The sequence below is a fragment of the Delphinapterus leucas genome, chromosome 5 (genome assembly GCF_059928025.1).
Source record: "Delphinapterus leucas isolate spDelLeu-1000000601 "Yukka" chromosome 5, BTC_Dleu_Yukka2, whole genome shotgun sequence".
Lineage (NCBI taxonomy): Eukaryota > Metazoa > Chordata > Mammalia > Artiodactyla > Monodontidae > Delphinapterus > Delphinapterus leucas.
Window position 1 is genome coordinate 75,105,329 of NC_143133.1, and position 288,358 is coordinate 75,393,686.

At 38.5% G+C, this 288,358-nt stretch overlaps 4 protein-coding genes across 13 annotated transcripts; 3 read left to right on the forward strand and 1 right to left on the reverse strand.

Annotated features, from left to right (window-relative positions):
- Window positions 1-6,624: 6,624 nt before the first annotated feature.
- On the reverse strand, window positions 6,625-53,787 carry LOC149749153 (uncharacterized). The gene is made up of 2 exons (XM_089911958.1): window positions 50,171-53,787; window positions 6,625-9,389 (listed from the first exon to the last, which is right to left on the reverse strand). Exon 1 carries the CDS (start codon window positions 53,512-53,514, stop codon window positions 53,014-53,016), a length of 501 nt encoding a protein of 166 aa, XP_089768084.1. The 5' UTR covers window positions 53,515-53,787; the 3' UTR covers window positions 6,625-9,389; window positions 50,171-53,013.
- Window positions 14,735-30,552, forward strand: EXOC1L (exocyst complex component 1 like). The gene is made up of 3 exons (XM_022563887.3): window positions 14,735-15,561; window positions 24,430-24,560; window positions 30,247-30,552. The coding sequence occupies exons 1-3, from the start codon at window positions 15,441-15,443 to the stop codon at window positions 30,511-30,513; spliced, it is 519 nt and encodes a 172-aa protein (XP_022419595.1). The 5' UTR covers window positions 14,735-15,440; the 3' UTR covers window positions 30,514-30,552.
- EXOC1 (exocyst complex component 1) lies at window positions 53,108-146,752 on the forward strand. 7 transcript variants are annotated; one of them, XM_089911955.1, is made up of 20 exons: window positions 53,108-53,258; window positions 57,320-57,453; window positions 61,453-61,583; window positions 68,783-68,942; window positions 73,529-73,716; window positions 75,565-75,792; window positions 76,001-76,133; window positions 76,973-77,082; window positions 84,507-84,656; window positions 89,391-89,496; window positions 93,897-93,941; window positions 100,538-100,701; window positions 101,337-101,444; window positions 102,747-102,823; window positions 103,353-103,581; window positions 107,108-107,291; window positions 109,238-109,437; window positions 111,889-112,083; window positions 113,737-113,909; window positions 146,666-146,752. In XM_089911955.1, the coding sequence occupies exons 2-19, from the start codon at window positions 57,330-57,332 to the stop codon at window positions 113,887-113,889; spliced, it is 2,685 nt and encodes an 894-aa protein (XP_089768081.1). In that variant the 5' UTR covers window positions 53,108-53,258; window positions 57,320-57,329; the 3' UTR covers window positions 113,890-113,909; window positions 146,666-146,752. The 7 variants fall into 7 exon arrangements, with proteins under 7 accessions (XP_089768081.1, XP_089768082.1, XP_089768080.1 ...); XM_089911956.1 differs by lacking the exon at window positions 146,666-146,752 and adding an exon at window positions 122,191-123,582; XM_089911954.1 differs by lacking the exon at window positions 146,666-146,752 and adding an exon at window positions 120,614-120,790.
- Window positions 146,683-233,276, forward strand: CEP135 (centrosomal protein 135). Of its 4 annotated transcripts, none has more exons than XM_089911950.1 (25): window positions 146,683-146,822; window positions 148,870-149,060; window positions 150,355-150,522; window positions 152,970-153,111; window positions 155,202-155,286; window positions 164,567-164,695; window positions 166,849-167,064; window positions 169,944-170,009; window positions 172,543-172,681; window positions 175,368-175,591; window positions 179,755-179,907; window positions 180,804-180,956; window positions 185,586-185,663; window positions 192,691-192,842; window positions 198,828-198,943; window positions 199,018-199,172; window positions 199,599-199,654; window positions 202,224-202,392; window positions 203,248-203,358; window positions 203,644-203,829; window positions 210,030-210,239; window positions 211,354-211,556; window positions 212,471-212,575; window positions 214,851-214,961; window positions 225,559-233,276. In XM_089911950.1, the coding sequence occupies exons 1-24, from the start codon at window positions 146,683-146,685 to the stop codon at window positions 214,948-214,950; spliced, it is 3,447 nt and encodes a 1,148-aa protein (XP_089768076.1). In that variant the 3' UTR covers window positions 214,951-214,961; window positions 225,559-233,276. The 4 variants fall into 4 exon arrangements, with proteins under 4 accessions (XP_089768076.1, XP_022419470.1, XP_089768077.1 ...); XM_022563762.3 differs by lacking the exon at window positions 225,559-233,276 and adding an exon at window positions 220,471-225,552; XM_089911952.1 differs by lacking the exons at window positions 146,683-146,822; window positions 148,870-149,060; window positions 225,559-233,276 and adding exons at window positions 150,982-152,178; window positions 220,471-225,552 and having other exon boundaries at window positions 150,451-150,522.
- Window positions 233,277-288,358: the final 55,082 nt, after the last annotated feature.

The following is a 288,358-nucleotide window of genomic DNA, read 5'->3' on the forward strand; positions in this document are numbered from 1 at the left end:
GTGGGAAGCAGCCGCATAGCACAGGGAGATCAGCTAGGTGCTCTGTGACCACCTAGAGGGGTGGGGTAGGGAGGGTGGGAGGGAGGCTCAAGAGGGAGGAGGTATGGGGATATATGTGTGTGTATAGCTGATTCACTTTGTTATAAAGCAGAAACTAACACACCATTGTAAAGAGATTACACTCCAATAGAGATTTTTTAAAAAGTCGGTTTCTGTCTTGTGATGCCCTTGATTATAATTCCTCATTTTCATATAATGAAATTTGAAAAGACTGTACATGTAGATTACTTCTGCAAAATTGTTTCTCTGAAACATGTATCTTAGAACGGAAAAACGTCAGCTTTGATTCTCTTTCATTTCTTAAATAAGGCAGCAGAGGCTCAGAGAGAAGAAACTAATTTAAGATCCTGCCACAGCTAAGGGAAGACAGGGAACTGGGATGAGGTCTCCTGCCCTCCTGAGGCAGGGCTGCCCCACCCCCACCCACGCGCTGTTTCCATGCGTTGATAGAGACCTCTGGTCCCGATGTTCTGTAAACGCATAGTCCAGACATATCGTTCTGGGACTTTTCATCTCTCCAATTAATTTCATTTGTATTTACAGATATTTCCAACCTCTGATTTATTCCTTACCCATTACTATCTATATCAGATGCAATTTATGTGCATCCTCACATGGGCTCTTTGCCACTTGCAACTTGAGAGCTCTGCCTACTGCCACCATTGCCGCTCCACCGAACACTGCTGAAGTCTCCTTCTTCTACGGGGGGAAGACTGGAGGCTGGCATGGCCCACCGTAGCAGAAGCCATGGCAGCTCTTATAGACCCACAGGGCTCTGGGCTGCAAAGCATGGGATATGAATTTCCCATCAGATGTCCAAAGGGGTCAAGTAACACAACAAAAATGGGGCAAATTTTGACTGGTGAGAGTCATAAGGAAGGAACCAACAGGTAAATTCATTTCGTTTCTTTCCCGCAATGAACTGCTTCAACATGCAGTGGTTCCATATGGCCTATCTGGAGACATCTTGTGTGAGCAAAGGTACAGCTGTGTTTTCTTTTGAAGCTGTGGCCAGTGCAGGAGTGGTCCACTCTTCTCTGCCTCACACTCCCTTTTTCCTCACTCTTGCTGTCCTGGGATTGCATCCCCCAATAAAACATTCACATGAAGGCTTTATCTTGGGCTCTGTTTTTCAGTCAACTCATACCATAAAAGTTTCCATTTTGGAGAAATAAAATTCTTACAGATTAAAAATATCCTTTCACAAACTCAGCTGTCAATTATCTTAGAAAAGAAATTTTTTTTTCCCTGAAATCTCCTGAGTCCTGGTAATGGGGAGATGGGACATACAGGAGGAAGCACAGAAGAGATAGAAGGTAACGTAATGTTCATCACAGGCCCCCACTTTTGTCTCCAGTTTAAAAAGCAGTTTAACATCACTGCTCTCTGCAGATATTTGATGTTTAGTAATGAACAGAGAATCTAGAAGAGAAAGTCTTCAAGTAAGGTGAGGAGATGGGTGTGTATATTCTTCTAGGATATCTAGAATACTTAGGTAGTCACTTCTAGTATAGACTCTTTGAATTGCCATTAAGTTCAATGATTAGGGCAGAAACTCTCTTCCCTTTGAAAGGTATATGTTAGCTACCCTCTCGGATCCTGAAGGAGGGAGGAGGTTTAATTCATGGGAAGAGAGGCCTAGGAAAGCAGGTGGCAGCCCTCGGAACTTAGAAACACCAGCCCAGCTCTATTAATCACGGTTTTTATTTTCTATATTTTATGATACTTTGACATTGTGGGGGCCTTGCAGACCCTGGAGGGCTGCCCCTCCCAGGATTGGCTAGTTTCTAGAGATGGAAACAACTTGTCATGAGCATGCCTTTATATGCAAATCAACCAATCCAGAGCCCATACTCCAACCACCTCTTTTATCAAACTCTCACACACCAAGCCAATATTCCCCCTGCCCTAAATCACTCCAGAGCCAGGTACTAGATAGCTAGGAACCACTACTATAGCCCAGAACCTGAAGAAATTATTCAAACTACCCAATCCTAAACTGTTTAACGTGCCCTGCTTTGCCTTTCCTGAAGAGATCACAGTAAAGCTTGTGCCCATGCTTTCTCCTCTTCCTTCTGCCTCCTGACCCACCCTGGTGCTTCCCTATGCAGCCCTGGGTGGAATGTTGTACCTCCTGTTTCCAGACATCTATGAGTATAAATTTCCTCCTGCATGAAAATCATTTCTGTCTGCATGTCTTACCACACCTAATTTTTTTTATATAAATCTATTTATTTATTTTTGGCTGCGTTGGGTCTTCGTTGCTGCACACGGGTTTTCTCTAGTTGCGGTGAGCAGGGGCTACCCTTCATTGCGGTGCGCAGGCTTCTCATTGTGGTGGCTTCACTTGTTGCAGAGCATGGGCTGTAGGTGCACGGGCTCAGTAGTTGTGGGTCATGGGCTCTAGAGCACAGGCTCAGTAGTTGCGGCACATGGGCTTAGTTGTTCTGTGGCATGTGGGATCTTCCTGGACCAGGGCTTGAACCCGTGTCCCCTGCATTGGCAGGCGGATTCTTAACCACTGTGCCACCAGGGAAGCCCTCCATACCTGATTAAAAACAATCCCAAGTACATTTCTCAACACACCAGCCTAACAGCACCACTCCTCAGAGACCTGACTTTCAGCTCCAGGGGGCTTCTCCTCTTAGTTTCTAAGTCTTAATAATTTCAACTTCTTTCCTTTGTTTCCCTAGTCCTAAGGTGGTGGTAGCTTCCTGCTACCTCCATGACACTGAGTGCTTCTTTTACCTTTTCAATAAAGACTCTTTATATCGTCTTCATATTAATTTTTCTCTGTCAAAATAACCATTGTGTTTTCTGCCTCTTGACTAGACCCTGATGAATACACAATTTTATGGTTAATGCTGGCACTTGGGTTTGCATCAGAGCTTAATAATTTATCAATAGCTCATGAGATATTGCCAAGGTAGAAGGGGTGGTGTGTGGAATACACTCAGCCAGTAAAAATTCTGGGAAATCAAAGAGATTCAGATCAATTTACAATGTGTCATTCTCGAGAAAATAATGCTAAATTCCTCATACCTGCCAATTCCTCATCTTATGCAGAAATGCTATTCTACATCTTCACATTTTATTAGATCAATACTGGAGACATATCCAAGTATTTGTTGTCAATAAAGGTCATGATACATTTCTAATCTTATGAAAATCAAGAAGATTTCAAAAACTTATGTCATTGTCAATTTGGGCCATTATAACAAAGTACCATAAGCTGGGTGGCTTATCAACAAACATTTATCTCTCATAGTTCTATAGGCTGGGAGTCTGAGATCAGTGCCAGCATGGTCGGGTTCTGGTGAGAACCCTCTTCTGGGTTGCAGACAGCTGGTTTCTCCTTGTATCCTCATATGAAGGAAAGAGAGTAAGCTAGCTGTTAGCCTCTTCTTATAATCCCATTATGAGGGCTCTACCCTCCTGACCTAATTACCTCTCAAAGGCCCCACCTCGTAATACCATCACATTGGGAGTTAGAATTTAACATATGAATTTGGGGGAGACATAAACATTCAGTCCACAACAACATATATAATAGAGAACAAGATCTTGCCCTGTGAGAGGACATCCTTATCTTCTAGTATGCAAGAATGACTCAGGTATGCCAGCTATTACTGTGATGGTGGGTAGTGAGAAGTACTCTGGTAGATGGCAAAGTACCTGGGTTCTAATCCAGCTATACTACTTCATACTAACTTGGTGACCTTGGGAAAAGCATTAACTTCTCTGAGCCTCAGTTTCCTTATCTGTCAAATGGGATTATTAATACTACTTATTCCATGTATATTACAGGCTTACTCAATTCACTAAGTATTTATAGATCATCTATAGGTAGGTATTCCAAGATATACAAAGAGAAGTAAAACATGGTCCCTGACTTCAAGGAATTTATACTCCAGTATTTTTCTATGCATTCAACAGTAATGGAGCACCTCCTTCCAGGCACTGTGCCAGGAGTTAAGAATACAGAGATGTCTAAAAACATGGCTCTCTCATTCAAGGGGCTCACAATCTGATAGAGTTAAAACAAGGCCACAGATAACTAGAACAAGTGGCAGAATGTGCAATTAAATTGGAAAGAAATCAGCGTGGCAGTTAATGAAACACAAGGCATACACGTAGTTGAGAGAGTCAGAAGAGGCTTTGTGGGTCTAGTGCTATTTGAACTGACAGTGAACAAAAACCTGAAAGAAGGAAAGATGCAGGGAATGACCAGAAGACTGAGCCTAGTTAGCTGCCAATAAGAGCCTGGAGTGGAGTGGAAATCAGACAGAAGAAATGAGTATAAGTGATACGAGATGAACAACGCTTGGAAATTCAGTGGTGATAATTATAATAGTAACTGAGTTACTTGTAAGGATACAACGGTGAACAGGTGGGCACGGCCTCTGTTTTCAATGAGCTTTAGATTAGTTGGGAGTAGGAAAAATTTTTTTTAATTTCCCTGACATGGCCTCTGTTTTTAAATATAGTATAGAAATAGGATATTGGAGGTTCGATAAGATCAAAAGTTCAGGAGACAATTGTCACTGAAGAGATGGTTTGTTAAATTCACAGATCCCAAGAGGAGGGGGCATGCCATGCCACACCACAGGGGACCACAAGGGGAGCACCGGGGTCTGTCAGGAGGCAGAGGGGGAGGGGGAAATCATGGGCAAGTGTCTTTATTGTGGTTTCCACCAGAAGGAAAGGGAAGGAAAAAGCAAGGTACGATAAGCAGGCTTAGGATTGGCTAGCTTGATTAAGTTCAGCAGGCTCTGGGGCTAGGGGCTGTCCCTGTATGTCTGCTACATGGCTCTGCGGTGATTATGACAAGTGGCCCAGAGTATGAGAACCTGATAAAGAAGGTGATGTGGGTGTGACCCTTCCAGGGTCAGCAAGCCCGCAGATGTTAAACCAACAGAGTACAGAAAATAAAACACACGGTTAATATTGATACAATCTCCTTAAAAGTATGGGAGGGAGTTTATTTAGTTTTGTGTCCCTAACACCCACCACGATCCTTTGTACATAATATGGAGAGACTCAGTAAAGGTTTGTTGAGTGACAGGTTAATACATCCTCTCTTTGACTCTTAAACTTTGCTGGAGTTGGACAACTCTCATATACGATTGTGTGTCATTTCAGTGGTGGTCACTCTCTCAGGGAGGCCCTCAGACTAAGGTAGGCATCCCTGAGGTGGACACTGCAACGCATGGCCCCAATCCCCCTTCAGTGAAGGAGGGCTGACAGCAGACAGCCTTCTGAGTCTGCCTTTGGGAGATTGTGAACAAAAATTAGATAAGTGATCCTTTTAAAAATTAAAGATACTATTAAAACAAAAAATGAAAAATGAATAAGACTGGTTACTTCTTTTATGGCAAAACTACTTTGTATCATAATTAGTGTTCTTTCAGTTTCAAGAGACAGAAATCTAACTCAAACTTGCTTAAGAAAAAAAATGGGAGGGGGAAAGGCGGGGAGAGGGATAATTGGGAGATTGGGATTGACATATACACACTAGTATATATAAAATAGATAATTAATAAGGACCTACTGTATAGCACAGGGAACTCTATTCAATACTCTGTAACGACCTATATGGAAAAAAAGATCTAAAAAAGAGCGGATATATATATATATATGTATAACTGATTCACTTTGCTGTACAGCAGAAACTAACACAACATTGTAAATCAACTATACTCCAATAAAATGTTTTTTTAAATAGAATTTACTGATAATATGACTGGAAAACTGTCTTCAGGCATGGCTGGGTCTAAGGGGTCAAACGATGTCATCAGAATTCTCTCCATCTTCATTTGTCTCTCACATCTATTTATCTCTATTCATGACCTCATCTTTTTTTTTTTTTTTTAAAACTCCAAATAGCTTCTCTGTGTTTGGGGACAATGGCCTCAAGCAGCTCCAGCTTACTTTATACTTACAGCTCTCGATTCTGTAAGGAGAGAAGCCATCTCTTTTCCCCCAGATTCCCTATGTAAAATTTCAGAGAGGAAACTGATGGACGTTTACATCAGTCAGTATCCAGTCTGGAGATAAAAACCACATTGGATATTGGACCAGGGAACAGGTACAAAACAGCAGATATTTACTTTAGATTAAGGATGACTGAACAATAAAAGACTAAGGACCAAAGGAGACCCCTCTCCACCCAGGATGAGATTCAGGCCTCTTTTAAGAGGGCAGAACTAACACAAGGGCCAGAAGCTTGCTGCTGGCCAAGAAACTTGCCACAGGGCACCAGCCAGGGCCAAGCTATAGAAGCAGCTTGCCCTTGAGAGAGGGTGCGGACAGGCTGCAGCTGATCTGTACAAGAGTCAACTGTTGCCAGAGGGGATATTGTGGCTGCTGTTGAGGAGAGCATGGCCTGAGGGCACAGCTAGAATTCTCCTGTGCACTTGCTAGGCTCCCATCCTGAATAGCAGTGATGATGGAGGACCAGAAGCCGGAAGGGAAGTATCTTCCTCCTGCTATTGCCGTGCAGGGTCATTCTATTGTCTTCTATTAATGAAGTTTAGTATTCCATTAGCAGGTAAAGGGCCCAGCTTTAAGATCAAAAAGCAAGGCAAAGAAGGGTGGATTTGGAGAGACAATAGGTTAGGCACCATCCTACTTGGATCACCACACAGTCCTGAACCAACCAGGTTCAGGTCATAGATTCCCCTGTGACCAGCAGGCCAGGGTCATGTGCTCATACCTGTGCTGTGACCAACCAAGTGGTAGGAGGAGCAGCCCCACCACTATGCACGGAGTGGCTTCTCCATAGAACAGATGGATTCTTCAGCCAGAAGAAAGGAGAGTGCTAGGCAAATAAAAACAATAGCTATCCTTTGTATGTTGTATATTGACCTTAAAACGTCTGGTTTTATTTGGATTTGTTCATATAGGAAAGGAAAAATTAAAGCCTTTCTTTAAGAATGATAACTGCATTTTAATTCATTCAAGAGACGTTTATTAAGCACCTACTATAAGAGGAGCTCATCCTCAGTAGTCCTGGACCGCTGATATCTTTGTGGACACAGGCTGAATTAAAAGGTCTAAAAATGAAAAGGCCGTTGGAAAAAAGGCTAAGACAAGAAAATGGTACCTTTATTTACAGATTAAATGTCCTAAGAGATGTATCTACACCTTTGTAGCAAAGTTTTAAAATACTACTCATGGTCAAATGAGAATAAGGCAGTATGACCGCATGCTTGAGAGCACAGATTGTAGAGCAGGATGCAGGAACTCAAATCCAGTCTCACTACAATGTGACATGGGGCAGGGAAGTGGTAACTTGTATGAAAGTTTTCTCACATACAAAATTTGAATAACAATAATACCTACCTCCTAGGATTGGTGGGAAGATTAAAAAGCTAACATCTGTAAAGCTCTTAGAATAGCTCTTGTCACATAGTAAGTAAGTACTATATGACCATAAGCACTTATTATGAATTTGCCATTATTAGCTGGATATCAAGTAATGCGACTTTCTCTCCATTAACTAATTTGAAATGCTTTTATCTTCAAAATAAGAAAAGAAAATTTTTTTTTGTTTAGAAGTATCTAACTGCTATGTATATTTTAGCACCCACAAGAGAGGCCATTCTTTTTTTTTTTGCGGTACGCGGGCTTCTCACTGCTGTGGCCTCTCCCGTTGCGGAGCACAGGCTCTGGACGCGCAGGCTCAGCGGCCATGGCTCACGGGCCCAGCCACTCCGCGGCATGTGGGATCTTCCGGACCGGGGCACGAACCCGCGTCCCCTGCATCGGCAGGCAGACTCTCAACCACTGCACCACGAGGGAAGCCCCAAAAGAGGCCATTCTATAAAAATAATTTTATTCTTTTCACTACCTTCTGTCTCTTTATGAACTTAAATCATGTATCCCATGGAACCAAGTAAAAGCAAACAAAAACTGGTTCTTCGTGTTATTCTACAGCATATGGAAGAAAATACAAACCTTTCCTTTATCGTCTCTCTTTAAATGTTTATAAAATTGTATGAAAAGAAAAACTCTTCCCTGAAAATGGATTTGTGTATATATCTTGTCAAAAGAACATTTTTTCACAGAGTACTTTTAGAACTTCTTTTTTTGTTTTTAAAAGGAAACTGCCTCTGAGTATTCCGAGCGAGAAATGTACTCCTTCTCTGGCTGAGTCAGAGAAACCCTTTCCTAATGAGGACTCTGGCACTGACTGTGAACCACTGAAGCCTTCCAACAGTGACACATTCTGCAACATTAGTGATAAGCTGAAGTCTCAGATACTGAGTCTCTCAGCAAGGCCTCGTCGGTGAATGTTAAGATGTCAGGGAAGAATGGGCATGAAAAGAAGGAACTGCATTCCTTCTCCTCTCAGGGACAGGGCTGTGCTCTCTAATAACTCTTACAACAGTCAGAGTTATGGGACTATATGGAGTATCCATACCTGGAAGAAAACAAATAGAAACAAGAGAAAACACCTTACAAAGTACATCTATTTGGAATCTATCCTAAATCATCAAAGTGTGTACACACACACACACACACACACACACACACACACACACACACACACACTCATGCTTAGTCTGTTCGGGCGGCCGTAACAATACTATAGACTGAGTGGCTTAAACAACAGAATTTATTTCTCATTGTTCTGGAGGCTGGGAAGTTTAAGTTCAAGGTGCCAACAGATTCAGTTTCTGGTGAGGGCCTGCTTTCTGCTTCTTTTCCCTGTGTCCTCCTCACGGAAGGGGCAAGGGAGCTCTCTGGGGTCTCTTTTATAAGGACACTAATCCCATTCATGAGGGCTCCACTCTCATGACCTAATCACCTCCCAAAGGCCTCACCTCGTAATACCATCACACTAGGGGTTAGGGTTTCAACATATGAATTTGAGGGGGCATAAATATTCAGCCCATTGCACACACTTACACACACACACACACACACACACACACACACATACACACAATGTCCCTAAACTAGAATTACCAAGGAATACCTTGATTAAAGAACAAATATTTGCTGGATTAAGTAAAATTTGATATGGTACAGTAATAGAACTTTTTGTGTATAAAGAAGGTTAAATGTTTTGATACCAACATGATCCTGATTCCTGCAATAAAAGTTTAACAAATACAACATAGAACTGGCGTTTTTCAATCTGGTATAGAATCACACATTAAAAGGTATCAAGTTCACGATCTATGAATGAAGATTTACAAAACATTTTACTACTGAAGATATTCTTACCAAAATCAGAAGCTATAAATGTGGGACACAGGTGCATCATCTTCCTCGTCAAGCTTTGAGGGGGGCTACCACGCTTCCACAGAATACTCTGTTTCCTAAGAGGAAAAATGGAAACAATCATATCTATCTCTTAGCTTTGTTGGAAGATTAAACAACATGTATTGCAAAGGCCAATACACAGAGTCTGGCAATGATTCCTGCTGACAAATAGGACTTTCCCTCCTCTCCTGGAGGCCACTCTAAGACTTACTCACATGAGAGTGGACACAACCAGAGCATTTTGCTGAAGCAAAAGGGATGTGGGATGTGAGTCTGAAAGAAGACAAAGAGTTGGGGCCCAGCCTGTATTTAGAGTGTTTACCACTACTTCCTCAGGCACGCTGAGAAGAACAGAACTTTGGTCAACATACTCCCAATTAGTCCAAATGTGTAATTCCTGAAGACCAATGAGCTGCCTTAGCCTTGAGCTCTGTGGAGACCTACCCTCCTTTAATTTGTGAATGTGCAAAAGGGAGAATCATATTACCATTTGAACACTGATCCTGTTACTTATGGACAGGTAGGACACTTGCTCCCCGATTTCTTCAGCAAATAAATCATTCTGGGGTTGCAAGAGAATGTAAAATTTTTAAAGACTGTGTTGGAAAGTGATTAAAGCAAGATTCCAAAACTGAAAATTAAAAGAAAAAGAGTTCCTTGGTCTCTGAAAAAGAATAGTAAGAATAAAATAGATCTGGACTGTTTATAGACTTAGAAATTATAGTCCACTCTTGTAGTTGTGGGTCTTTTAGAATCCAGGCTTCCGTTCCCCAGTTAACACAACAGTTCATTAATCTATGAGTCTTATATGCAAGGAAATTCTTCTGAGTAATTGGCCTCCCTGTACACCAGCTGGGCTATATCTACATACACATGAGCTTCATTACTTTACCCAGGATTGTGGACTATCAGGGCCTCATTAGTGAATCAACGGATTTTTAAAAATTCTTTCACGGTTGGAAATATATTTAGGGAATGTTGGAGTTTTAAAAATAAGTGTTTCGAGAAATATGCCATTTTGTTATGGTTTTCCCCTCATCTCATTGACAATTCTATAGCATTTCAGAAAATAAATTTAGAGACTAGAATAATCTTTGGCTATGAGAAAAGAATGTTTTAGTATCTCTATTAAGTATCTTAATGAACACTTTTGGGAGGGTCTATTTGTTTTTTTTTCATTAACTCTTCTGTTGATGTTTCCAAAGGGTTAGTACTGTACTCCTCTTAAATGAAAAAGAAATTAGGGTCTCTAAAGGTCTTCCTTATTTCCACTTTCAATGAATTGTTATTTGCATTTCTTTTAAGGTTGACTCTTTTGATTCTTTATAATGTAGATAATGCTTTGATAGATCGTTCTTATAGAATTATTTAAAACCTTAAAAAAGACATTTATTATCATTTTAACACGATTTTCCCCTGTCAACCAAATTGATACTTTAAGAATATTCAAACCAGCTGGCGAATCATTTCCAAACACACTTAGTTGATAGCAAACATTTCATTTTGGAACTGAAAGCTCACTATGTCGGTTCCTGAGCCTCTAATTTCAATGTTACTTGAGACCACACTGGAATACACAGCCACTCTCTTTTTATTTTTTATTAGTTATCTATTTTATACATATTAGTATATATATGTCAATCCCAATCTCCCAATTCATCACACCACCACCACTCACCCCGCTTTCCCTGCTTGGCGTCCATATGTTTGTTCTCTAGATCTGTGTCTCTATTTCTGCCTTGCAAACCGGTTCATCTGTACCATTTTTCTAGATTCCACATATATATGTTAATATACGATATTTGTTTTTCTCTTTCTGACTTACTTCACTCTGTATGACAGTCTCTAGGTCCATCCACATCTCTACAAATGACCCATTTTCGTTCCTTTCTATGGCTAATATCCCACTATATATATGTACCACATCTTCTTTATCCATTCGTCTGTCGATGGGCATTTAGGTTGCTTCCATGACCTGACTATTGTAAATAGTGCTGCAATGAACATTGGGGTGCACATGTGTTTTTGAATTATGGTTTTCTCTGGGTATATGCCCAGGAGTGGGATTGCTGGGTCATATGATAATTCTATTTTTAGTTTTTTAAGGAACCTCCATACTGTTCTCCATAGTGGCTGTATCAATTTACATTCTCACCAGCAGTGCAAGAGGGTTCCCTTTTCTCCACACCCTCTCCAGCATTTGTTGTTTGTAGATTTTCTGATGAAGCCCATTCTGACCGGTGTGAGGTGATACCTCGTTGTAGTTTTGATTTGCATTTCTCTAATAATTAGTGATCTTGAGTAGCTTTTCATGTGCTTCTTGGCAATCTGTATGTCTTCTTTGGAAAAACATCTATTTAGGTCTTCTGCTCATTTTTGAATTGGGTTGTTTGTTTTTTTAATATTGAGCTGCATGAGCTGTTTATATATTTTGGAGATTAATCCTTTGTCTGTTGATTGGTTTGCAAATATTTTCTCCCATTCTGAGGGTTGTCTTTTCGTCTTGTTTGTAGTTTCCTTTGCTGTGCAAAAGCTTTGAAGTTTCATTAGGTCCCATTTGTTTATTTTTGTTTTTATTTCCATTACTCTAGGAGATGGATCAAAAAAGATCTTGCTGTGATTTATGTCAAAGAGTGTTCTTCTTATGTTTCCTCTAAGAGTTTTGTAGTGTCCGGTCTTACGTTTAGGTCTTTAATCCATTTTGAGTTTATTTTTGTGTATGGTGTTAGGGAGTGTTCTAATTTCATTCTTTTACATGTAGCTGTCCAGTTTTCCCAGCACCACTTACTGAAGAGACTGTCTTTTCTCCATTGTATATCCTTGCCTCCTTTGTCATAGATTAGTTGACCATAGGTGCATGGGTTTATCTCGGCACAGCCACTCTTTTCTTAAGAACGTCCAGAGAAAGTTTTAGCATTTATTTCCTTCAGAAGTGTATTTGAGTCTCACAGCTAAAGTCTATGTGTTCATGGCAACAGGAGCAAATGCATATTGATACAGGATAAGTGATTGGTAAGACTAATGTTGGAGCCCAAGACAGGCTGCCCCAAAATGTGCCTCAATGACATATTGATTATTTTGAATTAAAGTTACTTGAGAAACAGCCAGTGGAAAAAAATGATGTTAAAAAACCAACTCTGACCCCTTTCTTTCCCCCTAAAAGCAGGAAATAAATTTCCCATGTGAAGTTATTTTCCCTATACCAAGAGGATAGAAAGCATCCTTATCACTGTTAGGGAATTCAAGGTTAAGAAAGCTATATAGAAAAACCCTATTGCTTCTCCATTAGTCTGCTACCCCAAGCACAATCCTCTTTGTTTTGTTAAATCTTCACAAATAATTGTTTCTTTATCTAAAAATGATATGTATACAGCCTGCTTTGGCCACTTCAGGAGTCCCATTTCTATGAGACCTCCGTGTGTACGAATTAAATAGTTTTTTTTCTCCTGTTAATCTGTCTTGCGTCAATTTAATTATTAGACCAGCCAGAAGAATTCAAGAGGGGTAAAGGGAAATTTCCCCCCTCCCCAGCACTAACAGCTGTCTGCTCCAGCTGTGAAGATATTTCACTGCAAAATCAACTTTGCAAAAAAAAATTTAAGTCATTAGAAGACTATTTGATTCTTATTTGTTCTTTTAGTAAATAGTTACAAATAAATTGAGTGAATAAATGAATGCAAGAATGCCTATGATGTGCTAGGTACTGTGTGTCACATACCCTGGTTGTATAGCAAGTGGGAAAAACATGGGTTCCCGCCCTCATGAAACTTACAGTCTAGGAGGGGAGAAAAACATAAAACAAAGAATCACATAAATAAATATCTAATCAAATATTTATGACAGCATTGCTGATGAGTTGTTCCAGTCTTTTTTTCCTCCATAGGAAAATAATTTTTTAAGTGAAAGCTGAAAATAATTCTCTGAAAACCTACCTCCTGTGATGTGAACCCATTTACTCATTCTCTGGATGAAAGTGGAAAGTAGTTGTGTCATATTGACTCCACCTTCCTCCTTTCACATCCAATTAGGTGCCACAGCTTATTGATTTTATCATCCAAATATATCTTATATTCATTCCTTATTCTCCATTTTCCATACCCAAAAGCAGAGTACCAGTTCTCTGGTCCTCTTACCCAAATTATTTTAATAGATTCCCAGAATCACAAACAGAATAGGAGATATTAAAGTAGGAAAAGAGCCTAGAGATCATTCTTCAGATAAGGAAACAGGCTCAGAAAGTCAAATGTCTCACCCAGGACCCCACGATTCAGCCTAGTCACACATGCCATTAATGTTTCTTAGGGGAGCCACGGACGACATTTTTGGCTGCCTGCTTGCAGTCATTCCCAGCCCTTCTTCCTTGTTAGAAAATCTGTCTTCCCGTGATAGAAACCAAAAATGACAAATTCTGGCTTTCCTAGGGATGGCCATGTGACCCAGTCATGGCCACCAAGATGTAAAAGAAAGCCTGTTGGCTGGTTTCTGAGAAAGAGTTTGCTTCTGACAAAAAGAGAAATCAAGGACAGCAACCACCACTCCTCTTTCTTCCTGTCTTTGGAGCTGAACAACAGTGGCCTGAGGATAAAAAGCCAGCCTCTGAGGACGGAAGATCAGAAAATGGCAAGCACTTGGGACCCTCACCTATGAGTCCTGAGCTAAATTTGGGACTGCCTACTTGCAGACCTCTTATTATGAGAGATCGTTTAACGTCTTTCCTATTTACAACTTGATGTCATGTATTCTGTTACTTGCAGCTGAGTATACCTTGGATGGACTCCTGCTTTGTTTATTTATTTTCTATCTACCCCACTAAGCTCCAGAAGAGCAAGGAATGGACCTATTTTCTTCATTGCCATATTCCCAGTCCTAGAGCAGAGCCTGGCACAAAAATCAGCCCTTGAAAAATATTTGTCAAATGAATGAATGCCCCCAAATCTTCATTGGTTCTCTACTTCCATAGAATAAAATCCAAAGCATTATTCTGGCATTCAAGGCCCTTCATGAGCCGGTCCCACTCAATTTACCTTTCCACCCTTATATTTTACTTCCACAAATTATATAATTTAAGCAAACCGGACTGCTTCCTGTCCTCCCAAGCACCCCCTGCGGCTTATTGATCAGAGCTTTCGTTCCAACATTCCTTCCACAGAATATGCATCTCCCCCTCCTCCACTTGGATACTTCCCTCTCACCCTTCAAGTTCCAGATCTTCCCCTATAGCACTGTCTCTGACACTCTCCAGGTACAAATAACTTTTCTATATTTCCTTTCTCTTGTGCCATTTATCACTTTTAAACATTTATGATAATTATTTGGTGTACTCATCTCTATTAGATTATAAGCTTCTTGAGGATAGGAAATCCACCCTCCCAAGAAACAGATACCATGCTTTGCTCCAGTAGGTACCTAGTAAATTTCTCTTTGTGAGTAAAGAAATGAAGAACATTAAAGTAAGCCCATTTAAAAAATAATTTGGACGCAGGAATGGATGCTGACTCTCTTGAAAACAAAGGTCTGAATGAATTGCAGGAGGGGAAAGAAAGGAGGGAAAGAAACTTGTTGGAAGTGTCAGGAGAAAGCATGGGTGCTTTTTCTCTTGCCGATGACAGCAAAGTTCTTAATGGAAGATGATCCCAATCGATAGAGCCAGACAGCTGATTTATGTAACGGAATCAAGCTGAAGTAGTGGTCTTCTTCTGCAGAGTGATGTGAAAGCGGAAAAGGTTACTAGACTAGGGAGACCAGGGGACTCCACAAGTGTATCTGCTGGTGTTCATAAATATGTTGCCCATCCCCAAACCACAGGAGAGCTCCAGAGAGCAGCCTCCTTGAGCCTGGATGCTGGAGAGTGACAGCGGGGCTGATGCCGCTGCTGTATTTTGGCTGCTGTCGCTGCTGCCACTGGGCAGATACCGCATTGAGGGGTCTGACCGCGCTGAGTGCTCTCAGGAGCCTGGGTCTGGCTAGGAATGAGAAGTTGAAAGTGAGGGTTGGGAGGTGGGCAGGACTCACATAGGAGCTGCAAACCAAAACAAGAAATCTAGGGAGCAGAAGGAGAGAAAGAGTGAGCTGGAGCCAGAACCTCAGGCCAAGTGGAACTGGAGGAAATGTCATCATTGGTAAAGGAGGACTTGGAGAAGAAACTGTTTAAGCCACTCTCGCAGAACCTGTACGAGTTTATTGAAATAGAGTTCTCGGTCCAGGACAGGTATTACCTCTGTGTGTCAGGTAATCTGTTCTTTCTGTTATCATTTCAAAACGTAAATAACCCCAAGATGCTTGGGTGATAGAAGGACATTTTTGGGTGTTTATTTTCCTATGCAGTAACAGCAGGTGTATCTTCTTGTGATAGAACTTAACTATGCGAAGATTAAGAATGTGGATTCTACAGAATTTTTTAAGTGCTAAAATGGAAGACAAAAAATATTGTATTAAGAATATTTTGGTTAATTGTTCAGAAATGAAACTGGGTATGTGCTTTTGCTGATTTGATTATTTAGTCTCCAGTCTTCTATTTAATTCACTTGCATGGCATGCAGTTTTCTTGTGTAAGAGCTTGTTTTAAAAAATTCAACGGAGAGCTCTCTATATATTTTTAAACATATTGGAGAATTGAGTTATACAGCTCTATTTCCAACCAATCTGGACAACTAGGGTTCTCTCTTTTCATGCTAGGAAAGAAAAAGAAAAAAAGACCTTAGATTTTCTTCTGAGGCTTATTTAGACTTCCTGGTGGCTTATTTTGAAAAGAGAAATAATCTTTTAAAAATTCTTTCTCACAGTATGCTCACAGAAACACTATTTTAATGATAGAAATTAGTTCATGAAGATGGAACTTTAAGGAAATGTTCTCTAAACTAATTAAAATATTTTCCCTCATATTTTAAAAATTCATGAAAATTGTCCAAAGGTAGGAATAAGCTTTTGCACTTAATTATGATTTACCTAACCAGTAATTTTTGTGCTGAATTTAGACAGAAATTCTTGTGCCATTATTGAATTTAATATAAGCATTTCCTTTTCCCAATCCATGCTTTTTAATAGTTTTCAGGGGCTTTGGAGGAAAGAGCTTAGAAACTCTAAGTTTTCATTGTAGACTTTGCTTTTTAAGGCACACAGTTCAGCATTTTCGGAAAATTTGTTATAAGTTATAATTCCTTTCCTGATAATTTGCATAGAAGAACTTTCAAAAGTTGGCAAGAGGGGCTACTATAAGGGAAGTAGAACATCTTTAGAGAAAGTCCTAAGAACTCTTTAAAATTCTGTAATTCCTAATAAGTATACGAATATTTACTTAATAATAAGAATACTAACATTTATCTAATACGTTACCTAGCATATTTTGCCAAATAAATAAAAAGTGTAAGGCTTAGCATATCAGCAAGGTACAAAACTTAAAATCAGTCCAGGAAAAAGAAAGAAATCAAATGGAAAAAGTTCAAATGAAACAATTTTAGACACTGTATTATATTCAAGCGATCAGAACACTATATCTCAAAGTATCTTGACTTAATATATTAGAGAATATGCTTATTCCAACATTAAAATTTAATAATTTTATACCTATTATAATCCTACTTTATAAAGCTAATTACTCATCACATAACATTAACGTATATGTGTTTTTTAAGAAACTTATAAAAAATAGAACAATCAATAATGCATATTTATTTACCAGGCATTATTTACATCTAATTTACCACATGTATCTTAATGCCTGCCTCCAACTATATAATTAACTCGTTCTATCTGGCATGGAAAAAAAAAAACACCCCTAGAATTAAATTTTTGTAAATGGATGTAATTTTTTCCCCAATATCCTCAAGTTCTGAGAGAGACACTGTGAGCTGGGGTCACCTGCTGTCTGTTTTCATAAATGACATGAATCCTTTTAACCAGGATTGGAACAACAAGGGGTTGGCATTGTTAACATGTGTGAAGGCAACCTCTTTAGGGTTCAATGTTTTCACCTGGACAATGGCCACATAAAGTAGGTGATCACTTTCATTAGTAAAATTCAATGATTCTGTCATGTTAGAAGCAAAGGAAAAACAAGGTTCTCTTAGATGTGAGAAAGAGAAGACAATATTGTGATATTCCAGGTAAAAGTTAACATTATAAGTCATGTTCATTCACGAACTTTATGACTCTTCTACATATCACATCCATCAACTTGAGAGCACTTTCCCCAAATGTGGCATCTCTTTATGACCATTTCAAATGCAATTAGACAGAACAGTAATTTAAAATAAAGTCAGGGTGATGCTTGCTAGTCCTAAATCTTTGACTATGCTTTACTCAGAAAATCTCCATTGATAGGAATCAAGCAGGCCATATCTCAACTGTTGAGGCAGGTAACTCCAGGTTTCGAATGTTGGCCACCTTCTGGGAGTAGGGAGACATATAGTTATGATTTCCTCTTTATATCCTACAATCCAGCAGTTCTAAATTTGTGAGAATCAAGTCTAGAGTAGTTAAATCCCATCATGCATTTCTCAAATTAAAGAAGATATGTTTAAATAAGTTAAACTTTCTATTTATCCAATCAGAGTCTGGCTTTTGCAGGGGGTCTCACAACCAGATGATTGTGATTTACTGTTGCCTTGATAACTTACTTGGTCAATGTCAAAAAGCAGATGTCTTAAATCCTGTCTCCCTCTCTGAAGTTTGCTAGGATTTACACTGGGGATTTCCTGGCACCTCTGTCTCCTCCCACATCAGGGTTTACATGGTCATTTCCCCTTGAAATTAGCTTCCCCTAGCCTAGACCATCATTATCCCTGGCTGTTAAAAGCGGCAACTTCTTAGGAAGGAGGGAGGAGCTCTATAAAGTACAGAAAAAGAAACGGACAAGTCAGCTGTGCAGTGATGAGAATGCAAATGAGTTAAAGAAATTCTGAAGGACTTGAAATCGCATGTTAAGTGATTATGGCTGATTGGATGGGAAGTAGCAGGGCATGGTGGAATGGACCTTGGAAGGCTAGGAATCCGACACAGCTGGTGTGAAACATGACTCTGCTTTGCCCACCTGCCAGCTGTGATATATGGGGCAACGCTGTGGCCTCGGTGTTGACCTCTCTGAACCAGAAATAATAACATTTACATCTACACATAGTGCTCTCCTCTTAAATCCTAACTAGGGGGAAAAAATGATAAATTCTACTTCAAATAGGGCTAGAATTTTACTCCAAATTGGAAGGTGGGGTTATATTGTTAAAATTACAGAAAAGAATGTATCTATTGTGAAAACATATGCTGAAGTATTTATGTATAAATAGTATATGCTGTAAATAAATATTTATAATAAAAATAAAATATACAGTAAACATATGGAAGTATTTATATTTTATAAATTAAAATTGTATACATATTCAGATACAGATTTAAGTATTCACATATATTTAGAAAAACATTCTCCACTCACAGGTAATTCATTTGAAAATAAATGACATTTGCTAGAATTATGAAGATGGTATGCATAAATCCTCCATACATATTACATGTTGATGCCAAAAAAGAACTTCTACTCTGTGAACCGGAGAACTGAATAATTTTGTGAAATCATTTATACTGTTCACAAAAAGAGTGTTAAATAAGTTAACAAGAAAAGGAAATAAAATACTAGAGACTGGGTGGCTTATAAACAACAAACATTTAGTTCTCACAGTTCTGGAGTCTGGGAAGTCCAAGAACATGGCACCTGCAGATTCGGTGTCTGGTGGGGATGTGCGGCCTCATAGACCACCTTTTTCTCCCTCTAACCTTGCAGGGTGGAAAGGGCAAGGGAGCTCTCTGGGGTCTTTTTAGAGGGACACTAATCCCATTCATGAGGGCAGAGCCCTCATGACCTAATCACCTCTGAAAGACCCCACTTCCTACTACCATAACCTTGGGGGTTAGGATTTCAACATAGGAATTGAGGGGAAGGAGGGACAAACATTAAATCTAGAGTACCCAGTATTGCCCCAAAATCAATTTGATTAAAATATTTCTAGAAAAATTATTTGAAAGTTACTTTTTTGATGAAATCAGTAATAGCATTCTCAACAACCCCAAGACATCACCAATACACTGAAACATTTTCACTGAGGCTTCTTGTCTTTGATATCTCATGGTAGTTTTTCCCTATTAGTTAATTTCAATGATGAAAACAATTATGTAACACTGGGATTGTAAAATGACAGTGGTTTATGTATTTAAAGTTTTTCTGTGCAGTTTACTCATGAGCTACTATTTTTCCTGTTCTGCCAAATTATATTGGTTCACTTGGCCAATCTTCTTTCCACTTAGCCTCATGAATAATAGTGACTATTTCACCGTGATAATAGAGGCAGTTATTAACAACAATGTTTATTTTGAAATTAAAAGTGAAGATAAGTTGTTAGCATGAAGTTAAGATGGTTGTTCTGAAAATGCTAACTAAAATAGTGAAACTGGAGCAGGTTCATTCTGAAAGTCCCTGGGTCTATAGATATCACTAAATCATAATTAGATAGCGGCACATCTGATGTTATGGAAACCAACTCTGTTAACATTTTGACTATATAAACACATTTCTGTTTTAAGACAATGTGATGTTTCCACTTTGCTGTTGCCTTAATGTGAATACAGCCATTTAATTTTAGCTAGCAGCAGAACTCAAGTATGGAACTTAGGGATTGGGTCCACTCCAGCCTGATCAGACTTGACTCTTGGCTAAAGACAGTTTTTGGAACCTCCTTGGCTACAGAGGAGACTACTTTGCCAAATGGAGGAGGTTGTACCGTCTCTGTGCTGCATCACTGTATCAAAAGGTTAACTTTTAAAGCGTGCATTTTCTTAGTTTGTTATTAGTGGGACAGTGACCATTAATGTAAGAAAACTTGATGACTGGTAGATCCTACCTTCTTACCATCTCTTTCTTCATTCCCTCCCTCCCACCCATCCTTTACAGAACTGCCCGAGAAAACTTTCTGAAATGTAAAGCTCAGCCTGACCATTCACTTAAAGTCCTTCAGCAACAACACTCCTCACCCTCATCAATCTCCCCGAAAACAGAGCTTTCAGGATAATATTTGAACTCCTTAGCGTAGCATTCTAGACCATTCAGGAACCAGCTCCTGCCTACCCTGCTTCCTACCACCTATTCACCCCTACCCTTCATGCCAGCAATACTAAATGCCTGTAAGGACTCAAAAGATTCAAGTATTTTACGCTTTTGTACACATGCTGTTCCAGAACTCCCTTTACCCCTTTCTTCATTCTGTTAACTCCCATGGTCCTTTACAACTCAGATAACCTCCTTCAAGAAGCTCTCTCTGGGGCTTCCCTGGTGGCGCAGTGGTTGGGAGTCCGCCTGCCGATGCAGGTGACACGGGTTCGTGCCCCGGTCCGGGAAGATCCCATATGCCGCGGAGCAGCTGCGCCCGTGAGCCATGGCCGCTGAGCCTGAGCGTCCGGAGCCTGTGCTCCGCTACGGGAGAGGCCACAACAGTGAGAGGCCCGCGTACCACAAAAAAAAAAAAAAAAAAAAAAGAAGCTCTCCCTGACCCCTAGTGGAATGAAGATGTCCCTTCTCCATGTTCCTATAAGACCCTGTCCATGCCTCATCCACAGCACCTGATCGTGTGTTTTCTCTCTGAAACCCCACTCTCTGTAATCTCAGCAAGAGCAGGAACGGTACCATAGGGGAATGCACTTTTTCAATGCCTAGCCCAGGGCTTTGTACAAAAGGGGCACTCAAATACTTATCAAATTAATGAAACAAATCGGTGGTCTACAGTCAATTAGCTGGTTATCATAACATATGGATAAGGCAGTGAAATTTGCTTCAAATGATATTTTTATACAGTATCCAGTTATTTCTCCCCATCCTCTCCCACTTCCTAAGTCACCAGTGAGACAGCTAGCCAACAAGAACATTATTATTTGGTTCTGAGGTAGAGCCTTTGTCTGGACAGACAATTACCTCCTAGTGGAAGGAACTGCCTCCAAAATCTTGTCCTTAGTAAGTATGACAGAATTAACCATGCTTCCACTTCAACACACCAGCCTAATGGCTTCTTTTCTCTTTTCCTTTCCTCTTCCCAAAGCTAACATCTAGACCAGTGGAAGTGGACCTTTTTAGGGTTGGAGAAGTATACACGGGCAGAAACCCACCAAATTTTGCACAGTTTCAGGAGACTCACAGTCTCTGAGCCAGTTTTCTTACCCAGGGTTAAGATCTTCCACACTAGGTCCCCTCCAGGACGTGCCCCTCAATCACTCCTTTTGTCCTCAAAATATGCAATCACTCCTCTTCCAGACTCTTGGAATATGTGATCTAAATCATAGCCTTTATTCTCTTATCTCTCTTTCTAAACCCTACCTAACATAAGAACTGGCGCATAGTACGCACTCAGTATAGTTAGTCCATGAAGGAGCCCTCTACAAGCCGTTTTCTGCCCTCCCCATTCTAGAGAAACTGCCCTCAGGGAAGAAATCAATGATCTTCCCCAAGTCAGATTCTGTGCCAGGGCTGAACAAAGTTACCCAACAAAGTAACTTCATGGGATTGTCTCCAGCTCTTGAAATTCTCTGTCCTCTTGATTTCCATAGCATTGCACTGTTGGGCTTGTCTCTTTTCTGCTGGCCCCTTCTTAGACCTCTCTGCTGGCACCTTTTTTTTTCTCTACTCTGTTTCACCTCTTTCCTCTGCTCTTTTCCTTATAAACCTAGTTTTGGAAACCTGTCCCCACAGAAAAATCCCAAGTATGTATCTTCATTCCTAAACTATAAACTTCCGTCATCTCCTTCTCTTCTGAGATAGTTTATGGAGGTCATCTGTACATCAAAGACTAAATTCACAATTCCGCCTAACCATGCTTACGTATTTGGTTTCCATCCAGTGTTGTGAATGCCTCATTTAAAATCTAACTTAGATTTACCACCTCTATTTCCACTGCCTACATCCTATGCCTAGATTCCAACAACAGCCTCATAAACAAAACAAAACAAAAAACGGAAACAATTACTATAAACCAGGCACTACTCTAAGTCATTTATATACTTTAATCTTTATACCCTATGGGTTTGTATCACTCTGATGTCCACTTTACAACATGAGAAAACTGAGGTTTAATCTCTCTAGAGATTAAATAATGAGATTACAGACCACACTGTAAGAAGTGGTGTCATGATTTGAATCCGGAATGTTTAATGCCAGAGCCCACTAAGATACACTGCCTCTTCTAGGGACCTCCGGTTCTTCTTCCTTTTCTTCTTCAGTGTATCCTGGGCATCACTGATTCCAGAAAAATACTCCTTCAACAGGGCACCACTGTATTAGTCTCCTGTTCAAGGAGGAAAGAGACTTACTGAATATGTATTACAGTATGAGCTTTCACTGAACTGACATAGTGCCCTCTTCTTAGATTTGTCAACCTGCTCAGACTCCCTTCTCTGGGAGACTGAGCTCAGCTCCATCATGAAGTCTAAGCTCAACTGTTTGCCTTAATTTCGGTATCACCTGCACTTACAGAGGATAACTACTCCCTTCACCGGTCCCAACTCTGGAGCCCTTACTGTCCAGGCCAGATTCCAATGCCTCCCATCAGAGGGGGGTTGAGACACCATGAGTCCACAGTGGTTTCTGGCACTTTTCAAAACATTTTCACAACCTGGTTAACCTTGTTGTCCACCATATCCTAACACCAATCAATCTATACAATCCACTGTCTCTAATCCTACCTGGTGAAGTTCAGGGTCTATTGTCTACTCATTTTGTCATACTGTCCTTCACCTAGAAATGCCGTCAGTATCATCCTTGCCTTTACTAATTTTAAAGCTCTATCTCCAATTCTATTTCTTCCATAATTATTTCCTTTATTCAAATCCTCTCCCTTCTTAGAACTTCTGTTGAACATATAGTCTGTTCCATATTGCTTATCTATTCCTATGATTATATTGTAATATATTGTTTTAATCTTCTTAACTAGGGGTCATGCCAAAGTGATGCTTTCCAGAACCAGAAGAGAGTCTTCCCCAAAGACAAATTCCAGTCTCATTCTTAGAAGACAGAACCAGCTTGTAACTCTCCAAGTGACATCATCCATCTTGAAAGTTTAAGATATTCAATTCCCACTGCCACCTCTTTATAACATACCTGTATACCTTCATATTATATATTTTATGTGACACATGTGTGTTAGCCTTGTCTCTTCAACAAAACCATAAGTTTCCAGAGGGCAGGGACCATGTCTCACACTTTTACTCCCTGTGGCATTTGTAATAGTTCTATCAGGCAAATAGTGGATACCCAGTAAATACTCCCTTGGGAATTCATTGATAACTTTCAGTCCAGGAACTCTAACATCAAATGTTGATTCTTCTAATGTGTTCATATGAGACCAAACACTACGATTTTAAGACCAGGAAATTATTTCCCTCATGTTGTTCACATAAAATAAGCAATGATTTTCCCATACCTTTCAAAGTATAGTACTAAAGTTTTTTGTCTCGATGGCACATTTTGAATACTAGGATTTTGGATACACACTACGGAGGATTAAAAATCTCAAACGATACCAAATAGGTCAGTAGTTGCTGTTTTGCAAGCACTCTTACATCAAAAATCTCACAGCAACTTAAAAAAAAGTGTGCACAAGTATTTGCATGGTCAGTCTTCAGCAGTGGGTTGCTGTGTGAGCAGAACTGTTTACTTTCCTGTGCTCATTTTCTTATATTGTCATAAATTAAAATTCCAACTTGTTCTGGTAAACACTTTGGCACTGACTGTATGCTCACACTAAGCCTCCTATTTCCTGCCCTGAGTTGAACTCTATCCTCCACCACAAAGCTCAGAGCTGAAAGCACAGAGCTCGGTGTTCTATCTGACAGACATTACCGCGGCTGTATGTGACCACAATTGCAGCAAAAATAAAGTTAACACACTGAGGAAATTTGAGGGCATACTCATGAAGCTTCAGATACCTCAGGGTTCATAACCGGGGTGCAGATACAATGTACGTTCAAGCTTATTATAGGAAAAGGAGATTCATAAATACAGAAAAATATGATGATGAATAATTTATTATCTTCTAAGAGTCTAGGTAAACGAAGTGTTTTTCTGTCCTACAGTGACCAAAAATGAAGAAGTAAAAATAATTATGGTGAAACACTACAGAATAGGTTTAGATGAAAAATATGAAGTAACCAAAAAGTGGTCTTTGAACGATCTGCGGATGATCGATGGAAAAGAAGCAGATACAGTAAGTGTTATGTTTTGTAAGGGAGATATGGGATCAATATGCTGGGGACCTTTATGGTTAATATCTTACTTCATATATTTTTGGCATGTACTGAGAGTTAAAATGACATATTATTCTTAAGTGGTACAGTTTACTCTACTGGGATGATCTACTGGTTTGTTTGTTCTGTTTTTATGAGTTTAAATTTGAATTTTTTCGATTAGATTTAAAGCATCTTTCCCAAGGTCTTCTTAACAGGTTAAACACAATCTTCCAGCCAGTTACGAAACTTTAAATATCTGATGCTTCCACCACCACTCTCTTCCCAGCCCAGTTTCCTCCATAATTTGTGGGGATTCCTTTCCTCATCTTCTTCAGATTTTACTGTCAGTTAGCTGCATGATCCTCTGGAAGGATCAATAACCCTTGGAAATCCTACAACCTCAGTGTTGAAAGTGGGGAAAGGGTGTGTACTTTAATCTCTTGTGTGACCACTTGAAAGTTGTTTTCCCAGTCTCTCCTTGAACTCTTCTACTGATGGAGAACTCATTACCACATGAGTAAATCCATTCTACTTCCAAATTAACATCCTTTATTTTTACATGTCCCACTTATGTTTAACTAAAATCTCCTTCACTATAACATCCACCCATCAGTCCTAGCATCGTCATTTGAACCAACCAGAACAAACCCAATCCTTCTTTCACATAGCAGCCTTTCCAATGTTTGAAGACACTAATAAGGTTCCCTCAAGTTTTCTCTTTTCTGGGTTAAATGTAACCATTTCATTCTTTAAATAATGTTCATATGAAGATCAAATAAGTTAATATGACAGGTTATACAAACACTAAGAGGTCATAGCGCTGTTGTTATTTTCTCCCATGACATTGCTGCAACACCCTTCACTATGCAATCTCTTCTCCTCTGGAATGTTTCAGCTTTTCCAGAATTAAATACAATACTTTAGAATTAGCGTGACCAGTTTCTATTTCCTTTGATCTGGATTCTTATTTCTAGTAAACACTCAACTGAGACCTCAGGTCTTTTGGGCATGAATTGCCATTTAACCTGATCTGCCGCACCTTCTACGCACATGGAATAAAATCTAGATAAAAGCCCTTCATGATCTGGCTTCTTTATATCTGGTCATTTCTCCTAAAACTTTATACAGCAAAGGTGCTTTAATACTCTCGGGGCTTAGAAAGCTCAGTCACCTCCATCCCTCACCCCATTCTCAGATTCCCCATGGAGTAAAGTCCTACTCATGTCCCCCTGCCCTATAACCCCATTGCACAGTGAATGTAAATAATCCAACAAACTCCAACTGTTGGCTTACTCTGTCTCCCCTCTGGATAAAAAACTGTAACCATTCCTTTTCATCTTTTATTGTAGCCTTCTGCCTGGCAGTTATCAGGGACTCAATAAATATTTCTGTTATTGTTGGATGAATTAGAATTTAAGCTCATTTATTCTTAATCTGATTAAATGCCATATTCTTAGGTTGGCCTATTGTTCCTACCTATCAAATCTTCTAATATTTTGATTTTTTAATATTCACTATAGTATGATGCAGATTTAATGCACACAGCATTTAGGACTTCATTCAAGTCAATAATAAAAATGATGAAGCAGGCAGGGCTAAGTGCATACCTCTAGGTAATTGACAGGTTATCATTACTACTACTATTATTACCACTACTAGTAGTACTGCTACCTGCTACCATCTCACACTCAGTAAACTCTTACCAGATGACAGGAACCACAAAAAGCTCTTTCCATATATAACTTCACATAATTGTCACAAAAATTCCATGAATTAGATTCTATCATTACTCCTGATTTACAGATGAGGAAAATGAGACATAAAGAGATTAACTGACTTGCCTAAGATCAAATAACTACTCTAGAGATGGAACTAGGCTTTACCTCCAAATCTATCAATTTGTCTTCTTTGGACTGGTTGTTTATCATCTCTACAAATTTGTGTATTCAGTCACTCACTGAGAATTTATAGTATACCAGGCTCTGCTAGGCTCTGAGGATACAGTGGTAAGTTAGATGGACACAAGCTCTTAATTCTGCCACTTAATTCTGCCTTATTAATTATCTAGTCTGACTATCTAAATTTTTCCCTTAAGATCTTTACTGAAATCAATATATGTTATCGGCTATTATCTTATCACCTAGGAATCCTATTTTTAAAATTTGGTGTGTTTGGCATGACTTCTTGGTGAAGGCATGCTGGATTTCATTGCTTTCTTTCCTAAGTAATCACATAGCATTTTTTCTGACATTATATTCTACCTAAATGTTCAACACTTAGGAAATAGTTAAATATATTTTTTCATGTCATTATGCTGGAACATTACATGGTCATTAAAAGTCATGTTTCCAAAAGAATACCTCAGAACACAATTGTTCACCACTTAATACGTTTTTTAAAAGTCAGCTGAATACAAAACTTTTCTATAATATTATCTCATTTTACATATTTAATTTATAATAGTATTGAAAATTGAAAGCTGAACCTTAAATTTTAATACAAAAAAAATGTATGTGGGTATGTAAATGTATATATGAAACTAACCAGTACTTTAACAATAATTATCTCTGTGTCATAGGGGTACAAATTTTTAAAGTATTTTCTTCTATATACTTTTAGGTATTTGCCAAAATTTCTATACTGCATTGAATTTTATCACAAGTCAGTGTCAAGTTCACTAATCTGTAGTTTCAAGAATTAATCATGCCCACCTCTTTTTTTGACCATTTTCTTAATTTTTTCTCAAGTCCTCAAGTGAATATACAATTTATTTAACATTCAAACTTCATTAAGACATGTGCAATATGGCAATTTTACTGGGGGTTTAACCCTATCTAGGATGATTGCTTGCTGGGGCTTAGCAACAGGGTCCAACTTAGCACTAATTAAATACTTTATTGAATAAATATAATGCCAAACAAAATGCATTCAAATGCTTTCTAAAAAAAATCAATTTTAAAGGCCTTTCTATTCAGGCTAATGACAGCCTGAATTATGTTATTCATAATAACATATTTGAATATGTTATTCATATTCAAATGAATATGAATATGAATATGAATAAAGGTAGATATGCTAGTTTAACATAATTAGCTGATTTTATACAGCCAATTATACAGCACTTATATCTTTTAGTCTGCAAGTATATTATTAAATGATAGAGAACATCTAATACAACCATTTTTACAGAACTAGGAAATAAATTTCTAAGAAAGAAAGATTTTACAGACCCCATCTTTTATACCAACCCCAAGAGTAATACCCCAATTGTTACTAATGTCATAATTATTTTCTATAAGCTTGGTCAGTGCCCAGGGATGTATTAATCAAGCCTGTCAGCTTAGATTCATTGGAAGCAGCTAGCTCTGCTCTATTTTCTCCTCACCTTTCTGGCCTTTAATTCCATCTCTATGTTGTTAATTATTCCCTTTCCCATTTGAAGATTGTTATCTTTCATAGTGAACTAGATACAAAAGGGAAATTGAGTATTTCTATTTTTCTGATCACTTTAGGGCCTAAAATATTAAACTGCCAGAAGAAAACCTATAATATCCAAAGAGTAGTTCTTTTAAATATTTCTTTTCTGTGGATGAAGTAAAAATATCTCAGTTGTTCTGGGAATTTCCACTTGTCCTCCCTCTTGTAATTGAATCCTCAGGAGTCAGCATATATTATATTTTTCTCGATAGCAATGATACAGTTTTAAATAGAGCTATTTCAAGCCAAAAGTTGTCAACTTTAAAATGGAATGGAATTGAAATTGAAGTCAATTTATAAAGGAGAAATCAGAATGACTGGGGATTTGGAGACTGACGTAGTGCAACAGAAGAGAGAATGATGTAGCAGGAAATGGGGTTGGGCTGAGTGAGAGCTTAGTCCTTGTCTTGGCTCTGTCAATAACTACATGTGTGACCTGGGCTTCACCCCTCTGGAAACTATTATTCACTATTACATTACATTATATTATATTATATTTAATCTACTATAAACAAGGGATTACTGAATGAACAATGAGATTCCCTTTTAGCTCTATCAAAAGAAAGAAAGAGAGAGGAAGGGGGAGACAGAGGGAGAGAGGAAGGAAGGAAGGAAGGAAGGGACAGATGGACGAACTTGTATTCTATGTTCATACCTGCTTAGGTTTCAATTATCAGGCTAATGGAAAAACTTAATCCTCTCCAAGTATCTCAAAAGAACAAAGGATATTTTCTACATGATAAGGAGTAAATGTTTCTGTGAGGAAACTACATAAGGAGTATGCTTAGTATCTGGTGATGGAATGGGTGTGATTTCCTTTCATTGAGATTCTCTAAAGAACTGTCCTTCAATCTGCAATCATGACAGCTAGGAAACATTTTGCAAGGTGTGACTAGAGAACATTGTACTTAAAATCACAACACCCTTGTACATTCTTTTTCTTAAAGTATTGTTTTGTTTTTTAAAAATGTTAATAGTGTAAAGCAAGGTGATATTAACACCAGTATCACAATCTTTGGGGACAGATTTGGGAAAAGGAATTATCATTCATTAAGCTCCATGCTAGTATCACAGTTTAAATGATTAATCTCATACAAACTTCATAGCAACCCTATCCAAAAAGTGAAGGCTAAATATAATAAGTGCCCTGCCCATGGTTACATCAGAGTCAAAATGGTTGGCTAACTCCAAAACCCTTGTTCTTTTTCCTGTCTCCTCTAAGAATTTTCCTATTTGAAAAAGAAATTGCGAATACATACGTTCTTATATACAAACTTTACACACCTCATGGTAAAAAGTCATTAATACTTTTGCTTGGTCTGGTCTCTCTGCCTCTTTATCATTTAGGGCAATGTTTACCTCCACTTCTCTTTTTATAGGATGACTTCAGATCAGTTCAACACACATTTGTTGAGTGGATACACAAAAGATAAATAACTGAAAACCTCTGCCCTCAAAGAGAGTTAGGAGTCAGGCAGATAATGAATGCGAAAGCATTTTGTAAATTGAAAATCACTTTATAAATGCAATGCATAGTTGTTACTGCTATTAGTAACAGTAGCAATGATTATTATTTTAACATGTAGGACCTAGGTCGGGTTTGATGCCTACTTTTCCCTGAAACATCTCCACTAGAAGTATACAGCCTAGAGCAATCCAGTGAGTCAGTCTTTAGTAAATTGTCCGTTTCAGTCAAATGATTTAATGATCCTTGCTATTAACTTCAAAGCCAGCAAGTTGGTGATCTGTTGTACGCCAAAGGCTGCTTAGCCATTCTGTATTTCCCCCTTCTACTATTGAAATAGCACAAGGGACTGACCTCCTAGTAGAGAAAAGGAGAAATCTTTTCTCTCCTGTGGAAGTCTATAATTGGGTTTATTCTTTTCTTCCATCCCCATCCATCCTCTCAAATTCACTACCCTGGGAAGACTTGGTAACTGCACATTTTGACACATATTTATTTGCATAATTGAAAAATCACAGATGCTTCAAAAAGAATCTTTCTTATTGTTCTTTATAGAAGCAACATGTTTGAAACGGGTAGTTTTGGGAAGCTCATTTGTAGATTTTGGGAAAATGTTTGATACTGATACTTTACAATCAATATAACAATCAATATGAGAGAATCCAGGAAATCTAGCTACTTTCCTGGCTACAAACTAAATCATGTCTCTCTTTTTCTTCTAGGACAATCCATTTTTTGATCTGCACTTCAAGAAAGTGTACAGTTTGGAAGCATATAGTTGTGCTTCCAAATATGCCTTTGTTCGAACTGTAAACAAGCTGAATCATGCATACCTTAAGAAGGACTTACGGATCGTGAACTTTGATTCTACTTACATTAATGATGATTCCATTTGGTCCTCCAACAACAAGGATTGCTTGGTCCTTATGAGAATATGCTTTTATGCTTTCAATCTAGTGTGCTTGTCCCTGTGTCCCCTGTCACTCTGAATATGTATACCATGTTCCTTCATCAGTGTTCTATGAAAATGGTTCCCTAAGTAAATATTGATAGTCATGATTTTGTTTTTTCCCTTTATCAGTGACTACTATTCATATGAAAATAAAGTGATGCTTTGTGAATTGCAGTGAAATGTGTTTCACTGCATTCATTCAATATTCTCGACGTTTGCCTTTGGTAACTTTGGAAGGAGTTGGATGGTTTTGCCTAAACTAGTATTCTACTAAGGGGTATCAAAAATTATCTTGAAAGGTCTAAATAAGTGGAAATACATCCTGTTTCCACGGACAGGAAGATTTAATATTGTCAAGATGTCAGTACTACCCAAAGTGATCTGCAGATCAATATAATCCCTATCAAAATTCCAATGGCTTTTTTTGTAGGAATGGAAAAGTCAACAGTCAAATTCATATGGAGCTGCAAGGGACCCCACATAGACAAACGATCTTGAAAAAGAAGTACAAAGTTTGAGGACTCACACCTCCCAATTTCAAAACTTACTACAAAGGTATAATGATCAAAGCAGTATAGTACTGGCATAAAGATAGACATACAGATGAATGGAATAGAACTGAGAGTTCAGAAATAAACTCATACATCTATGGTCAACTGATTTTTGGAAAGGATGCCAAGTTCATTCAAAAGAGAAAAAATCATCTCTTCAACAGATAGTGCTGGGACAAGTGGATATCTACATGCAAAAGAAAGAAACTGAACCCCTTTCTTACAGCATACACAAATATCCTTAAAATGGATTAAAGGTGTGAATGTAAAACCTGAAAGCATTAAACTCCTAGAAGAAAACATAGGGGTAAATCTTTGGGACCTTAGATTTGGCAATGGATTTTTATGACATCAAAAGAAAAATTAGATAAATTGGACTTCAACAGAGTTACTTTTGCATCAAAGAACATTATCAAGAAAGTGAAAAACAGACCTACAGAATGAAAGAAAACATTTGCAAATTGTATATCTGATAAAGGTTTAATGTAAAGAACTCCTACAACTCAGTAACAAAAAGACAAACACCTAATTCAAAGATAGACAAGAAATTTGAATAGACATCTCTGCAAAGTATACAGTAAGCACAAGAAAAGAAACTCAGCATCATTAGTCATTAGGGAAATGCAAATCAAAACCAAAATGTAACCCCCTTAACACCTACTAGGATGGCTATTTTTAAAAAATACAGAAAACAAGAAGTGTTGGCAAAGATGTGGAGAAACTGAAACCCTTATACATTGCTTATGGGAATGTAAAATGGTATACCATGGTGGAAAACAGTTTGACGTGTCCTCAAAAAGCTAAACATGGAATTACCAAACAACCCAGCAATTTCACTCCTAGGTATATACCCAGAGGAATTGAAAGCAAGGAGTTGAATAGATGTTTGTACACCAATAATCATTGCAGCATTATTCCCAGTAGCCGAAATATGGAAACAATGCAAGTGTCCATCAACAGATGAATGGATATACAAAATGTGATATATCCATACAGTGGAATATTATTCTGCCATAAAAAGCAATGAAGTTCTGATACATGCTACAACATGGATGAACATCAAAAATACGTGAAGTAAAATAAACCAGATACAGAAGGACAAATATTGTATGCTTTCACTTATACGAAATATATAGACTAGGCAAAATCAGAGACAGAAAGTAGATTAGCAGTTACCAGGGGCTGGGAGGAAGAAAAAATGGGGAGTTATTGCTGAATGGTTATAGAGTTTCTGTTTGGGGTTATGAAAAAGTTTTGGAAATAGATGGTGGTGATGGTTGCACAACACTGTGAATGTAATTAACGCCCTGAATTATACATTTTTAAATGGTTAAAATGGCAAATTTAATGTTATATATATTATACCATAATTTTTAAAAATAATGTAATATGTTAAAAATAATTGAATTGTACACTTTAAATTGGTGAATTGCATGGTGTGTGAATTATACATCAATAAAAATGTTAAAAAGAAAAAAAGGACTACTTTAAATCTACTAGAAGAAAACATGGGTGAATTTTTTTATAAACTGAGAGTGGGGAAAACTCCTAGCTATCACTCAAATCTAGAAACAATGAAGAAAAATGATTAATTTAACTACATCAATATAAGAAGCCTTTGCATGAAAAGAAAAACTATATTCAATCAAACAACAAATGACAAACTGGAAAAAGCGCAAGTTATGTAGCAATACATTTATATCTTTCATATACAGATTGCTCCTAAAATTGAAGAGTTAAAAAAACTAACTGCAATTTGCTGAAAAATTAGTAAAAGATACATACATAGAAAAAGAATTGCAAATGACACTTAAACATATGATAAGATGCTTAACTTTGCCCATAATAGGAGAAATACAAATTAAATATATAGTGTGATCCTGTTTCTTACCTCTCTATTGGAAAAAATTCAAAACTTTGACAATATCCCATCGGGAATGGGAAAAGAGTTCCCCTCATTCACGGCTATTGGAAATGCAAGAGAGTACAAATCTGATAGGAGAGGAATTTGAGAATATCTTGCAGAACTACGTATACATTTACTCTTTGATATGGAAATTTTATTTCTAGGACTCAAAGGCATCCCAAAGGTACTTTGGCAAAGATACAGAATGACAAATGCATAAGGCATGTGACATTGTTTGCAAGAGTGAAATATTTCAAATAGTCCGAATATCCATCTTTAGAGGAAGAGTCCTGATTGGAGGTCATTGGCATGGGGGAGGTGTTGGCGGGCTAACAAGAAGCCAAGCATACTAGGTGATTGGTTAAAGGTATGTATATGGCTTTCTCTATAGTTGGTCCTAAGTCAGAAGTGGGGGCCAAAATCAGGGAAGCTGGGTTATTAATCAAGTCCTGGTCATTTGGGGCCCATTACTACAGGGGCTATTATTAGGCTTTCTAGATTGGTTGCTACAGATAGTAGTTTGACTTCCTGGACTGGTTACTGAACATACTAGTATGGCTTCCTCAGCTGGTTGCTGCAGGTGGTGGGGCAGAGTTCTATTTTTATATATAATCTGGCCATTGTCCATTTGTATATTCAGAAATATCTTGTTTATGGTGATGGTTACATGACTGTATACACTTGTCAAAATCCATCGAACCTAAAACCATATCCAGAAGCTTAATTGTTAGTAATATTGGTAGTGTTATTTTGACAGTATCATAGGAGTGTGAGTACTGTAAGATTAAACACATGTTATCACGTTAATGTCATTAGAAACCGAGATTTTTAAGCCTAACAGAGGGAATATACAAGTAAAGAAATCAAAGAAATTAAAGCCCAGTAACAGTAAATTTAACTGGAAATGGTAATATAAACTTACTAATATAAACCCCTCTTTCTTTAAAAAAAAAGAGCATGCATTTTCTAGATTTGTCTACTGAAACCGTGAAGCAAAGACATCGTGAGGCATGAGCATCTTAGCATGCAAGAGTGTTCTGCCAATACCATCTCCCACTGAAAAGACTGGAGTCTATTTAAAGAAATTACTGATTCCAGGTCTGGGACAGAAAATGTACAAGACGAACATGGGACATCTTGATGTACCAGGAAGAAAGGAAGCTATCTAAGTCAACTGGGGTCAGTCCAAGGACACAGGAGCCAACTTGAAGTAGCTCCCACTGGCCTAAGACGAGACAATTAGAGCATAACAGGAAAATGACTATAATAGAATGAAGCATTTGAGTCCTCTCCCTCTTTTTCTTGATGAGTCTGGCTAATGTTTTATCAATTTTGTTTATCTTCTCAAAGAACCAGCTTTTAGTTTTATTGATCTTTGCCACTGTTTTCTTTGTTTCTATTTCATTTATTTCTGCTCTGATCTTTATGATTTCTTTCCTTCTGCTAACTTTGGGTTTTGTTTGTTCTTCTTTCTCTAGTTCCTTTAGGTGTAAGGTTAGATTGTTTATTTGAGACTTTTCTTGTTTCTTGAGGTATGCCTGTATAGCTATAAACTTCCCGCTTAGAACTGCTTTTGCTGCATCCCATAGGTTTTGGATCGTTGTATTTTCATTGTCATTTGTCTCTAGATATTTTTTGTTTTCCTCTTTGATTTCTTCAGTGATCTCTTGGTTATTTAGTAACGTACTGTTTAGCCTCCATGTGTTTGTGTATTTTACGTTTTTTTCCCTGTAATTCATTTCTAATCTCATAGCATTGTGATCAGAAAAGATGCTTGATATGATTTCAATTTTCTTAAATTTACCAAGGCTTGATTTGTGACCCAAGATGTGATCTATCCTGGAGAATGTTCCATGTGCACTTGAGAAGAAAGTGTAATCTGCTGTTTTTAGAAATGTCCTATAAATATCAATTAAATCTGTCTGGTCTACTGTGTCATTATTTAAAGCTTGTGTTTCCTTATTAATTTTCTGTCTGGATGATCTGTCCATTGGTGTAAGTTAGGTGTTAACGTCTCCCACTATTATTGTGTTCCTGTCAATATCCTCTTTTATAGCTGTTAGCATTTGCCTTATGTATTGAGGTGCTCCTATGTTGGGTGCATATGTATTTATAATTGTTATATCTTCTTCTTGGATTGATCCCTTGATCATTGTGTAGTGTCCTTCCTTGTCTCTTATAACACTCTTTATTTTAAAGTCTATTTTATCTGATATGAGTATTGCTATTCCAGCTTTCTTTTTTTTTTTTTTTTTTTTGCGGTACACGGGCCTCTCACTGTTGTGGCCTCTCCCGTCGTGGAGCACAGGCTCCAGACGCACAGGCCCAGCAGCCATGGCTCACAGGCCCAGCCGCTCTGCGGCATGTGAGATCTTCCCGGACCAGGGCACGAACCCGTGTCCTCTGCATCGGCAGGCGGACTCTCAACCACTGCGCCACCAGGGAAGCCCTCCAGCTTTCTTTTGATTTCCATTTGCATGGAATATCTTTTTCTATCCTCTCACTTTCAGTCTGTATGTGTCCCTAGGTTTGAAGTGGGTCTCTTGTAGACAGCATATATATGGGTCTTGTTTTTGTATCCATTCAGTGAGCCTGTGTCTTTTGGTTGGAGCATTTAATCCATTCACATTTAAGATAATTATCAATACGTATGTTCCTATTACCATTTTCTGAACTGTTTTGGGTTTGTTTTTGTAGGTCCTTTTCTTCTCTTGTGTTTCCCACTTAGAGAAGTTCCTTTAGCGTTTGTTGTAGAGCTGGTTGGGTGGTGCTGAATTCTCTTAGCTTTTGCTTATCTGTAAAGCTTTTGATTTCTCCATGAAATCAGAATGAGATCCTTGCCAGGTAGAGTAATCTTGGTTGTAGTTTCTTCCCTTTGGTCACTTTATATATATCATGCCACTCCTTTCTGGCTTGTAGAGTTTCTGCTGAGAAATCAGCTGTTGACCTTATGGGAGTTCCCTTGTATGTTATTTGTCGTTTTCCCTTGTTGTTTTTAATAATTTTTCTTTGCCTTTAATTTTTGTCAATTTGATTACTATGTGTCTCGGCGTGTTTCTCCTTGGGTTTATCCTGCCTGGGTCTCTCTGTGCTTCCTGGACTTGGGTGGCTATTTCCCTTCCCATGTTAAGGAAGTTTTTGACTATAATGTCTTCAAATATTTTCTCAGGTCATTTCTCTCTCTCTTCTCCTTCTGGGACCCCTATAATGCACATGTTGGAGCATTTAATGTTGTCCCAGAGGTCTCTTAGTCTGTCTTCATTTTTCTTTCTTTATTCTGTTCCGCAGTAGTGAATTCCTCCATTCTGTCTTCCAGGTCACTTATCTGTTCTTCTGCCTCAGTTATTTGCTATTGATTCCTTCTACTGTATATTTCATTTCAGTTATTGTATTGCTTATCTCTGTTTGTTCTTTAATTCCTATCTAGTTGTATGTTCTTTAATTCTTCTAGGTCTTTGTTAAACATTTCTTGCATCTTCTCAGTCTTTTCTTCCATTCTTTTTCTGAGGTCCTGGATCATCTTCACTATCATTATAATGAATTCTTTTTCTGGAAGGTTGCCTATCTCCACTTCATTTAGTTTTTTTTCTGGGGTTTTGTCTTGTTCCTTCATCTGGTACATAGTCCTCTGCCTTTTCATTTTGTCTACCTTTCCGTGATTGTGGTTTTCGTTCCACAGGCTGCAGGATTTACTTCTTCTTGTTTCTGCTGTCTTCTCTCTAGTGGATGAGGCTATCTAAGAGGCTTGTGCCAGCTTCCTGATGGGAGGGACTGGTGGTGGATAGAGCTGGCTGTTGCTCTGGTGGGCAGAGCTCAGTAAAACTTTAATCCCCTTGTCTGCTGATGGGTGGGGCTGAGTTCCCTCCCTGTTGGTTGTTTGGCCTGAGGCAACCCAGCACTGGAGGCTACAGGCTCTTTGGTGGGACTAATGGTGGACTACAGGAGGGCTCATGCCAAGAAGTACTTCCCAGAGTTTCTGCTGTCAGTGTCCTTGTCCCTGTGGTGAGCCACAGACACCCCCCACCTCTGCAGGAGACCCTCCAACACTCTAGCTGGTAGGTCTGGTTCAGTCTCCTATGGGATCACTGCTCCTTCCCCTTGGGTCCTGATGTGCACCCTACTTTGAGTGTGCCCTCCAAGAGTGGAGTCTCTGTTTCCCCCTGTCCTGTTGCAAATCCTGCTAGCCTACAAAGTCTGAATCTCTGGGAATTCCTCCTCCCATTGCCGGACCCCAGGATGGGAAGGCTGACATGGGGCTCAGAACCTTCACTCCAGTGGGTGGACTTCTGTGGTATAATTGTTCTCCAGTTTGTGAGTCACCCACCAGCAATTATGGGATTTGATTTTATTGTGATTGCACCCCTCCTACCATTTCATTGAGGCTTCTCCTGTGTCTTTGAAGGTGGGGTATCTTTTTTGGTGAGTTCCAGGGTCTTCCTGTTGATGATTGTTCAGCGGTTAGTTGTGATTCTGGTGCTTTTGCAAGTGGGAGTGAGAGCACATCCTTCTACTCCACCATCTTGAACCAAGTTCAATTTTACCAATATTGTTCAAACATCAATACTCACTACTCCTGGCTGTTTCGAAGAAACTTCCCTTGGAGCTCATTAACAATGAAAAATTTATTCCATGCTATCCACATATGAGATTGCCTCATATATGATATATGTTAATATATGTGGCCTTCTGCCTATGAAAGGGAAGAAGGACAGAGAACCTACTGAACGCTGGCAGAAGACCTCAGACGTCCCAAAAGGCAAGAAACCCCCCACGTAACTGGTTAGGGCAAAACAAAAAAATAAACAGAGACAAAAGGATAGGGATGGGTCCTGCACCAGCGGGAGGGAGCTGTGAAGGAGGAAAAGTGTCCACACACTAGGAAGCCCCTTCGCGGGCGGAGACTGTGGGTGGCGGAGTGGGGGAGCTTCGGAGCCGCGGAAGAGAGCACAGCAACAGGGGTGCGGAAGGAAAAGCGGGGAGATTCCAGCGCAGAGGATCAGAGCCGACCGGCACTCACCAGCCAAGAGGCTTGTCTGCTCACCCGCCAGGTCGGGCGGGTCTGGGAGCTGAGGCTCCGGCTTCAGTAGGAGCGCCGGGAGAAGACTGGGGTTGGTGGCGTGAACACAGCCTGCAGGGTGTTAGTGCACCGCGGCTAGCCGGGAGGGAGTCCGGGGAAAAGTCTGGACCTGCCAAAGAGGCAAGAGACTTTTTCTTCCCTCTTTATTTCCTGGTGCGCGAGGAGAGGAGAATAAGAACGCTGCTTAAAGCAGCTCCAGAGACGGGCGCGAGCCGCGGCTAAAACTGCGGACCCCAGAGACAGACATGAGACGCTAAGGCCGCTGCTGCCGCCACCAAGAAGACTGTGTGCGAACACAGGTCACTATCCACACCCCCCTTCCGGGGAGCCTGTGCAGCCCGCCACTGCCAGGGTCCCGGGATCCAGGGACAACTCCCCTGGGAGAACGCACAGCGTGCCTCAGGCTGGCAACGTCACGCCGGCCTCTGGCGCCGCAGGCCCGCCCCGCACTCCGTGACCCTCCCTACTCCCCCCCCCCCCCCCCCCCCCGCCCCGAGTGAGCCAGAGCCTCCGAATCAGCAGCTCCTTTAACCCCGTCCTGTCTGAGCAAAGAACAGACGCCCTCCGGTGACCTACACCCACAGGCGGGGCCAAATCCAAAGCTGAGCCCCTGGGAGCTGTGAGAAAAAAGAAGAGAAAGGGAAATCTCTCCCAGCAGCCTCAGAAGCAGCGGATTAAAGCTCCACAATCAACTTGATGTACCCTGCATCTGTGGAATACATGAATAGACAACGAATCATCCCAAATTAAGGAGCCGTGGGGATGAAAGGCTCTTGGTGCTGCAGCCAGGAGTTACTGCTGTGCCTCTGAGGTGGGAGAGCCAACTTCAGGACACTGGTCCACAAGAGGCCTCCTAGCTGCACATAATATCAAATGGCGAAAATCTCCCAGAGATCTCCATCTCAACGCCAGCACCCAGCTTCACGCAATGACCAGCAAGCTACAGTGCTGGACATCCTATGCCAAACAACTAGCAAGACAGGAACACAACCCCACCCAATAGCAGAGAGGCTGCCCAAAATCATAATAAGTCTACAGACACCCCAAAACACACCACCAGACGTGGACCTGCCCACCAGAAAGACAAGATCCAGCCTCATCCACCAGAACACATGCACTAGTACCCTCCACCAGGAAGCCTACACAACCCACTGAACCAACCTTACCCACTGGGGACAGACACTAAAAACAACAGGAACTACGAACCTGCAGCCTGCAAAAAGGAGACCCCAAACACGGTAAGATAAGCAAAATGAGACGACAGAAAAACACACAGCAGATGAAGGAGCAAGATAAAAACCCACCAGACCTAACAAATGAAGAGGAAATAGGCAGTCTACCTGGAAAAGAATTCAGAATAATGATAGTAAAGATGATCCAAAATCTTGGAAATAGAACAGACAAAATGCAAGAAACAGTTAACAAGGAACTAGAAGAACTAAAGATGAAACAAACAATGATGAACAACACAATAAATGAAATGAAAAATACTCTAGATGGGATCAACAGCAGAATAACTGAGGCAGAAGAACGGATAAGTGACCTGGAAGATAAAATAGTGGAAATAACTAATGCAGAGCAGAATAAAGAAAAAAGAATGAAAAGAACTGAGGACAGTCTCAGAGACCTCTGGGACAACATTAAACGCACCAACATTCGAATTATAGGGGTTCCAGAAGAAGAAGAGAAAAAGAAAGGGACTGAGAAAATATTTGAAGAGATTATAGTTGAAAACTTCCCTAATATGGGAAAGGAAATAGTTAATCAAGTCCAGGAAGCACAGAGAGTCCCATACAGGATAAATCCAAGGAGAAATACACCAAGACACATATTAATCAAACTATCAAAAATTAAATACAAAGAAAGCATATTAAAAGCAGCAAGGGAAAAACAACAAATAACACACAAGGGAATCCCCATAAGGTTAACAGCTGATCTTTCAGCAGAAACTCTGCAAGCCAGAAGGGAGTGGCAGGACATATTGAAAGTGTTGAAGGAGAAAAACCTGCAACCAAGATTACTCTACCCAGCAAGGATCTCATTCAGATTTGATGGAGAAATTAAAACATTTACAGACAAGCAAAAGCTGAGAGAGTTCAGCACCACCAAACCAGCTCTACAACAACTGCTAAAGGAACTTCTCTAGGCAAGAGACACAAAAGAAGGAAAAGACCTAAAATAACGAACCCAAAACAATTAAGAAAATGGGAATGGGAACATACATATGGATAATTACCTTAAATGTAAATGGACTCAATGCTCCCACCAAAAGACACAGATTGGCTGAATGGATACAAAAACAAGACGCATATATTTGCTGTCTACAAGAGACCCACTTCAGACCTAGAGACACATACAGACTGAAAGTAAGGGGATGGAAAAAGGTATTTCATGCAAATGGAAACCAAAAGAAAGCTGGAGTACCAATTCTCATATCAGACAAAACAGACTTTAAAATAAAGACTATTAGAAGAGACAAAGAAGGACACTACATAATGATCAAGGGATTGATCCAAGAAGAAGATATAACAATTGTAAATATTTATGCACCCAACATAGGAGCACCTCAATACATAAGGCAAATACTAGCAGCCATAAAAGGGGAAATTGACAGTAACACATTCATAGTGGGGGACTTTAACACCCCACTTTCACCCATGGACAGATCATCCAAAATGAAAATAAATAAGGAAACACAAGCTTTAAATGATACATTAAACAAGATGGACTTAATTGATATTTATAGGACATTCCATCCAAAAACAACAGAATACACATTTTTCTCAAGTGCTCATGGAACATTCTCCAGGATAGATCATATCTTGGGTCACAAATCAAGCCTTGGTAAATTTAAGAAAATTGAAATTGTATCAAGTATCTTTTCCGACCACAACGCTATGAGACTAGATATCAATTACAGGAAAAGATCTGTAAAAAATACAAACACATGGAGGCTAAACAATACACTACTTAATAACGAAGTGATCACTGAAGAAATCAAAGAGGAAATCAAAAAATACCTACAAACAAATGACAATGGAGACACGACGACTCAAAATCTATGGGATGCAGCAAAAGCAGTTCTAAGAGGGAAGTTTATAGCAATACAATCCTACCTTAAGAAACAGGAAACATCTCGAATAAACTTCCTAAGCTTGCACCTAAAGCAATTAGAGAAAGAAAACAAAAAGACCCCAAAGTTAGCAGAAGGAAAGAAATCATAAAAATCAGATCAGAAATAAATGAAAAAGAAATGAAGGAAACGATAGCAAAGATCAATAAAACTAAAAGCTGGTTCTTTGAAAGGATAAACAAAATTGATAAACCATTAGCCAGACTCATCAAGAAAAAAAGGGAGAAGACTGAAATCAATAGAAGTAGAAATGAAAAAGGAGAAGTAACAACTGACACTGCAGAAATAGAAAAGATCATGAGAGATTACTACAAGCAACTCTATGCCAATAAAATGGACAGCCTGGAAGAAATGGACAAATTCTTAGAAAGGCACAACCTGCCAAGACTGAATCAGGAAGAAATAGAAAATATGAACAGACCAATCACAAGCACTGAAATTGAACCTGTGATTAAAAATCTTCCAACAAGCAAAAGCCCAGGACCAGATGGCTTCACAGGCGAATTCTATCAAACATTTAGAGAAGAGCTATCACCTATCCTTCTCAAACTCTTCCAAGATATAGCAGAGGGAGGAACACTCCCAAACTCATTCTATGAGGCCACCATCACCCTGATACCAAAACCAGACAAGGATGTCACAAAGAAAGAAAACTACAGGCCAACATCACTGACAAACATAGATGCAAAAATCCTCAACAAAATACTAGCAAACAGAATCCAACAGCACATTAAATGGATCATACACCATGATCAAGTGGGGTTTATTCCAGGAATGCAAGGATTCTTCAATATACGCAAATCAATCAACGTGATATACCATATTAACAAATTGAAGGAGAAAAACCATATGATCATCTCAATAGATGCAGAGAAAGCTTTTGACAAAATTCAACACCCATTTATGATAAAAAGCCTGCAGAAAGTAGGCATAGATGGAACTTTCCTCAACATAATAAAGGCCATATATGACAAACCCACAGGCAACATCGTCCTCAATGGTGAAAAACTGAATGCATTTCCACTAAGATCAGGAAGAAGACAAGGTTGCCCACTCTCACCACTCTTATTCAACATAGTTTTGGAAGTTTTAGCAACAGCAATCAGAGAAGAAAAGGAAATAAAAGGAATCCAAATTGGGAAAGAAGAAGTAAAGCTGTCACTCTTTGCAGATGACATGATACTATACATAGAGAATCCTAAAGATGCTACCAGAAAACTACTAGAGCTAATCAATGAATTTGGTAAAGTAGCAGGATACAAAATTAATGCACAGAAATCTCTGGCATTCCTATATACTAATGATGAAAAATCTGAAAGTGAAATCAAGAAAACACTCCCATTTACCATTGCAACAAAAAGAATAAAATATCTAGGAATAAACCTACCTAAGGAGACGAAAGACCTGTATGCAGAAAATTATAAGACACTGATGAAAGAAATTAAAGATGATACAAATAGATGGAGAGATATACCATGTTCTTGGATGGGAAGAATCAACATTGTGAAAATGACTCTACTACCCAAAGCAATCTACAGATTCAATGCAATCCCTATCAAACTACCACTGGCATTTTTCACAGAACTAGAACAAAAAATTTCGCAATTTGTATGGAAACACAAAAGACCCCGAATAGCCAAAGCAATCTTGAGAACAAGAAAAGGAGCTGGAGGAATCAGGCTCCCTGACTTCAGACTATACTACAAAGCTACAGTAATCAAGACAGTATGGTACTGGCAGAGAAACAGAAAGATAGATCAATGGAACAAGATAGAAAGCCCAGAGATAAACCCACGCACATATGGACACCTTATCTTTGATAAAGGTGGCAGGAATGTACAGTGGAGAAAGAACAGCCTCTTCAATAAATGGTGCTGGGAATACTGGACAGGTACATGTAAAAGTATGAGATTAGATCACTCCCTAACACCATACACAAAAATAAGCTCAAAATGGATTAAAGACCTAAATGTAAGGCCAGAAACTATAAAACTCTTAGAGGAAAACATAGGCAGAACACTCTATGACATAAATCACAGCAAGATCCTTTCTGACCCACCTCCTAGAGTAATGGAAATAAAAACAAAAATAAACAAATGGGACCTAATGAAACTTCAAAGCTTTTGCACAGCAAAGGAAACCATAATCAAGACCAAAAGACAACCCTCAGATTGGGAGAAAATATTTGCAAATGAAGCAAATGACAAAGGATTAATCTCCAAAATTTACAAGCAGCTCATGCAGCTCAATAACAAAAAAACAAACAACCCAATCCAAAAATGGGCAGAAGACCTAAATAGACATTTCTCCAAAGAAGATATACAGAATGCCAACAAACACATGAAAGAATGCTCAACATCATTAATCATTAGAGAAATGCAAATCAAAACTACAATGAGATATCATCTCACACCAGTCAGAATGGCCATCATCAAAAAATCTAGAAACAATAAATGCTGGAGAGGGTGTGGAGAAAAGGGAACACTCTTGCACTGCTGGTGGGAATGTGAATTGGTTCAGCCACTATGGAGAACAGTATGGAGGTTCCTTAAAAAACTACAAATAGAATTACCATATGACCCAGCAATCCCACTACTGGGCATATACCCTGAGAAAACCAAAATTCAAAAAGAGTCATGTACCAAAATGTTCATTGCAGCTCTATTTACAATAGCCCGGAGATGGAAACAACCTAAGCGCCCATCATCGGATGAATGGATAAAGAAAATGTGGCACATATATACAATGGAATATTACTCAGCCTTAAAAAGAAATGAAATTGAGCTATTTGTAATGAGATGGATAGACCTAGAGTCTGTCATACAGACTGAAGTAAGTCAGAAAGAAAAAGACAAATACCGTATGCTAACACATATATATGGAATTTAAGGGGAAAAAAAAATGTCATGAAGAACCTAGGGGTAAGACAGGAATAAAGACGCAGACCTACTGGAGAACGGACTTGAGGATATGGGGAGGGGGGGGGTTGAGCTTTGACAGGGCGAGAGAGAGTCATGGACATATACACACTAACAAATGTAGTAAGGTAGATAGCTAGGGGGAAGCAGCCGCAAGGCACAGGGATATTAGCTCGGTGCTTTGTGACAGCCTGGAGGGGTGGAATAGGGAGAGTGGGAGGGAGGGAGACGCAAGAGGGAAGACATATGGGAACATATGTATATGTATAACTGATTCACTTTGTTATAAAGCAGAAACTAACACACCATTGTAAAGCAATTATACCCCAATAAAGATGTTTAAAAAAAAAAACAAAAAAACTACCACTGGCATTTTTCACAGAACTAGAACAAAAAATTTCACAATTTGTATGGAAACACAAAAGACCCCGAATAGCCAAAGCAATCTTGAGAAAGAAAAACGGAGCTGGAGGAATCAGGCTTCCTGACTTCAGACTATACTACAAAGCTACAGTAATCAAGACAGTATGGTACTGGCACAAAAACAGAAAGATCAATGGAACAGGATAGAAAGCCCAGAGATAAACCCACGCACATATGGTCACCTTATCTTTGATAAAGGAGGCAGGAATGTACAGTGGAGAAAGGACAGCCTCTTCAATAAGTGGTGCTGGGAAAACTGGACAGCTACATGTAAAAGTATGAGATTAGATCGCTCCCTAACACCATACACAAAAATAAGCTCAAAATGGATTAAAGACCTAAATGTAAGGCCAGAAACTATCAAACTCTTAGAAGAAAACATAGGCAGGACACTCTATGACATAAATCACAGCAAGGTCCTTTTTGACCCACCTCCTAGAGAAATGGAAATAAATACAAAAATACACAAATGGGACCTAATGAAACTTAAAAGCTTTTGTGCAGCAAAGGAAACCATAAACAAGACCAAAAGACCACCCTTAGAATGGGATAAAATATTTGCAAATGAAGCAACTGACAAAGGATTAATCTCCAAAATTTATAAGCAGCTCATGCAGCTTAATAACAAAAAAACAAACAACCCAATCCAAAAATGGGCAGAAGACTTAAATAGACATTTCTCCAAAGAAGATATACAGACTGCCAACAAACACATGAAAGAATGCTCAACATCACTAATCATTAGAGAAATGCAAATCAAAACTACAATGAGATATCATCTCACACCAGTCAGAATGGCCATCATCAAAAAATTTAGAAACAATAAATGCTGAAGAGGGTGTGGAGAAAAGGGAACACTCTTACACTCTTGGTGGGAATGTGAATTGGTACAGCCACTGTGGAGAACAGTATGGAGGTTCCTTAAAAAACTACAAATAGAACTACATATGACCCAGCAATCCCACTACTGGGCATATACCCTGAGAAAACCAAAATTCAGAAAGAGTCATGTACCAAAATGTTCATTGCAGCTCTATTTACAATAGCCCAGAGATGGAAACAACCTAAGTGTCCATCATAGGATGAATGGATAAAGAAGATGTGGCACATATATACAATGGAATATTACTCAGCCATAAAAAGAAACGAAATTGAGCTATTTGTAATGAGGTGGATAGACCTAGAGTCTGTCATACAGAGTGAAGTAAGTCAGAAAGAGAGAGACAAATACCGTATGCTAACACATATATATGGAATTTAAGGGGAAAAAAATGTCATGAAAAACCTAGGGGTGAAACAGGAATAAAGACACAGACTTACTAGAGAATGGACTTGAGGCTATGTGGAGGGGGAAGGGTAAACTGTAACAAAGCAAGAGAGAGGCATGGACATATATACACTACCAAATGTAAGGTAGATAGCTAGTGGGAAGCAGCCGCATAGCACAGGGAGATCAGCTCGGTGCTTTGTGACCGCCTGGAGGGGTGGGATAGGGAGGGTGAGAGGGAGGGAGACGCAAGTGGGAAGAGATATGGGAACATATGTATATATATAACTGATTCATTTTGTTGTGAAGCTGAAACTAACATACCATTGTAAAGCAATTATACTCCAATAAAGATGTTAAAATGAAAAAAAAAAGCAAGGGAAGCAGGACTGCAGGGCTTGAGTGACTATTTCATGTCTTTTGAGAACATAAATCTACCATAAATAGATCTTAAATAGATCATAAATAGACCATAAATCTTCTAACCAACCTGCATATAAATAATAGCTACCATTTATTGAGTGCTTACTATGTGCCAAGTAATGTGCAAGTGCTTTACAAGAAATGTATCTCAGCGAATTGCGGGACAGTCCCAAAAGATGGCATTTATAATTTTGAATTTACAGATGAGGAAACTCCAGCTCAGAAGAGTTAAGTAATCTGCCCTGTGATCATTGAACCAGTAAAGACCATGTTTGAACACAGGTCTGCATGACCCCAGCAACCATGTTCTTTCCACTGTCTTATGTTGCTTCCCAAGTGTACTTTATGCAGAGAACTATAGTAATATAAAGAGATATTCACTGAAATACTACTATGTGCCTACTATGTGTCTTTGGGCTAAATAATCTGTGCTGTTTTCTAATCTTTAGAATAAGGATAATAAAGATTCCCACCTCATAGGACCGAAGTAGTTAATACATGTAAAATGCTTAGGATAGTACAGAGAACATAATAAGTGAATTGATATGAGTTCTAGGAACTGGGAATACATGAGTGAGCAAAACAGAAGTCTTTGTCTTCATAAGGCTTCATTCTGGTGAAAGGGAAAGAATAAGTAAATAAATAAACAAATAACATATAGTAACTGTATATATATATATATATATACATATGGCATTATATCTGATATATATATATATATATATCAGATATAATGCCATAGTATTGCAGGATGTAATAAGAACCATGAAGAAAAACAAAGCAAAAATGAAAGATAAAGAATGCTAGGTTGGGGCACTATTTTAAATAGGGCTATCATGGAAGGCCTCATTGAGGTAACATTTGAGCAAAGACATGAAAGGGATGCAGTGGTGAGCCATGCAGATATTTAATGGAAAAGCAAGAGCAAAATCCAGCTTCCCTAGACTTTTCAAGGAACAACAAGGAGGTCGAAGGAACTGGAGTAGAGTGACCAAGGTGGGCAGTAGAAGATGAAGTCCTGGTGGGTGGGGAAATGGGGAGATTGTGCAGGATCTTGTAGGTCATTGTAAGAACTTTGACTTTCACTCCGAAGCTACTGGAGGGTTCTGAGCAAAGAGTAACATGATATGGCTCATGTTCTAAAAAAGGATCCCTCTGGCAGCTGTGTTAATAATACACTGTAGGGAGATAAGCAGTCATTCAGGAGAGACAAGATAATGGCAATAATCAAGGAAAGGGTAGCAATGGAGATGGGGAGAAGTGGTCAGATTCTGGAAATACTTTAGAGGTAGAACCCATGAGACTTCTTGAGAGATTGGATGTAGAATATGAGAGAAAGAGAGAGGTCAAGGACCGGCCTGAGCAGCTGAGAAGGTAGAGATACCATTAACTCAAATGGAGAAAACTCAGGGAGAAGCCATGTTTAGAAATCTTTCATGCATTATTTTAAATCCTTTCAGCCTCACCTCTTATTCCAGGTGTTGCTGCAGTGACCAATTCTGTGCAGGCCTCAACCTCAAGATCATCTCTCAAGAACAATATTCCAGCACCTTGCCTCTCTCACTCCCTGCTTCTCGCGTGGGATACTGCAGAAACCAGCCCACAGTGCACATGCGCAATTAGAAGCATGTGGTGCAAGCTTAACCAATGGCAGACAGGAGCCGATAGATAAGTGCATCCTCTTTGTTCTTCTTCACTTCAGTACAGAATTCTGAGACCCATTTCGCTAAGTCTTCTCAGAAGGTTCCACAGTATCAATCAACAAATCGCCCACTGCATTTGTCAACTCAATAATGCATCCTTGTATTGGCTTTTCCGCTTTCTCTATTTTGTTTCCCCTGGGCCCCTTAGTCTATTCCCTGAACTCATTTTCTCAAATAAACTACTAGCACCTAAGCCTTTGTTTGGCGCTCTGCTTTAAGGGGAACACTGGGCATCAAAATTGACTCCAGAGACCCTACTGTATAGCACAGGGAACACTACTCAGTCTTCTGTGGTGACCTAAATGGGAAGGAAATCCAAAAACGAGGGGATATATGTATACATATAGCTGATTCACTTTGCTGTACAGCAGAAACTAACACAACGTTGTAAAGCAACTATAATCCGATTTTAAAAAAAGGTGACTCCAGATTGTAAAGCCTCAGTATGGGATTTTGGAGGCTGATCCTACAGCACTGATCACAAGACAATAAGGACCCCTGCTGATGGTTAAGTAGTTGGTGGTAAATTGCAAGTGATGACAACCCCTGGCATACAGTAGGATTGCTAATTACCAAGACTCTCTACTGTTATAGATTAGAATGAGGTGCAGACAGAAGATGAAACATTGAATTACATGTGGCTATGGTACTTGAGCGTTATGGAGCAATGATAGTCATAAAGTGGGCTGACATCTGTTAACTGCTTTGGAGATCTTAACAAAAGAAAATGACAGGCTCTATTCAGCCAACAATCAAATCATGGCACACTGTGAAAGCCAGAAGCCTCTAGGGCAGAGTAGCCACTGAGCCGACCGTGCTAAAAATCAGCTCCGACATATAATCAAAAGGGTGGCAGAGCGGCAAAGGAGTCTAAATGCACAGGCTTAAAATATTACCCGTGTCAAACCTAGGGCCCTGATAGGAAAATAATGAAACTTTGAGATCTAGAATGGGGACATTTGTGTGCACATGTCTTATAATCTTAAACCCCCAGATTTTTTGTCATCCTCTGTGCCAACAGACTCCTTTCTCTTGATAAAGGAAAGCAGCCTCTTCTTGTCTGGAACTACTTCAAAGAATATATCTGAGGCAAGAGCCTAATTTATTACCTTAATTTTCCCAATATCTTCCCCCAACGACCACTGCCTCAAGCCTGTAACCAGGGTCAGAGCTCAGCAAACCTATGTGGGGATTGCAATCCCTGCTCCAGGGAGAACCAGACCAGAGTTCCTCAACCTCGGCACTAGTGACATTTGGGGCTGGATAATTCTTTACTGTGGGAGCTGTCCTGTGTATTGCAGGCTGTCCAGCAGCATCCCTGCCCTCTACTCACTAGATGTTAGTAGAACCCCCTTGGTAATGACAACCAAAAATGTCTCCAGACATTACCAAACGTTCCCTGGGGGTCAAAATCATCCCAGGTGAGAACCACTGAACTACAGATGAACTCAAAAAGAATTGCAAAACTGTCTAATAGAAACCAGGGGGTTATTTGTAAGAGTGAATATTTAGAGCACTAAACCAGAGACTGCTGGACACTAAACTGGACTGCTGTTGCACATAGCCCCACTCAGGGGTGGCTTTAAAGAACAAAGGTGAAGTGAAATCTTGCCAGTTGGTAGAGCTGGGAGCAGTATTCTTTATTATTAGCTTTGTTTATAGAGAGAAGTGGCCCAAAGTACAAATATTTACAGACTCCTAGGTTTGTCTTTCCTGCCTGAAGTGACTCTGCCAACATCCATAACACCAGAATTATAGTATCCTGATCAATGCTACTTTAACCAAGGAATCCACTTTACAGCCTCCTCCTAAAAAAAAAGGTGACAATATACACATGACCAGAGACTCCACTGATATTGCCATATCCCTCATCACTCAGAAGTAGCCAGCTTCTGATGTGGTAAATGCTTAAAACCAAACAATAAAGAGTGTCCCCAACAGCTAAAGACATAGCTCTGGAAACCCCAGAATGGGAGCAGGATTGGCCCATTTTATCATCACTTCCAGTGACGCACTCACAGAATTTGTGTTTCCTGCCTCCCAAATGTAGGCTTTGCTAGATTACAATAATTAGCTCTCCACGAGTTGGGTGGAGGATGCTTCACTGAACTTGAAACTCCCTCACTATCATTTGGTTACTTGGTTTCTCATGGCAGTAGTCACGTAGCAATGGAAAGAGTTACTATAGTAGTGGAAGTACTCAACTGTGACTGGCAAAAAATCTGGGATTGTTGCTATACAATAGCAGTAGGGAGGAATAAATCTGTAAGGAATTCAACTGAGGCTTACTTACCTTGGTGTTTCTGTACCCCAGGATAAGTTGAACAGGCAATTACACAATCATGGCCCAACCAGAGCAAGGTAAACAAAGGCTGAAGTTTCCAGTTACCTCGCTGAGGAAACAACCTAGATCAGCTGATGTGCTGGTCCAGGGTGAAGGGAGTTTAGGATGGATAGTAGAGGAGGGAGTTCATGAAAACAAGCACAGTCTTGGCATCAGTGTAGCAGCAGGGACTGAAGCTTATTCCACCAACTCTCTTATATTAAGTCTTCGCAGAGATAGTAGGTGGCCATCACCTTGAAGGGGACTCTGTAAAAGACCAGACATAACAAAAGGCCAAGCAGATGTGAGTGGTACAAAGAGTGGACTGAAATGGACAGCATCTGTGTATCTTGTCACCACCGCAAATCCTTTCAGCCACTTATTCCAACCACTGCTGCGGCAAACTTTTCTGAAGAGAGTTTGATGAACTTTGGGCAAGTACGACATGACTGCACCTCTCTTCTTCCTCAGGACTTCTCTGATGTGGAAGTCAGCTTGGCATTCACAATTGTGCATTTGGGAAGTGTGGAGTAGTTAATGGCCAGGGGCATTAACCTTTGATCAAAGGGAGACAGGAACTGACAGATAAATGCCTCTTCCATCTGGCTTTCAGTGGACAGTTTTGCGAATCATCTCACGAAGCTTCCCAGGAAGTCCTAAGGGATCAAGAAAACATTCAGATATGGTGACGACAAACTCAATAATACATCCTTATACTGCCTCTCCCTCTTCCTTGTTTTACTTCCCCTCTCTCTTCTCTCACTCTTGCTCCCTGCTATCAAAGCCCCAAATAAAATACTGCACGTAAGCCTTTGTTTCAGCCTCTACTTTGAGGGGAATCCAAAGGGAGGGAAGAAAGGAGAATTTAATTTTTAGAATTTTTTTTTTTTGTGGTATGCGGGCCTCTCACTGCTGTGGCCTCTCCCGTTGCGGAGCACAGGCTCCGGACGCGCAGGCTCAGTGGCCATGGCTCACGGGCCCAGCCGCTCCGTGGCACGTGGGATCCTCCTGGACCGGGGCGCGAACCCGCGTCCCCTGCACCGGCAGGTGGACTCCCAACCACTGCGCCACCAGGGAAGCCCAGAAATTTTTAAAATTTAGTTTGAGATGCGTAATGGACATCCGAGTGGAAATGTTGGGGAGGCAGTGGATACACAAATCTGGAGTTCACGTTGTAAAGCAACTATACTGCAGTAAATATTAATTTAAAAAACCAAAAACTAGAGAACAACAACAACAAATCTAGAGTTCAGGGAAGAAATCCAGGCTTCTGAAAAGCAATTCACTTCCTAACTTTGAAGAGGGCTGTAAACATACAGGTTAAAAAAAAAAGGAAGAAAAGAGAAAGGAAAAAAAAAAGGACAAAATAGCACATGCAACTGTCATATAAAGAGTGTCCACAGTAAGCATTCTGGGACTGAGCAGGAAGGACCCAAGACGTCTTTCTAAAGATCAGATCAGATCCTGCTCTTAAAAGGGAAGTCATTCAATGAAACTGAAAAGCATTTCAAGTAGCATTGACTAGAGCATATTAATCTCAGTAGCAAACAGGTCCCTACTATGTCTGCTGATTTTTCCACCAAATTATATCTTCAGCTAAACACTGAAAGATACTTTGCACAGCTCATTTGTCCCTTTTTCAGTGAATCCATCTTGACAGAGTGAGTTACACCCTCTTTTGCATTCCTACGGTGCTACATCTCTTTTTTTCCACTTTTGTTGTTTACTTTACCACACTAGACTGTAATTTATCCCTCTACTTAATTCTGTCTCTCCAATGACGGTGTGTCCCCTTCTTAGTGGGATCCCTGTCTTTGTATCTCCAGCACCTAATACAGTGTCCAGCATTGAGGTGGCTCTGTTTTCAAATGAATGAATGCTTGCATTGAATGGGTCCCTGCAGAACCCATGCAAAGGACGGTGTTGAGCTAGAGCAAAGAAGTCGCTCCTCTGAATTACCAGTACATTTATCGGACCTGTATCTCTCTTTGGTCATTTATTTTGTCTTATTTTATATGTATTTTTATGTATACCTTGTTTGGCCCTACCATACCAGGAACGTCTTCAGGTTGAGATTCATGTCTGAATCACCTCTGCACCTCGATCAAAGTGCCTGGCATAAAACAGGTGCCAAACATATGGAATAAATAAATCACTTGCCTTGCAACCAGCAACACTGGCATCACCTGTGCTTCTCAAACTTAAACGTGCACAGGTGTCATCTCGTTAAGGTGTAGATTACCATTCAGTAGATCTGAAGTAAGCCTGAGAGGCTGCATTTTCTAAAGAACCCCCAGATGATGCCCAAGCAGCTGGTCCACAGACCACATTTTAAAATACCAACGTCACTGTATCAATGGTTCTCCACCATAGCTGCATATTAGAATTTTCCCCAATGATGTGAAAAGTGCTGGTGGGAACTTCCCTGGCGGTCCAGTGGTTAAGACTCCCCCCTTCCATTGCAGGGGGTGCGAGTGCGATTGCTGGTGGGGGAACTAATATCACGCGTGCTGCGGGCCTAAAAAAGTAAAAAAAAAAAATTTTTTTAAGTGCTAGTGTCTTGGTCGCCAGCGTCCCCCCCCCAAAATTCTGATTTAAGCTCTCCATGCCATAAGCAGCAAGTATCTAGAGTTAACAAAGCTTTACGTGTGCAAGAAAGTAAACATGTAATCGCATATCTTCTTAAATGAACTGCTGAAAACAGCTGAATAAATAACTCTTCAAGAGAAACTAACACGCAGTACCAAACGCCCCAGCTCCCGAGTCAGTCTCCGAGCGACGGAGTCCCGCCCCTGCCTGTCTTAGACACTCCCCTACGGCGAGACCTGACCCCACCCCTCGCCAAGGCCTCTGCCGCGACTCCTTCCGGCTCTACCCGACCGACTTCCGGCGTGGAGGCTGGTCACGTGCCCGGATATGGGAGGTGGGGCCGAGCGGCCGCTTCCGGTTGGCCGCTCGACCGAGGAGCGCATCCTAGTAGCTGTGGCCGTTCCAGCCCCGTCCCATCTCTGTCGTGGAGGACCCGCCTCGGCACAGGCGGGCTCGGTCCGGCCTTGAGGTAAGCCTTCGGCCGTGGCTGCCGGGCAGTCCTGGCGGCGGCGCACCGACGAGCGGACGGGTGGACGCCAGGGTCTGAGGCGGCTCCTCAGTTCCGCTGCTGGCCCAGCACCGGGGGGGTCGGGTGCCGCTCCCTCCGCCGTCAGGGCTCTCTTCTCTTCCTGCCTGTCTGGGTAAGACGCAGAGTCCAGTAGGAGCATCCCCCGCCCCGGGGGGCTGGGAGTGCAATCCTGACACCCCTTTCCGGTTCCGCCCATGAAAACCCGATTTCACTGTAAAAAACGGCCCTGATCCGTTTGCTCTCTGGCGTGAACCAGGAGGGGTCCAAATCCACATTTTCTTCTAAATCTTTTAAGTGCATTTCCCTGGCTCCAGGCACCTTGTTCTTTTCTGGAGGACAGTGCTCCACGCGCTAAGATGTCTCGAGAGCATACAGGGCCCAGCCCACACTCACTCACTGACATGGCACTCCTACAGACAACTTACCTGCCACACCCTGTAATGATCCAGCTGAATTTAAGGAAACAAGAACCAGCGTGTAGAGTATTGTGGCTGACTACCACTGGAACATGGTCATACATGGGTTCTTAAACGGGGGAAATAGTTTTGGAGGACCTCTAATGGTTCATTCACTGACTTACAAAAAATGTACTGTAAAGACTGGAGAGTTAATCACTTCACCCTGAGAATGTAGATGCCATTGGAGGCATGGCTCTTCCTGTCTTCATGGACATATCTGTCATATACACCATTGTAACCTAGAATTGTGCCTGGCACTTCGCAGGCATCGATATTTGCCGAATGAATGAGAGTCGCATAGTGCTTTTCATTATGACTAACTCCTTTATGAACTCTCCCCAGTCCAGTCTTGTTTTACCACTTACCATACAGTCAGTCCTTTGCTTTTGACCAAAGAGGGTCTGGGTGGTAGATGCTGACCACTGTTAGTCATTCATTTAACCAGTTTTTACTATTCAGTTCAAGTTACCGCAAGAGATATTTGTTGAGTACCCACTAATAAAGGATACAGAGCTATGCTAAAACACCCCCCATCCCTCCTTTCTTTCAAGAGAGTTGTTGAGATCCAGGAGCTTGTGATTTTACGAACCAGTTGGACAGCAAGTGCTTGATTGTTTAGTAAATGCAGTAAGTGCTGTAGCAGTTGAGAGGAGAGATCAGTTTGGATTAAGATCTTTATTGAATCAACTTCATATAAATTATGGAGTGTAATTAGGGTTTGGATACATGATACTCCCTGCATGGAAAAGCTCCTAAGCAAAGATTTAAAGACCAGAATGAACAGAGAGCTTGGAGTGGAAGGTTTGTATTTGGGAACATTAGGAAAATGTTGAGCAAGGTTATATCGTGATGAAAGCTATGTTTTAGTATTATTTGTCGAGAGTTTTGGGGTTGTAGAAGCTTGCAAAGAGGTAACCAGATGCTGTGGTGTTTAATAGATGTGGTTGATGTGAACCTGGGTTAGTGTGTTGGCAGCAGGAGCAGAAAGGATAAATTATGTGTAGATGAAGGAAAATCAGCAGAAGGCTTTAGTTGTCATGTTATTTGGTGCTGTCATTTTGGTTAATTTATTAAATGCCTGGTATGTCTTTGCCAAGTTCTTGGAATACAAAGATGAATAAGACGTGGTCTTGCCTGCAAGGAAATACTTTTAATGGGGGAGAGAATACAACTAGCTAGACAATATGGTTTGTAAGTGCTATGTTAGCAGAATAGAGGGGAAATATTAGAGAAGTGGGAAAGGAATTTTTTTTTCTTTGAGTGTGTGACTACTTCACAGAAGAGGTGACATTTCAGCAGGATCTTAAGGATGGATTGGAATTTCCCAGGGAGAAAAGAATTTCAGGAAGAAGAAATTGCACAAACAAGAGCCTAGAGACAGAAAAGCAAACTGGTCAGTACCCAGCGTGGCTTGGGCATAGGATAGAGTTGAGCTTTTAACACAGTGTGTAGGCCCTAGAACGTATTAAGGGATAGTAACACGGACATTTTATAATAGGTGGAATGGAGGTTAAGATGGGTAAAAATGTAGAGAGATGAAGAAGAAAGCAGTTGGGGAAACTTGCTCTTCATAGCTTCTATATTCTCTGCAGGGTAGACGGTGAAGCCATTTGCAGAGAGGGAAGTGGCTGACACTAGAATTGGGGGTTGAAGGAGAGAAATAAGGATTTGCAATACTGATGGGGAGTAGGAAGAGGAATCATCAAAGAAGGTATTAAGGAATTGCTGAGCAACTTTGAAAGTTTAGCTTTAATTGGATTTAAATATTTGTAATGAGTGCAGCGAACATGGATATGAGGCCTTCTTAAATGGCATATGGTAGCCAAGAGAAGTAGAGAAAAAAGACAGTTTATGGAGATTGGTGAACAGAGTGAACTGGTCTACAAATGGAGCAAGATGTTGAAGGGGATAGTCTGGGGCATAGGGAAATGAACACTGCCTCTAGGCTAGGTTGGAAAAGAAATTAAGCTTGGAGAGGCCAGATGGACTAGGAGAACAGGAAGGAGGGGGCCGTCAGGAGACTAGAGGCAGAGATGAGGTGAAAGAGGGATAGAAGTGTGACTTTTGTGAGAAAAGCAATCTTTTGAGTTGGAGCAGAGATAGAAGTTTTACAGATTGAGTAAAATATAGCAGATACCTGTAGTTTACAAAAGTGTCCGTGTGTTATAAAAATTCACTCTAAGTCATTTATTTAAAACTCATAATTTCTTCATTTTCCCATAGAAGCAGTGTTAGAACTAGGAGTTAATTTCTAAGCAAGCTCACACGTATGAAATACTATACATCTGCATTGGAAATAATAATGTATATACAGTATATTCAAAAAATAAAGTTGCAGTGAGTTTTTTTGAAATATGTAACTTAAGTTATATTTGAAAAAAGATGATTAATATACCATAAAATTCACCTTCTTTCAGTATATAATTCAGCGGTTTCCAGTATATTCAAATGGTTATAAAAACATCACTACTATCTATTTCAAGGACATTTTCATCACCCCAAAAAGAAGCCCCATACACATTAGCAGTCACTCCCCATTCCTCCTTGCCCTCAGCCCCTGGCAACCACAAATCAATCCATCTGTATGGATTTGTCTACTCTGGACATTTCACATAAATGGAATCATAAAATATGTAGTTCTTTGTAACTGGCTTCTTTCACTTAGCATCATGTTTTCAGGATTCACTGATGTTGTAATATGTATCAGTACTTTGTTCCTTTTTTATGGCCAAATAATATTCTACTGTATGGATATATTTCATTTTTCTGTTCATCAGGACATTTGAGATGTTTCCACATTTTGACTATGGTGAACAATACTGCTATGGACATTTAGGTACACGATTTTGTGTGGACATATGTTTAGCAGTTCTCTTGAGTATATACCTAGGAGTGGAATTGCTGGGTCATATGGTAAGCCATGTTTAACTTTTTGAGGAACCACCAAGCTGTTTTCTGAAGTGGCTGCAGCATTTTATAATCACCAGCAATATATGAGACTTCCTTTTTCTCCACACCTTTACCAACACTTGTCTTTTTCATTTTTAGCCATCCGAGTGGTGTACAGTGGTAGGTATCTCAATGTGGTTTGATTTGCATTTCCCTAATGGCTAATGTTGCACATCTTTCCATGTGCTTATTGGCCATTTGTATCTCTTCCTTGGAGAAATGTCTGTTCAGATCCTTTGCTCAGTTTTTAACTGGGATACTTTTTATTTTTGAGTTGTAAGAGTTCTTTATATAGGAAATTTGTATTTGAGGATTGGGCATGGGTTTTTAAATTTTTTCCTAAATTTTTAAAAAATATTATAATATTTGGTGAACACTTCCAAAGATTTTAGAGTTTGATATCACTGGTTCTCTAATTTCTTTTCCAAACATACAGCTTCTTATTTTTATGATGTAGGTGTACTAGTGTATTAAATCATTCATCCTACACTTATTTGCCATAAATAAGATCATTTTTTTAATCCTAAATGGAACAATGTAAGATAGAATGATTTTGAGAATGAGTATAATATCTATACTCTGAATTTTTTTCAGTTGAGTAAAGATGACAGCAATCAAGCACGCATTACAAAGAGACATTTTTACACCAAATGACGAACGCCTGCTGAGTATTGTCAATGTCTGCAAAGCAGGAAAAAAGAAAAAGAACTGTTTTTTGTGTGCCACAGGTGGGTATTTAGTAAGTCAAGGTTCTTGTTTGGCATTCTTTTATTCCCTAGGGGTCATTTCCTCATTGTTTAAAATATTCTTGGACTTCCCTGGTGGTCCAGTGGTTAATCTGCCTTCCAACGCAGGGGACATGCCTTCGATCTCTGGTCAGGGAACTAAGATCCCACGTGCCATGGGGCAGCTAAGCCTGCGCACCACAACTAGAGAAGCCTGTGTGCTGCAGTGAAAGATCCTGCATCCCACAAAGAAGATCCTGTGAACTGCAACTAAGACCTGATGCAGCCAAATAAGTAAATTTAAAAAATAAAAGAATGGCCATGTATCACTTTTAAAAAAAAAAGAAATTCAATTTCAAAAATAAATAAATAAAATAAAATATTCTTATTGTTTCTGTGATTGGAAAATCGGGCCAACAAATTCTTTTTTTTTCAATTGTCTTTAATTAAATCTTGAATAGATACAAAAGTATTTCTTTTTAAAAATTATTTATTTATTTTTGGCCGCGTTGGGTCTTTGTTGCTGCACGCGGGCTTTCTCTAGTTGCCGTGCGCAGGCTTCTCATTGTGGTGGCTTCTCTTGTTGTGGAGAACGGGCTCTAGATGCTTGGGCTTCAGTAGTTGCGGCACGCGGGCTCAGTAGTTGTGGCTCAGGACTCTAGAGCACAGGCTCAGTAGTTGTGACACACAGCCTTCGTTGCTCCGTGGCATGTGGGATCTTCCCAGACCAGGGATCAGACTAGTGTTCCCTGCACTGGCAGGCAGATTCTTAACCACTGCACCACCAGGGAAGTGCCACAAAAGTATTTCTGTAACATACATACAAGGTGTGAACACTTGTGTATACCACTGTCCAGAATAAGAAGAATTTTACCATTACCTTTGAAGTCTCCTGTGTGCCCTGCCCTGCTCCCATTCCCTTCCCTCCCTCATCAAGAGGTAACTAGTATCCTGAGTTTTGATTTACTCTTTCCTTGCTTTTCTTTATCATTTTACCATATGTGTTTGTAATCTCGAATATACATTGTTATATTTGCGTCTTTGAACTTTACATAAATTGAATCATAGCACAGGTATTCATTTGTGACTTTTTCCACTCAACAGTATGTTTGTGAGTGTTATCTCTTGTTTTTCTCCCATAGCTGTAATTCTTTCATTTCCACTGCTATGTAGTATTCTACTCTGAGAGTACTGCTGTTTACTTACCCATCTTACCAGTGATGACCAGGAGGTTTGTTTCCAGATTTTGCTTTTTGGGCAGCACTTCTGTGAGCATGTTTGTCCTTGTCTGCCAGTGTACACAGGCAAGAATCTTCTAGGGTAGACACCTAAATGTGAGATTGCTGGGTCATAGGCAGTGAATGGTCAACACTACCCTAATACCAGATTATTTTCAAAAGTAGTTGTACTGGTTTTCACTCCCACAAGCAGTGTGTGTTTCAGGTTCTCCACATCCTAGTCTAAACTTGGTTTTGACAGACTGTTGTTTCCAGTCTGGTGGGTGTGAAATAGAATCTCGTGGTTTTAAATTGCATTTCCCTAAATAATAATGAGATTGAGCCTCTTTTCATGGATTTATTAGCCATTAATTTTCTTGCCTAAGAAATTTGCCTGTTTAAGCCTTTTACTCGTTTTTCTATTCTGTTGGTTGTCCTTTTACCGATTTCTTTAAGTTCTGTGTGTAATTTGGATACTAATTTGCTGATTGTATGCATCCCAGTTTATGGCTTATCTTTTCACTTTTTGTAATGCTTTTTAATGAAATCAGATTAATCAGTGTGATCATTTATGGCTTCCCCTTTTTGTGTCTTATTTAAGATATCCTTCCATACCCTGGAGTAATAAAAGTATTCTCCTATACTATATTCTACAAGTTTTATAATTTTACCTTTCACATTTCAGTCTTTGATTTACCTGTGTCCATGTTTATAGTGATGAGTGTGAGTGTGTTTGTTTCTGGGTCCGTTCTTATATCTGGATTTTATGTTGTCATGTGGGTATTTTGTTTTTTTCATCTGAATTTTAGAATCAAGTTCCAAATTTTGTTGGGAGTTTGATTGGAATTGTTTTGAATCTGTAGTTCACTTTGGAGAGAACTTGCATTTTATGATACTAAGTCTTCCTGTTCATGAATATGGTGTGGTTCTCCATTTATCTTGGTCTTCTTTAATGCCTTGTAATAAGGTTTATAGTTTTAAAGACTTTCAATAAGTTTTATGATTTTATTATTACTATTTTTTTAATGTTTATTTATTTATTTGGCTGCGCCGGGTCTTAGTTGCAGCACGAGGGATCTTTGTTGCCACATGTGAGATCTTTAGTTGCAGCATGTGGGCTCTTAGTTGCGGCATGCAGGATTTAGTTACCTGACCAAGGCTCAAACCTGGGCCCCCTGCATTGGGAGCACAGAGTCTTCACCACTGGACCACCAGGGAAGTCCCAAGTTTTATAATTTTAAAGGCTTTGCATGTGTGTTATATTTTATATTTACCCCTAGATATTTATTTATTCCTAGATTTTTAATACTATCGTAAATAATAACTCCTGTTAGCATTAATACATTTTTAAGACTTTATTTTTTTTAGAGCAGCTTTAGGTTTATAAGAAAATTGAGAGGTAGGTACAGAGACTTCCCTTATGCCCCTTTCCCCACACATGCATAGCCTTTCGCTTTGTTAACACTACTCACCACAGTGGTACATTTGTTACCAAGAATGAACCTACGTTAACAAATCATAATCACCCAAAGTCCATAGTTTACTGTAGGTTTCACTCTTGGTGTTGGGTTTGGACAAATGGATAATGTCATATAGGGTATTTTAACTGCCCTAAAAATCCTCCGTGCTCTGCCTGTTCATCTCTTCCCCAATCCCTGGCAACCACTGATCTTCTTACTGTCTCCACAGTTTTGCCTTTTCCAGAATGTCATATAGTAATTGGAATCAAATAGTATGTAACCTTCTCAGATTGGTTTCTTTCACTTAGTAATATGCATTTAACTTTCCTCCATGTGTTTTCATGGCTTATAGCTCATTTCTTTTTAGTGCTGCCTAACATTCCATTGTCTAGATGTACCACAGTTTATTTATCCATTCACCTACTGAAGGACATCTTGGTTGCTTTCAAGTTAGCAGTTATAAATAAAGTAGCTATAAACATCCGTGTGCAGGTTTTTGTGTGGATGTATGTTTTCAGCTCCTTTGGGTAAATACCAAGGAATGCAGTTGCTGGATGATATGGTAAGAGTACGTTTAGTTTTGTTAGGAAACTGCCAAACTCTCCTCCAAAGTGACTGTACCTTTTTTTTTTTTCCGGTATGCGGGCCTCTCACTGTTGTGGCCTCTCCCGTTGCGGAGCACAGGCTCCGGACGCGCAGGCTCAGCGGCCATGGTTCACGGGCCCAGCCGCTCCGCGGCATGTGGGATCTTCCCGGACCGGGGCACGAACCCGTGTCCCCTGCATCAGCAGGCGGACTCTCAACCACTGCGCCACCAGGGAAGCCCCTTGTACCATTTTTAATTCCCACCGTCAGTGAATGACAGTGCATGTTGCTTCACATCCTCACCAGCATTTGGTGTTGTCAGTGCTCTGGATTTTGGCCATTCTAATAGGTGTGTAGTGGTATCTCATTGTCATTTGAATTTACGTTTCCCTGATGACATATGCTATGGAGCATCTTTTCATATGCTTATTTGTGGTCTATATATCTTCTTTGGTTGGGTGTCTGTCAAGGTCTTTGGCCCATGTTTTTAATCTGAATTTTTTTTCTTATTTTTGAGTTTTAAGAGTTTTACTTCTCAAGTAATCTGCCTCTGACCTTCTAGTCTGATTTAGATTCTTCCATTAGTATTCTGTGTATTCCTAAGCCATAACATTTTTTATGAAATACTATTCCTGTTTTAGTATTGTGTACAGACACCTGACAGCTGTGTTTGCAAATAATTAATGAAGAATGAGGAAATGAATAATGTCTCTAATGAAAGTGTGTGTTTTATTCAACAGTGACAACTGAACGCCCCGTGCAGGTGAAGGTGGTCAAAGTCAAGAAATCTGATAAAGGAGATTTCTACAAAAGGCAGATTGCTTGGGCCCTTCGAGACCTTGCTGTGGTAGATGCCAAGGATGCTATTAAAGTATGTTTTTGTTAGTTCTTTGACATGAATTCAGAAAGTGTCTTTCATTTTATAACATAGTATGTTGTCTTCTAAGATGATCTAAACTTGTTTTGTGACCCAGTAGTTCACCACCTAACCAGCAATTAGTCTAAAGTGTATTATCCAACCTTCCATTCTCTCACTTCTCATTCGCAGGCTACTTAAAATAAGTATGTATGTAAGCTTGTTTCATTGTTTGTGCTTTTTTTTTTGAGCTACAATTATGTTTGTTCACAGGCTACATAACTGGAGCAAAATAACCTTGACTGTACATTTCTGCATTTAGATTAGGTATACTTAGTATAAAATCCGTAAATTAGTATGGATTTTAAAGTGGTGTGTTGTGTGAGTAGTTTTTAAAAAAATCATTGTTTTGGTAAAACCTAGTTCAGAAATCACAGAAAATATAATGGTAAAACCTAGTTCAGAAATCACAGAAAATATAACCAAAGTGAATCTTCCTTAGGTAGTCCTTAAAAATAATGTAGAATCACCAGCTGAGGCAGCCAAGCTGGCCCTCTGAAGCTATGGTTTGAATATTGTGGCTCAAGTGATGGCAGTGATAGTGAGTTTCACCCCTTATTTTAAGGACTTTGAAGAATAAGATATAAGACATTAAATAAGATATTAAATAAGATATTAATAAGATACCTTACACCTTAAGTCACACTCAGACTCCAGGAAAGTTGAATAATACGATAATCGTGATAAAGGGCCACCTTTATTCCTGACAGTTCAAGGCTTTTCACAGCAATACCCTTTTTTTTAAAAAAAAAGAAAGAAATAGGGCTTCCCTGGTGGCGCAGTGGTTGAGAGTCCGCCTGCCGATGCAGGGGACATGGGTTCGTGCCCCGGTCCGGGAAGATACCACATGCCGAGGAGCGGCTGGGCCCGTGAGCCATGGCCGCTGAGCCTGCGCGTCCGGAGCCTGTGCTCCGCAATGGGAGAGGCCACAACAGTGAGAGGCCCACATAACGCCAAAAAAAAAAAAAAAAAAAAGAAATAAAGTAGACCCCCTCAGGTTAAAGTAGGTGCTTCTTCCTCTTCAGCCTCTCTAACCCTCCCCCTCATCTTCCTCTGCAGCCCAGAGGCACCTCCAGAGCTCTAGGGAATGCCTTGCACCACATCTACTGTACTGTGGATGGGGCTGATAGCAAGGCTTACTACTGTAACTACATGTGTCCATTGACTGAACTCTACAAGTCTCATACAGTGATTAAAAAGGCACAAAGAAGTGAAAACTACCTTTGTAGAGCAGTCTGATAAAAGTCTGGTTTTATGCTGACCTGGTACAAACCTCTGAGGAACTAAAAGCTGGACAGCATGACAGGCAGTTGAGTCAGGTGCAAGAAGATTTTTTTAATGAAGCAGAAACAGCTTTAGGAGAGTCCTGCATATCTGTAGAGTTGAGATTTCTTCCAAAATGTAGAGAATGCCTGTTCTTTAAATATTTCAGGCAAACTGGGCCTTTGCTTTATTCCTAAAAAGCACCCAGTTTTTAGAAAAATGTGGGATGTGGAAAACGGGGTCTGACAGGTGCTTTGAATGTGGGTGCATGTATATGTATTTGGAAAGAACATGAAAATGAGATTTTAAAAAACACTTCAATTATTTAATAATTTCTGTTATTATGGGAAGGATCAAGAGTAGAGATTTTCTGTTTAAGACAAAATACTTGAAAGGCTTTTTAGAAATTCACCTTTATTAAAAAGCCTTTTTCTCTTCAGTAGTTCCACACTTCATAACCCCGTTGACTTGTGTAATTCACTAACATTGCTGAATGCTTATTTGAATGCTTTCCTCAGCTGACACCTCATTGCTGACTTGCTTAATGGATTTTTTTTCATTTTATGCAGGCACCTTGGTGTGTGTACGCTACATATGGATATAAAACATAAAATTTTTATACATAGCCTAACATTAGCCATTTTGCATCACACATTAATAATTTTTTAAAAAAGATTATTTATTTATTTATTTTTGGCTGTGTTGCATCTTCATTGCTGCGCGCGGGCTTTCTCTAGTTGCAGTGAGCGGGGGCTACTCTTAATTGCGGTGCACGGGCTTCTCATTGTCGTGGCTTCTCTTGTTGCGAAGCACGGGATCTAGGCACACAGGCTTCAGTAGTTGTGGCACACAGGCTCAGTAGTCGTGGCTCCTGGGCTTAGTTACTCCACGGCATGTGGCATCTTCCCAGACCAGGGCTCGAACCCGTGTCCCCTGCATTGGCAAGCGGATTCTTAACCACTGTGCCACCAGGGAAGTCCCTGCATCACGCATTGATTTGTGTGAATGTTGCTGCTGGAGCAGTCAGCCTCTTTTATGGCATTATGTGAAATATTCCCAGGGAAGAGATCATTTCCCGTCAAGCTTCATATGAGTTGCCAAGACTCTTAGATTTCTTTATAAATATTAATGCAATTATTTTTTTTTAATTTTTGAATTTTATTTTATTTTTTATACAGCAGGTTCTTATTAGTCATCCATTTTATACACATCAGTGTATACATGTCAATCCCAATCTTCCAATTCATCACACCACCACCACCACCACGCCCCTCCACTGCTTTCCCCCCTTGGTGTGCATACGTTTGTTCTCTACATTTGTGTCTCAATTTCTGCCCTGCAAACCGGTTCATCTGTACTATTTTTCTAGGTTCCACATATATGCGTTAATATATTTGTTTTTCTCTTTCTGACTTACTTCACTCTGTATGACAGTCTCTAGATCCATCCACATCTCTACAAATGGCCCAGTTTTGTTTCTTTTTATGGCTGAGTAATATTCCATTGTATATATGTACCACATCTTCTCTATCCATTCATCTGTCGATGGGCATTTAGGTTGCTTCCATGACCTGGCTATTGTAAATAGTGCTGCAATGAACATTGGGGTGCATGTGTCTTTTTGAATTATGGTTTTCTCTGGGTATATGCCCAGTAGTGGGATTGTTGGGTATATGGTAATTCTATTTTTAGTTTTTTAAGGAACCTCCATACTGTTCTACATAGTGGCTGTATCAGTTTACATTCCCACCAACAGTGCAAGAGGGTTCCCTTTTCTCCACACCCTCTCCAGCATTTGTTGTTTGTAGATTTTCTGATGATGCCCATTCTAACTGGTGTGAGGTGATCCCTCATTGTAGTTTTGATTTGCATTTCTCTAATAATTAGTGATGTTGAGCAGCTTTTCATGTGCTTCTTGGCCATCTGTATGTCTTCTTTAGAGAAACGTCTATTTAGGTCTTCTGCCCATTTTTGAATTGGGTTGTTTGTTTTTTTAATATTGAGCTGCATGAGCTGTTTATATATTTTGGAGATTAATCCTTTGTCCATTGATTTGTTTGCAAATATTTTCTCCCATTTTGAGGGCTGTTTTTTGTCTTTTTTTTTTTTTTTTTTTTTGCTGTACGCGGGCCTCTCACTGTTGTGGCCTCTCCCGTTGTGGAGCACAGCGGCCATGGCTCGCGGGCCTAGCCGCTCCGCGACATGTGGGATCTTCCCAGACCGGAGCACGAACCCGTGTCCCCTGCATTTGCAGGCGAACTCTCAACCACTGCGCCACCAGGGAAGCCCTGTTTTTTGTCTTTTTTATGGTTTCCTTTGCTGTGCAAAAGCTTTGAAGTTTCATTAGGTCCCACTTGTTTATTTTTGTTTTTATTTCCATTACTCTAGGAGGTGGATCAGAAAAGAGCTTGCTGTGATTTATGTCAAAGAGTGTTCTTCCTATGTTTTCCTCTAAGAGACTTACAGTGTCCAGTCTTACATTTAGGTCTCTAATCTATTTTGAGTTTATTTTTGTGTATGGTGTTAGGGAGTGTTCTAATTTCATTCTTTTACATGTAGCTGTCCAGTTTTCCCGACACCACTTACTGAAGAGACTGTCTTCTCCATTGTATATCCTTGCCTCGTTTGTCATAGATTAGTTGATCATAGGTGTGTGGGTTTATCTCTGGGCTTTCTATCCTGTTCCATTTATCCATATTTCTGTTTTTGTGCCAGTACCATATTGTCTTGATTACTGTAGCTTTGTAGTATAGTCTGAAGTCAGGGAGTCTGATTCCTCCAGTTTGTGTTTTTCCCTCAAGACTGCTTTGCCTATTTGGCGTCTTTTGTGTCTCCATACAAACTTTAAGATTTTTTGTTCTAGTTCTGTAAAAAATGCCATTGGTAATTTGATAGGGATTGCATTGAATCTGTAGTTTTCTTTCGGTAGTATAGTCATTTTCACAATATTGATCCTTCCAATCCAAGAACATGGTATCTCTCTATCTGTTGGTATCATCTTTAATTTCTTTCATCAGTGTCTTATAGTTTTCTGCATAGAGGTCTTCTGCCTCCCTCGGTAGGTTTTTTCCTAGGTATTTTATTCTTTTTGTTGCAATGGTGAATGGGATTGTTTCCTTACTTTCTCTTTCTGATCTTTCATTGTTAGTGTATAGGAATGCAAGAGATTTCTGTGCATTAATTTTGTATCCTGCAACTTTACCAAATTCATTGATTAGCTCTAGTAGTTTTCTGGTAGCATCTTTAGGATTTTCTATGTATAGTATCATGTCATCTGCAAACAGTGACAGTTTTACTTCTTCTTTTCCAATTTGTATTCCTCTTATTTCTTTTTGTTCTCTGATTGCTGTGGCTAGGACTTCCGAAACTATTTTGAATAGTTGTGAGAGTGGACATCCTTGTCCACAATTACCTTTTTTTAAAAAAAAATTTATTTAGTTGATTTACAATGTTGTGTTAATTTCTGCTGTACAGAAAAGTGATTCAGTTATACATATATATATATACATTCTTTTTCATATTCTTTTCTATTATGGTTTATCACAGAATATTGAATATAGTTCCCTGTGCTATACAGTAGGACCTTGTTTATCTCTTCTATGTATAATAGTTTGGATCTGCTAATCCCAAACTCCCAGTACATCCCTTCTCCACCTCTCCTCCCCCTTGGCCATCACAAGTCTGGTCTCTATGTCAGTGAGTCTGTTTCTGTTTCACAGATAAGTTCATTTGTGTCACATTTTAGATTCCACATATAAGTGATATCATATGTATTTGTCCTCCATCTGACTAACTTCACTTAGTATGATACTCTCTAGTAGCATCCATGTTGCTGCAAATGGCATTATTTCATTCTTTTTTATGGCTAAGTAGTATTTCATTGTATATATGTACCACATCATCTTTATCCATTCATCTGTCGATGCACATATAGGTTGTTTTTCTGTCGTGGCTGTGGTAAATAGTGCTGCAGTGAACATTGGGGTGCATTTATCTTTTCAAATTATAGTTTTGTCCAGGTATATGCCCAGGAATGGGATTGCTGGATCATATGGCAACTCTATTTTTAGTTCTTTGAGGAACCTCCATACTGTTTTCCGTAGTGGCTGCACCAACTTATAATGCAATTACCTTTTCATTGTAAGTGAAAGTTTTTAATCTTTTGTCACTTTAATTCTGCTTATTGAGCTATAAATTCATTAGTACATCCATGCTACTGTAATATGATTGTACCATAGGTAAGTCTTGATCCCTAAATTATCCCAGATCTTCACAGTGAAAGTCATATCACTTTCCTTGCCTACTTATGGTCTTTATTACATTTTATTCCCCCTAAATAACACTTTAAATTAATTGAATACATGTTTAGCCTTCTATAGAACATTAAAAACATTTGATTCTATTTTTAATTCCTTGATGTGAAGGAAAGTATACATCCATATGTTTTCATATTTTATACAGTAGTCAAGTAGTTCTAAATTCAAGGGAGAATATCAAGGCATGAAAATATTTCTGTAATGTGGCTTAAGAGACATGTAGAGAGCATAGTGCAGTTCTCTCACAACAGTTGAACTTCTTTTTCATTTGAAATGACCTTAAAAGGCCTGTATTTTTTCCTTTTGAGACACCTTTAATTGTTCTGTATTTTCAGAATTGTAAACAGGAGCAGTCCCTGCTTTTCACCTCATTTGTTCTTGGAAATCACACTAGGGTATAGATTGTATTTTTTCTCACATGTTATAGTGAGAAGATTCACAGCTGTGAATAATAGCACATTATCAAAGAAAAAGTATAACTCCAAAACCCCATAGGCAATTTAAAAAGAAAAATTAGGTCCACATCAAAACCAGAAACCATTGCCATCTTATAAACTAGAAAGCTGAGACACAGGCCATTAGACATCCTATACTTTCACTCATAGACCTAACGGGCATAGAAAGGAAATTACCAGAACACTATGTTGTTTTTAATCCAGCTTCTTTTGAGAGGTACACAAAATTTGTGCTATAAATTGAATTCTCCAAACCATTTTCTGCAAGTCACTTAGTCGATTTTGTGTGTGTGTGTGCGTGTGCACATTCCTTGCCATTTTATTATGTGCGGGTCCGTGTAACCACTGCTACAATCAAGATACAGAAGTATTACAACACCTTAAAGAGCTCCCTCAGCTACCTCTTTATAGCACACCCATCCTCTTTCCTCCCCTCTACAATCCCTGACTCCTGACAACCACTAATCTATTCTCCATCTCATCTATTTCGAGTAGAATTTCATTTTGATTTATTTATAGTTATTGGAGACTATCTCTTTGTGTAGATATTTAGGTATGACATTATATAGACATAACTTAGTTTTGCTTGTGCTGACATTACCAGTTTCAGTGAGGGAAAAAACATTTTAGTCGATTTTTTTTTTTTTTTTTTTTTTTTTTGCTGCGTTGGGTCTTCATTGCTATGCGTGCGCTTTCTCTAGTTGCAGCGAGCGGGGGCTACTCTTCATTGCAGTGCATGGGCTTCTCAATGCAGTGGCTTCTCTTGTTGTGGAGCACGGGCTCTAGGCATGAGGCCTTCAGTAGTTGTGGCACATGGGCTCAGTAGTTGTGGCTCGCGGGCTCTAGAGCGCAGGCTTAGTAGCTGTGGCGCATGGGCTTAGTTGCTGTGTGGCATGTGGGATCTTCCCGGACCAGGGCTTGAACCTGTGTCCCCTGCGCTGGCAGGTGGATTCTTGACCACTGTGCCACCAGGGAAGTCCCCCTTTTAGTAGATTTGTAATGGTGATTTTTTTTTCCAACAACAGCTTCAACTTCTTTTTGTTTTATTGAAATATATATTTTACAATAATGAAAAGAGAATATGATCAAAAACAATATCTTTTGTATATTTTTATTTCAGGAAAATCCTGAATTTGATTTACATTTTGAAAAAATATATAAATGGGTTGCCAGCAGCACTGCTGAAAAGAATGCATTTATTTCATGCATTTGGAAACTGAATCAGCGATATCTCCGGAAGAAAATTGATTTTGTCAATGTTAGCTCACAGCTTTTAGAAGGTAAAGTTAAATAAAAATGTATATGTAAAATCAGGTATATCTGTAAGTGAATATATAATTTGGCATTACTCAAAGTATTTAAAACTCTGAATTATCTTTTTTGTAAAGGAATTTTAAGATAATTTTTCTTATTGCAGAAGTGATGCTTATTCATTATAGAAAACTGATTCATTAAATTAAATGAAAATCACTCATAAACTTAATCCTTGGAGATAACTGTGCATTTCTATGCATACTGAAATGCTTTTTTTTAAATAAAGAAATTTATGTTGCTACCTAACATGCCTTTTCATATAGTGTTTCGTGAACATTTTCCATGTTATTAAACACCCCAACATTATTTTTAATGGCACTATAGTATTCAATTGTATTGGATATACTATAATTTTTTAACTAATCACTTAAAAAAATTTTTCCAATCTTTGCTTATCTTAAACAGCTCTGAGATGAATATCCTTGTAGCTGTATTTTTGTGTAGAGTGTAGGTGTAGTGTTTAAGAAACAACTCTGGAGTCAGACTGCCTGGGTTCAAATACTGGCTTTGTCACTTACTATAGCTGTGTGACCTTGGGTTACTCTATGTTTCAGTTTCTCGTATGTCAGAAACAGAGATAATAATAGTATCGACTCCATAGGATTGTTTTAAGGATTAAATTAATATATGAACATGATGAGAACAATGCCAGATATATAGTAAGAACTCAATTATATATTAACAATTATTATTCTATTATCAGGATGAAGTCCTAAGACGTGAGGTTAATTAGGGTATTTTAGATCAGTATGTCTTCAGGAATATTACTAGGGATTATTTTGTGTTACAAGACAAAAACTCTACTGTTAATTGTTGAAAATATACAATGAGGTTTTTTTCTTTTAAAATATCTTTTATGAAGACATACACATTGTGAGAAGATGGTTTCTGTGTGCCTTGGGGATGCAATTTGTGTTGTATTCTTTATCTCAAAGAAAGCAATTGAAGTAACAGCAGGTGGACAGAGTTGTTGCCCCTTTATTGAGAAAAAAAAAAGTAGATTTGTTCTAAATTATATATTAGAAAGAAAACTTAGATTTGTCCTAAGTTGTATATTAGCATTTCAAAATAGAAGCTTCTGTTCTGTCAAGTGAAACATCTGAAATTGCCAATATTCAACCATTTTGACCTATAAAAATGGCAGTTTCAGATGCTTCAGACTATTCCTTGACTTAGTCACTTGCCTCTGTCCTTTCTCCATTTTGTTTTACTTAATTCCTTTGCTGTTTGGTTATCTATCTTTCTCTCCCTAAATGTAGTATTCTTGTCCATCACTTATTAATTAGTGAGGCCATTACTGGTTTCAGGCTTGATGCTTGGAACTGGCAGAGGCAAGTCACATCTCTCAGGCCACATGCTTCTCCCTGCAGTGGGGCTGGCCTTGTGTCGGAGCCCTCAGGGTTGCCATCTCGCCAACATTAGCCTCCAGTGTCTTGGTGGTTGAGTGTGTTGAGGGAATAACCTTTAAGAAATTTTTGGTAATTTTCCATGCTTTGAATAGTGGCTTAATTTGTTCTGAGTAGCTTTCTTTTTTTTTTTTTTAACCATTTCAGGGTTGAACATTCTGATCAGTGAATGACTCATAAGCTTTCTGTTCTGTTTTTGAATATGATGTGTTTCCAGATGTTACTTATTGCCTAAGATGTATTTTAAACCAATATATTTCATTCAGTCAACAATATGGGCAAGTACATACCTACCTGTATTTACCTCATTAAGGAATTGAGAAGAGTATTGCTGTTTTTTGAGAATGAGGTGACTAGCTTTAAAAAAAGACAAGACATTTAATTTTTCAGGGCCTTAAATGAAGGTGTAGACATTTTTATTTTTATAAATATTACCTAATTGAGATCAATTTTAAGAATACTGAGATCCTTAAAGAGCTCATTTTGAAAATCACCTTCTATAAATTAGTAACTGTGGCTTTGGTTTAATGGAGTTCATATAGTAGCTTTATTAATGTCCATAAACTTGTTTAATGTTTTACTGGACTTTAAAATCATGGCCACTAACTCCCATTTTTTAAAAAAAAGTCTCTAAGCTTTGGGTTATGTTAGAAAACAAATGAGAAATTATCAACATCTCCTTTTAAGAGCTAAGTAATCATTCAAGTAAGTAAGACTGTTCATTGGGAATGTTAGCAGTAGCAGCTTTAGTAGTTTTTATTGGTGACAGTTGAATGTTCGTGCTAATAATTGGGGCTTCTTAGTAGAATAAGGTTCTTAAAACAGGACTTTGTTAGTAGTTGAAGTAGAGTGAAGTTTTTGTTTGGCCTTTTCTTTTTCATTCTTGCAGCCAGATTTTTTTTTTTTTTTTTTTTTTTGCGGTACGCGGGCCTCTCACTGTTGCGGAGCACAGGCTCCGGACGCGCAGGCTCAGCCGCTCCGCGGCATGTGGGATCCTCCCAGACCGGGGCACGAACCCATGTCCCCTGCATCGGCAGGCAGACTCTCAACCACTGCGCCACCAGGGAAGCCCCAGATTTTTTTTTTAAATCTTTGACTTGAATCCTTAAAAGCCAGCTTGAACTGATAATCGTGTGTGTTTTTTTAAACTGCTTCCATCTTGTCCTTTCTAACAATGTTTTATGACTAATACATTGTGAGGGAGTGTCTGGGTAAAGGTTTGGGCCTTGAGTGAAAATAACTAGACTAAACGCATGAGTCACAACTGACCTATAAGCAATCCCCAGGAAGTGATCTGTTTCCCAGTTTTCTCCTCCAAGGACTTGGCAGTACTGTTTCATAAACGACTAAGAGAAAATAGAAATATAAATGTATTTTTAGTCACTGTCAGAAAATGAATTTAAAAAATGAACACTGGAAATTTAGCTTCTTGTGGATATTTCCAGTTTGTAGTTGTATTTGACATTGTCTTTTAAGCTTTAATGTAGCATGAAGTTCGAATGAAATATGGGTAGTATTTTTAAAATTTAAACCTGTGTACGTTTCTAGCCAGCTAATATTCTTTGCTTACTTTCCTCTGCTTTTTTCATACCTTTTTACTCTCCAGAACTGCCTAAAGTTACAGAAGGTGCGTAACACCTTTTCTTCTTATTCTATTCCATAGATTTTTATTACTTGACATTGTTATGTACTGTTGGTTGCATACTTTATGAAATTGTGTGCAGGGAAAAGTATATTACTACAAAATCCATATGGTAATAAAAATCGATGATAGTATTCATTATTGACTTCCAAAGGGCTGTTTTATGGAAGAGAAAATACTTCTGAAGCAGTTATGATCACTTAAAATATTTGTTTATTTTTAAATATTTACTTGTGCAAGGAGCTGTACAGAATGGTTTAGGCATTCCCTGACCCCTAGTGGCTAAGAAGCTGTCACACATGACAGTTTAACATTTCCACAGTGACTGTTTCAAAGGACTAGGAGCTCGATGATGCTACTGTAAGGAACTTATATTTATATACTGTAATCTGTAATTGCCTGTACCAAAAGTTTTATCCCCCTCCTTTTTTTTCTGGGACATTATCTAAATCGGCCTAATTGCCATTCTTAAGAGTAAACCGTTTGTTACTTTGAATTAGGTGTTTTTTGTTCTAGGACAAATGAACATATGTCATGTCACACTGAATGCAAATATTCATTTTCATACAGAATAATATTTCAAACATCTAGTGTTTGTGATTTTAACATGTCACATGAGTTGATGAAAATCAATGACTTTGTTTCGAGGTTTATTTAGGGGTAAAAATTATTTTTTTTAAATTTTACCTCTCTTAACCTCAAGATTTATATAAATCCCACATGCTGAGTGTATTCTCTCAAAAAACTGAGCCGAGACATTTACCCAGAAAGCATCTCAGATTTGACTTCATGGTCTTTTGTTTTGAAGCAGGAAAACAGTTTAAATTTTTGTAATTTCACTCAGCTGTGTAGTTGTTGCTCTTCTTACTACAGTATACAGTTACTGAGAAAGTTTCTATTAGCTGATCTTTAGAAATTTTATTAACACATGTGAAAAATTTTTAAAGATAGAAATGGAAAATTCAGTTAATATTTTCAGTGCCCAAAATAAATTGTGAATTGTAGATGCATTTTTAAAATTTCAATTGAAAGTTATTTGGAGAAAAAAACAAAACATAACAAAGACAAAAAGAACAAAGATAACAGAAGAAAATGTTACCTGGGAAAAAAAGGGAAGCAAATTATTTTTCATGTGTCCTGAACTCATAATCATTGTTTTGTTAGAGCGACAGCCACTTCAGGTAGGGGGAAAGGTTAGTCTTGCACACATGCTTTGTTTCTGGTTTTGTATTTGTTTTATAGTTTATGTTTTGGGAAACTGTGACTAAAGCCTATTTTAACACAAGTCGGTGAATTAGACTGCATGCTTTTGTTATAATAATTATGTTAACATGCAGTTCTTCATAATAATAAGGGTTTTTTTTCATAGATTTTGAATCATTTTTCCTATTTTTCAGCCGCTAAATGTGACCTGTGCTTATAACTGACCTTACCTATAAGTACAGTGCTATTGTCCATCCTACTTTTTTTTACTACTTTATTTTTAATTTTTACCTTCTTTAAGAATCTGTTCCAAGTGGAGAAAATCAGAGTGTGACAGGAGGCGATGAAGAAGCAGTGGATGAATACCAAGAGTTAAATGCAAGAGAAGAGCAGGATATTGAGATAATGATGGAAGGCTGTGAGTATGCAATTTCAAATGCCGAGGCCTTTGCAGAAAGGTTGTCCAGAGAGCTGCAGGTGCTAGATGGGGTAAGCCTTTCTTGTAATCTATGATTAGTGATGTGTGTGTAGTGAATTGAGGAGACTGGTGATGTTCATATTTTACTGCCTGAGCACTTAAGCCTGGGTAGTGTGATTATTGCTGTCTTTCTCTATAAGTGCATCACCAGCTGCCATCAGTCTTTCACTGTTCTTGTTCAAAAGACAACCATGCCTAATAGGCCAATGAAGGCAGTTGGCTGAGGTTCTGGATTTGGGGAGCTTCTTGATTTGAATTGATGGAAGTAAAAAGTAGCCAGCCTGAAACCAACTTGAGGGTTGATTTCCCCAGCCTCTGAAACACCTCAGAATATTTCAGTGCAAAAGAATAGCGTTTTTGTGGTTTGAAGGAAAAAAAAAAAAAGGTACAGGTTAGAAAGAGAGAAATTGGGCTGAAAGAAGTGAATCATGTACCCAAAGAGAGCAAGATAGTGTGGTGAAAACAAAGAGCCAGGGGAAAAGGATGTTTGACTCCCCTGCTGAAATGTTTTGGAATAGACTCTATTCATTTGTATGCAAATTTCTAAGTTTGTATCTAAATGCACATCTTTATTTATTTACTTTTTTTTAGAAAGTAAAAAGCTGCAGGTAGCACCTCTGCTGTGAGAAAAGCCTAAAATGGGAACATTTGGGGGTTTTTTGTTTTGTTTAGACAAGGTATGCATTTAAGAAAAATCCTCAGAGAATAAAAAATATTTAAAGACTTAAAGAATGTTAAGGTACATGGAAGGTACAGAAGTTACGTGATTGAACTCAGGCCCAGAGATTACACGAACAGTTCAAGCTTACAAATCTATAAAACCCTCTGGAAGTAAAGTCTAGAAGAGACTTCAAGATGTTAAAGTAGAAATTGTCCTGGGTCAGTTCAAGCCCACCTCTGCTGCTTGATGTCAGTGGGTCTGAGCCCTGCTGCCTTTACAGTTGGGCTGCACCTACAATTGAGTTATTATGAATAGTTTATAAAATAATGCATGTGAAATTATAGCATCAACTGTACAATGATACTCTTTTAATTCGTTGTCCAAATTTTTTCCTCATATTGTGTTATCTGCCTTCTTAATGTGGCTTAGTGGTTTGTATTATCTTTTCTAGTTAATATTGCATCTGTGTTGCAAGTCATCATATTACTTTGCAGTTTAATTTTGGATTTGAAAGCTTCCATATTTCAGGCAATTCAGAATCAATAGTCAGAATCATTTAGAAAACATTAATAAAGGGATGGTGGTTTGTTACTGCTTTGCCTCGAAAAAAAGTAGTCGCAAATGAAAGAGAAAAGAAAGAATACCATAGAAGGAGCTATGTTATGGCAACAGGCTCTTCCACATCCTGTTAGTACAAATCATACAACAGTTATAAATTAGTTCCATGAATTCTTCAAAGACTGGTATACTACTGCTACCCTCTTGACTAAGGTATTAACATAGATGATTCTGCTTTTGTTTAGGGTTTTATGTAAATATTACAGAGTATAGAAAATTTTTATAGCTGATAGAGTTGGAAGAAGTATCAGAGATGACATAGTGTAATGCCACTTAATTTATAGAAATGAGAATATACCATTACTGATGATACATCGTGGGGCAGAGCCCTACTTGTTCAGTCTGCAGAAATATGCAATACTGAGGTATGGTCCCTAACCTTGATATAAGGGAAAGTGTACTTTGCTGAAATACTGTGTAAAAAAGTGGAATGTAAACACAAAATGATAAGTTAGATGTTTAAATGTGTATGTCAACCTTTGTTACTCTGCTGTCAAAGAGATTTATCAATATTTCATTTTTATACCTCTTTTACACATTTGAAGAATACAAAGTATTACTTATCTTTTTAACTTTGTAGGCCAATATCCAGTCAATCATGGCCTCCGAAAAGCAAGTAAACATCCTAATGAACTTGCTGGACGAGGCTCTAAAGGAGGTGGATCAGATTGAATTGAAACTGAGCAGTTATGAGGAAATGCTCCAAAGTGTAAAAGAACAAATGGATCAGATCTCTGAGAGCAACCACCTGATTCATCTTAGTAACACTAATAATGTAAAACTCCTATCAGAGATAGAGTTCCTTGTGGTAAGCATGATTATAAATTACCAACAACAATAAAAAAAATCTAATGATAATATGTAAAGCCCATTTGTAAACATTTTCTAATTTCCTTAGGAGAGCAAGATTTAAAAATACTGAAATTCCAAAGACCTAGTAATAGGATTGAGTAGCATCTTACCTGTAAACTTCCTGAAGAGTACATGTACAAACGGTGTATTTATATATATTCCAGAACCACATGGACTTGGCCAAAGGTCATATAAAGGCCCTTCAGGAAGGAGATCTTGCTTCCTCCAGGGGCATCGAGGCCTGTACCAACGCCGCGGATGCCCTTCTGCAGTGCATGAATGTGGCTCTTCGACCAGGTATGACAACAAAATCTGCCCAGAACCTGAGACTAAGCCTGTGACTTAGTATAAAGCTTTTGACAAGAAGTGCATGGGGCAAGTGGTTTAGGGTTACATTCTTAGCTATTAAAACAAGTTTCACTTATTATCAAACATAATTCATATTAGCACTAAGAAATTTTTCATTTCAGTTCCTTCTGATTGACCATCGATGACTGGTTAACACCAGGATTTTTCTTCAGTACTGTCCATAGAACCTAGCACAAAGTAGATGACATAAGGTTTTGCTATGCCAACAGTTCCAAAACTTGAGTTTGCATTAGAATCACCTAGAGCAGGGGTCCCCAACCCCCGGGGCTGCGACTGGTACTGGTCTGCGGCCTGTTAGGAACTGGGCCGCGCAGCAGGAGGTGAGCGGCGGGCGAGTGAGCGAAGCTTCATCTGCCGCTCCCCATCGCTCGCATTACCGCCTGAACCATCCCTGCCACCACCATCTGTGGAGAAATTGTCTTCCACGAAACTGGTCCCTGGTGCCAAAAAGGTTGGGGACCACTGACCTAGAAGGCTTACGAAAAAACAGATTGCCAGGTGCCACCTCCAGAATCAGTAGGTCTGGGCTGAGACCTTGGAATCCATATTTCTAACAGATCCCAGATGATGCTGAGGCAGGATGCTGTGAGAACCACTGTGCTATACTATTTTTTTCCCTTTACTTTTCTTTTACAAAGCATACGAATAAACCAGTAACACTTTGGGTTCTTCAAAACTGAAATATGGATACTGTTATAAAGGTATTCATTAAACATCAAGGAACTCTTTTTACGCATTAAATAAGTCAAAAAATGTTATGATTTCAGGCCATGACATGCTTCTGGCAGTCAAACAGCAACAGCAGCGTTTCAGTGATTTGCGAGAGCATTTTGCCCGGAGACTAGCCAGTCACCTCAACAATGTTTTTGTTCAACAGGTAATTTTATTTTATTATTAATACTGGCATGTTCCTGTAACCTGCTTATATATATATATTAACTTAAAATTAATATATAGTAGCTTAAAATTAAATTCCCAGAAAAGATTTTAGTGTGTTTAATTGGGATCACAGTATATTCCTGCGTACATTTCTTTGATTTTAATATTTTTAATATTTTTAAATTTTAATATTTGTAAATACATCTATGAGCAAATATGTGCATATTTGCTCGTAGATGTATTGGGGGCCTCAGTGGCCTCCTTAGGAAGACAATCTAGTTCCTTTTAGCTAAAACTCCCTGAGTTTTAAATAACTATGCTTACATGTTGCATATACCGTTTAGACATTCTTATTTATAAAAATAAGTCCAAACCTGTTAACATGTTTACTGTTTGGCTTGTTTTATTTTTCAGTATTTTGAATTGAGAAATAGGACTTGATTCCATGTTTGAAGTGTTTCATTGGCTTCATGTACTTACATATATGAGAAAAATGACTAAGTCAGTTGTAAATTCCAGTTGATTTAATCTTATATAAACCCTTTGTCTGCATTTTTATATGGAAAGGGATGTTATAATTAAGGTTGTGGCAATGATAATAATGCTAATAATATTATTAAGGGTACCTTAGAGGGATTTGAATAGAAGGCATTTTAATATCTGGGCATTTTAATAAATTAGGTTTCATATATTTTTCATCTCCTTTATTTTAATAGGGTTATTTGGCAAAAAAAAATTGAGGGAAATTCTGTTCATCAAGAAATGCTGTCTGAAATACTAGATTCTTATTTTGTTTTCACTTTGTAGTATTCTAAAACAATTGTATTTACTATATTTTATTTCTGATTAGTTTACTCAGGCCCTCCTTCAACTCTATAACAGGTCCTACTTTCTTTCGGTGCCTGTGAGTACATCAACTTTGGCTCCAGCTTCTTTGATTCTTTTCTTTTTTCTGTAAAGTTTACTAAACTTAACAGCAGCAGAATCTTTATAGATTATAATTTACTGATTTAAGCTACCTGTTAACCATATTTATAGCAGTTTTTTAATGTCCCATAACAAAAAGTTTATTTAGGCCAAAAAAGCATTTAATCTCATTCTGCTTGCCTTTCTTCCTGTCATCCTATCACTCACTCACTTTCTCCTTCATATATTTAGAAATCATTTGCCAAGTGATTAGAGATGCATACCAGACATTTACTTGGAATAGATGAGAGGCTGATTCTGCCCTCAAGTCACTCACAGTCTAGAGAAGGGAGATATAATAGACTGATGGACTGAGGGGGGTATATGTTATAATAGTGGTACTGTGGGAGCATAAAGGAAGACCATCTAACTAAGCATGCAAGGGGGAAATTGGGGAAGACTCTCTTAACATTTTACTTGACGTGAAAAGCATCAAGAAAAAAGTAAACCTAGAAATCACGTAGGAAATACTAATGCACATTTTACTTACACTATTATTTCAATAATATCTATTTCTACACAGTTCCCTAGTTTTTAAAAATAATCCTGTTGACAGTGATATAGGCCACACTTGTAGACGGTACTGAAAATACTAGTCAGTAAACGATAATCCTTTCTGCACCCTTAATTGTTTGTTGTAACATGCTACTATTTATGATTTTGCTTCCTTGCCTTATAAACTAATGGCTTTGTTTAAAGTGAATGCTACCGAGTTCTGAAAATCTAATATGTATTGTTACATGTGAGTAATGCATGTTGAAAACCAGAATGTTGCAACAACCTAGAATGTGCTGAAGAAGGTGGAGGACAATGTCCTAAGGATAGAAAAGAGATTTTCTGTGTGTTAAATTTAATGCATTGTGTCACCTAGCAAAAGAGTTGGGAAACATGGGTATTTCTATTCCTGGTTGTGGGACACACTAGCTGGGAAAATTTGATTACCGTATTATGGTTTATCTCTTTGTCAGTCACCAGATTTTTATTGCATGCCTGTTTTGTACTCGCTGTCATCCATATATAAGAATAAGAAATGACTCCCACCCTCAAGATGCTTGTGAGGAGGTGTTAAAAGTAATGTACTTAAAGCTCTACAGCAGTGTATACAGAGTACCTTGGAGACATTGAAGGTTCAGTTCCAGACCACCACAATAAAGTGAATATCTCAATAAAGCAAGTCACACAAATTTTTTTGTTTCCCAGTGCATGTAAAATTTATGTTTACACTATATTGTAGCCTATTAAGTGTACAATAGCATTATGTCTAACAAAATGTACACACCTTAATTTACAAAATATTTCTAAAAATTGCTAACCATCATCTGAGCCTTCAATGAGTCATAATATTTTTGCTGGTGGGGGGTCTTTCCTCGATGTTGACGGCACTGAGGGATCAAGGTGGTGGTTGCTGAAGAGTGGGGTGGCTATGGCATTTTTTAAAAATAAGACAATGAAGTTTGCTATAATGATTGACTTTTCCATTCCCAAACAATTTCTCTGGGGCATGCAATGCTGGTGATAGCATTTTACCCACAGTAGAACTTCTTTCAAAACTGGAGTCAGTCCTCTCAAATCCTGCCGCTGTTTTATCAACTAAGTTTATGTGATAGCCTAAATCCTTTGTTGTCATTTCAATAGTCTTCACAGCATCTTCACCAGGAGTAGATTCCATCTCAGGAAACCACTTTCTTTGCTCAGCCATAAGAAGCAACTCCTCATCCGTTAAAATCCATTAAGTGAGATTATAGCAATTCAGTCACATCTTCAGGCTCCACTTCTAATTCTAGTTCTCTTGCTATTTCTACCACATCTGTAGTTACTTCCTCTCCTGAAGTCTTGAACCCCTCAAAGTCATTCATGAGGGTTGGAATCAGCTTCTTCCAAAACTCCTGTTAATGTTGATATTTTGATCTCTTCTCATGAATCATGAATGTTCTTAATGGCATCTAGAGTGGTGAATCCTTTCCAACAGGTTTTCAGTTGTCTTTACCCAGGTCTGTCAGAGGAATCACTATATCTATGGCAGCTGTGGCCTTACAAAATGTTATTTCTTAAATAATAAGACTTAAGGGGCTTCCCTGGTGGCAGAGTGGTTGAGAGTCCGCCTGCTGATGCAGGGGACACGGGTTCGTGCCCCGGTCCAGGAAGATCCCTACATGCCACGGAGTGGCTGGGCCCGTGAGCCATGGCTGCTGAGCCTGCGCGTCCGGAGCCTGTGCTCTGCAACGGGAGAGGCCACAACAGTGAGAGGCCCGCATACCGCAAAAAAAAAAAAAAAAAAAAAAGAGTGACACAGAGACATGCAGTGAGTAAATGCTTTTAGAAAAATGGCGCCAGTACACTTGCTTGACACAGCGTTGCCATAAACCTTCAATTTGTAAAACATGCAATTTCTGCAAAGCGCAGTAAAAGCAAAGCACAATAAAATGAGATACGCTTGTATATTAAATTGCTAATTGTATAGCCACATATACATAATATTCATATGTATAAGTGCTAAAGAGGTTTAATCAAAAGTGAGTTTACTGAGGATTTAAATAGTCAGATATGGCATCACAGATTAAGACAAGTCTTGAACAGAGTTCTTGCAATGCAATTTATAGCAAATGTATAGGTATAATATTATAACTACTGTACAGAAGAATCTGGTGGAAATAATCTAATGACCACAACATAACAGCGATTTAAGAACACTGATTTCTGGTCTTTTTAAAAATTCGCACATCAATAAAATTAAATTTGGAGACTGACCAAGTCACCAATTTATTTTACCAAGTAAAAACCTTAAAAAAGAAATATCTCCATCTGCTTTCACTATCGTTTTATTTTTAAAATGACATTTGGTACTAAAAGAAAAGGAAGAACATAATTTCAGACTTTCTAAATTAATACATTTACCTTTATGAGAAACTGGCTCCCATCCTTTTCTTGTTTTCTTATTGCTGCAGGCCAGTGAGAACATCTTCATATTTGGGAATCACTGATTCAGAGCACACTCTCTGTGACGCAACTTTCACAGTAATATGTCCACATAGCTATATTTTAATGAAACTTGAAATGTGTTTTTAATATTCACTTCTTACTGTAATATGAGTAATATTTTTAACAATTGGCAGATTTTTTTGGCTCTTTTAGATCTTTTTACATACTCAGCTTCCATTGAAATGATAGACTCTTACCCATAACTTACACATTTACTAGGGATTCATGTATCTAGAAATATATTCATCTGGGGGAATCAGACCAGTTACACTAATTAGGATTCTGATATTGGAAGCAGGCAATCAAATTAAGGCTAATAAAATTGAGGAAGTATTTGCAGAAGGGATATGTCATTGTAAAAAATTTTTTGGTTTTTTGAAAGATTTGTCTTGAAAGGATAACCGTTCTCTGCCCCTTTTCCCCCTTTGGTTCTACAGAGACCTCATGATTCTGTGCTCCACTTTTAGCAACATGATAAGACCAATTATGCACTGAGCTAAAAGTACAGCCAGGAAAAAACTGAAGTTGTGGGAGGTTTTGCTATATGCTTAAATTTGGAAATTTTTCTTTCAACATGTATTTACAGAAACATCATATAGCAAAATAAAACCTGTGTAATAAACCAACAATATTCAGTTCGTGCCACAAAAATTATTTCCTTAATCACATTTCACAATCTTCTAAACATAGGTTGATGTGGTTAAAAACTTAGAAGGGACTGTGTACTTAAGATCGGTTTTCATGTTTGTTGAAACTTTGCTCATATTTTCTTTTTCCTTTAAGAAAATAAAAATACACATGCCATAACATAGAAAGAGTTCCCAAATCTTGAAAATTTGCTCAGTATTTAACATGAATGTGTCATTTCTGTTAGAAGGTCAGTAAAGCAAAGTGTTTAAGAGTATGGATGCTGGAGCCAAGTTTCCTGGATTCCAAATCCTGATTCTGCTGCCTGGGTGACCTTGGGCAAGTGAACCTCTTTGGCCATCTTAGTTGCCCTATCAAATGAATGGGGGTAATAAAAATACCTACTTCATAGGGTTGGTATGAGGATTAATGTGTTGTTATATGGTCAGCACTTAGAACAGTGCTTGGTTTTAGTAAAGTGTTCAAAATTAGCTAATTTTATTATAAATTCTAGGTATATGTATATATATTATATATATTATATATTATATATAATATATATAATATATATTATATATTATAATAATACATATTGTTATAGTATAATAATATATATTATATATACATACACACTAATGAAAATTTATAATTCACTAAGTTCCTAGAAAACGTATTTGTTTTAGCTTAATTTGGAAAAAATCTAGTATATTATTTTAAAATTATGTTAATAATAGGGTTTTGCTATTTTTTAAATGAGGAGAAAAGTAGTCTGCAGAGTTATTATAAGGATTAGAATTTATATATATAAAGAACCTAGCATGGTATTGTTATTGTTACTAATTTACTTATTTATAATAAGAAACTTTAAACAATGTCTTAATTTTAAAAATATATAAAGAATAAAATTCTTAGCACATTTGAGTTCTAGATGTGATCGTTTTCTTTTTTTTTTTTTCTTTATTTTTTTTGGCCGCGTCGGGTCTTAGTTGTGGCACGTGAGGTCTTTATTGAGGCATGCGGGCTCTTCATTGTGGCACGCAGGCTTCTCTGTAGTTGTGGCGTGCGGGTTTTCTCTCTCTAGTTGTGGCTCACGGGCTCCAGTGCACGTGGGCTCTGTAGTTGTGGCGTGCAGGCTCTGTAGTTTGTGGCACATGGGCTCTCTTGTTGAGGCGGACAAGCTCAGTAGTTGCGGCACACTGGCTTAGTTGCCCAGCGGCGTGTGGGATCTTAGTTTCCCTACCAGGGACTGAACCCCTGTCCCCTGCATTGGAAGGTGGATTCTTTACCACTGGACCACGGGGGAAGTCCCTCTATATTATTGATTGAACTAAACAATTTAAGTATTTGATTTTCCTGTTTCCTATAGGTATTTTGGAACCATTTTCTCTAAAATCTTTCTGTTAACACTAATAACATTTAATCTATCTTAATAGTAATAGTTTGAAGGTAATGATGTTCTTTATATCAGTGAATTTTCAAATGATGGTGATCTTTAAAATGCTGTTGCAAAAGAAAGCTTTGAATAGTAATATATGTGAAAGATCTTTGTAAACTGTAAAATCCTCTATAAATGTTAACTCTTCCATTTTGCAGGAGAAGTGAAGGTTTTTAATTGAAGAGCTTTCCTGACATTAAATTAAATAATATAACTTAACATGTAATGGTCTGAGTACACAGTTGTAGAAGAACATAAACAATGATTTTGAGTCTTAAGTCATTGAGAAAAATTAATGAGGAAGATTGGGATAATGAAAAGATATCTAATATTGTTATTAATAAAGACAGAATGAAAAACATTTATAAGCTATAACAGTTTTGTCAAATGTTCTTTGCTTTTAGTCAGTGTAACTAGTTAAGACAATTTGGAGACCTTAGCAGACTTAAAACTATAATATCTATTTATGCTTAGTGTCTAATATCTGTGATATAATGGAATCCCAGTCATCCTTCTGATGTGGCCATTAGAAAACATTTCTGTAATGTAATGTTTGTATTGACCTTTGGCAATTTTTGAGTCTGGTTAAAATGATTTTGTTTGACATGTTTTTAAAAGAAAACAGAAGTGAGACTCAGATGACTAAGGTTCACATTCTAGCTTTCCTCCTGTGTGACCTGTGCAAATCACTTAACTCTTTGAGTTTCAATTTGTTCTTCAATTTTTCTATTGGATCAGATGATCTACTAGTTCCATATACTCTAAAACAAAAGTCAGAAAGCATTATCTGTCTCAGGCTGTTTGAAAACTTATTAATTTATATAAGTCATGTCAAGGATGAAAAACAAAATCATATATTGATTTGCTTAACAGATCATTGGGAAAATTAAAATTACATTATTTTTAGGGGTTATCCTGGAAAGCCCAGGTTATAGTCATCTGTAGTCCTTCCTAGTTCCGATATTCTATATCCTATATATTTTCATTTGTTGCTTTAAATATTGTAGACTCCAATGGAAATACCGTAGATGTAGACAATTTGTTTTGAATGACTTCCTTATTTGCTGTGTTTCTTAATACTGTTTGTATCATGATATTTATTTGCTTAGTAAATTGTAAAATGATACGGGAGAGGCAAGCTTGATTAAAACATTCATTCTCAACTCCTTTAGAAGATAAAACAAGTAGTTGATTTATCAGAGAACCACTCTTATGTGTTTATGACTGTTCAATGGTGGTGGTGTTCAGTTCACATACACAGGATGATAAAAGAAGCCAAGTAAGTACTCAGTTCTTATTTTTCTATGTGCTGTTGGTTTTGCTTGGCCATATTTGATCACTGTTTAGAATTTTTAGTTACAACAATGTTTCTTTATACTGTCTATGATATTTATTTACTTACTTACTCATTCTAGGGCCATGATCAGAGTTCAACTCTTGCTCAGCACTCTGTTGAACTGACTTTACCTAATCATCATCCATTTCATAGAGACTTGCTCCGATATGCCAAACTGATGGAGTGGCTAAAGAGTACCGATTATGGAAAATATGAGGGACTAACAAAGGTATGGATTTGATGCCAGTTACTGAGTATAGAGCATAATCTTTTAGAATCAAGAGGCCATGTGTTCAGTTCCCCGGGTGACATTTGAAATACTATTGTATATTCTTGGCAAAGTAGGAAATAATTGAATTTCTAAGTGCTCATTAGCCAGGGAGGACATTTATTTTATTTACTTGGGTGGAGAAGAGCTAGATTTTGAACTTCCAATATAATGTAGTTTTAGGCCATACTGTAGCCTGAAGCATCATTCAGTTTAGTTAAATGCTATAATTATTTCCTGAGTTTCTTTATATACAATATAGAAACTAGGGAGTATGAAGATGCTGTGAGACATTTGCCCTCTAAGAATCTATAATCTGTTCTTTTAAGCAAGTGCAGTGTGCCTCTTTATTAAGCAAACATTCCACTCTTCTAGGCACACAGAAACATGGTATTTCTATTCCTGGTTGTGGGACAACTGGGAAGAGCAATTATAATTAAAACAATCAGCCGAAAATTAAGTGCTAAACTGGAAATGAGTTTAAATATGTGGCAGTTTAGAGAAGGGAGATCCATGAACGGAAGCCACGGGAGAAAACTTAATGGAAAACATTGGACTTGAATTGACTTTTAAGTAATGAGTGGAATTAAATTAGCCAGAAATAAGAGGAAGGGCATTCCAGGGATGAGGAGCAAGATGTGCAGACAAAAGTGGGAAAATATGCCCTTTTCCCAGGACTATAAGAAGGCAAGCCTGATTAAAGCAGAAATTCCGTATTCTGGAAGAGTGAGAAGTTAGGTTAAAGAATCTGAGCCTTGAGACCTAACAGCATTCTTCACACATGGGAAAAGCCTAGATGGGGGAAACTAATTTAGAACTTAATGTAATAACTGAAATGAAATGAAATCTTGAACCAGAAAGATGATAATAGGAATAGAGAATATAAACCAAAAGAGAGAGAATCCAAAGACAAGGGACGGGATGATGCCAAACTTGCTAGACTTGGAGATTAGAACAGTGGTATATACCACTGACTAAATATCAGCAAGTGGACAAGATAAGAGTCATTCATATATTCATTAAGCAAATGAATTGAGCACCTGTTATGTGCTAACACTGTGGTAAGCTCTAGAGATGCAGCGCTGAAGGAAGTAGGTGAACACTTGCCTGTTCAGAGTGCATATGCCGGTGGAGAAGGACTGACACAAAGGTCAGTTGTATAGCCTGTTGGAAAGTACTGCTGAGGACTCTAGAGAAAATAAAGCAGGGAATGCCAGGATGTCAGAAAGGTTTGCAGTTTCAAAAAGGATGGTCAGAGAAGGTGTCATGAGAAGGTGACATTTGAGCACAGATTTTAAAAACAAGGAGGAGTGAGCAGTGGGAGTTTCTAGGGAAAGCTTTCCCAGCACAGTGCAAGTGCCCCAAGGCAAGAGCAGCCTGGAGCACTTGAGGAGCATGAGGAGGCCAGTGTAGTTGGAGCACAGCGAGCCAGGTTCAGGATTAGAAGGGCAGGTGGGAGAGGTAAGGTGGGTGTGGCAGGGCAGATCTGGAAGAGACTGTGCACCATTGTAAGGATTTGGCTTTTACTTTGAGGGAGATGGGGGAGTGGTGTTGGTGGGCTTTGAGTAGTGGAATGACACGATCTGACTTAGATACATGGCCATCGTAGCAGGAACCCATGGGTTCAGTACTCTACTGTTGCGTGTTGTTTTGTTTTGTTTTGATTCAGCAGAATTCTGATATGTAGATAGCTTAAAGAAAAATATTTGCATTACTGGAATCTTTGCCTTTTGAAGTTGTAAGAGGATTAATATTTTGGATAATTAAACATGGTTACATCTCCTTAAGAGTTTTGTGCCAACAAGTGCTTTGTCCCCTAGTGAGTATTCAAATGAGTAAAATACTCAGTAAGCTTTTTTGCCTAATTGTGTTCTCAGTGAGTATTATTGCCCTATCTTTATATATAATGTATTCATGAATGTAATTTAAAGTGAAGAAACATGACGATAGCCAATCTAGCACTGAATTATGGAATCATTTTCTGCTCACAGAATATTTTTAACTGACAATATGATTTTTTAAATGAAATTGACTTATTTCCCAGGAATATTACTTGATCCTGTGTTCTGAACTTTTGACAGACCATGTATTTTATGCCTCATAATCTAATTTGGTAGCTGAAGTGTTTTCCTAAACAGGATTTTATTAAAAAGAAAGAAGGAAGAAAGGAATGAAAGAAGGAAACAGACTAAACCAGTGTTTCTTTAGTAAGAAATAATTAAATCCAGGTACTCTTTGCACTTGGTTGGGTGTACACAGCTCACACTTTCTGGCAGGACCAGGAAATGCCTGTTTTAAATTCTTGAGGGATAAGAATCACTAGACCCTGCCCCAACTCTACTTATGGCTGAATCTAAGCAAAGCCCTGATTTTTGGTATACATAATTAGAGCTTAAGGAAAATAGAGGTGCCTTGGTCATGTAATGAGCTCTGCTGTCAGAGTCCTTCCTCGCCAGTGGTGGCTCTGGGTTATGCATGTAGGGCAATTCATAATGGAGATGGTCCATCCATGCTCAGGTAGGAAATGAGCTTTCCTCTCCTAATTAGCCCCCTGAGGTTGGCAGTCAGTCTTGAAGATTGCTCAGACATCTTCTCTTAACCTCAGTTTTACATTTGTGGAATTTTCTTTTTGTGTAAAGAGAAAGTAAAACACGGAGTTATCTGTAAGGCTCTACAGTCAGCACAAAATAAAGTTGAAAACACTACCTGAAATAACAGTATTTATACTCATAATAGTTAAATTTTAAGTAAGGTGCTGTATACAAGGTGCTAAGAAGAATACGTACTCACAGTGAGAGATATCTGTCAGAATTTGGTAAATGAATGAACTGAGAGTCACACTGCCTGTGGCCTTTCCCACTAGTGAATTCTGTTGAGGACCTGGGGGAAGCTATTCAGTCATTTGAATTGCATTGAAAACGAAGATGATTTTCAGTAGTCTGCTCAAATCACTGTTTTCAAAATACCAAAATAGCTGTTTTGAAACTGTTTAAATTGCTTGGGTCATAATTTGCTCTTTAAACAATTGGGGTATTGGAATGCAGTCTGTAATATTGAGTGATTTGAGTAGAAACCACTAATGAAGATTTTATGAATTGTAAGAAGCTAATTTCCCATTTGTCAGTCCTTTACAATTATTTGCAGTGATCAATATTTTTATGAGAATTTAAACTTGAAAAAATGAGATGCTGAAAATGTGAAACAGCCCAATGAAATAGGAATAATTTTAGGGTATATTTTAATTTATATTTCCATTTAAAGTTACACAAAGATCACAGGAAAGAATTTCCTGTTTGACTAATTTTCTTACAGAGACTGTGAGAATGTATATGGCCTACAGATAGACAAAAGCAGGATCTATATTATGTTTTATCCAAAAATTGTTTTATAAGGATATATCTATAAAATATCTAAAAAAAAATCAGTGGTGGACTATGAATCAGTATACAAATATTTAAATAATGTATACCTTTGAAAGGTGCATCTGATGTTTAAAGCAAAGTAAACCTGCTCTAAAACTGGGTATGTTAATTTGAAATAATAAAGGAAGTTGAAGCGTAGATTCCATAATAAATTTAAAAGAATAGCTAGGTACAACAGTTTTTCTGCTGTAGATTTATTTAAATTTAGTGAAACTCTACATATGGCGTTTAACTTAGGACTTGGAAAAATACATGGTCTCCCACTGTTGAAGAATCTTTCGTAAGGGTATAAGATGTTTTTATGTGATGACAAGCAAATATGATGAAGAAATGAGTTTTCATGTTAAATAATTTTTTTATTTGAACTAGAATAAATTAAATTTGCTTTTTTAAAAATAAATTATTTAATTATGAAAACTGTAAGATGTATTAATTAAATTCTTGTTGAAAGTAACCTATTTGGGGGTAATGTAATACCCCATGCTGGCAAGGTATGGTAAAACTCAGTGTACTTCTTCATTGCCATTGACACTGTCTATTGGTATAATTGTTTTTAAAGCAACATGGCAGTATGGAGGAAGAGTTATAAAGATTCCCTTATTCTTTGGCACTATAATTCCACCCTTAGGAAATGATCCCAAGGAAGCAGTTCATTAGAGATGAAAAGCTTATTGTAACATTGTCTATCATAGCAAAACATTGAAACCACTTAAGTGGCCTGTGTTAGGAGATTGGTTTACTAAATTGTGGCACATCAACAAAGCGTAATACTGTGCAATCATTAGAGTGTGAGACTGGAGAAACATAATTGCTGTAACCCAAATACCCTATACAGTATGATTGCAATTATATTTAAAGTATGTGAAAGGTAATACATAAAAATGAAAATGTAAGTGTGGTTATGTTCAACTTCATATTTTTGTAAATTCTTAATGTTATGTGTTTAAATTTTTTAAAGGACAGAAAATAGCCTTCTTTTTATATCCTATGAAATGCATCAAAATTTTAAGAGCACATATATAGAAAAAAACGTAGGGACACCAAGTGGGGAAAGCCGGGATGCGGGGGGGGTTGATGAATTGGGAGATCAGGATTGACATATATACACCAATACGTATTACTAAGAACCTGCTGTATTAAAAAAAATAAAAAAAAATTTTAAGACCACAAAATTCAGAACAAGCACAAAGGACTTGGTGGTGGGGGGGGTGGAAAATGGAAATTGTTATGTTTGTTTTATTAATAAGAAGTACATCTTACTTTTCTTTTTAAGAATTACATGGATTATTTATCACGACTCTATGAGAGAGAAATTAAAGATTTCTTTGAAGTTGCAAAGATCAAGATGACTGGCACAACTAAAGAAAGCAAGAAGTTTGGTAAGCTTAGGCACCTCAGTCCCTTGTTTTCTATTCTATTAAAAATGGTTTTATTTTTATTTATGACAAATAATTCTGAGACTTTTTAGGCAAGGTGGAAGGAGATACAGTAGAATTAATGAAAGAGTAAATCTAATGCATTGGTTTAATTTATAGGTATTTCATAGAAAAAATATTTATGTCTGTAAATACGTTTTTTTACTAATTAAAATTCTGCAGTGTGTGAATCTGACAGCAATTGTGTATTCATGCTATGTTTAAAAGTACAATTAGCCTCATATCCGCAGCTGTGCAACCCATAGATATGGAGGACCACCTATGGGACTTGAGCATCCATGGATTTTGATATCCACGACGGGTGCTGGAACCAATCCTGCACAGTAACCGAGGGATAACTGTGTATATTCATAGGAGAAGCAGTTGACCAGAAAACGAAGTGCAGTCTGGTAGAGAAAAGAACTAAACTAAGAGACACATATTGAAAGTTCAGTTTCTGATTTCCTAAAAGACCTTTCATAACAGTTGGAGGCAAGTCTGTGATCTCTTAAGTCATTGCTCTCCACAGGGAAGTGAAAGTGATTCCTGGCTTCTTACTTCTCACTGGCTATTTTGAATCAAAAAGGTTTTAAGTGTTTTCTCCCCTGCCAAGGGGCTATAAAAATGTCACCAAAATTTCTCCTGTAATTATACCTTATTTTTCCAAAGAGATATTTTTGAAACAAGTTGGTTTTTGTTGCTTCTAAATATGTTAAAACAATCAAAAATATGATTTAAAAGGATAACCAGTGAAAGTATCAAGTTGCGAGGAAGTGATTTGCCGAGGCCACATTCTGCTCTTGCATGTACCCATCTCTGGACTTCCTTTTGGATGGAGTTCTGTGCCTACTCAAGTCAAAACCTGGCCTTAAATGGCTACAGTGTGTACTCAGTGTGTCTGCATAGCTCCCCTTTAGAACCATGAGTTTAGCATTTGCTTGTTGAAAGGAGCCTATGCCCTAAGCAACTTCCGTGATCAGGAGATAGGCTTCAAATTGATAGCTCATCTTTCCATTCTTTTCTTTAGGACAAAGAAGACTATCTTTAGTGGGTAATTATTTCGTGTGAATCACACTGATTTGTGGTTGGTTTTTCTTTGCGGTATGCGGGCCTCTCACTGTTGTGGCCTCTCCCGTTGTGGAACACAGGCTCCGGATGCGCAGGCTCAGCGGCCATGGCTTACGGGCCTAGCCACTCCACGGCATGTGGGATCTTCCCCGGACCGGGGAACGAACCCATGTCCCCTGCATCGGCAGGCGGACTCTCAACCACTGCGCCACCAGGGAAGCCCTGTGGTTGTTTTTTAAATCCAACACTAATATATTGATGATACTAGTCCAGATTCTTTAAATGGTTTGAATCTGTGTACAAATGCATTGATTACACTTGGTAAAGACACTGATAAGAATCTTGGGACAATAGGCTTTTGGAAACAGAAATGCTAACTCATCCTAAAGGTTAATTGTTCTTAAAAAGCAGTGTGTTTATATCCTTGTTAATGTTTCACCATGGGTATGTTATACTTTTTTTTTTAGTAAATGACATATTAATACAGTTACATGTTTAATGTTTTCATTTAGTATATTTGTCACCACTTGTTAGTGAACCATTTTATTTTGAGAGAACTCTTCTACAGTGAAAACTGAAGTAAAAGAGAAATCTTTCTAAAATTATCTCCTCAGGAGGTTATTAATGCCGATATCATAATAGTTTATCAAGCCTAAGATTCTCATTGAGATAAATGACATAATAGAAATCTAATTTAAATCAAGTACAGTAGTATCTTAATGGTATCATTGCATTAACCTGAAATGTTACGTTTTTACTTTTCTTACCCCTTGAGAAGTTCTTTAATTATCTTGTTAAAAATTTTTTTTAATTAACCTAATACAAGATACAGAAGATACTTTTATAGTTTTAAAACAGTGTTAAAATTATATCTCTTCTATGTATCTATTAAAAGAGAATAGGAGAGTAATTTGTAACAGTTGATGTAATCAAAAAAATTATAGTTTCTATTACTTTGATATTATCAGTTACAAGAGAAGAAAAACTAAATAATAAACAATTCAGAAGATAAAAGCGGTTTTGTTCACCTTTGAAGATCTAACTTGTTAGTCAACATTTAAAAATAAATTTCCAGGTAAATACAAATGGCTTAAGAAGTTCTTAAATAGGTAGAATGTAAACTTTCTAAAGGTATCTTTTCAGTGATATAAATTATGTTTAAATTAGTTTTTAGTAGTAATTATAATTAGAAGGAACATCTAAAACTTTGGGAAGATAACTTTTCAATGAATTAAAATTAAGTAATTATGAGTAAAATTTTAATTTGTTTTGTTTTTGACTTGCTGTGGAAATGCTGGGTCACAGATACTAATAAGAGTAGGAAGTCAGATTGAATGTGTTTTACAAAAGGAAATTGTGTAGTCAGTATAGTCATGGAGATTCAGGGGAATTCTCTCTTTTTCAATCACTCTTGACTCAAGTCTTTAACATCTACTTAGTTCAAATAATTTAAAATAATGTTAAAATGCCAGTAAAGTACTTTTTCTTTGTGATAAGGACTTTTTGTAGGTCTGCCTTTTTTGATCTGTAGGTTTACTTTGATATCCTCAAAGGTGAATTTCCCCCCCAAGATTGACACTTTGGTGTTTTGTTTTCCCTTTGTATTCTACAGATGTACTTAATGAAAAGTCAGGAAAACGAAATTTAGTAATTATTTTTTAATTTGCTTCTTTTTTTTCTTTCTGCAGCTGAAATAGACATAGATACATATATTATTTAAGTCCATTAACATATACATTTACATAATTACTTCCTCATATTTATAATGCAAAATTTTAAATTGATATGCCTGAAACATTTTTTCATTGTTTCTCCACTAAATTAAGAAATCTTGTTGATTCCAAAGGGAGTCTTGAATGAAAGACTGAATTTAGTCCTGACTGGAAGATTCATTCAATAAATGTTTATTAATTACCTGTTATGTAATAAGCACTGCTAGGTACTGAGAATCCAGCAATGAGCAAAGGCCCTACCCTCTTGAAGCTTATAGTCTAGCAGGAATTATTTAAAGATATTTAAAAGTTTACCAGCATATTGTTGCTTGTTGGTGATAATATACAGTTTTTATGAGCCCCAAATGGGGCACTACTAGTAACTCTGTATTCTTTATTGACTACTGAAATATGTATGTGTGTGTGTATATATAAAGCATTAGGCTTTGCTCTGGAATTGGTGAACTTAGTAGAGTGACAACTTAAGGCCACCAGAAGGTACTATTCAGGATGGCCAACTAGTAGCTCCAGCACATCCCTCCTTGCTTGCCACTTTAATGTCCAGCCTTATTGTTTCATATTCCCTTGAGCTTCGGGTAGCCAAGGCTGGGAACATTCACATGTCTCTGGTGTGGCAAGTTAGTAGTTCATACTTGGGATTTTGCCTTGAAGTTTGGCAGGAATAGTGACAGTTGACACATTGTTTTCTATTTTTTAAATATTTCTAGATTAGAGTTATATTCTTTAATTTTCTGTTTCATTCTGTAATTTCTTTCTTTGCCTTTCAAATTAATTTCTAATTTGGGTTTAGAATGTTTCACAAGATGATCTCTACAATTGATCTAATAAATATTAGAGAGAGATTTTAGATAAAAGAAATGCCAGATGACCCTAAAAGAGCTCCAGTTCCTCCATTAAACCTGTTCCCTCAGCTTTACCCTTCCATCTACCCATCTCCTAATAATTAGTATTTTTATACATACCTTTCATTCTCGGTGTTCACAAAGCCAGTTTAAGTTTCTTAGTAGTTCAGGTTGTTATTCTAAAATGGTTTTAAAGCCCCACTCGTATAATGTTCTGTCAGATGGAGTATACAATTATTTAGTACAGTGGAGATTCCTTTCAGGAGCTTTCAGTGAATACAAGAGTGTTAATGCATTTAAAGTCTAAATCTACAACTTCATTCTGATAAATTTTCACTGTATTAAATTATTTACTTGAGCTCTGTTTTCTTCAGAAAACAATACTTGCAAATATAGTCTTTAAATTTAAGTACATCGGCTCAATAAACTTAAAAAAAATCCTTTAAAAGTGTGGGGGAGGCTTACAGATGTAGATATTTTTACCTGAATATTTGCATAAAACAGTACATTAAAAGACTAGTAAAGTTTTTTCTCTCATATAATTTTTCAAACAATAGCTGACCAACTAAACATACGTTGCATTTCTCGTTACTTGATGCTCATGGTTCTTTGCATGTGTCTTTAAAACTAGAGCTTTAACTTCCTCTTGTGCATGGTTTGTGCAAATTGCAGTTTATTAACTTGTCTTTGTCTTTGATGCTTGCAACCTAATCCATCACAGCTACACTGCCTCGAAAAGAAAGTGCTGTCAAACAGGAAACAGAGAGTGAGTATGCTTAGTGTATTAGTAGGTATTCTCAATGCATGTTTGTTTGTCTAGAAATTAGTTATTTTTCTTGAAAAAAGGTACACCAAAAATACTGATTTCTCTGAGTTGCCAGGTATTGGTGAAAGAAAAACAACATAATGGTAGTGGTATGACTACATCCAAGAAATACATAATATAATTTAAAATATTTGGTGGGTAGTCAGCAATTTATAAAAAGTCTTAACCATTATACTTTTGTTTTCAGGCTGTGTTTAGAAACTATAAAAATTCTTGTAGGTATGGTCAGATTTTGCATAATGAAACCAAAGTTTATCTCTAATTGTCCTTATACCTTTTTATCACTTAATATGTCATTTGTCCCTCCTGACCATAAGCAGATAATGCAGGTTAGCTGAGAAATATTCAAGAAGAATAAAATGTTTTTATTGTTTAAATTTAATTATAGTAAAAACATCACATTTTCTTGTAAATGGAATCTTTTAATTCTTTTATGTATGTAGGATATTGTCCAGACATATTGTTATCATTTTTCCCCATGGCTACGATAGATACCTTTCTTTATACCTAAACTCACATGTCCCATATTAATATAGTTAACAATGGAGGAAACCTGCACAAGCCTCTTAGATAGCCTCATCCGCCAGAGGAGAGACAGCAGAAGCAAGAAGAACTACAGTCCTGCAGCCTGTGAAACAAAAACCACATTCACAGAAAGATAAACAAGATGAAAAGGCAGAGGGCTATGTACCAGATGAAGGAACAAGATAAAACCCCAGAAAACCAACTAAATGAAGTGGAGAGAGGAAACCTTCCAGAAAAAGAATTCAGAATAATGATAGTGAAGATAAACCAGGACCTCGTAAAAAGAATGGAGGCAAGGATCTAGAAGATGAAAGAAATGTTTAACAAAGATGTAGAAGAATTAAAGAACAAATAAACAGAGATGAACAATACAATAAATGAAATGAAAACTACACTAGAAGGAATCAATAGCAGAATAACTGAGGCAGAAGAACGGATAAGTGACCTGGAAGACAGAATGGTGGAATTCACTGCTGCAGAACAGAATAAAGAAAAAAGAATGAAAAGAAATGAAGACAGCCTAAGAGACCTGTGGGACAACATTAAACACAACATTCGCATTACAGGGGTTCCAGAAGGAGAAGAGAGAGAGAAAGGACCCGAGAAAACATTTGAAGAGATTATAGTCGAAAACTTCCCTAACATGGGAAAGGAAATAGCCACCCAAGTCCAGGAACTACAGCAAGTCCCACATAGGATAAACCGAAGGAGAAACACACTGAGACACATAGTACTCAAATTGGCAAAAATTAAAGACAAAGAAAAATTATTGAAAGCAGCAAGGGAAAAATGACAAATCACATACAAGGGAACTCCCATAAGGTTAACAGCTGATTTCTCAGCAGAAACTCTACAAGCCAGAAGGGAGTGGCATGATATACTTAAAGTGATGAAAGGGAAGAACGTGCAACCAAGATTACTCTACCCGGCAAGGATCTCATTCAGATTCGATGGAGAAATCAAAAGCTTTACAGACACACAAAAGCTAAGAGAATTCAGCACCACCAAACCAGCTATATAGCAAATGCTAAAAGAACTTCTCTAAGTGGGAAACACAAGAGAAGAAAAGGACCTACAAAAACAAACCCAAAACAATTAAGAAAATGGTCATAGGAACATACATATCAATAATTACCTTAAACGTGAATGGATTAAATGCTCCAACCAAAACACACAGGCTTGCTGAATGGATACAAAAACAAGACCCATATATATACTGTCTACAAGAGACCCACTTCAGACCTAGGGACACAGACAGACTGAAAGTGAGGGAATGGAAAAAGATATTCCATGCAAATGGAAATCAAAAGGAAGCTGGAGTAGCAATACTCATATCTGATAAAACAGACTTTAAAGAATGTTACAAGAGACAAGGAAGGACACTACACAATGATCAAGGGATCAATCCAAGAAGAAGATGTAACAATTATAAATATATATGCACCCAACATAGGAGCACCTCAATATATAAGGCAACTATGAACAGCTGTAAAAAAGGAAATCGACAGTAACACAATAATAGTGGGGGACTTTAGCACCTCACTTACACCAATGGACAGATCATCCAAAATGAAAATAAATAAGGAAACAAAAGCTTTAAATGACACAGTAGACCAGATAGATTTAATTGATTTTTATAGGACATTCCATCCAAAAACAGCAGATTACACTTTCTTCTCAAGTGCGTATGGAACGTTCTCCGGGATAGATCACATCTTGGGTCACAAATCAAGCCTCAGTAAATTTAAGAAAATTGAAATCATATGAAGCATCTTTTCTGACCACAACACTATGAGATTAGAAATGAATTACAGAGGAAGAAACGTGAAAAACACATGGAGGCTAAACACTAAGTTACTAAATAACCAAGAGATCACTGAAGAAATCAAAGAGGAAATCAAAAAATACCTAGACACAAATGACAATGAAAACACGACGATTCAAAACAATGGGATGCAGCAAAAGCAGTTCTAAGAGGGAAGCTTATAGCTATACAGGCATACCTCAAGAAACAAGAAAAATCTCAAATAAACAATGTAACCTTAAACCTAAAGGAACTAGAGAAAGAACAGCAAACAAAACCCAAACTTAGCAGAAGGAAAGAAATCATAAAGATCAGAGCAGAAATAAATGAAATAGAAACAAAACAATAGCAAAGATCAATAAATCTAAAAGCTGGTTCTTTGAGAAGATAAACAAAATTGATAAACCATTAGCCAGACTCATCAAGAAAAAGAGGGAGAGGACTCAAATCAATAAAATTAGAAATGAAAACAGAGAAGTTACAACAGACACCGCAGAAATACAAAGCATCCTTAGAGACTACTACCAGCAACTCTATGCCAATAAACTGGACAACCTGGAAGAAATGGACAAATTCTTAGAAAGATATAACCTTCCAAGACTGAACCAGGAAGAAACAGAAAATATGAACAGATCAACAAGTAATGGAATTGAAACTGTGATTAAAAATCTACCAACAAACAAAAGTCCAGGACCAGATGGCTTCACAGGTTAATTCTATCAAACATTTAGAGAAGAGCTAACACCCATCCTTCTCAAACTCTTCCACAAAATTGCAGAGGAAGGAGCACTCCCAAACTCATTCTGTGAGGCCACCATCACCCTGATACCAAAACCAGACAAAGATACTACAAAAAAAGAAAATTACAGACCAGTATCACTGACGAATGTAGATGCAAAAATCCTCAACAAAATACTAGCAGACAGAATCCAGCAACACATTAAAAGGATCGTATAGGGCTTTCCTGGTGGCGCAGTGGTTGAGAGTCCGCCTGCCGATGCAGGGGACACGAGTTCGTGCCTGTTCTGGGAGGATCCCACATGCCGCGGAGCACCTGGGCCTGTGAGCCATGGCTGCTGAGCCTGCGCGTCCGGAGCCTGTGCTCCGCAACGGGAGAGGCCACAGCAGTGAAAGGCCCGCGTACCACAAAAAAAAAAAAAAAAAAAGGATCATAAACCATGATCAAGTGGGATTTATTCCAGGGATGCAAGGATTCTTCAATATACGCAAATCAATCAATGTGATACACCATATTAACAAATTGAAGACTAAAAACCATATGATTATGTCAATAGATGCAGAAAAAGCTTTTGACAAAATTCAACACCCATTTATGATAAAAACTCTCCACAAAGTGGGCATAGAGGGAACCTACCTCAACGTAATAAAGGCCATATGCAACAGACCCACAGCAAACATCATTCTCAATGGTGAAAAACTGAAAGCATTTCCTCTAAGATCAGGAAAATACAAGGATGTCCACTCTCACCACTATTATTTAACATAGTTTTGGAAGTCCTAGCCATGGCAATCAGAAAAGAAAAAGAAATAAAAGGAATACAAATTGGAAAAGAAGAAGTAAAACTGTCACTGTTTGCAGATGACATGATACTATACATAGAGAATCCTAAACATGCCCTCAGAAAACTACCAGAGCTAATCAGTGAATTTGGTAAAGTTGCAGGATACAAAATTAATGCACAGAAATCTCTTGCATTCCTATACACTAATGATGAAAAATCTGAAAGAGAAATTAAGGAAGCACTCCCATTTACCGTTGCAACAAAATAATAAAATACCTAGGAATAAACCTTCCTAGGGAGGCAAAAGACCTGTATGCAGAAAACTGTAAGACACTGATGAAAGAAATTAAGGATGATGCCAACAGATGGAGAGATATACCATGTTCTTGGATTGGAAGTATCAATATTGTGAAAATGACTATACTACCCAAAGCAATCTACAGATTCAGTGCAATCCCTGTCAAATTATCAATGGCACTTTTAACGGAACTAGAACAAAAAATCTTAAAGTTTGTATGGAGACACAAAAGACCCCTAATAGCCAAAGCAGTCTTGAGGGAAAAAACCGGAGCTGGAGGAGTCAGACTCTTGACTTCAGACTAGACTAGAAAGCTACAGTAATCAAAACAATATGGTACTGGCACAAAAACAGAAATATAGATCAGTGGCACAGGATAGAAAGCCCAGAGATAAACCCATGCACCTATGGTCAACTAATCTATGACAAAGGAGGCAAGGATATTCAATGAAGGGAAGACAGTCTCTTCAATAAGTGGTGCTGGGAAAACTGGACAGCTACATGTAAAAGAATGAAGTTAGAATACTCCCTAACACCATACACAAAAATAAACTCAAAATGGACTAAAGACCTAAACTTAAGACCGGACACTTATAAAACTCTTAGAGGAAAACATGGGAAGAACACTGCTTGACATAAATCACAGCAAGATCTTTTTTGATCCACCTCCTAGAGTAATGGAAATAAAAACAAAAGTAAACAAATGGGACCTAATGAAACTTCAAAGCTTTTGCACAGCAAAGGAAACCATAAGCAAGACCAAAAGACAACCCTCAGAATGGGAGAAAATATTTGCAAACAAATCAACAGACAAAGGATTAATCTCCAAAATTTATAAACAGCTCATGCAGCTCAATATTAAAAAAACAAACAACCCAATCCAAAAATGGGCAGAAGACCTAAATAGACATTTCTCCAAAGAAGACATACAGCTGGCCAAGAAGCACATGAAAAGCTGCTCAGCATCACTAATCATTAGGGAAATGCAAATCTAAACTACAATGAGTTATCACCTCACACCAGTTAGAATGGGCATCATCAGAAAATCTGCAAACAAATGCTGGAGCAGGTGTGGAGAAAAGGGAACCCTTTTGCACTGTTGATGGGAATATAAACGGATACAGCCACTATGGAGAACAGTATGGCGATTCCTTAAAAAAACTAAAAATAGAATTACCTTATGATCCAGCAATCCCACTACTGGGCATATACCCAGAGAAAACCATAATTCAAAAGGACACATGCACCCCAATGTTCATTGCAATAGCCAGGTCATGGAAGCAACCTAAATGCCCATTGAGAGATGAATGGATAAAGAAGATGTGGTACATATATTCCAATGGAATATTACTCAGCCATAAAAAGGAACGAAATTGGGTCATTTGTTGAGATGTGGATGGATCTAGAGACTGTCATACAGATTGAAGTAAGTCAGAAAGAGAGAAACAAATATTGTATATTAATGCATATATGTGGAACCTAGAAAAATAGTACAGATGAACCGGTTTGCAGGGCAGCACTTGAGACACAGATGTGGAGAACAAACGTATGGGCACCAAGTGGGGAAAGCTGCGGCGGGGTGGGGGTGGGATGGTGGTGTGATGAATTGGGCGATTGGGATTGACATGTATACCCTGATGGGTATAAAATGGATGACTAATAAGAACCTGCTGCATAAAAAATTAAATTAAAAAATTAAAATATATATCTATAGTTAATGATGTATGTATTATATTTTAGTTGTATTTTAAATATAACAAATTTTCAAGGTGTTTTTTTTTTCTCTTCATTTTGTTTAGTTTTTAAAGAACTTTAATCAGTTCACTTACTGTAAAAGCAGAGTTTCTGGGTTCAGGAGTGTATTAAGTTGAATCGTGTGTAATTGACTTTTTTGGTAGGGCAAGATTAATTTGATATAGTTCCACCTAATGTGTTGATTTGATGTGGAGGTGAGTAATTTTGGGATATGGCAGTTTTTTTTGGAAATATAACTGTCATGTTAACTAGTACACTAGGGGGCCAGTGACTTTCATCCATAGTCATGTCGTTTGAGTGGGAAAAATCCTCATCTACTTCAGTCTAGAGAAATCATCAGGCAGCTTAATCTTTATGGTGAGACTGGGCGGGGCATAATGTGATCTTTAAGATCTTGTTCAGTCCTATTCTGTGATTCTGTATAGTTTCACTACTCTTTACAGTATATTCAGGAATAGGACACAAATGTTAATGAAAGAGAAGGACAGCCTACAATCTCTCCTCTGTGGTAGATTTGTGCCCTAACTAGTATGAGCCCCAGAAGACCAAGACAGTAGAAGATAGCCCTGATTTATGCTATGGATCTTTTATTCATGAAGTTCACAACTTTTAAAGTTGTATTATTTCTTAGGTCTTCATGGAAGTTCCGGGAAATTAACTGGATCTACTTCTAGTCTAAATAAACTCAGTGTTCAGAGTTCAGGGAATCGCAGATCTCAGTCATCTTCCTTGTTGGATATGGGAAACATGTCAGCCTCTGATCTTGATGTTGCCGACAGAACCAAATTTGATAAGGTAAAATAAAATAACAAGTACTTCTTAAACATTACTATTAGTTTTCTAGCATCAGTTTGTTATTCCTTTAATTGTGTTCAAAGATTTGGGCTCCATTGGCTCTTTTAATTAACCATATCTTACTTTACAGTTCTGAATCTGAAAAAAATATTGTCACATGTCAACTGAAATGTGATTTATCAATTAAATGACATAACAGTTTTATTAAAGTTTGTTATAAATCATAAAGTGCTTGCAATCATAAATCCAGTTATTTGAGCAACTACAGAGTAAAGAGGAAATAGCTGTTATGAAGCTAAACTGTTCTCTGCAATGCATTAAATAAGTTTAAAAAGTTTATCTCGTAAAGCAATTATACTCCAATAAAGATGTTAAAAAAAATAGTTTATCTCTGTGTTCCTCTTTCCAGATTTTGAGTAAATAATTGTTGTGAGTTTTATTTTAAGTATGTCCTGGCCCTGTTATGCCTTGATAATACTGTATTGTCCTTTCAATCTTGAAAGTGTTTGTTTTGGGGATTCTATTGAGATTATAGATGAAGCATCCCTGGTCCCTGCAGAAAAGTAATTAAATGTGGAATGTTATTTTAAGCATTTTTGTTCAGTTCTTTGTAGGATCATTTTGGTTTTCTTCAGATCTTTGAACAGGTACTAAGTGAACTGGAGCCCCTGTGTCTGGCAGAACAGGACTTCATAAGTAAATTTTTCAAACTACAGCAACATCAAAGCATGCCTGGAACTATGGTATGGCTCACATTTATTTATTGGCTAGTATTTATGACCTGTAGCATAATTAGCCTAATTAATATATTGCCACAATTTCAATGTCAGAACAGAAAAAGACAAAATTTATAATTAAGGATTTTTTAAATACATTTTGTCATACAAGATACTAAAAACAGTGATAGAGTTTGGGCATCTAATCTAATATTCCAGACTATTTTAGGCCTAAGCATTGTCTAAATTAGTAAGGGGGGAGAATGTCTGAATTTACTTTGCAAAAAACTTTTTTTTTTTTTTGGCTGTGCTGTGTGGCATGCGGGATCTTCCCGGAACAGGGATGGAACCCAGGCCCCGTGCAGTGGAAGCGTGGAGTCCTAACCACTGGACTGCTAGGCAGTTCCCACAACAAAATATTATTTAAAAAACAGTTTTAGTAATCATCAAGAAAAAATAGGATTAAAAAAATAAAAAAGATGTTTGCGTATATATACCATGGTCTTTATAAAAAAGAAAGTAAGAAAGAAAAAAAAATGTGGAGGCCTCAAATCTGAATCTTATGGCTTTGTTACTAACTAGCTATGAGTCCTTAAAGCAATTATTTAATCCCTGTTTTTCCTCATCTGTGCAATAGGTATAATAGTACCTATTCATCATGCCTCTCTGATGGCATAAGTGTAAGAAAGTAAAATGAGAGATTTGTAAGAATATTTTGAAGAACTTAAAAGCACAGTGCAAATTGAGTGAGTTTTTTTTTTAGATTAAGGTCATCTTAAAAAAGAGAACCAACATATCAAAAGCAGGCCTAAAATGAATGACAAATTAATTATTTTAAATGGTTAGGGATTTGTTGTTGTAGGTGGTCCAGGTAGTTAATATGTTTACTTGTTAGCTTCTGTAAGAACTTTCGATAGCATTTTTTAATACCAAAATTTTATTAAAATGATCATTGAGATTTCTTTAATTTTTAAAATTCTCTCTTGAAAGTTGTTTCTGGATGTTTTTGTTGAGCTGCCTTTCCATTCCCATGCTTCCTCTGAGCCTCCTCAACCTTCTCTCTCCTCCTTTCCCCTCATTGCACACACACAAAGACAACTTCTCATGCCACAGTAATTCTAAGATAAAATCTAAGAACATAGCACTTCCTGAACATTCTTAAACAGCATCCTAAATTGTATAGTTTTGTCGGTAATACTGCCTTTAAAAATCATTATTTCTCATAATATATTCTCTCCTAGGAATTTTAAGACTGAGCAGGCTATTGCTATATAAACTAGTCAAATTGTTGGTCTTTTATTATGTAAAGTACCTGAATAATTTTTGCAGACTGAAGCAGAGGACCTAGATGGAGGAACGTCGTCACGGCAACATAATGCTGGCACACCACTGCCTGTTTCATCTGAGTATGTGTTTGTTACTATCTGTTGTTTATTTTGGAAAAAAAATAAACTTTAAATTGAGCAGAAAGGAGTGCTGCTCAGTGAAGAGTTCACATGACTCTCCATAACTGACAGCACTCAGAGCGTCAGCCTGTGTGCCCAGTGTCTTATCGAACATCTTACTGAAGTAAAATTGGTCCTGTTTATGGCTCTTCGGCTCTTTTTGCTATAGCAATCACAGAAATGCAATCAATTTTGGTATTTGCTGGTAGGAAGTAGCATTTGAATTGCAGTGTATTTCTCAGAAATCACAAAGTACATTTCAGGACCCAGTTTTACAAATGACCAAGTTACTTTGAGTGATAAAACTTAACTTCAAAAAAATATGTTTATATTGGAAACCACTATAGGATAATTAGTTCATCATATTTGGACAGTGTTAGTTGAAATACCAAATTTTAGTCATTTTATGTATACCCGGGGGATAAAGTTGAAGATGAATACACCTGAAGCTTGTAATAACTTTTCTATATTTTGTATGTTTTCTGAACAGGAAAGATATGATTCGCCAAATGATGATTAAAATATTTCGCTGCATTGAGCCAGAACTGAACAACCTGATTGCATTAGGAGACAAAATTGATAGCTTTAACTCCCTTTACATGCTAGTCAAAATGAGTCATCATGTGTGGACTGCACAAAATGTGGACCCTGCTTCTTTTCTAAGTACTACATTGGGAAATGTTTTGGTGACTGTCAAAAGGAACTTTGATAAATGTATTGTAAGTTCGTTTTTTTTGTTTGTTTTTTAATAACTTAGAATTCTAATCGTTGCAAAAAAAATGTATTTAAACCAAGAGATTTCCGGCTTTCCACTGTGGGATCTACTGCCCAAAGCCTTGAAGCAGAGTGTTGGCTACAATTTATATGAACAGAGCTAGTTGGATGGTGCTGTGCCATCTAGTTTCCCATCTACACTGTGAATCTTGGCAAGTTCTGGAGTAGGTGGCATAGAGGCAGCAGCTGCATAAGAGATCCACTAAGTAACTGAAATTTCAGTTGACTATTATTGACCATAGATTTAATGAAACACTTGAAACTATCACTTGAATTTATTGTTTTGCTTCTTTTAATATACTCCAATAAGATAATTAATAACTGGATTATTTTAATTGCTTATTTAAATTAGTTTATTAGTTTAATAGCTTTAATTAATAATCATATTACTTTATTTTAAGAATAAATTGTTCTTATGTTAACTTTTGGCAATCACCATTTTTCCTCCTTCTAATAGGGAAAAAAGATCATTAACTTTTTTTTTCTGTTAGGTTTTGGTAAGCTTGTAGGTATGAACTGGACTGGGCCAGGTTCTTAAAAAAAGTTTAATTTTATTAATATATTTAGTATATAAAAGTGGATATTTATTATCTGAATTTTTTTACTATGTAACCTCTAAGTTAAATCCAGCTTTTGAATAGCCATAGAAGAATGGGAGAATAATAAAAATATTAAGGGCAGTTAAAATCCATATTATTTTTTATACTTTCTAAAAATATTTATTGAGATTCTAAAAGTTTAAAAACAGTCTGTGTCTACTGTAGAACCTTAAATGTCACCTCAACAGTCTTGTTAATCCTCCTTCCCTACCAAGTGATTTCACTTGGCATTTGAAGTATTATGAAATTTAACCATTTAAGGCTTATCCTCTTCCCTACCCTGCCTTCTCCAGAGGTGATGATAAACCTGGAAGGTCTGATTGCAAGCTGATAGCCAAAAGGAAAAGGAAGAACTACCAAAGGCTAAGATAATGAGTCCCATTTAACATAACTGGAACACTGAATCATGAGGACACTATATATTTACAGAATATGAAGGTTCTGTTGCTTTTATCAGGAAAATATAACTTTATATAATACCTCTCAACCCAATAGAACATAGTTGTTGAAAGCATAAGATGTAGTATCAGGTAGATGTAGACATGGGTTCAAAGAAGTGCTTAGCACAGTGCCTGGCACAGAATAAGAGCTCACTAATGGATCACTTGCAATGGTGGTGGTGATAATAGTACTAGTAATTAATAATGTTTATTAAAGAATGTTCATGTTACTCTCAAGAGTGGGAAGTGAATTAAGCAAAATTAACCTAGACAAACGTATAAACTCATTTTCTCCTAAATTGCATGTATTTCTAAAGGATATGCCTCTTATCACCAAAGGGAGAAGGATGGTTCCTTCTGCTGACTGTCATCACTCTCTGTTTCTTATTTTAACTCACATCTTCTCAGTGTCTGGTTGATTGTGTTTGCTCAGTGTTACATGTTTTGGTACATGGGACAAGATCAGAACCTAGGGCATAATGAATGGGTAATGAATGGGTCTTTGTGTATTAAGACAGAAACATGAATGTCAGATGACTGCAGAAAGTGGAATAGATAGCACCTGAGTTTGGCACTTTCATCTGGTGGCCAAGCCCAAACTATTCTTCAAGGAACAGTGCTAAAAATGTTAGCCTAGCAAGAACCAGAGATAAAATTAGAAAGTAACTGACACATCAAGTACTACCAAGCTGGACTCTGCAATCCGGTACATTTCTTAGCTGCATTTAGTTTGCTTTTCAGGATTCCTCACATTATAGTGACATGGATTTGCACTCTTAAACCTTTGAAAATGATAAGATTTGGCTGTCTCATCATTGTTTATTCTTGCCTTCTTTGTCATAGATTAATTAACCATATAAGCACAGGTTTATTTCTGGGCTCTCTGTTCTGTTCCATAAATCTATGTATCTGTTTCTGTGCCAGTACCATACTGTTTTGATGACTATAGTTTTGTAGTATAGTTTGAAACCAAGGAGCATAATACCTCTGGCTTTGTTCTTCTTTCTCCAGATTGCTTTGACTATTATGGTCTTTTGTATTTCCATACCAGTTTTAGAATTATTTGTCCTAGTTCTGTGAAAAATGCCGTTGGTATTTTGATAGGGATTGCATTGACTCTCTTGATTGCCTTGGGAAGTATGGTCATTTTAACAATGTTAATTCTTCCAGCCGTTGAGCAGGGTTTATCTTTCCATTTGTTTGTGTTGTCTTCAGTTTTTTTTACCAGTGTCTTACAGTTTTCAGAGTACAAGTCTTTTACCTCCATAGTTAGATTTATTCGTAGGTATTTTATTCTTTTTGTTACAACTGTAAATGGGATTGTTTTCTTAATTTCTCTTTCTGATGGTTCCTTATTAATATACAGAAACAAGATTTCTTTGTTATCTGCAATCTTGCTGAATTCATTTATTAGTTCTAATAGTTTTTTGGTGGCATCTTTAGGATTTTCTATGTATACTATCATGTCATCTGCAAATAGTGAGAGTTTTACATCTTCCTTTCCAATTTAGATTCCTTTTATTTCTTTTACTTACCTGATTGCTGTGACTGGGACTTGCAATAACATATTGAATAAAAGAACAATTACTTTTCTAATCCACATGTCATATGGTTTTCAGGTTTTACCCCCAAAACCTCAACACAGTGAAATTTTAGTAAGAGTTGAAAATGATCCAACACTACTTGGCAATGTAATTCTTACTGTGAATAGATCTAGATAACCTGAGAAGTTCACAGAACCGTAATTGAACCCAGGGATCATTTTGAACCCAAGTGTCTAGATTCTGTCTATATGAAACATCCCTTTTGCACTTTGTCACCATCATACAGAAGCACTTTGCTTACAAATTTAGAATAAGTAACTAATAGATACATGGAAAATTATATAATGCAAATCCATGGTAGAAATGCCTGTTCTCCTTCTCTGTCCTCATACCCCAAAAATACAGAACTTCTCTATCCAAACAGGTTTCAGGCTGCTATGATTTGGAAGTAAGCTATGGTTCTCAAACTTGACCGCATAGCCACCAACCAGAAATAATCTTGAGAAATCCCGTGTGTGCTCTGATATCTGCTCTGCCCCAGAATGGGCAATCACTGTATACTTATCTTTCGTAAATGATAAAAATGTTTATTGGTTGTTTTTACTTTAAACAAAGACCTGAGGTTCACAGGCTTTGATTGCATCTTGTTTTAAATAATTTGTGTATTTTTTGACTTTATTTTCTTATGTAAAATATATGTACTTTTTAATCTGTAGAAATAGTTTTTCTTAGTTATCCGTATTGTATTCATCTTTATTTAGTAAACATTCGAAATGTTCTAGGTATTAAATTATGTCCTGTCTCTATGATGTATACATTTGCTTTAAATTATATGCTGTTTCTAAGTTGCTTGGCTATTTTTCTCCCTTGCGTTCTGCCTATCTTTAGAGTAACCAAATAAGGCAAATGGAGGAAGTAAAGATCTCAAAGAAGAGTAAAGTAGGAATTCTCCCATTTGTTGCTGAATTTGAAGAGTTTGCTGGACTTGCAGAATCAATCTTTAAAAATGCTGAGCGTCGTGGAGATCTAGATAAAGCATATACTAAACTTATCAGAGGAGTGTTTGTTAATGGTAAGCTTTTGTTACATTCTAAAGAATTTTTTGGTTGGTTTTCATTATTTCTGGTAAGTTAGAAGTTGGGGACAGATATGTTCATTATTTTCCATGTTCTATAGTCTTTTTTAAGTTTTCTGAAATTAAAGATTTCTTAAATTTGAAAAATAAGCAATACATAAAACCCATTTGTATTCACCAGGAACCACTTATATTTTAGGGTTCATATGTGCTTATCACTATGCAAAATTGAAATTCATTGTTTAAACACAAAAAATGATCTCCTGGATTACATTGCTTTTTAGCAAGAGTCTTCCAGAGATGATCAGCAGTGATGTCTGTGTAACCTTAAACAAATCAATTCACTTCTTTAGGCCTGTTTTCATATGTGTCACATAAGGTAGATTAATGCTAAAATACTATAATTCACCATCTTCCTATGTCAGATCACACAATTAAGTTACAGAAACAGTGTGGATGTGTTGTTTAATTTGAAATAAATGATCTGATTGCATCTATTCAGGAATTTTTAAAGCTAAAAGATTGACAGGAAGTGGAATTATCTCACCAGTTATAGATAACATATTTTCAGTGGAAACAGGTTTAGGGGAAAGATAGATAAATCATATGATTGAATGTTTGTATGGTTGATAGTTCTTTTAAAATTCAAAGTAGCTTTGCTTTTTCTAATTGTAAAGTAATATATGCTCATTACATACCCCCAAAAATCAGCAAACTGATTTTAAAAATCAAGAAGAAAATAAGGATAATTTGTAATCTAATCATGCAAAGATAACATTTAATTTTTTCCCTGCTAAACTTTTGAGTATATCTCTCTCACTGGTGTATATGTACATATTGTGTGTGTGTGTGTTCTCTAATTTAAAAAGTTTTATCATACCTTACACACTGTTTTGGAACCTACTAGACTCTGTACTTCTAGTGTCTTTCCTATTAATATAGATAATATTAATTATTATCTATATATATATCTAATATATCTAATTGTCTATTAATATAGATAACCATAATTGTCTATTAATATAGATAACCATAATCATTTTTAATGATCGCATAGTATTCCATGTATCATTATTTATTACCAGATCTTTTGTTAATAGGCATTTAGTTTGTTTCCAGTTTCCTCCATATATTTTTGTATACTTGTCCAATAATTTCCTTAGGATCAATTATTAGAAATGGAATTACTGGGTCAAAAATTTTGGGTCTGTGTTGAGGCTTTTGCCAAATAGCCACACAGAAAGATTATACCAGTTTAGTGCTTTGAGCATTTGGTGAAAGTTTCTATCACATCTGCATCAAAGCCCAATATTACTAGGTATTATCAATCTTTTTATTCTTTGTAAACCTGAAAGACTATAAATCAGTTTTGTTTATGGTATGTTTTACCGTGCAAGAGCTTTCAAATTTTATTTGAAATATTTATTCATCATATTTATTTGTCTTTCTCTTTATGATCCTAAGTTTTGTGCCATTCTTAGAAAGTTCGTACTATCACAAAATTATTTCTTTAATTTACTTTATTTTTCTTAGTACTTACGATTATATTCATTTATTTACTTGCTTTTAACATTTTAAGTACTTGAGCAATTTAGAATTTGTTTGTCTGAAAGATGTGAAATAAGAATCCAAATTTAATGTATTCAAAAGGACCAGCTAGTTGTCCTAAACATTTTGAATAATTCATCATTTCCCCACTGATTTGAAGAGCCACCTTTATTCTATACTAAGTTTCCATATATATATATATATTTCGGACTGTTTTAGAATGATTTTTCATTAGGTTTAGGTAGATGTGAAAATCCTTCAATACAGTATATTTTATTCTACTAAGTCCAGAAATGTGCTTACTTCTTAAACTTACAAATGAAAAAAATCCTGTAAATTTTTCCTAGCTAAATATGGTTATACTTATATCAGGATGTTATATGTTTTCATTTTAGTGGAGAAAGTAGCTAACGAAAGCCAGAAGACGCCCAGGGATGTAGTCATGATGGAAAACTTCCACCATATTTTTGCAACACTTTCTCGTTTGAAAATCTCATGTCTAGAAGCTGAAAAAAAAGAAGCCAAACAAAAATACACAGATCACCTTCAGTCTTACGTCATTTACTCTTTAGGACAACCTCTTGAAAAACTAAATGTAAGTATATTTTCATTCAGTATATATTTCCTGGTTTTGAACCTGTGTACATATGAATAACACAATAGACATTTGTTTTAAATTTGCTCATATATTGATGCAGGAGGATAAGGAAGGAGAGACTCAGATACTTAAGCTGCCAGTGTGCCAAGACACTGCTAGATGTTTTATATACATTATTTCTTTTAATTCCTATGAACAGTGATGTGGAGTAAGATGGTATTATCCCCATTTTACAAACAAAGAAACTGAAAGTAAATGAAAAGTTATAATAACTGGAAAGTAGCAAAGCTGGGGGGTGAACCGTAGATTTAGGCTTATCCATTACACCAGACTCTTATTTCTTACCTCATAAATGGCTAACCTTTATCCCTAGTTCAGATGAAGATTTTGAAAACTTTATCAAGATAAAAGGAAAACCAAAAATTGTTTGGTTCGTTGCCTTTTCTTTTCGCTTCTTTTCTTGACTTCTCATTCCCCAGAGCAAGTCTGATCATTAAAAGTGAGAAATGAGGGACTTCCCTGGTGGTCCAGTGGTAAAGAATCAGCCTTCCAATGCAGGGGTCACGGGATCAGGGAACTAAGATCCCACATGCCACAGGGCAACTGAGCCCGCGTGCCACAATTACTGAGCTCGTGCACCTCAACTAGAGAGCCCGAGTGCCGCAAATTACAAGAGCCCACGCGCTCTGGAGCCTGTGCGCCACAACAAAAGAGCCCGCGTATCACAACTAAGACCCAACACAGCCAAAAAATAATAAATAAACAAAACAAATATTTTTAAAAAGTGAGAAATGATAGTTTTAGAGAATTGTGCAACATAGTAGAAGCTTAAATGGACCCTTCTAACTAACTTTGTCCACAGTATGATTAGTCATCTTCTGTAAGTTTTTAACTTGAGATGAGTCAAATAAAAATTATGTATCTGTTGTCAATAATTCAAATAATTGTTTTGATTAAAAGACATTTAATCAGATGCAGAACCAGTTCTTTCTAAAACTTAAGAACAGACAGATATTCCTTTAGGGTAGAAGGTTGGTCTCAGACCTAAAGCCTGCATGATACTTACCTGCAACATAGAGGCACTTCCTTTGAAATCAGATTTAAAGCAGAAACATTGATAGACCCCTTATTATTTAACATCGTTATGGAAAATCTAGCCAATGCAATAAGACCGAAACATAAAGATATACAAAGGAGAGTCAAGGTTATAATTACCTGTATATAATATGTTGGAATTATTTTATCTGGTAAAGTAATAGGATTCAAGATAAATATATCAAAAAATAGTTTATTTCCTATATGTTATAATAACCAATTAAAAGTCTCTGTAGAAACAAAATTTTAAAATTAACAGGGATAGACTTGTCAAAAATTACTGTCAAAAAATTAATAATTTATAAGAGTAAGTAAATAATAATTGCTAAGAAAATTTTAGAGAAAAGTAATGACTGGATTTGGCTTGTCGGTATTAAGTCATATTGTGCTCAAATAAAGACTTGCCAATCAATATGCATATTAAAAGACCAATTATAATTAAAAGACAACCTGAGGAGAATATTTGTAACACCATGTCAGTATATTTAATCTAAAAGATCTTTTTAAAATCAATGAGGAAAGCACTAAGACCTCAACATATAAATGGGCAAAGGTTCTGAATGTACCACTAAGCATCTGAAAAGCAGGTTAACTTCATTTATAGCCAAAGAATTCTGAAATAAAATGACAAACTTTTTTCACTTTTTAAAGTGGCAAAGATTTGTTTTTTAATTGTGCTAATGCTGATGATAGTATGGTAAGATAAAAGTCTCATATTACTGTTGACAGAAATATAAACTGATTGATATATAAATATAAACTTTTCTGGGAAGCAATTTGTGTATGTATATGAAGAGTCTTCAGAATGCTTAACAATTATACTCTATAATTTCTAGAATTATAGTCTAGAAATTTATGCTGGGTAGTAATCAGTAATGTGGGTAAATACTTAGGTATAAAAATTATTTGTGACAACTGTATTTATAAGAGTTTTTTTTTTTTTTGATGAGTAGATTTTGCCAACTCCAAGAAAAAAGAGTGAAAAATATTAAATACCCAATACTGGAGGAATGAATAAACAAATTGTAGTTCAGTCATTGGATGGAACATTATGCAGCCATTAAAATGTATACTTTGGGAAAACATATAAAATATTAAGTGGAAAAGCAGCGTGCAAAATTATAATCTCATTTATGTACTCACATCAAAAGACTAGCAGGAAATCTAAAATGTTGATAGTGGTTATCTCTGAGTGGCATGATAATAGCTGATTATTATTTTATCCTTTATATTTTCACACATTGTCTGATTTTTACATAATGAATATATACTATTTTATAATCAGATTTTTTTTTAAATTTAAGTGGTAATGAAAGCAGTTCTTAGCCATTATTTCTTTCCATTTCCTCGAAGCATTTCTTTGAAGGTGTTGAAGCTCGGGTAGCACAGGGTATAAGAGAAGAGGAAGTAAGCTATCAACTTGCATTTAACAAACAAGAACTCCGAAAAGTTATTAAAGAGTATCCTGGAAAGGAAGTAAAAAAAGGTCTAGATAACCTCTACAAGAAGGTTGACAAACATCTATGTGAAGAGGAGAATTTACTTCAGGTATGCTTTAGTTCTTTGAACCATCCTAGATTGCACATCCTTACATATGTCGCTTTTCTCCAAAATATTCCTCTAGAAATACTATGCATTTTCTAATCTTAGTGTAGGAGGAAAGTTCCACAAGGTACAGACCAGATTAACGAATTGTGAGGGGAAGAAAGGAATAATATTTATATAAGCTTATATGACTATTCCTGTTTATTTTGTATTTCTTTTTTATTGTTTTGAGGCATTAAGTTGTTTTTCTTTTGTTTGGGGATGGGTTTTTTCGTTGCTTTTTTGTTTTGTTTTAGTTTTGAGGGTGGCAAGGAAATGGAATGGTGTATAGTACAGTGGAGTGATTCTGAGCATAGGGGTTGGAGCTGGAAATGGTTTCATAATCTGGCTCCAGATAAAGCTTCATGGTTTGGGGCAAATTACTTCACCTCTCTGAGCCTCAATTTCCTTATTTGAAAAGTAGAAATAATACCTCTCCTGTATACTGGGCACTACTATTACTGTCATTGCCATTTTATACATGAGAAAATCAAAGCTTAGAGAGGTGGAGTAATATGACCATGATGCTATAGCTAATGAATGGTAGAGTCAGATTTAAACTGCCAACTGAGCCATCATTCTTTATAAGCCATACTAAAAGGCCCAGAGATGAGTGAGAATAATTCTGATTTTAACACCATGGAAGGCTTCATGAAGGAAAGCATTTGTGTTAGCCTCTGAAAGTCAGATACTAACTTAACAGATAAAGTAGGAGAAGTGGCCTTCCAGGTGGATGAAATACCATGAGCTAAAAGATGAGAAGCAAAAAAGTGTAAGTAAAACTGTTTAGTAAATACTCTTAAGTTGTCTATTAGGAATTCAGGGTTTATGAGATTTAGGGTTTATAAGGAAAAATCCCCTCAACTGGCAGATAGGGATGATTTCATAGTACCCACCCTCACCAGGTTGTCATGAGACTTAAAAAGGATAATGTATACATAAAGCACTTTGCACTGTGCTGATATGAAATAAGTCAATAAATATAACCTATTAATATTAGCTGTTATGTCAGTGTGTGTATCAGATTCTGTCTTGATAGTTGTGCATCGTGATTCCCACTTCCAGATTATAAATCCTCTGATGGCAGATGATTGGTCTGACTCATCTTGGTGTCCTCCATGGCATCAAGCAGTGTTTTGCATCATCAATTTTAGATAAAGAAATTGTTAAACTTTCATATGAAATGAAATTTAGGCATTCAGTGTTGCATTTCATTTAATCATTAGTCTTAGTTTCATACATAGTTGTGCATATCCTCATCGGTGTTGGATATTGGAGTAAATATAATAACAGCTAAACATAATGAGTGCTTACTGTGTCACACTGTTCTGAGTACTTTACGTGTATCTACTCATTTAACCTCACCTGAAGCTTGTGAGGAAGGTATTATTATCATTACCCCAGTTTACAGATAAGGAACTTGAGGCACAGAGCAATGATGTAATGTACTCAAGGTCACAAAGCTTATAAGGGGAAGGACCCAGTTTCTATCTCTAGAATGCATGTTCTTAACTATTATTCTAAATCCTTAGAATATATCCTGACATTATTTCTACATACTTGACTGTATTATTTCCATTCATAGTTTAACGACTCTTATTTTCATTTTTATTATAGGTGGTGTGGCACTCCATGCAGGATGAATTTATACGCCAGTACAAGCATTTTGAAGGTTTGATAGCTCGCTGTTATCCTGGATCTGGTGTTACAATGGAATTCACTATTCAGGACATTCTGGACTATTGCTCCAGCATTGCGCAGTCCCACTAAACCTTACAAAAGAAGAAAAGGTAAATGAAAAAAGCACTCTGAGTACACCAGACACTATTCAAAAACATCAGACACTATTCAAAAACATCAAGCAACCGTTTTGAGAACCAGACTTAAAATTTTATGTATGAATGTCAGATAAATGGGTAATACCATACCACAAATATTCAAAAGCGAAAGTACCAACCTATGTGGCAGTTTAATTTGCCCAATAGGTTGTATACTAAAAGCATTTATCTCGGGCTTCCCTGGTGGTGCAATGGTTAAGAATCCGCCTGCCAATGCAGGAGACGTGGATTCAAGCCCTGGTCCAGGAAGATCCCACATGCCGTGGAGCAACTAAGCACGTTTCCCACAACTACTGAAGTCCGCACACCCTAGAGCCCATGCTCTGCAACAAGAGAAGCCACTTCAATGAGAAGCCTGTGCACCACAACGAAGAGTAGCCCCTGCTCGCTGCAACTAGAGAAAGCCCACATGCAGCAGCGAAGACCCAACGCAGCCAAAAATAAATAAATTAATTAAAGCATTTATCTCATCATAAATGCCTTTATCATTTTTCCAGACTGTCCAGGAAATTTTCCTGTATTGCCTCGCTTCTTATATTTAAGAGTGGTTATCCTGGGCTTCCCTGGTGGCGCAGTGGTTGAGAGTCCGCCTGCCGATGCAGGGGACACGGGTTCGTGACCCAGTCCAGGAAGATCCCACATGCTGCAGAGTGGCTGGGCCCATGAGCCATGGCCGCTGAGCCTGCGCGTCCAGAGCCTGTGCTCCGCAACAGGAGAGGCCACAACAGTGAGAGGCCCGCGTACCGCAAAAAAAAAAAAAAAAAAAAAAAAGAGTGGTTATCCTATGTGTAATGCATTGGGAGTTCTTCAGCTTTCACTAATTCAGTATTGCTTACAAATGTAACTACTAAAATTTTGTATAGAACTTTTTCCCTCTAACTAATGTATATATGGATAGGGATCTTGTGATGATCAGTTGTAAACTTGGAATTTGAGGATTATGTGACTCTGTGTAGCAGTGAATCTAAAATAAAGAAGTTTTCAAAAAAATTAAAATTTGGTAGTATTATTCTTAGATCTATCATGCTATCATTTGTATAAAAGCAAGTTCTTATAAAATCAGTATATAAAAATGAATTACATGTCTATTTACCATAAACCACTTAAAAGTATAATAATAAGAAAAATAAAGGCATTTATAATAGCATTAAAAACATTTAGTATTTAGGACTAAGTCTAATGAAACATGTGCTATGGACTGAATTGTGTCCCCTCAAAATTGCTATGTGGAGGCCCTAACCATGCCCTGCCGTGTGACTGTATTAGAGATAAGGCCTTTAAGGGGGTGACTGAGGTTAAATGAGGTCATAAGGGTGGACCCTGATCCAGTAGAACTGGTACCCTTATGAGAAGAGACACCAGAGCCCCCTCTCTACAATGTGAGGACACAGCAAGAACGCAGCCATCTGCAAGGCAGGAAGAGAGAGACCACCAGAACACAGCCATTCTGGCACCCTGATCTCAAACTTCCAGCCTCCAAAACCATGAGAAAATAAATTTCTGTTGTTTAAATCACCTGATCTCTGGTATCTTGTTATGGCAGCCTGAGCTGACTAACACAAGATGAGTATAAGACCTTTATGGAGAAAATTATAAAATTATTAAAAGATATTTTAAAAGGCTTAAATAAGTAGAGGATTATTTCGTGTTTCCAGATAAGAACACATAACTTGGTAGAAATGAGAGTTATTCCCAAATTTAAAAATTCAGTGCAAACTTCCAGTTTCCAGTCCAGCAAGAAAGAAGCTTGAAAGTCACCTCTCCATCCTAACAACAAGTGAAAAGCTGAAAAAACTTAAAAGCAACTTCTTAGATCTGTAAGAGAAGCAAGGTCACAGGGCAAACCACTGCCACAGTTGGAGAGATTAATAGGAGAACAGGGAGAATTACAACTTATTGAAACCTCCATAGGAACCAGTGCTAAAGTAGGAAAAAGAACTGTAATTGACAGCTTGCTGGAGATGAGTGTGGATAAATCAGAGAAAAACTCTGGGGGAACACAGTCTTTGGGGGTAAAACTTTTGTGAGTTTTACCTCCTATAGCTCTACCAAGTTCTCACATTGAATATTGGAGAAAAATTCCCTTGTGCTTCTAGCAAAGGGAGGGGAAAAGGAACCAATTTGAAATATGCCAGAATATTCTACTCTTAACAAAGTCTGCTGTCAGGAGAAATTATTTAAACAGAGCCTAACTGATCTGGGAGAAGGGAAATACCCAAATCCAGTTGGCTCAAGCCTTCCAAATGGAATGGAAGAGAAATACCCAACTTCAGCCCACTCTAGTCATCCTTTTCCACGTAAAGGGGGAGAGGGCATTGAAAAGCACAGGTAAAGTTCACAGTCAAGAGTACAGGCTCATTAAAAGACTGAGACCTTATCTTAGGGCTATAGAGCGCTTCCTCTCCCTCTACACCTCACCACCACATTACTAAGACCTATTTACAACAGTTCTTTTTACCCAGTACATCATTATTTGACTACCAAGAAAAAATTATAAGACATACTAAAAGGCAAAAAACAGTTTGAAGAGACAAAACAAGCATTAGAACAGACTCAGATATGGCAGGGATGTTGGAATTATCAGATCAGGAATTCAAAATAACTATGATTAATATGCTAAGGGGTCTAATGGATAAAGTAGAAAACATGCAAGAACAGAAATGAAGAAGGCCTTTGATAGGCTTACTGGCAGACCGGACACAGCCGAGAAAAGAATCTCTGATCTTAAGGATATCACAATAGATACCTCCAAAACTGAAACACGAAGAGAACAAAGATTTTTTTAAAAAAAACAAACAATGTCCAAGGACTATGGGACAACTACAAAGGGTATAATGTGCTTGTAATGGGAATGCCAGGAGGACAAGAAATACAGAAAGGAACAGAAGAAATCTTTGAAACAATCATGACTGAGAATTAACCCCAAATCAACGTTTGCCACCAAATCACAGATCCAGGAAGCTCAGAGAACTACAAGCAGGATGAATGCCTGAAAAACTATACCTATGCATATCATTTTCAAGCTACAGAAAAATGAAAGATAAAGATAAAAAAACTCCTGAAAGAAGCCAGAGGGGAAAAAAACATCTTAGCTATAGAGGAACAAAGATAATTACATCCCACTTCTCAGAAACCATGCAAGCAAGAAGAAAGTGGAGTGCAATATTTAAAGTGTTGAGAAAAAAACCAACCTAGAATTCTGTATCCTGTGAAATTATTCTTCAAAAGTGAAGGAGAGAGAAAGACTTCCTCAGATAAACAAAAATTGAGGGAATTTGCTGCCAGTAGAACTGCCTTGCAAGAAATATTAAAAGAACTTTAGAAGGAAAATGACACAGTTCAGAAACTCAGATCTGCATGAAGAACATCAGAGAAGGAATAAGTGAAGGGAAAATTAAAACTTATTTTTCTTATTCTTAATTGATCTAACAGATAACAGTTTGTTCAAAATAACAATAGCAACGATGTATTCAATTATGTATGCATATATAAATATGCTTATGTATAAGTGAAATGAATCATAGCAGTTATAAAAAAGGATGAGAGGGAGGAATTAGGATTATTTTATTACTATAAGCTACTCTTACTATCCATGACACATTGTAGGGTTATTTGAAAGACTTGGATTAGTTGTAAATGTATATTGCAAACTCTAGGGCAAACAATAAAAAAGTTTTAAAAGAAGTATAACTGATATGCTAAGAAAGGAGAGAAAATGGAATCATATAAAGTGCACAGTTAAAACTACAAAAGACAGAAAAAGAAAGAAAGACAAAACTAGGAACAAAGAACAAGGGCAACAAATAGAAAACAGTAACATATATGGGTAGCTATTAATCCAACTATATCAAAAATCATTTTGAATGTCAATGGCCTAAATGCACCAATTGAAAGACAGAGATTGTCAGAGTGGATCAAAAAACAAGACCCAACCATATGTTTTCAAGAAATCTACTTTAAATATAAAGACATATACAGAATAAAAGCAAATGGATGGGAAAAAAATATACCATGCTAACACTAATCAAAAGAAAGCAGGAGTAGATACATTAATTTCCGACAGAGCAGACTGCAGAGTAAGGAAAGTTATCAGGGATAAAGAAGGGCATTACATAATGATAAAGAGGCTAATTCTCCAGCAAGACCTAACAATCCTTAATGTGTATATGCCTAACAACAGAGCACTGAAATATGTGAGGCGAATACTAATAGAATTGCAAGGAGAAATAAACGAATCTACTATTATAGTTGGAGATTTCAGTATACCTTTATCAGAAATGGACAGATCCAACAGACAGAAAATCAGTAAGGACATAACTGAACTCAACAGTACCATCAATCAAATGGAGATAATGGACATCAATAGACTACTTCATCCACAACAGCAGAGTACACATTCTTCTCCTGATCATATGGAACATTCACCAAGATAGACCACATTCTGGACCATAAAAAATGGTTCAGAATAAATTTGAAAGAATATAAATTATCTAATGTCTGCTTTCAGATCACAGTGGAATTAAACTAGAAACCAAAAACAGAAAGATAATGGGAAAATCCCAAAATATTTGGAGATTAAAGACTCAATGCAGTTCCAGTCAAAGTCACAACTGTTTTGGTTCGGTTGGTTTTCGTGGGACCCAACAAGCTGTTTCTAAAATGTATACAGAGAAACAAAAGGCTAATAGCCAAGACACTCCTGAAGAATGAGGTAGAAGGAATTTCCTTATCAAGAATTATAATTAAAGCAGCATTGTATTGGTGCAAAGATAAATAAACAAGTGGAACAAAACCAGGAGTCCAGAAACAGACCCATACAAATAGAGACCCTTGCTTTATTACAGATGTGGCATGGCAAATCAATGGGGGAAAGATAGGCTTGGAATAAACAGTGCTGGAACAGGTTGTTCATAAGAGAAGAGGTAAAAATCGAGCCCTTATCTCACACCATGTACAAAATGAATTCCACATGGATTGGATTCCTAATTGTGAAATGTAAAACTATAGAACTTAAGAGAGTATCTTTTTACCTCAGGAATGGGAAAGATTTTGTTAAACAAGATGCAAAAATGCAAATCATAAGGGAAAAAAAGTTGATAGATTTGACTATGTCCAAATTAGGAACTTGTGTTCATCTTTCATGAAAATGAAACAACAGACCACAAACTGAGAGATGATAACTGCAACACATATGACAATCAGCATCCAAAACTTATAAGGAACTCCTAAAAATCAGTTTAAAACAAAAAAGACAAACCAGGGAATTCCATGGCAGTCTACTGGTTAGGACTCCGAGCTTCCACTGCAGGGGGGAAGGGTTCCATCCCTGGTCGGGGAAGTAAGATCCTGCAAGCCACACGGTGCAGCAAAAATAGAAAAAGACAAACCAATAGACAAAAAGGACAAAAAAAAAAAAAGTACAGGCATTTCACAGAAGAAAGTGACAGTATGACTAATAAGCACATGAAGTGTTCACTTGACATTAGGGAAATGTTTTCCCTGATTGAATTTAAATTAAATTTAAAAGGATGTGAGGTCAACAGAACACAAATGCTTCTGGAGGAAGCATAAGTTGGTATAATCACTTAAACAATTTAACACTGTCTAGTAAAGTTAAAGATGAGTGTAACCTATGACTCAGCAATTCCACCCCTAAGTCTGTGCTCCAACGCAGTTAATCTGAATCCAAGCTACACGTTAGAATCACCTGGTGTGCTTGTGTAATACGGATGCCCCTGGGACATTAAATTTCAGCTGAGCCAGGGTGGAGGGCAGGCATCTATAGTTTTTCAAAGCTCCCCAGTGATTCTGGTACTCAGTGTGGATTGAGAATCACTGCCATAAAGAGACTCATGTACTTAGGCATTAGCACCAAGTCTTAACAAAGACCCTATCAGTACAGTTTGTAATAGCAAAAAATTGCAAATACCCCAAATGTCCATTAACAGTAGATGGATAAATTAAGGTATCTTCATTATATGCCAATACAGTAGTGAAAAATAGTGAATTTTATCTGCATACAACAGTGCAGATAAATGCCAGGAAAATAATGTCAGATAAAAAAAAAATCACAGAATACATACTGTATGATTCTATTATAAAAGTTCAAAACCCAAAATTAAACTATATGTTGTTTAGAGTTGCAAATGTGGTAAAACTGAAGAAAAGCAAGGAAATGATCATAAAATTCTGGAGAGTGATTAGGGACCAAGAAGGGAAGTTTATGGTACCTAGCAGGGACAGGATTTTTTTTTTTTGGCGGTACGCGGGCCTCTCACTGTTGTGGCCTCTCCCGTTGGGGAGCACAGGCTCTGGACGCGCAGGCTCAGCGGCCATGGCTCACGGGCCCAGCCGCTCCACGGCATGTGGGATCTTCCCAGACCGGGTCACGAACCCGTGTCCCCTGCATCGGCAGGCGGACTCTCAACCGCTGCGCCACCAGGGAAGCCCCGGGGACAGTATGTTAAAGGCATATTGTCATGTTCTTTTACTTAACTGGGTAGCGGCTACATGGATTTCATTGTACCATGACACTTTATACCTTATAAATCTTATTTTATATTAGTTCAGCATTTAATTTAAAAACATAAAATCAAACTCACATATATGTGTGTATATATCTTTATTGATATATAATAAAATTTGAACATTTATAGATGGTGATCTGGAGCCAAAGAAGATCGAGTGGCTTGCTCAGGGTCTAAGCCAAATATTAACAGAGCTGATATTCCACACAACAGTAACCTTCCTCTCAAAGTGCTGGCCTTTCTTTTACCCTGTTGATAGCAGGAATGATACAAGTATAAATATACTTACATCTAAGGACCAAACACTATCTAATATCTCCATTAACAGGCAAAGGTTAATTTTACCTGAGGTGGTGTGGCAGGTAAAAGAAAGAAAAGGCAGTGGATGACTCCCATCAGCTATAGTTTTCTGGATCTTAAAGATCTATACTATTGTATGCTAGATGGGATAGGGAAGGAGAAACAGAGAGCTTTTAAACAAACTACTGAAGATGATAACTTAGAGCAGGGATCCCCAACGCCCAGGCTGTGGACCGGTACCAGTCCGCGGCCTGTTAGGAAACGGGCCACCCAGCAGGAGGTGAGCGGTGGGCAAGCAAGCAAAGCTTCATCTGCCTCTCCCCGTCGCTCGAATTACTGCCAGAACCATCACTAGCATTACCATCTGGACCATCCCCCCACACCCCAGTCCATGGAAGAATTGTCTTCCACGAAACCGGTCCCTGGTGCCAAAAATGTTGGAGGCCGCTGACTTAGAGAATATAAATAAATGAAAAAGTGCTGAGAAAGTAAAACTGGCTATGCCAGGAAGGTTAAATATGCAATATTAGAGTGGTGTCAAAGAAGTAAGATTATTTTCTCATAACTACCTGCTTTGGGGTCCTCTACATCGGCACTTCTCAAATGTTAATGTACATAGGGAACAACCAGGAATCTTGTTGAAATGTAGTTTCTGATCCAGCAGATTTTGTGTGGTCCAAGATTCTGCATTTCTAGCAAGATCCCAGGTAATATCAATGCCGCTGGTCTACAGCCCACAGTTTGTGTTGCAAAGCTTAACAGTGATGTAGAGTTACATCATTCATACCTCTGAACAAATCAGGATAATTTGGGTTTTTTCACCTTTGGGAGATAGCTGACATTTATGCTTGTGGTTTTAAAAGAGTTCTCAGTTTGTAATATTTGGTGGCACCATGATACCATGGTATAATGCTCACTTAATCCCTGACTGAGTATAGTACTAAATGCATTTAGGAGGGGGAGCATTCAAAAGACAGTGGGGTAGATGGAAACGGGGAGAGGTATATATGAAAACAGACAGGGAAAGCAGGTGCTAACAATGGAGAATACAGCAAGCGAGACAAAGCAACGTCGATCTATGAGCAAATCACTTGCCCCACAATCTTGAGAAAGCAGCTTCTGTGAGATCAGCATCTCAATCAATTTCACTTGCAAGATGGTGAGTCCTTCAAGAAGTTCCAGCCTAGTTAGCTAGAGGAGAAGGTAGTGGAAAAGAAATTAAGAAATTGAAGGAATGTGCTCTAATCTGAATTTTATACTTGTCTCCATTTAATTTTAAACAGTTAGCCTTTCCGAATCCCCTGTAAATTACATTGCCCTGTAATTCTCTCGTAAGAGCCTATTCTTCTACTTCATGGCAGTTACCATAATATGAAATATGTTTATTTGTCTTTCTACTTCTTCAGTGTCTTATCTCCCCTACTTAGCCTGCAGTCTTTATGACTAGAATCAAGATTGTTCTGTTTACCAGTATCTATCTAGCACACGTAAGTACTTAATAAATGTTGAATTTAAAAAGTAAAAAGTGGGACTTCCCTGGTTGTCCAGTGGCTAAGACTCTGAGCTCCCAATGCAGGGGGCCCAGGTTTGATCTCTGATCAGAGAACTAGATCCCGCATGCCACAACTAAGAGTTCACATGCCACAACTAAAAAAAGAGCCCGCACACCACAACTAAAAGGATCCTACAGGCCACAAGGAAGATCCCACATGTGGCAACGAAGATCCCATGTGCCACAGCTAAGACCCCATGCAGCCAAATAAAAAATATTTTCAAAACAATAAATAAAAAAAAAAGTAAAAAGTGAACAGGGAGACCTGAATTGTTAATGCATGAAAGGAGGAAACCTTCACGTGTATTTCTTTACGATTCTCTTCCATGTTTACAGTACGACCATATTCTTGAAAGTAAGTTGCATTAGGGCAGAGGCTCTGCCTGCTTTGTTCACTGCTTGAGCCCAGCACTTAATGTGCCACCTTGCTTTAAGTGCTCAGTAACTAGATGTGGAAGATAATGTTCATTCTAGGTGCTGAGTGAAGGAACTGTTATAAGGAAATTGAGCCACAAGATAAAGCAAAAAGAAAAACTGCTGTACTCCCTGTTTTTATACAGGGTCTTGCACAGTGATATAAATTCAACAAAGACTTGATGAATTAAATTCATGGAGGACCTAAATAAACAATGTCTTCTGTAGATTTCAGATATGCTCTTTTTGGGAGGAGGGTTTTCTAGATCTACTGTCAATTCCTCTGATAGATACTGTGGGCTATGGCGTCTGCCTACTCTTCCTTGCTAACAGAGCTCTGCTTTTTACAGAGTAGGAACATGCCAGAAAAAGTGAAAAATCAAGGTTGGCGTAAACCCTTGGATCTCAACCTGCTGCATATTACAGTTGTTGGGGAAACGTTTAAAAATACTGATATCTGCACCCCACCCCGGCCAAATAAATAAGAATCTCTGAAGGTGGAGCCCAAGTTTTTACAAACGTCCCGGGTGATTATAATGGGCAGCATGTTTGCCCTGGTCTAAGCCTGCCATGACTATCCAGCTCTCCTTTGCCTGTATTTAATTTAGGAATATGCATCTATGCGACCCAGTTCTGGTCAGTGAGATGTAAGAGAAAAGTCTGCTAAGGGGTCCTAGAAAAGATTTTCCACCCTGACATAAGAGGAAGTTCATAAGATATGCAGGGTCTTTATCCTCTATGTCTTCTTCCTTCTTGGTACGTTGTGATATGAAGAGATCATGAGGTAGGATCATGAAGGTAGGAGGATTACCTGAGCCATCAAAGAAAATGTAAATCATGGAATGATACATGTCAAAAAATAATATGTATATGAACAGTAGAGAGAGTAGGTACAATTATTTGAAATTTTAGGGTATTGAATTTAATTTCTTTAATGATTATCTAAATGTTACTATTAATCATTAGAGGTTTCTATTTAATTTTCACTGCACAATCATGATCCTTTTAGCTTTGTAGATGATTTAAATAATCGTATTGCAAACAGGTCTGAGAGTTCTTTGGAAGAAATTTTATGTTGTTTTATTAGAATTTAATATTTCTTTCCTTTGCTATAGTTTAAAAGAGCCCTTTATCTTTGGATATCTTTCTGGACCAACAGTTCTTATTTTACTCCCCCAGACTTTGCCAAGCTGTAACTAAGCCAATATCGATTCTCTGCAACTACTTTGAGGTCGGGTTGACAGTCAATATTGTAGCACTTAGGGAAAGAGAACTTTCTAAAAGTATTTCTAAGTAGTGGAATAATACAACATTTAATCCAAAACACCACATGCTTTTCTAAGACAGTTGGTAGGCCCTAAATTTAATTTGAAAAAACAAAAAATCTTGAAATGGTTTGTATTAAAATTTACTCATTATAATTTTACTTACTTTTTTTAAGCCAAGTTTACTTATTAACTACAGCTATAAATGTACTATATCTAACTTGTGCTCATAAAAAGTCATTCCCATATTTGTTTATTCAGGAGGAGTAATCTGCTGTAAGATTGCTCAAACCATAACATTTAGCACAGGGAACAGTTCTCTAAGTAGAAGAGAGAGGGGCAACAGTTAATGAGAGTGTAATAGATGAATACTTTAACCTTTACTGATGTAGCCTGAAATTATGCACCTCTCCCTAGGGCATCACCTTAAGAATTGTGATTTCTCTTCTTATTCTCAGGGTCCCTTGTCTTTTAAATAATTTCCTGCCTCTTAGCCTTGTCTTTGGACCACAGATTTTTTTTTTCTGCCTGAAATATTATAGTATTGCTGTTCATCAGGGGGTGTAAAATTTATCAAAATAATCTAGAAATGAATTGAACTGTTTCTCCTTCTATATCGTAGTAGAATCATTCTGGATCCTGGTAAGACTATCCATCACAGTCTCCATGCTCTACAAAGATTAGGTAGATGACTATTAGCTGGACCAATCAGGCTCTCTTCCTCTGCCAGGAATCTGAATCTTGGGCAGAGTGACCCTGAGTGGGATGAAGGCACTTAGAGTTAAATCATTCCAATGGTCACACCAAAAGAGACCACCCATAAATGTCTTCTATAAAGATCTCCAAAGTTGTCCTGGTTTCTATTCCTCCCAAGATCAAGTGGTTCTGTTTTCCTCTGAGTCTGTGAATCACCCAATATTCTTTCCATATTGCGGTCAGGGAGTGGTAGGGAGCCCTTAAGTTAGCTGAAGTTAGTTTCTGTAGCTTGCAACCAAAGATCCCCAATTAATGCAGACTGAAACATGTATGTACACAAAATCAAATCAACTATATAAGACAATAAATGATAGATGCCAAATGTGCGATACAGACAGTAAGTGTTGTAATAGCTCAGAGGACTTAGATATATCTGTGGTCTGATAAAGTCAAGAAAGACTTTATAAGGAAATTGGGATATGCATCACTGAGTTACCTTCACCCACCCATTGGGCAGCACCCATGAAGATAAATAGCAGTGTAACATTGAGCTAAGAGCTCAGGCTCTGAAGTCAGAGAGAACTGGGCTCAAATCCTCCTCTCTCTGGCTGTATGATCTTGTTCAAGTAAGTCAGCCTTTGTGCCTCATTATCCCTATTTGTAAAATGGAAAGAGTAGTACTCCTCTCATAGGTTCATTGTAAGGATTAAACCAGATAATGTTTGTAAAATGTTTAGCACAGTACTAATAAAAATTCAATTTTAAAAAGAAACAAATCAATCATGCATTTCTTTGCAATGGTTGAGAAATCGGACTCATCTCTCCAGGGTGAGTGGATAATGCACTCACATACGTTCTCAGGACAGAGGGAGTCTCATCAAGTCTTTTTGTCTGTGAAGCCATTACCCACAAAGTCTTTAGTAACTTGCTAATGTTATTTCATTAGCCTTTCGCAAACCTGTGAGACAAAGCACAGAAGAAAGTTTCTAGCTTCAACCAGACTTCCAAGAAAGTGTTTTAGAATTCCCCCAAATGACATGGAAAAGAGGCTTATTCACAGATTCTGGAAACTAGATATGAACTGGGTCCTGTTTCTTATTCCTACACCAATAATCTATTCACTAGATTGGTATGTCTCTTCTGCCATTTTAATCAGACCGCCAAAGTTACATCCTTTTTAATTTAAAAAAGAATTATATTACTACCTTTTAAAACATTGATGAATCCAATTGATCAATCGCCGCAGTTCATTTTACTTGAGCACATTAGATAGCAGAGTATATACTGGCTATACTTTATAACACATCAAAAATAAAATAAACCATGAAGCTGTGGACATTACTGCTATGGTATCAGGTATTCACACAAAAACCCAAAAGCCTTGATGAATTGCCTTGTCATCATCCAAACTCCTCATTCTATTACTCAGTGTAAGGTTCCTTAAGTATAATGGGAAGCATTTAAAAGAAAACTGTAAATGAAGCATCATAATTTAATTGCTGTTCTATTTTAATCAGATGTAATCCTATGAAGAAAGCCCAAAAAGTAACTAAACTAGCATCTTAACAAGTTTACATAACAGCAAATTTTTAAGACATTTCATTTACTTATATTATTTGATAATTCATTATTCAATCATTTATTCATTCATCAAACACTTGCTAATGGCCTGTGGGGCTACAGAGACAAGAGCAAAAAGCGCATAGTGTAATGGTAGAGATGGGCAAGTAAAAATATCCAACCCAAATGCTTACAGTCATTATCTTTAGAGAAAAGAGTAAAATGGGGGACCAGAGCAGGGAAAGTATTAGAAGTTTCTTGTGACTTTTGATTTGTAATCTCCTGTATGGTTTGAATTCCTCTGCAAGCATATACTAGTTGATAAATTTGAAACATGGTAAAATGAAATGTTAATAAGGTTAATATCTTAGACATCATCAACATAATTGCTCTCTTTTGCTTTTCCTAGCACATATTTTTCTAGTTGGCCCAAGACATCAACCAGTCTCAGAAGGAGACAAAGAGATCTGTTACAGAATGAGAACACGGATTGCTTACTGGGTGCCAGACACTGCTGTAAGCAATTTACATGTAATGCAAGGAGAAAGAATTAATACTCAGCTTCTGGCCTTCAAAACAAGATTGTGCAGCCAAACAATAGTTCAAAAGCCAGGCTATTGTATTGGGAGGGGATATTCTAAATTCTTTTATTCACTTTCAGCCCCCCATCCATTAGGTACTAAGCCTGGATGCCTTGGCTCAGAGAGTTCTCACCTGGGGTAGAGAAGACACCCCTTAGAGAGGGTCTAATTATGGTGGAAGGAAAGTGCGATACAGAGGGATGGGAAGGGGAGCCATTCCCCTTCAGCCCCAGGATTGTGGGAAGGAAAGAGCAAGAGAGGAACAGAGTGGTCAGACACGCATCCTGGCATGTAGTATTAGCTGGGGAAGACGTCAAAGGCGGAAGGGGGCGCTTATCTCCACTCCCCATTTGAGACTTGGAGAAGAGGCCTCATTCCAGCCTGCTTCATATCAACCCTAGTGGGGCCAGCATGACCAGGCAGAGGGAGGTCATGAGGTTTAACTTTAGAGTCAGCTATACTCTCTTCATGGCGCCCCTGTGACCAAGACTCTCCAAGAATCTGGCTGGGGACTCATAGTGCCAGTGAGGTGGGTGAGGGCCTGCGACATGGGCTGGGATGAGTCACAGCCAGAAGTCAGAGGAATAAGTTGTGTTGGGAGGAGCCCCAGGGAGGCAGAGAGAGAGCGCCACCAGGGAGACAAAGAGAGACCCATGCCTCACACCAGCCACAGGCAGCTGCAATGCCGGCGACGGTAAGAGCAACCAGGTAGACAAGGGTAGAAGAGGTTCCCAAGGCCCACAGTCTTCCCTCAGCTACAAGGTGAGGCAACTCCACACCTCCCCACATGCATACACCCAGTTCACGTCTTGGAGCCCAAAGGGTGAGAAATCTGACAGACTGAGCTTTTATTTTCCTAGACATACTAACAACCCCCTTTAAAGGGAGTGTTTAAATTACTGGGTCAGATCTAAACATTAATTGTTTTTACTCCTTACCAGCAGGTGTGGACCAGGGAAGAAGGCTGGATCAGTTAACAAAGGGACCACAGTTTCTCCAAATTTCCGAGACGTGGTGTGAGTTAAATTCACAATCCTGCTAAGTCAGTCTAAAAATCAATTACAATTCAGGGTATTAAATGCTATGAAAAGAAGCTGCTATGGGAGCTCTATGCAGCAGAAGTAATTAATGTATTAGATCAGACCCATAGAGCATCCCACCCAGGATTCGGTCCTCCCAGGGGAACCAGCGCACATGTGCTGAGGGGCCGAGCGAGGAAGCGTGGTTGATTTTGACTCGGCATTTCATTAACTGGAAACTTAAGGGCATTCCTTAAAATATCACCAGTTTGGCATCCAGTGATTTCTACAACTCTCCTTGAACATTTTTATACATCTGCACCATTTCTTGGAGGCTTTAAATCTCTGTTTAGAGGCTATTCTGGAAAGTTCTGTTCGTCATCACCCAATTTTGGTGAGTTAGGAAGAGTGAGGCAAGGCAGGTTCTCTGTGTATCAGCATCTTCCTCTTCAGATGGTTTTTCCCCTACTTTGAGAAAAAAGGAAGCCACCATGTTTATTTATGTTTGAGGTTTAGATAGTAAGCATAGTTTGCTCAGAATGGCTCCAAACATAAGTTTTCTTTCCTCGCGTCCAGTTCTTCCTCTTGCCCCTGGCTAATAACTCAGGCAGATCCCATGACTTTTTTGGTGTCTCTGAAGAAGAAGAAGTCCTTGATTAGTAATTAAAATACCCACAACAGTTCCCTGTCATAAGCAGAACATTAAACGTGGTTTGGTGGTCAATGTTCTCACCCTTTTCCAGCTTGGGTCCGCTGCTGGCAGAGAAACAAAAGGAAGTGGTCCCTTGTTTTCCTCTTTTCCCATTCCCACTTCAATTCCTCCTCTACCCAAATTGCTACAGGAGGGAGAGGAGGGAAGAGGCAGGGAAGTTCTTAATTGACCAGTGTTTCTGTGCTCCAATGTCTGCTCTCAGGTGTTTAAACCTGACTCTTTCTTTGTTGTTGCAGATGCTTTGGAGACCCTCCTCCCTGCTCTGTGGGTTTCTCACCTACAGCTCATTTGCCAAGAGTCAGTGCATCTCAATTCCCAGCGGGCTCTTACTTCTTCTCTGCCTCCCGAGCTGGCACCAGCCCCAGCTCCCCTCAGCAGAAGACGCCTCGTCTTCCTGCGGGCCTTCCTAGACAGGACCTTCTTCTGTTAGGGTTTAGTTGCAGACCAGAGAAACCCCTCTAGATTGTTTCAATGGAAATGGACTTACAACCAGGTTGCACGAGGCTTACAGAATTGTTTGGAAGGGATAGAGGAAGAGGGTCTAGGCAAAGCTTCTAGAAACAGCTCTCACTCCCAAGATCACATCTCCTTTGTGGTCAGGAAAGCTTCCACCAATGCTCCCGGCAGCTCCTGAAGCTACCTGCTCCACGACCCATCCCAGCCAAGTGGATGCCTCCGGTCCACCACTCTCCTTCCTTTATCCCATTCCTAATGTGTCTCACATGAGTGCAAATGATGGTGGAACTTCAGCTGCAGGCAATCCAGGAAAAACAACACTCAGCTTTCCAGCCTCTCAGACAGGAAGGCATGCCAGGAGCCTGGAGTTGATGCCAAGGGACCCAATTCACAGGATCTGGTACAGGAACAGAGATCTCTCACATGAGGCTCATACCTGATTGTGGAAAAGATACGGCAAAGTCTGAGAGGGTGCCCTTAAGTCAGGATTCTCTCCTTTGTTCAGGGGACACGAATTAAGTGGTCTCTTTAAGTGCTCTCTCTCTCTTGATTTGAGATGAAGAGAGAAGCCCTCCAAAAATTCCTGGATCACTTCTAACATTTGGTTCCACTTGTTAATAGAACCCTAATTTGGTATGAGAATAGGTCATAAATTATTCAGGCCTTTGCCAGTGACTGCTCTAGGAGGGGGCCTGGAACCCGGTTCTGGCCAGTAAAGGGAACTTTACCAGTGGATTCTGGGAGACATTTCTCTTTGATGAGAAAAAGGCCTATGAGGAAAAACCTTTTATTTTCTTGCCATGAAATCCCTGCTCCCTGCCCTCGCTTCTTGTTTTGGGTGCTGATGCATGTGGACCTGTTACTTAGACTTGTGGCAGCCATCCTGTGACCATGGGGCAAATGGTCTGAGGCTGAAAGTCATCCACTGAGGAGAGAGAGTGGAAGCATGAAAAGTGGTCAGGTCCTTGATGGCTCCATTGAACGACAAACCAGGACAGGACTCACTTCTGTCAGGTATTTTGTCAAGTGAGACCACGAAATGCTTTTATTAGTTAACCAGTTCTTAGTCAGGCGTTCTGATACTTGCAGCCAAATGCATGTTGACCGACACTCAGGGTGAATCACTGGAACCCATGATAAGTGAGAGAGAGAGAGAGTGATTTGGAGCCCAAGTCAGCAAGTGAGTATTTTCATGTTTCTGCACAGTCAGGACTTTCTGAGTAAGATTTACCAGAACCCGGGTTAAAGAACAAGGCTTGGAAGTTTAATTATGACTATGACAGAATAGATAGTGAGAAAACTCTGGAAAGAGTTACCTCCCTGGAGGTATGTGTTTACATTTCAAATGGGGGCAAAACCTGGAACTAAGGAGACCTCCCAGGATATGTAAACCAGGAGAGGTTTCACTTGTCTTCCCCGAGACATCTATTTATATTCCAGAAGGTCAGAGCCCAGGACCTTTCCCTTATCTTCCCAAGGAAAATTGGTGTTAACTAGGCAGCAAGCTTTCTCTCCCTTTCTCAAGAGAGGAAGGAAGAGAGCTATTCCTCTCATACATAAACTCTCAGATTCTTATTTGCGGGGGGAGTTCCTCTCCTGCAGTACAGAACCCGGTACATATACGGCAGCATCTGACTCCCTTCACCTCGCCCTGGGGGCTTGGGCAAGGATAGTTATTGATGTAAGTAATAAAAACTGATCTCTGCACCAGAAACCTCATATTTGCATTCAGGATAATATACATAAATATAGATATTAAAAACCGGTCGGCTGTAGAAAGAGGCTCGTGCATGGTTCTTCACTGGAGAATGTGACTCAGTTGCTAAAAAGACTAATGTGATACTAAGACAGTATTAGGATACGTTGAATGTACTGTGCAGATATCGCAAGGGAAACAAATATATCCCAAGCTTCAGTCCTAATCTGATGCAACCATTTCTGGGTATAAATCTCAATAAGAAAACTGAGAAACTACAGTGTTTCTACTCCAGAGAAAGTAGCCAGATAAGTGATGGGCTTGGAGACCCTGTCATGTGAGCAAAGGTGGAAGGATATGAGTATTCTGAAAGGTCATCTCACGTATGAGGGAAAAGATTCACTTTCTTTTGATTGCTCAGAACAAATTGCTCACACACAAGGAGAGGCAGATTTTGGCATCACATAAAGAAGTATTTTTCTAACAAAGATTTCAGCAATAAAATGAGCTGCTTTGAAAAGTAGTGAGTCCTCTTGTCATTGTCAGGTGGCAGCTGGGATGGCCATCTGTTGGAGGCGTTGTGGAAGAAATCTGTGTTTGTTGTGGGAAGTTGGTCTAATTGACATTTTAGGACCCTGACAACTCTCTGTCTCCACCAAGTTTAACTGATCACCATCTGAATATTCTCCTTTTAGCCGGTGTCCTATAGCGTTCCCTTCCTTGATAGTCTGCCAAATTCAGAGTTGTTTTAACTTCCAGAGTTAAAGTCAAGGCTCTGTCACTTACTTTGTGACTCCTGGTAAATTACTCAATCTCATCTGTAAAATGGGGATACCAGTACTTCCTACTTCATAGGGTTAGTATGGTGATTAAATGAAATAGTACCTGTACAGCATGCACAGCACTTAAAATAGAACCTAACAAGCACTCAATACCCAATGGTTGTTATTAGTTTCTTAGCATCTTCACTATTGTCTTTCTCCACCTTTCACTTTGCTACCTACTCATCCTTCAAGTCTCTGTTGGTTTTAATGTATATGTCTCTTATTTTCAGTGAGTTTGAGTCTCTTGTCACATGATAAAGAGCTATTTGAGCAATTACATTTTCATACCTTTTTCATTTAAAAATTAATGTCCTGATATATTCTATCATGTGTTAGTCATTTTACTAGCAATTTGTAGGAGCTTTTTATATATTAGGTCTATGATAATAGTTGTAACATTTTCCCCAGCTTATCCTTTGTCTTTTGGCCATAGAACTTTTGAAGTTTCCTTTGAAGGTTAGAGCATGTAGAAGGTTTTTAACATATATATTAGTATTTATTAATCTTTTTATTCATGCAGAGCCCCCGCTCTTATCTCTATGCTTACTGACTCCAAAAGGTGATTAAAGGTGTAGTTCCTTGCATTAAAATTATGAAATGAACATTCTGATGTCTTTGTAGACACACAAAATAAACTACTCCATCATCAAGATGCTTCAGCACTGTGCTTTTAAAAGGGACTCTCCCTTTCTTGCCAATAATTTTCCAGTGTCTCTGCTGCTAAAGAATAGCTTTTCATAGCACCTGATTATTTTGTAGCCAAGTCACTACAGAGGCTCCACTGCAAGGCTCCAGACAGACTGGAACTATCATAACCATTATCCTTATCTGCCGGTAAATAATGAACTTGCCAGCCAAACTATACACCTCTGGCAATAGGGAAATTGAGTCCCTGCCGTTTAAATAAAAGGACCTGAATTCGTTGACAGTAATGTTGATATTTCAGCCCCATCTTTAGGCCAGTCACTGAAAGGAGGCAGCTCTGTTGTACTGGACTTGTATCAGAAGGCCTGGTTCATTCAGTTCAGTACTGTTCCATTCGATTCAGTTCATACATCCTGATCTTTTGTTAAGTGCCAGACACTCTGCCTGGGTTATAGGCACAAAAAAGAACACATTACTCTTCTGTGTACTGTCAGGAGCTCACAGTCTAAAAGGGGAAACAGGATAATCTGTGACTACAGTAGAGTGAGTTAGCAACATCCAGATACACAGAATATGTTTTGAATACACAGAGCAGAAACCTGAAAAAGGAACCTCAAGTTATCTCTCAGTTTCTCCTAGATGTTATCTGCATACACCCAGCTGTTTCCTGGTGAATTTTCTTTACTCACAACACTTTAAACACCAAATGAGAGGGTTTTTTCCTCCTGACACCCAAATACGTGGTGTCTTTTCCAAAACCACTTCTCCAACTCTCTTGGACACCAACTGGTCCAGAATTCAACTCATTTCCTTTTGAAAAAATATTTATTTATTTTCCTTATTTTTTTGGCTGACTCAGGTCTTAGTTGCAGCATGCGGGATCTTCATTGAGGCATAGAGGATCTTCCATTACGGCATGTGGTCTCTTCACCGCGGCCCTTGGGCTGTGGCATGCGGGCTTCTCCCTAGTTGTAGCGTGTGGGTTTTCTCTTCTCTAGTTGTGGTGCATGGGCTCCAGGGCACGCAAGCTCAATAGTTGTGGCGTGCGGGCTTAGTTGCCCCGCAGCATGTGGATCTTAGTTCCCCGACCAGGGATTGAACCCGTGTCCCCTGCGTTGGAAGGCAGATGCTTTACCACTGGACCACCAGGGGAGTCCCCAGAATTCAATTCATTTCTGACACTAACTACTTACTACTGTGTTAGTACAGACCCCACAGGTTAAGGGCTCAGTCCCACAAGACTGTCCCTATTTCAGATGCCAGTCACAAGTCCCAGGCCTCCCATATCTCTGACTGACCGGCTATACATTGGATATTCCTGTAACCCCCTCTCAGGTTAGATAATTTACTAGAACAGAACCCAGGAAGACACTTTACTTACTATTACCAGTTTATTAAAAAGGATAGAATTCAGGAACAGCCAAATGGAAGAGATGCCCAGGGCAAGGAAGCGGGAAGGGGCACAGAGCTTCTGAGTCCTCACCAGGTGCACCACCTTCCAAGCACCTGATGTGTTTACCCACCTGGAAGCTTTCTGATTCCCATAGTTTAGGGGGGTTTTTTGGGGTTTTTTTTTTTAACATTTTTATTGGAGTATAATTGCTTTACAATGGTGTGTTAATTTCTGCTTTATAACAAAGTGAATCAGTTATACATATACATATGTTCCCATATCTCTTCCCTCTTACGTCTCCCTCCCTCCCACCCTCCTGATCCCACCCCTTAGTTTAGGGTTTTTTACAGAGTTCCGGTAGGTAGTCATGATTGTTTAAGTCATTGGCCATTGGTGATTAACTCAAGCTCCAGTCCCTCTGTCCTCTTTAGAGATTGTGGGTGGGGCTGAAAATTCCAAGCTTCTAATCAAGGCTTGGTCTTTCTGGTGACCAGCCCCATCCTGAAGCTATCCAGGGCCCTGTTGAGAGTCATCTCATTAGAACAAAAGATGTACCTCTCACCCTTGTCACTCAGGAAGTTCCAAGGACTTTAGATGCTCTCTTCCAGGACTGAGGAAAAAGACCAAACATCTCTCCTATAATGCCACCCCAAGACACTTTTGCAATATCACCTCAAGCCCCTTATCTTACAGGCCACGCTTACCATCCACCCCTCGTCCCCTTCCTGCCCCAGCACACTTCAAGATGGCCTCCTGATTATACACCCAGGGGTCTGCACGACAGCACATTCTTCAGTCTCTGAAACTCAAAACCTTGACATTTACCTGGATTCCTTCCACTCCTTCTCTTGTAGAGTTTGCCCCCTCACTATGCCCTGCCCATTCTTCCTTTGTAATATTTCTCACATTTCCCTCAGGCCTTTATCTCATCGTTAAAATAATCTCTTGTCCTAGATAATATTGCTTTCTGCACCATTCACCATTCCATCCTTCTACTACCCAAATTAACCTTCCCCAAACTAATTTCATTGTGCAATTTTCCAGTTTAAAAGATGTTCAGTAATTCTCCATTATATACTGGATAAAATTGAAGCTCTGAAATCTAACATTCGGTGACTGTTTTAGTCTTTTGATGTCACTCTTTTTTTTAATTCAGTGCTCATTTTCATGTCTTTTTAAATTTTATTTTATTTATTTATTTGTACAGCAGGTTCTTATTAGTTATCTGTTTTATACATATTAGTGTATATATGTCAGTCCCAATCTCCGAATTCATCCCACCACCACCACCCACCCCCTGATATCACTTTTCATTTCCAGTGTTGTCATCTATGCCACTCTGCCCATCCTTGCCCCCATCAGTTTGCTGCCTTTGTTATTACTGAAGCAGTCATCTTCCCCATAAGTATCTTTCTCATCATGTTATCTCCTCTCCTCCTTTTCTCCCCTCTCCAAATCTCTCTCTCCCGCTCTTCTTTTTTTAATACTCAAGATCTTTATTGATTTAACTATAACAGCAACTACTGGTGAGAATTTAATTTTTTCCCTAATTTCCAAACACCTGCTGGTTCTGAAGGACAGTTACAAAAACAAGACACAAAAAAACTGATCATGGAGGAGTCACACGGGACTGCCTGGTGCCCTCTGCTATCCGTCCACAACAGAGAGATGAATGGGACGGGTAGGGGAACTTCCAGATCAACAGTGATGAAGAGAAGACCAAGGAAAGTACTGGCAGTCTGCTTTTCCATTCAGAATGGATGGAACTGGGCCACTGGTGGCACTAAGACAGGAAAGGGTGTTTAAAAATATATAAAATATTTATGGGGCTTCCCTGGTGGCGCAGTGGTTGAGAGTCCGCCTGCCAATGCAGGGGACACGGGTTCGTGCCCCGGTCCCAGAAGATCCCACATGCCGCGGGGCGGCTGGGCCCGTGAGCCATGGCCGCTGAGCCTGCGTGTCCGGAGCCTGTGCTCCGCAGCGGGAGAGGCCACAGCAGTGAGAGGCCCGCATACCGCCAAAATATTTAAAAGATGCTTTAAATGGACACCTGCAAGTGAGAGTGTCCTCTAGGCTCTGCAGGACACCTTTCGGATTGATCCTTGGGGAAGCAGAGGGTCTCCTCACCCAGGTGGAAAAAGATGAGCTCCATCTTAAGGTGAAGGAGAGGCACTGGCTCCCAGTCCTCGGTGACTTGGATACAGACAATGGGTGCAGGATGGCTCACCACACTGCTTGCCCCTTACCTCTACAGTGTCCCTCCCCAGCTGTCCTTGTTTCCTGTAAAATTACCCTTGGTCTGTGCTAGAGGTTTCACTTTGTTTTGTTTTGTTTTAACATTAAGATAGAGAGTAAGTGGGTACATTGGAGCAAGAATGGATATTCTGTGCTAGATTCATGGGATTCTCTAAGTTTGAAGTGTCCAGGGATTTTGGTTTCAAGCACTGGCAAGTGCTCCATTTGGAAATCTCAGTATGGCCAAATGACTATCAAGCATTTCAGCTCCTCTCTGCCAGCCTCCCACTCTTAGAAAGATGGCAGGGTGAGGGATTTTTTGTTTTTTAATTGAAATATAGTTGATTTACAATATTGTGTTAGTTTCAGGTGTACAGCAAAGTGATACAGTTATACATATATATGTATCTATATTTTTTGATTCTTTTCCATTATAGTTTATTACAAGATATTTAATATAGTTCCCTGTGCTATACCGTAAATCCTTGTTTATTTTATATATGGTAGTGTGCATTTATTCATCCTATACCCCCAATTTATCCCAGCACCCTTCCCTTTGGTAACCATAAGTTTTCTATGTCTGTGAGTCTGTTTCTGTTTTATAAATATGTTCATTTGTATCTTTTTTTTTAGATTTGCATATAAGCGATATCATACAATATTTGTCTTTCTCTGTCTGACTTACTTCACTCAGTATGACAATCTCTAGGTCCATCCATGTGGCTGCAAATGGCATTATTTCATTCTTTTTATTGGCCGAGTAATATTCCATTGTATATATGTACCACATCTTCTTTATCCATTCACTTGTCAATGGACATTTAGGTTGCTTCCATGTCTTGGCTGTTGTAAACAGTGCTAGCAGGCTGCATTCTAATGGAAATGTTTGAACTGAGACAGTAAATTCTGAGAGTCCCAAAAAGCTGGTAACCCAAACAGTTAAAATAAATAAAAGACCATCTATTTTGACTCCATCTCAAAATCAGAAGGAAAAACAAAATTTATTTAAAAGTGCTTTAAAGATGAGCTCTTGACTTGTGGAAGAAGTACTTTTTTTTTTTTTTTTGAATAAGCTGTCTCAGCAGCAATGCTTCTTATTCAAGTATATTCTAAAGCGAGCAAGGCTGTAGATGAGAATATGGTAGGAAGAGGCAGAGCATAAATCTAAACAGAAATTTGCGTCTTGAAGATGCCTGAAAGCTCTAAAAACTTGGTTGGTCATGGGTGCCAGAAATACAGTAGACATTCACTAAGAATGTGTTGAACTGACAAGCCTCATATAAGTTTCTCTTGAGGGTGAAGACAGGACTGGTTCTCTTCAAGAGCACATTTCCATCAGGAAGCCCAGGACAAGGGGACCCCATAGACTTAACCTGCACACTGGATAAAGGAGCGGTCAAGCACAGACAGACATTTCTAATTCCCAGATGTTCCCTACTTTATTGAGAAGTGGCTTCTTGGATGGGAGAGCCTGCTCAAGTCTGTTTAAGCTAGTGTGGTTGGAGGGATTAAGTACCCAGCATTGATTCTGGTGGGGACCTGACTTCCAGATACTATCATCTATTTCACCCTGAATCTGAACTCTGAACTTTTCTTCAGCCCAGTAACCTAATATCTAATTCACATTTGCTCCCTTTGCTTGACAAATCCTTACTCCAATTAAATCAGCTTTAGTGGCTCAGCTAGAAGGATCCAATTCCCTTTCTTTGTCAATTCCTTCTAAGGGAGACAGCAAATAATTGAGTCTCAGAGACACCAAGCCAAGGACTAGCAAATAAGCATCTTCGGGCTGCTGGCAGTCAGGCAGATGTACCAACATATCTCTCAGTGTATCGTCTGGTTTAAACCTACCCCTGTTGACCTGGTTTCATCCTCTATTGGGAATGTGGTGGTTTTAAGACATATCCACAAATTGTTTGACACTGCTTCATTCAGTAGGTGGGGTATAATTCCCCTCCTCGTGAGTATAGGCTGGCTTAGTGGCTTGCTACCATGGAATACATGATGATGTGATGATGACGATGACAACGATGTTGGTGACGACGATGATGAAAATGGAAGAAGTGACTGTGGGTGCTTTCGGAGACTGTCATAAAAGGCAGTGCAGATTCCTCCTTGACCTCTCTCTCTCTGGTGGCAAGCCAGCTGCCATGATGTGAGGACACTCCTGCTGCCCTACAGAGACACCCACATGGGAAGAAACTAAGCCATGCTGCCAACAGCCACAAAGAGAGGGCTTGGAAGTGGTCTGTTCCTGTTCTCTATACATCTAAGTTCTAATTGTTTCAAGGTTCAACTCCAAGTTCTATCTGATCCATAAAATTTTGGTTGTTCTTTTCCTCAAAGGATTTTTTTTCTTTTATGAATTCCTGAGACACTTATTCTGTGCCATCAACTGGTAGTTAAACATATATGTATTAGTGTGCTAAGACTGCAGTAACAAAGTAGCACAAATTGGGTTGCTCAAACAACAGAAATTTATTGTCTGGAGGCTAGAAATCTGAGATAAATGTGTTGGCAGGGTTGGTTCCTTCTGAGGGCTGTGAGGGAGGATCTGCTTCATGCTGCTCTCCTAACTTGTGGTGGTTTGTTGGCAATATTCGGCATTCCTTGTAGACAGCATTCTCCCTGTCTTCATATTGTCTTTTCTCTGTATGTCTCTCTTTCTCTTTACATAGTGTGTTCTTTTTATAAGGACACCAGGCATATTGGATTAGGGGCCCATCCTACACCAATATGAATTCATCTTAATCAATTATATCTGCAATGACCCAATTTCCAAATAAGGTCACATTCTGAGGGGGTTAGGACTTCAATATATGAATTTTGGGGAGGACACAATTCAACCCATAACAATATATAAAGTTCTAACACAAAGCACTCGTTTAAATTCAGCAAAATGCTCTCAGCCAAGAACTATAAAAATAGGAAGAAAGGAAAAGCACAATTTGAATAATCTAGGCAGCTTTACCCACTATTTTATTTTATGCTCCCCAGGGGAAATTGAGATGCAAGATGAGATTCTGCTATTCACTCAGTCAGATGCAATTTCGTTTTGCTTCTTGGAAAGTCAGCATCTAGTCACTCTGAATGTGATCTAGTGTTTAAAAATATGTATTTGATAATATGTGATATTTGCCCTATAGTCTGGCTTTATAATCTCACTTCCATTGAGATGCTATCTCCTATTTTCCTGGGCTGCTCTATTTCACTATACAGCAATGACAGAATAATGCTTTTACACTTCACTGAATTCTTTCACTTTTACCTGGACAGCTCTCTCCATCCCTCTCCCACCTCAGCCATAACTAAACAAATAAGCAAATATGGAAAGTTCTCAGCTTTTAAGTGAAACAGAAAGGGAGAGAGTGAGGGAGGAAGAAAGGAAGGAAACAAAAGATGAAAAACCTTACGCAAGTGTGAGGCTCTGTAGAATACATGACATGGTATTTTGTCTTTCCCCTCACCCAGACTAAATAAAAATGTCAAGAACTAGGGGAGTGTGGAATGGTAGCCCCCCCAAGAGACATGTCTACATCCTAATTCCCATGACCAGCAAATGTTACCTTATTTGGAAAAAGGATCTTAGCAGATGTGAAAAGTTAAGGACCTTGAGATGAAGAGATCATCTGGATTATCTGGGTGGGCCCTAAATCCAATGATAAGTGCCTTTATAAAAGACACACATGGACTTCTGGCCTCCAGAACCGTGAGAGGTTACATTTCTGTTGTGGTAAGCCACCCAGTTTGTGATCATTTATAATGGCAGCCGGGAAACTAATACAGGGAGTAAAAGTAGGGGAGGGATCAGATGGACTTAATAGAGTCAATATCAAAGCCCAGAGCCTAGGAAATCCCTGCCTTCCACAGCCCCACACACTGAACAAGCAAGTGCCAAGGAGCTTCTGGGAGACAGGTTAGGCTGTGCGTGTATATCACTGTGTCTAGGAGCTTTCTCAGTTGTCTTTCTCATTACTATCTGGAGAGCACCCCACATTGATAGCAGCCAGCAAATAGCTTGCTGAGGGCCGGCATGAATAATTCCTGTCTGTAACCACAGAGTTTGCTCAGCCTGCGTCTGATCCATCCTGCTGGGGGACCTGTAATGAAGTAATGAAGGTGAGGGAGCAAAGCATCTACTCCTGATGAAGGTGGAGCTACATGGAACTAGCTCCAGATTGCCTACAGAGCAAGACAGTAGGAAATTACCAAGAACAAGTCTGCTGCTGTTAGCCCCCTCAGGGCTACCTGATACTACCAGTTCCTGGGCCTTTGGGATTTCTGCAGAGTAGTTAGCTTACTTCTTAGCTTTTACCACTGCTGTTTGGGATTCAGATTTTTCAAGGCTGAGAAGTCTGTTTTCTGCTGTCCAACTGCTTGCCAGTCCCCAAATTTTACTGATCTTGTCTCCTCCACTATTCTCTTGGTTCTAAAGGCTTTTAAACCTTTTAACCACTGGTGGCACAGTGGTTAAGAATCCACCTGCCAATGCAGGGGACAAGGGTTCGGTCTCTGGTCCAGGAAGATCCCACATGCCGCGGAGCAACTAAGCCCTTGAGCCACAACTACTGAGCCTGCGCTCTAGAGCCCAAGAGCCACAACTACTGAAGCCCATGCACCTAGAGCCCATGCTCCACAAGAGAAACCACTGCAATGAGAAGCTCGCACACCACAACGAATCGGCCTGCCAATGAGGGGAAATGGGTTCGAGCCCTGGTCCAGGAAGATCCCACATGCCGCGGAGCAACTGAGCCCATGCGCCACAACTGCTGAGCCCGTGTGCAACAACTACTGAAGCCTGCGCACCTAGAGCCCGTGCTCCGGCCGCAATGAGAAGCTCGCACACCGCAACGAAGAGTAGCCCCCGCTCGCCACCACTAGAGAAAGCCCATGCGCAGCAACGAAGGCCCAACACAGCCAAAAATAAATTAATTAATTAATGAAAGTACATTTACTGTCATTTTAAAAGGATGAAGGAGGGAGGGCGAGAGGAAGGCTGAAGCTAATGTGTACATTTAATCTGCCATCTTTAATTAAAATGATGCAAAATTTTTATCTGAAGATTTGTACCTTGATTCAGTTCTGGAAAATTCTTAGCGATTATCTCTTCAAACAGTGCTTCTTTGCTGAATTAGTTTTTCTCTTCCTACTGTAACAAGTCACCATAAACATAGCAGCTTAAGACAATACAAATTGATTATCTCATAGTTCTGTAGGTCAGAAGTCTAGGTAGGCCCTGCTGCCAAAATCAAGGTGTCAGTAGCCTGGCTTTTATCTCAAGGTAGGAGAATAAAGGAGGAAATCTGCTTCCACATTCACTTAGGTTGTTGGCAGGAATTCCGTTCCTTGTTCCTGGAGGGCTGAGGTTCATGATTCTCTGCAGGCTCTTAGCCTCCCTCAGCTGTCCTAGGATCCCCGCATTCCTCATCACACTGCACCCTCCATCTTCAAACCCCCAACAGCCGTCAAGTCCTGCTCACACTTGTCTGTTTTTAAGGGTTTGTGCAAATGCATTGGGCCCACCTGGAATATCCAGGACAATCTCCCGGTTTTAAGGCCTTTAACGACCTTAATTATGTCTGCAAAATCCCTCTTGCCATGTAATATTCATAGGTTCCAGAAATTTGGGTGTGGACACCTTTGCGGGGGGCGTCTGCCTTTCATAGCTCTGGGGCCTTCTTTGAGTCTCTCAAGCTATTATTTGTATTTCTTAATTGCTTTCTAAATATATTCCTTTGCACTAGGCTCTAGGTAAATTTTCTAATTCTTTTCACTATATCTAATCTACAGTTCATCCCATGTAATGTAAAAAAAATTTGATGACTGTACTTTTAATTTCCAATTTTTCTGATTGACTCACTTTCATATGCATCTGTTCTTGTTTCATTTAACAATTCTTGTTCTTTCTAATGGCTGTTATTCCTTCCATCTATCTAGACCAGTGGTTCTCAACCAGGAGTGATTTATCCTCCCAAGGGACAGCTGGCAATGTCTGGAGAGATTTTTGGTTGTCATAACTTGGGGGATGCTACTGGCATCTAGTGGGTAGAAGCTAAGAATGGTATTAAACATTCTACAATACACAGGACAAGCCCTCTAAAACAAAGAATTATTCAGCCCAAAATGTCAAAAGTGCCAAGGTCGAGAAACTTCGATCTAGATCACCTTACACATATTCATTTTAAAGGCTTCATCAGACTCTTTCATCTAGAGAGAATTCATGTTTTGATGTTTTATTTTGTTGGCTATCCTTGTTAGCATTAGATTTCTTCATTGTTTTTGGTTTGTAAGCGCACTTTCAGTGAAAGGTTATTTTTTTTCTCTCTGCATCTGGCTCTCCCTCCCCCCAGTTATCAGTTTTGAGGGTGGCCCCAACAGGATTGCCCCACAATTCATAAAAAAACTTATTAAAGCACGTGGGAAAACAGACAAGGCACACACAATGAAAATGGTTAAAGCAATATATGAATGAGTACAAAGTATTCACAACCCACAGAGCAGTTAGGTGATACCCAAAGATTAGGTACATTTTCAGAATGGAAGTCCTACTTGGGAGAGTAGTAAATAGAAAGGAGGAAATGAGCTTCTCTCTGATCATCTAGAAGTTTTCACGCGAGAAATGGAATTCTAGGATTTGACCATGTGTTTTCTATATATGAGCAGGCTCTCTATAACCAGTTGATTTAAATGTAATTTCATTCACACATGTTTACTGCGGTCGGTGCCAGAGAAACTAGCTGAGTAAAATAATCTTGACTCAAGGAATTCAAAATTGGAGGAGGCAGGGAGAGACATATAAACAAATAATTACCTTTTGACGGGATGAGTTATAACTCATGGGATTAAAACATAGTGATATTATACTAATCATAATGGGATGAATATAATATAAGGGTCTACGCATCGGGGACATGGGTGTGGGTGGTTCTCAGGGAAAGTTGCACAGACAACTGGCTATTTAAGCTGGAGTTTACGTGGTGAGTAGGCGTCCCCCTAGCAGGTGAAGGCTAATCCGCAGCAGGGACCAGGGCTGGGAAGGGTTTTAACTCCGCGTCCAGAAGGTTAAGGCACACGACGGAGAGAATGACACAGTTTCTGGCGCCCGCTGAGGTTCGGGGTTCGCCCGCCGCTAGGGGGTGCTGCGGCCTCGCGCCGTACGGGCCGTTGCGTTTCCGGGCCGGGCCTAGCGCCGCCATCTCTGTCGGGCGCGTCCCCGCCGCGCGCGGCGAAACGACTGCCGTTCCCGTTACCGAGGCAACCGCGGCGCCTCCTCCGCGCCGGCCCCGATAGTCTCTCCGCGCCATTTTCAAACTGTCCTGGAGCCGGAACCGGTGTCTGGGGCGGAAGGAGCCAGCAAGGGAGGCGAGGCGCGAGGAAGAATGCGACCGCAGGCGGAGGGAGCAGCGGCCGGGTCTGCGGGTGAGCGCGGCGCGGGGCGGAAGGGCCGAGCTGGGCGGTGCCTCCGCCTCCCGGGCGGTCCCGGCGGGCCGGGCCGGGCCGGGGCGCGGCCGGGAGGGAGGCCGCGCAGCCTTGGGAGGAAGTGGGGCCCGGGCGGGCTGGCGGTCGGGGCGCGAAGACTCCCCGCCGCCCCGCTGCTGACACCCTTTCCCTTCAACACCCGACTGCGGAGCTGTGGCCCAGGTCGGCCTGGGGCCGCGGGAGCCCCCTGTTTCCTCCTACCCCTCTCGCCGCGAGCGTCTGTGCGGCCCCCGCGGACCCGCCTCCTACTGACTGATGGGTTGATTTAAAAGTTAAAATGCTCTTTTCGTATGAGAATCATACAGGCTCTTTGTAAAAACAAAAGTGCCCAAAAGCGTAGGACGAGAGTCGTTTATTGACCCTTGGCTAGCACCTTAGTAAACATCCCCTCTTGCTTCCACTCTCTGAAATGAGTGAGGATTCCCGAGATAAACTCAGTTAAGGTTGGTTTGGGGGTTTGTTATGTTTTGTTTTTTTGGCCCCTGTGTATATGTACGCACAGGATATTTTTGTAAAAATAAGATGTACTGGCTTTCAGACGTCAAACCCCCCAGAGTTAAGCAAGTGGCTGGTTCTAAACACGTATGTGTGGAGGACCTCCAAACCTTACCTTTTATGTTGTTTTGCTAGAAATTTTCAGTATAGCCACAGTGTTTGGATAATGGAGATGGGGGCGGTGGTGGAGGACAGCAGCCTATGGGTGGGGAAAGCCTAATACGTGTTTTTTGTCCTTGTTGGGAGGATTTTAATCTTTTTCATCTGTCCTGTGTGTGGATGATTTTTTGATTCATATCATATTCTCCCTCTCTCTCAGAAGGATGTGAGGAAGTATTATTTCTGGGTAACCAAAGTGGGTACCAGACAAAATGGAGACATGTTTGAATGTCGAGGCCCTACTAGTTCTTGGTTTGACAGGTGAATTTCTGATGTCTCCAGGACTTTTTCTAGAACACCCTGCATCAGTCAGGTCCCTCTTGTGGAAGGAACCTAGAAAGAACCTAGTATAGAATGGGGACTCCATTCAAAGAAAAAGCTAGCAAGAGTGTGGAGAAGGAAAGATCTGTAGAAAGGAGTAATCAAGGAGAGGTACTAATTTAGGAGTGATTTGATAAGTTGAGGCAACATAGTACAGAAACCAGAGTGCTGGATCAGGACTCAGGGGACCTGAATGCCCACCTACTTCGTGGCCTTGTGGTTTGGGAATATAGTTACTCTTTTTATTTATTTATTGGCTGCCTTGGGTCTTCATTGCTGCGCGCGGGCTTTCTCTAGTTGCGGAGAGCGGGGGCTGCTCTTCGTTGTGGTGCGTGGGCTTCTCTTGTTGCGGAGCATGGGCTCAAGGTGCACGGGCTCAGTAGTTGTGGCTCGCAGGTTTATTAGTTGTGGCACACGGGCTTCGTTGCTCTGCGGCATGTGGGATCTTCCCGGACCAGGGCTCAAACCCGTGTCCCCTAGCATTGGCAGGCGGATTCTTAGCCACTGCGCCACCAGGGAAGTCCCGAAAGTTACTCTCTTGAGGCAGTCTTACCTTATCTTTGAACAGGGAGGGTGTCCTGCATCCTGTCTCCCTCACAGGGTAGTTGTGAGGACCAAATTTTGCATGTATTCATATACTTGCATGTTTTATAAATTGTGAACAGTAGAGATATATAACAAAGTTTTTATTTGGTTTAGAAATATGAGTATTAGGACCATATTTACCTGGCAAAGTTAGAAAAGAGCACATTTTTCTAAAGAAGTGATCTTTGAATGACTCCATTTTAGGGCAGGTTGATAGATAATATATTCATAAATATTTAAAAAGGCAAGGATAAAAACATGTACAGAGATACTTATGCGTTTGTGTCTTTTTTTTTCTAACCTAAGTAAAATTTACACGGTGAAATGCACAGATCTTAAGTGTGCTATTTGAAAAGCTTTGATAAATGTATACACTGGCGTGACGTCTGTCCCCATCAACACAATATTTTCATTACCTCAGAAAGTTCCCTTGTAGCCCTTCCAGTCAGGCTCTCCTCACACCCGCATAGCCCTAGGCCACTGCTGTTCTCATTTCTGTGCACATAGTTTAATTTTGCCTGTTCTTGAACTTCATATGAATGGAATCAAACAGTATATGTATCTTATGTAACTTATCTTTCCTCTATTGATGGATAAATAGGTTGTTTGCAGTTTGGGGCTATTATGAATAAAGCTGCTTGTAGAGTCTTGTAGAGTCTCTTTGTAGATGCTTATTTTCATTTCCTTGAGTAAATACCTTGGAATAGAATTAGAGAGTCATAGGATAGAAGTATGTTTAACTTTATAAGAAGTTACCAGGCTTTTTCCACAGAGATTTTACACTCTTGTCAGCAATGTGAAGATTCCTGTTACTCCAAGTCCTTAATGACATTTGATATTGTACCTTTAATTTTAGCCATTCTAGTATGGGCATAATTGTATCTCATTGTGGTTTCAATTTCCCTGATGTCTAATGGTATTAAGCAACTTTTCATATGATTATTCCCATTCAGGTATCTTTTGCAAATCTTAGCCCATTTTCTTATTGGGTTGTCTTTATTATTGAATTGTAAGAGTTCTTTATCCCATATACAAATCCTTTGTTAGATATTATGAATATTTTTCTCCTACTCTTCTGTTTTTGTTTGTCAAATAAAAGGGCATATTTTGATGAGCAGACTTTTTAATTTAAAGAAATCCAATTTATCAAGTTTTTCCTTTGTATTTAATGCTGTTTAAAGAGGCTTTTCTAAGTATTCTCTGCCTGTCTCAGGCTTGGGAAAATATTTTTTTTTTTCCTAGAAGCTTTATTGTTTTAACTTTTTTTAAAAAAATTATTTATTTTTTGCTGCGTTGGGTCTTCGTTGCCGCACGCGGGCTTTCTCTAGTTGCAGCAAGCGGGGGCTACTCTTCGTTGTGGTGCACGGGCTTCTCGTTGCGGTGGTTTCTCTTTGTTGTGAAGCACGGGCTCTAGGCGTACAGGCTTCAGTAGTTGTGGCACGCGGGCTCAGTAGTTGTGGCACAGGGGTTTAGTTGCCCCGCGACATGTGGGATCTTCCTGGACCAGGGCTCGAACCCATGTGCCCTGCATTGGCAGGCGGATTCTTAATGACTGCACCACCAGGGAAGTCCCTGTTTTAACCTTTCTGTATAGGTTTATGAGGAGATGTTTATTTTAATGCAGCAATGTGAATATCATAAACATTGGATTTAAATTAATCTAAATATTCCAGAAGACTGCCTACCTGAAAAGAAACAAAGAATAATTGCTTCATATTAAAAGATTCTTTTCTTCTTAACGTGAAACAATAATAATAGCTGATAACAGAATGATGTTTCATTCTTTTCTTTTAGGATTTTAACTTTTGGAAATGAATAAAACCAGTTTGGAAGACAAGATGACTACAGCTGCAGAAAGAAAATATATTAATATTAGGAAAAGATTGGATCAGTTGGGATACCGCCAGACTCTGACAGTGGAGTGTTTACCTTTGGTAGAAAAACTTTTCAGGTAAAGATGAAAATACGGTTCTAAACCTGTGTGATCCTTAATCCCATTTATCTAGTTTCTGATTGAACTTTATCCTTCAGTAGAGAAATGGGTAGATTTTTAAAAAGTCCTTAAGTCATCTGAAGTTTCTCTGTTCTTCTTAGATTCTACTCTGCTGTCGTCATTCAGGGCCTCCACATTGCAAAACTCTAGGGTCACCATTCACACTATACTATTCAGAGTGAATGTTTCTGCAGGTTTTGTCTGTGAGTAAAAGTACAATTTTTAATGTGATTTTCTGATCTAGTTGAGAGTTCTGTAACTGCTTTATTCACTGATCATTAATTTTTTATTGAAATATAGTTGACATTATGTTAGTCACTGGTCTCTAATTACTATTACATTTATAATGTTTCTCTAATGTGGTTGACCATGACTTTAGCTGTTACTTGTTACTTTAACTGAAAGAGTCTTTGTGATTTTTGTTCTTTTCCGCATGAATTCTACTACTGTGATTTGAGACTAGAGCAGGGAAGTGGCCTAGGAGGCTTTTGCAGTAGGACTATAAGTGATGATGATGGAAAGGAGAGAATAGATGAAAGATACTTTATGGTCTTTAGCATGGCCTGCAGAATCCTTCATGATCGAGTACTAGATCGACAATTCGGAGTTATAGGGTAGAAGTATATTTAACTTTTCAGGAAACTGACAAACTTTTTCCACAGTGATTTTATACTCGTACACCTTCATCTCCCCTGTATCAACCACCTGAAGCTCCTAAACATGTGTTCACTTTCTCCCTTGGTCTCTCCATATGCTATTCTATCTGCCTATAAAGTCCCTTTCTCCTCTCCCTCCTGCCTTGCCCTTATGTTCAGTTAGCCACGTGGCCTGCAGGACTCTGTCACATCTGCTGCATGTTATTAGCTATTATCGTTGTTGGAAACTTGTGTTATCTTCCCGATAGAATGCAAACTCCATGAGACTAGAGACTGACTTTATAACTGGCATACCTAGAACAGGCTGAACACATTGTTGGCACTGAAATATTTGTTGAGGTTATCACATAGTATTATAACTTTTGACAAATTGTTAGTAGAATATAAGATCCGTGATAGTGGGTTCTTTACCATGTGCCCTGCTCAATAAATGTTGATGGAATGAATATTCCACTGGTCTGTGTTCTTAGAGGTCGGGAACTGACTCATTATTTGTTGTGTCCCTGACACAGCATATAGCAGGCATTCAGTAAATGTTTGCTGAATGAACAAATAAGTTTCACAGATTCCACCGGATTAGGTGACTAATTAGACATGGGGGGGGTAAGTTAGAGGGGAGATTGAAAGATGATTCTGCCTGTGTGTATATGTTTCATAACTTTTTTTTTTTTGCGGTATGTGGGCCTCTCACTGTTGTGGCCTCTTCCGCTGTGGAGCACAGGCTCCGGACGCGCAGGCCCAGCGGCCATGGCTCACGAGCCCAGCCGCTCCGTGGCACATGGGATCCTCCCAGACCAGGGCATGAACCCACGTCCCCAGCATCGGCAGGCGGACTCCCAACCACTGTGCCACCAGGGAAGCCTGTTTCATAACTTTTAATTAATCTTGTTTTGGGACTTCACTGGTGGCTCAGTGGTTAGGAATCCGCCTGCCAATGCAGGGGGCACAGGTTCGATTCCTGGTCTGGGAAGATCCCACATGCCGCGGAGTGACTGAGCCCACGTGCCACAACTACTGAAGCCCATGTGCCTAGAGCCCGTGCACCACAACAAAGAGTAGCCCCTGCTCACCGCAACTAGTGAAAGCCTGTGCACAGCAACGAAGACCCAATGCAGCCAAAAATAAAGTAAATTTATATTTAAAAAAATCTTTAATCCTGTTTTGAGAAGTTTTTGAGTACTTTCTGGTACCTTGAAAGACTCCTAGTGTTTGTTTTTGTTTGTTTGTTTTTAGATTTGAGCTCACTTAACATTAACATTTATTTTAAGTCTTTTTACAAATATGTTTTTAGTTATTAAAAGTTAATGGAATGTTTCCTTGTATTTACATTTTCTGTTCTTGAATATTAGTGATCTAGTTCATACAACAGAAAGTCTTCGGAAATCAAAATTATCTGCTGTGAAAGCTGAAAAAGAAAGTGCCAATTTTGATTTTGTATTGGAACCTTATAAACTTGAAAATGCAAGATTGAGTAAGGAAAATAATGAATTATACCTGGAATTAATGAAACTGAGAGAACAATCAGGCCAACACATTAAAGGTAAAATATTGTGATTTTTTTTTTTTTTGCGATACGCGGGCCTCTCACTGTTGTGGCCTCTCCCGTTGCGGAGCACAGGCTCTGGACGCGCAGGCTCAGCAGTCATGGCTCATGGGCCCAGCCGCTCTGCCGCATATGGGATCTTCCCGGACCGGGGCACGAACCTGCGTCCCCTGCATCGGCAGGCGGACTCTCAACCACTGCACCACCAGGGAAGCCCAAATTTTGTGATTTTTAAAATGCAATATTTTTGCCCTTTTCATTTTATATGTAAGAAAGCCTAGTCTACCTTTAAAACTGTTGATTAGAAAATGTGATAGTCATCCTATTGACACCTCTTGAAATACTGTAGGGTGTGTTGAAGAGTTTCCAAGAAGGAAAGTAAATTTGCATTCCATAACTGTATTCATTTTTACTTTATGTGGATTAAATTTTTAGAATTAAAATTGCTGTAGAGGGCCCTCCCTGGTGACACAGTGGTTAAGAATCCACTTGCCAATGCAGGGGACATGGGTTTGAGCCCTGGTCCAGGAAGATCTCACATGCCGCAGAGCAACTAAGCCCGTGCACCACAACTACTGAGCCCATGTGCCACAACTACTGAAGCCCACGTGCCACAACTGCTGAAGCCTGTGTGCCTAGAGCCCATGCTGTGCAACAAGAGAAGCCCGCACACCACAACAAAGAGTAGCCCCCGCACGCTGCAACTAGAGAAAAGCCCGCACACAGCAACAAAGACCCAACGCAGCCATAAATAAATTAATTAATTAATTAATTTTTAAAAAAATTGCTGTAGAAAATATTAAATGCTGGTACTGAAGAAGTGTTCTTGAAATAACTTTTGTTTTTCTCTTACTGAGAGAAAGCCATGTATCTGGCGTTCTGATTCTTTAATATCCCGTCTTTGATCTGGAAGGTAGAATTAGAATGATTTCAAAGGTACTGGGCAAAGGGTAATTATATGGCTAACTTATTATAAAATCTTCTCATATTCAGTAGGAAGCCCTGTCTGATACCTGGCATGAATTCATAATCCCTTAGCTTCATATTCAATTTACTGGATCAAAAGCCATGATTTATATTAGGCTCATAACACAGAAGAAAAATATAATTCCTTTTTGTGCTTAGTGACTTATTTGCAGTTTGTTAATAGTGGTAGAAAAGGTATAGCCTTTCTAACAAAGCATACATGAGAATCAGGTGGAGCCTTTCAAATTACTATGACTTTTTGTATTTTGTGAAATGGAAGAATTTCTAGATTGTAAAATACTCTTTGAATCTTTTTCATTTTAAGAGTTGAAAACCACATTGAAAAAGTGTGCACGTGAAACAGCTGATCTGAAATTTCTAAATAATCAATATGTTCATAAACTCAAACTTTTGGAGAAAGAGAGTAAAGCTAAGAATGAAAAAATTCAACAACTTCAAGAAAAGAATTTGCAAGCTATAGTACAAACTCCAGGTGAGTCTGTTCCCTCTCAAAACAAATTGTACGCATGTAATATTTTAAAGATATTAGAACTGTTGACTGAAATGGGACTTTGGATTTTCATGCTTAGACTTTAGTATTTGAAAAGATGTACTTGGCTAGTCACAAAAACTTTTAAATTTATTTCTGAAGATGCAGCTTATATTCTATACATGTGCTTAGAAATGTATGTAATAATAACTTCTTAGATACAAGTAGCCTGGCTTCAGTGCCCAGAGTTTTATTTCCTTAATCATTAATTTAAATTCTTTTTTCTATTATTTTTATCATTATTATTATTTCAGTTATAAAAGTAATTCATACTCATTAAAGAATTTGGAAATGATGTACTTTCTTATTTCTTAGTTTATTTTACTCTTTTTTTTTTTTTTTTTTTTTTTTTGCGGTACGCGGGCCTCTCACTGCTGTGGCCTCTCCCGCCGCGGAGCACAGGCTCCGGACGCGCAGGCCCAGCGGCCATGGCTCACGGGCCCAGCCGCTCCGCGGCATGTGGGATCCTCCCAGACCAGGGCATGAACTCGCATCCCCTGCATCAACAGGCGGACCCTCAACCACTGCGCCACCAGGGAAGCCCTATTTTACTCTTTTTAGCTTTATGCTCAGTAGTTCTCAAGCAAGAAAAAAGAAATGATGGGGTATATGCAGAGTTGGTGGTTGTCTGGGCATAAAGTCAGTGGAACAATCTCCAGTACTAGTAACCAGATCTTTGAGATGTCTAAACCATGGGATTAAGATTATGGAAGTAAGTGAGGTGTAGGAAAGTGCTGAATTATGAGACTAGGTAGAGACTGAAGTAATTTGGTCAGAATGAAGATTGCCATCAGAAGAGAGTTGAAGATCTGGGCACTGGCACAGTTCTAACCAGTGACAAAGTCCAGGCGTAATCATGTTATTGTGTGCCTATAGCTGAGTGAAGAGGAGACTCATGAGAGTTGAGGAATTGTGAACCGAGGGGTCAGGGTCGGGGAGGAATCAGTGGGATTTGAAATGGCAGGAAATGAGATGGAGAGGGAGGACTGTGAGCCAAAGGCAGAAAAGGTGGAGAAATGTGGGAGAAGATCTCAGAAGTACCTAGAAGATTAAGAAAACAAAAAAGAGGATTTTCTGAGAAAAGAGTGGGACAGATTCAAGAGAGATTTAGGAGGTGTAATCTCTAAAATTTAGTGACTGAATGTGGTAGACTTGGGAAGTAGAGGAATTCCTAAATTTCTGTTTGAAGGGAATGAGTGGGTGGATGATGGTAATATTTCTTAAGGTAGAGAATGTGGAAAGCAGAACAGGAGTCCACCCTCCACAAAGGGTGTGTTGAGTATGTTATACCTACAGGACATTCACACTGAGATTTCTAGTATGCAGTGGGATATGTAGATCTGTTCTCAGCAGTATGATCCCAGATGGAGATTCACATTTGGGAATCATTGGAATATCATGAGAATTGAAGCTCTGAATGTGGTAGGAATTATCTAGTAAGATTATGTAGACTGGAAAGAGAGGAGAACCAAAGACAGACCCTAGGAAAATTGGCATTTAAGGCACAGGTGGAAGAAGAGGGTCTTTGAAAGAAACTGAGGAACAACCAAGGAGGAAAACCAGGAGATAAGGGAAGAAGAAAATGGTTTACCTGTTCAGGTGTGTATACAAGCAGGTCATTTAAATACTTTTGACCCAGTTTCTTCATCCTCAAAACAAAAGATTAGGAGTATAAAAAATTTGTTAGGATTCTAATGAAGACAAAGTTGAGAGTTATGTTTGTTCTTTGTGAGGGTCGATTAGTTTTTCAAGTACATGTCTAATCTTGGCCAGATACTGGAAAAGGTAAATTATCCATGTGGCTTGGACCAAGGCAGGATATATCTAACCATAAAAATAAATTACTCCTGCTAGTTTTAAGGATAATTGAGACAATTTACTAATTAAGAAATTGTACTAATTCAGGGTATACATTCCACTGTATATTAATTTGGTTTCTTAAAGTTTCAGTTATCTTCTCCTTTGGCATTGCTTAATAAGCATGTTTATTTTAGTTATCACTACCTTAAGCTCCTCGTTTGACAGTTTTCTGCTGGTGATGATTTCTTGAGCTCATAATAGCGAATACCACAAGGCACACTCAACTTTCATCTTGCCGAAGTCTGGTCCTCATCTCTTGGAGGAACGGATTAAATCTGGCCATATGTACCAAGCATGCAGAAAATAAAGCTTGTTTTATAACCATATCTTGTTGAGGTTTTTAGGAATGCATTGTTTAAAGATCAGGTCGGTATTTATATATAAGGGAGAAAACATTTTATCAGTATGTAATATGAGCTAGAGACGCACTTTATAACTAGAAGGCTAACCTTCTGAAATATTTAATTCTAAGACAGTGTTTTGTTTTTAATTTTTTTTTTTTTTTTGAAATACACATTTGCTTTTTTTAGGTGGCAAGAAAAGAAGTATTGCTTTCAGGCGCCAGCGTATGCAAATTGATGAACCAGTCCCTCCCTCTGAAGTCAGTTCTTATCCAGTTCCTCAGCCAGATGACCCTTACATTGCAGACCTCTTGCAAGTGGCTGATAACAGGTGCATTAAATAATTCTTTGTTGGCTTCAGTTAATTGATCACTTGGTTCCCCTTCAGTTTCTTCATAGTAGGGCTTCTGTCATCTTAACTAGCGTATCTCTGGTGCCTAGCACAGAACTTTGCACAAGCACTCAGTAAATGCTTTCTGAGTGTATTCTGAATATAGAAGGTTTTTACTTGTTTTGAAACTTTTGATTTCAAAGAGATCATATATCTGATGTTTCTGTCCATATTTGATTTAAAACAATTTAGTGCCATCTAGAGCCTATTTCAGTAGAGTTGCTTTGACATTTAGTTTCATCACCCAGTAAATCTTTTACAGACTCCTTATTACTTCAGATTTTTGTCAAATACCAGTAGACATGAGTAGACTTGTAACTGGCTTTGAAATTCTGCTACATGATTCTCTAGCTGTATATGTTGATATTTCCTTAAATTGGAATCAGATATAAATTGTTTTAATTAAAACTTCATTAAGTTCTCTGGAAAAGGCACTATGTAACTGTTCTGGGGATGTAAAGATGAATAAGGTGGTGTTGCAGCTTTTGAGAAGCTCATAACCCAGTATAATAAAGATGAGACAAGGGAAATACACAAAATGCCATTAAGAAAATTATAAGAGGTACAGAGGAGTGAGAAAACACTAGTGACAGCCTCTGTGGTCTTAGCTGCAGAAACAGTTTAAAGTACGGAACACACTAGTGGAAATGGTTAGTGCAGTTAGCTTTTTACTTTGTAGATTATGCAGAGAATATGGGGGAGTTTTCTACTTTATTAATCTCAATATAGCAAAAAAAAAAAGACATTGATTGAGGGGCCAATTAGGATCTTTTAGCTCAGTTCATCTCACACAGCATTATGTACCTGTATTTATATAGTTATCTGACCTTACCCATGAAATATCTCGTGTTTTGTTTTTATGGTACAGTTATAATCTAGGACTTAGTGTGTTAGTATTATGCAAGAAGTTTTTGGGGGCTACATGTGTTATCATTTTCTGTCTTTTTCTTTCACCTTAATGTTCTTCTTCATTCTTCTTTTCTATCAAACCATCATAGGTAGCATTAGTCTCTTGATTATCTTGTTTGTTTTAATTTGCATGTGCACATTTAACTGTATTCAGAGTCATTCGTGCATATGTAAGTGTGGTTGCATACATACTCCTCTCCTACACCTAGATTAGTAGGAAATGTTGGTTCCAGCAATGGCAGGGACGAGCAGTGTTTAGCCTTACTCACCCCTACTCCATGGAAAATCTCTTTTTTTTTTTTTTCTGCGGTATGCGGGCCTCTCCGTTGTGGAGCACAGACTCCGGATGCGCAGGCTCAGCAGCCATGGCTTCACGGGCCCAGCCGCTCTGTGGCATGTGGGATCTTCCTGGACCAGGCCACGAGCTCGTGTCCCCTGCATTGGCAGGCGGACTCTCAACCACTGCGCCGCCAGGGAAGCCCCTCTCTTAAAAGCAGACCTGGCTTCAGGCTTTATTTTTCCAGTATGAAAGTGGTTGTGTCATATTTATGTTAATGCGTGGCAAAGTTTGATGTAAAACAAATACATTTGGGCAGTTGCAGAATTCAGATAATTTAGACAAACCTTGTTTCTCTTAGAATTAACGAGTTCTGGAAAGGAGTAGGTTTTTTACTGTAGTTACTTGGAAAGTGGTAGTATTTCTCAATATTTTTCTTTTTTCTAGGATTGCAGGATAGTTCATTAGAAAATACAGGGTCATGTAGGATCCCTTATTTCACTTTATAATATTGTGAATTTTGGACTAGACGCTTAGTTCCCTGAACCTGAGAATTGGCAACAGTACCTGGAAGAGTTGTCCTGGGGATTAAAATGCAGTAGTAGGCATAATGTATCTGAGTTTCAAATTATTTACCACTCAATTTTTTATCTATTCTTGGAAAATTAAATCTGCAAGATGATGTACTCTATGCTGTGGCTTCGGAACCCTTTGGCACAGCACCTCCTACCTCACTGAGAAACAAAAAGTAGAGGGTTTTTAAGAGAAGGCATCTAGTTTCATTTCTTGTTATTTTGTATTTCTTAACAAAAGTATATTGACATTAGTTATAAATGTGTTTCAGAATTCAAGAACTTCAGCAAGAAGTCTACCAGTTACAAGAAAAGTTAGCAGTGATGGAAAGTGGACTGAGAGATTATAACAAGCAGGTAGGATTTTTATTTACTTGCATAGTAGGTGTGATTGTAAGTGAAATTAAGTTATATTTGATATTACTGATACTGAGTTTTTAATACAGCTCTTCTTTTTCATAAATTTGTTAATATTTAGAATTAATAGATGGAATGGCTTAGATGGCTTCAGGGCATTCAGTCCATTCCCTTCATTATGCATGGAGGTGAATAGTAGTTTTTTGTTTTGTTTTGATTTTTTTAAGGTGAATCATCTGTCTCCCCAAATATAACCATATTAACTGTTTCCATCTCAGGAGGTATTTTATTAAAGTGTGTTATGCTTTGTAATGGTATTTTAAATAATTTTTTAATCTTACTGTAGATTTTGTCATTTTGAATATAAGGCTCTTCAAAAGTTACTTTTCTGTGTTACCATATTTGTTGCATGTTTTTGCTACAAGCACTAGTACCCCATAACACAGTTTTCTGAAGAAGCAGGGGAATTAATAGATGCAGAGTTAGATTATAACTTTAACAAGCTTTGTTCTTTCCTACTTTCTGTTGACGTCTTGGCTAAATTCTGACTTGGATAATTATAGGCTTTCTTTCTTAACAGCTTACTGAAGTTTAAATTGGGTAACATGTTTTTCATTTTCTGCACATGACTACGTTTTTTTGGAGTGAAGAAATCTGCACATACAAATATAGATGTAACTTATGTGTTGGTGTAACTGTTAAGTTTATAAAGTACTTTGAAGATTACTTGGATAAAATGGAGTTAAAAGGAATTGTTATAATGTCAACCAAAAAACTTACTTCATGGAGAGATGTTGAAGATATCAAATATGCACATGAGATGAATTGTATTGATATTTTTCAATTTATATTCAGTCATTCTTTCATCATATTTTTTTCCAAGTACTTTATGAACATAAACTGACCAATCTTTACTATCTCTGCATGAGGTGGCTGGGGTGTTTGGAGAAAATAACCTGACCATTCTGATTGAAACCACCAATCTATTGTGGTTATCAATCTTCATTGAGTCCACTGTGTTCCCTATCAGTTTTTTTTGTTTGTTTGAACTTGTTCTGTTTTTCTCAGCATATATTCCAGATTTTACTGTTCTCTTCAAGCTCTTTCCCTGGACTATAAGACCCTCCTTCTCAGGATATCACCTTTTTCTCAATTTCCTATCTCTACCCCTTTAAAATGAGCAATATTCACACTCAGGCTCTCCTTAAGACTTAGTGGGTAGGGTGGTGCTTCTTCCTGTTTAAGGTTTAGTCTTTCTGCCTGTGCACTTGGCCCCATTTCCTCTCTTCTCCTTAGGATATTGCTTTAATCAATTATTCTTCAACAAGCTTACATGGCCGCTTTACAATTATAAATTTTTTAGTCTTCTTAACAGTCCGGTGAGGAGGCACTAGTGTCATCACTAATACCCCGTTAAAAATCTCTTTTAACTACTTTTCCCTCTTGCTAATTAATGTTTTCTCCCTCATAAGTACTTCTCTAAAGAGTATCTTATTCTTCTTTCTCTGCTTCTTCACCTCCTGTTCACTCCATAACCTTTTGCATTCTGGCTTCTGTCCCACACTTTATAAATTGACCTAGTAATTGATACCACTGACATCAATTGCTACCTCCAGAAGGATACTTTAAGTCTTCATTTTTGTGACCCACTCTGTAGTATTTGACATCATTCATAATTTTTCTTTGAAACTCATCCATGGCTTCATTTTCTGTTGGTTTTCCTTTTCTTGCTTTTTTTTTTTTAACCTCTTATAATATCTTCTTTGCTTTTTTCCTTTGCCTGCTCCCTAAAATATCACTGTCTCTCAAGACTCTGTCTTTGACTCCTTCTCCTCTCCCTCTGTGTTTTCTCAAATAGTCTCATCCACTCTCTTAGTTTATTACCTGAATACTGATGACTCCCCAGTGTCTCAGGCTCAGACCTCTCTGCTGAGGTCCAGACCCATATACCCAACTTGACACTGGGCATTTTCACTTGGATGAATGCTCTCTGTACACATATGCCTAGTACTGAACTTCCCAATTTCTGTCTCAAATCTCTTTTTCCTCCTATATTCTCTACTTTGGTTGGAAGCATCAGCATTTGCCCAAGCCAACATTCTGTAGTCTTTCTAGATCTCATTCTCCTCCTGTCACACACCACTCACCATGCTCTGTCAGTTCTGAGTGCTTCTTAAACTTACTACTTCTGCTCTGCCTTATCCCACTGGCCCTAATCATCTCTCATATATTCCTACAATGGTCTTCCTGCCTCTGGTCTTATTCTTATCAAATTCATCCTTTAGTCCAGAGTAATATTTCTCCCAGCGAAGTATTCAGTGCTTATCATAATTAGTTCCTGCCTAATTCTTCATACTCATCTCCAACTATTAGTTTCCTCGCACATTACAGTCCAGTCATACTGAGTCATTTCTGCTCCCTCAAACATATCGTGTTGCTTTATGCTTCTCTGTCACTGCCTGGAACATCCCTCCTTTCTTCTCTGCCTAGCATCATTTATAAGTTTTTTAGACTTGTTTATTTGATAAGGCCTTCATTAATTTCGATAGAAATGACTGTATAATGGAGTCTAAATCACTCTATTCCCTTGACTACTTTGGTACCATATACCTATTTCTATTTTTCTACCATTGAATAACATATTAAAGCAATTATTGGTTAGCTTGCTTGCTTTTCCTGTAAAGCTGTGTGTTCCTGAAAGTAAGGGACTGTGTTTTATTCATCTTTGTATACTTAAGAACAAAGCTCAATAATTGTTTCTTAAATTGAATACTTGGTTTTTGTTTTCAAATTTTTTGGAAAACAAAACCAAATATTCAAAGTGTGTGGGGTTTTCTTTTTTTTTAATATTTGAATTTTATTTATTTTTCTATACAGCAGGTTATTATTAGTCATCAATTTTATACACATCAGTGTATACATGTCAATTCCAATCGCCCAATTCATCACACCACAATCCCCCCACCCACCCGCGGCTTTCCCCCCTTGGTGTCTATATGTTTTCTCTCTATATCTGTCTCTCAACTTCTGCCCTGAAAAATGGTACAGATGAACCAGTTTTCTACGTTCCCATACATGCGTTAATATACGATATTTGTTTTTCTCTTTCTGGCTTACTTCATTCTGTATGATAGTCTCTAGATCCATCCACGTCTCAACACATGACCCAATTTCGTTCCTTTTTATGGCTGAGTAATATTCCATTGTATATATGTACCACAACTTCTTTATCCATTTGTCTGTCGATGGGCATTTAGGCTGCTTCCATGACCTGGCTATTGTAAATAGTGCTGCAATGAACATTGGGGTGCACATGTCTTTTTGAATTATGGTTTTCTCTCGGTATATGCCCAGTAGTGGGATTGCTGGGTCATATGGTAGTTCTGTTTTTAGTTTCTTAAGGATCCTCCATACTGTTCTCCATAGTGGCTGCATCAATTTACATTCCCACCAACAGCGCAAGAGGGTTCCCTTTTCGCCACACCCTCTCCAGCATTTGTTGTTTGTAGATTTTCTGATGATGCCCATTCTAACTGGCGTGAGGTGATCCCTCATTGTAGTTTTGATTTGCATTTCTCTAATAATTAGTGATGTTGAGCAGCTTTTCATGTGCTTCCTGGCCATCTGTATGTCTTCTTTGGAGAACTGTCTATTTAGGTCTTCTGACCATTTTTGGATTGGGTTGTTTGTTTCTTTAATATTGAGCTGCATGAGCTGTTTATATATTTTGGAGATTAATCCTTTGTCCATTGATTTGTTTGCAAATATTTTCTCCCATCCTGAGGATTGTCTTTTCTTGTTTATGGTTTCCTTTGCTGTGCAAAAGCTTTGAAGTTTCATTAGGTCCTATTTGTTTATTCTCATTTTTATTTCCATTACTCTAGGAGGTGGATCAAAAAAGATCTTGCTGTGACTCATGTCAAAGAGTGTTCTTCCTATGTTTTCCTCTAAGACTTTTATAGTGTCTGCTCTTACATTTAGGTCTCGAATCCATTTTGATTTTATTTTTGTGTATGGTGTTAGGGAGTGTTCTAATTTCATTCTTTTACATGTAGCTGTCCAGTTTTCCCAGCACCACTTATTGAAGAGACTTTCTTTTCTCCATTGTATATCCTTGCCTCCTTTGTCATAGATTAGTTGACCATAGGCGTGTGAGTTTACCTCTGAGCTTTCTATCTTGTTCCATTGATCTGTGTTTCTGTTTTTGTGTCAGGACCATATTGTCTTGATTACTGTAGCTTTGTAGTATAGTTGAAGTCAGGGAGTCTGATTCCTGCAGCTCCGTTTTTTTCCCTCAATACTTCTTTGGCTATTTGGGGTCTTTTGTGTCTCAGTACAAATTTTAAGATTGTTCTAGTTCTGTAAAAAATGCCATTGGTAATTTGATAGGGATTGCATTGAATCTGTAGATTGCTTTCGGTAGTATAGTCATTTTCACAATATTGATTCTTCCAATCCAAGAACATGGTATATCTCTCCATCTGTTGGTATCATCTTTAATTTCTTTCATCAGTGTCTTATAGTTTTCTGCATACAGGTCTTTTGTCTCCCTAGGTAGGTTTACTCCTAGGTATTTTATTCTTTTTGTTGCAATGGCAAATAGGAGTGTTTCCTTAATTTCTCTTTCAGATTTTTCATCATTAGTGTATAGGAATGCAAGAGATTTCTGTGCATTAATTTTGTATCCTGCAACTTTACCAAATTCATTGATTAGCTCTTATAGTTTTCTGGTGGCATTTTTAGGATTCTCTATGTATAGTATCATGTCATCTGCAAACAGTGACAGTTTTACTTCTTCTTTTCCAATTTGTATTCCTTTTATTTCTTTTTCTTCTCTAATTGCCGTGGCTAGGACTTCCAAAACTATGTTGAATAATAGTGGTGAGAGTGGACATCCTTGTCTTGTACCTGATCTTAGAGGAAATGCTTTCAGTTTTTCACCATTGAGAATGATATTTGCTGTGGGTTTGTCATATATGGCCTTTATTATGTTGAGGTAGTTTCCCTCTATGCCCACTTTCTGGGGAGTTTGTATCATAAATGGGTGTTGAATTTTGTCAAAAGCTTTTTCTGCATCTATTGAGATGATCATATGGTTTTTATTGTTCAATTTGTTAATATGATGTATCACATTGATTGATTTGTGTATATTGAAGAATCCTTGCATCCCTGGGATAAATCCTACTTGATCATGGTGTATGATCCTTTTAATGTGTTGTTGGATTCTGTTTGCTAGTATTTTGTTGAGGATTTTTGCATGTATATTCATCAGTGCTATTGGTCTATAATTTTCTTTTTTTTTTTTGTATCTCTGTCTGGTTTTGGTATCAGGGTGATGGTGGCCTCATAGAATAAGTTTGGAAGTGTTCCTTCCTCTGCAATTTTTTGGAATAGTTTGTGAAGGATGGGTGTTATCTCTTCTCTAAATGTTTGATAGAATTCACCTGTGAAGCCATCTGGTCCTGGACTTTTGTTTGTTGGAAGATTTTTAATCACAGTTTCCATTCCATTACTTGTGATTGGTCTGTTCATATTTTCTATTCCTGGTTCAGTCTTGGAAGGTTATACCTTTCTAAGAATTTGTCCATTTCTTCCAGGTTGTCCATTATATTGGCATAGGGTTGCTTGCATTAGTCTCTTAGGATGCTTTGTATTTCTGCAGTGTCTGTTATAACTTCTCCTTTTTCATTTCTAATTTTATTGATGTGAGTCCTCTCCCTCTTTTTCTTGATGAGTCTGGCTAATGGTTTATCAATTTTGTTTCTCTTCTCAAAGAACCAGCTTTTAGTTTTATTGATCTTTGCTATTGTTTTCTTTGTTTCTATTTCATTTATTTCTGCTCTGATCTTTATGATTTCTTCTGCTAACTTTGGGTTTGTTTGTTCTTCTTTCTCTAGTTCCTTTAGGTGTAAGGTTAGATTTTTTTATTTGAGATTTTTCTTGTTTCTTGAGGTAGGCTTGTATAGCTATAAACTTCCCTCTTAGAACTGCTTTTGCTGCATCCCATAGGTTTTGGATCGTCGTGTTTTCATTGTCATTTGTCTCTAGGTATTTTTTGATTTCCTCTTTGATTTCTTCAGTGGTCTCTTGGTTATTTAGTAATGTATTGTTTCGCCTCCATGTGTTTGTGTTTTTTACGTTTTTTCCCGTGTAGTTCATTTCTAATCTCATAGCACTGTGGTCAGAAAAGATGCTTGATATGATTTCAGTTTTCTTAAATTTACTGAGGCTTGATTTGTGCCCCAAGATGTGATCTATCCTGGAGAATGTTCCGTGCGCACTTGAGAAGAAAGTGTAATCTGCCGTTTTCAGATAGCATGTCCTATAAATATCAATTAAATCTATCTGGTCTGTTGTGTAATTTAAAGCTTCTGTTTCCTTATTTATTTTCATTTTGGATGATCTGTCCATTGGTGTACGTGAGGCACTAAAGTCCCCCTATTATTGTGTTACTGTCGATTTCCTCTTTTATAGCTGTTAGTAGTTGCCTTATGTATCGAGGTGCTCCTATGTTGGGTGCATATATATTTATAATTGTTGTATCTTCTTCTTGGATTGATCCCTTGATCATTGTGTAGTGTCCTTCCTTGTCTCTTGTAACATTCTTTATTTTAAAGTCTGTTTTATCAGATATGAGTATTGCTATTCCAACTTTCTTTTGATTTCCATTTGCATGGAATATCTTTTTCCATCCCCTCACTTTCAGTCTGTCTGTGTCCCTAGGACTGAAGTGGTTCTCTTGTAGGCCGCATGTATATGGGTCTTGTTTTTGTATCCATTCAGCAAGCCTGTGTCTTTTGGTTGGAGCATTTAATCCATTCACGTTTAAGGTAATTATCGATATGTATGTTCCTATGACCATTTTCTTAATTGTTTTGGGTTTGTTTTTGTAGTTCCTTTTCTTTTGTGTTTCCCACTTAGAGAAGTTCCTTTAGCATTTGCTATATAGCTGGTTTGTTGTTGCTGAATTCTCTTAGCTTTTGTGTGTCTGTAAAGCTTTTGATTTCTCCATCGAATCTGAATGAGATCCTTGCTGGGTAGAGTAATCTTGGTTTTAGTTTCCTCCCTTTCATCACTTTAAGTATATCATGCCACTCCCTTCTGGCTTGTAGAGTTTCTGCTGAGAAGTCAGCTGTTAACCTTATGGGAGTTCCCTTGTATGTTATTTGTCGTTTTTCCCTTGCTGCTTTCAATAATTTTTCTTTGTCTTTAATTTTTGCCAATTTGAGTACTATGTGTCTCATTGTGTTTCTACTTGGGTTTATCCTATGTGGGACTTGCTGTAGTTCCTGGACTTGGGTGGCTATTTCCTTTCCCACGTTAGGGAAGTTTTCAACTATAATCTCTTCAAATATTTTCTCGGGTCCTTTCTCTCTCTCTTCTCCTTCTGGGACCCCTATAATGCAAATGTTGTTGCATTTAATGTTGTCCCACAGGTCTCTTAGGCTGTCTTCATTTCTTTTCATTCTCTTTTCTTTATTCCGTTACGCAACAGTGAATTCCACCATTCTGTCTTCCAGATCACTTATCCGTTCTTCTGCCTCAGTTATTCTGGTATTGATTTCTTCTAGTGTAGTTTTCATTTCAGTTATTGTATTGTTCACCTCTGTTTGTTTCTTCTTTAATTCTTCTAGGTCTTTGTGAAACATTTCTTATATCTTCTCGATCTTTGCCTCCATTCTTTTTCCAGGGTCCTGGGTCATCTTCACTATCATTATTCTGAATTCTTTTTCGGGAAGGCTTCCTATCTCCACTTCATTTAGTTGTTTTTCTGGGGTTTTATCTTGTTCCTTCATCTGGTACATAGCCCTCTGCGTTTTCATCTTGTCTATCTTTCTGTGAATGTGGCTTTTGATCCACAGGCTGCAGGATCGTAGTTCTTCTTGCTTCTGCTGTCTGCCCTCTGGTGGATGAGGCTATATAAGAGGCTTGTGTAGGTTTCGTGATGGGAGGGACTGGTGGTGGGTAGAGCTGACTGTTGCTCTGGTGGGCAGAGCTCAGTAAAACTTTAATCTGCTTGAATGCTGATGGGTGGGGCTGGGTTCCCTCCCTGTTGGTTGTTTGGCCTGAGGCAACCCAACACTGGAGCCTATGGTGGGCTCTTTGGTGGGGCTAATGACAGACTGTGGGAGGGCTCACACCAAGGAGTACTTCCCAGAACTTCTGCTGCCAGTGTCCTTGTCCCCACGGTGAGCCACAGACACCCCCTGCCTCTGCAGGAGACCCTCCAACACTAGCAGGTAGGTCTGGTTCAGTCTCCCTTGAGGTCACTGCTCCTTCCCCTGGGTCCCAGTGCGCTCACCACTTTGTGTGTGCACTCCAAGAGTGGAGTCTCTGTTTCCCCGAGTTGTGTCGAAATCCTGTAGTCAAATCCCAGTAGCCTTCAAAGTCTGTAAGTCTAGGAATTCCTCCTCTCGCTTCTGGACCCCCAGGTTGGGAAGCCTGACGTGGGGCTCAGAACCTTCACGCCAGTGGGTGGATTTCTGTGGTGTAAGTGTTCTCCAGTCTGTGAGTCACCCATCCAGCAGTTATGGGATTTGATTTTACTGTGATTGCACCCCTCCTGCAGTCTTATTGTGGCTTCTCCTTTGTCTTTGGATGTGGGGTATCTTTTTGGTGAGTTCCAGTGTCTTCCTGTCGATGACTGTCCAGCAGCTAGTTGTGATTCTTGTGTTCTCCGAAGAGGGAGTGAGAGCACGTCATTCTACTCCACCATCTTGGTTCAGGTTGTTTTTCCAGATTCTTGTATGTGAATTCGTGGTTGGTAGTGATGTTTTTAATCATAGTCTGTTTTCTAAATAATAGATAATTAATTAAATTCACTGCAGCCTCATATCCTTTTTAATATTGAGTTTCAGTAGCAAATCACTTTCCTTTGTGTTTTACATTCATTTGTTTATCCCACATTTATTCCACCAGGCAGTGAAGTAGTTCAGACTCAATTCCAGTAGTTAGTAGTTTCTTTTTATATAAACATTGCCTACTCTTAGAGGAGGAAAAAACAAAACAAAAAAATTAGGAAGAATCTCTTCAATAAAAATACTTATGAAACCTATGTTGACAGTTCTTAGGTTGATATTTTCTGTGTATATTTTTGCTCTGCATAAATGCATTTCATAATCCCATTTATGTGTGGGTATATATATGAATGTTAATCTTTTGTGTATATTGTGGGACCTAAGAAAAATGGAAGTTTATCCAAATAAATGTTTGTCCAGTGTTAATCATTTCAGTTGAAAACCCGAGTTTTTAAAATGATAGCACGACTTTATGTCTTCAGATTGAACTAAGAGAACGAGAGATAGAACGACTGTCGGTTGCATTGGATGGGGGTCGCTCCCCTGATATCCTTTCTCTGGAGACTAAAAATAAAGCCAACGAAAAGCTTATTGCTCATTTAAATATTCAGGTAATGAGTTTTATAATTATTTCACTGAGCATATGAAATCATAAGTGTTTATAATGGTCTGTGGGTTTGTGAAAGTGACAGGGTTGTTTTCTTGGCTGTTATTTACGGTGGAAAAAGTTTGATGGAGTCAAAGTATCCAAAATTGGGTGCAGCTATTGAAAACTCATGTTTTTTAAGAATATTTAATGAGGTAGGAATATATACACCATAATGATAAATATGAGAGAATAAACCATAGGTAAAATGTAACCTTCAATTTGCTTTAAAAAAAAATGTGTGTGTGTATAGAATTGATGACTAATAAGAACCTGCTGTATAAAAAAATAAAAAAAACACTAGGTGAACACACACACACACACCAAAAAAATGTGTGTATGCATTCAGAAAGAGAAAACACTAGAAGAGAATACACCAAAGTACACTAGCAATGTTTATCTTTGTGTGATGGGATAGTCTTCTTTATGATTTTCTCCATTTTCAAAATTTTTATGACAGTATTTCTTTTATAATATATAAAAGGTGGTTTTTTAAAATAAATATAAAAATTAAACATATAGTTTTCACTTACCTATGTAGTGGTTTCCCTTGTCATGCATTTGACCTAAGAGTGAAAGAACAAGAGACTTCTATGAAGCATGACAAATGACCTTTAGGAATTTATTTATTTGTTTTTTAATTGAAGTATAGTTGAGTTACAATGTGTGTTAGTTTCTGGTATACAGCAAAGTGACTCAGTTATATATATATTTTTTTTTTTTTTTTTTTTTTTTTTTTTGGCGGTACGTGGGCCTCTCACTGTTGTGGCCTCACCCGTTGCGGAGCACAGGCTCTGGACACGCAGGCTCAGCGGCCATGGCTCACGGGCCCAGCCGCTCTGCGGCACGTGGGATCTTCCCGGACCGGGGCACAAACCCGTGTCCCCTGCATCGGCAGGCGGACTCTGAACCACTGCGCCACCAGGGAAGCCCCAGTTATATATATTATATATTATTCTTTTTCATATTCTTTTCCATTATGTTTTATTACATAATATTGAATATAGTTCCCTGTGCTATACAGTAGGACCTTGTTCTTTGTTTTATATACGGTAGTTTGTATCTGCTAATTCCAAACTCCTGATTTATCCATCCTCCATCCCCTTACCCCTTTGGTAACCATAAGTTTGTTTTCTATGTCTATGAGTCTGTTTCTGTTTAGTAAATAAGTACATTTGTATTATTTTTTTTTATTCCACATATAAGTGGTATCATATGGTATTTGTCTTTCTCTTTCTGACTTACTTCATTTAGTATGATAATCTCTAGGCCCATCCATGTGTCTGTAAATGGCATTATTTCATTCTTTTTTATGGCTAGGTAATATTCCATTGTGTGTGTATATATATTTACACACCACAACTTCTTTATCCATTCTTCTGATGGACATTTAGGTTGTTTCCATGACCTTCAGAAATTTAAATGTCACTGCTGCCTAGACTGCAACCAGAATAGAGTAAGCCCCAAATATCAGCAGTAACTCTCGAGCAGTGCTGTTCAATAGAAATAGGATATGAGCCACATATGTAATTTAAAACTTCCTAGTAGCCTGATTAAAAAAGTAAAAAGAAAACAGATGAGATTAATTTTAATAATGTATCTACCTAAATATATCCAAAATATTACCATTTCAACATGTAATCAATGTTGTCAAATATCATTGCAACGTTTTACTTTTTTTTGTACTAAGTCTTTGGGATCCTGTTTGTATTTTACATTTATAGCACATCTCTGTTTGGACTAGCCACATTTTAAGTGCTCAGTAGCCATGTGTGGATGCTAGTGGCTACTATATTGGACAGCACTCTAGACTAATATTATCATCGTAGTGATAATCTTGTCATATTTTTAAAACTCTGCATTGGGAAAAAGTTCACACAAATTTCTTACTTATCCTTTCTGTCCATGCTTGAAAATTGAAGACAGTGGATATATATTTTTACTAAACCACACATTGTCAGTTTTGCAAATAGAAACAGTATAAGTTTGCAAATGTAAAGGAGCTGGGGTTTTAACTTTTGGTTTTTTTTTAAATATAGTATTTTGAAATATTTTGGAAGTTCAGTATTTTAATAATTTTCCAATTTATATACCTTATGAATTACAAATTCAATTTAGGTTGACTTTCTTCAGCAAGCTAATAAAGACCTGGAAAAGCATATACAAGAGCTTATGGAAACCAAGGAAACAGTAACTACTGAAGTTGTTAATTTAAGTAACAAAAATGAAAAACTCTGCCAGGAATTAACTGAAATAGACCAGTTAGCACAGCAGTTGGAAAGACATAAAGAAGAAGTGCTCGAGACTGCCGACAAAGAACTTGAGGAAGCAAAGGTGTGTCTAGGTTGTGGAGGTGCTCATTAATTCTCCTAGAGTATGGTGAGCTTGAGACCTTTTGATGTCCTATTCAGGCCTTTTGGTTTGTTTTGTAATTCACGTTTTTCTAAGGTGTTGTTTACATCCCCTAAATTCTTGCCCTTTTTCTAGTTGTTTGTCTTTCTGAAGCACATCTCTTCCTAGGACAGCTCTCCAGACTCTATCCTCTTTTTCTACAAGATTTTCATCTCTGTCCTTTTATCTCTGCATTGTGAGCAGGCTTCTGAAGTTTGTCCTCTAGGTCATTTTGTGCTCATGAACCTTTAAAGGTATTTTTTAAAACTGTGTATGTCCTTGCACATTTTTAAGTTGATAGCTAACATTTTTCATCTTCAAGTTTAAATAGATGCAAAGGATGTAATTTCTAATCAATTGTAAGTATTGATCTCTTAAAACTGTCATATCATTCTTTTAAATATAGCCAGTATAATCCAAATGACCCTTCTTGAAAGCCTCACAAAATTTTATCCTATTTTAACATATTTTATGCTTGAATATCTTTTTATAATAACTCATATCAAATGTCTCTGCAGTTAAAAAAATACATGAATTGAAATTTTTTATTTTAAAAAATGTCCTGCGACTGTAAGGTTCAGAGTGTTAGTATTTAGTATTTTCCTCTAAATAGTGTTATCATTATAATTATTAGTAATCAGTGGATCAAAGTGACAACTGTAGTACAAATGTTGATAAATACTTATTAAATTAAAAAGTAAAATTTTATTGGAAATACATCTCTTAGTAAGATATAATGGGAGAAAATAGTGTCTTAATCAAAGGCTTCGGCCAGCTCCAACATTTCAGGTTATCTTTTTGTCTCGTGCTTCGGAAGTTTTTTATAAGTAGAGATAGAATTACATTAGATGCATGCCCTTCTTTTGAAAAGTGGGGAAAAGGCAGTTTTGGAAGGGGAAGTGGGAAAGAAGAACTCACATGATACCTAGAGCACAAGCAGGTTCTCAGGTAGATAATTTTTAAGAAGGACTGTATGTGCAAATTTAAGAATCCAGATATTGATTCCTTAAAACTATATATACATATATATATAATATATATTGTAAATAATATATTATTTGTGTATATATATATATATATATATATATATATATATATATATATATCTGATAGTTTTACATAATACTTGGATAGTCTTTATGTTATCCCGGGAATGAGTATAACCTAGTTTGAAGATCACTACTTTACATCAGTTGAATAATGTGAGTTAATTTTATAGTGTCACCTCCACTAATTAGGGGAATAGAAGGAAACTACCTCAACATAATAAAGGCCATATTATGAAAAGCCCACAGCTAACATCATACCCAGTGACAAAAGACTGAAAACTTTTCCTCTAAGGTTAGGAGCAAGGGAAGGATGCCCATTCTTACTACTGCTATTCAACATAGTACTGGCAGTCCTAACCAGAGGAATTAGGCAAGAAAAAGAAATAAAAGGCATCCAATTAAAAGAAAGAAGTAAGATTATGTTTCCAGATGAGATGATCTTATGTGTAGAAAACACTAAAGATTCCATTAAAAAGAAAAAAAAAACAAAAACAGAACTAATAAATTCAGCAAACTTGCAGGATACAAAATCATTGCATAAAAACCTGGTGCATTTCTATATGCTAGTAATTAAAATACAAAAAGGAAATTAAGAAAATAATCCCATTTACAATAGCATCAAAAAAGAATAAAGTACTTAGGGATAAACTTAATCAAGGAGGCAAAAGACTTGTACCCTGACAGCTATAAAACACTGCTGAAAGAAATTAAGACAGAAATAAATGGAAAGATATCCTGTGTTCATGGATTGGAAGACTGTATACTGCTCGAATGTCCATACTACCCAAAACAATGTGCAGATTCAGTGTAATACCTCTCCAAATCCCAATGGCATTTTTTACAGAAATAGGAAAAAAATCCTAAAATTCATGTGGAATCTTAAGGGACCCAGAATAGTCAAGACAGCCTTGAAAATGAAGAACATAATTATTGCGGTTTTAATTTTGTTTTTGTGGCTTTAGTTTCATTGCAACACTCCTATATCTCATTCCTCTCCTTTTCCACTTCCTTTTGCATATTCTGTGCTGTGCATACAACATATTGAACACAGCTTCACGTGTCCCATTGGCAGTAATCAAGAATGACACCTTGGCTCAATAGAAGATTCCTATTAGGTTATAATTTTTTTTTTTTTTTTTTTGCGGTACGCGGGCCTCTCACTGTTGTGGCCTCTCCCGTTGCGGAGCACAGGCTCCGGACGCGCAGGCTCAGCGGCCATGGCTCACGGGCCCAGCCGCTCCGTGGCACGTGGGATCTTCCCAGACCGGGGCACGATCCCGTGTCCCCTGTATCGGCAGGCGGACTCTCAACCACTGCGCCACCAGGGAAGCCCCTAGGTTATAATATTTTAATCTTGGCATTCAGCACTCTCAGTTGCAGTGTAGAGGATCCAGGTTGGTAGTAGCAGGTGGTGAGAAAGCAAATAAGATAGGAAAGTCAGGAAATGACAGGGCCACAAGATGAATCCTAAAAATCAAGGATCAAAAAAAGTCCTACAAGTATACAGATAGAAAAAGATTTTCAAGTAGCCCTCTTGTTTCATATGTTACAGATAGGTCCCTGTAAGCATTCAGGATACCAATAAATTAGAGAAACCTAAACTTTGCCTCCTCCTCATTGAAACTGAGGCTTAGGGCTGGCTAATGCCTCAGGTCTCACTGGTGAGAGGGAACATGAACTGCTCGAAAAATGGCTTGGTCTCATTTGCACTGTGACTTAGTGATAAGTATTCTTGACTTTTAGGTATTTACCTAATAGGCTTTTTATTCCTAGAAAGAGATTAAAAAAAAGCTATCTGAAATGCGGAATCTTGAAGAAACAATGGGAAAACTTCAACTGGTAAGTAGGTGTTATATTGCAGGGGTCCCCAACCCTCGGGTCGTGGACTGGTACCGGTCTGTGGCCTGTTAGGAACCGGGCCGCACAGCAGGAGGTGAGCGGCGGATGAGCACAGCTTCATCTGCTGCTCCCCATCACGCTCATTACCGCCTGAGCCATCCCCACCCCCATCCGTGGAAAAATGGTCTTCCACGAAACCAGTCCCTGGTGCCAAAAAGGTTGGGGACTGCTGTTATATTGAATTGCCAGCATTTTCATCAAGAAAATTTTTATGTTTTATTTTACTTTTTTTTTTACTAAGATATAATTAACCTATCATGATATTCACTCTTTTAAGTGAACAATTCAGCGGTTTTGGTACAGGCACAAAGTAGTGCAACCATAGTTTGTCCAAATTATGGAAGACATTCTAAACCATGGCAGGATGTTTGGATTTTATTCTAGTGGACAGTAGAAAGCCATCTAAAGTGTAAGCAGAGTAAGACAAAGGCATCAGAGTTTCAAATGAATGAACTGGTTTCTTAGAAAATGTGGGAAAGTAATTTAAGGTATTAAAATGATCTTCATCTCTCGGGGGTCTCACTGCTACTCTGCTCCCACAGTTTTGTATCCACTCCCTGAGGGGCTGTCTGGTCAGTCTTTAACTTGCCATTGGCAAGGCTGGCGTGGGCAAAAGAGTGAGGAGGAAGATAGGAGGTGCAATGGTGTTTTTCATTACTATCTAATTCCAGAACATTTTTTCACTCCAGGAAAAAGCTTCATATCCATTAACAGTCACCCCTCATTTTCCTCTGCTCAGCCTCTGGCGACCACTGGTCTGCTTTCTGTTTCTGTAGATTTGCCTATTCTGGATATTCTGTATAAATAGAATTATATAATATGTGACCTTTTGTGTTTGGCTTTCACTTAGCACAATGTTTTCAAGGTTCAAGCATGTCATAGCATGTATCGTTACTCCTTTTTATGGCTAAGTAATATTCCATTGTATGTATATATTTAGTTTCATTTATATTTTTATAATTCTTTAATATCATATATAATAGGTAGCAAGTTACACTCAAATTTGGAAAACCTGTTAGGAATTTTATATTCTTTAAATGACTTCATGACTTGTCAGTTTACTAATATTTAAACTAAAAATTGATAGTTGCTTTGTAAAATTTTGTTGACTTTTATTAAAAGCACTCAGTCGTCTTTTAATAATTTTATTTGGCATTACAAACCGTTTTACTAGTCGTATTGTTTGTTCTGGTGGTCTTCAAATGAGAAAACTAATAATCATCCCAGCATAAACCTAGATATAGCATATAGTCTTAGAGTCTAGAACTGGCAGAAAGAATATCTTGCTTACAGGTAGAAATTTCTAGGTGGTCATCCAAAAGATTGTTAAGAATTTTTTTAATAGCCTGTTAAATTGGATGAGTTTCCACTAATAATGAAAAGACTAATACTAATTTCCAAGTTTTCTCATTACTTATACTCTTTTTACAGTCAAGCTGTAATGTTCTGGTGGCAGTCATAAGGCAAATTAAACAAAGCCATTTGTGATATGCTGGCACATAGTAGGTGTTCAAATACTTGTTGATTTTTATATGCTCACTATAAACAGTGCATCACAATGGCTTCCTGTTTTACTCAACTGCAGGTATTCAGTTCAGCTCAATATTGAATAATTGAATTAGCTAAACCTGCTAAATGTTGTCTACTCTTGAGTTTCGTAGATATTTTTAAATTCTCCAGTGAGGTCAATAAATGTAAAGTAGATGTTTTGATGTTTTCACTACAGTGTAAGCTCTGTGAGGACAGGGATTTTTGTTGTTTGTTCAGTGCTGTTTTTATGCACACTGTATACAGTTATATGTGATTCATAATGCTTATCTCAGAACTCTGACCAAGTTTCAGTATTGTTGCCTGACAGCAAGATGTTGCTGTACTTTCTGACCTTATTTTTTCCATTGGTACTACATTTTATGTTTTTTTAAGGTAAATACTAATGATATCATTAGCTAACACTTATTAAGTACTTGCCATGTGCCAGACACTGTACAGAGTGCTTCACATTCACAGAGTCATCCATTCATAGATGAATCCTCAGTGTCCAGGTACTGGTCTTATCCTCATTGTGCAGATGAGGCTGAGAGAGAAACCTTTGTACTTATGTATACCTATGGTAGCCTTAGAGCACTGTCTTAACTTCTGCTTTCCTTTAAACATAAAAAACTTAAAAATTTTTTATTGCACAATACATATTCATTTTTCAAAAAGACAGTATGCTAACAAATTAAAAGAAACAAATTAAAAGAAAATAAAATCCAATAGTTCTACTACTTTAGAAAGGAGCACTGTTGAATTTGGGTTTTATTGTTGCTTTTAGCCACAATTGATAATTAACTTTCATTGAAACCATATATATTTGACTGACTAAAAGTGTGTATGTGACTTACTCTTAAATAAATGTGCTTACAAATATCTATTTTAAGTGCTATATTTATAAAGTTGCTAGAAATCTTAATTATAGTGTTAAAATTTTCAGGAATTAAACTTATGTCATAAAGAAAAGGAGAGGCTGAGTGATGAACTCCTTATAAAATCAGACCTGGAAACTGTTGTTCATCAGCTTGAACAAGAAAAGCAAAGACTTAACAAAAAAATTGAAAGTTTCGCAGTTACAGGTAAAATATAAAGTTGATAACTTAAAAAGTGATTGTGATGTCTTCTTAATGTATTATTTTTAGTAGTAGATGATCTTTCATTCATTCATTCAATAAATATTTGTTGAGTGCTTGCTGTGTATCAGAAACCAGAGTAGGCACTGAGATACAGTAGAAAACCTCTCTGCCTCAGGGACCTTACAGGGGCCTTTTACATTCTGACTAGTTGGTGCAGGGAACCCCGTTTGAATATTTTTCAATGTACATATATCCTTCTTTGAGGCATGCAGTAATAGAATTAATTACGACTACACGGAAGACCATTCTGAAATAGTGGAAAATTGAAGTATAGAATCTTTTTAAGTAAATGCAGTTTTATCACCTTAAAGTACACACACACACACACACACACACACACACACTTGAAATAGGCTTTCTGCCAGGTACCCCATCCTAAATGAGTTGATTTAAGGAACTTGTAAGAATTCATTCATTTGTTCATTCATTCGACAAGTGTTTATGAACCGGTTTTGGTGCCAGGGTACGTAATGGTAAACAAGATACACAAAGGCCCCTGCTCTTGTGGTGGCTTTAATCTAGTTAGGGAGACAAACTAGTAGCACATAAGTGAAGAAGTTAGTTTTAGGTGGTAAGAATTTTCAAATACAATGGGAAGGGTATGCTAGAGATCGACTGATCCAAGGGCTTAGTGACAGGACACCAGCCATGTGAAGATCTGGGGCAATTTTCCAGGCAGAGGGGATGGCAAGTGTGGAAGCCTGGTGCCATCAAACTCCATGTAGTGAAAGAAAGCCAGTGTGCTATTTTAAGAAGAAGCTATATCCTAGGCTCTTCAGCATTCATGTGGATAATCTGTCTAACCTTCTCTACTTACCAGCTGTATGACTTGAGCATGTTCCTTAGCATTGCTTCAGTTTCCATATCTGTGTGGTTAATGATGGCACCTAATCCAAAAGGTTGTTGTGAGGATTAAATGGGTTAATATATTATTAAAGTGCTTAGACCTACATATAAAACTTTGCAATTTACTTCCTTTCATGCTAGCTCTATCCTGCCATTTCAGTGTAATTTTTCAGATACCTGAAACTCCCTCGTTCCTTTGTGTTTTGAATATATCCCCCTGCACAAAACCTAGCCATGGATCAACCAAAGTACTCACACACAAGCAGCTAAGCAGTCCTCGCGTGTGCACCCGACAGTATCAACGGCACCGTAACTTGTATGGTCCCAAACCACAGCACCCACCCCTCAGTGATGTATGGAAATCTTACTCTATACTTCTTACTGCTTAGTTGCCCAGTCTCTGCAGGGAACATTTTCAAGTGTTTTTCATTCTCAGTAAACCCATTCTAAGAGGATGATCTTAACCTTTGGTTTCCGCTAAGAAAATGGAAGCCGTCAGGGAGGCATTCTGTCGGTTTCCTGTCCCCAGATCTTGAACCTGTCCATCTTTATCTTCCCTCCTGTTACTTGTACCTCTTATGAAAGGCCACTGCCTCCATCTGTTCTCTAGATCCCATTCTCTCTCATTTTAAAGCGCTTTCATATTAATTATCTCCTTTCCTAACTTTAGCCTTTGTACTGTTTTTTCCCATTAGTATTCAAACATACTTACCCTTCTCCCATTCTAAAAGCAAAAATTGTACCCATTCCTATCCAGCCACTCTTTCCTTCTCATCATAGCTTTAACACCTTAAAAAGTCATCTGTACTTTTCTGCTTGATCACCAACTACCCTTTATCACCTCAGTCCACTCCAGTTGGCTCTGTCCTCACGTCACCAATAAAACAACTCTTGTTAAGGTCACCACTCACCTCCATTATGCTAAATGCAGTGGACACTTTTCCATTCATCAGTTTATTTGACTTAGCATTTAACACATTTGCCTGTTCCTTCCACTCTCATACTTTCTTACCTCTCTGGTCACTCCTCAGAATGAATTCCCCTATTCATCCTCCAGATTGCATTGCATGCTGTTCTTTTGTAGCTCTTGTCCTACTACAACTAGAATAATTATTTGACCTTGGCTATGTTTTTCATACTTGTATCCTTAGCTCATGCTGGGCATATAGTAAATACTCAGTAAAAGAAAAGATGGGAAGTGAATCAGAATATGTCTTGAAAATCATTTAATGCTTTAGAGTTGTAAAGAATATCAGTTAAATTGAACTATATGAAATTGCCAGTATTAGGCTACTTATGACTCCTGAAAAGGTGATTTCTATGGTAAAAGTTAATAATTGTGTTTATTTAAAGAAAGACTAGTTGTTTTGACCTCTTTGTATATATACTATATTAAATTCAAGCTTAATGTTAAAATTGCCCACGTTATGATCAATTGTTTACAGGTAAATTTTCTTTTAGTGCATTTTCAGGTCATCAGAATGTACCATGTGGTGATTTACTGCTTCACTGTGTAGTACTAAATAGTACCTATCCTTGTATATGACAAAAGCAGAGGACTTTGACTTATTGGATTTTATTTAAACTTTTAATTTTTGCTTTTGTTTTTTTTCTCTTTTCCTTTCAGCATTTACCTCTTTGATATCTGGCAGTTATAGGTGATATACGAAATAGCTAATGATTTTTAGTAACTTACATTGTAAAAGTTATTGATACAATTTATTTGGCTGATTATACATTTTATATGCAACATTGTTTTAATATTTTATACTTTAATTTGCAGAAAGAGAACTTACTTTGGAAGTTGAGAGGATGAGGCTAGAACATGGAATAAAACGACGAGACAAGTCACCTTCTCGTTTAGATACGTTTCTGAAAGGTATAGAAGATGAACGAGATTTTTATAAGAAAGAGCTAGAAAGACTCCAGCATTTAATACAGCGAAGATCTTGCTCTCGAAGTCATTCTACATGTGAAAAAATTCCAGTATTTAAGACACTAGAAAAGGTAATATCTCTTTATGAGGGTAATTGATAGGCAAGAAAGTATCTTTATGAGCAAACTTTTATGGTTTATTATTGTATTAAATGTAACGTTATTCTGCTTGCTTTTAAGAAGTCTTTCTTAATTTTGATTTTTGTTTTCTTCCATGACCTGTACTTTAGGAACACTGTATTAATTAGGAAAACTACTTAAGAACAAAGCAAAGCATACTGACTCCTGGAAATTAAGGAAAGATTGAATAGCTCATTATATATATGGGAGGAGTGCAGGGGCATCTGAGCTTCCAGAAACTGGAACCAGGAACTCATGCTATTGGATATTTCCTCTCTTTCTATCCTTTACTTTCTGTATCAGATGCATTTTGTCTCTTGAAGCAAAGTGGCTTTGTTTATATGGCTTCATGCCATTCCCAGCCTTGGACCAGTCAGAAAGCCAGGCCACATTGTACAGACCAGTCATCTTCCATGATAACTATGCAACAGGGGAAGGTACAAAATGTCAGTGAGTGCTGGACAGATCATCCCATTTGTCCACTACAATCACATTTGCAACTCGATAGTCTAAAGATATATATTACTTAAAGTCAACCATGACTTATAAGAGATTAAAAGCATGTGTCTCTATTTCAGGTTTTAATTATTTTCAACATTTTATAAATATCATTTGGGTTCTTTAGATTTTTCTTTATTTTAAGATTTGGAGCTATGGGAGTCCTGGAGGCTTATGTGACCCTAATGTTGTCTACACACTAGATAAAATTAGGGGAAGTTAGGAGTAAAATCATTAAAACTCAGAACATTTGATTTCAGACTTGGCTCTATTAACCAACTATGTCATCTTTTTCCTGAAGATCTCTGTCCATTGTCAAATGGTTTTGAGTCATTTTCTGATTAGACTGTTTTTTAACCTCATTGGCTAGTGGCTGAATTTGACTTACAAAGTTCAGTTTAAACACTATGCTGTGTTATCTGTTACAAGCACAATGAATTGGTGGAAAATGCAGTGTAAGTTAATATATGTGTACTAAGTTGTTTTCAAGCTCCATATATACCTAGGGATCGGGAAAAATCACTGAATTGATAACCTTCATTGTGTCAGACAATCTTCTACAAGATGGTTGATGAGTTTAATCAAGTATTTATTAAATAGAACTGAGTAGATAAGTACCTCAACGCTTTTAAATATTTGATTTGTTTGCTTGGTGTGAATTCATAATTGAAAGACAAATTGAGATGTACTGGTAAGGTACTGGTGAAATTAGGAGAGACTTTCCCCCCCTTCAACTTATTTACTTCTTGAAATATTCTAATGTTACCTGACATAGATAAAGAATTCACTTTCTAAAGTTTAGAAAGTTGGGACATTGATAGCATTTTAAAGTCCCAGTAATAAATTTCAGGCATGGTAGGGAATAATAGGTGATGTACATGAGTGAAATGGGTGGAGTGTAAGACAGTTGTGAGTGCTGGGAACTAGAGTAAATTCCCACCTAAAATTGGGTATTTTAAATGTGCTTAGAAACACTTGTTGGCAGACAACAAAGACTTCTCTAAAGCTGAATTAGGTACAGGCTGTGAGTTTTCAACCCCTGCTTTATGGCAAATTGTTAGGCAGAGTTTCTTGGGATTGCAGCAACTCAGTAAAATATTGACATTTTTAATATCAATGATTTTTGTCAACAGTACACCCATTGATTCTCTGTTGTCTGTGTAGGGACGGCACTGTCCTCTTTCATGTTGTACTGACTAGGGTTCCAAATGTGAGTTTTGAGTATAGTGTAGCAGAAAGTGCTTTGGATTTGGAAACCTGATAGAAGTTTCAACTCTGCACACTGGCTTTATGACCTTAGACAAGTTACCTAACTTCACGTTTCCTCATTTGCAAAGTGAGGAAAGTAACTACAGCCTCTTGTGAAGGTTACATGAGATAATTTGTAGAAGGGTTCAGCATAACACCTAGTTCCTAGTAAATGTTTCATTTCCTTATTATTTGCTGGTTCAAAGCACATCAGGTCTAGGTAGAAAGTTAGGTTCAGTTCAGTAGACATATACTGAGAATGTACTATGAATGAGACACCCAGAATATGAGATAAAGAAGACCTATTTCCTATCCTCACAGTCTTTAGCATTGTGTGTGTGCCTGTGTGTGTGTGTGTGTGTGTGTGTGTGTGTGTGTGTATTAGGAACAATGGAGTGGTAAAAGGGAATTATTAACACAAATATAAATGCCTACATACAAGATCAATTTGGAAAAGTAGAGAATTCATTCATTTTACTGGGTACCATGCTAGGTGCTGAAGATGTGGTAAGACCAGATACCTACTGTGTCCCTGATAGAGCTTACATTTTAGTGGTAAAGACACATTAAACACCCAATCATGTAAATAACTTTATAATCTCATGTAAAGTAAGTGTTAATGAGGAAAGATACAGGAAAGATTCAGAATGCTATGAGAGTACATTGAGGGAGATCTGAATTAGGTTGGAGAATCCTGAAGGACTCCTTAGAGAAAGTGATGTTTAAGCTGAGACCTAGACAGTAATGAAAATAGACTGTCAAATCCTTATTCATTGAGCTCTCCTTTCTAAAACATAGGCAGCCCACCTCCTTTCGGTAAGATATTTTTATTTAGATACTGTTAAGTTACAGATTTTCTTTTATTGTTATTTAAACCTTGATTAAGTCCTCACCCTAATTGCTTTTGTCCTATAATACATCTTGTCCTTTAAGGTGTCCATATAGCTAATCTCATCCATTATGCCTTGATTTTGCTTGTTTAACCAAGAGGATAACTTATTTCCAAGTGGCAGGTGAAGGGAACTTCACAGGTATCTACCATTTACCAAGTCTACATTGGTCATGGTATGTGCACAGTAGATATTGAATAACATAGATCAGGATGCTTCCCAGTGTACCAAATTATCAGATTATCACTATCTGGAGCTTCTGCATTTAGTACTTGAACATTAATATACCACAGATCCCAAGTCTACATTTACTGTATTTATTTTCTACAATAGCTATGAAGATAGTGGATTTTTTGAATTGTACTGGAATAATAGGCAAAATCTTGTTTTAGAAATGTTGGAAGTAGTTGCTTATTCAGTGAACATCCCTAATGTACACCATCTGGTAGAAATAGTTATATTGGAACTTTCCTGGTGGTCCAGTGGTAAAGAATCGGCCTTCCAGTGCAGGCCACGCGGGTTCGATCCCTGGTCGGGGAACTAAGATCCCACATGCTGCAGGGCAACTAAGCCTGCGCACGCCACAACTACTGAGCTCGCCCGTCTCAACTAGAGAGCCCGCGTGCCGCAAACTACAGAGCCCATGCTCCCTGGAGCCTGCACACCACAACTTCAGAAGAGAAAACCCACACTCCACAACTGGAGAGAATCCCGCGTGCCGCAATGAAGGGCCCGTGAGCTGCAACTAAGACCCGATGCAGCCAAAAATAAATAAATCTTTAAAAAAAGAAATATTTATATTTATCTGATTGCAAAAATAGACCTCACATAGGTTTGAAGCTGGGATAGTTGGGGGTTGGTGTGCTAGGGAAATTGATCTTAGATTCAGTCACAGAAGACACTGAGGAATGTGCTAGGCTGTACAGTTACTTGTACTGGATGAGCAGCTATACACATACCCTCTTAATTCCTCCCCTGGAGAGGGTTATAAACTAGGGATTCCCAACAATCAGTATGAATCAGAATCACCTGGAGGGCTTGATAAACCAGTTACTGGGCCCTGTCCCCAAAGTTTCTGATCGAGTAGGTCTGGGGTGGGCCCCAAAACTTGCATGCCTAACAAGTTCCCAGATGCTACATGCTTCTTGTCTGGGGATTATACTTTAGTTACCACCAGTATAAACAACTCAGGGAGAATGACAGTTGAAACATCTCATGGAATCTGATCAAGTAGTATCAGTGGCAACTGGGTCCCTTGCTGGGAACTTGAAGGCCAGGAAATTTGCCCCAGTACTGCCAGCACTCTCTGTCCTTCTCTCCTTATAGATTAAAAATTGTGTTCCTTAATTACATTAAAGGAAGTTGTGTTCTTTTTGTCTGTTAGTATCTCTCAGTCAGTCTCATCATCAGCATCCTTGTGGCAACCAAATGGTGATAATTATAACAAATGATAGCTTCTGTTTTTGAATTATGTTTCAGGGTGATTACAACTCAGAAATTCATCTGATCACAAGAGAAAGAGATGAACTTCAGCATATGCTAGAAAGATTTGAAAAACATATGGAGGATATACAGTCCAATGTTAAATTATTGACAGCAGAAAGAGATAAACTAAGTGTCTTATATAATGAAGTAAGATATTGATTATAATTAAGCCAACAGATTCTATAGCACCAGTTAACTGTAATGGTACCAGTATATATCCTTTAAATTACTGTAATACATGGACCTTAGTGATTTTCCTTCAGAGTTAGAATTAATAAGTAATAGTTTCTACTATCATCCTGTTCCCAAAGCAGAGATTTCTATTGCTTTTTCTTATTCTTCCTCTTTTCTAGCTTATCTATGGGTCAGGTCAGTTAGGGATAATTCCCTATTTCTAAAACTGCTGAATGAGTCTCAGCCTGACTCTGAGCCAAGTGTATCCTTGGGATTCAGACATGTTGGGGTATGTCTATGAAACAGTGGGTAGCACTCACTAATAGGATATTAAGGACTTAGCCTCTAGGGATAGGGAGGGGAGATTCAATACAGTTTGGGCTAATTATAAAGCCTCAGTTGTTAGAGGGCAAGGTGAGTCTGAGCAAAGCATGGTGTTTATCACCAAAATTTGTTCCCATACCAATCTCCCATGAAATCCTATTGCTATTTTTAGAGGGAGAAAGGACATACGGGTTAAGAGGCCAAGCTGAAAAAGCCGTTTTCACTTCTGGTGCTTTTTTGGGATTCTGCAGTACAAATTGATCCACTTCTGGGCTTTTCCCACTGTTAGCTTAGATTTCTGCTTTCTTGGGACTGCTTAGTTTATTACTAGTTGTCCATGTGCTATTTGGTTTCCCAAATTTTGTGGCTGGCACTTCCCTCAATCTCCTTGTCCTTTGTTTTTATTATTACTATTATTACATTAATCCTTTTACTCTCATTTTGGTGGCATTTGGGAAGAGAGCAAAAGTAGCATATGTTTAGTTGCCTTTTTTAAACTGGGAGCATGTCCAATGTTTTTTAATTTATATCTTTAATACATTAAGGCTCAGGAAGAATTATCTGCACTCAGACAAGAATCTACCCAAACCGCAGTCTCCCATAATACTGTTAGTCTTATGGAAAAGGAAAAAGAACTTGCATTATCTGACTTAAGAAGGATTATGGCAGAAAAAGAAGCTTTAAAAGAAAAGTTAAAAGTACGTATTGACTTAATTGACTTATTTTTAAAAGATAATTTATTGAGAAAAGGGGAGGTCTTTTTATATGTTTTCCTGTGACATGACTATTTTGAATCTAGATCAGGGGTTGGCAAACAATGGCACATGAGCCAAATCCAGAACGCTGTGTTTTTGTATGGCCCGTGTGCTAAGAATGGTTTTTACATTTTAAAATCATTGAAAAAATATCAAAAGAAAAATATTTCATGAGACATGAAAATTATGAAACTCAGATTTCATTGTTGATAATACTCATTAATTGGAATACTCATTCGTTTATGTGTTTTGTGTAGCTTTTTTTGTGCTGCAGTGGCAGAGTTGAGTAACTGCAATAAAAACTGTATGGTCCACAAAGCCTAAATATTTATCATCTGGTTCTTTATAGAAAAGAACCAACCTCTGATCTCAATAGGAAGTCCTTCATGTGGAGGGGCATTATCTTTTTTTGCAAAACAACTTCATTGAGATATTCACTTTACTATATAATTCACCCATTTAAAGTGTACAATGCTTTGGCTTTAGTATGTTCACAGCCTTGTTCAACCATCACCACAATCAATTTTAGAGGATTTTCATTACCTCGAAAAGAAACCCTGTACCCAGTAGCAGCCACTCTTAATTTTCCCTAGCCTCCTCAGGCCTAGACAACCACTAATCTACTTTCTATCTCTAGATTTACCTACTCGGGACATTTCATATAAATTGAATCATTCAGTATGTGTTTCTTTATGTCTGGCTTCCATAGCTTAGCATAATGTTTTCAAGGTTCATCCATTATGTAGTATGTATCAATACTTTATTCCTTTTTATTGTGGAATAATATTCCATTTTATGGATAGAGAATATTTTATCATTGGGGTGGTTTCTACTTTTTGGCTGTTATGAATAATGGTGCTATGAACATTTGTATACAACTTTTTATGTGGAGATATGTTTTCATTTATCTTGGACATATACCTAGATTCATATGATAACTATAACCATTTGAGCAACTGCCAAGCTGTTTTCCAAAGTGGCTTTACCATTTATATTCCCACCAACAGTGTACAAGAGTTCTAATTTCTGTACATCCTCACCAATACTTGTTATTAGGTTTTTTATTATCATCATGCTGGTGGGTGTGAAGTAGTATCCATTGTGGTTTTCATTTGCATTTCTCTGTTAGCGAATGTGCTTATTTTCAGTGCTTATTTGGTCACTTGTATATCTTCTTTAGTGTCTATTCAGATCCTTTGCCCATTTTTAAGTGGGGTTGTCTCGTTATTATTGAATTATAAGAATACTTTGTATCAATATATTCTCAATATAGTCCCCTTATCAGATATATGATTTGCAAATACTTTCCCCCATTCAGTGGGTTGTCTTTTCATTTTCTTAGTATTGTCCTTTGAAGCACAGATAGTTTTTAATTTTGATGAAGTCCAATTTATCTATTTTTTCTTTTATTGCGTGTGCTTTTGGTATAATATCTAGGGACAGTATTTTATATTTTATAATCTCCCCCAAAATTTTAATATACATAAAGCACTTAATACTACTCAGTACATTATAAGAACTCAATATTAAACTATTACTGTTAACTATTACAGAGTCCATAGTTTACTTCCAATAAATATTATTGAATTAATGCTTAGAAATTAGTCACTAAGATTAAGAATAAAAACATTTAAGTATTATAAGGGTAGTCTTTATGTCATAAATTTTCAGTTAAAGTTTTACCCCTACAAAATACTTTTAATTGGGATCCTTTGGAATATTGCCTTCCAAAAAGTGCTTTTTTATAAAAATAATTGTTAAAATTACCAAATGGAAAACTGTGCAATATGGCAAGTTTTAGTACAAGCTACTGGTTTAGCCTTTTCCATATCATTGAAATGACTAAGGAATGTAAAAACAGGATTAAAAAAATGCACTTGTACCAAAAACTCAGAAAAAGTGACATTCATATGACCAGAATCTTTCTGGATTACAAGAGTCAGGATTTATGAGTTTGCAATAGGTCTTTTACATAAAAACTGAACTAATCCTCTCATTCTTTAAGTCTTCTCTAGTAGTTTCCTGTTGTTCCACTATCTATCTACCCAGTTGTTGAACCCAGGCACTGAGTCCTCTTTCCCTGAAAGCTCCTATCTCTCATTTAATCACAAAGTCCTATTGATGCTACCTCTTAAATAATAGTTAACATTTATTAAGCCCTTTCCATGTGGGAAGCTCTGTTTTGAGTGCTTTTTACAAGAGCTATCTCAATAAATCTTCACAATTGCCTTTTTAGTCAGGTAATGCTTACAGATGTGGTCTCTGAGTTACAGTGAGTTTAAATAATTTGCCCAACCAACAGACACGTGAAAAGATGCTCAACATCGCTAATCATCAGAGAAATGACATTCAAAACCGCAACGAGATATCACCTTATACCTGTCAGAATGGCTGTCGTCAAAAAAAAAAAAACACAAATAGCGAATGTTGGCAAGGTTGTGGAGAAAAGGGAACCCTTGTATACTGTTGGTGGAAATGTAAATTGGTGCAGCCACTGTGGAAAACAGTACGCAGGTTCCTCAGAAACCTAAAAATGCAACTACTGTATGATCCAGCAATTTCACTCCTGGGTATATATCTGAAGAAAATGAAAACACTAATTCAAAAAGATATATGTTCATAGCAGCATTATTTATAGTTGCCAAGATATGGACGCAACTTAAGTGTCCGTCAACAAATGAATGGATAAAGAAGATGTGATATATATACATATATATATATATATATATATACACATACACACACACACACACACAATGGAGTACCCACTCAGCCATAAAAAAAGAATTAAATTTTGGCGTTTGCAACAACATGGGTGGACTTGGAGGGTATTATGCTTAGGTAAGTCAGAGGAAGACAAATACTGTCTGTTATCACTTATATATAGAATCTAAATAAAACAAACTAGTGAATATAACAAAAAAGAATCAGACTCACAGATATAGAGAATAAACTAGTGGTGACCAGTGGGGAGAGGGAAGGGGAGAGGAGCAAAATGGGGTAGGAGATTAAGAGGTACAAACACCTATGTATAAAATAAATAAGCTACAAGGATATATTGTACAGCACAGGGAATACAGCCAATATTTTATAAAAACTATAAATGAAGTATAATCTTTAAAAATTGTGAGTCACTATGTTGTACACCTAAGACATATAATATTGTGGATCAACTATACCTTAATTTTAAAAAAGCAGTAATAATAATTTGTCCAAGATCACCTGCTAATGAAGTCACAAAGAATCTGGCTCCTCAGCTCACACTGGTTTCTCTTCAATCAGCCTACTTGTTTCTGTTCCCCTGCTACCATCCTGTTCTGGCCATTGTTCTCTCTCAACTGCACTAGTGTATTAGTGGCCTCTCAAATCTGTATTTCACACTGAAGTCAGTCATCTTTCAAAGATATAAATCCGATCACATCACTTCCTATTTAAAATCCATTAACTGTTTTCAGGGACTTCGATGATTGGCCCTTGCCTACTTCAAGGTCTAGCTTCTTTTCCCCAAGCTCATCCCCCCCATTCCTCACCCCTCAGTTTCTCAACGCCAGGCTTAATGGACTTTTTCTTGCCCTCAACTTTCTAAGGAAAAAATCCTTCACCCCTTCCAGTCCCCTCACCTGGCTAATTCCTGTTCATCCTTTATAGCCAAGTTAAACATCATTTCCTCACAAAGGAAATGAACCCTAGATCCTAGACTCCCTTTCAGTATGTTGCCATAAAGTTCCTTTTCCTAGCAGAATATTCATGGATTTTATTTTAATATCTGTTTAAGGTTTGTCTTTAATAGACTATAATGTCTATGACATCAGAGACTTTATCCATTTTACTGTATTCCTAATACCTTACTTGGTGCTGGGTATATAGTATGTACTCAATACCGGTTGAATGATTTAATAAACAAAAAAATGCATACAGCACAGTGATCTTTTCAATGAAATATATAATCCAAACATCAGATGTCTTTACTTATTTTTAATGAATAACATGGATGGAAGTAAGAATTTGCACGAAAAATTCTCACAGAACACCAACATATCACTTGTCCTAGACTTAGCATCAGCAAAAGTTGGATAAGGTAATGTAACCAAAAATAACAACACTCGTGTTTACACTGTTGACCAGCTCATTGTTGAAACTGATCACTTGCATGGCCCTGTAGTGTTCTGCTTCCTGTGTCTTTCTGATCCCATCTGTTCTTCCTTTACACTCTTTTTCTCTTTCATCTTCTCTCATGAGGGCATTCTCCTGAGCTTACTTAACCTGCTGGGTTTCTCCCTTTATAGTTGTGCTAATGGATTGATCTGTGTAAATCTTTATAAATGAACCCATACCAATCTGTGTCTTCTGTTATAGTCATACATGGAGGTAAAGCATAAAAGATGAGAACCTCTTGTGTTTTTGTTTTCAACCAAAAGCATTGTTTTGGTAAAATTTCGAATGATTTTCTTTCTAAAACATTTCTATGTTATAAAAAGACAGATAAAATAGTACTGTAGACTTGCATTGCTTACTTTGGTAATTTTGTTTTATTATCTGATGTGAGTGAACATCTATAAAATTCTCTTACAGCATCTCCATGAAATGAGTATTTTGGGAAAATCAGAATTAGAGAAAACTGTTGAACATTTGACATGTGTTAATCACCAGGTAATTTATCAAACTGAATTTGGGGTATATTTTGTTGTATGAATGACTATTTTAATTATAGTTTTAATGTACTGTATGTTTTTTTGTTTGTTTGTTTTTCTTTCTTTTTTTTTAATTCACATCTTTATTGGAGTATAATTGCTTTACAATATTGTGTTAGTTTCTGCTCTATAACAAAGTGAATCAGCTATATGTATACATACATCCCCATATCCCCTCCCTCTTGTGTCTCCTCCCACCCTCCCTATCCCACCCCTCTAGGTGGTCACAAAGCACTGAGCTGATCTCCCTGTGCTATACAGTTGCTTCCCACTAGCTATCTGTTTTACATTTGGTAGTGTATATATGTCCATGCCCTCTCTCACTTCATCCCTGCTTACCCTTCCCCCGCCCAGCCCCCATGTCCTCAGACCCATCCTCTACATCTGTGTCTTTATTCTGGTCCTGACCCTAGGTTCATCAGAACCATTTTTTTTTTTAGATTCCATATATATGTGTTAGCATATGGTATTTGTTTTTCTTTTTCTTTTTTTTTATGTTTTTAAAATTAAAAAATAATATGTTAGAGAAACTGTATAACAGTGACTAGGAGTATGTACTCTGAAGGTTGACTACTTAGATTCAAATCCATCTTTGTCACCTGTTACCTGTAGGCAAGTTTCTTAAACTTTTCATCGCTTAATTTCTTTATTTGTAAGATAGAAATGGTGCTAATACTTACTTCTTAGAGTTTTTGTGAAAATTAAATGAGTTAATAGATATCAAGAACTTAGTAGTTACTGACATATCGTAAGCACTCAGTAAGTGTTAGCTATGATTATCGTTGTTTTGCTCTTGTTTAAAAAATCATGTAATACAGACTTAGAGTAAAAAGTGAAAATCATTTTCATTCCTTATTGCTCTCACTAGAGATAGGGCTTTTAACAAATTGGTATGTGTTCTGATAGTCTTTTTTTCTTTCTGTGTTTTGTTTTGACTAGTTTCTTTTTCCCTGTCTTCATTGTTTTTATTTGTCTGCTAATTCTATCATCTGTTTCTATCAGCTTTGGGCCAGTTGATTTTTTTCCCTCTTCCTCATAGGTTGTATTTTCCTGCTTCTTTGTATGCCTGGTAACTTTAGATTGGATGTCAGACGTTGTGAATTTTATTTTCTTGGTTGCTGGAGAGCTTGTATTCCTAGAAACACTCTTGAAGTTTGTTCTGGGATACACTTAAGTCAGATGGAAGTAGCTTGTTACTTTTTGGTTTTGCTTTTAAGCTTAATTAGGTGGGACTAGAATGGCATTTAGTTTCAGACTAATTTTGTTTTACTACTGAAACCAAATCTTTTTGAGTACGCTCACTACCAGTTGCCTCATGAATTATGAGGTTTTCAAATGAATCATGGGAAAAGAACCTATTCCTGGCCCTGCATGAGCCCTCAGTACTGTTCCCTCTAATTCTTTGATGGTTCTTTCCCTGGCCTTGGGTAGCTCTCTGTGAGCTGTGCTCTCCTCAGCTGAAGATTCAAGGGGCACCCTTTATAGATCTCTGGTGCTCTTACCCTGTGCAGTTCTCCTCCAGTATCCGCCCTGCGAATTCTACCTGCTTTGGCCTCCCTTGACTCTCAGTCCTGTATTCTGAACTTACAGGAATCACCAGGTCCAGCTGGTTTCTTTCCCTGTGCCACAGCCTGGAAATTCTTCAGGCAATAAACTGGAACAATTATAGGGCTCATCTCACTTGTTTCATCTCTCAGGGATCACTATCCATCATTGCCTAATGGCCAGCGTCTTGAAAACCATTGTTCCATATACTTTGCCCAAATTTTTAGTTATTTCAGGTAGAAGGGTCCCTGTCACTCTAGCCTGCCCAGAATCTGAAAGCAAGAATTAATGAACTGGAAAATATATCTGAAGTACTAGAAGTCATTGGAAAGAGACTAGGAGATAGAAAATATAAAATAAGTTAAAGCCTTAGAGAATAAAGTGAGAAGGTCCAACATTTATTTAGTCAAAATTCTAGGAGAATATAATAAAATATGGGAGAAGGCTGTATTTGAAGACATAATAACTGATACTTTTCTAGGTATGATAGAAAACACAGGAATCCTCTGATTCAGGATGTACAGTGAATTCTAGTAGCATGACAAATCCTAAGCAAGATAAAAAGAAAATCCATACCATTTTTATAGCAATAAATAATACAAGATACCTATGTATAATTTTGCAGGATCTTAATAGAAAACATTTTGCATCCTTACTGAAAGACATTAAGGAAGACCTAAATAAGTGGAGAGATATATCCAATTTATTAAAAAGGTGACAGATATTATGTTTATAAAAAAATGTAAATTCTCACCAAATTCATCTGTAGAGTTGATGTAGTTTCAGCTGAAATCCCAAGAAGATGGGTGGGTGGGTGGATGTGTGTGAGAGTGAACACTGACAATAGATTTTAAAATTTACATGGAAGCAAAGAGCCAAGAATCACGAAGAAATTTTAAAGAAGAACGTGGTGTGGAACTTGTCTTACTAGATATGAAGGCTTTAGAGTCATTAATTAAGATAGGGTGGTAGTGCTCAGGGATTAAGAGAGTGATAAAACCCAGTAGAGAGCAAACCCACAAAATTGTGTCTGGGACAATTGTTCATATATATGTATATAAAAAAGTAATTGGGGACTTCCCCCGTGGTCCAGTGGGAAAGACTCTGCACTCCCAATGAAGAGGGCCCAGGTTCGATCCCTGGTCAGGAAGCTAGATCACACACGCATGCCATAACTAAGAGTCCGCATGCCACAACTAAAAGATCCCACATGCCGCAACGAAGATCTCGTGTGCCGCACCTAAGACCCAGCGCAGTCTAGATAGATGGATGGATGGATGGATGGATGGATGGATGGATGAATGGATAGGTAGATAGATAGATAGATAGATAGATATTTTTTTAAATAAAAAATAAAAGAGGAATTGGATCCTACCTAAAATATACCAGACCCAAAAATCAGTTCAAGGTTACTTGCAACCTTGAATGTTCAAGAAATAGCTACAAATTTTAGAAGAAAATACAAGAGAAAAATCTTTTTTACCTTGACAAAATAATAATAATAGCAATCATTTATATAGCATTTACTGTGTGTCAGGTACTATTCTCAACATTTTATATATATTCATGTATATAATTTTAATTCTCACAACAACCATAAGAAGTAAATGCTAATATTATCCTTATTTCACAGATAAAGAAACAGAGGGGAAGCTTGCCCAAGATCACACAGCTAGCAGGTGTCAGGTGCCAGTGTTTGCTCCTAAACAAGACACAAATAAGTTTATTCCTTTAAAGAAAACATAGGTAAATAGGACCACATTGACAAGAACATCTTTGTTTATCCAATTGCCATAAATTGAAAAGACAAGCCACTAATGCAGAGAACAACTTACCATACATTTAACCTAAAAAAAACTCAACAGAAAATGTGAATTGACACTTCATGGCAGAAGAAATTATAAATGGTTAATAAATATAAAAAGATGTTCTACCTCAATAAGAGGGGAAATACCAATTACAACCACAGCAAAATCATTTCACATCCATCAGAAATTAACAAGTTATAGCTAGTATTATTAGTTTTGTGAAGCTTCTGGGAGTGCAAACTGGTGGTACCTCTTTGGAGAATAATTTGGCATTGTTCTAGGTTAGCAAAGGCATACTCTATTAGCCAGCAAATACATTTCTAGATATGAACCCTGGATCAAAGTCAATAAACTATGGTCTCTAGACCAAATCTGGTCTCCAGTCTGTTTTTGTAATAAAGTTTTTATTGGAACACAGCCATGCTTATTTGTTAATACATTGTTTATGGCTGTGTCTTTGTTACAGTAGAGTAGTGGCAAAGGACCATATGGCTCACAAAACCTAAAATGTTTACTCTCTGACAGAAAAAAGAAAACAATCTGGATGTCTGTTGTGAGGAAAATAAACAGTGGTAAGTCATACAATGGCGTGTTACAGAGCAACAAAAATGAATGAATAATAGCTACAAACATCAACATGCATGAATCTTGCACCTATGATGTTGAAGAAAACATGCAGTGTGATTCTGCTTATGTAAAGTTGAAAAGCATGCTAACCTAAACTGTAAATTGTTTGGAGATTCATACAAATGTGGTGTGCTAAGGAAAAGCAAGAAATGAGAAACAGAAGACTCAGGTTAGTGGATACTGTGGGCAGGAGTTAGGGGATGTCACTGGAGACTGCTCACAGTAGTGTCAAAGGTTCAGGTAATATTTTTTAAGCCAGGTGATGGGTACACAAATGTTCCTGTTTTTAGTCTTTATACGACACATGCACTCTTGTTTGAACAAGAATTCTGGAAGATTTTTAGTGCAAAAAAATTTTTTTTTCCTTTCCCACCTCCATATCCCACAAATTACCATCCACAACTCTCTTTCCTGGTGTTTACTTCCCTGTTTCTAAATAATGTGCTCGTGCTATTTAGTCTTTATTGATTTAAGGTTATTTAGTGAGTCTCCGTGATGGTAGATGATGGATTAGCACTCCCCTTTTCTTCCCCCATTACATAGTTTAATTACATATTTTGCTCACTTAAGTAGTTATTGTTTATATTACCAAGACTTCTCGTGGTTTATGGCTCAGCCAAGTGGGACAGTACTACTCTTACCTTCTTTCTTGTAGACCATTTTCCTGGAGTTAATAATTGCTTTTGCTTTGTTTTGTTTCATTTTGTTTTTTGTTACTTTTCTGTTTTTCATTGCTAATTTTTATCAAGAACTCCATCTCTGCCACATGCCTTTCAATATTTTTTGAGTTTTCAAACTTACCAGTTCTGGCCTTTTTCCCCCTTTTTCCTCCTTCTTGAGCTTTCTGTCTTGATTCATTATGGACTATGTCTCTCCATAGCTGTCCTCATAAGACTTTCCCTGTCCCCCTCTCCTGTGTTGAACCTCATGTTTTCTTCTTTTCTTGGTTTGTTCCTTCATTATGGTATAGCATCTTCTCCAGCAGTTTCCTGAAAAAGAATACATGGGAGGAAATTTTTTTGGTACTCTACTTGTCTGAAAATGTCTTTATTGAACTTTTATAATTTATGATTTGGCTTAGGCATATGGCAGTCCAGATTGGAAAATTATTTTCACTAAAAATTTTGAATACTGTTCTCCATTGGTCTTTCAGCTTTCTTTGAGATGTCTGATGCTATTCTTTTCTGAGTCCTCTGTACATGACATGTTTTTATTTCTGAAAGGATTTGGGGTTTTCTTTTTATCTTGTGTCTTCAATTTACTATACTCTTCTGTTTTCTCTCTCTGGAGCTTTATTTGTTGGTTTTAGACTTCCTAAAGAGATCTAATATTCTTATCGTTTCTCCTTTATTTTCTCTTTGACTTTTTGTTCAACTTTCTGGGAGATTGCCTCAACTTTGTCTTTTGGCCCTTCTATTGATTTTTTAAATATATTTGATTTCCAAGAGAACTTTCTAGAAAGAGATAACTGGGGTATGAGTGTCCCAGTATATAGACTTTCAGCCAATCTCCTTGTTCAGTTCTCTTTGTGACCCCACCTCACGGCTTCATGCCTCCACGTGTTGAGCTTCTTCAGGCTAAGTCAACTGGCTGCGCTCATTGGTATTCCCTACTGTGGCCATTTTAGGCCAGTGATTCTCTACTGGGGCCAGTTCTGCCTCCTAAGAGATATTTGGCAATATCTGGAGAATTTTTGTCTGTCACAATTAGGGGAAAAAGTACTTATTGTTTCTGGTAAGCAGAAGGCAGGGATGTTGCTAAACGTCCTACAGTGCACAGGACGGCCCTCACAACAAACAATTATCTGGCCTCAAAGGTCATTAGTTCCTAGGTTCAGACCCTGCTTTAGATTGTATATATCTTTCTTCCACTCTGAACCACTCTCTGCTCTGTCTTCCACAAGTTTTTGAAGTCACTTGTTCACCCTTGTTTTCTCTCTTGTTCTCTCTGTCCTTATGAGTATATAACCTTATTTCCTTACTGTCATTTTAGCACTGTTTCCAGAAGAAGGAGTGTTAGAAATGTGTGTGGTCAGTCTACAGTTTCAACTGGAAGACTGAAATTTATCACTAATGTTTCTTGGTTTTGAATTTTGTATATAGATCATTATTGCATCTGGAATTTATTTTTGTACGTAAAATAAAATAGAATCTAGCTAATTTTTTGTCTCCAATGAGTGGCTATCCAGCTCTATTTTTAAAAAGTTTATTCTTTTCCCACTTTCTTAAAATGCTGCCTTTTCTAAACTTACATCTGTGATGTATCTGCTTATCCATATGTGAAATCCATACTGTCTTAATTATAGTAGCTTTTTCATTTATTTTGATATGTCATAAAGCAAGTCTAGCTGCAGTCTTCCTCCCGCCCCCCATTTTTACTGTTTTTTTCTTAACTTTGTTTTTTCCTAAATAAATTTTAGAATGAAATCTGAGTCACCCATCTAATTTTAAAAAGGTTGTGTCAAGATTCTTACTGAAATTTTATTGAATTTACAATTATTTCAGGAAATTTTAATCCCTTTCCAATATTGTGTTCCCATTCAGAAATATGGTGTGTCTTCACATTGTCAGGTTGTGTTTTATGCTCTTCAGGAACATGTTACAGGTTCCTCATATAAATCTTGTCCATTTTGTGTTTGGGTTACGGTATTTTCTGCTCTGATCTTTCTTCAGTTCAGTCCTAGCTACGTTTTTTTTTAGAAATTTCTCAAAATTTTGGCCTGCTAGTGGTTTCCCTTCATTGCTGTTATGGATACATTCTTTTCTTCCTTTCTTGCCTGTCTTTTTTGGTATCTTTTCTTTGATTTCAATGATATTGAAGAGGAGAGAGAGAAAAATGTGTTTGCCTATTCTGACATCTAGAACCTAAAGTGTACACATGACTTTTAAAGTATTTTTAAATAAATCTAATTTATTTCCTTAGTTTTCTTCCAGAAATATTATGAAAGAGTGCTTAAGGAAAAGAAACTGAGACATATACCTATTAATTTTTAAAATTTAATTATAGCTTGAAAACGAAAAATGTGAATTAAAGTCTAAAATGTTAAAAATGAAAGAAACAATAGAGTCTTTAGAGAAAAAAGTAAAACTCCAAGCTCAAAAACTTAGCCATGTGGCTGGTGACTCATCTCATCAGAAAACAGAGATGAACTCACTTAGGTAAGTTTATTGAAAGTTTCATTTCTCTTCTGGGAACAAGCTTGTTGCTATATAAGGTTCATAACGGTGGCATTTTGGACTAGGCCTTTGAAAAGCAGTAGTTCTCAAAGTTGGCTTTGCGGCAGAATCACTTGGGGAGCTTTTGTAAAGTATGGATTTAGGGACTGATCTCTGGAGGTTCCTGTTCACTGAGTGAATCTGGGTAAGTTTTGAGTACCTGTACTTCTAAAGACTTTCATAGCTTGATATGATTGCAGGCAAATTTTTGTACCTACCTCCTTCTAAAATCTCCCTAACAGATACAGGTGTACTTTGTTTTATTGTGCTTCAATTTATTGTGCTTTGCAGATGTTGTGTTTTTTACAAATTGAAGGTTTTTGGCAAACCTGCATCAAGCAAGTTTATTGGTGCCGTATTTCCAACAGCATGTGCTCACTTCATGTTTCTGTGTCACATTTTGGTAATTCTTGCAATATTTCAAACTTTTTCGTAATTATTATATTTGTTATGATGATCTGTGATCAGTGAGCTTTGACTATTACTACAACTCACTGAAGGCTCAGATGATGGTTACTATTTTTTAGAAATAAGGTTTTTTAAATTAAGGTGTGTGCATCGTTTTTTTCAGACATAATGCTATTGCACACCTAATAGACTACAGTATAGTACAGACATAACTTTTATTTACTTATTTTTTTAATGGCTTTGAATTTTTAATTTAATATTTTTTATTGAAGTATAGTTGTTTACAATGCTTTGTTAGTTTCTGGTGTACAGCAAAGTGCTTCACTAATACATATATGCATATATATATATATTTATATATATACACACATATATACTTTTTCATATTCTTTCCATTATGTTTTATAACAAGATAGTGATTATAGTTCTCTGTGCTATACAGTAGGACCTTGTTGTTTATTTTATATATAGTAGTTTGTATCTGCTATTCCCAAACTCCTAATTTACCCCTTCCCCCTTCCCCCTTCGCCTTTCCCCTTTGTTAACCGTTAAGTTTGTTTTTTATGTTTGTGAGTATTAAACATAATTTTATATGCCCTGGGAAACCAAATAATCCACATGATTCACTTTATTGCCATATTTTCTTTACTGTGGTGGTCTGGAACCAAACCCACAATATCTCCAAGGTATGCCTGTACTTCAGATTATTTGTACTCCTTAGTGTAGAATTGCTGGAAATTACAGAGTTTTTTGCTACCTATGTCATTGTTCTTCTCGTTCTTCTTTCAAAGAAATGTAAAATCAGAATATTTATATACAGAGTCTAAAAGGTGATGTGTCTGAAAAATGGTAAAAAAAAGTCAGTATGGCCCAAGTAGGCTGTATCTACAGGTTGAAGTCAGGTAATAAAGAACTTGGTATGATAACCAAGAGTGTCTGGATTTTATCTTATAAACATGGAGAACAAACAAAATTTTAACCAAGGGGGTGACTTCCTACCATGCCTCTTAGGAAGTGAACTCTCACAAAAATAGGGAAGGGGAATTTGGAGTCTTAAGAGACTGATGGCAGACAATGGAGACAATGTGTCTGGAGTGAAACAGTGGCAATGAACTTGGAGAACAGTGGCGAGATTTAGGAAACATTTGTTACACAAAATCAAAACAAACTATGTAATAAGACCAAGAGCTGGCTGTTTGTCTGTTTAATTAAGGAATACCGTTTAGGAAGAACTAAGGTAGAAACTTCTTTTTCCGTTTTGTTTTTTTTTTTCCTTGCAAGGCACTACATACATCCTATGAAGGAGAGCTACCTGAATGGAATGGCCTCTCCCCCTCTGGTTCATGTCTATGTTCAACTCCAAAGTACAAATACCATGGTATATTTCTGTCACCCAGAATTACTAGTCTACCCTTTTCCGTTTTGTGTCCAGATGATTGGAGCTGCATTTAGTCCATTTTGCTTTTTCCTTCAAACTATAGCTATAACTCCCCTTTCCTTCCCTCACAGGATGCCCTTTCCAGTCTTATAAGACAGAGCTTTCAGTGCCCTCCCTTGGATCCCCTACCATGCAGCTCCTTGGGCGTTTTCTCTGCTATACTAATACCCTTTTCTCTTACCCAACTTGCTACTTCCCTCACCTAGGAATAATCCAGTCACTGTGTTATAGGAATGGGTTGTGGAGAATTTTCTCTTTACCTTGTTACAGGAATGGGTTGTGGAGAATTTTCTCTTTACCTTTGTTTGTCTGTAAACAGAGACAGGCAATAATGGGGGGATTGCAGGATTCCATAACTTTTTTTGCTCTGACAAATATCAGACTTGTCTCTGAGGAAGGTGTGTCAGTCACATTCTCCATATCAGTATACATCAGTAAACATTAGAACTATGAGTTCAAGCTGTCAGGTTCACATCCAAAGCTGAACCCAATGCAAACATAATACCAAGAACTGTATGGAAATAAAGTCGCCTTGTCCAAACCTCATGCAACTTTTGATATGTTTAATAGAGATCTTGCTGTCCCTTTAATCACATCAAGTTGTTTCCCTTAACATGAAGACATTTAAGAAGCTGATACTCAGATAGATAAAGCATATATTCCTTTTCATCCACCTGGTGGGCCCATTTTCTCTTTCCCTTCCTGAGTTAGGCATTTTTCATCAAATTTCAGTGCCACCAAACAGTCTTTTCTATATCAAGCACAGTCTCTAATTGTCCAAATAGAGGATCTTTGGTCTAGTCTCTTGGTGCAGCAGCAGAGGACAATAGCCTTAATCCTTACCACTGCTAGCTATGAGCCTCTAAACATTTAGATTTCTGCAGCTGAAAATACCGTCAGGCTGTTTTCATTTCACCTTAGTCTTTAGTTATTCTGTGTACCTTCTTTAAAACTAGAGGGTTATGTACTTATCCAGGATCAAATAAATGCATTAGCTGATTTTCCTGGGAAGAGCCCATAAGCTCTAGTTAGAGTTATTATTATGGCAATAAGTATCAGCTTTTATAGTAGAGTGTGTTTGTATATTCAGAAAACCAAATATAACTGGTCTCCTTTGAGTAGTATTTATTTGTTAAGGGAATTGAGAACCATTTTAGATAAGGCTCATAGATTCCTTAGGATGCCTAAGAATTATCTTCTGGGCATGTCTAACATTTTTTTCTACCAAGACAGGAAGAGGAGCCAGGGCCCTAAGTAAAGACAGCTGAGCTCATGGAACTGGACTTAGAAGGGCCAAGGGACCTAGGACCACCAGATATAAATCATCATCCTTTTGCAGAAATGTGACAGAAAAGCCAGTCCTTATCCCTATTCCCCTCTCTCAGTTATCAAGAGATGATACTTTCTCAGTTAGTGGTGGGTCATAACCATAGAGTCTTGGAGACATCTGAAATAAAACAGGGATACCAAAAAAAATCCAGCGATACTGGGCTTCCCTGGTGGCGCAGTGGTTAAGAATCCGCCTGCCAGTGCAGGAGACACAGGTTCGAGCCCTGGTCCGGGAAGATCCCACATGCCGCAGAGCAACTAAGCCCGTGCACCACAACTACTGGGCCTGCACTCTAGAGCCTGCAAGCCACAACTACTGAAGCCCGTGCGCCTAAAGCCCATGCTCCGCAACAAGAGAAGCCACTGCAATGAGAAGCCTGCTCACCGCAATGAAGAGTAGCCCCGCTCTCTGCAACTAAGAAAGCCCATGGGCAGCAACAAAGACCCAACGCAGCCAAAAATAAATTAATTAATTAATTTTAAAAAAACAGGGATACCATATCAATCTCTCTTTCTTCTAAGAGGCCATTAAAATTCCAAACCTATGCCTCTTAGATAGAGCTTCAGCTCCATTTTACAACTTGAACACTTCTTATGAATAAAGGACCCTTTATGATGCTGTCTTTGTTTAAAATATACTCTATCATGAAGAGAAGTAATTACTTTTGCCCCCTAAGATGAGAGCATGTATACATCCATGTACTGTAATAAAACTCAGGAATTTGAGGCTCAGAGAGATGGTCTTATCCAGCCACATGGCTGGTAAGTGGAGAGCTAGAATTTTGATTCTAAGTTTTATTGCTTCACTCTCTGGTGGGAAGTCATCACTTCCCTTTGCTTTTTGCTTATAGCACTTTCGAAGCTAAGAAATTAGCTCATCCTAGCAACTTACTTCTCAACAGGTTCTCAAATTTTCCTTTCCAAACACCATGATGACAAATAATATGATAGTCACTCAACTATTCTTTCCTATGAACTTTATACCTCAGTTCTTTCATTAAGAAGACCTTTATCTTAGCAGCAATCCTTCTGTCAGAAAGTTACTGCCGAGGTCTGTGTGGAATCTCTATTATTCCCTTGCCTGCCTACACTAGAATATGAAAAGGCAAAGCTATTTTTAAGACTCACTAAGGGCCCCCTTTATATGTATAATCAATCAAGATGTTATCCTGCCTTCATTTATCAACCCTACTTTCATTAGGAATTAACCCTGCTAATGAACTTAGATGTAAAAAATCTTTACATTTTTTTTTTTTACTTAGGATTTCAAGCACTGCCAACTACTCAGTGTCCTTCAGTAGGAACTCTGGGAGCCATCCCATTTTTGAAAGGATTCTTTGTAGCTTACTGGCAGACATTTTCCCTTCCACACGGAAGATGTCCTGTGCTCTTTGTAGTAGGCAGTGTGATGTAGTAGAAAAACATTGATATCAGGGTAGACTGAACTGGATTTATATATTTTCTTTGCCTTAATAGCTTTGCCATCTTGAACAAGTTATTATTTGTTTCTATAATATCAAGATAATGGTTCTAATTATGGAACTGTCCTAGGAATAAATGAGGTAATGTCTGTAAATTATCAGTACAGTGAATATTAGCTTTCTTTTTTCTCCACTCCGTGTAGTTATATCCCTCAGAGTAATAGTTGTAGCTTTTACAAGCAGCTTGAATACAGTGAGTCACCTGGACCTCACAGATGATTTTATGAAGTAAAATTGCTTGAACCGAGAGTCTTTCTGACTTGGTTTTATTTGGTTGTGCAATTCTAAAGAAGTCAGCCTCACCTTGACTTCCCTCCCTGCCTCTGGGTCATCATTCATTTGCTATTAGAGCAGTCAGGGTCATGTCTTTTGTGTTTCAGAATATCTCAGTGTTGCATGTAAAACTTTTTCATTTCTGTGGGAGATGTCCCATCTTACTAGTGGTTTCAGAATCCAACCTCCTCCCTATTAGGGAATTCTAAACTAAGCCACCTTTAGTATCTTCTACTATCTCATCTTCAAACAAACCCTAAAAGGAACCTGTGGAAGTCCCCAATAAATAGCCTAATGTGAGAGCCATGTTTTTCCAGCACGGCCAGACTAAGAATTCCTAGGCCAGGACTAGGCTTCCAAAGACCCTAGATGACATGAGAGCAAATTCTTGTTACTTCTGAAAAAAAATTAATCTTACTGATCAGTAAGGGATTTGTCTGAAATTGTCTTTATTTTTGCTGTATGTCTTTTTTTTTTGCTCCCTGAAACCAATCTTTAGTCTTAAATCCTCATTGCACTACAGTAAATACCTATTTCCCTGTTTACTATGACCTCCTGTTGACTGCCTATCAAAAAAAGTCAGAATGGGAAGCAGAATTCAAAGCTTGCTGGTCAGGATGGTCAGGATGTTGAAGTGCTAGGCCATTCTGTAAAAGCAAGACTTTTCCTTTGCCTTGACTATTGAAAATAGATTTTAAGAGAAAGAGGGTTGTTATTAGGAAACTGAGAAAAGCTTTAAAACTACTAGGAAGCCTCTAGAAAAAAGTATACAATTAATTTGATTTTTACACTGTATTATTTTGAGGAAGATGGAACAGTTTTGAAGAAAGGAATAATATATATAGTATATTGCCATTGATTATACTGGAAGAGCTTTAAAATAAGGAATAAAAGAAACTTTAAAAATAAGAAAAATATTTTTTAAGATCTTTCATTTTAAAAAAATTATTTCTACCAGAGATAAAGAATACCATTTGTTTTTGTCCACTGACTCTTTAGGCTAGTAAATGAGCAGCTACAGCGGTCACTTGAGGACCATCAGCACCAACTTTCCATGAAAAGAAGTGAACTTGAATCAGCACAAGCACAGGTTAAAATACTGGAGGAAAAAATAGGTAAGTATTCTTCAATTTTGTTTTTGCGAATCATAATTTACTTTGTCTAACAAACATTTCTTTTTCATTTATAGATAAACTACACTTCAAGATGACTTCACAGAATGAAGAGGCTCATGTAATGAAAAAGACCATTGGTGTTATTGATAAAGAAAAAGACATTCTTCAGGAGACTGTAGATGAGAAGACAGAAAAGATTGCAAACTTGCATGAAAACCTAGCTAATAAAGTATGTGACTGTTAAGTAATGTTATCCAGCATCTGAACAGAAAAGCTTATTTTATTCTCTGTTTTAGATATGCAGTTCTTATTGCCTGTGTACAAGCTCCTAAGACCCAAAGCCGTATCTTCTAATGTGTTTAAATTTCATTTTATACCAATAATTTGAATCTTTAAAAGTTCTGTTTCTAGAAGACAGTTTTATCATATATGATTATAGCAAACTCAAGGAACAATTCAAATTCTTAGTGGGTAGAAATATGCCAATATATGAAATATAATTTGTACATGGAAATATGTTTACTTGGAGGTTTCTTTTATAATATAACTTATATAATTGGATTTAAACTATATAAATGTGATATTGTATCAATTCAAATGAAGACATTTCTATATGAATGGTTTAGAATCTTACATATTTTTATAATTTCTATAGGAAAAAGCTATTACTCAGATGAAGATAACAGTCTCAGAGTATGAATCTTCTATGAAGTAAGTAATCAATGGAACGGCATCCAGTTTTGTTTTGTTTTGTTTTGTTTTGTTTTTGCGGTACGCGGGCCTCTCACTGTTGTGGCCTCTCCCGTTGCGGAGCACAGGCTCCGGACGCGCAGGCTCAGCAGCCATGGCTCACGGGCCCAGCCGCTCCGCGGCATGTGGGATCTTCCCGGACCGGGGCACGAACCCGTGTCCCCTGCATTGGCAGGCGGACTCTCAACCACTGCGCCACCAGGGAAGCCCCGGCATCCAGTTTTTTTAGAAATTTTCAGTGAATGCAGCTTTATCTATTTGAATAGCAATCTGGCAATAGGAAAATTTCTTTTTCAATTTTCCTGTTTTTATCAGTAGCAGTTATTTTCTCAGTCTCCTGCATGGAAATGTTATCCTCTTTAACTTTCTTCCCTCCTCTGTCATCCACATCTAAACAATTATGTCTTATTAATTATTCTTTTACATACCTACTTGCTCCTTATTTCTACTGTAATTACCCTGTGCAGGCCCTAATCATTAAAACTTAGATTACCCTAGTAGCCAGTGTTGAATTATTCCACATCTAAACCTTTTTGAACATTGTTACAAGACTTTACATTTTATGTCTGGTCTCTACTTCAAGACAAAAGTCACTAATTGTATTTATTTTATACACCCTTACATATTATATAATAGTGGGGACTTAAACATTAAATAAGTGTTTGCCAATTGAATCGTTTATGTTCTGCTCCTAACACTTGAAAGTCTTCTGTTTTTACTTGACTTTTGGAATAATAAATTTATTTTATGACTTTATTTGCACATAATGATTGGTAGAGATCTAAAATATCTGCTTCACCTAATTAATCAGTATCTTAATGCAGTAGTTGTAATTTCTTTTTTTTAATTTTATTGCAGTATGGTTGATTTATAATGTGTTAATTTCTGCTATACAGCAAAGTGATTCAGTTATATATTCTTTATCATATTATTTTCCATTATGTTTTTTTGGCTGCATTGGGTCTTCGTTGCTGCGCGCAGGCTTTCTCTAGTTGCGGTGAGCGGGGGTTACTCTTCGTTGGCAGTGCGCAGGCTTCTCATTGTGGTGGCTTCTGTTGTTGTGGAGCACAGGCTCTAGGTGCGCGGGCTTCAGTAGTTGCAGTGCGTAGGCTCTAGGGCACGCGGGCTTCAGTAGTTGTGGCACGTGGGCTCTGGAGCGCAGGCTCAATAGTTGTGGGACACGAGCGTAGTTGTTCTGAGGCATGTGGGATCTTCCCGGACCAGGGATTGAACCTGTGTCCCCTGCATTGGCAGGCAGATTCTTAACCACTGCACCACCAGGGAAGTCTCCCATTATGGTTTATTATAGGATATTGAACATAGTTCCCTGTGTTATATAGTAGGACTTGTTGTTTATCCATTCTATAATACTAGTTTGCATCTGCTAATCCCAAACTCCCAATCCTTTCCTCCTCCAGCCCCCTCCCCATTGGCAACCACAGTCTCTTGTCTGTGAGTCTGTTTCTGTTTCTTCGATATGTTCATTTGTGTCATATTTTAGATTCCACATATAAGTGATACCATATGGTATTTGTCTTTCTGACTTATTCGTTTAGTATGATAATCTCTGGGTCCCTCCATGTTGCTGCAAATGGCTTTATTTCATTCTTTTTAATGGATGAGTAGTATTCCATTGTATATATGTACCACATCTTCTTTATAGATTTCACTGTCAGTGGACATTTAGGTTGCTTCCATGTCTTGGCTATTGTAAATAATGCTGCTATGAACATAGGGGCGTGTGTATCTTTTCAAATTATAGTTTTGTCTGGGTATAGGCCCAGGAGTGGGATTGCTGGATCATATGGTAACTCTCTTTTTTAAGGAACCTCCATACTGTTCTCCATAGTGGCTGTATCAATTTACATTCCCACCAACAGTGTAGGAGGGTTCCCTTTTCTCCACACCCGCTCCAGCATTTGTTATTTGTAGACTTTTTTTTCTTTTTTGCGGTACGCGGGCCTCTCACTGTTGTGGCCTCTCCCGTTCCGGAGCACAGGCTCCAGACGCACAGGCTCAGTGGCCATGGCTCACGGGCCCAGCTGCTCCGCGGCATGTGGGATCCTCCCAGACCAGGGCACGAACCCGTGTCCCCTGCATCGGCAGGCGGACTCTCAACCACTGTGCCACCAGGGAAGCCCTATTTGTAGACTTTTTAATGTTTGCCATTCTGACTGGTGTGAGGTGGTACCTCATTGTAGTTTTGATTTGCATTTCTCTAATAATTAGCAATGTTGAGCATCTTTTCATGTGCCTATTGGCCATCTGCATTTCTTCTTTGGAGAAATGTCCATTTAGGTCTTCTGTCCAGTTTTTGCTTGGGTTGTTTGTTTTTTTATTATTGAGTTGTGTGAGCTGTTGGTATACACCCTTGTTGGTTGCATCATTTACAAATATTTTCTCCCAGTCCATAGGTTGAGTAGTTGTAATTTCTTACATTCCTAGTATACTGAAATCAGAGTACAACAGTTAAATGAACTAAATTTTCCAAAAAGCTTTCTTTATTATTGCTACACCACCCATGTAACAGCCACCTAAAGGAAACATTGATTAATCGGGACCGTGAGATAAGCAGCCTCCGGCGCCAGCTTGATGCAGCTCACAAGGAACTTGATGAAGTAGGAAGATCTAAAGAAATGTCTTTTAAGGAAAACAGAAGATTACAGGATGATCTGGCTACAGTGGCAAGAGAAAACCAGGTATGAGCACAAAGCATAAACTTTGATAGTTTTATAGTATACAGTTATACAATATATTCATAGTTTGCTAAATTTTAAAGCTTTAAATATGCTTTCTAAATTTTAATTATATAAATATCAACAACAAAAGAAATAATTCTTTAAGAAGAATAGTGTTTATAAGGGTATTTTAAAATGTGGTTTAGAATGCTGCGGTATATTACAGGGTGTGTAATGGGTACAACTGTAGTCCCCTCACCATTGTGGTCTTTGTTGCAAGGAATCCTGAAGCTGGGAGCATGGTGTTCTCTATGGCAGAAATCGGTGTTACTCTACTGGGTGAGGACCTCAGCATCACTCCCAGGGCAAAGTTGCTGTGTTTTAAAGACCCATGATAGATTTTAATTATTCGTACTTACTTCCAGTGGCTTAGAGATATGCCTGTAAGTTAATTAATGAATATTTTAGAATGGCAAATACTAAAAGGTATTGGTTTTGTTTGTGCTGGTTTATTAAGGATTACACCAAGAAAACCAATAATTTTCTTATTTTAAATATTTTATTTTTAAAAATTATTCATTATAGAGTATATTGCTGATATATAAATTTTTTTAAATGTCAGCCCCTGAGCGTAGCTAGCCCTTAGTTTAAATACCAGATATGTGGTCACATATATTGTGGGAGATACATGGTAATATTTGGTTAAAAAAGTCAAGATCAGTCCAGAAAAACATGTGAAAATAACGGTCAGGAACAGTTTTCCTTTTTTCCTACTCTCACTTATTCCCCAAATTCAGAAAGAGCTATTTGAACATAAATAGAACTCATTAGGTGCTACATTCATTTTAGATTTGTCTTTAATTTTCTGATTTATAGCAAATTTCATTGGAATTAGAAGCAGCAGTGCAAGAAAAAGAAGAAATGAAGAGTAGAGTTCATAATTACATAACTGAAGTGTCACGATGGGAGAGCTTAATGGCTTCTAAGGTGAAAAAACATTGTTTAGGTTGGATTTAAGACTGATTTTTTTTTTAACTTTTTCATGTTTCTTTATTCTGTCTCCTCTATTAGATATTAACATATGAAAGTGGAGATCTTGCCTACTGTCTTTGTATATTTTCTTACAGATCTTACTTAGTATAGTGTCTGCACAGATAGCTTATGCTTCCTAAATTAAAACAAAAATCCCAGTGTGTGTATATGTTTATGACATGGGTATTCCAGTGAGTAATGATGACTAATTTAGAAACAATTTAATTGTGGTTAAACCAGGAAAGAGAAAATCAAGATTTGTTAGATAGATTTCAGATGCTTCATGACCGTGCTGAAGACTGGGAGGTCAAAGCCCATCAAGCTGAGGGAGAAAGCAGCTCAGTTCGACTGGAACTTCTTTCTATTGACACCGAGAGGAGACACCTTCGAGAAAGAGTGGAGCTACTAGAAAAAGAAATTCAGGAGGTAATATATTCATTTGTCTTGCACAGACAGAATTTAGTAAAACAGAAAACATTCAAAGGCACTTTATTGAAGTGAGGTTTAAGCATTGGTAAAAATCAAGTTCAGTGGTAATCTGTCCTTCTGATAATTTGCTTAGGAGAGCCCCATTACTTTTATATTGTAAGTAAAATATACATAATATCGAATTTACCATTATAACCATTTTTAAGTATACAGTGGCAGTTAGTACATGCATATTGTTGTGCAACTATCACCACCATCCTTCTCCAAAACTTTTTCATCTTCCCCAGTTAAAACTCTGTACCCATTAAATACTAAGTAGCTCCTCATTCTCCCCTCCCCCAGCCACTGACAACCACCATTCTACTTTCTCTCTATGAATTTGACTACTCCATGTCCCTCTTATTATAAGTGGAGTCATACAATATTTGTCTTTTTGTGACTGAATTATTTTACTTAGGCCTAAGGTTCACTTAAATCTCAAGGTTCACCCATGTTGTAGCATGTGTCAGAATTTCATTCCTTTTTAAGGCTGAATAATATCCCACTGTATGCATATACCACATTCTAAACATTCATCTGTCAACGAACATTTGGTTTGTTTCCATCTTTGGCTATTGAAAATAATGCTGCTATGAACTTGGATGTACAATATCTATTCAAGTCTTTATTTTCAGTTCTTTAGGATATATCCAGACATGGAATTACTGGATCATATTGTAATTTTATGTTTAACTTTTTGAATAACCACCATACAGTTTTTCACAGGGGTTGCACCATTTTACATTCCCACCTGCAATGTTAGGCTTCCAGTTCCTCCACATCTTCACCAACACTTGTTATTTTCTGGGGTTTTTTGTTTTGTTTTTTTTTGTTTTAATAATGGCCATCCCAATGGGAGTGAAGTGGTATTTCATTTTGGTTTTGACTTGTATTTTCTTAATGATTAGTGATATTGAGCATATTTTGTGTGTTTATTAGCCATTTGTATAGTTTCTTTGGAGAAATATCTATTCAAATCCTTTGCCTATTTTTTTTTTTTTTTTTCGGTATGCAGGCCTCTAACTGTTGTGGCCTCTCCCGCTGCAGAGCACAGGCTCCGGACGTGCAGGCTCAGCGGCCATGACTCACGGGCCCAGCCGCTCCACGGCATGTGGGATCTTCCCGGACCGGGGCACGAACCCGTGTCCCCTGTATCGGCAGGCGGAGTCTCAACCACTGCGCCACCAGGGAAGCCCCTTTGCCTAGTTTTTAATCAGGTTGTTTTCTGTTGTTGTTGAGTTGTAGGAATTGTTTGTATATTCTGGATTTCAATCCCTTATTAGATATGTGATTTGTGAATATTTTCTCCCATCTCATGGCTTACCTTGTCACTCAGTTTTATCCTTTGATGCACAAGAGTTTTAAATTTTGATGAAGTCCAATTTATCTATTTTTTTCTTCTTGCCTGTATTTTTGGTGTCATATCTAAGAAATCATTGCTAAATCCAACATAATGAAGCTTTTCCCCTGTTTTTTCTATGCGTTTTATAGTTTTAGCTCTTATGTTGAGGTCTTTGATCCATTTTGAGTTAATTTTTATACATGATATAAGGTAAGGTTCCAACTTCATTCTTTTGCATGTGGATTTAAATAAGCTTTTGTCATAAAGACATAATAAAAGTCTCTTAGGGCTTCCCTGGTGGTGCAGTGGTTGAGAGTCCGCCTAATGATGCGGGGGACATGGGTTCGTGTCCCGGTCCGGGAGGATCCCACATGCCGTGGAGCAGCTGGGCCCTTGAGCCATGACCACTGAGCCTGTGTGTCTGGAGCCTGTGCTCCGCAACGGGAGAGGTCACAATAGTGAGAGGCCCGCGTACTGCAAAAAAAAAAAAAAGTCTCATAATAAAATTTTGAGTTTAGTTAAAATATAGGGACCCTAAATAAGTTAGATTGATAAGGAACAGTTGGCTATTAGTTCTACTTTTGTTTTGTTTTGTTGGTATAGTATCGTAGTTGGTCTTTATTTTTTAGAAGAAAGTATTGATTATCTGTAGTGCGTAGAATTATGCACCCCTCCCCCAAAAAATATATTTAGGTCCTAGCTCCCAGTACCTGTGAATGTGACGTTATTTGGAAATAGCATCTTTGCAGATTTAATCAAGTTAAAATGAGGTGGGCTTCCCTGGTGGCACAGTGGTTGAGAATCCGCCTGCTAGTGCAGGGGACACGGGTTCGAGCCCTGGTCTGGGAAGATCCCAGATGCCGCGGAGCAACTAAGCCCGTGCACAGAACTACTGAGCCTGTACTCTAGAGCCCACGAGCCACAACTACTGAAGCCTGTGCGCCTAGAGCCCGTGCTCCGCAACAAGAGAAGCCACCGCAATGAGAAGCCTGTGCACCGTAACGAAGACTAACCCCCGCTCGCCGCAACTGGAGAAAAGCCCGTGCACAGCAATGAAGACCCAATGCAGCCAAAAATAAATAAATATTTTTTAAAAAGGTTAAAATGAGGTGACACTGGGTAGGATAGACCCTAATCTGATAACTGGTGTCCTTGTAAAATAAGGGAGATTCAGACACAGAAGACACAGGGGAGAATGCCATATGAGGATAGAGGCAGAGATTGAAATGATGTGTCTACCAAGGCAAGGAACCCCAAGGATTGCCAGCAATCACTTGAGCTGGGAGAGAGGTGTGGAAAAGATTCTCGTTCAGAACCTCCAGAAGGAACCGATCCTGCTGACATCTGGATTTCAGACTTGTGGCCTCCAGAACTGAGAGGGAATACATTTCTGTTGTTTTAAGCTATCTAGTTTCTGGTAATTTGTTATGGCAGCGTTAAGAAACTAGTACAGATTTTGGTACCAGGAAGTGGGATGCTTTTGTAACAAACCTAAAAAGGGTCTTTGGAATTGGGTACAGGCTGGAAGAGTAATGGGTACAGGCTGGAAGAGTTTTGTAATGGGTACAGGCTGGAAGAGTTTTGAGGTGCCTGATAGAAAAATCTAGACAACCTTGAAAAGTTTGTAGATAGAAAGATGGATATTAAAGGCAATTCTGGTGAGAACTCAGAAAAAAAGAGGAGGGCTTCCCTGGCGGCGCAGTGGTTGAGAGTCCGCCTGCCGATGCAGGGGACGCAGGTTTGTGCCCCGGTCCGGGAGGATTCCACATGCCGCAGAGCGGCTGGGCCCGTGAGCCATGGCCGCTGGGCCTGCGCGTCCAGAGCTGTGCTCCACAGTGGGAGAGGCCACAGCAGTGAGAGGCCCGCGTACCGCAGAAAAAAAGAGGAAAGCTGTAGCGAAAACTTCTATTATTTACAAAATACATAAATCGTCATGAATGGAATTTGTCCAGAAATAAGAATGTTTCTTCTAGTGAGGTCTCAGATGGAATTGAGGAACATGTTATTGGACACTGGAGAAAAGGTAATTCTTATTATAAAATGGCAGAGGACTTGGCTGAATTATGGTATACTCTTAGGAAAGTAGAACTTATAAGTTATGAACTTGGATATTTAGCTGAGGAAATTTCCAAGCAGAGTATGAAAGGTGCACCTGGTTTCTCCTTGCTGCTTATAGTAAGATGTGAAGGAAAGAGACAGATTGAAGAAGGAATTGCTAAGCAAAAAAAGAGCTGGGACTTGATGATTTGGAAAAGTCTTAGCCTATCCAGATAGCGTGTTCTGGAGGCAGGGCCGAGAGTGTGGCTAGGCAAAGAGAGTAGGTGAGTGACTCATAGACCCAACCAATCACCTCAGCAGAAACACTGCCAGCTTGGGCTGAAAGGGACAGAAACAGGATACAAGGAAAGAAGGTTAAACTTCTTGCATCCTACTAGCAGAAAACAGGCCACTAGAGTTATGAACATATGTTCTCCTTCAAGAAAAGGGAAGAATGAAGGTGGCTCAGAGATCAGCAGGGCTGCCAAGGGCAGCTCAAAAGCTGGTGGACCTGCTACGCTACCATAGGCCCAGGGGACTGGGCTATTTCTTCCTTGATTCCAGAAAGCAGCGCCACTGCCACTGTGAGCCAAGAGATGGGGCTATATCTGAGGGCTGAGAAGGTGGGGCTGCCCTAGCAGGTCCAGAGGACATAGTATCAAGACACAGATAATTATTTTTAGGCCTTGAAATCTAATGGAATTTGCCCTACTTGGCTGCAAGCTTACTTTGGACTAGTAACTCCTTTATTCCTTCTATTTTCTCCCTTTCAGAATGGGACCATTTTATGCCTTTTCCACCATTTTGTTTCAGAGAGAGGTAACTTGTTTTCTAGTATCACAGGTCTGTGGAAGGAGAGGAATTTTGCCCCAGGAAGGACCATACCCAGAGTCTTACCCATTCTGACTTAGATAAGATTTTGGACTTAGAGTTGATGCTAGAATGTTGGGATAGAATGAATATATTTTGCACATGGGAAGGACATGAATTTGGGGGAGCCAGAGAGTTGATAGAATTATGGCCCCCCCCAAATATATTGAAATGCTAACCACCAGAACCTGTGAATGTGACCTTTTTGGAAATAGGACCTTTGCAGGTGTAATCAATTTAAGATGAGGTCATACTGGACTAGGGCAGGCCATAACCTAATGTTTGGTATCCTTATGAGATAAGAGAAATCTGGACACAGAAGACACAAGGAGAATGTCAAGTGAAGGTAAAGGCAGAGATTGGAGTTATGTGTCTACAAGGCAAGGAACACCAAGGATTGCCAGCAATCACCAGAAGTTTGGAGAGAGGCGTGGAACAGATTCTACCTCAGAACCCCCAGAAGAAGCCAACTCTGCCAGCATCTAAATTTCAGACTTGTAACCTCCAGAATTGTGAGGGAATAAATTTCTGTTGTTTTAAGCCACCCAGCAATTTGTTACAGCAGTCCTAGGAAAGGAATACACTACTTCTGTAAGTTTTTCTGTTAAGAGTATAATAACTAAAGGAATGTTTTTCAACCTTCAAAATAGTTCTCAGGAGAAACTATTCTTTAGTTCTTTTGTTCTTTGTCATTGTTCATGTTCTTATGTGGTATATAAGATTGACTTACATATTTATATTTCTTTGGGGGAATTTTGATTAATTAATTCATTAATATTTGGAAAATCCAAGTACTTTTCTACAATTGTTGAAATTTATTAAATCTTCAAAGCAGTGTATTAGATTTTTAATGTTGATTCATTCTAGTAAAGCTTGTTTAATAATTTAATTTTCAAATGTGGAATTCTTCCTAAATTCTAGAAGTAGAGTTTATATCTGTTTGTGTTTATCACTCACATTTTAAATTGTGAAAAATTTTAAATGTGCATTACTTGGGACTTCCCTGGTGGCCCACGCAGTGGTTAAGAATCTGCAGGGGAGATGGGTTCGAGCCCAGGAGTCCAGGAAGATCCCACATGCCATGGAGCAATGAAGCCTATGCACCACAACTACTGAGCCTGAGCGCTAGAGCCATGAGCCACAACTACTGAAGCCTGCGCGCCACAACTACTGAAGCCTGTGTGCTGCAACTACTGAAGCCCGCACGCCTAGAGCCCGTGCTCCGCAACAAGAGAAGCCACTGCAATGAGAAGCCCGCACACTGCAACGAAGAGTAGCCCCCACTCACCACAACTAGAGAAAGCCTGTGTGCAGCAACGAAGACCCAACGCAACCAAAAATAAATTAATTAATTTTTTTTAATGTATATTACTTTAGGAAAGAAGTGTTTATCAGTATTTCAAATTTTGCTCGTCATTTCAGTTATTAAAATCTTATAAAGTATACTATTATTAGGTTAAATTAAATTTAAATATGAGTTTAGGTATATAGTTTTAAAGCAAACTCCATTTTTGAAATTCAGAATTTAAAGGCATTTGAGGAGTGATAAGTATATATGTTACTTTAAAAAGCATTATTATAAGAGTTTATAAAGGAAAAATTTAATATGACTTAAAAGATCTCTCACGTTCACAACCCTAAAGCAGTAATTTTCATCTTTGCCTCTTCCAAATATATACATGAGGTACTTAGTTACCATGATTAATAATTAAACACAGTTTATTTTTTTAAGCATTAAATAGGCCATCTTTAAATAGACAGCTTCCTGAGAGTATCTTAAAATTGCAAAATTTTTTAAATTGCAAAAATTGGCTTTTATAGTTATATAAAGGGACGTTGTAGTTACACAGATTCAAACCTTTAATATTACTGGGTTACTTTAACTTTTTACCTGTTTTCTTATTTTCAGCACATAAATGCACATCATGCTTATGAATCTCAGATCTCATCCATGGCAAAAGCCATGTCTAGATTAGAAGAAGAGCTGAGACACCAAGAAGATGAGAAAGCAGCAGTATTAAATGATGTGTCATCTCTTAGAGACCTTTGCATTAAGCTTGATTCAGGCAAAGATATTATGACCCAGCAATTGAATTCCAAAAACCTTGAATTTGAGAGGGTAAGAACTTAAAAGATAATATTTTAGCATGTTGTTTTTTAATATATAAATTTACTTATTTTATTTATTTATTTTTAGCTGTATTGGGTCTTCATTGCTGCATGCGGCCTTTCTCTAGTTGTGGCGAGTGGGGGCTACTCTTTGTTGTGGTGCGCGGGCTTCTCATTGCGGTGGCTTCTCTTGTTGCAGAGCACGGGCTCTAGGCGCGTGGGCTTCAGTAGCTGTGGCACGTGGGCTTCAGTAGTTGTGGCTCACGGGCTCTAGAGCGCAGGCTCAGTAGTTGTGGCACACGGGCTTAGTTGCTCCGTGGCATGTGGGATCTTCCCGGACCAGGGCTCGAACCTGTGTCCCCTACATTGGCAGGCGGATTCTTAACCACTGCGCCACCAGGAAGTCCCAGTAGCATATTGTTTTATTCAGCCCTACTCTAATTTGACTACTACATTTTTTGTCGAGGTTTCTTTGGCAAACATGATGATAAAATTAGGTGCTGTTTTGAAGCAGAGGGGTATTTAGGAGAATATAAGTCTTCTAATTATAGAATAGGAACATATCCCAATACATTCTTTCTCTGCTTAAAAGTAAGACTTATATGAAGAATTGAGCAGTTCATTCCTTTCTAAGTGGAATATTTTCCTGATAAAAATCTTACTTAATTTTAAAAGTCGAGTTAACTGGAACGTCCCATTCCCAAACCGAAGCATTACTTTAAACAACCCAATGTGTGTTTTTAAACACTTATTTAGTAGTAACTTTATTTTCAGGTACTGAGAAGCTTCAAGACTGGTTTGACTATGTAAACAGAATATACATATTTACTAAACCAGAAGGGCCTCCTTACTGATAGGGTGGCCACATTTTAGGATTTTACGTTAATTACCCTCTCTTGACAAGATAACATGAAAGAAAACTATTTGAGGGTTGGGATAGGTCTTTGCTAAAAATAACAAAGATTATTTTGACAATAAGATGTTTTTCCTATATGTGAAAAGTATTACAGAATCTTTAATCAGTACCCAAAATGAAGCAACTGATGTGCGTATAGCTCTGCAGATAATTGTTCAGAGTAAGTCTAAAATTATACTGAAGTAATCTTGCTTTGTTTTTCTTGTAGGTTGCAGTGGAATTAGAAAATGTAAAATCAGAATCAGAGCTGTTAAAAAAACAACTGTCAAGTGAGAGACATACGATTAAAAACCTTGAATCATTGTTGGCTACAAATAGAGATAAAGAATTTCATTCCCATTTAACCTCCCACGAGAAGGATACAGAAATTCAGCTACTTAAAGAGAAGTTAACCCTTTCAGAAAGCAAATTGTAAGTGTCATGAATCAACTTATGTGAGGAAAATAGCTTGTCACAAATAATTTTTCAATATGAATAATTTTTTATAGATTTGTAGTGTAAAACAAATGATAGAAAAATAGTGGAGGAACCAAAAAATTTTTGTTTTCGAAGTGTTGGGGGACTGGGGGATGGGAGTGCAAAGCAAAGTATTTTGATTACATGGCCGCTGCTTTGGGAAACTCAGGGGGCTTAGCTCAGAAGAGACATCATGTTTGGGCGTGTAATTTGTATATGTTCTCCACAGAGGTGGTACCCATGGAAGTGAACGGGTGGACTTTAGAAAAATACCTAAATTTGAGGAATGAAGAGAGAAGTCAGCGAAGGGGAGAGCATTTCAGAATGGGGAGAGTTGGCTGTGTTTCATGCTATGGATTAGGAAAAAGACTTTGAAAAGGCCATGAAATTTGACCCTCATAATATTGATTACCTTTTAGGAGATTGATAATGGAGAAGTTTGGACATATTTTTGGAAGAAGGGAGGAAACAGAGTAGATAGTATGAGTGGAATAATTAACTTTTAAAAGGAATTAGAAATATATCTCTTTCTGAGGTAGGAGTCAAGAAAGAGCCAATAAAGATACTTTACTTTTTGATATTACAATTCATGTCTTCTCACATTTGTATCTCCAGCATTGCTGCAGTGCCTAGCACATACTAGAAGCTTAGTAAATGTTCGTTAAATAAATGAGATGAATGAAAAAGAAAACTTTGTGATAGAAGCTCCAGACGTTTATGGAATTATTGTTGGAAAGTCTTCTCTTTTTTTCATCCTTATATGTCACCTCCATTTGTATTTATTAATAACAAAAACAAAAATCCATAGCACTTGATGCTATAAAACAGAATATTTATTATTTATTTGATTTTCTAAATTTGTTTTTAAGAAATAGTCAAAGCCGGGAAAACACCATGCTTCGGGCTAAAATGGCACAATTACAAACAGATCTTGATGTTCTGAAAAGGCAGATTTCAACTGAAAGATACGAACGGTAAGAATATATTTTTAGCATTGAACAGCGTTTTTATTTATTCCCTATTCTATTCCAAAAGGATTTAATATGGCTTACAAATAGCAAACTTTTCTTAGCATTAATATGTAAAATAAATTTCTTTGGTAATTCTTCCTAAAAAGGCAACAAGTGTTGTAGAAGATAATATCCCCACAATAAAGTAGCAAGTATTGTATAAATGTTTGCTGTAGCATTCCTCAGGACAAAATTAAGGCATTATTTCAAAGGATATAGTTAGGGAATCAGCAAGCTAGTAAGGATCCTACAAGAGCCCAAAACATTATGGTCCAATAGGAAATTCCAAATACAAATCATCATGAAAGCGATGATGCTAATGATCTTAAGGGCACTTAACAAATATATGCCAGATACTATGTATGTATCTGATTAATCCTATTAACTGTCTATTATTGTGCCTATATTATTATTAAAAACTAAGGTCACGCAAATAGTAAATAGCAGAGCCAAGACTAAAATCCATATAGGTTTGTCTAATTTTAAAGCCTGTGCTCTTAATCTTTTCAATATATTCCCTACAGCTTAGGAATTTTCATAGTCACTTATATTTCAGTTCTTTTGCTTTATTATGTTGAAAATTTTAATCTCCAAGTGTTACAGACAGGAATGAGACCTGCTTTAACAGTTAAAATGCAAGTCTAATTTGTGAATCAATTTGTCAATTTACTTTTCTTCCATTATTCTTTCCTACTGTATTAATACCATAGGCATCAGCATTCCTAAGATTTCATTCTCAAATAGTGGTCAGATTGCTTATTTAGGTCAATATTTTGAGTTCTCTAATCTTATTCTTAACCATTTGCTTCAAAACTTTTAAGTGATGTGCAATTTGGATTATAGATGGAATTTGCTAGGAAATCAATATTTGTGATTTCAAAGAGAAATGAAGCCTGAGGTTGCATCAGTGTCATGAAAGCAGTGTTGTTAATTTCTTGTAATTTAGAAGATCTATTTTCTGAATGTACTAAACTGTATATATGTAATGATTTTCATTTATTAATGACAACTGAAATTCTCTTCAAGGGTCCTAAACCAAGCTAAGCTCTCTGTTGCCTAGGGTTATAGGCTCCCTTAATTCTTCTCCTTTTTCCTTGCCCCTGGTCCCCAAAGAAACCTTGACCCACATGACCATGTCTTTCCTTCTGTTTACCATGCAACTAGGTCTTGCATTTTTAAAGAGGCAATATTGTCTCTGCAGGGAACAATATAGATTCTTGGGGAAGAGGGAATGGCAAAGAAACCTTAGGCACTACAGTGATTTATGGCCCTCGGAAGGGCCACAGTATATTAACAGTGTATCTGTGTATTAAAATCTGATGTATTAAAATTGGACGGAGGGGGAATAATTTGGGGAGGGGCATCTAAAAAAGTTTTTGTAGGGGATTATAATGAAAAAAGTTTGTGAAGCACCCGTCTAGGTAGAAATCCTAGGCACTGAAGAGCTCAAGTCAGAAAGTCTGGGCCAGGGACTGTGAATAGCCCACAGTAGAGGTGGCAACACAGTCATTATGCTTTGTGCGGCAGACCAAGACATAACAGAAAGTAGATTATTTTACTTCTAACATTTGGGCATTTTGAGACAGGAAGGAAGAGGACTAGATTTATGTGCAAGAAGGGGCGGGAAAGGTAGGGGCAGAGAGGGGAACCAACCAACTTTGAAAATCTATATTCAGAGGGGCTTTGAACAATCTCTTAAAGTACATATACCTTTAATTGACATCTTTTATCCTCAACTTAAAAATGATATAAAGACATAGGATTTATTTATTTGTTTGTTTATGGCTGTGTTGGGTCTTTGTTGCTGCGTGGGCTTTCTCTAGTTGCCATGGCAAGCAGGGGCTACTCTTCATTGAGGTATGCAGGCTTCTCTATGCGGTGGCTTCTCTTGTTGTGGAGCACGGGCTGTAGGCGCGCGGGCTTCAGTTGTTGTGGCACGTGGGCTCAGTAGTTGTAGCTCACGGGCTCTAGAACGCCGACCCAGTAGTTGTGGCACACGGGCTTAGTTGCTCCACGGCATGTGGGATCGTCCTGGACCAGGGCTCAAACCTGTGTCCCCTGCATTGGCAGGCGGATTCTTAACCACTGTGCCACCCGGGAAGTCCCTTCAAAGGATTTAAATTTAGTAGAAATACTAATTAATCAATTGAGTAGAAATTACTTAACTAATAACAATAACAGGACCTTTTATTTGTTTACCACTTTTTGGTATAATCTCTTATTTTGTCTTTATTGACAGAGAACGAGCAATCCAAGAGATGCGTCGGCACGGTCTTCGCACACCACCCCTTAGTTCTACTCTGAAGTCTCCTTTACATTCTCCTGAACATAAAAACTGATTATCAGAAAGGTATGTATGTAACACCAAGTACAAGCAAAACTTATCTCTGGTTATAAAAATTACAAGAGTTGTTTTCTGTGTGGGGGGAGAGGAGATTGCCTATAAAGGTGGTAGGGAACTTTCAGAGGTAATGGAATGTGCTGTATCATGGTGGTGATGGTTACATGGCTGTATACAATTGTAAAAATTCGTTGAACTGAACGTTTACAGTCCATGTATTTTATTGTACATAAATTATACATTAATTAAAAAAGAAGACATCTGGGGACTTCCCTGGTGGTCCAGTGGTAAAGAATCTGCCTTCCAGTGCAGGGGACGTGGGTTTGATCCCTGATCGGGGAACTAAGATCCCACATGCCGTGGGGCAACTAAGCCGATGCACCACAACTACTGAGCTTGCGCGCCTCAGTGAGAGCCTGGGTGCCACAAACTACAGAGCCCACGTGCTCTGGAGCCCGCACACCACAACTAGAGAGAGGAAACTCACGCACCACAACTAGAGAGAAGCCCACGCGCCGCTACAACTAGAGAGAAAACCTGCACGCCACAACTAGAGAGAAGCCCATGCGCCACTACAACTAGAGAGAAAACCTGCACGCCACAACTAGAGAGAAGCCCATGTGCCACTACAACTAGAGAGAGAAAACCCACGCACCACAACTAGAGAGAAGCCCATGCACTGCAAGGAAGAGCCTGCACGCCGCAACGAAAGATCCCGCATGCCTCAATGAAGATCGCACACGCCACAACTAAGACCCAATGCCGATTTAAAAAAAGAGAGAGAGAAGACATCCACAACAAAAATTAAATGACAATATATCACAGGGTAATATTTGATGAAGTGCCAAACTCAAGGTACAAATAACAGATAGTGAAAGTGTGGACAAAGACATAGAAAATATTATTTAATATTGAAAGCTAGATATTTTAAGATAAATTATTATATACATACAGGAAAGTGCTATATCATAGGATATACAGCTCAATGAATTTTTACAAACTGAACACACCTATGCAACCTGCACCCGGATCAAGAAACAAAACATGACCTCTCTTGGGTGTCTTTCTGGTCATAAGCCTTACTCTAAAAGTAACTGTCTCGGTTATTAAAAGCATAGATTTCTTTTGTCTGTTTCTGGACATTTTATAAGCGAAATCATATATTTCTGGCTTTTTTTCTCAATAGTGCCTCTGTGACATTCATCCATACTGCTGTGTACTTGCAGTTGGTTCAGTCTTGTTGCTGTGTAGTATTCCATTATGTGAACAGACCACAGTCCATGTACTCACTCTGTTTTTGATGGGCATGTGATAATTTCCAGTTTGGGCTATTACAGGTAGAATTATGATGAACATTCTAGTACCTTATGTTGGCGAACAGATGTGTGCATTTCTTTTGGGTATACACTTAGGAGTGAGATTGTCAGGTCATTGGACGTGCATGTGTTCGAGCTTGAGTAGTTATGGTAAGGCAGTTTTCCAGAGTGATTGTAAAGAGCTAGGACACATTTGGCTGAGGAAGGGTCAAAGTGATGTGCTCATTCATTGGAGATGGGAGTGAATGGGAAAGAAGCATGTCAGACCCAGGGTTTGAAAAGTAGATGACTGAAAAATGCAGGCTTATTGACAGAAATAGTAAAGTCAGTCCTTTTAAAAATTATTCATTTTTTGGCTTCTCCCAATAGAATTTTATAGGAGATAATTAAGCATTTCCTTGGTGACTTCAGAATCCTCATAAGAGTATTAGCTATGTTCTATTCTTTAATATACTGATGCCCCAGGGTTTACTGATATTTGTAGGGCCTATGTTTAAATGATTCCTGATTGCTGTGCTTTTTGCTTTTGTGTTTGTTTATTTGACTAAAACATTTGACTTCCTCTTTCACTTTGAGGACCACTTCCTAGTGCTGGCAGCAGTCACTTTGTCCTCACAACTTCTAAGCTGCTGCATTAATTTGAATGTGATTAGATGGAGGTTCTGCTTCTCATTATAAAGCCTCTTGGCAGTTGTGACACAAGCATTTTTTTCATGCTTGATTCACAGCTGCATTTTAGATCAAGGGTTGGTAAACTAGGCCCCTATAGGCCAAATCCACACCACTGCCTAATTTTGTAAATTAAGCTTTATTAAGCCACACCGATTTGTTTACATATTGTCTCAGACTGCTTTTTTGCAGTGGCAGAATTAGGTAGTTGTGACAGAGACCCTGTGGCCCACAAATCTGAAATATTTATTTACTAACTGGCCTTTCACGTCACATAGCCCCTGGAAAACTTATCTGTATACTCGTGAGATAATATGAGTGAAAAAGCAAGTAATTCCTTAGTTTATGAAAAGAGGCTTGACTCCCAGGGATCCCCAAACTATACTTTAAGAACCACTGGGGGCTTTCCTGGTGGCACAGTGGTTGAGAGTCCGCCTGCCGATGCAGTGGACATGGGTTCGTGCCCCAGTCCGGGAAGATCCCACATGCCGCGGCGCGGCTGGGCCCGTGAACCATGGCTGCTGAGCCTGCGCGTCCGGAGCCTGTGCTCCGCAACGGGAGACGCCACAACAGTGAGAGGCCCGCATACCGCAAAAAAAAAAAAAAAAAAAGAACCACTGATCTAGAACATAGTGCTTTCCAGCAGTCTCTAAAGCTGTAATGAATTAGAAAACTTTTTAAAATTATGATAAAATATATATAACATGAACTTTGCCTACTTTTTTTTTAAAGATTTTTTTGATGTGCACCATTTTTAAAGTCTTTATTGAATTTGTTACAATATTGCTTCAGTTTTATGTTTTGTTTTGTTTTTTTTCTGGCCAGGAGGGATGTGGGATCTTATTTCCCTGACCTGGGATCGAACCCACACCCCCTGCATTGGAAGGCAAAGTCTTAACCACTGGACAACCAGGGAAGTCCCTCAACTTTGCCTTCTTAACTCTTTTGTAAAGTGTACAACTCAGTGGCATTAAATTCACAACGTTGTACAACCATCACCACTATTTCCAGAATTTTTTATCACCCCGACAGAAACTCTGTATCTATTAAGCAATAACTCTCCAGTCCCCTGTCTTCACTTCCCTGCCCCTGATAACCTCTAATCTACTTTCTATCTCTATAAATTAGCCTACTCTAGATTTTCATATAAGTGAATTTATACGACATTTGTCTTTTTGCATCTAGCTTACTTCATTTAGAATAATGTCTTCAGGGTTCATCTGTGTTGTAGCATGTATCAGAACTTCATTCCTTTTCATCCCTGAATGATATTCCTTTGTGTTTATACCACGTTTTGTTCTTTTGCTCATCAGTTGATGGACACCTGGGTTGTTTTCATCTCTTAGCTATTGTGAATAATGCTGCTGTGAACATTGGTGTACAAGTATCTGTTTTAGTCTGTTTTAATATCTTTTGGGAGTACCTAGAGTTGCTGGGTCATAAGGTAATTCTATGTTTAACTTTTTGAATACCTGCCAAACTTTTTCCACATAACTGTACCATTCTCACCAGCAGTGTAAGAGTTCCAGTTTTCCAAGTCCTTATCAACACTTGTTATTTTCCATTTTTTTATTATAGCCATTCTAGTAGATGTAGATTAGAAAATGTCTACAACCATTAACAAATTCCCAGAGTATCCTAATGATATTGTTAATTGGTAGCACATTTCCATTCATATTTTCTAACGTTGTCACCAAAACTAATTTTAAGGGATTTCCCCATAAGTACCCAGAAATGAATATGAAATATTCATATCAAGTCGTATTTACAGTGTCTCTAATAGTTAACATATATAATCCAGTTTTGCTTTTACTGTTTTGATTATTGCATCTAAAAAATGCTCACTGAGAAAACATAAAATACAAAAGTATAAAGAAGATAACCAAAATCACTTCTTTTTATATTTTTTTTATTGGAGTAAAATATACATAAGGTCAAATTTATCATTTTAACCATTTTTAAGTGTACATTTCTCTGGCAGTTAATACGTTCACACTCTTGTGCAAAAATCATCTCCACCATCAATCTCCAGAACTTTTTCATCTTCCCCAGCTAAAACTCTGTACCCATTAAACACTAACTCCCCATTCTCCCTTTCCCCTAACCTCTTGCAATCACCGTGACAATTTCTGTCTCTATGAATTTGACTATTCTTTGTACCTTAAGTAAGTGGAATCATGCAGCATTTGTGTTTTTGTGACTGACTTATTTCACTTACTATAATGTTTTCAAGTTTTATCCATGAGGGAGGGAGTATGTGTCAGAATTCCCTTCCTTTTTGAGGCTGAATATTATTCCATACTATGTATATAGCACACTTTGTTTATCCATTCATCACTTGACTTGCTTCCATCTTTTGGCTATTGTGAAAATGCTGCTGTGAACATGGATGTACAAATCAAAATCACTTTTAATCCTACAACCCAGAGAAAATAGCAATTAGCCATTTGGTACACTCCCTTCTTTTTAAAAAGAAAAAAAAGGTTTATTTATTTATTTTTTTAAAACGTTATTTACTTATTTATTTTGGCCGTGACATGCGACATGCAGAATCTTTGCAGGATCTTAGTTCCCCAACAAGGGGTCAAATCCGTGACCCCTGCATTGGGAGGGGAGCGTGGAGTCTTAACCACTGGACCACCAGGGAAGCCCCTACTCCTTTCTTATGTTTAATTTGTAATAAATATACACACAAGCATAGACATACATGTATAATTCTAATAGAAATCATACTCAAAATAGTTTTTATCAGTTTTTTTGTTTTGTTCTGTTCTGTGGGGTTTTCCCCTTAATATAGTTGCATGCATTTATTCTTATCATTAAAAGCATTTTCAAAAATGCCATTTTAAAATAGTGATTTAACAGTTGATCACATGAATATTTCATAAATTATTTAATCATTCTTCTCTTATGGAACATATATCAATAGTTTGTTTCCAGCTTTTTTTTCTTATAAACAATGTTTTACATCAGTATTTGACAACCTGCCTGATAATTTCTTCTTAAGTATGTGTTCCTCGATATAGAAAAAAATAATTACTTTCTCAGTGTTTCCATTGTGTGATTTTTTTATATTTTAATGTCTGTGTCTTTTAATTGGGAGGGTGGTTAGATAGCACATAAGGTCAACATACTTGGAAAAATATTTGACTATCCCTAACATGCTATTTTAAGACTCAGACAACATAATTTACAGTACTTGTTTGTAATTTTATGAAACCTATACATCATAGTATCCCTTCTTTTGAGCAATTTTTCTCAATTAACATTCTATGTTACCCCATTCTTTTCACTGTGTATCATTCTTTCAGTACTCTTATACTTTGAAGTGCTTTTGTATAATAGTTTAAAGGGAATATCTTTTTGAAATATAGAACAATACTTCTTGACTATTAACTATAATTTGTGGGCAAAGGTTTTATTAGAGATTATAATTTCAGTTAAAACATTACTGAATTGCAGTTTTTCATGAAAGTACTGAGTAATTTTATCATTTTTTTCTTAATCCACCTTTCCCCTCCCCACTTTTTCAGAATGGTGGCTTTCATGAGTTGGCTATACGGATTTTTTTAAAGGACAGACAGTAATGAAATATTTGAAGCACTTGTTCCTGAAAATTATGAACATTGACACAAATTCTACCTCTGTCAACTTTTATTTAAATCAGTGAATATTTATGTAAAAATTTGGTTTAAAAGAGCTATATCCATGTGTATATTTTCATATATATGACAGAACAGAATATGTATGGATAGTGCTAATGTTATATCTGTATTTTTATTATTCCTGACTTAAATTACTTCTCAAAGTGTGGTTATACTGTGAATTAATATGATGTATTATTCACATTATGCTTTAATAATCTTTTTCTTAATGAGCCATGATATATGTATATAAATATTCTCATTTCCATGCCTGTGTTTATAACCCATATCTTTAATACATTCACAAGGGATGATCAACTTTGATGCTATGCTGTCATGTTTAACTTTTTTCTTCTAAATGTAAAATTAATTATGTACCAATATGCTGTCTATCATTGAGGGGACTATATTCAGGTCTATTCTTATAATAGCAAAGGTCTTGATAAAATAATGGTTGCCATATATAATTTGTTATTGCCAACTAGAAGAACTGTGATAGAAAAGATACATTCATATATTATATACAATATACTATTTTGGCTACCACATGGACTCTTCACATAATATAAACACTATCAAAATTAAACTAAAAGCTGTATTTAGAATTTTGTAAAACGATAGAACAGAAATTTGGGATATTTTTCAGTAAATAAAATTTCTCACTGTACGAATCTAAAATTTTGAATACAAAAGTATCAATATATAGGGTAAATACAGTAAAACATTTTGTTAAAATTCCATTATACATTCAATAATATCCAGTTTTTTGCTTCTAAACCTGTGTGTTGTAATTTATCAGTCTTCCAGAATAGTATGTAAACACTGACCTGTTGTGGCATATTAGATAGAAAACAGCTTTTTACAGTGAATTTTCAAAGTTGTAACTTTAAAGGATTTAGATATATACCGATATTAATAAAAGAACAAAAGTACAAAATAGATTGTTGTACAAAAACTAATCGTGTTTAAACCATACATTGGAAGAAAATCCTGTTCTTAATAAATTTCATTATGATCGAAAAAGAACTTAAAAACTAGCATTGGAAAATGGAAGACCAATTATTTATGATACATTTTATTTCCTCCTGTGGTTTAATAAAGTGCAGTTTGTGTGTGAGTGTGTGTGTGTACCTGGGGGTGGGCAGCACTCTTTTTCTAAAACTAATATTCCTTATATGTTCTCATTATGCCCTTTGCAGTAATTATGTATTTGGTGTGATGTGGCTTACTTTTTCACCATCTATGTAATTTTATGTATTCTGTCTCCTGTGTGTGAATTCATGTGTTACAGCAAAATACAATAGAAATGGGACTATTTACAATGTCATATGGAAAATCTTTTAATAAATATATGTAAATAAAATTTTAAAATTTGTCCCCACCTTTTCCCCAAAACAACAGCAAGGCATATTTTGTTCAATATTTTATTTCTAATGTTTCTATAATTGAAAAATGTATAGTTTGCCATAATTGTTATTTTCATAACCATGATACAATTTTTTAAAGTAGTTTTATCTTGAAATACTGAATGTTCTGACCTTTTATAGATGTTTTTAATTTGTTTTAAATAATTTTAAATTATGGAGCTTGACATAGATTTTCCAATAAGCTTTCCAGTCCATTTATTTTCTCTTTCTTACAAATAATTTTGTATAATGGTAGCAATATTCTTAATTCTAAAGTTAAGTATAATTTATTCAAATCAAATTTTATCATGGTGGGATATGGAGAAGTCTCTGAACTCAGATTCCAGGCACTTTTTTTTTTTTTTTTAAACATCTTTATTGGAGTATAATTGCATTACAATGTTGTATTAGTTTCTGCTGAATAACAAAGTGAATCAGCTAAACGTGTACATATATCCCCATATCCCCTCCCTCTGCGTCTCCCTCCCACCCTCCCTATCCCACCCCTCTGGGTGGTCACAAACCATGGAGCTGATCTCCCGGTGCTATGCGGCTGCTTCCCACTAGCTATCTGTTTTACATTTGGTAGTGTATATATGTCAGTGCCACTCTCTCACTTCATCCCAGCTTACCCTTCCCCCCTCCCCGTGTCCTCAAGTCCATTCTCTACATCTGCGTCTCTATTCCTGTCCTGCCCCTAGGTTCATCAGAACCATTTCTTTTTTTCAGATTCCATATATATGTGTTAGCATAACGGTATTTATTTTTCTCTTTCTGACTTACTTCACTCTGTATGACAGACTCTAGATCCATCCACCTCACTGCAAATAACTCCATTTCGTTTCTTTTTACGGCTGAGTAATATTCCATTGTATATATGTGCCACATCTTCTTTATCCATTCGTCTGTCAATGGACATTTAGGTTGCTTCCATGTCCTGGCTATTGTAAATAGAGCTGCAGTGAACATTGTGGTACGTGACTCCTTTTGAATTATGGTTTTCTCAGGGTATATGCCCAGTAGTGGGATTGCTGGGTCATATGGTAATTCTATTTTTAGTTTTTTAAGGAACCTCCATACTGTTCTCCATAGTGGCTGTACCAATTTTCATTCCCACCAACAGTGCAAGAGGATTCCCTTTTCTCCACACCCTCTCCAGCATTTATTGTTTGTAGATTTTTTGATGATGGCCAACTGGCACAAAAACAGAAATACAGATCAATGGAACAAGATAGGAAGCCCCAGAGATAAACCCACACACATATGGTCACCTTATCTTTGATAAAGGAGGCAAGAATATACAATGGAGAAAAGACAGCCTCTTCAATAAGTGGTGCTGGGAAAACTGGACAGCTACATGTAAAAGAATGAAATTAGAACACTCCCTAACACCATACACAAAAATAAACTCAAAATGGATTAAAGACCCAAATGAAGGCCAGACACTAGAAAACTCTTAGAGGAAATCATAGGCAGAACACTCTGAGATAAATCACAGCAAGATCCTGTTTGACCCACCTCCTAGAGAAATGGAAATAAAAACAAAAATAAACAAATGGGACCTAATGAAACTTCAAAGCTTTTGCACAGCAAAGGAAACCATAAACAAGATGAAAAGACAACCCTCAGAATGGGAGAAAATATTTGCAAACGAAGCAACTGACAAAGGATTAATCTCTAAAACTTACAAGCAGTTTGTGCAGCTCAATATCAGGAAAACAAATAACCCAATCCAAAAATGGGCAGAAGACCTAAATAGACATTTCTCCAAAGAAGATAATACAGATTGCCAACAAACACATGAAAGGTTGCTCAATATCACTAATCGTTAGAGAAATGCAAGTGAAGACTACAATGTGGTATCACCTCACACCAGTCAGAATGGCCATCATCAAAAAATACCTCCCATTTTTAATCTCCCATTTTAAAACCCTCTCGAACCATACCATTCCATTTTTCATACTCTTTGTAGCAAAAGTTCCTTGAAAGGAGTTATCCATACTCACTTCATGCTACCTTTCCTTCTTGAACTATTCTAATCACCTAATCACAATTTATTCCCATTACTCCAGTCAAACCATTCTTATCAAGACACCAACAACCCCCATGTGTTCTTTATTTCCACTATTACCTTTTTCATACCTAATATTTCCACTTAGTGCTTTTTCATTATGTTTGATACTGCTCCTGTTTTTCTTTGAGGAAGGATTAGGTACAGATATAGCTTTAAAGTAGTGCATTTGAAGATAAGATTGAGGACTTCTTCCAGAAGGCATCAGAAAAAGAGATTGAAAATGTAAAAGAAAGGATGAGCATCATAGGGGATATGTGTAGGAGTGCCAACATCCAGGTAATAATGAGACTTAGAAATGAGAAATATTAGAAAGGAGTGTAGAAAATAGTTTAAGAAATAATGGAGATAAATGTCCCCAAATTAAGCATACTTTAATAAAGTCTGAGGTCTTTATTAAAAGGGCTCAGAGAAAGCCAAGTAGGAGAGAAGGAAAAACCCACATTTAGACACAATATTGAAGACAGGAGAGAAATTATAAAAGCTTCAGAGAGAAAACAGGTCACCTAAAAAGGAACAAGGGTCAGATTTACATCTGTTGTGGACTGAATGTGTCTCCCAAAATTGGTATGTGGAAACCCTATTTTCTAATGTGATGATATTAGGAAGTGGGGCCTTTGGGAGGTAATTAGGTCATGAGGGTGGAGCCCTCATGAATGGGATTAGTACCCTTGTAAAAGGAATCCCAGAAAGCTCTTGCAGTCTCTGCTGTATGAAGGTACAATAATAAGTCAGCAGTCTATAACCCAGAAAAGGGCTCTCACCAGAACCTGACCATGCTGGCACCCTTATCTCTGACTTCTAGCCTCCAAAACCATGAGAAATAAATTTTTATTGTTTACCAATCTATGGTAAATTATTATAGCAATTCCAACAGAGCTGAGACAACATCAACCTTCTCGATAATTACACTGGAAATGAGCAACATAGTACTTTTAGAACATTGAAAGAAATGAATTTTGAACCTATTTTATAACTATGCTGTCATTCAAATCTGAAGGTGTAATAAAAATGTTCTTAGGCATACAAAGTCTCAATGTTTGTCAAGTGAAGATCAACATTGAAAAAGCTTGAAGGAAGTAATCAGAGAAGTAGGTATAGAAGATGCTGCAAGAGATGTCATAATTAAAGATAATCAAATAGCTTGGTAAAGCATATTAAGAAGAGGAGGGACCAAAAAAAGAAACAAAATATATCTATAAAAATTAAGACCAAAAATTTTAGAATCTGGATAATACCAACATGCTAGATAGTGGGCAGGAGGACAGAAAGAGAAGAAAGGCACATGAGGTAAAATACCTGTCAAGAGAACATACAAATCTCGATATTTCAGAAATCAACAAGGAGGGGTAACACAAACAGGTGTCTTAAGAGCAACTATCAAAATGATATAACAGTAAACACATAGAACTTTATTCTTACCAGGCACTTTCTCAAGAGTTTTACATATATTAATTAATTCCCACAACAACCATATTCTCCTTTATTCTCATTTTACAGATGAGAGCACAGGCAAGACTTGCCCATGACCACTTAACTAATAATGATGAAGTCATTTTGGGATGCTTTCAAAAGTGATTTAATATTTAAACCAGCAGAAGAACACTTGACCTCTGCAGTGGAAAGCAGGAAAAGAAAAAAAATCAAAACGAAATTGAAGTACAGTAGATGGAAAATATGAAACAAAATGGCAGAAATAAATCCTTATGCAAGAGTAACCACAATAAATTGTAAATTGATGGATAAAATCCATCAATAAAAAGAAAGAATCAGGGGCTTCCCTGGTGATGCAGTGGTTAAGAATCCACCTGCCAGTGCAGGGGACACGGGTTCGATCCCTGGTCCGGGAAGATGCCACATGCTGCGGAGCAACTAAGCCCGTGAGCCACAACTACTGAGCCTGTGCTCTAGAGCCAGTGAGCCACAACTACTGAGCCCACGCACCACAACTACTGAAGCCTGCGTGCCTAGGACCTGTGCTCCACAGCAAGAGAAGCCCCCACAATGAGAAGCCGATGCACTGCAACGAAGAGCAGCCCCCACTTGCAGCAACTAGAGAAAGCCCACGCATGGCAACGAAGACCCAACGCAGCCAAAAATAAATAAATAAATTGATTTTTTAAAAAAGAATCAGATTTAAAAGACAGGGGACTTCCCTGGTGGCACGGTGGTTAAGAATCCGCCTGCCAATGCAGAAGAGATGGGTTCGAGCCCTCATCCAAGAAGATCCCACATGCCGTGTAGCAACTAAGCCTGTTTGCCACAACTACTGAGCCTGCACTCTAGAGCCTGCGAGCCACAACTACTGAGCCTGTATGCCACAACTACTGAAGCCCGCGTGCCTAGAGCCTGTGCTCCGCAACAAGAGAAGCCACTGCAATGAGAAGCCTGCGCACCGCAACGAATAGTAGCCCCCACTCACCGCAACTAGAGAAAGCCCATGCGCAGCAATGAAGACCTAACACAGCCAAAAATAAATATTGAAAAATAAATAAGTTTATTAAAACAAAAGACAGTATGTGAGTTACAAGAGAGATATGCTTTTTAAAATTTGAAAATAGAAGGAAAGAAAAAGATTCACCAGGCAAATGGGAACCGAAAGAAAGCTGGAGTACTAACCTTACTATCTAAAAAGATAGAATCTTAGGGTGGAAAAAAAGTGTGATATAGTGGTGAGCAACAAGAAGAATAACAAGTACAATAGAACAAGAAGATATAGCCAACATAAACATATGGCTATATATGTACATACATGTATAAAACTCCACACCCTATAAACTGAGAATACATGTTTTTCAAGCATATCTCTTACATTTGAAAAAATAGACCATATAGTAGCCCTTAAAGGAAGCCTCAGGTTCAAAAGAATTATATAAATCATTTCTCTGACCATAATGCATAAAATTAGAAAATAATTTTTCAAAAGGATAGAAAAAACTTCAATATGTCTGGAAACTAAAAATGTCTTTCTAAATTACCCTTTGTTAAAGATGAAAATCATAAAGAAAGTAAAATAATTTAGACTGATAATCAAGTAATAAACCATTAAAATCAAAATTGTGGGACACAGCTAAAGATGAGTAATTAGAGGAAAACCTGTAATTTTAAATATGTTAATCAGGAAATAAAACTGTTCACAAATGAGCAAGAATTTAAATCAAGAGATTGGAAAAAAGTAACAGTAACCCCTGCTCCTCCTCTGCCAAAAATAACAGAAATAATAAAGGACAAAAAACAATGAGTTGGAGAACAATAATATCAACCACAAAAATTGAGATTTACAAAATTAAGAGCTGGATCTATAAAAGGACTGATTAATGAACTTTACTTGAAATAAGACAAATATATAGTCGAAACACAGAAGGGGGAAATAACTACAAATATTTTAGATATTAAGAAAATAAAAGTATGAAGAGTGAAGATATGCTAATATATAAAATGGATAAATGCAATGAAAACTAAAAATGCTGAAACTTGGTACAAGAAATAAAATAGAGCTCAACGAGAACAATATGTACTAAAGAAATTGAGAGACAGTCAAATATAATGGGATTTTATTTTACCTTAGTTGCAAGCTAATAAGTTAACCTATTACTGTTTCCTACATGCAGGAATAAAGTAGGAGACTCCTGGATCAGAGACAGAGGCCTTTATTACTCATGGCCCAGCAAGCAGCATAAGCATCATGTTTGCCACTGGTTCTCCTTACCTCCTCAATCCCCACAGGGGCAATGTGGAGGGGCCCAGATGAATGCTAAGCATGCAGAAGTTCATGTAGCAGCCTAGAACACTGAACTTAGTTAATCCATCTCTTTTATGGCAAGCAATTAGTAAGCCTGCTCTTTGTCCCAGAAGGATGCATCACTTCATCCCCCAAGGTTGCTCACTGCAAACACAATGCTGAGAAATGGCCTGGATGAAGATTAATCAGGGCCTTGCATTCTTTGCATACCCACAACAAGAATGTACAGGGAGGGGCTTCCCTGGTGGTGCAGTGGTTAAGAATCCGCCTGCCAACGCAGGAGACGCAGGTTTGAGCCCTGGTCCGGGAAGATCCCACATGCTGTGGAGCAACTAAGCCCGTGCACCACAACTACTGAGCCTGCACTGTAGAGCCCCCAAGCCACAACTACTGAGCCCATGTGCCACAACCACTGAAGTCTGCGCACCTAGAGCCTGTGCTGCCAACAAGAGAAGCCACCACAATGAGAAGCCCGCGCACCACAACGAAGAGTAGCCCCCCCTCACCGCTACCAGAGAAAAGCCCGCGTGCAGCAACGAAGACCCAATGCAGCCAAAAATAAATAAAATTTAAAAAAGAAAGAATGTACAGGGATACTCAGGGGTGTATGGCACATTGCCTCTCCCAAGGATATTCTATCCCTTGATCCTATACATTCTTGGCCAAAGTTGAGTATGCCACTCCATTGACCACCTGCTGAAAATGCCCAACAGAGGGTGGGACCAAACCTGTTCAATGTGTCTCATATAGCATTAATTAAGGCTAATATCAGTAAGATCCCAAAAGCAGAAGGAAGAGGCTAACCAGCAGTACTGATCTCAATTGTGCCTTCCAGGATCCCAGACGTAGCCCACTATAGTTATCATGGGGAGCAGAGGGTGTTATTTTAGACATGAAGGATGTGGTCTAAAGTCATTCTGTTATCCATTATGACTCATGCAATTTAGATTGACTGGTTAATCTCTGGTGTCATTGCCAATGGGGCAATAGATGAGCAAAAAAGCAACCCTCATCCACAATGGAGAGTCCATGGCCATCTCTCCCCCACATACAAACAGATAGCCCAAAGGTCACAAGTCACTCCAGTTTGGGGTTTGTTGTTAAACTTGATTGGGATCATCATCACACTGGTTTGGTTGAGAAACCTGGGCTATGTCACTGGGTAGTGATAGCCTTGAGAGTTGTACATGGCATAACCCAAAGCTGCTCAGCAGTCAGGAGAAGCATATGAATTTGCATCGATCGGATTTTTAAAAGATTGTGTTGGTGTGTGTGTTTGTACATGTACAAGGCGGAGTCCATGCCTGGGAGCGCCCATCGATGGCATTAGGCATAGCAAAATAAATTGTTCAAGAGTGGATGAGTTTTTCTGTTTTCATAGCCTGTGGACAGGGGTGACAGACACAGCAGCAGGTCAGATTGCCAGCCACTGCAGTTTCTTGCTTCAGGCAGACCATATGATTTTTTGCAGGCTGCAATGTAGGCTTTTTGTAGGGGACAAAGAGAGCATTCATTGCTATTGGTTTGGGCCCCACTCAAAAAATGCTGATTTGTGGGTTAGCTGATATAAAGGACCAAATAGAAAGCCCAAGTGGGCACATACTCTCTCCAGTTTCCCAAAAGTCCAACAAGAAGCTAAACCTCAAAGGTTTGGTTGGAGGAAGACGGTAGGTGGAGCAGATATACAGCACTTTTTCCTGGGGTGCCAGAGAAATAGAGGGTTGTGAATCTGCCCATTTAAGTCCAAGAAACTTCACTTGGAAAGCCAGCCTCTGAATTTTGTTAGGGTTTATCAGCCACCCCGCTAGTGTAGGTGTGATAGGGGCCTTGAGATGGAGGCTTCTGACTTGCCAACCAATAGGATGTCATCTATAGGGTGAAAACTTTGAAATCAGAGGGTAAAGACACACCCACTAGTGACAAATGGCAGGGAGTTCATCTCACAAGCATGTCTCTACTTTCTATACTTCCCTGATTGGGATAATCCCCTCTGATACTTACAGGATGGGAGTATAAGCCTATAGCACCTCAATTCCTACTATTTATTCAGATGTACAGGCAACAGCAGCACATTGAATTAGTTCCACCCATACGGTCAAATTAGCTTCTCTTCCCCATTCAGAACCCTGTCCTAATCCCATCAATTAAATTTGAGCATCAATGGACCAGGTAGGATGGTGACTTGGGTGTCTATATCCAAGGAAGCCATAGAAATTTGAGTCCCTCCCCTCCCTGAGGTTCCTAAGTATATTTGTACAGAGTGTGTATGGCCCTCAGTCCTCCTTTGGGACAAACCCAAACATTTGGTTTCTTAGAGTAACAAGACTTTCCTGAGGTCAGAAAAAAGAAGGAGGGAGAGAGCAGCTCCTCCCTTTGGACAAAGAATGTCGCCTGCCATATCAGTAAGCTAAGGATGTTGTGGCCATCAAGCCATCAGTGACTGCACCCTGAGGGCATTTCAGGATGGACAAAAGCAGCATCCTGGCCCTGGATAGCTAAGGTTCATATCAAAGGAATTATTTCAATGAGCCCAGACCCTTGCATCCTCCCATACCTAGAAAAGCACCAAATTCATTAACTTGAGAGGTCTGTTTTTCTTTAATTAACAGTAACATTTTGATGTTCCAACTACCTGGTTTTTGTTGCAAAGAAAACCGGCCCCTCCCTTATGTACCCGGGCCCCTCCCTTACCTCTTTGGAGCAGTCCCTCAGAGCTGAGAGGCTGTCTTCCAGGCTTAAGTCCTCAGTTTGGTCCACCAAATAAAACATAATTCCCAATTTTTAGGTTGTACCTTTTTTTTTTTTCAGTTGACATCCCCAATAAGCAAAGCTTTGCACTGACTTCTAATTTCAAGTGGCTGAACCAAAGTTCTATGTCCTTATTGCTGACACCATTTATTTCAGCAGCCACAGTGTATTGCCTTTTGACTGGGGCTGTAGGGCTTGCTGCCCGTTGTCACGATGACACCTCTTTCCTGTCCCACCTGAGCAGAACACCATTCCAACAGCTTGTTTCAATCCCACCTCTCATTGCTCAGCTTCTAAATATTCCCTAACAGGTAGGACAGTCCGGGACCCCTATTTCCTCACCTTCACTCAACACTTGGGTGAGAGCATTCACTACAATCATTTCCTGCGCAATCTTCTCCTGTCCCCTAACTTCATCCTTTCTCTTCAGAGAGCCATGTCTGTCAGCACCCATCTTTTTGTGGCCCAAACTGGAGAACCGTGAGTGGTCTGAGACTTGGTTCTGCTCACAGCCTGGTATGTAGCCTGCCACATGTTCATGAGCGCTAGCAGAGGACAAGAGACTCCTGGGTCAGGGAGGAAGCTCTTTATCACTGCACAGCAGGCAGTGTGAGTTTTACACCAGTTCCTCCTGTCCCCATATCCCACAGGGGGCATTCAGGCAGACCTAGATGGATGCTGCACATGCAGTGGGTTTATATCCCAACTGAGGAATTGGAATTTAGGAAACCTCAGTCTCAAATAAGGGGCTTCAAGCAAACCTGCACAACCTTTGCCCTGGAAGGAGACGTGATCTTTCTTATATTGGATGGAAAACAAAGCTGCCTTGTTCTCTGGGGTGACATTGTCTCTACCTCCCAAAGCTTTATAAGCATCCTTGAAAAGATTGTTCAGAACAAAAACTGCCCCTACCTCAGCGAAAAAAACATGCAGAAATGAGAGCTCTGTGTAGAGTTGTCTCCAACATCTGTAATGTTATCTTTTTTTAAATTCTGCTAAGATGTACATGAAATGTACCATTTTAACAATTTTTAAGTGTACAGTTCAGTGGCATTAAGTACATTCACAATGTTGTAGTACTATCACCACTGTTCATTTCCAGAGCTGTAATATTATTTTTAATGCACCGCTGGTTTTGCATTTAATTTGAATTTTTTATCTGTGTTCATAGGTGGGACTGGCCCATAGTCATCTTTTGTGTGAAAGCAGTGTTGTCTAGCTTTGATGTCATAGTCATCCTTGCTTACCAGCACATTATTGACGAGGGGATTTTTGCAGAAACTAATGCCTGTGTCCGGTGATGTGTTATGTAATTGAATATTAAAACACCTGCATTTGAGTAAATATCAACAACATTTTTTGCACTTCATGTATTTATTTGAAACTTCGTACATATCATACTAAGGCATTTTAATATTTTGTTAGAGTGTGATAGGCATTATAACAGGCACCTTCGTGCAGGGGAACAGAACATCTATTACAACTATACCGTGTTTCACTGCCCTTTCCCTGGAAGAGCAGACTACACTTTCTGGCGGCACTTTTTTTCTTAGTCCTGTGGGTATTATTTCCTCTAGAATATATTCTTTTATTTTATCTGATAATCGGCAAGGTGAATCTTTGCAGGGGGCTCTTTTAGAAACTCCACAAGAAGGACCAGGTGTTGGACTACCATTACATTCACAAGAATGGTCAGTTACCCATCTAGTGCTAACAAAAATTGCTTGTAAGTCATTTTATTCTGTGCATTAAGGCTACAATAAATTTTAAACGCATTGAATAAACTGCAGTTACTGAAATAGAAACCCACTTTCTTATACCATTTTCGAGTTTTCCAGAGGATATTGAAGTTTCCCAGATATTGATAGGATCAATCAACTCCTTCCATATATTTATTATACTCTAATATACAAGTGGGCTTAGTTATCTGATGGCCAGTCCTCCTGTCTTCCTTTCCTGGAGATGCTATGGAGGTGTCATGAATAGTTGTCACCATGTGGACTAGCCTCTTGTCTTTCCACATGAGAAGAATCACTTCTCCCTTCCATAAGAATGTCATTTCTCCCCTCTGTAGATTTTTAGATTTCTCCTTTAATTCGTTTGGTAGACCACTATTCTCTCTTATAATCCCACAAACTCTGGTTTTATTTTTCAACAATATTTCAGATGTGGACACACTGTTGTAATAATTGTTTTGGTGACTATGGTGCCATGAACCAAGATAAGGTTGTAGGACTGATAATATTGTTTCTTGCAGTTTCTTTCCTTCACCCGTGTAAATCTCAAGCTTGCATATATATCCAGTTCCACTTTCGCTAACCATCCTGGCCAAAGCTCCATATTTTGTAAGTTTTCCAGGATTATAGGATTTTTAAAAATATATTTATTTATTTGGCTGCGCCGGGTCTTAGTTGCAGCATGCAGGATCTTTGTTGGCGCGTGTGGAATCTAGTTCCCTGATCAGGGATTGAATCCGGGCCCTCTGCGCTGTAGTGTGGAGTCCACTGGACCACCACGGAAGTCCTCGAGATTATAGGTTTCGAACCTGAGTTGTCCTCTCCACTTTATCATTGCCTCATCAAGTGATAGCTCTTGTTTGGGTATATAGATCAATTGAAATTTTGGTAGAAAAAATAATCCAAAAGAGGTTTAACTTTTGAAATTCTGTCCACAGAAGTGGAGTTTCCGAGTTATTGTTAAAGTGAAGAAATTATTTGTTTGAAACTTCTTCTCGTCATAATCTTTGGAAAGATAAGTGTTTCAAGTAAGGGATCAGTTGACCAATATTTTTCCAGTTTGACTTTCTTATTTTTTCCATCAAAATTATTAATCCAAGAAACTTCTTCATGTCACTGTTGGCTACATCAGTCCATTTTAAAGCCTTATCATACTTTTTATATGATTCTTCATTCTGTTGGCGATACAAGTTTGTTTGAGAAGCAACCAACTCAAAAAAGTCGTTACCGGGACTTCCTTGGTGGCGCAGTGGTTAAGAATCCACCTGCCAATGCAGGGGACATGGATTTGAGCCCTGGTCCGGGAAGATCCCACATGAAGTGGAGCAACTAAGCCCGTGCTCCACAACTACTGAGCCTGTGCTCTACAGCCCTCAAGCGACAACAATTGAGCCCGTGAGCCGTAACTACTGAGGTCCAGGCGCCTAGAGCCCGTGCTCTGCAACAAGAGAAGCCACCGCAACGAGAAGCCCGTGCACCACAACTAACAGTAGCCCCCGCTCACTGCAACTAGAGAAACCCTGTGTGCAGCAATGAAGACCCAATGAAGCCACAAAAAGAAGTCGTTACCCAAAATTAATTCTGTTATTTCACTAACACTTTGCGGGTTATTACATTCAGTAGTTACACCTGACACACCTGTAAAGTCTTCTACTTTTCGTGAAATGTTCAATCCATTCTTTTGTAGAAGCAAAGGAGCATTCTCCAGCACCATGAGTTTCATTTTCACTTTCTGTATCAGAATCAATCACTAACGTTTTTTGTCTTTCTGTTGGTCTAATATTCACATCGTCTGAAGAACTATCATCTTCTGAGACATTAGTATATATGTCACTTGGACAATCAGAGAAAGTATCTGCATAAAATTCACTGAAAAATTCTTCACTCAAAATTTCATGGTGTCATTTTTGAAAATTTTATGGTAATAAACTTGCATTTATAATACACACAAGGTTGGAACAAAAACCTAACAGAGCAAAATATGAATGATAACGACAATCATAAGTTGTATAATGAACTCTTGATCAATTTTAAGCTCTAACAGCTTCACAAGGTGATGTTAATTAATCACTCTCTAAAATACGTATTGATACGTCTCCGGTCAATAACGTTCGGGTAACAAAAGACGTATTAATACGTCTCTGGCCAATAATGTCCTGGAATGGGTAGTGAAATTTCTCTTTTCCCATGTCCTGGAACCCTTTGCCTTACATGGGAATTGTTGACTCCTTGAACGTTTGCTAGAGCTGACTCATGAAATTACCTGGGTAGGTGTCTTTTTTAGAAGAAAACATTTGACCACCGTTTTGATTTCTCCTATAATATTCATCTATTCTGATTTTCTTCCCCTTCTCAAGTCACTTTTGGAAATTCAGTTTTTCTGGAAAATCTATTTCATCTAGATTTTTAAAAATCCGTACCCTAATTGTTTCTCTTGTGAAACGCTTATTTTTTGTGTCTCTTCTCTGACTGACCTTTTCCTAAGAATCAACATTTTATTTTGCTGATCAAATCTACTGTTTGTTTTTATTTCATTACTTCTGCTTTCATTTCCTCTTTTCTGCTTTCTTTGCCTTTATGTGTTTTCATTCTTGAGTTATATACTTAGTTTACTTTTAATCTTTCTTAAATTTCCTCTAAGAACCTTGGGCTGTACCCCCAAAGGTATTTTGTCATTGCTTTCTAAATAGATTCCTTTTTCAGTTCTGGATTATTCATTAACTGGGGTCACTATATAATTCACCATCCAAACTGGGATACTTTCGTGAGTGAAATATGCATATTATGTCCAGACAATAAGTGTAAGCTGGGACTGTTTAGGGTGAACCAGAAAGGTTCTGGTGAACCACCCTATTTTTAACATGAGTTATTTAAAAGGAAGTTTAAATTTTTCACATAGGACATAGGATCTTTTTACAACTTTGTAATGTACTGAATTTTAATCACAGAATGTGGTCTGCAAGGATTTTTTTTTTTTTTTAATTTATTGAGCTTTTGGGGGGGTGTGGCGCTAAGACTTGGTAAAGTTTTGTGACTGTGCCACATGGTGCTGTACGGAATGTGCATGTTTTCTGTTGGATACACATTTCTTGACATCTTTTAAATCAAGCTTGTTAATTTTCTGTGTAGTTATCTTTGTTTATGTGATGCGTCAATTTCTAAGAAAAGTTGAAAGCTCTCCCACTATGACAGCAGATTTTTAACCTTTCCTTTTATTTCCGTTTTTGGCTTAAATAATTCAAAACTTCTGTTGTTAGATACGTAAATTTTCAAGACTGTTTTTTTGTTGTTGGCTTGTACCTTTTAGCATTTGATACTTTTTACCTTAAAATCTCTTTTATCAAATATTAATATTGCTGCTTATGCTTTCTACTCTTTTTTGAACAGCTTTATTGAGATATACTTTATATATCTCCATAAAATGCACCCATTTAAATTGTATGATTTGATGATTTTTTAGTACCTTCACAGCGTCGTACAACCATTACCACAACCAATTTTAGAATATTTTCATCATCCTAAAAAGAAACCTCATACCTATCAAGCGTCACTCTACATTCTCCCCCCTCCCCCTCCCCCCAGCCATGAATCTCCTACTGTCTCTATAGATTTGCCTGTCTGGGCATTTGATATAAATGGAATCATGTGATATATGGTCTTTTGTGCCTAGCTTCTTCCATTTAGCATAACGTTTTCAAGGTTCATCCGTGTGGTAGCATGTATCAGTATTTCATTCCTTTTTTATTGCCAAATATTCCACTGTATGGATAATACCACCTTTTGTTTAATCCATTCATGAGTCGATGGACATTTTGATTATTTCCACTTTTGGCCATTATAAGTAATGCTACCATAAACATTCATGTACATCGTTTGTGCCACATATCTTTCATTTCTCTTAGGTGTGTGCCTAGGAGTAGAATTTCTGGGTCATATGGTAGGTAACTCCATATTTGACATATTTCGGAACTGCCAACTATTTCCCAAAGTGGCTGCACCATTTTACATTACTACCAGCAATGTGTGAGGGTTGAATGTTTCTACATCCTCACCAACAATTGTTATTATCTATCTTTTAAATTATTGCTTTCCTAGTGGGTGTAAAGTGGTATTTCATTGTGGCTTTGATTTGCATTTCCCCGTTGGTTAATGGTGTTGAGCATCTTTTCATTTGCTTATTGGCCGTTTGTATATCTTTACGAGAGAAATGTCTGTTGAGATCCTTTGCCCATTTAAAAATTCGGATATTTCTCTTTTAAACTATTGAGTTGTACAAGTTCTTTATATATTTTGCCTACAAGTCCCTTATCAGATACATATATGATTTGCAAATACAGGTATCCCCGGATTTTCAAAAGTTTGCTTTATGCCGCTTCGTTGTATTAGTACCTGTTTTTGCTAACTGAAAGAAATCCAAAGAGGATTTTCTCTTTTACAGAACAAGTCAAAAAGCAAAAATAGTGGTCAGTGTTCTACAGCAAAAGCTGTTATAGAAAAGATGTGCATCCCAAGCAGTGAGAGTGGCACTGCCAAGCTCTTTCCCCAGAAACTACACTTAGCATCTCAGCATCAAGCTGCCATAGTTTGAACTGTGTCTGTATGTATCTGTGCCTTATTTTTTTAAAATTGTGTTATTATTTTTTAATTGAAGTATAGTTGATTTACAATGTTGTGTTGATTACTGCTGTACAGCAAAGTGATTCAGTTATACATATATATACATTCTTTTTTTATATTCTTTTCCATTATGTTTTGTCATAGCATATTGAATATAATTCTCTGTGCTATACAGGAGGACCTTATTGTTTAAGTGCTTTACCCTGATTTATTTTGTGCATCTGTTAGCAAGCTGTGTCCTAAGGTAATTGCTTCTTTGCTTTACACCACTTTGGATTATGAAAGTCTTCATAAGAATGCTCTGCTTTCAGATAGCAGGGGAAACCTATATATTTTCCCACCCTGTGGGTCATATTTTCACTCTTTTTTTAAATTTATTTTTGGCTGCATCGGGTCTTCATTGCTGTGCACTGGCTTTTCTCTAGTTGCGGTGAGCCAGGGCCACTCCTCGTTGCGGAGCACAGGCTCCAGGCGCGCGGGCCTCAGCAGTTGCAGCACACAGGCTCAGTAGCTGTGGCGCACGGGCCCAGCTGCTCCGCGGCATGTGGGATGCTCCTGGGCCAGGGCTCGAACCCGCGTCCCCTGCATTGGCAGGTGGACTCCCAACCACTGCACCACCAGGGAAGTCCCACTCTCTTGATGATATTTGCAGCACAAAAGCTTTGAATTTTGATGTAGTCTTGTTTTATTTTTTCTTTAGTTGCTTGTGCTTTTGGTATTGTAGCTAAGAAACCATTGTCTAAGCCAAGGATGTGAAGATTTACTCCTATGTTTTGTTTGAAGAGTTTTACAGTTTTAGCTTTTACTTTTAGGTCTATGACCTATTTTGAATTTATTTTTGTATATGGTGTGAGATGGTGTTTCATTCTTTTGCATATTAATATCCAGTTGTCTCCATGTGCTTTCTTTTTGTTAGTGTTTGCCTAGTGTACTTTGCTGTTACTTTATTTTTAGACACCATTATAACTTTGTAATTTATTTTTTAAAATTTATTTTATTGAAATATATTTGATTTACAATGTTTTAATTTCTACTGTATGGCAAAGTGATTCAGTTATACATGTATATACATTCTTTTTCATATTCTTTTCCATTATGGCTTATCACAGGAATAACTTTGTAATTTAGATGTAAGATATGTAACATGCAACAATTATCCCCATTTTACAGACCTGAAGAAACGTCTGAAATTAAGTGAATTATCCACAAACCCATTCACAGATCACAAAGCCAGTACTATGGATAGGGTAGGTGTTATTCCGAGTGTCACCCCATCCCAAGAGCCACTGCCTGCCCTTTGAGTCTTTTAAATAAGTCCACCTCACTCACCTTGAACTCTGAATATTCACAACAGCCCATCCCCTGGAGTGGTCAGAAGGGAATTACTAACCTTATCCTTGACTAATAGAAATTTTCAAAATGATGTTATACTTCAGTTTTCTCACTTTGGAGGTTAAGGCTGTTGGGAACACAACAAGGTTCTGAAGAAGTTGCAAGGGACAATCATGATACTTCCTACATCACAGTATTTCTACTACTTTAGCTTTTTCCTATCTTTATTTATTTATTGCCTATATAACTTTTATTTGCACAATTACTTTTTGTCCTATTCAGTTCATTGGTCTCTCCTCCCAGTGAAAGATTTTACTATTGTACTCCTTTCCTGAGCACTAAGAAAATTCCATGTGAATACACAGGGAAAGGGATGTTAAGCAGACATGGTGGAGTATAGTATCCTGAGGTTTTGGAAGTCCATGGTCTAATTCAGGGTTTCTCAGCCTTGGCACTGTTGACATTTTAGGTTAGATAATTCTTGGTTGTGGAGGCAGTTCTGTGCATTGTAGGATGTTTGGCAGCATCTCTGGCCTCTACCCACTAGATGCTCGTAGCAGCACCTACCAACCAGTTGTGACAACCAAAGATGTCTCCAGAAACTGCCAAATGTTTCCTAGAGGAAAAATCACTCACAATTGAGAACTGTTGGTTTAACTGTATAATTTCTTTCTTATATCTTTTAACCTGTATCCTCTAATACAGCAGTTAAATGGTAAATATTTTTTAAATTCTTAATGTTCTGCATCTTTCTTTTGTATTTGTATTATGGTCTCTGAAAATCCATGTCTTACATGTCAAAAGTGGAATAGTGGACTGATACCTGGTTTGATGTGCCACATTGTTATTATAGTCCTGAATGTAGTAACTAGGAACCAATGTGTTTGAAAAGTGAGGGAAAAAAACAGCACCTGTCAAAAGTGGTGCCTGATAGCTGCTGATTTCTGAGGCCCATGAGACACAAAGTCCATTAGAGCTAGAGAACTCTAACATAAGCATAAATTCTCTAGAACTCTTTCAATATTTTAAGGGTGTATAATTTGGTATTCCTTGCCCTGCAAAATTAAAAGACAGTAGACCTACACTTGATTTATGTAAATTTGAATATTTATACTGTGTGTATTCATGTCCTTGGCAAGACTATAATATGTCAAGAAAAAGACCCCAGTTATATGTTCTACAGATTTAATTTTTGGCTTCTGAGAACTTGTAGTGCTACTAGATCAAATCAAAGAGAACTTGCTCAAGCCTTTGTAAAACTCTTTATTATGCTTATTTGGAATAAAGCAGACATCATTTAGAATATGCAGGCACTGAACAATGATATCTATATTTGCAAAAATACACAACCATATTCTGTAGTTAATTGTTTATCTAGAAAAACTCAGTTGGATAAGGCAATATGCACTATTCTCCCACTATCAAAGTTGCTCTTGTAAGTCAGGTACCTGCATTTAAATTAGTAGCCCTGGTTTTGGCATTGGGACATCTAACTCAAGATGGAGCACCTATTAAGTTTACCCCTCATCTTCTGCATTTTTTTGTCACAGAAATTGTTTTTTTTGCTTTGTTTTCAACTTCTTGATTAATAATGATACAAAATTGTTTTTAGCATCTTTGCATGCATACTGAAGGAAAAGATCACTAGAAACGGATTTCCAAGTTCCATCGAAATAGTCATAGCAAAACATATGGAGAAAAAACCTTAGTGTTTCCAGTTAGGCCAAAAAAGGAAAAGATAAATAGTTTTCTTAAAATATCAAAGTCAATATTTAATTATGGCTAGGGATAATAATGCCCAATGTCAGTGTCAGTCTGTTCAGACGTACAGCGACTCAGCAAAGCAATTTTGAGCCTTTCTATTTGTGTAGCATCTTTCAACTTGACTTTCAGGAGTCCACTGCCATTTCTCATTGTCTGGGCTCTGCAGGGCGCAACCCCTTCTGGAGTCCAGGTCGTTCCCGTGAGTCTCTGACTCATCCAGGTACCAGGGGCCAGACTTGCATCCCGTGGGGTGGTGACTTACGGTCCCCGGTTCTTGCCCCACGTGAGCCTCCCTGGGAGCTCACCACAGTAACCTCCGACGCCACGGGTTCAGCCGGGACATCCCTGCAGTGGTAGGGAGGGCACTGACCAATCCCACGCCCTTCCCTGTGCCTGGCTCCGGTTTTTGGGCACCCCCCCCTACTCCCCCGGGAAGGGAGCCATCTGGTGCCTGTCTTTCCTGGAGGGCGCGAAAGGGAACTCGGGGCTCCCCGCGCCCCGCAGCAGGGCCCGGCGGTCCACGCGCGAAGCCAGGCGGGGCCGCGGCGCGGGTCCGAGCGCCCGAGGCGCGGGCGGAGCATGTGACCACGCCGCGCGGGGCCGGGAGCGCAGTGCCGCGCGCTGGCGGCGGCGGGGAGAGCAATGGAGGCCGCGGCCGCCTGAGAGGCGGGTGCGCTGCCGGTGCTGCTGAGGAGTCTGCTGGTGCTGCGGCAGCGCCGCGGGCTGTGCATCCGCGCCCGCCGCCCGCGCGGGACCGCTCGTCGCCGTCCAGCCCCTCTGCCAGCCCCGGCTCCAGGCGGGGACCTCAGGTGAGCGCCCTCCCGGCCCGCGGCCAGAGCCAGACAATGGGTGCAGCGGGCGGGCTTCTCCCTTCCCCTCGCGACCCGCGGGCCTGGCCCCCGCGGCGTCCCGGGGTCCCCGACCTTGCCTTTGCCCTGGGGGCGTGGGCTCGGCGTGGCCGGCCGTGGACTTTGGGGCGGTGTCCCCGCGCGTTCTGCGCGGACCCTCCCTGAGGCACCCGCTCGTGGTGTGCGCCGCTTTGGATCCCACTCGAGGAACCTGCGGACCGGCTGTGCCCCCGGGAACTTGCAGAGAGCGTGGGACCTTCTAATTCCCTCTGTCCTTCCCGCGCCGCAGCAGCTTGTCCCGGGGTCCCCGGCTCGGGTCCCGACTGTGGCGGGGGTCAAAGCGAGACCTCGCCGTCTGGGATCTCGGACGCTGACCCGGCTCAGCCCTCTCCCCGGGCCTGAACTGCATTGCTTTGTTTAACCTCTGCCGAGCCATTTCGCACAAACTCTTGTTGCTCCAATTCTGATGAGCCACCAGTTTGATGGCTGAGGCAAGACAAAGGTTTTCCCTGTTTACAAGGGCTGGAGTCAGGAGACTGCACGCTGCCAGTGGTGTAAAATGTGTTTTCCTTATCTCCTCCCAGAGGTTTTTCTGGTTCTATAACCCTCCTTTCTTGCAGAGCTCTGTAGTGGCGAGATTGGACCTCCTAACCCTACCGAGACGGTGGGTGGGGTATGGCTTTTATTCCGGCTTATCAGTAAACAGAAGGGCAGACGGCTACATTTGAGATAGTCTCAGAATAGAGGCATCGTAATCATCTTCTGAATTTTGCATTTTCAGAGGAAAAATATATGTTTAAAGACACATTGATTCAGTGAATGGGCGGGGTGGCAGGGAGCAGAAAACCTAGTAACTACCACCGTGTGTTGTGAAATTTTAATATGGTTTTAAGAATAATGGCCCGGAAACTGATCTGGTGTAGGTGAGGGAGTGCGTGTGTGTTGGGGGTGGTGGTGATGGAGAGGGAGTGGTTAGAATACAAAGGATAAGGCAATTTTAGTAAAGGCTTCTTAGTATCATGTAGCAAATTTTCAGTTCATCAAGTTGTCATTAAATCATCGTTTCCCTGTAAAAATCACCTGTAGTAGTTGTTGAATTATATATAAAAAGGCTAACAATTATTTGGTGTTGTATGTGACTCAGGAATCTGAAAACAACAATTTTGAGTAATTTTAAAAAGTCAACAAAGGAAAGACACTTCCACTACTCCCTCCTTTATGCTATGAGAAAACTGAATCCTAGTTCAATATATTCAACAGAAAATTAGCTGTAAGAAAAAAAGATTTCAAAGCCAGGTTTTTTAAGAAACATTTTGAAAAATGCATCTTATGTAGGCGATATGGTTGCGTTACTTCAGCTCAGACATGTGAAGGGAGGAAAATCAGGCTACTAGATTGCCCCTTTCCAGAATTAAAAGGTAGCTTCTTCAAATCTGATATTCAGAAATGGGGAAACTTTCACTTTAAAGACTTAGCAGCCATTTAGCACTGAATTTGGAGTCAGGAAGATAATAATACTGACTTGACACACTTAGGCAATTGGCGTGAGAAACAAAAGCTTCCACATAGTTCTTTCCAAAAACTGTAAAGCACTGTAATAAATATGTTATTATTATTGCTAGGTGAAGAAGCTGTGCTTTACAGTTTTCTCTTACACAATTTTGGGAAAATTAATTGAAATTAATATGAAATTCTCCAGGGTAAGGGACAGTCTGGTATATACTAAGTGTTCAATAAATAGTTGAGGAAAGAATGAATTAATGAAAAATAAAATGCAAATGGATAAAATATGCATACAGATCGAATTGGTTTACTTCTTTTAGTTTAATGAACATTTACTGAAGGCCTACTGTGTGCCAAGAACTGTACAGACTGTTTCCACACACAGTTTATAATAAAAGCCTGGTGACCTTCCTTTTTTGATCATGTGTGATGTATGTTTCTATGAAGACTGGGGCCCCTTGGGTCATGTTAATGATCATCTCATGTAACTGAGTAGCACAATAGAACATTTCACTTGTTATATGTACAAATACTTTCTCACAATGGCCTGTGGGGAGGCAGGGCAGATACTATCATTCCCGTTTTGTAGGTGAGGAAATCCAGACACAGCGAGATTAAATGACTTGCCAACTCCTCGCCACTGAAGCAACAATGCCAGGGACAGAAGCTCGACCTCACGCCTGGTGCTTTCATCTCTGAATCACACTGTCTTCTCCAAGATACGCTGCACCTCCAGAAAATCTCTCTTGAATTAGGCCTTATTAAAGTCTACCTTTTGAATAACTTTTACATAAGGAAAAGTTATATCTTATAACCCACTACTTAGTGAAGTGGTTAAATGTGCGAGTTCTGGAGACAGGTGACTAACCTTGAACTCTGGATTTACCAGCCACCAGTTCTGCATCTTTGGCAAGTGACTTAATCTCTCTAAGTCTCAGTTTTCTCATCTGTAAAATGGTGAAAGTAATAGTACCTACCTACCTTACAGGATTTGGGGGAGGATCAAATGAAACAATGTGCTTAGCATAATGCTTAGCTCAGTGTCTAGTAGAAACTAAGCATTCAGTGTCAGCTAGTTACTTTTATTCTCATTATTGTAATGAAGCAGTGGCTTTTAAACTTTTTTTTTTGGCACAATAAGAGATGAGTTTTACTTTGCCATCCAGTATACAGATACATTACAAGTGTGTTTAATTTAAAAAAATTCATTAATCAGTGCTCAGACTTCCTATGTGCAATGCATTCTTATATTTTTCATTCTGTTTTATTTAGAAATGCTGGTTGAGATACACTAAATAATTTCATATCCCGTTAATGCACCAGGACCTGCAATTTGAAAAGCACTAATGTAAAGGATAATCAGGTTAATGAGTGCCTTAAAGAAAAATCTGTTATTGAATCTTTGTTTTTCCCTCTAATGATTTACAGCATCTTTTGGAATTTGAATATTAAATTACACTGAAAATAGGTTTTTAAACATTTCTTAGTAATTATAACCACATATTGAGTATTTATTACCATCTAGGTACGGTGCTAAGCAGTCTATTTTTGTATGTTATCTAATTTAGTGCTCATGACAGCCTTGTAAGAAGGTCTTCTGTTTCCATTTGGTAACTGAAATTAAGACTCAAAGTGGTTTTAGGAACTTGCACAAGGTCACAAAGTTAGTGAGAGTTGAAGCAAGAATCGTTCTGTTTGACCCCAAAGCTCTATGCTCTTTCAGCCTCAACACTGTGTTCTGAGGTTCTCTCACAGTGATTTCTGAAGACATATCATTCCTTCTTTTGCATAAATTTGAATGGTAATATTGAGAACTTACCGGTTGTGGTGCATCTTTTGTAGTTTCCTTTGAAAGGACCCATTTGAAGAAAACCTTCAAGTTAGTAAAGTAAGAAAGTATACTGCATAGACTAGTACTTCATTTTGACTTTGGCTGGTCTTTGATGTAAACATTTTGGAATAATTTCTCAGGTTTTTATGACAGAGTCACTCAGTTGGTCAGTTTTATTGTGTACCCAAAGGTTTAATATATATTCAGAAGAGACATGAAATAGCTGTGTCACTGTAAAAAGATTTCATTACAAATGAATGTCGGCTTTTGCTAAGGCACAAAATGAAGACTTAAGAGCTACAAGAGTACTTTATAGTATATTGATTTGTTTCAAACTCACCAGGCAGTGAAAGTATTTATTTTCTAAAGTACTTGTAAGAAACCACCACTAACTGTACTATTAATTTTTTGTTTTTGTGTTTCACTTCCTTGCAAATGTTTCTTAAATTTTTAGCAGTGTTTTAATTTTAATTTTTTGGTAGTTCTGGGACTTTCCTCCTCTTTTAAAAATATTGTGAAAAAAAATATTGTGAGAAAGAATTTAGGAAATATATTTTATAAAGAGTACTTTGAAACACAAATAGATAATTTTACATGACAATGGAAAGGCAAATTTCACTGTTTCTTTCACACTTATGTCTGACAGATTCAGGCTTTTTCAGTGTCTGGTTGAACGCGTAGGAGTGTATCTTATAAATAAGATAAATACCAGGTGCTTAAAGATATATAAATACGCTTTTGCTTTTGCATTATAGCTTCCGTGTGTATGGAGCTTTAAACTTTCGCCGGTATGTTTAACTAGTTTATTTGTTGAATTAAGGTTGGTATTTTCAAAACTGACAATTTTTTAAAATCAGAGTTTGTGTAGATCATGATGCTATATTAGACAAAGATCAGCAGTTTCATGGTTTATGTGAAACCACATATTTTTCATAAACCATCATTTTCTGTTAAGATTAGATGAAAGTGAGTATATTGTTTCATTTATTGTTGGACATCAGATTTTATCCTTAGATGAGCCCTCAAAAACTTGTTTTGCCCCTGATGAAATTGTGTACAGTTGTCATAAGCTTATGTTTTATGCTTATTTTATTAATTTATTCCTTTTGTCTAACACTTGACCCTTAGTGGATTGGTATAGTTTTTATGAGCATCAAGAAACATTACAGCTATTGAATGGTCACTGTGATGTTTTTATATTCAGGCAAGTAAACTGGATTCCCATTACATTTTGTACTACTTTTATTCTTGATGTGAAAATTCTTTGAGATAAAAAGAGCAAAATCAATTTAGATATGTACTTGTACTAGTGCCTTTGAGGCGGATACATAGGCATATTTTGGATCTACTTATATGTATGATTTCCACAGTTACATGAGAAGTGCAAGATTACAAGCTCTTAATCCATAAATTTAAAAATTACCTTAAGTAACTCTGTGGAAATGAAAAAACCGAGTAAACACATTTAAAAGATGTTGAATGCTTTAGTCACATGTTATCAGAAATATTTAAGAAGCCAAATAGAACAACTGTACATAATAGCTTTTATATTCTAGTGAGTTTGCATGTGGAAAGATGATTCCATTTAAAATGTCAAAAATGAAATGCAGAAATATTTTCAGATTTTAAAATCTTCACCAGCTCTTCCAGATGTTTGTAGAATTTTTCAAATAGTATTCTTTGAGGCTTGCGTGGAAATTTTAATAAACTTACTTCTGAAACTGGTACTATTTTAAAAATGTGTCTTTGAGGAAAAGATACAGAAGCTGCATCCCTGAAACACTTTGGGAAATATTTAAATTGGCAGCAAGTACTCAGCTCACTAGAGACAGGTTTTTAGAGTAGCATTTAGAGCTGATACCAGCTGCTAAGAATTATTCTCATTAACAAGAAAGGAGGGAGCACTTGTAAAAAAGGTGTTGGGCTTTTTACCAGGGAGAGTAGGAATAAGCCACCCAGAGGTCCACTGGCCTGTCTCCACTCCCCTGGTCAGGGATTGGCTGGCACTAATAGGGGAGAAGGGGAGCAGGCGGGGGCAACAGAGAAACTCAGTTATTGTTTAAATCAGGGATAAGCCGGATTCAACAAATAATCTGTGAAAGTTCTTGTATGTAATTGTTAACCCACACTTTCCCAACTTGGGAGAAAAAAAAGGAAAGTCCATGGCCCCAAGATCATGGTTTTTGGAAGAGGAAACATCAGGACCCCATTGTCAAAGCCATTTGTGGTCTCAGGCCAGGGCCACTGCTGAAGTTCTTAGGGAAGCCTGCGACGGATTCAGCAGAGCTGGTAAGACACTGCCGATGAATTCCAGCTGCCCTCAATGATTGCATTCCAGCTTTTCTTCATTTTGAAAAGTTCTTAATAGATGTAGAGTGACTTTTTCTCTACCAGAGTATTATTGTGACAGATGCAGTGGGCTTGTTTGGCACTACTTAGGATGTAGCTGCCCAGGCATGTTTGTGATGGGTTAACTGTTTTCTAGAGTTAATGAGGTCAGGGTCACAGGTTCAGTTCCCGGGAAGGCCAGTTAGCTTTGCTTTGTTCTCTGATCTCATATTGTGCTCTTAACGCAGACCAGCCATCTGGCGAAGGCAGATCATTGATCACAAAGGGACTAATAAGCAAGACCGGTGTGGGAGGAGTAGCATGAATCTTCCTCAGTGGATGTTGAGTAATTAGAGAAACAATTCCAAAAGCACGTGCACATTTGGTGTTTCCCAGCATTATCTTAATATGTGGAGGATAACATGGTTGTCCCATAATTTTCTTTGTCATTTCTGTTGAACTCCCATTTTAACAGTTGTTTTTTCTAGTTCTGAGGTTTTAGAAGTCTCATTTATTTATCAGTTATACATTGTCTTGAATGTTAGCTTTCCTTATAGGTTTGTAGGACAGTGGCTCTGTTAGTGAGAACAGGGTAAGTCTGACAGTAATAGATTAGACCACCTACTCAGTTGTTTACAAATCCAACCCCATTTGAATTAAAAAAATAAAAGTTAAAAAAAGCAAAACACCATTTTGAATGAGAATGAATAGACTGAGAATATTCGGAAAACACTTTATAGTTTTTTTTTAAGCATACCTTCATCTCCAAATCTCTCTTTATTAAAATTACTTCTAGTGTCGAGAGAAATATCCAAGATCATCTAGACCAGTGCTGTCTCGTACAGTAACTGGTCCCCCATGTGGTTATTGAGCATTTGAAATGTGGCCTGTCCAAATTGGGAGGAGCCCTAAGTTTGAAATACACACTGGATTTCAAACTCTTGGTATGAAAAAAATGTACAATATATCATTGATAATTTAAAAATATAACATCTTGAAATAATGTTTTAGCTATGTTAGATTGACTAAAACATTATTAAAGTTAATTTTACCTTTTTTTTTTTTACTTTTTAAAATGTACCTACTAGAAAAATAAAAGCTACATATGCGGCTTGCATTATATTTCTTTTGGGTGGTGTTGTTCTAGACCAACCCTTCATTTTACAGATGAGAAGGCTAAGTTCAGAGGTTAAGTAACTGAGCTGAGTTCTTTCCATTGCCTGTAATCTCTTCCTGCTAATAGGTTAGGTGTTCAGGAAGATGGGAACCCTTTGAACCATTAAAAGACCATTTAGTGCATGGCAATTATCATATGTTGCAAGATCTGTGCCTGAGTCACTGCATATTAGGTATTATGCCAGGGGTGTGTGTGTGTGTGTGTGTGTGTGTGTGTGTGTGCATGCGCGTGCATGTGTAGGAGGGGGGCTTTGTTTTGTTTATGGTGTTGATTTTTAGGGTCAGTTTTACCTTCCTATTATAGGCCAGAAGCCCTATGGCTTTATTTAGTTATGAGAAAAGCACATTAAATTATTAGACATTAACAGTTGTAACTCTGGAATAAATATGGTGCTCAATTGAGTGAATACTTTAATATATATTGTGAAGATTTCAGACAGTTTTGAATGACGCTTGAGGACAAAGCAGCAAGATTTAAAGGCTGTATTCCTTTTGGAGGGAGGAGAGCTGAAGTGAAGAGAGATTGCTTAGCCGGTGTTCCACAGGAAGAGCTTATGAGCTGTTAGTGACTATCTCTTAACCATGGATGTGACTGATGTTCCAGTCAAAGAAGGAATAGCCAGGATCAGGTGGTGCGAAAGCCGTGGCCCCCCGTGGGGGCTTCTTGTCAATTTTGTGACATAATAGTCTTTAATTGGCAAAGATAGAAAGGAAGAAAACCTCAGGACCAAATTTGTTATTTTTAGTTGAGATTTTTGTTTTCCTAGTCATCACAGACAGCTCAGATTAACATCTTAAAGATGTTTTCATTATGCAGCTCAGATCTAGTCTGTCTTTTTCTCCCCCTTGCCCACACAGAGTTGTAAGTCACTATCAGTTTGTTATCAGTGACAACTCATGAGCAGTAACTTTGACAGGCAACCTCTTTACACTTCAATTACTCTCATCATCCATACTAGCTAGTAATGTGCACGAACTTACCCTTTTACTAGGAGCAGTGTAGAGGTTGAGAGAAGATAGGCAATTACTTCTAGAAGGGTGGCTTATAAAAATATATCAAGAGATCATTTTTCTATGCTTTTTGTCTGCTGCAAACAACCGAAGTTGATCAGAGGAACAAAACAAGATAGCAGTCTTAAATGCTTACCTTGGAGTAGGCCAGAAATAAGTAACTGTGTCCTGCGGTATGAAGCTTAATGAAAAGTACCATGACCATCCACATCCCATGCAGCCTGAGTCATCGTAAATCCAGTTTATCTCACGTCAGCAGACGTGTGTTGAGTGCTGCGAACCGTGGGCTGGGCACCATGGACATAGCGTGAAAAGAACAAAGATTAGGGAAGTACAGGTCACTTGAATGAGAACTTTTCTTGTAGTTTCTAGCTTGAGAAAAGAATGTAGCGTTTTTACATTGCTGCAGAATGAATGAATGCATTATGATTTATGTCATACAGCTCACTAGTTGATTTCATGTGCTGTCACGTCCCATTTCTAGTTGTAACCGATTTTTTTTTAAAATTTGGGTCATTGAGACAGTCAGTTGGGGTGCTGGGAGGCTTGTTGTCATGTTGGGAGTCATATTGAATATGGAAAGGTAGCATATTTCCCTGTATTTCTCCTTCTTTCCCTGATCCAGCTGTTCATACCAGGCACTGTGGAGTTGCTAGTGAATATAAAAATGAAGAATTCACAGTCTAGTAAAGAAGAAAGACAAGAATGTAAAATGTGCTGTGATAGAAGGTGCAAGTGCTATGGTGACTCAGAAGAAGGAGTGACTGTTCTGGGGAAGGAGGGTAGAATGAAGAAAGATAAGGAGGTTGCTTACAGAGGAAGTGATAGTTGAGCTGGGTCTTGAAGGGTGGGTAGAATTTTGACAGATGGAGAGGAGGTGGAAAGGTATTCCAGAGGTAGGGAACAGAGTGAGCAAAGATATGGCAAGCATGAGGCCATGGTATACTGAGGTGGCAGGAACATTCAGGCATGGTAGGGAGTGGCAGGAGACAAGACTAGAGGAAGGGGATCAGGCAAAATTTGGAGAGATTTGAAAGGCTGAAGCATACTGACAATTTTTAGGAGCTATAAAAAGCAGGGCGTGGCATAATTGTATCTACTTTGGAAGGATGACTGGGAGTTAAGCTTGGCTCTAAGGCCAACTTTCCCTCTAATTAGTGTAGTGACCATGGGCAAGTCACTTTACTCCTCTGGGCCTCGAATAATCTCGTGTATAAAACAAAAGGGTGGGCCTTCCCTGGTGGCGCAGTGGTTGAGAGTCCGCCTGCCGATGCAGGGGACGCTGGTTCGTGCCCCGGTCTGGGAAAATCCCACATGCCGCGGAGCCTGCGCGTGTCCAGAGCCTGTGCTCCGCAACGGGAGAGGCCACAGAAGTGAGAGGCCCTCGTACTGCAAAAAAAAAAAACCCAAAAGGGTGTGGCAAGAGTTATCCGGTCAATCAGTAAACAAAGACAGGGCTTACCAAGGGCCTGGTCTGTGCTAGGTGCTGCTGTTGGTGCTGGGATACAAAAGCAGACATACAGCCAGGGCTCCTGTGCTGTGAAGATGATATTCTGGTGGGAGAGAGGGTCAAGAAACAGTACACAAATAGTATATAGCACAGTGTCACGTCGTGATAAGTGCTGTAAGGAAAGTCAAGCTGAGCGAGTGGAGTGAGAAGTTTCCACAGAGCAGCCCAGAAAACTTTGGATGAAGTGAAAGAAGCCATGGGACTCTTTGGAATCTCTTCCAGATCTCAAATCATAGGTATAATTAAGTGAAAAGCTATGGGAGTTCAATCTCTTCAATATTGATTAAAGTCAGTTTCCAAATAGATGTTGTTCTTACAGTTTCCATTAGGTCCACCGGTATGGCTGTCTTTTTAGTGCTCCATCTTTGAAAGTACAGCATAATCGACTAAGTACAGCATAATCGCATTTTAGAAAACAATTTCTTCAGTGTTTTGGAAAAATGCCCCTTGCATGGGTAATTCGGCACGTTATCCCTCAGCACATTACCCATCTCAAAGCTTATGGCTTATGAAAGGGGAAGATGCTCCTGTTTAAGCCACTAGATTTAGGGTGGTTGTTCAGTATATTGAATGGCTCTTCTATTGTAATATAAATTAAAATTAAGTGGGAGCCCTGGGAAAGCTCTGTTTTAATTAGAGTTGGAATGCATCTTAGGAGACCATTTCTGCCAGTTATAATCGTAACAGTGGCATGATTTTTTAAAAGACTCCTTAATAAGCTGAGTCTTTCCTGAGGTCTTAAAGTTTATTTTATAGATGATTCTTGTCAAATCAAGTGAAAGGCAGAAGAATACAAACATTCTTCTTTGGCCCTAAACCTTTTTCTTGGAGATGTGAAACAGCTGAGCAGTAATCCGCAAAAGAGCATGCTTAAAACTGGCTTGTTGTTGAACATGAGCTATGAGCTTGGGAAATCTGGACTTACTATTTAGTGAGGACCATTCACATAGAGTTTTTTTTTTTTCCTCACAGAGTTTGTTTTTTTTTTTTTTTTTTTTTTGCGCTACGCGGGCCTCTCACCGTTGCGGCCCCTCCCGCTGCAGAGCACAGGCTCTGGACCCGCAGGCCCAGCGGCCATGGCCCACGGGCCCAGCCACTCTGCAGCACGCGGGATCCTCCCAGACCGGGGCACGAACCTGCGTCCCCTGCATCGGCAGGCGGACCCCCAACCACTGTGCCACCAGGGAAGCCCCCTCACATAGAGTTTTAAATTGATTTCCCACAAATTATGTCTGCAGTGTTGGGAAGCTAGAGTGGTAGACTGTACTTTCAGAGATGGTGTAAGATGTGATCCCTGGCCTCCGCTGGCATGGAATCCAGGCTGTTGCTTTGTCTCCTTGCCTAGTAGTTCACAGCCAGTGAGACTGGCCCCACCTGAATTATTTAACTCATCCTTTAAAATGATTACAAGGAGTTGTTCTAGAACTAAATGACTTACAAATTTGGGGCTTGCATATACATTTTTGTCTTTTCTTCATTTTCACTTTTACTGAAGATAGAAATACCTCCTGGTCTTTGGTTCTGCCTGCTAGTTTTTTTATAATCCCTGCTCTGGATTACCTCATTCTGCCAGTCTCTGTTGCAATATGATTTATTTTTTTAAAATTAAATTTTCATTATAATTCCCTCATGCATCTGTCTTCCTTAGAATGTTTTGTTGTTTGGTATAGCTTAAGAAAGAGAAAGGAAGGCAAGGAAGGAAGGAAAGGAGGGAAAGAAGAAAGGGAATTCTGTTTGGACACTGTACTAACAGGTCATGTTAGTATTTGATTTGCTCATTATATATGAATTTACAGTATTCTGCTTTTTTTCCTTCAAATGTTAAAAATATTTTTTATTATGGTAAAATATTTATAACAAAATGTATCATTTTAACCATTTTTAAGTGTACAGTTTATTAGCATTAAGTACATTCAAAATGTTATGCAAAACAAAAAAAGTTTGGGGGGAATTCCCTGGTCCTCCAGTGGTTAGGACTCCGAGCTTCCACTGCCCGGGGCCCAGGTTCCATCCCTGGTCAGGGAACTAAGATCCTGCAAGCTGCACTGTGTGGCCAAAAAACAAAAAAAGTCATGCAACCATCACCTTTATCCATTTCCAGAACTTTACATTACAAACAGAAACTCTGTATCTGTTAAACAATAACTCTTCATTCCCCCCATCTGCTGGTAACCTCTATTCTTCTTTCTGTCTCTATGAATTTTCTATGAATTCTAGGTACCTCACAGAAGTGGTATCATACAATATTTGTCCTTTTGTGACTGACTTATTTCACTTAGAATAATGTTTTCAAGGTTCATTTATGTTGTAGCAAATAACAGACCTTTATTCCTTTTTATGGCTGAATAAGATTCCACTGTGTGTGTGGTGTGTGTGTGTGTGTATATACATTTAAAAAAATCCATTCATCTGTTGATAGACATTTGGGTTGTTTCCACCTTTTGGTTATTGTGAATAATGCTGCTGTGAACATTGTTATATAGGTATCTGATTGAGTCCCTGCTTTCTATTCTTTTGGATATATAGGTAGGAGTGGAATTGCTGGGTCGTATGGTAATTCATTGTTTAACCTTTTGAGGACCTGCCAAATTGTTTTCCATGCTGACTATACCATTTTAAATTCCCACCAGCAATGTACAAGGGTTTCAGTTTCTCCACAGCTTCACTGGTGATCGCTTGTTATAACAATTAATATTCCATTGTATGTATATACCACATTTTGTTTATTCATTCATCTGTCAGTGAAAACTTGTGTTACTTCCATGGGTGTTTTTTTTTTGGCTGTGTCGTGCGACATGTGGGATCTTAGTTCCCCTACCAGGGATCGAACCCGTGTGCCCTGCAGTGGAAGTGCAAAGCCCTGACCACTGGACTGCCAGGGAATTCCCTCCATGTCTTAGCTATAGTAAATAATGCTGCTATGAACAAGGGTGTATAAATATCTCTTTGAGAACCTGCTTTCAGTTCTTTTGGATATATACACAGAAATGAATTGCTGGATCATATGGTAATTCTATTTTTAATTTTTTGAGGAACCACCATACTGTTATCCAGTGTGGCTATACCATTTTATATTCCTACCAACAGTGCACAAGGGTTCCAATTTCTCTACATCCTCTCCAGTACTTATTGTCTTTTCTTTTTTCATAATAGTCATCCTGACAGGTGTGAAGTGATAGTTCACTGTGGTTTTGATTTGCATTTCCCTAAGGATTAGTTACGTTGAGCATCTTATCATGTGCTTACTGTCCATTCCTATATCTTCTTTGGAGAAATGTCTATTCAAGCCCTTTGCCCTCTTTTGAATCAGATTGTTTGCTTTTTTTGTTGTTGAGTTTTAGGAGTTCTCTGTATATTCTGGATATCAGTCCCTTATCAGATATATGATTTGCAGATATTTTCTTCCATTCTGTGGTTGCCTTTTTACTCAGTGGGTAGTGTCTTTTAATGCACAAAATTTTAAAGTTTTCATGAAGTCCAATTGGTCTATTTTTTCTTTTGTTACCTGTGTCTTTGGTGTCATATCCAAGAAATCATTGCCAAACCCAATATTGTGAAGCTTTTGTCCTATGATTTCTTCTAAGGGTTTTATTGTTTTAGGTCTTACATTTTGATCCTTGATTCATTTTGAGTTAATTTTTGTATATGGTGTTAGGCAAGGGTCCAACTTCATTTTTCTGCAGGTGAATATCAAGTTTTTCTAGCACCATTTGTTGAAAAGACTGTTCTTTCCATATTGAATGGTGTTAGTGCCCTTGTCAAAAATCATTTGACCCTATATGCAAGAGTTTATTTCTGGGCTCTCTGTTGTATTCCATTGGTCTATATGTCTGTCCTTAATGCCAATACTACACTGTTTGGATTATTATAGCTTTGTGGTAAGTTTTGAAATTCAGAAATGTGAATCTCCCAGTTTTGTACTTCTTTTTCAAGATCGTTTTGGCTACTTGGGGTTCCTAGAGATTCCATATGAATTTTAGGATGAGTTTTCCATGTCTGCAAAAAAACGTCATTGGGATTTTGATAGGGATTACACTGAGTCTATAGATGGCTTTGAGTAGTATTAACATTTTAACAATATCAGGTCTTCTAATCCATGAACATGGGATGTGTTTCCATTTATTTATGTCTTCTTTAATTTCTTCCAGCAGTGTTCTGCAGTTTTCATTGTACAAGTCTACACCTCTTTGGTTAAGTTAATTGTGAAGTATTTTATTCTTTTTGATGCTAATGTAAATGGAATTGTTTTTGTAATTTCCTTTTCAGATTGTTCATTGTTTGTGTGTAGAAATACAGCTGATTTTTCTGTGCTGACTTTGTATCCTGCTGCTTCGCTGAATTCATTTATTAGTTCTAACAGCTTTTTTTGTGGAGTCTTTATCATTTTCTAGGTCTGTCATTTGTAAACAGATAATTTACATCTTTCTTTCCAATTTGGATGTCTCTTTTTCTTTTTCTTGCTTAATTGCTCTGGCTAGAACTTCCAGTACTATGTTGAATAGAAGTGGTGAAAGCAGACATCCTTATGTTCTTGCTGATATTAGGGGGAAAACTTTCAGTCTTTTACCATTGAATATGATGTTTGCTGTGGGTTTTTTTTTTTTTTTTTTTGGCGGTACGCGGGCCTCTCACTGTTGTGGCCTCTCCCGTTGCGGAGCACAGGCTCTGGACGTGCAGGCTCAGCGACCATGGCTCACAGGCGCAGCTGCTCCGTGGCATGTGGGATCTTCTTGGACCGGGGCACGAACCCGTGTCCCCTGCATCGGCAGGCGGACTCTCAACCACTGCACCACCGGGGAAGCCCTCTTGTTTTTTAATGTAAGTGTTTGTAGCTATAAATTTCCCTCTTAGTGCTGCTTTTGCTGTGTCTCATATGTTTTGGTATGTTGTTGTTTTCATTTTCATTCATCTCTATTTTCTAATTTCCCTTGTGATTTCTTCTTTGACCCATTGGTTGTTTAAAAGTGTATTGTTTAATTTCCACAATTTTGTTAGTTTTCCACTTTTACTTTTGTTATTGATTTCTAACTTTATTCTGTTATGGTCAGAGAAGATACTTTGTATGATACCTATGTTTTAAAATCTTTTGAGACTTAATTTGTGGTCTAACAGATAGTTTATCCTGGAAAATATCCCACATGCACTTGTTGGGTAGAGTGTTCTGTATGTCTGTTAGATCTAGTTGGTTTATTAAGTTGTTTAAGTCCTCTCTTTCCTTATCTATCTTTTGTCTGGTTCTATCCATTATTGTGAGTGGGATATTGAAGTCTCCAACTGCTATTTTAAAACTATCTAGTTCTCCTTTCAATTCTATCAGTTTTGCTTCATATAATTTGGTGGTCTGTTTTTAGATGCCTAAGTGTTTATGTAATTGTTATATTTCCTTGATGTATTAAACCTTTCATTACTTTATAATATCCTTGTAAACTTTTTCTGATTTAAAATCTATTTTTTCTGATGTTAGTATAGCCACCATATTCTATTTTGGTTACTATTTGCACAGAATATCTTTTTCCCATCCTTTCACTTTTAACCTGTTTGTATCTCTGGATCTCAAATGAATCTCTTATAGACAACATATACAGATCTTCCTTGACTTACAGTGGGGTAATGTCCCAGTAAACCCATCATAAGCTGAAACTATCATAAGTCAAAAATGCATTTAATACACCTAACCTACTGAACATCATACCTAACCTACCTTAAATGTGCTCAGTCACTCAGTCACTTAGCCTACAGTTGGGCAAAATCATCTGACACAGCCTATTTTATAATAAAGTGTTGAATATTTCATATAATTCATTGACTATTGAACTATAAGTGAAAAACAGAATGGTTGTAAGTGTATTGGTTGTTTACTTTCGTGATTGTATGACTGATTAGGATCTGCAGCTCACTGCTGCTGCCCATCATCACCAGAGAGTATTGTACTGCATATCACTAGCTCAGGAAAAGAACAAAATTTAAAGTACAGTTTCTACTGAATGCATATTGCTTTAGCACTGTCGTAAATTCAAAGAATTATGAACTGAGCCTTCATAAATAGGGGACCTGTTATTGGGTCATGTGTTTTTATTTACTCTGCCAAGTCTGTGTCTTTTGATTCGGGAGTTTAATTCATTTACGTTTAAAGTGATTACTGATAAGAAGGGACTTCTGTCATTGTGCTGTTTATCTTCTATTTGCCCTGTGACGTTTTTATCCCTTATTTCCTGCATTACTGTCATCTTTGTTTACTTGATTTTTTTAGGGAAATGTTTAAATTCCTTTCTCATTTCCTTTTGTGTATATTCTATAGTTATTTTCTTTGTGGTTACCATGGGGATTACATTTACCATCCTAAATCTATAATACTCTAATTAGACTTTATATCAGCTTAACTTCAGTAACATATAAAAACTGCTCCTTTATAGCTCTGTCCCCATCCCTTTTGGTTGTTTTTGTCACAAAATTATATCTTTATATACATTGTATGACAAAGTACATACTCTATTAATTCTTTTAAATGCATTAGTCTCCTAACTTATGTAGAAATCAAGATTTGGAGTTACATACCAAAGTTACAGTAATACTAGCTTTATATTAATAATTATTTTTTTCTGTAAATGGATTAGTCTCCTAAATCATATAGAAAGCAAACAAAATGCATAGTTACAAACCATTGTTACGATAATACTAGCTTTTATAATTGCCCATATGGTTACCTTTATTGAGATCATTATTTCTCCATATGGTTTTAAGTTACTGTCTGGTGTCCTTTCATTTCACCTTGCAGGACTCTCTTGAGCATTTCTTGCAGGTCAGGTTTAGTGATCATGAACCCCTTCAACTTTTGTTTATCTGGGAATGTCTTAATTTCTCCCTCACTTTTGAAGGACATTTTGGTGGATGTTGATTTCTTGGTTGACAGTGTTTTTCTTTTGGCACACTGAATATACCAGCCCACTGCCTTCTGGCCTCCAAAGTTTCCCATGAGAAATCTGTTGATAATCTCAGGTCTTTTTCTGTTGAGGATTCCTTGTATGTGATGATTTGCTTCTCTCTTGCTGCTTTGAAAGTTTGATTATAATGTGTCTTGGTGTGGGTCTCTGAGTTCATCTTACTTGAAATTCATTGAACTTTCTGGATTTGTATATTCATGTCTTTCATCAAATTTGGGCAGTTTTAGCCATTATTTCTTCAAATACTCTCTCTGTCCCTTTCCCTCTCTTCTCACTCTAGGATTCCCATAATGCAAATATTGGTCAGCTTGGTGGTGTCCCACAGGTCCCTTAGGCTCTCTTTGCTTTTCTTCAATCTTTTTTCTTTCTGTTCCTCAGCCTCATTAATTTCCATTGTTCTGTCTTCAAGTTCACTGATTCATTCTTCTACCTACTTAAATCTGCCTTTGAATCTGTCTAGTGAATTTTTCCTTTTTGTTATACTTTTCAGCTCCAGAATTTCTTTTCAAGTTTTGTATTTCTTTTTTGACATTTCCATTTTCTTGACTTTCTCCACATCTTCTTTTAGTTCCTTGAGCATCTTTAAGATAGTTGTTTTAGAGTCTTTGTTTTAGAGTCTTTGTCTAGTATATATGCCATTAGGTCTTTTTCAGGGACAGTTACTATTCTATCGATTTATTTTTTCTTTTGAATGGACCTTGCTTTCTTGTTTCTTTGTAAGCCATGTTATTTTTTTGTTGAACCTTGGACATTTGAATCTAACTCTGGAAATCAGATTCTCTACCTTCTCTGGGATTTGCTATTTTCTTTTACTTTGTATTTTTGTGATTGTTGTAGGCTGTCTCTGTGCTGAGAATTAGTCTGAAGTGTAAACTTAATGTCTTCTCAGATCTTTTCTGAACCTTTCCCAGAGTATGTATGACCACTTTCTAATTTTCCCCATATATGCAGTTGTTTCTGAATGTCCTAGTCCTCAATATCTGGCTCCCAAAAGGGGAAAGAGTGAAAAATGGTGGTGATGGGGGAAGGGCATTGGCCTTGTAAATTCCCATAAGTCACTTCAGCCACAGGGAGAGGGGCTTACAACAACGGGAAGAGATACAGCAATGGCTGGCAGCCCCTTTGTTTGCATCTCTGTGATGAGGGACAGCAATCAACAATCACAGCACAGTTCCCAAGTATTTGGAGGACAGATTCCTTTTTGCCCACCCTGGCTGTCTCAGGCTGTGTGCAAGCTGCTCCAGTAACCATGCACAGCTGCCTGCCGTGTGGCTGGAGTGGGGGATGATAACTGCCATGGTGCTAAGAGCTGAAGTTGACTTAAATTAACCACAACTTACAGCCCAGGTCTTCCTCTGGAAATTGCAAGCCTTCAACAGACTCCAGAATTCCAGATAGTTACATCTAACAGATTCTGCCAGTGCAGTTGTTTTCTAGGTGGGGAGACAGATTCTCTGCCATCTTCCCAGAACCCCTCTCCCCTTTGCCCATTTTTTTTTTTTTTTTTTTTGCGGTATGTGGGCCCCTCATTGTTGTGGCCTCTCCTGTTGTGGAGCACAGACTCCGGACGCACAGGCTCAGCGACCATGGCTCACAGGTCCAGCCGCTGTGCGGCATGTGGGATCTTCCTGGAACAGGGCACGAACCTGTGTACCCTGCATCAGCAGGTGGACTGTCAACCACTGTGCCACCAGGGAAGCCTCCTTTGCCCATTTTTGAATTGAGATGTTTGCTTTTTTTGTTGTTGAGTTGTAGGAATTCTTTATATATTCTGGATATCAATCACTTATCAGATACATCATTTGTAACTATTTTCTCTTATTCTAAGGGTTGTCTTTTTACTTTCTTGATGGTGTTTACATGTTTTCTTAACTGTAAAAGTTAATATATGTATGTGAAAGAGGCTTAAAAAGCAAGCCACAAACTCAGCTCTTCAAGTAGATGGTAATATTGATGCTGTTTGATTAAAGCTTCCAGGAGAAGACAAGATGAAGTCTCTGAGTCACAATCTGGATTCAGGGTCCCTGAGAGTTTACAAGCGCTCCTTCTGGGAAGCCAGTGGGCAAAGCCATGAATGAATACTGAGAAATGTAGGGCTTCCTACAGCCAGGGCATCTGACATAGAGTGTAGTTTAGTATTGGTCATTCATATATTTTTCCTCCATGTTGCTTCCCAAAACTTTGCTGATAACCCCATGTTCTGGTTCTCTTACAAATTTTGATCCACTTTGATTCAGCAGTGATATTCTGCCTGTGGTGCTCACCTGCTTTTCCCTGTTGTATCTCCTTCTGTGCTAATTGTATGTTTGTCCTAGTGTCTCTTATGTTGGTGAGAGAAAAGCTATACACTAGTTCAGTGAGTAACCAGATACACTTTCACTCTTGTTATTTCTTTTGGGGACAGGATTATCCATTACATTTCCACCTACAAGATTTTTTAAATTATAAATCTTCTGTTTGCAGCTGCTGTATCCAACTTTCTCAAGCAATCTGCCTTTTTGACTGGAATGGTCATCGTTTGTTTACCACCTGAAGCTTACAGTGGTGCTGCTTATGGTTTTCACTGTTAAAATGAAGAAAATTTCCTTTATTATCTCCCTAAACTCATTCTTAGGACAATGGGAAGAAAACACAATTGTGTACTTCTTTTTTTTTCTTTTTTTCATTTATTTTTGGCTGCATTGGGTCTTCGTTGCTGTACGCAGGCTTCCTCTAGTTGTGGTGAGTGGGGGCCACTCTCTGCTGTGGTGCGCAGGCCTCTCATTGCAGTGGCCTCGCCTGTTGCGGAGCATGGGCTCTAGGCACGTGGGCTTCAGCAGTTGTGGCACACAGGTTCAGTAGTTGTGGCTCGTGGGCTCCAGAGTGCAGGCTCAGCATTTGTGGCACACGGGCTTAGTTGCCTCACAGCATGTGGGATCTTCCCGGACCAGGGATTGAATCTGTGTCCCCTGCATTGGCAGGCGGATTCTTAACCACTGCACCACCAGGGAAGTCCCAACTGTGTACTTACTGGTTCTCTCAAGCTGGCGAAGAATTTGTGGTGGTATGTGAGGCTGAGTAAGTAAGCAAAAAACTTGCAGTACAGATTTTCAGGAAATTGTCTTTACAGTGTGATAGATGGAGAAACGGCATGAGGAGGTAGCATAAGTTTTCAGTATGTGGTCCCTTGTCTTTAAGTCTTATTTGTAAAATCAAAACAAAACAGAAATAGTTAACTAGGAGATTGAGGGTTGTTAAGAAGTTTAGAATTAGTGATGTTTCCTGACATGTCTGTAGACATGCAAAGATGCTAACCACTATAGTTCCATCTTTTTTCTTTTATAAATTTATTTGTTTTTATTTATTTTTGTCTGCATTGGGTCTTTGTTGCTGCGCATGGGCTTTCTCTAGTTGCAGTGAGCGGGGGGCTACTCTTCATTGCAGTGTGTGGGCTTCTCATTGCGGTGGCTTCTCTTGTTGTGGAGCACAGGCTCTAGCTGTGTGGGCTTCAGTAGTTGTGTCACGTGGGCTCAGTAGTTGTGGCTCGTGGTCTCTAGAGTGCAGGCTCAGTAGTTGTGGCTCGCAGGCTTAGTTGCTCTGCGGCATGTGGGATCTTCCCGGACCAGGGCTCGAGCCTGTGTCCCCTGCATTGGCAGGTGGATTCTTAACCACTGTGCCACCTGGGAAGCCCTATAGTTCCGTCTTTAATTGATAAGAGGGGTGCATAGAAGAGTCCAATTTTTGTGCATGAGATCAACTCCAAGTGTAAAATTGGTATTGACGAATAGATTAATGTAAAAACTAGAATAGAGCTATTAATCATGTCCTCTTTCCAATCCCAGGGTGCCATCTCAGTTCTCAAGAATGGGTAAATTTCATGTCCCCAGTATTGCACAAATAGTTTCAGCCAGTATAGAATTGGGGGGGGGGCATTTTTGTCTTCTTGTAAGATAACAAGAGTTATTCTTAGATGCAGTTGAATCTTTATTTTTTAAAAAAGTTTTATGAAACATCATAAAACTGCTTTGCTGGAATAATTTTACAGTTATGGAATTTTTTATGTGTATAAATGTGCATGTACATATATACGTATGACTTTGTTTTTATGCAAACTTGTTTAAAAATAGTTTCTCCAAATAGAGTATTTGTTTTTGATTGGTTAGAGAGCCAGTATCTTTAAAAATGTAATAAAGGAACAAGTATTTCCTTAGAGGATATTTCAGAGTTTTACTGCACCAAGTAATGTTTCAATGTAAAAGAAATGAGCCATTTCCGTACCTAGCCTCAGGTTATAGAGTCTCGCAGTGTTCTTTGACCTCCTTCCTTCGGCTGTGATGAATGTGTTAGCATCTGTCCCAGAGCTAAGAATAATTTAATATAAATTCCATACCACCCACCAACCTTGCAACAAGAGAAGAAATAAATACGCACGTTCTCATTCTGAGTAGATTGGAACTTTTGGACCTTGGCCTTAGCGGATCTCATTTTGTCCAATATCTCTGTGCTGTTTAAAGGGTAGAGACAGCTAGGATTCAGGATTGAATGTTGAGCTCATCCCCACCTGCTAGCATTCTGGACTTCTTGCTCCAGACCCTCGGATGGAGCCCCCTTCTCTGACCACAGCCTTCTTGCCTTTCAGTCCCACCATTTCCTCATAGTGATAGTCTTTCTTTTCTGCCTTCATTCTGAGTTTTTCCCCTTTTCTACCCCCTCCCATTTGCCCAGTGCATCAGTCTCCTCGTTTTACTCACCCTCATGCTCAGCCTGGGCTCCATGAGCAAACGTGTCAATATGCACCAGTACTTCCCTCCTAACACCCTAAAGACACCCCCAACCTCAGCTGCTGCACCCCTGCCTCCAGTCCTCTTCACTGTTAGTTACACATTTATATTGCCAGTCCTTGACTGAGCCATCATTGTTTGTCAGGACTAAAAGGTTTCCAATAAAATACTAATTAAAATTTTCAGTGACTTATTTTACTGCCCTTGACTCCTTCATGCAGTTTTCTTTTAAAATTATTTTTTATCTATTTTTATTTATTTATTAATTTATCTTTTTATTTTATCTTTTTTGCGATACGCGGGCCTCTCGCTGTTGTGGCCTCTCCCGTTGTGGAGCACAGGCTCCGGACACGCAGGCTCAGCGGCCATGGCTCACTGGCCCAGCCGCTCTGAGGCATGTGGGATCTTCCTGGACCGGGGCACGAACCCATGTCCCCTGCATCGGCAGGCGGACTCTCAACCACTGCACCACTAGGGAAGCCCCTATCTTTATTTATTTTTAACATCTTTATTGGAGTATAATTGCTTTACAACTGTGTGTTAGTTTCTGCTCTGTAACAAGGTGAATCAGCTATACATGCACGTACATCCCCCATATCTCCTCCCTCTTGCTTCACGCAGTTTTCAAAGCAGTTATTTCAAACCTTTTCCATACGTTTCAAATCTGCCTTCAATTTCGGGTGACTTAGTCTTTTGCTTTTCTCAGGAAATTCAGCATGAACTTGCTTCTCTTCTCTTTTTCTTAAGCATTTCAGTTCCCATAACTATTTCACTATCTTAGGTTTTCTCTAGATCTCATTTATTTATTTATTTATTTTTGGCTGCATTGGGTCTTTGTTGCTGCGTGCAGGCTTTCTCTAGTTGCAGCGAGCGGGGGCTCACTCTTCGTTGCGGAGTACGGGCTCTAGGCGCCCGGGCTTCAGCAGTTGTGGCGTGTGAGTTCAGTAGTTGTGGCTCACGGGCTCTAGAGCGCAGGCTCAGTCGTTTTGGCGCACGGGATTAGTTGCTCCACGGCATGTGGCATCTTCCTGGACCAGGGATTGAACCCGTGTGCCCTGCATTGGCAGACAGATTCTTAACCACTGCACCACCAGGGAAGACCCAAGATCTCATTTATTTTAACAGACATGATTTTCATTTCTGTTTTTAAAGACACGTTTTGAATGCCTGCTCTTTTGGCATTTGGTAGATGCTGCATAATAACTAACTTTGGAGGGAGCAGTACACTTTACAAGGTGCTTGCATATACATTAATCTCACTTAATCTTTACCCAAGCTTCTCTTCTTTAGTGTTCCAGAAGAAAAACTTCTCTTTTTCTGAAGTTAAACTTTGTGTTTGTTCTCTTGACCTTATTACCTCCCATCTTCTCAGATTATCTCCTTTTCCCCACTAATTTTTTACCTTTTTTTTTTTTTTTCTTGTTTTTTGGCCATGGCACATGACTTGTGGGATCTTAGTTCCCCGACCAGGGATGGAGCCCGTGCCCCCTGCAGTGGAAGTGTGAAGGCTTAACCACTTGACCGCCAGGGAAAGTCCCTAGTTTTTGTTCTGTACTAACCTCAGATATCTTCCACCAGGGAACACTTTATATCAGAGGAGGAAGAAAGGATGGGGGACCCTTTATCCAGTTCAAGAATGAGCTTGCATAGAAAGCTGCCAGAATAAATTGGAGCGGCAGAGAAGCTGTGTGCTGTTTTCTCTTCTCCCACTCCAGAGAATACGCCAGGTCAAAGGAGGAATTAGAATCAATTAGAGAGATAGACTCTTTCAAAGAGTTGTAGCAGGTTGAGACTGGAAGGGGCTTAATTAATGTGATAGTGTGTGTACACGCACAGCACACAGCTCTACATGTAATGGGTGAGCAACTTATGTAATTATTATTAGTTAATAGCTATTTTCTAATCCTAAACTGTCACTTTATAGATAAGGAGATTGAGACTCAGATGCTCAGGAACCAACAACGATTCCCTTAAGCTACACAAAAAGAGAAATCAGTGAAAAGTCATTTGCTTGGCACCTAAGGCTCTCTGCTTTCTGGTTCCAACTCCATTTCCATTCCACTTCCTCCCCCACCGTGTCTTGCGTCTCACTCTCTTGTTCGACCCTCTGTTCAGTGCCTCCAGTCACCCCCTCTCTGCTGCCATCAGTCCCTGTCAATTCCATGCTTTCCCCCTGTGTGCTTTGCCTGCGGCCCCTCCCACTTCCTCTCTCCCTGTCCAGGTCCTGGCGCATTTTCACAGCTCTGACAACACCTGTGAATTCCTTCCTGACCTGTCTAGTCACATTTCTCTCTTCCTCTTTGAAATTCTTTAGCATGATTCCCAGGACAATATGTGGGTGCTGCAGCTATGCTGGTGGTGGTAGTGGGGAGTAGAATGCTTTAGCTTCCAGTCCCCCATCCCTTTTCTGCAGATGCTTCCTGCCTGTGCCTCAGAGCCGAACCTGCTGGGTAAATATGGAGGAAAGCAGCCCAGGGGCTGTGGGTTGTGTATGTGTGTGTGTGTGTGTGTGTGTGTGTGTGTGTGTGTATGTGTGAGCACACATGCACAGGGCACCCCCATGGGCAGGTGTACCTTTGGGCTCCCAGCGAGAGGAAAACTGTCTTTTCTGCTTGGCAGCTCCCCTGATGAGTCTCTCCTAGCAGAAGTTTTGTGTTGTGTCTGGCATGACCTGTGTAATATTTTGCCAGTCTTTATTACCTTGTAAAAAGACCTTGTAAGGCGTTAAAGTTGGATTCCTCTCATATTAGTATCTGGATTAAAATAGCTAGCGTTAAGAACCCTATTAGTACTGACAACTTCTAAGAATCAAATACTTAACTTCTTTTGGTTAAGACTTTCATTCCCCTTAAGTTTTTGCACTAGGATAAACTTAGGACAACCAGGGAAAAGAGAAAACTGATTCTTTGCAAGAAAGATACTGGTGACAGTGATGTGTACCCATGCTAGCTGGTATCTTTTCAGATAGACAGCTTCTTCCTTCAGGGTCTGAGATATACCAGAGCTTCCCTGGTGACAGTAATGAAGGATCCATCCTCTTGTATTTACCTTTGCTCAAGGTAAATTGTATTTACCTTGTCAATAGAAGATCTAGGTTGTTTTTCGTTGTGATGGTAACAATCACTGTTAGTGAAGGTTGTATTTATTTAATTCTTACAAAAGTTTCAAAATTGGAATATCTGGGTTCAGATAAAGTATAAACTCCGACTAAAGTTCATAGTATAAGAGACACAAATTATGCTTCTGTTTATCCTTTCACTCTCATAAATTATTTTTACATAAGTTTTTCTATCTGGGTACATATTTTTATATTATACTTTGTACATAATGAACATTTGTGGACAAGTTTTTGAGTGGATGTACATTTTCAATCTCTAGGGTGTATTTCTAGGAGTGGAATTGCTGGATCATGTGGTTACTTGTGTTTAATATTTTGAGGAACTGCCAGACTTTTCCAAGGTGGCTGTACCATTTTGCATTTCCACCAGCAGGGTATGAAGGTTCTAGTTTCTCTATATCCTTGCAACACTTATTATTATGAGAGTGTTTTGGATTATAACTATCCTAGTGGCTATGAAGCGGTATCTCAGTGTGATTTTGATTTGCACTTCCCTGATGGCTAATGACTTAGAGCTTCTTTTGTTATGCTTATGGGCCATTAGTATATCTTCTTTGGAGAAATGTCTATTGAGATTCTTTGCCAATTTTATATTGGGTTGGTTTTCTAAAAATTATTTTGTAGGAGTACTTTATATATTCTAGATGTAGGGTTTGCAAATATTTTCTTCTGTTCTGTGGGTTGTCTTCTCACTTTCTTGATGGTGTCCTTTGAACCACAAAAGTTTTACATTGTGATATAGTTCAATTTATCTATTTTTTCTTTTATCATTTGTGCTTTTCATGTCAAATATAAGAAACCGTTACCTGATCAGTGGTCATGAAGATTTATGCCTGTGTTTTCTTCTTTGAGCTTTATAGTTTTAGCCCTTTAAGCCTTTGATCCATTTTAGTTAATTTTTGTACATGGTGTAAGGTAGGACTCCAACTTTATTCTTTTGCCTGTGGATGTGGAATTGTCTCTTCTTTTCCCCATTGAATTGTCTTGACACCAAATAGATAATAAAAAGGCATAGTTTGCTTAGCTTCCTGATTAAAGAGAATGTGACATAATCATTGTAAAAAATGTATGAAACTCAGAAAAGTATTAACAAAAAAGTAAAAATCATCCTGTTAGCCACATTGGGGTCACATGGCATTTTAGTTCAGTATAATTCACCATCTCATGCCCTTAGGCTGGATGTTGATCTGGTTGTTTTGTTTTGTTTTTTGGCTGTGCCGTGTGACATGCGGGATCTTAAGTTCCCCAACCAGAGGATGAACTTGCACCCCCTGCATTGGAAATGGGGAGTCTTAACCACTGGACCACCAGGGAAGTCCCTTGATCTGGTTGTTTTTAATGAGGAGCATGTGTTCTCAACAGGGAGGATACTGCCTTCAAGGGCACAAAAACTGGTTCTCAGAGGGGCTAAAATCTTAGCTATAACAATGGTTTGTGGCCCTGCAAAATGCTGCAGTATATAAGCAGATATTTACATTTCATGGGTGAGGGGAGTGATTAGGGAAGAAAATGTCTTAAAAGGTTCCTTGGGGGGTGCTTCTCCCTCAAATTCATATGTTGAAGTCCTAACCCCTTGTACCTCAGAACGTGACTAATTTGGGGATAGGGCCTTATAGAGGTAATTAAGGTAAAATGAGGTCATTAGGATGGGCCCTAATCCAATATGACTGGTGTCTTTTTAAGAAGAGGGCATTAGTACAAAGTTGAGCATAGAGGGAAGACCATGTGAAGATGAAGGGAGAAGATGGCCATCTACAAGCCAAGGAGGGAGGCCTTAGAAGAAAACCCTGCTGACACTTTGATCTGGGACTTCTAGTCTCTAGAACTGTGAGAGAATACATTTCTGTTGTTTAAGCCACAGTACTTTGTTATGGCATCCCTAGCAGACTTATAAAGGGGGGTAATCATGACAAAAGGGTTGAGAAACACCAATGTAGAATAACTTACTCTATTTTACGTTCTTTTAAATTCACATCTATTTCTTTCCAGTTCTTGATGTTATTAAAAAATTGCAAAATTGTTTTTCAATTTTATAATCTTATTAATAAGTACCATTCACAAAGGAATTTACCCTTCCACACCAATATCTAATTTGAACCTCAGAATTGCTCCATGCGGTGCTTTGGCATTCAGATTCCTATCTTATAGATGCCTGTGGGCATTTATACACTTCCCTGCCTCCCTACGTACCACCTCTTTTCTCTGCTAAACTCTTTCAGGACCTAGCTTTCCCTGACCTGCTAACCTTCTTAGTACTATTTCCCCACCATGGTGCCAACCACCTGAACTGTGTTGCCTGTTTGTTGTCTGTTTCCTTTACCAGATTGGCAGCCCTGTGAATGGGAGCTCTGTCTCTCATCACTGAATTTCCAGCATCCAGCAGAGTGCCAGGATATTTTGTTTATGGATGTATCAGATCTTATAGCTAATAATTTGAACTTAGTTTTTTTAGCATCTAAATTCAGCTCTTTCTCAACGATACCATGCTGCTTCTCTAATAATTCATCTGAATTATTTGTCATAATGGGTGTGGTTTTGTCTCTAAGTACAAAAGAATACTAGTGGGGTCTGCTCTGCATGTACTGTAGGTCCCTTTCATATTCTGCCAGTGTGGCATATATGTCTGCATGCATGTATGTATGTGTGTGTGTATGTGTATAATGGACTCAACTTTGACTTGTTCCCCAGAGGATTTCATGCTACCTACCTCATTGAAAAAGACTCCTAGGGCTTCCCTGGTGGCGCAGTGGTTGAGAGTCCGCCTGCCGATGCAGGGGACACGGGTTCATGCCCCGGTCTGGGAGGATCCCACGTGCCGCAGAGCGGCTGGGCCCGTGAGCCATGGCCGCTGAGCCTGCGTGTCCGGAGCCTGTGCTCCGCAACGGGAGAGGCCACAGCAGTGAGAGGCCCGCGTACTGCAAAAAAAAAAAAAAAAAAAAAAAAAGACTCCTATTAGTCCTTTTATAGTTTCCTAGTACTTCTTATTGGAGATTGTGATACAAACAGATTCCTTCTTCCTTCAGCAGTTGCTTGAGGTGGGTATTGGACAATGTTTATGATACAACATGAAGCTAACCAAAGTAAATCCAAACTGTATGTACAACACAATTGTAATTGTTTCATTCCTTCTTTTCATGTACCACCTGCAAGTGGTGGGCTAGGTCCTGGGATATAAAGTTGACTAAGGGATGCCTCTGTTCTCATGGAGCATGCAGTTTGTTCACGACTGGTCATGAAAACAGATGAATTCTGCAGGGTCAGATGAATTGAGCAGGTTTAGTGCTACAGCAGAGATAGAGAGAGGATGCTGTGAGGCCTGACGAGCCCAGCAGATGCTCTTCCTGGAGATATTTTGGGAGGACATCATATATGAGCTGGGTTTGAAAGGAGAGTGGAAATTTGCCACATGAAAAGTGGGAAAGAAATACACAAAGGCACCAACCTATGGAAAGACCTGGTCCAAAGATGAATGTGTATGTGGCAAAAAAACTGAAAAAGAATATCCCTAAATAAATAGTTGGTGTTTTATGGTTGTGGAATTATCAGTAGGTTTCTTTTTCCTTTTTCAGAATTTCCTTTAATATTGTTGCTCTAGTGTTTTCATAACTCAAACTAAAATGAAAGAAAAGCCTGTGATGACTGTATCAGAGCATTAGAGTGAATTACTTTGTCATTCCCAGTATTTGTACTTAATTTAACATCCAGATTAAAACCTAGTATTGCCCATTTGACTAAATTGTTATTAGGTTTTTAAGGAGAAGACACAGAACAGGGTACCATTTGGTTCCTTTTTTGCTAAGCAGACCCCAAGTTTCCTTTTCCCTTGAGATTTCATTGTCTGGCTCTCATCTGGGCCGCCACGATAGGCCTGGAGGGGGGTTATTTGCTGAAGTACATGGGGAAAATGTGTCTTTTAGCCTGGTTGGCAGAGAGAGTTTACCCCGGATGCAATTAATGGAATGCATTCAACCAAGAAGGTGAGACAGCAGGGTGGCTGGGAGGGACCTGGGAGAGTCTGGGTTATTTTAGTTACAAGGGAAGAATCCACAGATGGAACTCTCAGAGGCATAGCAGGTCCAGGGAATGGAGCGAAAAAACTGGGCAGGTGAAGTTGGGCTGTTCAGAAAACGAAGTCTGCAGACACTTGGCTGGTGGTAGAAGGCTCCTTTTATGTGAAGTCCAGCGTGTCTTGCCAGGGCAGGGGAAGCCATTTAAAGGCACCATGCCGGCCCAGTCCCCAGGCGCTGGAGGTTTTCCCAAAACAACTTCAGAGCGAGGCTGAATAGACTTTTCATTGCACTGTGTATACTGAAGGTTACCATCAACTCTAAAGATCTATATGCAAAGATGTCTCCTTTCTGATTTCATTTTTGGAAGGAAGATTTAAAAAAATATATTTTTAATTACTTCATATTTGAATCATCACCCTGTTTTGGTTTCTTTTCCCCTCTTCAGAGGAGGTAGGAATAGACATGGCTTATAGGTTAGATGCTTCAGATTTGGTTTTTTTTGTCTAATAATTGTTGATTGCATCTGGGTCCAAACCAAGCTTATTTCTCATGTCCCCCTAATAACCTTTTCTTTTAATCTTCTTTCTCTTCCTTAAAATGAAAAAACCGCAACTTTGTGCAGTAGCAGATTTGTCTTTTCCCCAGCAACAGAAGGCAAGTGTCACTTTACCATATGAACAGTTTAATAATCTGAGTGATCAGGACATGAGCGCTAGAAGAGTGAGATGAGAGGGGGTATAGGAGACAGGATAAGGAAAACTGCAACTCAGAAGCACTGTTTTCTAATGGCTTATAATTTGTGTTATTAGCTGAGTATTGAATATTTTAAATTTACTTTTCCGAACGATGTTAAAAGAAATGGTGGCAAAAAGAAAACTGGAAGGAATTCTTTTAAAATAGTAGCATTTGGGCTTCCCTGGTGGCGCAGTGGTTGAGAGTGCACCTGCTGATGCAGGGGACACGGGTTCGTGCCCCGGTCCGGGAGGATCCCACGTGCCGCGGAGTGGCTAGACCCGTGAGCCATGGCCGCTGAGCCTGCGCGTCTGGAGCCAGTGCTCCGCAGCGGGAGAGGCCACAGCAGTGAGAGGCCCGCGTACGGCAAAATAAATAAATAAATAAATAAAATAGTAGCATTTGCTGGAAATATGAGCATGGGTTCTGGCCCATAGAATGCTGTATTCTTTTTCAGCGATGGCTTAAACAATTCAATATGATCATGGGTTCTGGCCCATAGAATGTTATATTCTTTTTCAGCAATGGCTTAAACAATTCTAAGTTTGATTTCCATAAATCATCTTACATTGTAAGCGACCACATACGCTGGATCAGATATTAAATTGCATCAGATTTTCCCTCACCTTCAGGACCTGTTGTGGTGTGTGGCTAGAGATCAGATGTCACCTCTGCTTAAGAAGCCCTACATACGTTTTCATTTTATTTATTTATTTATTTTCTTTTTTACAGTGATGTTACACACACGCATTACTGCATGGGTGATTAAAGAAGTCTTGTTTGTCAGATAATCTCTGATTATAAACTAAAGAGTGGCTCCCACTTTTATGGAACCTCCTTTGAACTGGAATACGCTGTGTTAGCGGGTGGTAGTTTGCCAACTCATTAGTAAGGTCAGTTTTCTAGAAGATATAGTTACAAAATAAAGGCCCCTCTCTCATCAACAGAGAGTTTCAGTGGCAAAGTCAAGGTGACAAGACTTAAAATATTTATTGCTTTTAAAGGCATCCGCCCTTTTGTGACCAGCAAGCAAGGCACCAGACCTTTATTAACGAAGATAAATGATATGTTTAGAGCAGCGATGCCCTTCTCTCTAAAAACAAAATTCCAAAAATGTCTCATTTCTCAAGCTATATTAGATCTGTACACTTATTTTCTCTTGCCCCAATTATCTAGTTACCATAGATCAAATTAAACACCTATGTGACATCTTCTGTTCAAATTCTTTCATATCAACACCACTTTATACTTAGTACTATTTTGCCTAAGACTCACCTGGATGGTGTATGCAGAATGTATCAAGTATAGTTTTATTTTTAATGATCTGAGCACCTGTACAGCATGACTGCCAGAAACTCAAAGATCTCCTTGAGGTAGAATGCTCAGGTAAAAAGGCTAATTAATTTTCTGACCAAAATGTTTTTTGTTTCCTGCCTCTCTTCATTCAACTATAGGAGGTACATATTTAATATTTAAGTTAATTAATATTTGTGGTTGATAATGGTGACATCATGAAAAGTTAAATCATGTATTTATTGAAAGCATCAGTACAAGAGATGTAGCAAGGCACAAAGAGTCAAATAAATGCTCTGAAGTCGTAAAGGAAAATTATCATTTTAGGCTAGAGTGGTAAGGAGCGACTTTGGGCAGACTGTGGGGATTTTTGTTCATTTATTCAGTAAGTGGTCCTGGGAAAACTGGACAGCTACATGTAAAAGAATGAAATTAGAACATTCTCTAACACCATAAACAAAAATAAACTAAAAATGGATTAAAGACCTAAATGTAAGATCGGATACTATAAAACTCCTAGAGGAAAACAAGAGCAGAACACTCTTTGACATAAATTGCAGCAATATTTTTTTGAAGCCGCCTCCCAAAGTAAAGGGAGTAAAAGTACAAATAAACAAATGGGACCTAACTAAACTTAAAAGCTTTTGCACAGCAAAGGAAACCATTGACAAAATGAAAAGACAACCTACTGAATGGGAGAAAATATTTGCAAATGATATGACCCATAGGGGTTAATATCCAACATATATAAATAGCTTATACAACTCAACATCAGAAAAACAAACAACCCGATTAAACTGACACAACATTGTAAATTAACTATACTTCAATAATAAAAAAAAAAGACCTCTCCCCCCCAGAAAAACCAAACAACCTGATTAAAAATGGACAGAAGACCTGAAAAGACATTTTTCCAGAAAGGAAATGCAGATGGCGAGCAGGCACATGAAAAGATTCCCAGTATCGCTAATCATCAGGGAAATGCAAATTAAAACCACAAGTTATCACCTCACACCTGTCAGATGGTTATCAGCAAAAAGAACACAAATAACAAATGTTGGCGAGAACATGGAGTAAAGGGAACACTTGTACATTGTTGGTGGGAATGTAAATTGGTACAGCCACTGTGGAAGACAGTAGGGAGGTTTCTCAAAAAATTAAAAGTAGAACTACCATATGACCCAGCAGTTCCACTCCTGGGCATATATCGGGAAGAAACAAAAACACTAATTCGAAAAGATACATGCACAGCAATGTTCACAGCAGCATTATTTACAATTGCCAAGATATGGAAGCAGCCTAGGTGTACATCAGCAGGTGAATGGATAAAGAAGATGTGTGTGTGTGTGTGTGTGTGTGTGTACACACACACACATACACATACACATGCAATGGAATACTACTCAGCCACAAAAAAAGAACAAAATGTTGCCATTTGCAGCAACATGGATGGACTTGGAGGACATTATGCCACGTGAAATAAGTCAGAGGAAGACAAATACTGTATGATATCACTTATGTGTGGGATCTAAAAAATATAACAAGCTAGTGTATATAACAAAAAAGAAGTGAACTCACAGATATAGAGAACAAACTAGTGGTCAAGAATCGTGGAAGGTGGGAAGCACAAACTATTGGGTGTAAGATAGACTCAAGGATTTATTGTACAACACAGGATATATAGCAATATTTTCTAATAACTATAAATGGAAAGTAACCTTTAAAAATTGTATAAAAATAGAAAAAGGTTTATTGAGATCTTACTAAGTTCCTGGAATCTCTCTAGGTATTGGGCATACAGCAGAGGACAAGACTTACCAGTTCTCTGCTTTTAAAGTGCTTAGGTTCTGGTGGGAGAACAAGACAGTAAACAAAAAAATCTATTTAACAAGAAATATTTGATAATGGTTTTGCAGAACTTTAATATAGGGTGGTATGATAGAGTACCTTGGGAGATTACGTTAGATTGTTGGTCAACATGGGCTGCTTGGAAGTGGTGATGTTTTAACTGAGACTGAATGACAAGAAGGAAGCAGCCATGTGACATTTGGGCCCTCCAGGCAGAGGGGTAGCCGGTGCCCAGGCCCCAAGGCAGGAAGGAGCTTGGTATGTTTGAGGAACAAGAAGATGAGATCAGGAGGGTTGGTAGGGATCCCAGATCATATGGACGTGTGGGGTTTTTGATAAGTTTGGATGAAATGCTAATTGCAGTGGTAAACAATGGGAGGCCTTAAAGCAGGGCCATGAGCTGGTTTCTGAATTTCATTATGGACACTGTGTGAAGAATGTATTTAAGGAAGGCAAGAGCAGAAGCAGAGGTACTAAATAGGGGGCGACTATGGAAGTCCAAGTGAGGGATTATGGTGTCTTCTACAGGAGGGTGGTAGGGGCATGGGTGAAGTGGATAGATTTGGCATGTGTTTTGGGTGTAGAGCCTGCAGCATCTGCTTATGGATTTGAAGTGGGATGCCAGGATGTTATATATTTTATATGTAAAATAGATAAACAACACGGACCTACTGTATGGCATGGGGAACTATACTTAATATTTTGTAATAGCCTATATGGGAAAAGAATATGAAAAAGAATATATATATATATATATATATATATATATATAGTTAATAACTGAATCAATTTGCTCTACACCTGAAACTAACACAACATTATAAATCAACTACACGAGAATTTTAAAAAACTGAAATGGGATATGAGGACATTAGAAATCAAAGATGACTTCTAGATTCCTGGCTTAAGCAACTGGGTAAATGATGGCGAACTTTGGAGAAAGGATGGAATTTAGAGAAAAGGAGCCAAGGGTTTCAGATACAGAGGTAGGAAAAGATAGGGCTTAGGGGGTAGGCTTTTAAGATTTGGTAAAAACCAAAAGATTTTCCCCAGTGCTTCCAAGAACAGAGACATCACATTCTATTCAATACATTTGAAAAAAAGAGAAAAAACATTATAAATGTATCGTATTTTCTACATGCTGGCCTGTCAGCAGAAGCGGGACAGGAAGTTTGGGAAAAAGAAAAAAGAGTGGAAAATAGAAACAAGAGCAATAAGCAAGTCAGAGAAAGACACAGAGATGGAGAGATACAGAAAGAACATTTACGGACAAAAGAGACAGACGCTCAAAATTAGAGACACAAAGGACACACATTCCCACTCAGATTCTGCATTCTCCTGCTTTCTGCCCTTAGAGCCAAAGACAGATCTGGAGGCTTGTAAGGAGGTCACAACATTTTTTCTTTCTTGTAATTGACTGTGGAAGTGACACCAGCACACCAACCAAAAGCAAATGAGACCAAATCGTTTTCAAAAGTAGGAAATTGCCTTGATTCCATTCTTTGTTATTAGAAAGGATCTTGTACCCTGAAATGTTTCCAGGATGAAAATGTTTTTTTACAGTTTGTTATTAGCTAAGCAGCAGGTTGAATATGACCTGAAAAATAAATCAGTAGCAATGTACAATTATTCATTTTGTAAAGAAAAGAGGCTCCCAGAAGGACTTCTTCCTCTTAGTGGAAAAAGTGAGAAATTAACCATCAATTAACAGGTTAAGCTGAGCTGCGGGAATAAACTCATAAACAAATACACAGTAAACACATGCATACATTCCATACCATGCCATACCATACCCTAAACCCACCTACATTTCTTGACGTAATAGTCTCCATTTAGAATAGAAAAACAATTTGAGATTTTTTTTGTTTGATTATTGTAAGTAGGATCTATAGCCATCCTAGACTCACTGTTAATTTTCTTAAAAATTGGATATTGGTTAAAAATGTGTTTACTAGCAATCTGTAAGGACCTACAAATGAATCAATTCAACAAGGAGATAAGAGAAACAGGGATTTTAGATAAATGTGTAATAAGAAGACCAAGAAACATGCTAGGTGTACTGTAAAAGGAGGTATGTTATTGGGACCTCCAGTCTGCTTCACCCCAAAAGACCAGTGAAACTATTACAAATAATAAAAGTAATTGAGAAAGTTTAAAAGCCATGGAACTACATTGGGCTGAAAAGTCAGGAAGTACATTGGGCTGAGGATTTTTCTTTTTATCCGTCCCCTTTCCTTCCCTCCATCTTTACTTTTTCTTTTCTTTTGAATTATTGATATGTTCTTAAGAGACATGAAAGAACACTCAGTTAAGACATTATACTTGGGTTCTGTTATTTATGATGATGTCCTAGTATCTTTTTGAAAAACCTGGACTAGATTTCTAAAATTTTAACATTTGAAAATAATAGTATGAAATCTGCATTTATCTTCTTGTCCCAGATTCTTGCCTTTTAGGTTTTTTTTTTTTTTTTTTTGCGGTACGCGGGCCTCTCACTGTTGTGGCCTCTCCCGTTGCGGAGCACAGGCTCCGGACGCGCAGGCTCAGCGGCCATGGCTCACGGGTCCAGCCGCTCCGCGGCATGTGGGATCTTTCCGGACCGGGGCACGAACCCGTGTCCCCTGCATCGGCAGGCGGACTCTCAACCACTGCGCCACCAGGGAAGCCCGCCTTTTAGATTTTTTATGATGGTGTTCATAATATTGTTATCATCAGGGTCAGCTCTGCCCAGCTCCAGGATGGAATGAGGCCACGGGCACTGAGAAATGTCTGATGAGATGAGTGGGGATGTGTTGTGATTTAGAAAGACAGATACATTGTCACCACCCTTTCTTAGTGAATGATATTAAATATCTGCCCCGAGATGAGTTGTTTCTGAATGGCCATTCAGGACAGAGAGGTAAACCGGAAAATAGTCTGGTTAGTATGGAAAGACTTATGCAGGGGTCAGTACCATGTGAATTTTCCTTGGCCGTTTCAAGGTGAGTTTGATTATCACACATAACTTCATCAAAAGTTAGGTAAATGAATTACGTAGGGAACAGTTTTAAATATTAGAAGAGAGACATTTTGACTTGGATTACCACTTAAGCCACGTGAAAAATCTCTTGGGGCATAGCCTTCACTGCAGGCAGTGTGATTGTCACATAGCTTCACAGTGTGGCTTTATGCGTGAGTGCGGGTAGGTCTGAGTGGAGTGGTGCTTGGCCAAGAACAAATCCTACTTCCTGACATATCTTTTCTACAAACATTCTTATCCAGGGGACAGAGATTAGATTTCAGGAGGCACCGTTAGAGGAAAAGGTGAGTGTAGAAAGGGAGAGTCTGAGGGATGTGTGTTGCCCATCAGTAAATATTTCCCTCCCGTTTCATACCCTCAACCAGAAGTCCTTAAAAAATAGTAGTAGAATCTCTCACGTTTATTTATGTGGCTCTCTCAGAAACCTTAAAGTCTCCCCTTTTTATTTTCAAGTGGGAATTACTGCAAGCCTGTGTTTGGCTGACAGTTCTATCAGCTCTACAGTGCGGTGGTTGGGAGGGTGCCCGGGGCTCGGAGCCAAGGATTCTTGTGGAAGTTCTCCTGCTAAACAGCTGTGTGGCTCCAGGGAAGTCTCTGCCCTGCTGGGCACCAAAGTCTTCATCGTACTCAGGGGACAACCTTTTCCTGTAATGGACCAGAAAGTAAATATTTCAGGCTTCCCAGGCCACATACGGTCGCCCTTGAGTATTCTACTTTGGTTTTATTTGTTTGTTATAACCCTTAAAAAATATAAAAACCATTCTTAGCTCCCGGCCCACACATAAGCAGGTTGGGGGCTGACTTTGGCTCCCTTGCCTTAGTTTGCCCACCCCAATCTATTGATATACCAATATATAATAGAAAAGGACAGGGGAAAGTCAAAAGGAGGAGTTTGAACTGCCACTTTCTAGAGGTAAGGCTCTGAGGAACACCAGGTTAGAGAGGAGATTCTGGAGGCAAGGGTTTTTGTTTGCTTGTTTGCTTTTTGTTTTATTTTAAATATTGTGTATTTATTCATGACAGAGTTTCCGTTTTGTAATTTTCTCTGTTTTAAATTTGATTTCACTCCTAAGTCCTATTCTTCAACTTTACAAGCATATTGCTGTCTACCCTTTGTAGCACTCCGCAGATTTCTTATTGCATACAAATTGCCCAGAGAAGCAAACTAGTTAGAGGAATGGCTTTCTTTGCAGATGGAGATGTGACCTTTCACTTACTAAAAGGAAGCAGCCATTTTATTGCCCCTGGAGGCCTAAGCAAAGAAATAAGTATGAAACAGGCCTGACCCCAGCTGCTCTGAATTTTGGGAGAGAGTGGCTGGGAGGGAGCAGGGGATGGCAATGGGGGTGGGAATGAATGTTAAGAAATACCCCAGTCCTTCCTTTCTTTTTTTTTTTTTTTTTTTTTGCGGTAAGCGGGCCTCTCACTGTCGTGGCCTCTCCCGTTGCGGAGCACAGGCTCCGGACGCGCAGGCTCAGCGGCCATGGCTCACGGGCCCAGCCGCTCCGCGGCATGTGGGATCTTCCCGGACCGGGGCACGAACCCGTGTCCCCTGCATCGGCAGGCGCACTGTCAACCACTGCGCCACCAGGGAAGCCCCCCAGTCCTTCATTTCTGATAGAGTTGCATCCTGTTGCTCACACTTAACCAACAGTCCAAAGTTCTATTTAAAGAGACCTCTTAGCCCATACTGGGATGTGCTGGCGTTTTGGTTTCCCGGAGGACAAGACCCAGAAGTGGGCGCTCTGGACCGTGTGCCCCAAACTCCCCCGCTTTCCCTCCACCTCTTCCCCCACCCGTACAACCCAATCCAGTGCCCACTCCTGTTTCCTCCTCTTCTCTGCCCCTCTTATCTGATTTCCGTGGTGGTCAGGAACTGTCCAGCCATATCACTCTCCCAGCAAGGCCCAGTGAGTTTCTTCCAACTTTCTGCGCTGTTGCTGTTGGTGGTACAGTTAGTGAGTTGTCCCAGCCTCCAGTAATGCCATGGGGTCTGATTATGACCTTGGAGTCTGCATATGACCTTGGGGTTTTGACTCCAGAACCGCTGTGAACACTTTTTTCAGTCAGGCACATTTGAAAAAGAAGCCTGCACTCCACTTTTTCACCTTATGTTCTCTCCTACACCTCAGTAATTTGGTAATCATTCCCCGTACTCCACAAAAATGCACTCTGCCTTTTTTTTTCTTTTGGAAGGATGGTAGTGATTTGGGCATTGATACATAGAATGGATGCCTTTTCAGTCCTTCTCTAACTGAACATGTTTGTCACAGAGACATTGTTAGCCATTGACGCTTTGAGATGCCTTCTTGCCAGGTTTCTTGGATTCTTCTCATGCTTCTCTGCTCCTTTTCCCATGGTCTCCTCTCTTGGCTCCCACACTGCCCACCACTTGAATGTGGCAGTTTCCCTTCCCCAGGTGCTTTCCAAAACCCTCTTCTCCTACGTGCTTTCTTGAGCTGATTTCGTTCATTCTTGAGGCATTGCTTTGCCAAATGTGCATCTTCGTCCCAGCCTTTCCTCCTAAACCTCACACTCCTTTATCTAGATGCCTTCTTGGACATCACTAGTTAGATTCCCCATGGGCATCACAAAATTCAAAACTAACGTCAGCACCTTCTCCTCCAAACCCGAAGCTCTTCTTTTGTTCCCTGTCTCCATTAACCAACTCTCCCAAGCCAGAAGCACGAACATCTTCCTAGACCTCGACATTTCTCCTTTGTCCGTTCCCTTCCCCTTCCAGTCACTTAGTAAGCGCTGCTGATTTTATCCCATCACTGCCTCTCCTCTGTATCCCTCCTTCTCTGCTACCACGTCACTAATTCAGGCCCTCATCACCTCTCTCTGCCATCTTTTTCTCTAGTTTTGCCCTCCTTAAATCCATCCTTCCCTCTGTAGCTATATCTAAAATTCACACCTGTTACCATGTCACACTCCTTAAAATTCTTCAGTGGCAACCCATCATCTACAGAATAAAACCCAACTCCTTAGATCTGGCACCTCCACCTCTCCAGACCTGTTTCCTGACATTCTTTGTTCTTTGCTGCCTAGTAATACCACCTTCTCGGAGTTCAGGGAGCTCTATACTCTTTCATGTTTCCATGCTCTTTCTTGTGCTGTTCCTTTTCTTTCTTTTAAATTTATTTATTTTATTTTATTCATTTATTTTTGGCTGCGTTGGGTTTCGTTGCTGCGCGCAGGCTTTCTCTAGTTGTGGTGAGCGGGGGCTACTCTTCCTTGCGGTGTGCATGCTTTTCATTGCGGTGGCTTCTCTTGTTGCGGAGCACGGGCTCTAGGCATGTGGGCTTTGGTAGTTGTGGCGTGCAGGCTCAGTAGTTGTGGCTCTTGGGCTCTAGAGTGCAGGCTCAGTAGTTGTGGCACATGGGCTTAGTTGCTCTGTGGCATGTGGGATCTTCCCGGACCAGGGATTGAACGTGTGTCCCCTGCATTGCAGGCAGATTCTTATCCACTGCACCACAAGAGAAGTCCCAACTGTTCCTTTTCATGGACTTCAGCTCATATTTGATCCCACACATTGTGCATCCCTCTCTTACCACTATTATTGAAGTTATTTGTTGCTATCTATGTCTTATTCATGGACTGTGCACTCTTCCAAGACAGAGGAATCTTGTTTGTTTCTCATTGAATCCAGAGCATCCCTCTCAATTAACACTTATGATAACCCCATGCAGCTGGCATTATTATACCCATTCTATGGATGAGGAAACTAAGGCTCAAAAGAAGCTAAATAAACATCTTGCTCAATGTCACGTAGCTGTGTAGCAGGAGAGCTGGGATTTAGTTAGTATTTACACATGCTAGTTATGCATCCAGAGTGAAACAAATAACCTGCAGTCGTAAGTTTAAGAAATACTCACTTTACTAGAATTTACCTGTGATTTTTGAGGCAGTAGAAAGAACAGTGGAGTGCGGGGGGTGGGGGAATAGGATGAAGGCAGTCAAAAGGTGCCAACTGCCAGTTATAAGATAAGTACTAGGGAGAGAGTGTACAACGTGATAAATATAACACTGCTGTATGTTATATATGAAAGTTAAGAGAGTAAATACCAAGAGTTCTCAACATAAGGAAAAAAATACTTTTTTTATTTCTTTAATGTTGTATCTATGTGAGGTGATGGATGTTCACTACAGTTACTGTGGTGATCATTTCAAGTCAAATCTTTATGCTGTGCACCTTAGACTTATACAGTGCTGTATGTCAATTATATCTGAATAAAACTGGAAGGAAAAAAAAGAACAATGTGTTTGGTATCAAAGGCTTAGTTTGAAGTATTGTTTTAGGCATTTCTAGCCAAACTGATTCATGCTGAGTTACTTCCTCCCCCTGAGCCTTTATTCAAACCATATACAGCATGTGGGAGTGCTTTGTAAGGGTTATGCAAATAGGACTTGTAACTTAGTTTTTCATTTGAGTTTACACATGTGGGTACACCTCAGAGACCAAATTCTGGCAAATTATGTTCGTTTCTTTGCGGTATTAGAGATATTTTCCTTTAGTTTTGAGGAGTAAATGAGTTAATACTTAGTATCACCAGTAAAGTACAGCATTTAGAATGCCCTACAAAACTCTGGGAGTACAAATGTACATGTCTTGAAGAGTTCATACCTTTGCTCCAAAGTAGGATTTCAAATGCCAGCTAAATTGGGTCGCTTTCTAAGTGAAAGGAGCTTGTATTGCTCCAGACACAGGGCTGCTTATCCTTCCTTTTGTTAAGCTGTAAACACGATGCTTCCCTCTCCCGCACTGCTCTGTTGTTGCTTTTGTTACCTGAGGGTTCACTTTGCAGACTTTTTTTTCCTGAACCCTATCACTTTTCTTGATAGAATGTCTACTGTTAAGTTGCCGCCTTTGGGCACTACTTCCTGTAGGGAGTCTAGCTAGTGTGTACAGCAGTCATTCAGACAAAGTGGTTTTGGTCAGGGTATTATAGGGTTTTATGGTCTGCAACACTGGATTCCCAGTCGAATTGCTGCAGGTGTCTGCTTATAAAGGAGGAGGATTTATTTCATGGGTTGGTATCATTAATTTATATAAAAAGTTCTCAATGAGGAGTTTTACCTCTCCTGTATGTCTTCACCTTAAATTTTCCTTTTAAAATAGTTTCATTTATTTAACAGAAGTATATTGAAGGGCATCTACGTGCCAGAAACTACTCCCGGTGAGGGGCTAGAGACCAAGAGGGAGACGTATTCTGCCTTCCTTGAGTTTATGGCATAATCTGAAAGGTAAACTTTAAATTAGTAGTTGTACTTATGTGTGATGAATATAGTGAAAGGGGAAATGCAGGGTTTAGAGGACTGTAATGGACTGCAGTGGGTTTGTCTACCTGGCACCCCTTTTCTAGGAATCACCTCTTATACTCAACCATCTACATGGTTATTACAAGTTGAACCAATGCTGGGAGTCACAGTTGATTGGTTCAAGGGTGAGCACCTGTCAAACTAGGCCAGTAACTATTCTTCCCCAGGAATGTTGGAAGATGGAACAGAGACAGAAAGGCCAAGGAATTTCTGGGTGTCTAAACAGGAATGTGAAAGCATGGGAGCCTTTAGGGTCACCATAAGGCCTGGATGAGGGAAGGAAGCCACAGGAAGAGAATGGGAGGAAATGAACCTGATACTCAGAGGTGTGGGTACCAGAGATGGAGAGAAAGTTCTCGCAGTGTTTGGGTTTCTGGTTAGTTCTCCATGAGAATCTTTACAATAAATATCACTTCTTTACTTAAGGTAGTTTGGGTTGAATTTCTGTTGGATGACACCAGAGCAGTCTTTTGTAATACAGACATGTATAGCACGGGGACCTAACCCAAATCAAGGAATCAGGGAAAGCCACTTACAGCATATTTTTACACAGTGTTGTAATTGTTGGTTAGATTCCCAGGATAACCTACACATGATGATCTAACCCATAGTGTAGCTGGAACTGATTACTGTTTCCCCTTTGAATGGATTCATTCATTCATATTGAAGGCCTGCTGTGTCCCAGGGATTATACCAGGACCTGGGAAAGCAAAGTGATTACAGTGACCTGGGCCTTGGAGGTTTTTACTCGCTCTTTACTAAGCCACTTGCTGACTGTCCCATGTACTGTTATTTCCTCCTAGGTTTTGGTTACATTATGGCTTAAGTAGACTTTGGTGGGCTAGTCTGGGAAACTGACTTCCATATGACATTGTTTCTGTGGTAAATGCCTTTCCTAGTTGGTGGGAAGGAGAATTTCTGCCCTTTGGCTATAACAGTTCATTAATGCAACAAGTATTTTTTGAATACCTTCTGCGTGTCGGGCACTGCTCCGAGCTTTGGCAGCAGTGATGAAAGATATGGAAAAGGCTGTGCTATCACGGAGCTTAAATTTTAGGGTGGGGAGATGGGCAATAAACAGTGAACAAATGAATGACCAGATAATTTAGTTAGTGATATGCGCCATGAAGAAAAGTAAAAGAGGATGTGGTGGAAGAAGGTGGCCAGGGTGGGGTGGAGAGTGACTTTGGGTCAGGAAAGGCACCACTAAAGAGGGAAGTTTTCAGGTGAGAGGCACCTGACCCAGGGAAAGAAGGAAACATGATGCCTCCAGGAACTCGCCCCTCATGCCACCAGCTGTGAGATGGAGAGCACTTGTCAGTCTTGGGCCCTGAGGAGCAGTTTCTTTGCTTGTGGAAATCAGTGGGGTATAGACATGGACTGTCCCAGTACCGTGACCACTAGCCACAAGTGGCTCTTGAGCACTAAACGTGGCTAGTCCAAACCAAAATGTTCCGTAAGTGTAAAATATGCACCAGACTTCCAAAGACTTCGAAAGAAAAAAAGAATGTAAACATTGCCAATTTTTTTTTTTTTTTTTTTTGTGGTACACGGGCCTCTCACTGTTGTGGCCTCTCCCGTTGCAGAGCACAGGCTCCGGACGCGCAGGCTCAGCGGCCATGGCTCACGGGCCCAGCCGCTCCGCGGCATGTGGGATCTTCCCGGACCGGGGCACGAACCCGTGTCCCCTGCATCGGCAGGCAGACTCTCAACCACTGCGCCACCAGGGAAGCCCTCCAATATTTTTTTATATTGATTACACAATGAATTGATAATATTTTGACATATTGGGTATATAAAATATGTGATTAAAATAAATCTCACTGATTTCTGTTTACCTTTCTTAATGAGACTACTAGAAGATTAAAAATTGCATCTGCTCCAAAAATAAATAAATAAATAAAAATTTGCATCTGTGTATAAATGAACTTATTTACAGAACAGAAATAGACCCACAGACAGAGAAAACAAACTTATGGTTACCAAAGGGGAAAGGGGTGGGGGAGGGATAAATTAGGAGGTTGGGATTAACATATACACACTTCTATATATAAAATAGATAACCAACAAGGAACTACTGTATAGCACAGGGAACTCTGCTCAGTATTTTGTAATAACCTATAAGAGAAAAGAACCTGAAAAAGAATATGTGTCTATATATGTAACTGAATCACTGTGCTGTACACCTGAAACTAACACAGCATTGTAAATCAACTATACTTCAATAAAAATATGTAAAATAAAAAAATAAATAAAAAAGGAAGTAGATCCAAATGTTGTTTTTAAAAGTGCATCTGTGGCTTGTGTTATGTTTCCGGTGGACAGCACTGGTGTAGATGAATTAGCCGGTGCTTTGGACTCAAGACTGATGGGGGTTTGAGTACTTAAGGATTTTGTTGTAGTTTCTGTGTTTGTTTTACTATGGACAATTTATTTGATTCTCCTCAGTCCTTTTTCGTCTATCAAATGGGGCAAATACTACCTTGTGGGGTTGTTTTGAGGGTTAAATCAGCTTTGGTCAAGTGTCTACTGTGTATCAGGCACCGGGAAATCCTGCTAGCCTCTGATTTATAAATGTTGGTTCCTTCCCTCACTTTCTGATGTGACATAAGTTAGTCATACCTGCCTGTGGGTATTTGGGAATATGTTTGGAACTCAGAGAGTGACTGTGTTGAGAAATGGCTATGCATGTTCATGACAGTATTTTAATTTGCATTTTTGTCTTATTCTTTTCACGTGAGGTTTCTGAGGTCTTTATCGTATGATGAAAATAATTATTCCCATTTTACAAGTAAAGAGATTACATTATATCCAGAGTGGCCCTCTGGAGTTCCTTTAGGCACATAGAGGCTGGCCTCATGTTTCCTGCGACCAGGCCAACTTCCCTTCCCTTAAATGGTCTTGTCTTTCTCCACAAGGTAGGTAAGTTCTTCCACTGGAAGCCCTGAATAGGAATTCTGGTGCCAGGTTCCATGCCAAAGCGATGCCTTATCTTCTGAATGTTTTTGATACTCTTGTTCTACACAAGTGACAATATCAGAATCCTGAAGACCTTGTTTATGCTTCAGGAGGGTAGGTAATCAGAGGCCCTTCTGGCCTCATGCCATTTTAGATAGTGATTGGTTAGAAGAAAATGCTGATGCCTTTCTTTCTTTTTTTTGGCCGAAACACAAAGGTCTTTCCTTCCCTGTCAGTAATGTATGCACCATGGCTGGCAGTTTCTAGGCTTCAGATTGGGACACCCAGTCATGATAATTTGGTTTGAATTAAGGACACCTTGAAATGATATCATTTGGAGGACTGAATTTGGCTCTGTTTTAAGATGGTCACTAGGAGTTGATTGCATAACATGGAAAGGTTTGCTTAAAGTTTAGTTCAAGTAACAGTTATTGAGTTCAATGTTGGAAAAAATAGTTTGCTGTTTTATTAAATGTCTGAGAGATTTTAAAATTGTATTTGAAGGAAACTGTTTGAAATGCAGTAAAAGCTGGGTCGGTGTACATATACCTTTTCTTCCAATAATTGCTTGTTCCTTTTGAATCCTTGTGTCACAAAGAGCTTTCTCCTTCTTCCCTAACAAGTCATAATAATGTTTGCGACTCGACTCTGTTGGCTACTGCCATGTTTTAGTTGGAAATGTATGCATAGGAAAATACGGAAGGAATTTATATAGTGACTTTATGTATATTCGTTTATGTGTATTCCATAACTCCATGCGCATTTATCTATATACATTTAACAGAATTATCTACTAGAAATCTTAAATTTCCTGTAATAAAAGAAATATAATTTATTTTGTATACTCACTTATACATCCACCAGAAAAGTGTGAAAGTTACAATTTGTTGGCATCCTTACCACCACTTACTATTAGCAGATAGCTTGATTTTTTCCCCTCATTTCATGAATATAAAATGGTATTTCACAGTTGTTTCAATCTGCATTTTCTGATCAGCAGTATGGCTGAGCATTTTTTCTTAGAATTATTGACCTGTTGAACTTTCTCTCTGTGAATTGCCTCATCATCAGTGTGGTCTATTTTTCAATTCTTTTTTTTTTTTTTTTTGTGGTAGGCGGGCCTCTCACTGTTGTGGCCTCTCCCGTTGCGTAGCACAGGCTCCGGACACGCAGGCTTAGCGGCCATGGCTCATGGGCCCAGCCGCTCCGCGGCATGTGGGATCCTCCCAGACCAGGGCATGAACCCGTGTCCCCTGCATCGGCAGGCGGACTCTCAACCACTGCGCCACCAGGGAAGCCCTTATTTTTCAATTCTTATGGTCTTTTTCTTTCTAGTTTCAAGGAAGTATTTATATATTTTGGATCTTACCTCCATCTGTTTGTTGTCTTTTAGCTTTATTTATGCTGTCTTAGGAAGAAGTAAAGCAACTTACCAATTCCCTCCTTTATAATTTGTACTGTTTGTTTCGTTTTATTTTATGTTTTGTTTTGTTTTGTGTTTTAATTTTCTTGGCCACACCATGCATCATGTGGGATCTTAGTTCCCCAACCAGGGATTGAACCTGCACCGCTCGCGCTGGAAGTGTGGAGTCTTAACCACTGGACTGCCAGGGAAGTCCCTGTTTGTTTCTTTTTAAAGAAATGGCATAAAGTTATATCTGAGTCAAGTAGGATTTCTTAAATAAGACATTAAAATGCATAGGTAATAAAGAAAAAGATTGATAAATTAGACTATATCAAAATTTAAAACATATTATAGTATATAGTTTAAATCATATAATATGTTCATTCATTCTTTCATTCATTCTAAATACTTATTGCCTATAATATGCCAGGAACTCTCCTGGGCTCTGAGGGTATAACTGTGAACAAGAATCCCTGCTCTCCTGCACTGTGGAAGAAACAGATAATAAACTAAAAATCAAGAACATGTAATTTATCAGTACTATCAGTACTGCAGTGGAGAAATATCAATGACTTCCATAGAGAAAAATCAGGGAAAAGGAATAGGGAGTGTTACAATTATAAGTAGAATTATTAGGGAGGCCTCAGTCAGGAGGTGGCATCTGAGCAAAGACCTGAAGAAATTGAGATGGTAGCGTGTGGTTATAATGGGAAAGAATGAACCAAGCTGAGGACAGAGCATGTGGAAAGGCTCTGAGGTGGGAGTGTGCCTGGCTTGTTCAGGGAACAAGATCATGTGGGTGGAATGGAGTAAGTTAGGGGAAGAGTAGTGGGAGATGAAGTAGCCTGATACCCTCATGCCTGATACCTTGTAGGTCATTGCAGAAGCTTTGGCTTTTACCTCAGAGGGGTGGAAAGTCATTGGAGGGTTCTGACAGAGGGGGATAGAACCTGACTTATCAGGGTCACTCTGACATCTGTGTGGAGAGTAACAGTGAGGGGTCAGGGAGACCAGGTGAGAGGCTCTTGTTCATCCGTTGGAGGTGTCATGGTGTTAGCTATGGAGTAGTGAGAAATGGTCAGATTTGAAATATGTCTTTGTATCTTTCATATTTTTCAGAGGTAGAACCAATAGGATTTGATGATGCATTGGATGTGGGAGGTGAGAGAGAGGAGTCAGGGGTGACACCAGAGTTTTTTCATCTGAGCCATTGGAAGGGTGGAGTTGCTATTGATTGAGATGAGGAAGGTTGTAGAAGGAGCACGTTTGGAGGGGAAGACCAGAGGCTCAGTTTTGGACAAAGTAAGTTGAGATGTGTATTAGACGTTCAAGTAGAGATGTAGAAGAGGCAGAGGGCTACATGAGGCTTGCGTTCAGGGGAGAGATCTGGGTGGAAATACACATTTGGGAAGCATCAGTCCATAATTGGTATTTAAAGCTGTGAGGCTGGATGAAGTAACCCAAAGAGTGCGTATAAATTACAAAAGCAAGAGGTTCAAGGACTGAGCCCTCGAGTACTTTAATGTTTAAAGGCTTGCGATAAGAGGGGGACTCAACTGAGAAAGCCTCTGGTGAGCCAGTGATGATGAAGTTCTGAAGAAGACAGTGTTTCAGGAAAGCAGGAAACGACCCACCATCTCCAGTGCTGCTGAGAAGTCAAGGACGATGAGGACTGTGAACTGACCATCGGATTTAATGGTATGAAGATCATTGGTGACACGGACAGGAGCAGCTCAGTGGAATGTTGGTGGCGACAAATTGATTAGAATAGGTTTAAGGGATAAAAGGAGTTGAATTGAAGACGGCAAATAGAGACAACTTTTTGAGGTTACTGTCATGTGGAACAGAGAAATGGAACCAAAGCTATAAAGGAAAACAAGAGTCAAGAAAGTTATTTTTTTTAAGATGGGAAATATAGTATGTTTCTGTGCCCCCATATGTGCCAGTGGATGTCCAAGTAGAGTGGGAAAATTAATGATGTAGGAGAAGGGGGAGAATTGCTGGATGTTTCCCCTTGAGTGGATGAGAGTGAATGGGGTCTAGTGCACAAAGTGGAGGGGTTGGTCTTAGGGAAATGGACACGTCATCCATAGTAATAGGAGGGAAGAGAGAATATCATAAGTGGGCCCAGCTACAGGCAGGTAAGTAGATTCAGTGCTGAGAGCTTGTGGAAGTTCTCTTCTGGTTGCCTCTATTCCACCAGATGAGAGTGAGGGTGCGGGGAGCCCCTGTTGGATGTTGGAGGAAAGGGGAAAGGCATGGAACGGTTGTCCATGACAGTGGAAGAATGGATGGTATGGTACTATATTAGGATTGCCTGACCGCGCTAAGGGCTCCGCTGCTTGAGGTTCATGACCATGAATTGAAAATTTGACCTGTCATTCTAGTTGACTGTATTTTTCTAGCCATGTTCAAAAACACTGGCACAGTTGTGGAAGACCTAAGGATTGGGTTTCGCTGGGTTTGGTGTTTTGACGTGTGAGTAGGATGAAATGAGAAGAGGAGCGAGCGAGGTAAAGGTGTGTGCAGGGAAGTGATGGTTATGATAGACCACGGATTGAAACTGGCTTAGATGAAATCTGAGGACAAGAAAACAGTGAATGATGGTGAAAAAGGTATGGGATCAACGACTTGCGAGTACAGAGGGGTCAAGAAATTTTTAGAGATGTTTGAAGTAAAAAAAGGAAGTGATAGAGAATTGGATGGAGGGGTTGTTGTTATTGATCGTTTTAGAGAAGTGGCATTTTC

Coding starts and splice junctions, on each gene's coding strand:
- EXOC1L (XM_022563887.3), top strand. CDS start 15,441: ATGTCATCATTGGTAAAGGAGGACTTGGAGAAGAAACTGTTTAAGCCA. Junction 15,562..24,429: donor GTATTACCTCTGTGTGTCAG/GTAATCTGTTCT, acceptor TCTGTCCTACAG/TGACCAAAAATGAAGAAGTA. Junction 24,561..30,246: donor ATGGAAAAGAAGCAGATACA/GTAAGTGTTATG, acceptor TTTTTCTTCTAG/GACAATCCATTTTTTGATCT.
- CEP135 (XM_089911950.1), top strand. CDS start 146,683: ATGAATAAAACCAGTTTGGAAGACAAGATGACTACAGCTGCAGAAAGA. Junction 198,944..199,017: donor AATACTGGAGGAAAAAATAG/GTAAGTATTCTT, acceptor TTTCATTTATAG/ATAAACTACACTTCAAGATG. Junction 199,173..199,598: donor ATGAAAACCTAGCTAATAAA/GTATGTGACTGT, acceptor TAATTTCTATAG/GAAAAAGCTATTACTCAGAT.
- EXOC1 (XM_089911955.1), top strand. CDS start 57,330: ATGACAGCAATCAAGCACGCATTACAAAGAGACATTTTTACACCAAAT. Junction 84,657..89,390: donor AATATGAGGGACTAACAAAG/GTATGGATTTGA, acceptor TTTCTTTTTAAG/AATTACATGGATTATTTATC. Junction 100,702..101,336: donor ACAGAACCAAATTTGATAAG/GTAAAATAAAAT, acceptor GGTTTTCTTCAG/ATCTTTGAACAGGTACTAAG.
- LOC149749153 (XM_089911958.1), bottom strand. CDS start 53,514: ATGGGCGGAACCGGAAAGGGGTGTCAGGATTGCACTCCCAGCCCCCCG.